Source organism: Phocoena phocoena, chromosome 2 (assembly GCF_963924675.1).
Source record: "Phocoena phocoena chromosome 2, mPhoPho1.1, whole genome shotgun sequence".
NCBI lineage: Eukaryota > Metazoa > Chordata > Mammalia > Artiodactyla > Phocoenidae > Phocoena > Phocoena phocoena.
Window position 1 is genome coordinate 120,550,266 of NC_089220.1, and position 288,358 is coordinate 120,838,623.

General features: G+C 40.5%; 1 protein-coding gene and 1 non-coding gene across 2 annotated transcripts; one reads left to right on the plus strand and one right to left on the minus strand.

Annotated features, from left to right (window-relative positions):
- Positions 1–67,836: 67,836 nt before the first annotated feature.
- CHRNA7 (cholinergic receptor nicotinic alpha 7 subunit) lies at positions 67,837–192,426 on the plus strand. The gene is made up of 10 exons (XM_065901059.1): positions 67,837–67,943; positions 68,217–68,356; positions 113,635–113,679; positions 128,322–128,431; positions 175,382–175,461; positions 179,627–179,794; positions 180,763–180,957; positions 182,561–182,647; positions 186,158–186,267; positions 191,797–192,426. Exons 1-10 carry the CDS (start codon positions 67,898–67,900, stop codon positions 192,313–192,315), a joined length of 1,500 nt encoding a protein of 499 aa, XP_065757131.1. The 5' UTR covers positions 67,837–67,897; the 3' UTR covers positions 192,316–192,426.
- On the minus strand, positions 157,160–157,266 carry LOC136119464 (U6 spliceosomal RNA). The gene has a single exon (XR_010655467.1). It is a non-coding gene; the product is annotated as a U6 spliceosomal RNA (small nuclear RNA).
- Positions 192,427–288,358: the final 95,932 nt, after the last annotated feature.

Below are 288,358 nucleotides of genomic sequence, written 5' to 3' on the forward strand. Positions count from 1 at the left end.
CCCCTGCACTGGGAGTACAGAGTCTTAACCACTGGACCACCAGGGAAGTCCCCATAGTTGGACTTTATTTTTTAAAAATCTTGCTCTATTAAATAAAGCTGTTCAGATATTGAAAATAAAAACACAAGGTTGGAGAAAATATTTGCCAATCACATTTCTGACAACAGACTTGTATTCAGAATACGAAGAACTCTCAAAACTCAACAATAAGAAAACAATGTAAGTTGACAGAAGTTCTGAAGAGACATTTCATCAAAGAAGATGTGAGGGTGGCAAGTAAACATATAGACAGATGTGATGCTTAATATCTTTATCCATTAATGAAATTCAAATTACAGCCAGCCCTCTGTATCCGCGGGCTCAAGGGACAGTGGATGGAAAACACTACACAATCTGTGGTTGGTTGAATCCACCAATGCGGAACTGAGAACCAACTGTAAGGCACACAGGGATTTTGGTATTCTTGAGTGTCCTGGGACCAATTCCCAGAGGATACCGAGGGATGACTGTAAAACCACACACACAAAAACATGGCTATACTTTGTGCTGACAAGATGTGGAGCAACTGAAACCCATATACATTGTGGGTGGAAATGCAAAAATGGTGCAGCCACTTTGGGAAAAATGTGACAGGTTTGTTAAATAACTTACTGAAATTTTCCTTGAGAAAAATGTAGATTCACATGCAGTAGTAAGAAATATGAGATGTCCCTTATATACTTGTAGGAGTTTCCAACAATGGTAACATTTTGCAAAACTATAGTATCGTATCACAACTAGGATATTCACCTTGATACAAACCACTGATATTATTTAGATTTCCCATCTTGTACTCATTTGTATGTGAGTGTATTAAATTTGATGGATTTTATCACCCCTGTATATTCTTTACCCATCACCATAGTCAATACAGTGAGGAATTACAACACAAGGATGCCTCCTGTCAACCTTTAAAATCTACCTACTTTTGCACACCTTACTTCCATCCCTAAATTCTGGCAACAACTAACACATCTTCTGCTTCTAAAATGTGTCATATCAAAGTTATATAAATGTAATCATATGACATGGAAACTTTTGGGATTGCTTTTTTACACTCAGGATAATTTCCTAGAGTTTCTAAATTGTTGCAGGTGCCAATAGTCAATTCCTCTTCATTGGTGAGTAGTATTCCATGGTATGTTTGGACCACAGTTTATTTAATCATTCACCTGTTGAAGGCTATCTGGGCTGATTCCAGTTTGTGGCTACTACAAATCAAACTGCTCTGACCATTAGTGGACAGGTTTTAATGTGAACACAAGTTTCCAGTTCTCTGGGATAAATGTCCAGGAGTGCAATTGCTGGGTCATATGGAAATTGCAAGTCTAGCATTCTGGGAAACTGCCAAATGGTTTTCCAGAGTGGCTGTACCATTTACATTCTCACCAGCAAAGTCTGAGTAAAGCAGTTTCTTTGCATTCTCAAAGGCATTTGATGGTATCACATTTTTTTAAAATTTTAGACATTCTTATATTTCTGTAGTGATATCTCATTGTGGTTTTAATTGGAATTTCCCTGATGGCTGGCGAGGCTGAGCATCTTTTCATGTGCTTCTTTGCTATGTGTACTGTATATCCTCTTGGGGGAATTGTCTGTTCATATAGTTTGCTAATTTTAATTGGATTTTGTTTTTGCTGTTGAGTTTATATCTTCTAGCTACTAATCCTTTGATAGATACGTGATTTGGAAATATTTTCTCAGTCTGTCGCTTGTGTTTTTGTTCTGTTCTCAGGGCTATTTGCACAGCAAAGGTTTTTTAATTTTGATAAGCTGCGAATTATCATTTTTTTGGTGTCAATCTAAGAAAACTTTGCCCACCCTCAGATTCTGAAGATTTTCTCCAATGTTTTTCCAAAACCTTTATAGTTAACATTTTACATTTAAGGCAATGAAGAATTTTGAGTTAATTTGTTGTACAAGGTATTAGGTCTGGGTTTAGGTTAAGATTCATTTCCCCCACCCCCGCCATGGATTTCCAATTGCTCCAACACCATTTGTTGAAATGGCTATCCTTCCTCCACTGAGTTGCTTTTGCACTATTGTGGAAAGTCAGGCATATTATTTGGGGTCTGTTTCTGGGTTCTCTATTCAGTTCCATTGATTGATGTTCATCTCTCCCCAATAACACAATGTCTTGATTACTGTAGCTATATAGTGAACCTTAATATTAAGTACAATGTTTCCTCCAACTTTATTCTTATTTTTTGAGATTTTTAAAGCTATTCTAAAACCTGTACCTTTTCACATAAATTTTAGAATCGGTTGTCTATGTCTACAAAAATTCTTGGTAGTGTTTTTATAGGAATTGCATTAAACCTATAGATCAATTTTGGGAAAATTGACATTTTTTACTATGTTGAGTTTTCTAACCCATAAACATGATACGTCTCTCCATTTATGGAGGTTTTCTCTATTTCTTTCATCAGCATTTTGTAATGTTAGGCACATAGATATTACACATGTTTTTTAAGTGCATACCTAACATTTCATTTTATTTGAAGTGATTGTCAATTTATTGTGGTTACTACAATTGTTAGTATATAGAAATGTGATTGATATTTGTGTGTCCACCTTATAAACTGGGACAGGGATGAACTTACTTATTAGTTCTAGGAGTTTTCTTGTAGAATTCTTGGGATTTTTACATAGAAATAAGAGTGGTCAGAGCTGATATCTTTGTCCTTTTCCTAATCCTAGGGGAGTTGGGAAGCATTAAGTATGATGTTAGCTACAATTGCTATTGTTTTCTGTAAATGCTCTTTATCAAGTTCAGACAATTCTTCCCAGCTATTAACTTGCTGAAAAAATTTTTCTTATCATGAATGAGAGACAGATTTTCTAAAATGTATTTTCTGCCCATCAATTGATAAGATCATATGATTTTTTTCCCTTTAGCTTGTTGACATGATGGATTGCATTGATTGATTTCAAATGTTGTATGAACATTGCATCCTGGAATAAATCCAATTTGGTCATGGTAAGTAATTCTTTTTACACTCTAATAGATCCAGTTGCTAATTTTAAATTCATGGGAGACATTGGTCTCTAATTTTTTTTTCTTTTTATACTATTTTTGTCTGGTTTTGAAATCAGACTAACACTGTCCTCATAAAATGAGCTGAGAAGTGCTCCTTCCTCTGTTATATTCTCAAATAGATTGCATAAAATTGGTTTATTTTTCTTCAAATAATTTTTAGAACTCTTCAGTGGAACCATATGAACCTGGAGATTTATTTTTCCAGACATTCTAAATTGCTAATTCAATCCCGTTAATGATTTAGAGATATTCAGATTATCTATTTCATCCTGCATGAGTTTTTGCAGTTTGGGTATTTTATTTTGGAATTGTTCTATTTCTTCTATGTTTTTAAATTTATGAGTAATTGCTCAAACCATCCCATTGTTATCTTTTCAACAGCTGCAGACTATGTAGTGATATCCCCAGTTTCATTCGTAATATTGATGATTTGAGTTTTCTTTCTGTATTTTTGTCAGACTTGCTAGAGGTTCATCAATTTTATTGATTTATTTCCCAAAGAACTAGCTATTTGTTTCATTTATTTTTCCTATTTTTTTCCTGTCTGAAATTTCATTAATTTCTGTTCTTATCTTTATTATTTCCTTCCTTCTTCTTGCTTTAATTAGGTTATTTATTTAGACCTTTCTGCATTTCTAATGAAAACATTTAGCAGTATACATTTCTCTCTTAACATTGCTTTCGCTGCATCCCACATATTTTGATATTATATATTTTTGCTTTCATTCAGTTCTATGTGTTTTCAAATTTTCTTTGAGATTTCCCCTTTGACCCAGGACTTATTTAGAGTGTTGTTTACTTTCTGCATGTATAAGTTTCCTGTTGTCTTTCTACTATTAACTTCTACTTTGAGACTCTGGTGGTTGTAGAGCACACACTCAGTATGATATTTGGTGAGTTTGATTTTTTGCCCAGGATAGAGTTTATCTTGGTGAAATTTCCAAGGGTGCTTGGGAAAAAATATGTATTCTTCTGTTGATTGGTGGACTGTTCCGTGTGTCAAGTTACATCCTATTTTGTGTGTTGTTCAGATCTTATATATCCTTGTTGATTTCATAGTAGGTGGTTGTGGGTGTTGAAATCTCCAACTGTAATTGTAGATTTGTCTGTTTCTCCTGGCATCTCTATCAGTTTTTCCTTCATGTACTGTGAAGCTCTGTGGTTTGGCTATTACACATTTAGGATCATTATGTCTTTCTGGTGGATTATTAATCCACCTTTTATCATTGTGGGATGTCCTTCTCTGCCTCTGGCAGTTTTCTTTGCTCTGGAGTTCTCTTTATTAGATATGAACCTAGACAATCCTGCTTTTAAAATATAATGTTTACGTGGTGTATCTTTCTCCCTCCTTTCAATCTACATATGTCATTGAATTTAAAGTGAGTTTCTCATATAAAGTTTATAGTTGGGCCCTGTTTTTTTCTTAATCCACTCTGCTGCTCTCTGTCTGTTCATTGTATTTCTATACAAGGTATTTATTGACATGTTAGATATTAAGTCTGCCTCATTTTAAATTAATTAATTAATTAATTAATTTTTGGCTGCATTGGGTCTTTGTTGCTGCCTGTGGGCTTTCTCTAGTTGTGGCAAGTGGGAGCTGCTCTTCGTTTTGGTACACGGGCTTCTCATTGCGGTGGATTCTTTTATTGCGGAGCACAGGCCCTAGTTGCATGGGCTTCAGTAGTTGTGGCTTGCAGGCTCTAGAGTGCAGGCTCAGTAGTTGTGCACTGGGCTTAGTTGCTCTGCAGCATGTAAGATCTTCCCAGACCAGGGCTTGAACCTGTGTCCCTTGCATTGACAGGCGGATTCTTAACCACTGCGCCACCAGGGAGGTCCCTAAGTCTGCCTTTAAAATACTTTTTTCTGTTTGTTTCTTCTGGTTCTCATTCCTCTGTCTCTTTTCCTGCCTTCCTGTGGATTATTTGAACACTTTCTAGGATCCTACTTTGATTTACTTGTCATGCTTTTGGGTGTATCATTTTATATATTTTTCATTCTAGTTGCTCTGGGTTGGTACTACAATACAGGTACATGACATCATAGCTACTGGTATTACTATTTTACCACTTAGTGTTACATGTGGAAACCTCAGTTCCATTTAGGCACCTTACTGCCCCATTTTTAAACACCATTGTCTGGAGTGTCAGATAGTGTTACAGTTTTTTTCAGTCATTAAATATGATTTATAAAGCTCATTAGGAAAAGGAAAACATACCTATATTTTTCTTTTTACCATTGTTCCTTCATTTATCATTTCCCTCCTTTTGAAGAACTTGCTTTAGCCACTCTTTAAGGATAGGTCTTCTAGCACCAAATTCTTATTGTTTTCCCTCATCTGACAATGTTTTCATTTTCTCTTTATTCTTAAAGAATAGCTTCACTAGATACAGAATTCTTGGTTGACAGATCTTTTCTTTCAGCACTTGAAAAATATTGTGCTACTTCCTTCTGCCTCCATGATTTGGGTTCTGATAAGAATTCTGTTGATATTTGAGTTAGTGTTTCCTTATTGGTAAGGTATTTTTTCCCTTTGCTTGCTTTCCAGATTTTTCTCTTTGTCTTTGGTTTACAAAACTTCATTATGATGTATCTTGAAATGATTCTTTGGGTTTATCTTATTTGGGTGTTCTTAGCCTTTTTGAGCTGTAGGTTTGTGTCTTTTGCCAAATGAGAGAACTCTTCAGCCATTATTTTTTCAGATATTCTTTCTGCCCCATTATCTTTCTCTTCTCCTTTTGGGACTTTGATGATATGATTGTTGGATCCTATGTTATTTTCTTACAGATCTCTGAGGCTCTGCTCATTTCTTTCCATATATTTTCTCTTTGTTGCTCAGATTGGCTGAATTTTATTGATACATTTTCAAGTTCACTTATTCTATCCTCTGTAATTTCCATTCTATTATTGAGCTCACCCAGTGAGTTATTGTTTTCTCTTACTTGTATTTTTCAGTTCTATAATTTCCACTTGGTTATTTTTGTAGCTTTTGTTTCTGTGCTGAAAATTTCTATTTTTTTCATTTGTTTCAAGGGAATTTGTAACTGATTATTGAAGCGTTTTTATGACAACTGCTTTAAAAATCCTTGTCAACTAATTTCAAGGTCTGATTCGTCTTGCTGGTGTTGGTTGGTTGTCTTCTCATTCAAGGTAGTTCTTAGTATGACAGTTGACTTTCAACTCTATGCTGGCTATTTTGTCTATTAGATTAGGGGGCTGAGTTCTATTTAAATCTTTTAATTTAGCTTGCTGTCACCCTTTGCAGGTTTAGTGTGTGGTTCTTATCCAAATTTTGTGGGTTGTGGTTCGAATGGCAGTTTCACGTTCAGAAACTTAGCAATGTTATTTTCCTCTGTTTGGCTTATCTGGTGCCATGAGGATCTCAGTGTTGTCTTCCAGTGCTGCCTGCAGGGTAGAAAAGTTCTCCCCAGCTGGGACATGTAAGCATTTCTTGGCAAGGGAGGGCAGTTCCACATTTGCATGCCTTATACACTTCCTTGGTGTCTCTGGGTGAGGGACACAGTCTTGCACCCACAGGGACAAAGAGGCTTCAAGGACCAGATCGCTTGCTGTGACTGGGCCCTGTTTATTTTTTCTGCGTGTCTGTCCCAGGTCTAGATTGGGGAGGAGAATTGGGCAATTTTGTATAAAATTAATCATACCCCTGCTCTATGACCCAGAGTCCTACTCTTATGTATTTATCCAAGAGAAATGAAAATGTATGTTCACACAAAAGCCTGTATGTGAATGTCCTTGACATGATGAATGGATATTTAATCTATGATATGTCCACCTAATAGAATACTTTTCAGCAACAAAAAGAAGCAAATTATTCATGTGTGCCAAATTATAAATGACTCTTAAAAGCATTTGCTAAGTGAAATAAGAAAGATCCAAAAGAAGACCTACTGTGTAATTCAATTTATATAACACTGGAAAAGGCAAAATTATAGAAAGGAAAGCAGATCAGAGGTTGTTTTGCATTGGAAGAGGGTTTATATAAAAAGGTAGTATGGGGAGCTTTTGGGATGATGCAACTGTTTGATATGAAATGGTTGAGGTGAATCTGTGCTGGTTGATACATGACCCTATTCATTTGTCAAAATCCATAGACCTTTCTACCACAAAGTGAATTTTATTGATATAATATTTTAAAATCAAACAGGATGTGGGAGAAAGTTTGAATCTTAACTGTGATGAATGAATCAAGCTATATTACCAATGAATCACACAAGCACACAGAAAGGATAAGGAATAAAAGACTATACCTAAGTTCAAAAATCTAGTTTTGACTGCATATGGTAAGGCTAAATACAAAAAGAGCAATGAGCAAACACTGTACTTTTGTTGATATATTTGTTTCCCAGAAGAGGTTGAATTAAGAATTTTGAAACTACTATTTTTGTGTGTGTACTAGTGTTGGACAAATGAGTAAGTATGTTGTAGAGAATGAAAGCAAAGTTTCTCACTGTGGGAGAAAGAAGCTACAAATAAGGTAAGGAGAGGAGGAAGTCTAGAATGCTGCATTGAGGTTGGAAGATCAATATGGACACATGAATATATATATATATATATTCATATATATGTAAATAGATAAATAAGTATAAGTATGTAAATGTGTATATGCAAGATAATATACATACACGTATTCCCTAGCCCTATCCACTGAGAGAAAATGGATGCTATGTGACCCAGTAACGAAGAGTATACCTTGTGTCTAGGAGGTCTTGGTTTCTAAACCACTTTTGTTCTCCAACAAAAGGAGAATGTTAGTCTTTGGAGATGTGGTTGACTCCAAACCTGTGGCACGGAAAATACACGATGAGCCTGGGTCATCTTGTAGTGCCAATAAGTAAATGATAAAATAAAACAACATAAGCAAACAAAACAAAAATATAAAAGGATGGGGGGTATATTAAAAGAGTACAGGTGCAAACCTGAAAGAGCTCTAAATGTCCAAAGAACAATGACCAATTATAAATAACTATAGTATTAGTATATAACCCAAATGATAAAATAAATACCCATAAATCTGTGCTGATATAAATATATATCTAAATAAATAGGAAAGAAATAACTCATTTACATAAGAATTACAATTATAAAATGCAGAAGAAATTGGGAAATATAAAAAAATCACTATTACCACAGTGAAGGAAACCATCAACAAAATAAAAGGGCAACCTACTGAATGGGAGAAGATATTTGCAAATGGTATATCCAACAAGGGGTTAATATCCAAATTATATTTTAAAAATCATACAACTCAATATCTAAAAACAAACAATCCAATTGAAAAATGAGCAGAGGACTTGAACAGATATTTCTCCAAAGAAGACATACAAATGGCCAACAGGCACATGAAAAGATGTTCAACATCACTAGTCATGAGGAAAATGCAAATCAAAACCACAGTGAGGTATTGCCTCACACCTGTCAGAATATCTGTCATCAAAAAGACAAGAAATTGGGCTTCCCTGGTGGCGCAGTGGTTGAGAGTCCACCTGCCGATGCAGGGGACGTGGGTTCGTGCCCCGGCCCGGGAGGATCCCACATGCCGCGGAGCGGCTGGGCCCGTGACCCATGGCCGCTGGGCCTGCGCGTCCGGAGCCTGTGCTCCGCAATGGGAGAGGCCGCAACAGTGAGAGGCCCGCGTACCACAAAAAAAAAAAAAAAAAAAAAAAAAAAAATCATAAAAAAAAAGACAAGAAATTACAAGTGTTACTGAGGATGTGGACTATTGGTGGGAATGTAAATTGGTGCAGCCACTATGGAAAACTGTATGGAGTTTCATCAAAAATTAGAAACAGAACTATTGTAAGATCCAGCAATTCCACTTCTGGGTATTTACCCAAAGGGAAAAAACCACTGATCTGAAAATATATATGTACCCCTATGTTCATTGCAACAAAATTTACAATAGCCAAGGTACAGAAGCAACCAAAGTGTCCATCAACAGATGAATGGATAAAGAAGATGTGGTGTATATATAAAATGCAATATTACTCAACCATAATAGAATGAAATCCTGCCATTTGCCTAGAACATGCTAAGTGAAATAAGTCAGACAGAGAAAGACAAATACTGTATGATTTTACTTACATGTGGAATCTATAAAACAAACAAAACAAAACAAAACAAAAATAGACTTATAGATACAGAGAACAAACTGGTGGTTGCCAGAGTGGGATGGGTGGGTGAAATAGGTGAAGGGGATTAAGAGGTACAAACTTCCAGTTATAAAATACATGGGGATGTATTATATAGCATAAGGATAAGTCAATAATGCTGTAGTAATTTGGTATGGTGACAGATGATTACTAGACTTGTGGTGACCATTTTGTAATGTGGATTTAAATGTCAAATCACTATGTTGTACACCTGAAACTAACATAATATTATACATCAAGTCTACTTCAATAAAAAATCACTAGCAGAACGCTACAGATCAAAAATCACTAGTAGAATCGCCACAGGCAAGGTCCACTGATGAATGGTAAATAGTTGAAAATTTTAAGCAAAATATATATAATTTTCTAAGTATATTCCCCCAAATATCTGTTAATTACAAAGAGGAAAATAGTAAGTTTACACTGGAGAACTCTGGCAGACACCATCTGAGTCATGTGATAAAAGTTAACATACGCAGTAATAAATAATTGACATTATGTCTCCCCACCTGTGATGTACTAGAAGGACTCACCCCTTGGTGGTATCCTTCCCAATTATTAATAAACTCAATCTGATCATGAGATGACATCAGAATACTAGAAATGGAGGTACTTTCTACAAAAATACCTGTCTAGTATTTTCCCAAAATGTCAAGGTTCTAGGTTCTAAAGAACAAGGCAGAATTTACAAATGATCATGAATTGGAGAAGACATGACAACTCAATGCAATATGATATCCTGGATGCATCTGGAACAGGAAGACATTAGAGGAAAAACTGATCAAATTCAATTAAATTCTGTACCTTAGTTACCACTTTTTACCAATGTTAATTTCTTAATTTTGGTAAATGTTCTACGGTTATGTAAGTTGTTTACATAAAAGGAAGCTGGGTGATGGGTAAACTATAACTTTCTACTGTTTTTACAACTCTGAGTCTAAAATTATCTTTAAAATGCTATTAGGTCACTTCCTGTCGATGATAGGGAAAAAACTAATTATCTGGAAACCTAGGTAAATAAAAAGAAAAATAATTATTCATTCTGCCTTCCTTATATCAACTATACCCCTGGGTAATCAAGCAGGAAATGAGGGAAATGTTTCCTTATAGAAGTATTCTAACACATAAGACTTCCACTTTCTGGTTGGTCTTGCATGTAAGGAGCTTAGAAGTCATGATTCCCATCTTCACAACAAGGAAAAAACTGAAAACCAACAACTATTCTTAGTTCCATCAGAGAAGTGATGTCCCAGGGCAAATAGTTACACCCCAAATACAGACAGACAGGCAGATATAGAGACTTAGTTTAGTAGAGCAGAAACTCAAGAACAGAAACTGTCCTTGGAGCCAGCACTAGGGTAGAAAATTCTCATCGCTGAAATGTTGGAAGCTCAGTGTGGACAAGCTTGAGAGTTAAAAACTCCTGGAGGGCTCAGTCTTAGACTGGATGAGGCACACTTTCATGAGTTTTACCTCCGGGAAAACTACTAGATTCTCACAGTGAGAATAAAGAAACAATCCCCTTGCACTCCCAGCAGGGGGAGTGGAAAGGAACCATTTTGAAACATGCTCAGAACATTCTGTTCTTCTTAACAAGGCCTTCCTTCAAGGAAAACTATTTTACCAGAGTCTAACTGATTTGAGGAATAGAAATAACCAATTGCAGCCCTCTCTATCCTTTCTATCTCACCTAACAGGGCAACAACAGAGAGACACTTGTGAAGCTCACAGTCTAAGGGCACAAGCTCACTAAAAGACTGAGATGTAATTATAGTACTATATAACACTTGCTTCACACCTTGCCACCACATCATCGGGGTTCCTGTATGATAACAGGGATTACAGCAAAAAAACTGCATATCACAGACCTTATTTAAGAAGAAGTCTCTATGTGCCGGGGACCAGCCCCAGCCGGACAGGTTTCACCCAAAGGGGAGACGGAGTCGGCGTGGACAGAACGCAAGACACCTCAGAGGATGCGAGGATCTGCCAATTTATTGTTACAATTCCGAAGCTTTTTATACTGTGAGGCAATCTCACTTTCAATCTTAACATTCCAGTTCTCATACCAAAGCCACAAAATAAAGGTACACAACAGTAAAACCAAAGGTCATTTACATCAAAAGATTATATCAGCAGGTTAGGCAGGTTTTATGATCAGGTAATCTTCTTATTTCCTGTGGTCTCTTTCGTCCCCTGTGGTTAGGTATATCTTGGTCACATCTAGGTCTGGAACTCTGTTTGCGGTTTCTTCACCTTTCTTAAAAGCAGATGTTCTTGTATTTGCACATTCTACTCAATCAGGCCATTAATCAAGGTACAAACTTAAGCACATTCTTCTCTTAACAATTACAAACCCATACAGTAATAAAAATTCTCTCCCACAGGCTTTACACGTTCACCGTTATCCTTCAGACATCGCACATTTTTCCTTATAATTATTTGGGAGGCTTTGGGGGTGGACATTCTACCTTAAACCTATTAGCAAATTCCTTTGCAAAATACTTACAATATATAATTTGTCCTTTATAAGCATTTCTGTACAAAGAGCAATGTAACTTGTATAAGCTTGCCATGTAGCCTACTTCATCCAGCTTTGAATACACCCAACGTAGCATAAATCCTCCTCGCCACCTTACCCAAATATTTCCCAGCATATCTATTACTCCCCAGGGGGGCCATAGTTCATCTAGCTTTTCTTCTAACGTAAGCTCTTGCCACACAAATGCTCCTGTTGTGTTTCCCTGCACCCAATGTCCTGGCCTGGGAGTGGGGATTTCGGGTGTAGTCATTGGGGGAGCCGGAGTCTTTTTTGGTTTTACCCTAAGTTGGGGTCTTTCCCTAAACCCTCCGTCGGCACTGGGGATATTTCCTAACACTAATAGTAATCCTATAAAAATCACTTTAAGCAAAACCAGGGGAAAACAAGGGGAACCACACAGAGGAGAGCTTTGCTTCTCCATATTTGTACCTGATAGTACCAGCTTTGCTAGGCATTATGGGTCTCGTCCGTGCTGAGACTCAAAGGCACTTCTTATATGGCTCCCGACATCTCCCCCTTTTTTATTTTTTTTAAAAAGGCAGTATGCAATTCCACTTTGGTTCTATGTATACTCTGAAGAGCAGCTTGTATTAATCGGATGATGACTAGAAAAGAAATAAGAAGTAAAATTATAACTACTCCGGCAGCCCCATAATTTATTAAAATATGCATAAATGAATTACCATTACAATAACTTTGTAAATTTTGTAAAAATTCTGCAGCAGCCTTAGAGGGATTCATATCATATTGTGAGGCTGCAATATCATGAATCTGTTTATGCAAATGTTCCAAATCAATTCCCAAATCATTAGAATTCCATACATTTAAAATATGCATTTGAATTTTTTCCCAGGAATACTCAGAATGATTTACTTTTAAGGGAGTGACACATATCCAGGAGTATTTTTTATGGCAAGTTAAGGATAAGCGAATTTTTAAAGCAGTAAGTTCTTGACCAATATGTAAAACTGCTTCCTCAAGGGCATCAACCTTAGTTTCTAATTTTCTATCTATAGCTTCTTGAGTAGCTAAAGCCAAGGATATATTTTTTGATAAATCATTAGCATATTGTGCTGTCTGTACCTCTTTCACTAAGGCATACGTTGCAACAGTAAAAGAGCTCAATATTCCTATCAATGCGGAAATCCCCAAAATTAAAGTAGCTACAAATCTTTTTGGCCTCATAAGTTCTCTAACCTGTTTTATAATTTCAGCTCCTGTATCTGTATACCATGGTTCTGATAAAGATACTGGCAACATAATATAAGCTGGTCTTTTTAATAACATAATTGTTTTTATATTCATATTGGAGTTCACACAGGTTGTTAATGCACATTCATCACAAGTTATAAAAAACCTTCCATTGTTTTTTATAATTTGTAATTTTTCAGTTTTATTAGTCAATAATATGGAATATGGAGAAGTCACACAAGCCTGGATAAAATACTTACTCTCTTGAACATTAGGCCTTCTTAATATAATTGAACTTGTAGCTAAGGTCAATCTCCATAATTGTGGTTGAAAGGAAGTCTCATTGTTATTAGTAAATGTATATATAGGTGCTACCCATCCATGACTATTCCATCTATTTACTTTTATTTATGAGGGAATCATAGATTCATTCCAAGCATAATTTGCAGCATATTTTAGATATTGCCGGTAATTACTTTCAGGGGTATTAATACTCCAATCTGATACATAATACTTAGTTCCAGGAATATTAATACGAATTTCTTTATTATTCATACAGTATATCCAATAAGGATATCCACCACCATCATCAATCCATTTCCATTCCTCTGTTGCCTTACTTAAAGCATTATCACAATCTGGGTATCTTTGAGGATGTTTTGTGCTAACAAATTGTACTTTATTATCTACCTTATTTTGTCCCATAAATCTTCCTAATAACACCCATAAGTTTCTTTTAACATTATTATCCTCTTTAGGAGAATCAGTTAAAAAGGCTGAATTTACTATCGGTAAACATCCATTTTTTACACGATCTGATTTTCCTAACCTCTCAGAATTTAAAAAGAAACAAATCGGAGGAAAATCCGATTGTCCCTTAAAAGAAAAATTATTATTTATAACAAATTGTTCGTAGCCTTGTACACCACGAACACCATCAGTTAGTTCAGGAAATGAGGAAGTTACCGGAATAATAGCATCTTTCCATGTACAAGCATGTAGTATAGGAAAATCAGGAAAATAAGCCCAGTACGTATCGTTAGCATTTACCTGTACTGATAAAAGACTTAACATGGCCACAAAAAAGTTAGCGGTAGTCAAAGGTATTTTTTGAGTGTTTACAGCATTTTCAGCATCCTGGCAAAGCCTTTTTATAGCTCCCCACGTTACTCGTTGCGCATCTAAAGTAGAAGCAGCATATCTCCTCTTTTTTTCCCCGGCGTTGGGTCCCAAGAAGCTTAGGCTCTAAATGCTCAGGAGAAGTTTGAGTCTCTCTATGACATGTGGACTTAAGTGATAATTGTTGCAGCGGGGGAACCAGCGTTTCTGTCATTGAGTCCTTCGGTTTCTCTTTCTCTGACATTTCGGGTGTCAGACTCATTTCCTGACAGACGCTTCGGTAAATTCCCTACCACCGGATGTCTAATTAAACAATCTGGTATCCAGATGGGTGAGTCAAAGGTCTGTGGAAAAACACAAGCATATCCTCTACCATTGGTTAGTAGTATGTCTGGTCCATTCCATTTTCCAGTTAACACATCTTTCCAAAGAACCATTGGCTTTGGTTTATCGTTATTAGTCTCCCAATGTATCATCATTGGAGTTTTTCCTTCATTATTCATATTTATATAATTGATTACAAATAAAGAATGATTTACAATATGATGAGGAGAAAAATATTTTAAATCTCCATTTTGTAATTTATAAATCATATTTTTTAATACCTGATTAGTTCTTTCAATTATAGCTTGTCCTTGTGGGTTATAAGGAATTCCAGTATTATGAGTAATGCCAAACCTCTGGCACAATTGTTAAAAGGATTTTATAATTTCTTTTTGTATTTTATTAAAAGGTGGGGGCGGTGGAGGAGGCCCCTTTATGTTAGTCATTCCTTTTCCTAACTTTTTAGATTGAGAAGAAGAATTTTGAGAGGCTAATGGGGGAAGCCCCAACGCCCTAAAACTTCTTGACTGTGGTTTAGTTAAATTTTCTTCTCGTACAGGGAAAGCCCCAAGATCATACTTTCTTCTCTCATAATCATAAGCTGCTGCATCTAAATCATCTTGATCAGCAGGTGTTAATTCTTCATCATGGGTTGAATCTTTTAACAAAATAGGCTTAGATTTACCTTTTGACTTATTTACCTCCTCCTCTGAGTCATTATCATTAAGGCTACAGTCTTTTAAAGCTGCAGCCAAAACCTCAGTTTCTTTTGATATTTTGGGGGAAATTAACAGAGTTTTTTCATCTATTACTTCTGTTGGATATTTATATGGGTTTTTTTGACCTTCAGGTAAGGGGGCAATACTTTCTCTAATAAGGTTCCATAAAGTAAAAGTATCTACTGGAACCTTTTCAGGTCCAAAATGACTGTAATATACCTGCAAAGTTTGTCCCACCTTTTGCCAGGTTTCTATATTAACTGTCCCCTGTTCTGGAAACCATGGGCATTGTTCCTGTACAAACTGAAAAAACTGAGTTAATTGCTCGTTAGTTACCTTAATTCCTCTTCCATTTATCATATGTTTAACTATATCTATAAATAAGAGCCTCTCCTTGGACTCAGCGTGTCCCATTTTGACACCGATTACTCACCTCTCTTACCAGTCCTTCTCTAACTGGGGGTCTGCAGCACCCTATGGTGAGACTCCTATCCGTCTGAAAAAAAAATAATACTTACCCCTTCAGGTCCCTGTTCGGGCGCCACTTGCCGGGGACCAGCCCCAGCCGGACAGGTTTCACCCAAAGGGGAGACGGAGTCGGCGTGGACAGAACGCAAGACACCTCAGAGGATGCGAGGATCTGCCAATTTATTGTTACAATTCCGAAGCTTTTTATACTGTGAGGCAATCTCACTTTCAATCTTAACATTCCAGTTCTCATACCAAAGCCACAAAATAAAGGTACACAACAGTAAAACCAAAGGTCATTTACATCAAAAGATTATATCAGCAGGTTAGGCAGGTTTTATGATCAGGTAATCTTCTTATTTCCTGTGGTCTCTTTCGTCCCCTGTGGTTAGGTATATCTTGGTCACATCTAGGTCTGGAACTCTGTTTGCGGTTTCTTCACCTTTCTTAAAAGCAGATGTTCTTGTATTTGCACATTCTACTCAATCAGGCCATTAATCAAGGTACAAACTTAAGCACATTCTTCTCTTAACAATTACAAACCCATACAGTAATAAAAATTCTCTCCCACAGGCTTTACACGTTCACCGTTATCCTTCAGACATCGCACATTTTTCCTTATAATTATTTGGGAGGCTTTGGGGGTGGACATTCTACCTTAAACCTATTAGCAAATTCCTTTGCAAAATACTTACAATATATAATTTGTCCTTTATAAGCATTTCTGTACAAAGAGCAATGTAACTTGTATAAGCTTGCCATGTAGCCTACTTCATCCAGCTTTGAATACACCCAACGTAGCATAAATCCTCCTCGCCACCTTACCCAAATATTTCCCAGCATATCTATTACTCCCCAGGGGGGCCATAGTTCATCTAGCTTTTCTTCTAACGTAAGCTCTTGCCACACAAATGCTCCTGTTGTGTTTCCCTGCACCCAATGTCCTGGCCTGGGAGTGGGGATTTCGGGTGTAGTCATTGGGGGAGCCGGAGTCTTTTTTGGTTTTACCCTAAGTTGGGGTCTTTCCCTAAACCCTCCGTCGGCACTGGGGATATTTCCTAACACTAATAGTAATCCTATAAAAATCACTTTAAGCAAAACCAGGGGAAAACAAGGGGAACCACACAGAGGAGAGCTTTGCTTCTCCATATTTGTACCTGATAGTACCAGCTTTGCTAGGCATTATGGGTCTCGTCCGTGCTGAGACTCAAAGGCACTTCTTATATGGCTCCCGACATCTATGGAAACCCAAAGACAACAGGGAAGAAAAAAACAAGGAAACTTAAGGAAATTGTAGCCTCTGAAACCTATAGCAAACAGTAAACACAACTCCTAGGCTGATAAACATAAAACTTCACACAAAGGCCTACTTACCTCTGTTCATTTTACCCAGTATACCACATCTGGCTTTCAACAAAAATTACAAAGCATGCTAAAAGACAAAGCACATTATTTGAAGAGTCAGAGAAAGCATCAGAACCAGATTCAGATATGGTAGAGATATTGGAATTATTAGACCAAGAAGTTGAAACAACTATGATTAATATGCTAAGATCTCTAACGAAAAAAGTGGATAGCATGCAACAACAGATTGGTAATGTAAGCAGAGAGATGGAAATTCTAAGAAAAATCAAAAGGAAATGCTAGAAATTAAAAGGCAGGTGTAACAGAAATGAAGAATGTCTTTGATGGGCTCATCATGGCCAAAGAAAGAATCAGTAAGTTTGAAAAAAAAGTCACTGGGAACTTTAAAAGCTGAAATGCAAGAGAAAAGGGGATAAAAAAGGTGGAACAGAATGTCAAAAACTGTGGGACAATTATAACACGTGTGACATATGCAGAATAGGAATACCAGAAGGAGAAGAAAGAGAGAAAGGAATAAAGGGAAAAAATATTAATAACAGATGCTGAAACACAGATCCAGTAAGCTCGGAGAATTTAAAGAAGGGTAAATACCAAAATATCTACATCAAGTCATATCATAATCAAACTGCAGAAATTTGAAGACAAAGAGAAATATTTAAAGAGGCCAGATATTTAAACAAACAAACAAACAAACAGAAAAACCTTATCTATGGAAGAACTAAGAATTACATCTGCTTCTGACTTCTACTTAGAAATCATGTGAACAAGAAGAGAGTGGAGTGAAATATTTAAGGTGTTGAAAGAAAAAAAGAAAAAACCCACCAACCTAAAATTCTGTAACCAGAGTCATTATCTTTCAGAAGTTAAGAGAGAAATAAAGCCTTCCTCAGACAAACAAAAATTGAGGTAATTTGCCTTGCAAGAAATGTTTAAAGGAGTTTTTTTTAGAAGAAAGGAAAATGATAGAGGTCAGAAACTTGGATCTACATAAATAAAGAATATTAGAGAAGGAAAAAAATAAAGGTAAAATAAAACATTTTATTTTTCTTGTTCTCAGTTGATCTAACAGACCACAGTTTAATGTAATAATAATGACAATGGATTGTGCAATTACAGCAAATTTTAAGTAAATGAAAGACAATTCATTTTTATATGCAATTTTATGTGATAAGAGGGAGGAATTACGAATACTTTCAGACCCTTGAGGTGATATAGTGTATTTGAGGGTGAAATTGGATTAGCCGTAAGTGTGTATTGCGACATCTAGGGCAACCATTAAAAAACATTAAATAGATATGCTAAGAGAGAACAAAATTGTATAAAATCCTCAATTAAAACTGGAGGAGGCAGAAAAAGAGTGTAAGATTAAAATAAGGGCAATAAATAGAAAGCAGTAACAAATATGGTAGACATTAGTCCAAATATATCAATAATCACTTTAAACCTCAATAGTCTGAACACACCAATTAGTAGACAGAGTATCAGAGTGGATAAAAGAAGTAAGACCTAACTATATGTTGTCAACAAGAAACCCATTTTATTTTATTCTCTTTATTTTGATGTGGACAATTTTTAAAGTCTTTATTGAATTTGTTACAATGTTGCTTGTTTTTCTTAAGTTTTGGTTTCTTGGCCACAAGGCATGTGGGATCTTAGCTCCCCAACAAGGGATTGAACCTGCACCCTCCGCACTGGAAGGCAAAGTCTTAACCACTGGACCTCCAGAGAAGTCCCAAGAAACCCATTTTAAATATAAAGACACTAATAGATTAAACATAAAGGGATAAGGAAAGATATACTATGCTAGCACTAATCAAAAGAAAGCTGGAGTAGCTATATTAATTTCAGACAAAGCAAAGACAGTTACCAGGAATAAAAAGAGACATTACATCATGATAAATGTATTAATTCATCAAGATGACATCACGATCCTTAGTGTTCATGTGTCTAACAACAGTGTCAAAATACATGAGGCAAAACCTGATAGAACTACCAGGAGAAATAGATGAATACACTATTCTCATTGGAGACTTCAACACCCCTCTCTCAGTAATTGACAGATCCAGCAGGCAGAAAATCAGTAAGGAGGTGGTTGAACTGAAAAGCATCATCAATCAGGTGGATATAATTGACATTTCTAGAGTACTTCATGTAACAAGAGCAGATTCCACAATCTCCACAAGATAGAACATTTGCCAAGACCACATTCGGGGACATAAAACACACCTTAACAAATTTAAAAGCAACAATAAAAACACCATGACAAAATAAGTATATTAGGTTTTTCCAACAGTCAATCAATTAATAGGTCTTGGCACTCAGTATCATTCATTGGTGATCAAAAGAGTGAAAACCAGGCACCATGTGCTTCCTGGCAAAAGGTCACAGCACAGCCTGTAGTCCTGTCAATGGGGTTGAACCTCAGTTTGATGGGGCCTCGGGATTCAGCTGCTAGTTTGCAGAAAATAAGGCAGGGGAAACACACTGAGCTGCACAGTGAGTCTGAAATGCAGGCAATAGGGAACTCTACAGGTGAAAGAGCTCAGATTCTTCAACAGATAAATTGAAGAAAGAAAGAGAGAAAATAAAGGAAGGAAGGAAGGGACGGATACATGATTTCTAGCTTGAAAGAGAATACACAGTTGGATGGTAGAACCTTTCTAGCTTGAAAGGATACACAGTTGGATGGTAAAACCATGAAGTAATGCAAGGAAGTGGCTATTACAAAAGTCATCATCATTGCATTTAGAGGAAGGAGGGGCATGGCTTGGATGAGGTATGGAGAAGGGCTTTTGAGGTTACTGCAAAGTTCTGGTCTTGACCTGGGTGATTGTTACTAGGGCACTTGCCTTATAATTGTAATTCACTAAGCTCAGCATGGGTTTTGATCTAGTTTCCTGTTTAACCTTAAAATAAGAAGATAAATAATAAACAAACTAATATATACATAAATTCAAGGAAAAACAAGTTAACGAATGTTTGGTGGAACTTAAGGGCAGAAAGTGCACATTGCGGAGGAGATGGGGTCTACTCCTTCCTGCCTCTATTCCTTTCTGCACAGACTACATCCTCCCTGGCCGTCAGCAGGCATGGCCCCAAGCAGTAGGTTTCTCTGACTGTCCAGCTCTAACATTAACTGTCTGTCACCCTTGGACAGGTGGCAAGAGAAAGAATCTGGTTGGGTTAGCCAGTCCCCACTGTGTTTCTCCCCGGATTAGGAGTCCCACAGCTGAGCAAATAATGGAGGCCAGGTGCAGCCATGCTTCCCCCTTCTATGCTGTCTGTAGGACAGAGTCCAGGAGAAAGGAGGGAGGCCAGGGAGAGTTCTGGTCATTTCCAGTGTGGCCTGTGTCTCTCATTGAGTGTGTTTTATGGTTTTCTCCTCTTGTGAGATTCTGGCTTTTTTATATATATTACTGAATTAATTTTTTTCTCTATTTCCCCCCCAGTATTCTAACAATTTATTTGTTTACCGTTTGGGTGTGCAGGCTCATTTTGTAATTGTGGCTGTATTCACAGATAGGATTTGTAGTATGCTTTCTTCTACTTAGTATGTTTCGTAAGTATTTTCCATATAGCTGTTTTAATCTTCATAATTTGGAAAAGGGCTTATGCCTTTATTTATTTATTTTAAAATATTTTTTTATTGGAGTATAGTTGCTTTACAATGTTGTGTTAGTTTCTTGCTGTACAGCAAAGTGCATCAGTCATACATATAAATTTTTTTTTTTTCCTTTGCGGTACGTGTCTCACTGCTGTGGCCTCTCTCGTTGCGGAGCACAGGCTCCGGACGCGCAGGCTCAGCGGCCATGGCTCACGGGCCCAGCTGCTCCGCAGCATGTGGGATGCCCCCGGACCGGGGCATGAACCCATGTCCCCTGCATCAGCAGGTGGACTCTCAACCACTGCACCACCAGGGAAGCCCCATACATATAAATTTATCCACTCTTTTTTAGATTTCCCCCCCATTTAGGCCACCACAGAACACTGAGTTCCCTGTGCTATACAGTAAGTTCTCATTAGTTATCTATTTTATATGTAGTAGTGTAAATATGTCAGTCCCAATGTCCCAGTTCATCCCACCCCACCCCCTTTCCCATAAGTTTGTTCTCTACATCTATGATTCTACTTCTGCTTTGCAAGTAAGTTCATCTCTACCATTTTTCTAGATTTCACATATAAGTGATATTACACAACATTTGTTTTTCTCTTTCTGACTAACTTCACTCTGTATGACAATCTCTAGGTCCATCCACGTCTCTGCAAATGGCACTGTTTCATTCCTTTTTATGCCTAAGTAATATTCCATTGTATATATGTACCACATCTTCTTTATCCATTCCTCTGTCGATGGACATTTAGGTTGCTTCCATGTCCTGGCTATTGTAAATAGTGCTGCAGTGAATATCAGGGTGCATGCCTCCTTTTGAATTATGGTTTTCTCTGGATATATGCCTAGAAGTGGGATTTCTGGATCATATGGTAGTTCTATTTTTCATTTTTTAAGGAACCTCCATGCTGTTCTCCATAGTAGCTGTACCAATTTACATTCCCACCAACAGTGCAGGAGGCTTCCCTTTTCTCCACATCCTATCCAGCATTTATTGTTTGTAGATTTTTTGTTGATGGCCATTCTGACTGGTGTGAGGTGATACCTCATGGGAGTTTTGATTTGCTTTTCTCCAATAATTAGTGATGTTGAGCATTTTTTCATGTGTTTGTTGGCCATCTGTATGTCTTCTTCAGAGAAATGTCTATTATGGTCTTATGCTCATTTTTTGATTGGATTGTTTGTTTGATATTGAGCTGAATGAGCTATCTATATATTTTGGAGATTAATTCCTTGTCAGTTGCTTAATTTGCAAATATTTTCTCCTATTCTGAGGGTTGTCTTTTTGTTTTGTTTATGGTTTCCTTTGCTGTGCAAAAGCTTTTAAGTTTAATTAGGTTCCATTTGTTTATTTTTGTTTTTATTTCCATTACTCTAAGTGGTGGATCAAAAAAGATCTTGCTGTGATTTATGTCATAAAGTGTTCTGCTTATATTTTTCCTCTAAGAGTTTTATAGTATCCAGCCTTACATTTAGGTCTTTATCTTGTTTTGAGTTTATTTTTGTGTATGGTGTTGGCGAGTGTTCTAATTTAATTCTTTTACATGTAGCTGTCCAGTTTTCCCAGCACCACTTATTGAAGAGACTGTCTTTTCTCCATTGTATATTCTTGATTCCTTTATCATAGATTAGGTACCACAGGTGCATGGGTTTATCTCTTTCTATCCTGTTCCATTGATCTATATTCCTGTTTTTGTGCCAGTACTATGCTGTTTTGATTACTGTAGCATAGTTTGAAGTCAGGGAGCCTATTTTATTTTTTTTAATTGAAGTATAGTTTATTTACAATGTTGTGTTAATTTCTGCTGTACAGAAAAGTGATTCAGTTATACATATATACATTCTTTTTAATATTGTTTTCCATCATGGTTTATCACAGGATATTGAATATAATTCCCTGTTATATACAGTAGGACCTTGTTATTTACCAATCCTATATATAATAGTTTACATCTGTTAATCCCAAACTCCCGGTCCTTCCCTCCCCCGAACCCTTGACCACCACAGATCTGTTCTCTATCTCTGTGAGTCTATTTCTTTTTCATAGATAGTTTCATTTGTGTCATATTTTAGATAAATATAGTATTTGTCTTTCTCTTTTTTTCTCTATTTTTAAGTGTCTTATTATTTGTGCCTAAGAATTGCCAATCTAAAAACCAGCAAGTAATAAAATCTGAGGCTCCCTGTGTCAATCTGAGAAACACCCTTATCTTATCCTTATTCTGTGTTCACTGTCCAAACACTTGTCTATACTAATTATTACCTAGGGTATACCATTATCTTTAAATAGGACAAATAAAAAATTATTCTCAATTTCAACTGTCTGGTAGCTGCCATTTCTTCAATGAGCTGGCACTTCAGGGCCAAATCCTCTGCAGAAGCCCCATCTACTTGAGTCTCCCAGTCCCAGAAACAGCACTGTTCTTTTGTGGTACAATTGCTATAGATTTATGTTTTCTGTATATGGATAACCAAAATAGAAAATCAGTGTCATAATTTCAGAGAATCACTGAGTAGTGGGTTTTGAATATCTATGAATCTTGTACTCTGAAACCTGCTGAGTCATGATATTTGAAAATTATGTTCACTTGAAGGCTTGGATTTGCACTTGTGTACTAGAGAAGAACAAATCTGATTCCATATTGAATGTATTCCTTTAGCTCTAACATTTGTGCTCTGTTGCCTGTGCTTAGTCATGCTGGCTCTGCACCTTTTGTAAAAGAATTTTGCCTGTAGCCTAAAATATATGTGATAGCCCATTCTCAAGGCTCTGACCTTAAAGAGCCCATTCATATAGAGATAAAAATTTGCAAAACAGAGTAACATTTTTTTTGTTGGAGGTTTACAGTAACAGCGTGACCTGACCTATGTGGACAGCTGCAAGAACAAAGGATTTTGACACCAAGAAGTTTTTAACAACTAACCACGTCCCTCACCTGGTCTTTAAAAATGCTTTGCTGAAACTCTTCAGAGAGTTCGGGGTTTTTCTTTGGCACAAGTCACCCATCTCCTTGCTTGGCCCTGCAATAAACCTCTCTCTGCTCCAAACTCCGATGTTTCAGTGTTGTTTGGCCTTACTGTGCTTCGGGCACAAGGACTTGCATCTGGTAACACTTGCAGAATATCAAAATCACAACTGCAGTCATCCCCACAGTCATTCTCACTGAAATCTTAAGCTTTAATTCAAACATTCTGTGACTGCAAACTCACAAATTCCAAGAAATGAGGAGTCATGGCATCATAATGTCTTAAAGATGCAGGTGGGAATGCTAGAGCAAGCTGTGAATGACCAGATTGAAAGCATTTGCCTGCCACAGCAGAAATGCCCCATTATTAAATGAAGTCCCTGTGGAGACTCAGATATTCAAAGCAGTGAGGAAGAGGGCAATACTAATGTTTTATTCTGCATTAACCACACATCAGCTGCTTTGAAGAGATCATCCAAGCCTATGGTGTTATCCTCACTTGAGGGGTAAGGAAATTAAAACCACGAATGATTTAACATCAAAGGTCAGCTGATACATGCCAGATCCAGGACAGTAACTGCTCATCTGTCAGAAGCCTTGATAGATGGCCATGACAGCATGGGGAGAGAGTGAGGATTGCAGAGGACCCAACCTCTATCTGGTCAGGGTTCCATCCTAGAAGCAGGCAAAATCTCCTAGGTCCTAATCTCCTGCACCCTCTCACCCTCACTCTATCCTGGAAGATGATCATCTAACCCACAGGGTTTGCAAATGGTCCCTTGTTGACCTCTCTGAAGACTCATGTACCCATAAATCCTTACTTTTCCCCTGCTCAAATCCCAGAGCTATTCTGGGAGAAGATCCAGGAGTGGATCCCAAATTTGTCTGCTCATTAGAAACACCTGCTGATGTTTAAAATCACCCAAAGCCCTGGCCAACACCCAGACAAGTTAAACCGTCATCTCCGAGAGAAGACATTGGTATTTTAAAAACTTACCAGCCGATTACAATGGAAAGACAAGTTTGGGAACCTTGAGGTTATTCTGTTATTCACAGAAAGCAGTGGTTTAAAATAAGAATCAAATAAGGGAGGCTTTTAAAAAATTACTGAAGCCAAAATACAAACTCAGACCAGTGAGAATCTCTGGGGGAAGTCTGGGCATAGATTTTTGAAATCTTCTCAGGCTGATAGAGGTAAAATCCTGAAAGCTTACGGCAGGAGATTCCTGAACTGCATAATCCTTTCCTGGGACTTTGCAAACCTGGTTGTAGATCTTTCCACACCATGGTTCGATTTTGTGAGTCAAAAAATTATATATTTTTGTTTAACTAGTGACTTTCTATCTTTTGCAAGTTCTGGAGTTGACCAAGCATCCCAGTTTGCCCAGGACTCTCATGGTTTTAGCACTGAAAATTCCACTTCCCAGGAAACTCTGCAGTCATAGACAAACCGGGATGGCTGGTTACTCCACTTGCAATCAAAGTATTCTGGCTAATTTAATTTCCTGCTGGATTTCTTGGAATAACCTCTCTTCATCCTCTGAACTGGGGCTCATAAATGAACCACCATCATAATTTATCTCAGCCGCATGGATCTCCGAGTACATGCCCCGCACAGATCCTGAGATGTCATCCCAGCCTTCACTGGCTCCCAATCTTGTCTCACAACTGCCCTCTCACTTCTGTTCCTTACCCAACACAACTCCTGGACCCTGATTCACTGAAGCCTCTAAGGCAGAACCACACTTTGCCTAACTTTGCCTCCATAAATCAAATTAGGGTCACATGGCTCCTTCCATGTGTGGCTTAAGCTATTGGAAACTGAAGCATGAAGCAGACTTCCTAGATACTTTTTCTCACACTTGAGTGTTTAGGTCTCCTTGGTCAAAGTTGAAGGCCACCTTCTAGAAACTTGAGAAAGCAAAACCATGATTCAGTTGGGCTCTTTTTCTTCATGGAAAAGATTTGCTCACACCACCTCATGTAAATGGGAGAAGAGCTTAAGAATCCATTTAAGAAATTGAAAAGAATGCAGTGGTTCTTCACAAGAACCTAGGGAAAACTGAACAACAATGCCTCACATCAAGGTGAGGAAGTCCAAGTTAGCCACCAGGAAGACTTGAACAGAAGAGCTTCCTGAATCAGGGTAGCTCCAAACTCAGCTGCAGGAATCCAGGGACCACTTCAGGACCACTCAGCTAGATGCTGGTGTGCCCTCCTCTCTGGATCAGCTTACCTTGGCCTACCAAGGAGCTCATGGTTGCCAAGCCTCCTACTTTGAATTCCAGAGAAGACTCTACCTTGCCTGATCTATATCTATAATATTGGGTTGACCAAAATGTTCATTCTGCTTTTTCCATAACATCTTATGGAAAAACCTGAACGAACTTTTTGGCCAACCCAATACCTGACAGGGAAAATCTTTTCTTAACCTTTTTTCATCTTGGGCCACTGACTTTTGCAGTGGTTACCTTCAGGTCATTGCAAGTCCCTGGTCCATCAGCTGTGGGCTGGGAGTGGGGGTCATGGTATGACTGCCTAGGGCTGTTCTCTCAGAAGGGTCTATGGTCATAGCAGTTTATTGTAGAAGCTATGAGAAACCCTATGATTGGCATATCTAGTAAAATGGTAAAATCTTAGTGTTGGATGACCCCATGTGAATAATGAAATGCAACTCTAGTATCTTATAGATGAAGGTAAAGTGCTATATATTGAAAAGGGTCAGAAATGTCTGAGTTTGAACCTCAGCTGGTTTTTATCAGTCGACCTTGTGCAATTTATATCACCTCTCTTGATCTCACCTGTAAAACAAAAAAGAATACTTGCCTATTATGTTTGTCATGAAAACTGATTAACACAGCCTACCTAAACCCCTGGTACAACATAATACTAGTTTCTAGTATAGATTTAGGCACTTCATCCTCCTGCCTCTTTGTCCTCAGCCATCACAGCCAATGTGACACAGCACAATAAGGACTCTTCAATGAGCAATCAGTTCTGCTTTAGATGGAGCACAAGCTCATTGGATTGGGCACCCAGTAGCACTCCATCAGTCTCAAGTCTCTTATGTAACCAACACACATGATCAAAGATCTTATACTTTAAACCTGAATCATCAATCTCAGTGCTAATAGAATATAGAAAACCCTTTTTCCCTGGAAGATTACTAAAAGGTCACAGTCTTGTTTTCCCCTGATAGATTTTCTGTCATATTATATAGTAATGTTCAGTTGGGTGGCGAGATTACTGTCCTCCCGAGAATAACAGTTATCTCTGTAGCTATTTTACTCAACTCTCCAATTCTACTGTGAGTTTCTCTTGAGATGACTTTTCAATTATTGGCATCTAATTTTTAACTAGTTTTACTTTTTAGACCACAGATAAACAAAAACAAAATTCTCCCGACCATATTCTTCTGTCTAGGGCAATCTCATCATCAGTCTTCCCTGCAAAGTCCCCTTTGTGTGACTTCATTCATTCATTCTTTATTTAAGTTAGTTATTAATTTATTAATTTTCCCCTTCATTCATCATCCCCATTCCCATTCCACTCCCTACCCCGACCTTCACAATGTACACACACTGTACCTAAAGTCCATTCAAACCATTTTCATGTATTCACTTAAAACTACATGTGATATATTTTGTGTGTATGTGATTAATGCAAATAACTTTTTTCATTAACCACAAAGATGTTGATATATGTAAATCTAATTTCAACTGCTGCTGAGATCTCTACTGTGTACATACACACCCTCATCCATTTCTATAAGAAAGGCTGCCCAGGTCATCTCCAGCTGCTTGCTCTCATGACTAAGGCTGAATGCCCTGGTATCAGTACCTTTGTGCCCACCACTGACACTTTCTTCAGGGTATATGCCCTGGAGAAGGATTTCTGGGTAGGAAGGTATACACATACTAATTTTACCTGATTGCCCTCCAGAATGACTCCACCAGTTTTCAGTTCCCAAAGTAAACAAAGTTTTCCATTTCCCCCAAATATCCAATAACATTGAACACATTTTCTACTTTTTGCCAATCTGACATCAAGGCTGCAATATGATGTTTAAATTTGAATATTTCAGAATTTTAGTGAGGTTAAGCACATACTCATTCAGTTAGCAGCTATTCTGTCTGATTTTCCATCTGAAAAGCTTCCTCGTGTGTCTTGCCCATTTTTTTTCTATTGGATTTTTTATCTTTTCCTTGACTATTAGCAGGAGTCCTTTGTATATTCTAGATACTGGAAAGAGTGGCACTCAGCCTGTCCCTCATATGTTAACTTTATCTTTGCTAAACAGAAATCACAAATTCTGAATGGGTCCATTGATGACTTTTGGATCTTAGTTAAGAAAGACTTCTCCATCTGAGTTTACAAAGACATTCTGTATCCTCTCCTGTGAGTGTAATAGAATTACTTTTTAAATAGAAGTTTAACCCATTAAATGTTTGTGTGTGTGTGTGTGTGTGTGTGTGTGTGTGTGTGTGTTGTAAGGTAAGAATCCAGCTTCTTTCTCTCTACAGGTAGTCAGCCGGTTCACCGAACACTCTTTACTAAGTAAAAAGACATCCTTACTGATGGTTAGTATCATATACCACACCCCTAAATACATATGTGGCATTGTTAGGACTGTCTAGGCTATTCCATTGGTCTTGTGCTAGTAACACATTATTTTTATTAAAGAATTTAAAAATGTGTATTATTTCAAGGTAGAATAATTACCCCATCTTGTGTGTTTCATTTTTAGGATTTGATTGGTATGTTATACATTTCTAAAATCAGTTTATTGATTTTCCCTAAAGAAAATGATTACAAAATAAAACCTGACTATTAGAAAGAAGCTGATTATATAGTCTAATTCCTGGTTTATTCCAAAAAACTTGCAAATAAATAGAATATCAAATGAAAGGAAATTAACATAGATATACTAGAGGTTTTTTTTAATTAAAGGAATTTTCTTTTAAACATGGCAATTGAACTTACATTAAAAATTCCACTGAAATCAGAATAAAGAGGACAAACATAGCATTGGTGCAGAAGGACAAAGCAAATAAGATGACATCCATTAATAGATATTAGAAATCTTTAAAAGTGGCAAAGTAGAAGGACTAATGGTGTCAGAGTTACCAGCTCAGTGGAAGCTAAGTGCCTATGAAGAGTGAAGCAAGTGACTATAACAGAAGATATTGCATCCATGGAGTAAAAACAGGATGGTTTTAAGGAAGATTCAGAGAACAAAAATTCTCAGAAATATGATGGGAAAAACAATATATACAATGAAAAGCCTGGAAGATGAAGTGGAGTTACTCTATAAGAATGTAGAGCAAAAAACAAACAGATGAACTATAAGGAAAAAAAAAAGATCAATCTGTAAGGGCCAACATGCAAATAATTGGAGTTCCAAAAAATGAGAAGAGATAAAAAGGAAAGAAAAATAACAATGAAATAATACTAGAATTCTCAGAATTTTAGGGCATGAGTCTCCAGATTGAAAGGTCCCACTGAACACTTTACACAATGTAGGAAAAGAAATCACAAGAAACTAGCCATTGATATTTCAGAGCATTGTGGGAAGATGACAACAATATGGGTACAAAATGATGAATAAATAGATGAGTCATTAAAATTACCTCAGATGATAAACAATCCCTCCACCTTCTTAAAGAAAAATGATTTCCAATCAAGACTTCTATTCCAGCTAGTCAATTAATCTCATTTAAGGATATAGCGAGGATACTTCCAGAAAGTAAGGTCTCAAAATGTGATTGCCATGTACCCTATCTTAGAAGGATTTGTTCTAAAATATGACAGTAATGAAAGAAGAAGGAAAGTATGAGATCTAAAAACAATTTAGCTAATTCAGAAAATAAGCAGAAAGAATTGTTGGTATGATGATAAGACTCTGGACAACTGGACAAGAGATGACAACTGGACAAGAGCATGTCTAAACAAGATTGAAGATTCCATGGAAAGTGTCTCTGGGAAAAATGGGAAATTATTAGTGATTAGGAAGTATTGGGAGATTTACCCTTCTTTACTAGAGAATGAAGAATTTACTTGATATAAATTTAAAAAGCAATTAATTTAAAATTTATTGTCATGAATATTATGAACAACTATAGAGGACTAAATATAAAGATCTAGAGGAAGTGGGAAATTTTCTGAAAAAAATTAAAATACTAAATTTGGTACCAGAAGTAAGAAAAGAATGTGAACACCAATAAAAAAACAAAAATATTGAAATGGTGATCAAATGCTCTCCTTGTAGACTGAAACTGTAGAATTTACATAGGTAAATTCTACTGAACTCTCAAAGAATATGTAACCCCTATTTTACACAATCTGTTGCAGAAAATAGAACTTGAAGATAAGCTTCCAAACTCATTATATGAAGTCAGTTAATAACCTTGTTACCAAAACAGAGCAAGCAAATTATAAGGAAGGAAAATGACAGATTGATTTCACGGGTTATATAAACTCAGAAATGAGAAATGGAATGTTAGCTGATTAAACTCAAAAGCGTATTTTTAAATTAACAAAACAAAATGATTATGTCGAGTTTATCCCAGTAAACATGGGTGCCATCAGAAAAGATTCAACATTAGATTATTTCATCATCGGAAAATCTACCAGTGCAATTTACTATATGAATGCAGTAAAGAAGGAAATCACATGGTCTTCTGAATACATTAGCAAAAAGCATTTAAAAAGTTCAGTGCTGAGGCTTGCTTCAAGATGGCAGAGAGTAAGACGTGGATATCACCTTCCTCCTTACAGATACATCAAAAATACATCTACATGTGGAACAGCTCCTACAGAACATCTACTGAACATTGGCAGAAGACCTCAGACTTCTCAAAAGGCAAGAAACTGCTCATGTACATGGGTAGGGCAAAAGAAAAAAGGAAAAACAGAGACAAAAGAATAGGGATGGGACCTGCTCCTCTGGGAGGGAGCTGTGAAGGAGGAAATGATTCCACACACTAGGAAGCCCCTTCACTGGTGGAGACAGGGGAGTGGTGGTGGTGGGAAGCTTCGGGGCCATTGAGGAGAGCACAGTCACAGGGGAGCAGAAGGAAAAGTGGAGAAATTCCTGCACAGAGATCGGTGCAGAGCAGCACTCACCAGCCTGAGAGGCTTGTCTGCTCACACGCTGGGGCGAGTGGGGGCTGGAACCTGAGGCTCGGACATTGGAGGTCAGATCCTGGGGAGAGGACTGGGGTTGGCTGCAGGAACACAGCCTGAAGGGGGTTAGTGCGCCACAGCTAACTGGGAGGGAATCTGGGAAAAAGTCTGTAACTGCCTAAGCGTCAAGAGACCATTGTTTCAGGGTGAGTAAGGAGAGGGGATTCAGGGCAAGCAAGGAGAGGGAATTCAGGGCACTGCCTAAACGAGCTTCAGAGACGGGTGCAAGCCACCGCTATCAGAGTGGACACCAGAGACAGGAATGAAACACTAAGGCTGCTGCTGCAGCCACCAAGAGTCCTGTGTGCAAGCATAGGTCACTATCCACACTTCCCCTCCTGGGAGCCTGTGCAGCAGGCCACTGTCAGGGTCCCGTGATCCAGGGACAACTTCCCCAGGTGAACACATAGCCTGCCTCAGGCTGTTGCAACGTCACACCGGCCACTGCCGCCTCAGGCTAAGCCCACATTCAGTACTCCTCCTTTATCCCGGCCTGAGTGAGCCAGAGCCCCCTAATCAGCTGCTCCTTTAACTCCCTCCTGTCTGGGCAAAGAACAGATGCCAGAGGGTGACCTACATTCAGGGCCAAATCCAAAGCTGAACACCAGGAGCTGTGCGAACAAGGAAGAGAAAGGGATATTTCTACATGCAGCCCCAGGAGCAGCGGATTAAAGCTCCACAATCAACTTGATGTACCCTGCATCTGTGGAATACCTGAATAGACTAAGAATCATCCCCAAATTGAGGCGGTGGACTTTGGAAGCAACTGTAGACTTGGGGTTTGCTGTATGTGAATAATTACTGATTTATATGTTTATCTTAGTTTAGTTTTTAGCGCTTGTTATCATTGGTGGATTTGTTTATTGGTGTGGTTGATCTCTTCTTGTTTTTAGTTATTAAAAACTTTTTTTTGTTTTAGTAAAATTTTTCTAGTTTGTAATTTTAATAACTTTAATTTCTTTCTTTCTTTCTTTCTTTTTTATCCTCTCTTTTCTTCTGAGCCATGTGGCTGATAGGGTATTGGTGCTTGCTCCTTCTATTTGTCAGGCCTCAGTCTCCAAGGTGGGAGAGCTGAGTTCAGGACATTGGACCACCAGAGACCTCCCAGCCCCATGTAATATCAATCGGTGAGAGGTCTCCCAGAGATCTCCATCTCAATGCTAAGAGCCAGGTCTACTCAATGACCAGCAAGCTCCAGTGCTGGACATCCCATGCCAAACAACTAGCAAGAGAGGAACACACCCCACCCATTAGAAGAGAAGCTGCCTAAAATCATACTAAGTTCACAGACACCACAAAACACATCACCGGATGCAGTCCAGCCCACCAGAAAGACAAGATCCAGCCTCATCCACCAGAACACAGGCACCAGTCCCCTTCACCAGGAAGCCTACACAACCTACCTGAACCAAACTTATCCAGTGGGGGCAGACACCAAAAACAATGGGAACTATGAACCTGCAGCCAGCAAAAAGGAGACCCCAAACACAGTAAGTTAAGCAAAATGAGAAGACAGAGAAATGCGCAGCAGATGAAGGAGCAAGGTAAAAGCCCACCAGACCAAACAAATGAAGAGGAAATAGGCAGTCTACCTGAAAAAGAATTCAGAGTAATGATAGTAAAGGTGATCCAAAATCTTGGAAATAGAATGGATGAAATACAAGAAATGTTTAACAAGGACATAAAAGAACTAAAGAGCAAACAACAATGAACAATACAATAAATGAGATTAAACATTCTCTAGAAGGAATCAATAGCAGAATACCTGAGGCAGAAGAATGGATAAGTGACCTGGAAGATAAAATAGTGGAAATAACTACTGCAGAGCAGAATAAAGAAAAAAGAATTAAATGGACTGAGGACAGTCTCAGAGACTTCTGGGACAACATTAACTGCACCAATACTTGAATTATAGGGGTCTCAGAAGAAGAAGAGAAAAAGAAAGGGACTGAGAAAATATTTGAAGAGATTATAGTTGAAAACTTCCCTAATACAGGAAAGGAAATAGTCAATCAAGTCTAGGAAGTGCAGAGAGTCCAATACAGGATAAAACCAAGGAGAAACATGCCAAGACACATATTAATCAAACTATCAAAAATTAAATACAAAGAAAAAATATTAAAAGCAGCAAGGGAAAAGTAACAATTAACATACAAGGGAATCCCCATAAGGTTAACAGCTGATCTTTCAGCAGAAACTCTGCAAGCCAGAAGGGAGTGGGCAGGACATATTTAAAGTCATGAAAGAGAAAAACCTACAAACAAGATGACTCTACCCAGCAAGGATCTCGTAATAAAGACTATTTCAAGAGACAAAGAAGGACACTACAAAATGATCAAAGGATCAATCCGAGAAGAAGATATCACAATTATAAATATTTATGCACCCAACATAGGAGCACCACAATACATAAGGTGAATGCTAACAGCCATAAAAGGGGAAATCGACAGTAACACAATAATAGTAGGGGACTTTAACACCCCACTTTCACCCATGGACAGATCAACCAAAATGAAAATAAATATGGAAACACAAGCTTTAAATGATACATTAAACAAGATGGACCTAGTTGATATTTATAGGACATTCCATCCAAAAACAACAGAATACACTTTCTTCTCAAGTGTTCATGGAACATTCTCCAGGATAGATCATATCTTGGGTCACAAATCAAGTCTTGGTAAATTTAAGAAAATTGAAATTGTATCAAGTACCTTTTCCAACAACAATGCTATGAGACTAGATATCAATTATAGGAAAAAAACTGTAAAAAATACAAACACATGGAGGCTAAACAATACACTACTAAATAACCAAGAGACCACTGAAGAAATTCAAAAATACCTAGAAATAAATGACAATGAAAACATGACAACACAAAAGCTATGGGATGCAGCAAAAGCAGTTTTAAGAGGGAAGTTTACAGCAATACAATCCTACCTCAAGAAACAAGAAACATCTCAAATAAACAACCTAACCTTACACCTAAAGCAATTAGGGAAAGAAGAACAGAAAAACCCCAAAGTTAGCAGAAGGAAAGAAATCATAAATATCAGAACAGAAACAAATGGAAAAGAAATGAAGGAAACAATAGGAAAGATCAATACAACTAAAACCTGGTTCGTTGAGAAGATAAACAAAATTGATAAACCATTAACCAGACTGATCCAGAAAAAAAGGAAGAAGACTCAAATCAGTAGAGTTAGAAATGAAAAAGGAGAAGTAACAACTGACACTGCAGAAATCCAAAGGATCATGAGAGATTACTACAAGCAACTATATGCCAATAAAATGGACAATCTGGAAGAAATGGACAAATTATTAGAAAAGCACAAGCTGTCGAGACTGAACCAGGAAGAAATAAAAAATATGAACAGACCAATCACAAGCACTGAAATTGAAACTGTGATTTAAAATCTTCCAACAGACAAAAGCTCAGGACTGGATGACTTCACAGGTGAATTCTATCACACATTTAGAGAAGAGCTAACACCTATCCTTATCAAACTCTTCCAAAATATAGTAGAGGGAGGAACACTCCCAAACTCATTCTATGAAGCCACCATCACCCTGATACCAAAACCAGACAAAGATGTCACAAGGAGAGAAAACTACAGGCCAATATCAGTGATCAACACAGATGCCAAAATCCTCAACAAAATACTAACAAAGAGAATCCAACAGCACATTAAAAGGATCATACACCATGATCAAGTGGGGTTTATCCCAGAAATGCAAGGATTCCTCCATATATTCAAATAAAAAAATGTGATACATCACAGTAAAAAATTGAAGGAGAAAAACCATATGATAATCTCAACAGATGCAGAGAAAGTTACGGACAAAATTCAACACCCATTTATGATAAAAACCCTCCAGAAAGTAGGCATAGAGGGAAGTTAACATAATAAAGGCCATATATGACAAACCCACAGCCATCATTCTCAAAGGTGAAAAAATGAAACCATTTCCACTAAGATCAGGAAAAAGACAAGGTTGCCCACTCTCACCACTATTATTTGACATAGTTTTGGAAGTTTTAGCCACAGCAATCACAGATACAAGGAATCCAAATCGGAAAAGAAGAAGTAAAACTGGCACTGTTTGCCATGACATGATGCTATACATAGAGAATCCTAAAGATGCTACCAAAAAACTGCTAGAGCTAATAAATGAATCTGGTAAAGTAGAAGGATAGAAAATTAATGCACAGAAATCTCTTGCATTCCTATACACTAATGATGAAAAATCTGAAAGAGAAATTAAGGAAACACTCCCATTTACCACTGCAACAAAAAGAATGAAATACCTAGGAATAAACCTACCTAAGAAGACAAAAGACCTGTATGCAGAAATCTATAAGACACTGATGAATGAAATTAAAGATGATACCAACAGATGGAGAGCTATACTATGTTCTTGGATTGGAAGAATCAACACTGTGAAAATGACTATACTACACAAAGCAATCTACAGATTCATTGCAATCCCTATCAAACTACCACTGGCATTTTTCACAGACCTAGAAAAAAATATTTCACAATTTGTATTGAAACACAAAAGACACCGAATAGCCAAAGCAATCTTGAGAAAGAAAAATGGAGCTGGAGGAATCAGGCTCCCAGTCTTCAGACTATACTACAAAGCTACAATAATCAAGACAATATGGTACTGGCACAAAAACAGAAATATAGATCAATGAAACAGGATAGAAAACCCAGAGATAAAGCCAGACACCTATGGTCACCTTATCTTTGATAATGAAAGCAAGAATATACAATGGAGAAAAGACAGCCTCTTCAATAAGTGGTGCTGGGAAAACTAGACAGCTACATGTAAAAGAAAGAAATTAGAACACTCCCTAACACCATACACAAAAATAAACTCAAAATGGATTAAAGACCTAAATGTAAGGCCAGACACTTTAAAACTCTTAGAGGAAAACATAGGCAGATCACTCTATGTCATAAATCACAGCAGGATCCTTTTGACCCACATCCTAGATAAATGGAAATAAAAACAAAAATAAGCTAATGGGACCTAATGAAACTTAAAAGATTTTGCACAGCAATGGAAACCATAAACAGATGAAAAGACAACTCTCAGAATGGGAGAAAATATTTGCAAATGAAGCAACTGTCAAACGATTAATCTCCAAAATATACAAGTAGCTAATGCAGCTCAATATCAAAAAACCAAAAAACCCAATCCAAAAATGGGCAGAAAACCTAAATAGACATTGCTCCAAAGAAGATATACAGATAGGCAAGTAACACATGAAAGGATGCTAAGCATAACTAATCATTAGAGAAATGCAAATCAAAACTGCAATGTGGTATCACCTCACACCAGTCAGAATGGCCATCATCAAAAAATCTACAAACAATAAATGCTGGAGAGGGTGTGGAGAAAAGGGAACCCTCTTGCACTGTTGGTGGGAATGTAAATTGATACAGCCACTATGGAGAACAGTAAGGAGGTTCCTTAAAAAACTACAAATAGAACTACCATACGACCCAGCAATCCCACTCCTGGGCATATACCCTGAGAAAACCATAATTCAAAAAGAGTCATGTACCACATTGTTCATTGCAGCTCTTTTTATAATAGCCAGGACATGGAAGCAACCTAAGTGTCCTTCGACAGATGAATGGATAAAGAAGATGTGGCACATATATACAATGGACTATTACTCAGTCATAAAAAGAAACGAAATTGAGCTATTTGTTGTGGGGTAGATGGACCTAGCGTCTGTCATACAGAGTGAAGTAAGTCAGAAAGAGAAAAAAAAATACTGTATGCTAGCACATATATATGGAATCTAAAAAAACCAAATGGCTTTGAAGAACCTAGGGCCTAGACAGGGATAAAGACGCAGATGTAGAGAATGGATTTGAGACCAGGGGGAAGAGGAAGGGTAAGATGAGACAAAGTGAGAGATTGGCATAGACATATATACACTACCAAATGTAAAATAGATAGCTAGTGGGAAGCAGCTGCATAGCACAGGGAGATCAGCTCAGTGCTTTGTGGCCACCGAGAGGGCTGGGATAGGGAGGGTGGGAAGGAGATGCAAGAGGGAGGGGATATGGGTATGTACGTATACATATAGCTGATTCACTTTGTTATACAGCAACAACTAACACAGCAATGTAAAGCAATTATACTCCAATAAAGATATATTTTTTTAAAAGTCCAATGCTGTTTACATTGAAAACTCATAGGAAAAAAAAAAGCCTCAATAGATCGTCTATCCGAATAAATGAGAGAATACAGCAAAATTGCCAAATAGTAGATCAACATATAAAAATGAATTTCATGCCTCTAAATCAGTAATAACTATTAAGAAAATGTAATAGACAGTAAGTTTCAGTTTACAATAGGAAGAAAATCTATAATATATTCTGGATATCCTAACAAAAAAATTCATGAGATCTTTATAGAGAAGAAGAATCACTCTGGGGATGGTTTTCTTTTTTTTTTTTTCTAGTTAAACTTTTTGTTTTTTTTTTTTTGCGGTACACAGGCGTCTCACTGTTGTGACCTCTCTCATTGTGGAGCACAGGCCCCGGATGCGCAGGCTCAGTGGCCATGGCTCACGGGCCTATCCGCTCCGTGGCATGTGGGATCTTCCCGGACCGGGGCACGAACCCGTGTCTGCTGCATCGGCAGGGGGACTCTCAACCACTGCGCCACCAGGGAAGCCCTAGTTAAACTTTTTAATTTGAAATAATTAAATATTCACATGCAATTGTAGGAAATAATACAGAGAGATTCTGGAGGCTGTGTGTGTTCTTTGCCCAATTTCCCCCAATAGTAACATCTACAAATGCTGTATTACATCATAACAATCAGACTTTGATGTAGTCCACCTACCTTATTCAGACTTGCCCAGTTTTAATTATTTATGTGTATGTGTATGTTTAGTTCTATGCAACTTTATGGCATGCGTAGGTTCATGCATCCACCACCATAGTCAAGATACAGAATAGATCCCTCACCACAATGGCCATTCAACTTTCCCTTTTGTACCCCCACCCACCTGCCTTCTACCCTATACCCCCATCCCTGACCCCTGGCACCCACTAATAAGTTCTCCATTTCTACAATTTTGTCTTTTAAAGATGAGATAAAAATGGAACAATATAGTATGTAGCTTTTTGGGACTGGCTTTTTAAGACTCAGCCTAATTCCCTTAAGATCACTCCAGGTTGCTGTGTGTTTACCAATTGGTTGTTTCTTTCTATTGCTGAGTAGTTGTCTGTGGAATGGATTTATCATAGTTTATTTAACCATTTACCCACTGAAGGATGTCTGCGTTGTTTCCAGTTTGGGGCTTTGAAAATAAAGTTACTACGAACATGCATGTGAGGTTTTTTGTGTGAACATGAGTTTTTATTTCCCTGGGACAAATGCCCAAGAGGGCAATTGCTGGATCATGTGGTAATCACATGTTTAGTTTTATAAGGAACTGCCAAGCTATTTTCCAGAGTCGCGGTACCATACTACATTCCCACCAGAAATAAGGGCTAGTCTTAAAAATAAAAACACAATTAAAGGTATGTCAATAAAACTGCAAAAAGTAAGAAAGGATACAAATGTCAAAGTCCTTCACACCTCATTTCTAATGATTACAATTAATGCCTGCCAACAGTCATGTGACTGGCTTCCAGAACAGTCTTACTCAAATGAGGTCAGAGCATATCTCCTAGTAAATTTTCTACTCTGTAGCTTCTTGTGTATATTTCCTAATCTGTAAGCACATCTCTATCCAATTCTTTTGAATGCTGCCAAGTATTCTAGTTTGTGGATATGCCATCCTTTATTCAACTTGTCTCTTAATGATTGGCTTTTAGGGAATTTGCAGTTCTTTGTGCTAATATAAACAATACTCTAATAGATATTTTTAAAGTAAATTTTAAGTGTATATATGGTTTGCATCTGTTAACCCCAAACTCCCAAGCATTATATATAGAATGGATAAACAACAGGGCCCTACTGTATAGCACAGGGAACTACATTCAATATCCAGTGATAAACCATAATGGAAAAGAATTTTAAAAGGAATGTATATATATGTATAACTGAATCACTTTGCTGTACAACAGAAATTAACACAACATTGTAAATCAACTGTACTTCAATTAAAAAATTTTAAAAATGTATACATGGCAACTGTATCCTGTAGGATAAATTAGGAAATCAGTGTATTCAATAGGATGCTAATTAAAACTTTGATATATATTCCCAAATTGCCCTCCTAAACAGTTGCACCTATTTATACTACCAAAGGCAGTATATTGGAGTGCATCTTTTCCCAAAACACCGCCCCCCAGACTTTGGACTTCATCAGAATTCTGAGTCTTCACTGATTTAGTAGGCTAAATATGGAATCTCAGCTTCAAGTCAGCATTGGAAGATAATGTTTTGAAGTTTTCCTCTTCTCCGATCATACAGATAAAGTATACATGGAAATAAAACCCTAAAAATGTGCAGCTCTGCTGCAAGACAGGAAACAATACCTGTGACTGAGAAACCTAGAAAAGCAGAAGCTAGAGAGCCAATAGAAGCGTCTGGCTCCCAGAGAAAGTGGGAAATGAACCATCTCAGTGTATAAAATGAGAGTCTGCCTACAGCCTCCCTTCTTATGAAGCATGTGGAAAGAAGATGCTGCCTGGGACAGCTGCGAAGCACAGATCCAGCCAGAGGAGTCTGAGATAGGACTAGCTTTTTGCTGACCTTGGGATGACACATGAAAGTCCTCAGTTTTGCCTAGAAATGTGAAATGGGACTCAATAAGTAAAATGCAGTTTTGGACTGACGGTTCCAACGAGGTAGGGATTGGCAATTGCAAAATCACTAGGCAGAGTAGGATGAGAGAGAGAGACAGAGACAGAGAGAGAGAGGCAGAGAGAGAGAGGTGGAAGTTTTCAAAAGAAAATGTGAAAACATATAAGGAATTCTAAAGCTAGGGAAGTCAACCCTCCTCTCACAAAATATCAATAAGTGGAACATATTTTCACTGAAGAAAACAATTAAAATAACGGCATCATAAAGATAAGCAAGAGGGACAACTTGTTCTGGACCAAAACGGAATAGAGGCACTCTTCCCTACTCCTGCAGCTGAACACAGCTAAAGCTCTGAACATTATGTATAAAGCAAACAAGGTTCTGAAAGGAAGAGACAAAAGACCAGCTGGGGACCTTGGGGCAGAGGAGGAGCACAGCGGTGATGTCCCTGGGTTCTCTTTCTTCCTCACAGATCCCAGACTGGTTACTGGAGAAATCGGCGTTTGAGGACTGCCAACAGGTGCAGACAGAAAAGTCTACAAAAAAGCCCGCTCTCTTGAGCCAGTGACCAGGAAAGAAGCAACCAAGCAAGACAGAAAACTTTCAGAGAACTGCCCTGTGCCCACTTCATCAGCAAAGGCTGAGTTCTGCTCTCCAACTGTGAGTGGACACTGGGGTCCATTGCCCCCTCCCCATCACATCAAAGGAGAAGTAGGGAGTTAGGACTTTCACCCGTACTTATGGTACTGATACTCCCCATTTCACAGTGTCAGCGAGGGCCACGTGGGGTCCTGGACCTCTACCGCCTCCCCAGTGGTAGCGGGCATGCCCCACCTCACAGTGCCAGAGGGCTCCTCCTGCTCCAGACCAGGGCGGAGCCTAGTGGAAACTGTATCCCACTTCAGTCCAGCAGAACCCTCTGGAATAATGTCGTCAAAAGGGTTGAATGTAAACAACTGTTAAAATCAAATTTTACATGCAGTTAAAATATCTTTTCAAGGACTCTGGGAAGACGGGGCAGGGAGCAGTATTTTTTCTGAATCTCTCCAAATCCTTGGTGAACACAAAGAGATGGGGATAGCAAAATCCAAATCCCATAGGTAACATCTACAATAAAGCTAGATAACCCAGTTTCTTAAGAACTCCAGAATACAAGGGGGTGGGGGAACCACTGGCTTCCAAAAGACACCCATAGCTTCAGCAGAGGGCAACAGTGGGTGTCTGCAAGGCTGAGACCTCCAGTATAGCCACCAGGCAGGGCTGACCTCATGCGTATGTGACCAGCATATTCACACAGGGTCCCACACTCAGAAGGGGCTCACACTTGGAGAGGTTAAGGATCTGCAGTGGCTATCTAGAAATACTGAATAAGTTTTGAATTTTTATCCTGGGACAATGGAGCATGCACTGGGTGCTTGGAGACTTAGCTTGATACCAACCAGCGTTCTTGGCCTTCTCCAATCAACAGAAATTGATAAGAAGCCAGACAAGAAATTCAGGCAAAGCTTTATTGGGTCCCCTGCTGCAGCAGAGGGGAGTGAAAACAAGTAACAACTTCCCTTGCTCGCTCCCTGAGGGGGGGCGGTCTGGTTCCTTATATGGAGTGAGGGTAGGGGCAGGTCCAGGTGTTGGGCTGGAGGGGTGGCTTAGGTGGTTTGCCCACCCCTTAGGTGGTGGTGTGTGCAGGGGGCATGCACAATGCCCTGCTTTTGCTCCCTACAGCTTGGTTCTGTTCCCAGCACTTCAGAAGTGGCAGCTGGGTGGTTTTGGTCTTTTTGTATCTTGTTGTTTGCCCCAACTGCATTTGAATGCAGTTATTTTTAGTCCCTTATAGTTTCTTTGTATTTTGTTGCTGGAGGAAATGTTTGTCCAGGTGCAAGCACTGCAGCAAAGGGTCCCAGTTCCCGGGCCCCAGCCTGTCTCAAGCTCCATGTGGTCCTACTTCCCACCACCTCCCCACCTCCCGAGCAAGCGTTCTCAGGAGTCTGCTTCTCCATGACCACCCCAAGATTGCAGCCAACGTCAACCCTGGTAGGGACTTGGCACAAGAGGGACTGGGGTTGGGCGTGTGTACCCTGTGAAGTGAATCATGGATGGGGCCCCAGGTACCTGTGAGGGTCTCACTCCTCTACAAGTGTTCTTGTGCTCAAGCAAGTGCAATGTTAAATGTCAAAGGAAAAAACACCATGACAGATTGGGAAAGAGATTACAGAAAAAAGGGGAAAAAATCCCTTAAAACAAAGTTTTTTTGCAACAAAGCGTCCTCCATCTTCACTTTTCACTGGGCCTCCTCAAAGCATATGGCAAGCCTTGCTAACAGTTATTTTCTGGAAATTCCAGCAGGCCAACTTTGAAAGCAGCTGAATTGGAAGGATATTCTCACTTTTAAAGTAAGTAAGCAAAAGAGGATGTCAGTAAGGTCTAAAGAAGCCAGTGCAGACTAGGTCCTCCAAACTCTCAGGAATAACGAGCAAGGCTCCCTTCCAGGACAGAGCCCCACTGAGAGGAAACTGTTAAGAAAAGAGTCCAAATTGAGCTGGATAAGGACAATGGTGACAAAGAAGAATGCGTGCTGATACAGATGGGGGAGGGGAACAGTTAGAATCTTTCAGAAAACACAATGCTATATTTTCTAACATGTCTCAAAAACAACCAAATGAGGTTACTTGTACCAGCAGCCAAGATTCAACCAGAGAAGCAGAACCTCTAGGGTGTGTGTGTGTGTGTGTGTGTGTGTGTGTGTGTGTGTGTGTGATCAAATACTGGGAGCTGGTTAAGCAGCCTTTGTAAGTCTAGCAACCTTGCATGTGAGTCTGAGGTTTGTAAGGCAGGCAGTCAGGAAGGGAGGATGAATGCGTTGTTGGGAGAGAAATAACCAGCTGGAACCTTGTCAGATGGGCTGAAACCCGTGCAGACCTTGTTGCCTTTGAAACTGCAGAGAGACTGGCATAAATACTGGTGGTATGAATTATTATTATTATATGTAGAACTAAGATTAAATATGAAATTCAAGGGAGATAGTATAGCATGTAATAGCTATAGGCTTTGACAATGTACATACAGTAGAACTTTTTAAAATGAAAGAGAAAATGGAAAAAACATACACAAAAAACAATTTTTAAAATATTTTTAGTAATCATGGTGACAGTTGGATAAAGTGTTGGTATCTTCTGAATATTATTTTTGTGTACATATGTTATTCTAATTTGATTATCCCTAGTGCTCTTGAGAACCAGGTTTCTTAGGAGCTGCAAATGAAAGATAGAAAATCTTAAGTAAACACCACATAATCTTGAATTTGAACCTGAGGCATTTTACCATAGATATAGATAGATAGGTAGGTAGATAGATAGTGATAGAGAGATGATAGGTAGATAGAGTATAGATAGCTAGATGATAGACAGATAGCTAGATGATAGATAGACAGATAAATGATAGATAGATGATAGACAGATAGGTAGATAGATGATAGATATATGATAGATGATAGGAAGAGAGAATATAGATAGATGATAGAGAGATAGATAGCTAGGTGATAGCTAGATGATAGATACATAGACAGATAGATAAATAGATACCCTAAATATGTTCATTGAAGAAGCCTAAAAATAATATTTACAACTAAAAGACACCAGGGTTTCTTAGAGAAATGGTTGAAATTGCATTGCTGATTCCAGGTGTGGGACAGGAAAAGGAAAAGATGAGCAGATGAGCTTAGAATATCTTTTTGTAACAGAGAGCAAGGACATTATCAAAGACTAGTAAGGTTGTGTTAAAAAGACTTGGGTGTCGGGCTTCCCTGGTGGCACAGCAGTTGAGAGTCTGCCTGCCGATGCAGGGAACACGGGTTCGTGCCCCGGTCCTGGAAGATCCCACGTGCCGCGGAGCAGCTGGGCCCGTGAGCCATGACTGCTGAGCCTGCGCGTCCAGAGCCTGTGCTCTGCAACGGGAGAGGCCACAACAGTGAGAGGCCCGCATACTGCAAAAAAAAAAAAAAAAAGACTTGGGTGTCAAGCTGGAGAAACTCCCACTCAGCAAAGATAGGACAATTGGAGCATCAGTAAGGGTAATAATGCCTTAGATGGATGGAAACACACCAAAGAGGTGTACATCTGTGAGTTTATAATGATACATTGCATCGTCTAGGTCCTCCAAGAAGCAGATGCTGAGGTTGAATGAAATGTGCAAGGCTTTTATTGGAGGAAATGGCTAAGTGATAGAAAATACGGAGTGAAAGAGGAATCTTGGAGAGCTATCAAACTGCATTGTAAGTCTGATACCAGGTGCAGGGAGAAGGGAGGAAAGTTGTGTGGCAGAGTCCTAGATGAATATTCAGGAAAGTTCAGCAAGGCCACTAGGAGAACTCAAGCCAAAGGTGGTTGTCAGAGGAGTTCAGTCTCCCAGGATAGGGTCTCCCAGGAATGAGGAACAGCCTATCAGGAACACGTCCTCAGCACAGACACAGAGTTGGGGTTCATAGCTCTTGTAGCTGGAACCCTTGGTGAATTATGCTACTTGATGTTGGAGGTCTGCATGCTCTCTCTCCCCCTCTGTCTCTCTCAATCTCTCTCTCTCTCCATTTCTTTCTCTCTCACCTAATTAATTAAACTCTATAAAATACTAAGAAAACCAGTTCTTTGTTTTGCAAACTCATAAAAATAGGAAAGACTCTAACATCTATCCTGGCTTTCCTATGCAAACTACCTCTAGAAACTAAATGGCAGATGTGGGAATATATTTAAACAAAGAAGGAACAATAGAATTAGAGCATCACCATTTTGCAACACATTTAAGATCTAAGCATGTCCAACTAAGAATCTATGGTTGCCAACCACAAAAAATTAGATAACTAGACCACAATATGCCCCTTGACAATGAACTCAACAGCACCTATGAAGTAATTTTCCTGCCACAGTAAAATCTGAGCCAAATTAAGTTTATACTCAATTACTACTTTGCAGAAAACCTAGAGGACAAATAAAAATATCAAACTAAACCATAGGAATGCAATCAGCAAAATCTTAGCTCCCCAGAATTGGCTTCTTCAGCAAAAAATGTTCAAGGTTAAAAATATACAGAGGGGTAACAGACATATTTTTGAAAATCAGGCTAAGCTATACTATCTATAGTGTTTAGTGTTCCTCAGTTAGGTAATAAAACTACAAGTAAAAGTAATAAGAGGACTTCCATAAAATCTAGAGAGTTACTTTTGTCGTGGGAAGTCAGTGCTTGCTTTGGGGAAGAGTCATGAGGCTTCTGGGGTTGCTGCCAATTTCTGTCTGATTTATGGGTGGAATTAAAAAGACATTCATCTGGGCTTCCCTGGTGGCTCAGTGGTTGCGAGTCTGCCTGCCGATGCAGGGGACATGGGTTCGTGCCCTGGTCTGGGAAGATCCCACATGACGTGGAGCGGCTGGGCCTGTGAGCCGTGGCCGCTGAGCCTGTGCATCCGGAGCCTGTGCTCCACAATGGGAGAGGACACAACAGTGAGAGGCCTACATACCCCAAAAAACAAAACAAAAAAAGACATTCATCATCATCACTCTTTAAGTGGTACCTTTTCTCTAAGCTGTTTTCTGTATTCGTGGTTTGATCAAAAAATTCAAAAGTTGGTGGGAAAACAGAGACATTTATACATAACAACAGGAGCTTATCATACAAAGAGACTCACTAAATTAAATACTAAAGATGTATATCCATAAGAATAGTAAACATAGAGGGAAAGCAATTGAACTAAGAAACAATATGTTGATAACATTAACTAAATATTGCTTACATAAATTATATTGTTAACCTTAACTAAATAGTAGGTGTGAAAATAAATTTTCCAGATCTAGCTCCAGGCAAGATGGAGTAAACACAGTCTCATCTTCCCATCTCTCTGAATACCAATTATAAACCTGAAACAGAATGAAGAGGCAGCAATCTGAGAACTCTGAAAAGTAAATAACAGCAGGCAGATCAAAGGAAGCCTCCAGAATTCAAAGTACTAATAAACTGGCAGTGAATTTACCATTTTTCCTTGGATATTCCCCAGCCTGAATTGGATACAGTTGGAAAATCAGGTTTGAGCCCTATGGTGCAGACAGAGAGAGTCCAGCAGAAACCCTCTAGTTGGGCTCAAGGACCAGAAAACAGAAATGCAAGAAAAGTGAGGGAAAGTCCCTGTTTTTTCTATTTTTGGTTCTAGCACCCTAACCCCCAGGCAACTGTGAAATGGGGGTAGTAGAAGTAGCCTGCAATGGAAAACTGCCAGAGCTAAATCTCTGTGGGAGGGAAGCTTCCCCTAGCATTTGTTGTTGCTACCCCTCCAAGAGGGCAGGGTGGGTCCCCAGTTGTTTGTTTTTCTCTCTGTTCTCCATTACATGGGCGTTATATATGGTACAATCATGGAATTGGGCAGTTCTGACCTAGGGACTACAAAGGGGAATTGGCAGGGACCAGAAAGTACTGGAGAGACAGCAGAGAGGTAAGCTTGAGAATGTGAACCCATCAAGGTTTTTATGACATCTTGGACTCACCTCTAAAATGCACATTCATGGATCTGATCCCACCCAGCACACCAAAGACTGAGAACTAAGATAACCAGTTGATTTATGCCCAGGTCCTTGACTGACCACTGGGCAGCACAGATCCAGGACATACATATTTGAGTAGCACTAAAAGGCTTGGAAAACTAACCTGGTATTGGAACCACAGCCTATAGAAAGCTAAAACGTACATATCATCATTCTTCATAGGGTTTAAAGAAGACCCAGGGTCTCATGAAACATTCAAAGTGTGCAGGATAAAATCCATAATTATTCAGCATGTGAAGAACCACACACACAAAAAACTCAACTTGCATTAGAAAAGACAATCAACAGACAACAATAATGAGGTGTTGGCATTATCTGATGAGTCTTCAAAGAAAGTATTAAAAAAATGCTCAGATGAGACAGATGAATGGATAAAGAAGATGTGGTACATATATACAATGGAATACCACTTAGCCATAAGAAGAAATGAAATAATGCCATTTGCAGAAACATGGATGGACCTAGAGATTACATACTAAGCAAAGTAAGTCAGAAGGAGAAAGACAAATGCCATATGCTATCACTTATATGTGGAATTTAAAATGCGACACAAATGAACTTATCTATGAAAGAGAAACAGACTCACAGACATAGAGAACAGACTTGTGGTTGCCAAGCAGGAGGTGGGGTGGGAGAGGGGTGGATTGGGAGTTTGGGATTAGCGGATGCAAACTATTATACCTAAGATGGATAAATAACAAGGTCCTACTGTATAGCACAGGGAACGCTATTCAATATCCTGTGATTAAACCATAATGGAAAAGAATATGAAAAAGAATGTATATACATCTATAACTGAATCACTTTTGTGGTACACCTGAAACTAACACAACATTGTAAATCAACTATTCTTCAATAAAATAAATCTTAAAAAAATGCTCAGATGATCAATCATAAGCTCTCTTGAAACAAGTTAAAACAGAAAATTTCTGCAAATAAATAGAAGATAAGAAGAGTCAAATGGAAATTTTAAATGGAAAAATTCAGCAACTGAAATAAATTTACTGTTATAACAATAGTAGAATGGAGATAACAAAGGAAAGAATTAGTGAACTTGAAGATTAATCGATAGAAATTATCCAACTTGAACAACACACAGAAACACACACACACACACACACACACACACACACACACACACACACAGACAACACTGCCTAAGGGACCAGTAGGGGAACAACAGCAGGCCCAAATTTATGTCATCAGAATCCAAGAAAGAGAGGAGAAAGAGTGTGATGCTAAAAAAATAGTGAAGAAATAATGGCTGAAGACTTCCTCAGTTTGGCAAAAACAAAGCAAAACAAAACCCTCATACACCTACAGATTCAAGTAGTTCAACAAACCTAAAAAGTATAAACTCAAAGCAACCCATGCCCAGACATGTCATAATCAAACTTCTGAAAACTAAACATGAAGAAAATAATCTTGACAGCAGCCACAGAAAAATGACACACACCTGTACAGAAACAATGATTTGAGTGACAGAAGATTTCTCATAGGAAACCATGAAGGCAGGTGGTGGGGCAAGGAGGTGGCATAGTGTTTTTAAAGTAAATTAAAGAAATAGCTATCAACCTAGAATTCTATATCCAATGAAATACTTTTCAAATATCAAGGCATGACAAAGAGTGGTTTCCTTTTATCCTGAAAGAGAGTTATTTCTTCACTGGATACAGGGTTATTGACTTACATTTACTTTATATCAGTAGACTGGAGATTATTCCTCTCTTAGAGTTTCCATTTAATATGTATACAGTTTATCATATGTAAGTTATATCTCAAATTAAGAAAAGAAGACACAAAACAAAAAGACCACAGAGACAGACCCTCACATGCACTATCATATGATGTAGGACAAAGTGAAATTGTAATTCTACAAAGAATAATGATCTTTTCTATAAATGGGGCTAAGATAATTGTACATTAATACAGAAAAAATAATCTTGAACCCTGCCTTCTCTCAAAGCCTACACAAAAAATAATTACAGATGGATTACAGCTCTAAATACTAAAGATAACATGGCAAACTTTTTAGAAGAAAACTTAGGAGAATATCTTTCTGAATTTAGAGTTGGAAAAGATTTATTTCATAGGATATCAAAAACACAATAAATGAAAAATACATAAATTGGACTCTGTGAAGGTCAGTAAATTTTATTTGTCAAAATATGTCTTCAGAGAGTGAAAAGGAAGACACAGAGGGGGAGAAGATAATTGTAGTACATTTTTGGACAAAGGATTCATATCCAGAATAAATAGGAAACTCCTTCAAATAAATAGGAAAAAGTGTCTATTCAATAAAAATGGGCAAAAAGCTCTGAGCAGATGCTTCACAAAAGAAGATATTTAAATGATCAATAAATAGATGAAAAGGTCCTAAACCTCATTAGTTAGCAGAGAAGCTGATAACTAATGCCACTAATACCATCCAAAATGTTTCAAATAAAAGGGGATAAAGTGCTCACAAGGAGATGGAGTAACCATATTCAATGGACATAAACCCATTCACTGAAAGATCAGTTATAAGAATGTTCACAGAAGCATTATTTTTAATTGCTCCAAACTGGAAAATACTCAGATGCCTGCCCAATTAACAGTAGAAGTGTATTTGATATTCTCTCGATGAAATACTACACAGTCAAGAGAACCAATTAACTACACGTGCATGCCAAAAATGTGGATGAATATTACAAACATAAAATTGAGCAAAAATTGCCAGACAAAAAGAGAGTGCACTGTGTAATCACATTTATACAAAGTTCAATAATAGGCAAAGCTATCTATGAAGTTAGAAGTCAAGATAATATTACCCTCTGAGGGATAGAAACTGGAATACAGCAGAAAAAATGTGCTTTTGGAGTGCTGGCAATATTCTTTTTCTTGATCTCAATGCAAGTTTCACAAACATGACTTTTTCTGTTTGTATTTTGTGCTTCCATAAAAATTACAAAATGAAATTCTCCCAGGAAAGGAAACACAAAATTAGATGGCTTCACCAGCTAATTTTTCTAATGATTTGTGGAGAAAATAACACAAAGCTTAGAAAACTCTTTCACAATATAGAAAATGGGGAATAATTCTTGACTTATTTCATGAGGCTGACATAATCTACATGCCAAAAACATGCAGATTTACAAGAAAATCTCAGGTACGTTCCTTTAATAAACATAGATGCAAAATTCTAAAGAGAATATCCACTAAACAAATTCAATAATATTTAAAAAAATAATAATAACTAAGATCAAGTAGGTGATTTTTCAGGACTAGAAGGTACGAAGGAACAGACTTTATAGACACATACCCTCCTACTTGTGAGGCAGCTTTAATTCTGTCCAAAACTCTTAGCAAAGAACAACTGATGAAATGCACCAACCATAAGATGAATAAGGATTCAACAGAGTGCTACAGGGGGTCCTGATTACTGATCTATGGGCACTTTTAGCATGCTATGCCTAGTTTGTCTATCATGCTTACTATAAATAAATCTGCAATTGATGGGCTGCCTCTGCATTGAACAATAGAAATTAGTCACATAGCCAGAACAGGGCCACCTGAGTTGCAGGATATAAAAGCTGAGTGATACACAGATGTTTTCCTGTGCTGACTTGTCCCTACTCATCACTCTGAAGCCAGAATTCATGCTATGTGGGAAAAAAAGTTCAGAGGGCTGAGTGTGAAGGAGTCAGGGCCTCCAGATATTGCTGCAGCATATATCATAGTTCTTGCTTTGCACCTTCATTAGTAAACTTGATGCTTGACAAGACTTCAATTTCATATAAGTTTGATCAGTAATGCGGGTCTTTGTATTAGGCACAAGGGTTAATTTAACAATAAAAAGTCAGTGTACTTCAAAATATTAGAAATAAAGGAGAAAACGATATCATCTTAATAAATGCTAAACAAAGAAATAATTCCATACCCACTTGTAATTTTTAAAAAAATCTTATCTGAGTAGGAATAGAAGGGAATTTTCTTCTTGTGTAAAGGATGATATATATGTGAAAAAAAAAGAGAAACAATAAAAAAAATACAGCTAACATTTTCCTTAGTGATTGTTGTAAGTTGAATTCTGTCCCTCAAAAAGATATGTTGAAATTCTATGCCCACTGCCCCTGTACCTGTGAATGTGGCCTTATTTGGAACTAGGGTCTTTGTAGATGTAACAAAGTTAAGATGAGAACATTACAGTAGGGCCTAATCCAATATGACTGGTATCCTTATAAGAAAAGGGAAATTTGGACACACACACACAGGATGATCATCATGTGATGACATGGGCAGAGATTGAAGTGATGCAGCTGTGGGCCAAGGGACATCAAGGTGGCCAGCCACCACCAACACCAAGAAGATGCAGGGAGGATTCTGTGCAGAACTTCAAAGGGAACGTGCCAACACCTCAATTTCAGGATTCCAGCCTCCAGAACTGTGAGACAATAAACTGTGTTTAAAGTCACCCACCTTTTGGTATTGTGTTATGAAAATCCCGGAAAACTAACGCAGTGGTAAATTATTGAAGGCTTTCTGCCTGAGCTGAGGAATGAGACAAAACAGTGTGCTGCCCCTTCCATTAAATATTGAATTGGATGTCCCTACCTAGTGAAATAGGTCAAGAAAAAGACATAGAAGAGTACGGATTGGAAAGAAAAGTTTAAAACTGACTTGGCAGTTGTTATGTCTCTGTCTGTTTGAAAAAATAATCTACAGAAAAACTATTAGAGTCAATAAGGGAGCTTAGAATATTTCACTGAATATGAGACCAATATGCAGATATCAAATGTATTTCTAAACATGCAACAGTTGCAAAATGAAATTTAAAAACATATTGTTTTAATAGCATAAAAACATCAGTGTTTACTACGAATGATTCTTTTTTTAAATTTATTTATTTAATTTATTTATTTTTGGCTGTGTTGGGTCTTCATTGCTGAGTGTGGGCTTTCTCTAGTTGCGGCGAGCAGGGGCTACTCTTCATTACGTTGCGGAGGCTTCTCTTGTTGCGGAGCACGGGCTCTAGGTGTGCGGGTAGAGTAGTTGTGGTTCGCGGGCTCCAGATGCAGGCTCAGTAGTTGTGACTCATGGGTTTAGTTGCTCTGCAGCATGTGGGATCTTCCCAGACCAGGGCTTGAACCCATGTTCCCTGCATTGGCAGGTGGATTCTTAACCACTGCGCCACCAGGGAAGCCCTATGAATGATTCTTGGAAAGTTTCCCAACATTTCTACACTGAGAATTATAAAATACAGTTGACATTTAAATAACATGTGTTTGAACTGTGCAGTACATTTGAACTGTGCAGTCCATTGAGACACAATTTTTTTTCTTCAGTCCGGACTACAGTCCTACACGATCCATGGTTGGTTGAATCCTCAGTTGGGGAACTGTGGATATGGAGGAATGATTGTAAATTTATGTATCAGTTTTTGACTGTGAGGAGGGTTGGCACCCCTAGCCCTCATGTTGTTCAAGGGTCAACTGTATTATTGAGAAAAATTAGAGAAGATCTAAATAAATGGAAGAAAACACCATGTTCACAGATTAAAGAACACAGTATCATAAGGCACCAGCTTGGTCTAAAAATTCCATAGAATTCCCCCCAAATTATAAAATGAATCATAATTATATAAAGGTAAAAAGGGTCAGGAATACCCAAGACTTATGGTTTTCTCAGGGTATGTGCCCAGCAGTGGAATTCCTGGGTCATATGGTAGTTCTATTTTTAGTTTTTTAAGGAACCTCCATACTGTTCCCCATGGTGACTGTATCAATTTACATTCCCACCAACAGTGCAAGAAGGTTCCATTTCCCCACACCCTCTCCAGCATTTATTGTTTGTAGATATTTTGATGATGGCCATTCTGACTGGTGTGAGGTGATACCTCATTGTAGTTTTGATTTGCATTTCTCTAATGATTAGTGATGTTGAGCATCCTTTCATGTGTTTGTTGGCAATCTGTATATCTTCTTTGGAGAAATGTCTATTTAGGTCTTCTGCCCATTTTTGGATTGAGTTGTTTGCTTTTTTGATATTGAGCTGCATTCAGAAAGAGTCATGTACCACAATGTTCATTGTAGCTCTATTTGCAATAGCCAGGACATGGAAGCAACCTAAGTGTCCATCGACAGATGAATGGATAAAGAAGATGTGGCACATATATACAATGGAATATTACTCAACCATAAAAAGAAACGAAATTGAGTTATTTGTAGTGAGTTGGATGGACCTAGAGTCTGTCATACAGAGTGAAGTAAGTCAGAAAGAGAAGAACAAATACTGCATGCTAACACATATATATGGAATCTATAAAAAAAAAAAAGGTTCTGAAGGACCTAGGGGCAGGACAGGAATAAAGATGCAGATGTAGAGAATGGACCTGAGGACACGGGGAGGGGGAAGGGTAAGCTGGGACGAAGTGAGAGAGTGGAATGGACATATATATACTACCAAGTGTAAAATAGATAGCTAGTGGGAAGCAGCCACATAGCACAGGGAAATCAGCTTGGTGCTTTGTGACCACCTAGAAGGGTGGGGTAGGGAGGGTGGGAGGGAGACGCAAGAGGGAGGCGATATGGGGATATATGTATATGTATAGCTGATTCACTTTGTTATAAAGCAGAAACTAACACACCATTGTAAAGCAATTATACTCCCAATAAAGATGTTAAAAAAAAAGAATACCCAAGACAATTTGAAGAAATTTTTAAAAGGGTAGAAAATTTATGCTACCAAGTACATAAACCTAGTTCAATGTTAGAGTAGTTGAGAAAGTGTGATATTGGTACAATATCAGACCCACACATATATACTGTCATCTGATGCACAAAGGTGACGTGGCAATACAGGGAGAAAAAAATTACCTTTTCATTAAATGGTATTGGGTCAGTTGAATATCCATATAAAATAATGAATCTTTATTCCTACCTTACCTCATAGCATACACAAAGTTAATTCCAAATGGGTAAAAAATCTCAATGTTAAATCATAAAACTCTTAAAAGAAAACATAGGATGGTATCTTTATGACCTTGGGATAGGCAAAGAAATCAAAAGGAAGGCACCCAAAATGCAAACTGTAGTTGGGAATATTGATAAATTGGACCACACTAAGATTAAGAACATCTGTTCCTCAAAAGATAACCTTAAGAAAGTAAAAACAAAGCCACAGACTTGTAAAAACTGTTTGCAATATAGATGTCTGACAAAGGACTAATATCCTGAACAAAGAATGAATTCCTACAAGTAACTAAGAAAAAGGCAGACAATCCAATAGAAAAATGGGCAAAAGTTTGAGAAGTCACTTCACAAAAAAGGGTATTCAAAATACCAATAAATACACGAAAAGATGTTCAACTGCCTTAGTCATGAAGGAAATGCAAATTAAACGCCGCAATGAGATCAATTTTCCATAAGCCAGAGTGTATGAAATTCTATCAAAGAAGGTGGATGAGTATGTAAAGCACATAGATCACTCATACATTGTGGTGGGAGTGTAATTAGAATAAGAACTTTGGGAAATTGACAGTATCTACTAAAGCTGAACGTTTGCAAATTCTGGGACCCAGCAGAACTCACATGAGAAACAGAATGAATAGGAGCTATCTTATATCTATATCTACATCTATATCAATATCTGTATGCATATCTAATCATGTGAGCCTATATATGTATCATGTATCTCTATATCTATCTATTATCTATCTATCTATCTATCGAGTTTATATGTATATATAAAGAGATCTATTATAAGGAATTGGCTCACGTGATTATGGAGGCTGACAGGTTCCAAGATCTGCAGGGTGATCCAGGGAACTGGAGCCCCTGGACAGCCAATGAGATAGCTGTAGTCCAAGGGCCTAAGAACTAGCAAAGCCAGAGGTAAGTTCCAATCCAAAGGTGGGAAAAAGCCAATGTCCCAGTTTGAAGGCAGTCAGGCAGGAGGAATTCTCTCTTACTGGGGGGGTGGGGGTCAGCCTTTTTATTCTACTCAGACCTTCAACTAATTGCACGAGTGTCACTCATATTATGGAAGACAATCTGTGTCACTCAGTTTACCAATTTAAATCTTAATCTCATCCAAAAAACACCCTCATAGAAATACCCAGAATAATATTTGAAATATATCAAGAATCTGGGCATTTGCAGTCCAGTAAAGTTGACACATAAAATTTACTATCACAATATCCAATGGAAATGTGTACACATTTCTCCCAAAAGATATGTTCAAGAATATTCATGGCAGCATTATTCATAATAGCTTCACAATGGAAACAACCCAATTTTCATCAATAGTGGATACTGTGGTATACTACTATAATCAGATACTCTATGACAAATAAAATGAACAAACTAAAACAACATCTAACAACACGGATGGGTCTCAAACATAATGTTGAGTGAAAGAAGCCAGACCCAATAGAATACATCCTGTAAGATTCCAGTCATAAGAGAACAAAAACATTCAAACCTAATCTCTAGTATTAGAAGTCAGGTTAATCATTACTTTGGTGGGGAGGGGCTAGAAAGTGGAGAGGATCTTTCTGCTTGCTGTTAATATTTTGTATCTTGATCTATTTTCAAAGTGTTTTAATTTTGTATATTAACTGAGCTGTAATTTTTGATTTGTACCTTTTCTTTCTTATGTTTTCCCCCCAAAAAAGTTTATCTTAAAAATGGAGCTCCAATAAAGTATATTTAGAGAACAAGAGATGGAATGATTTTTAAATGATCAGATCTTAAGTGTGGTAACATCACAGAAAGGTTTCTAAAAAAGTGAAATAATCCTAGAGGATAGCCTGAGATGCAAAAAGAAATGGCATGTTTAAAATAAAAAGTAAACGTGGGAGAAACATAAACAAACATTTATGGATTATAACTATAACAATAAAATAATATCTAAACAATAATAACGATGCCTAAATTCAGGGGTAAAATGGCAAGAAAGAAACAAAATTTCCAATGATAATAACATATAATACTCACTGGGTTCAAAAACATTTAAAGTGTCCAAAGCTCCTTGTATATGTTGAAGGAAGGCACATATAATGCTTAAAGTATGGACTATATCCAGAGAAAATGATAATTCAAAAAGATACATGCACCCCAATGTTCATTGTAGCACTCTTTACAACAGCCAGGACATGGAAGCAACCAGTGTCCATCGACAGATGAATGGATAAAGAATATGCATACATATGTACAATGGAATATTGCTCAGCCATAAAAAGAATGAAATAATGCCATTTGCAGCAACATAGATGGACCTAGAGATTATCATACTAAGTGAAGTAAGCCAGATGGAGAAAGATAAATATCATATGATATCGCTTATATGTGGAATCTACAAGAAAATGATGCAAGTGAATTTATATAAAAAACAGAAATAGACCTACAGACATAGAAAACAAACTTATGGCTACCAAATGGGAAAGGAGAGGGATAAACTAGGAGTTTGGGATTAGCAGACATATAAAATAGATAAACAACGAGGACCTACTGTATATCGCAAGGAACCATACTTAATATTTTATAATAACTTATAAGGGAAAAGAATCTGAAAAAAAATAGATATATATGTATGTATAACTGAATCACTTTGCTGCACCCCTGAAACTAACACAACATTGTAAATCAACTATACTTCAATAAAAAAGAAAAAAAAAGGATAGAAAAAAAAGTACAGAATATTAAATACTTCTAAATGTTATAGGTAGGGAAGTTATCTGCTTCACACCATGAAAGAGTACCTTCCACTGTAAACAACTATAAAGCTGGATGAAACATATCAGGCAACTGTTTTTAGATGTTTGACAACAGGCAGTATAGGACTGTGATCCCACAATAAAAAGGAAAAAAGGGAGCCCTGCCCTCCCCTTTGCTTTTTGCCTGAGGGAAATTTTGGGACCTTGGGTGGAGAGATGGCACCCAAGCAGAGCAAACTGGTGTTGCTGAGCTGAGGAGGCAAAGGTGGGATTTCTAGGCTGAAAAAAGTGGCTGGAATTTGTGTTAGGATACCCAAGAGGAGGGTGTAATGTAAAGGGTGGTGGTTTAGAAAGTTATGAATTAACCATGAGCTTTTGGCCAAGAACTGGGCTGCACATACATAAAAAAAGCAAAAGCAAAAGCCACACCCCCGCAACAAGGCCTAAGAGAGATTGCCTGTTATGGGGATAAAACCTGAATAGAGATGCCAAATATTGTGCTAAGTGATGTTGATGTTTTAGACCAACCAGAGTGGAGATATCTTGCTGAGCACCATGGTTATTCATTCAAGATTCCAGAAAAGCCAAGGCCTAGGATTAAAGATCACGCCCTAGAGTGAGGGCTAGGCCCTGGACTAAGTTTGTAACCAAAATAATACACCCAAAAAAGTGTAAAGCCTAGTTGGGCAGGACTAGAACAGTACCTATTAATAACTGCCTACCAGAACATGACTCAGTACTCTTTAAAGCATTCCCTACTATGTACCATCTGTGATGTTCAGCATACATTAAAAAATGACTAGACACATGACGAAGCAGAAAAAAATGAGGCCCATAGTTAAGGAAAAAAAAAAAAAAGACAGTCAATAGAAACAGAATCCACAATGACCCAGATGTAGGAATTAACAGACATAGACATTAAAGCAACTATTTTGAGTTTTTTAAAAACATAATAAAAATATGTTCACAAGGAATGATCAAACTGGGAACACCAGGAGTGAAATTAAAACCACAAAAACTAACAAATATAAAATCTAGAAGTAAAAGTATATGAAAAATTTCACCAGATAGGCTTAAACACCAGATTGGAGTCTTCAGAGGAAAGGATTATGGAATTTAAGGACAGATGAATAGAAGTAATCCCACCTCAAGAACAGAGAGAAAACAGATTGTAAACAAAATAAGCAGAGCCTCAGTGGTATGTAGAATGGTGGCAAGGAAACTAACATATATAAGCACATTTGTTGCCAGCAGATCTGTTCTATAAGAAGAAGTTCTAAAAGGAAGTTCTACAGGGTGCAGGATATGAGATGGAAACTTGGATATGAAAATATAATGAGCTCCACAAATAGTAAACGTTAATTCTAAAAAATTACCCTTTTCCTAATCTTATGTTTTTAATTGAAGTATAGTTTATTTACAATATTATATTAGTTTCAGGTGTACAGCATAGTGATTCAGTACTTTTATAGATATTAATCTTAATTTTAAAAAAATTCAACTCTGTTTAAATACAAAATTAATAACATTATGAGGTGGGGTTTATTACCCATGTAGTTGTAAAATATATGATAATAATTATACAAAGAATAGGAGAGGTTAAATAGAATTTTACTGTTAAAAGATTTTACATTTTACAGAGGTAGTACAATTACCACAGTAGACAGTCATAAGTTAATGAAGCATATTGTAATTCCTAGAACAAACACTTAATAAATGCAAAATAGTATAATTAATAAGGCAACAGAGAAATTAAAAGAAAAAATCAATCAATGCAGAAAAAGGGTTTCATGAAATTAGATACCCATTCATACTCAAATCAAGTGAATGTATAAAAAACCTACAACTAATATCATATTTAATGGTGAGAACTAAACTCTTTTCCTTCTTTCCAGGAAGAAGGCAAGGATGTCCACTCTCACCACTTCTATTTATTATCATCCTGGAATACAAGAAGAAGAAATAAATGGTATACAGATTGGAAAGGATAAAATAAAACTATCTTTATTCTCAGATAATATGATTGTTTATGTAGAACACACCAAAGAATCCATACACACAAAAAACACCCCCACAAAACTTGTTAACTAATTAAATGAGTATAGCAAGAGTGCAGGATGTAAAGTCTATATACCAAAGTAAACTGCTTTCCTATATACAGCAATTGGAATTTAAATTTCAAAAAGCAAAACCATTTATAACAGCACCAAAAGAAATGATGTGCTTTGGTATGCATCTAACAAAATATGTTATGCAGAAAACTATAGAACATCAATGAGAGAAATCAAAGAAGGTCTAAATAAATGGAGAAATATTCCATGTTCATGAATTGGAAGAATCAATATTTTTAAGGTTCCCATTCTTCCCAATTTGATCCATAGATTCAATGTAATCCCAAATAAAACCTCAGCAAGCTATAGGAGAAAACTATAAAATTATAGGAAAAAAACTATGTGACCTTAGGTTTGGTCTCTTTTAGATACACACCACAAGCTCAATCCATGGAAAAAAAAATTAATAATCTGGATCTTATTAAAATTAAACCTTTTGCTCTGCAATGAACATTGTTAAGTGAATGAAAAGACAATCGACCAATAGGGAGAAAACATTTACAAATCACATGTCTGATAAAGGACATCTAGGCAAAATATACAAAGACTATTGATATTTAAATCTTAACATTAAGAAAACAAAAAACTGAATTTAAAAATGGGCAAAAGATCTAAACGGACACCTCACCAAACAAGATATATACATGGTAAACAGGCATATAAAAAGAGACTTAACATCATTTGTCATTAGAAAAAGACAAATTAAAACAAGAATGAAGTACCACTCTTAGAATGGCAAATTTACAAAAAATGGTTAATACTGATTGTTGGCAAGGATATAATGCAACAGGGACTCTTCTGATTTCTGGATGGGAATGCAAAATGGTACAGCCAGTTGGGAAGATAATTTGGCAAATTCTTAAAAAACTAAAATGTTTTTTAAAATATTTTAAAAAACTAAAAAATGTTATGGGTTGAATTCCCCCAGCCCCCATCTCATGCTGAAGTCCTAAACTCCAGTACCTCAGAATATGACATTATTTGGAAATAGGGTCATTGCAGATATATAGTTATACTGGAGTTGTATACTGGAGCTATAATACTCCAGTATACTGGAGTATGATGGGCCCCTAATCCAATATGATTAGTGTTCTTGAGAAAAGGAAATTCAGAGACATGTACACAGAGACAGGCCACCATGCAGGGACGAAGGCAGAGATCAGGGTCATGCTCCCACATGCCAGGGAACGCCAAAGATTGCCAGCAAACCACCAGAAGTTAGGAGAGAAATAGAATAGATTCTCCCTCACAGCTCTCAGAAGGAACCAACTCTTGCCAACACTTTGATAATCAGGCTGTTAGTCTCCAGAATTGTGAGACAGTAAATGTTTATTGTTTAAGCAATTCTGTTTGTGGTTCTTTGTTATGTCAGCCCTAGGAAACTAACACACTAAACATAGTCTGATCCTATGATAGTCAATCATCCTATGATAGTCAATCACATTTCTAGGTATTTATCCAATGATTTGAAACTTTATGTACACTCACACACACACACAAATCTGTACTTGAATGTTAATTACAGCTTTATTAATAATTACCCTAAGGGACTTCCTTGGCAGTCCAGTGCTAAAGAATCTGCCTTCCAATGCAGGGGATGTGGCTTCAATATCTGGTCGGGGAACTAAGATCCCACATGCCCGGGCAACTAAGCCTGCGCACCACAGCTACCGAGTTCGGATGCCTCAACAAGAGAGCCCATGTGCCGCAAACTACAGAGCCCATGTGCCCTGGGCCCCGTGCACCATAACTACAGAGCCTGCGCAATCTGGAGCCCGTGCACCACAACTAGAGAGAGAAAACCCGCATACCACAATTAGAGAGAAGCCTGCGTGCCCCAACGAAGAGCCCACGCCCCGCAACTAAGAACCAGCACAGCCAAAAAAAAAAAAAAAACCCCAAAAGTTAAAAAAACATTATCCCAAACTGGAAGTAATCAAAATGCCCTTCAATAGACGAATGGGTAAATAAACTATGTTACATATATGGAATGGAATAGTATTCAGCAATGAAAAGAAATAAGTTATCAAGCCATGCAAAAACATGGATGAATCTTAAAAGTATATTGCTACATGAAAGAAACCAGTCTTAAAAGGCTACATACTACATGATTCCATTTATATGACATTGTGGAAAAGACAAAACTATAATGATGATAAATGTATCCGTGGTTTCCAGGGATTTGGGAAGAGAGAGATAAATAGGTAAAGCACAGGGGAGTTTATAGGACAGAGAAACTATCCTGTATAATATTTTAATGGTAGAGATATTGAGGCAGGAGATAGATGGGCTCCAGGCTGGACAGTTACAACTGGCCTCTTGTTCACACTTCCTGGGGTGAGAAGAAGATGGGCTCCAGGCTGGACATTCATTATCAGCCCCCTGTTTACATTTCCTGAAGCAAGAGACAAACAGGGTCCGGACTACATATTTATGACCAGATTCCTGTCTGTATTTCGAGATCTGAACTTTGATTAAGAAACAACAACAGGAATAGGGTAGATAACTGGACATTTGACACTTTTATGGCCGGGACAGAGAGGAGCTAAACCCTGTTAAAAGATCAAGAGGTCATACATTTCCCAACCTTGGGGCAAGAGAGACACTACACATGCACAAAAGGTTTCACGGGGTCAAAAAGGCAAGGGATGCCAGACCATAATAAGTCTTGCCATTGTCCCTCCCAGAGGCCTTTGCGATGAAATCCATCTCGACTGAGGGTTGCGTGAGCACCCAGGGGAGAGTCCAGAGACAAATTAGCCATAGGGTCAAAATAATACGGTTGGCCAAGAAGAAGACAAAGACCCGGAAGGCTGCCCCCTTATAAAGGATTTAAACTTCCCAAAGGCATGGCTCTCTTTCTGAGTTTGCCTGTGCGTCTTTCCACATGTACTTTGCTTTTCCAATAAATGTTTACTTTTCTCTTTACCTTCTGCCTCCTCACCTGAATTCATTCTTGACAAGGCAGGCAAGAACTTGGGGTTTAGGCCCTAGCAGCTGGTCTCTGTGGTCTAGCAGTTAGGACTCCCGGTCCAGGAAATAAGATCTTGCTTCCAGCTGCCGCTTACTGCTGCGTGCTTCCATAATCAATATGACATTATGCTTTTTAAAAATCCACAGAACTTTATAGCAAGAAGAATGAGCTTCACTTGATGCAAATTTTTAAAAAATCACTTTGGGATTCAGGGGAATCCCATGATGGAATGTTGACTGTGACAAAAATATCTAACAGTATCAGAAATATCTAAATTAACCTCAGTGAAGGGGGTTGAGGGAAAATGTACTGACCTAAGTAACTTTGGAAATGAATGGAGACTTAAAGGGAAAAAAGACTACATAAGCACAGTACTCCATTCGGCAAAGCACATGTACATCCCCCAAGGGTACAGGCTAAGAACAGGGAGATCAGCTCCGTGCTTTGTGACCACCTGGAGGGGTGGGATAGGGAGACGCAAGAGGGAAGAGATATGGGAACATATGTATATATATAGCTGATTCACTTTGTTATAAAGCAGGAAATAATACACCATTGTAAAGCAATTATACTCCAATAAAGATGTTAAAAAAAAAAGAATTCTGAAACATTTATAGATGCATACTGAAGTTCAACCAGTAAGTAAATAGATGCAATGGTACGAGACAGGTTTCTCACTGTAGGAGATGGGGGTTACCACAAGCAAGGGGGAGGGGGCTAAGATGGTCCACGTTGCATTATAGTTGGAGAATTCAGTGTGGACTTATGTGGAGTTTAATATGGATATAGATGGGTTTGTGCATATATACATGGGTTATATAAACATACATCTCCTTCCTCTGAAAACTCCAGAGGTCCTAGAAGCAACCTCCCCCAGTAGCAACAAGCACACCCAGGATTCAGATGTTCACTTCTAATACCATTTTCAAACAAAAGGAACTAGGGATCCTTGGAGAAATGGCTGATTCTAGGACTGGGGCCAGAAATATTACAAGTCTGGAGAATCTCGTAGTGCTAGAAGGAATGCAGGTGCTCAAAGACAACCCACAAGGGAGGGTATCAAAGCAACACAGGAGCCAACTGAAAGAGCTCCCAATGACCAAAGCTGGAAGAATATGGGCAATAAAATAAAGTCAAGGGATTAGAACCCAAAGTAGAAAGTAAATGTCCATGAATCTACACTGACATAAATGACTGAATACATAAATAAATGTGGGAAGAGAGATGAATCTCCTAAGAAGAATAATTTGAGATAATTTATGTAAATACTTTAAGGAGTATTTAAAATGTATGTAAATATTTTAGTAGATAGAGTATAACTCCCCACTCCTTAAATGTGAGCTGCACATTTTGCCATCCTTCCAAAGACCACAGGACAGTGAGGGAGGTACAAAAGAGGAACTTCAGGGTACTTCCCTGCTGGTCCAGTGGTTAAGACTCCACACTTCCACTGCAGGGGGCATGGGTTTGATCCCTGGTCAGGGAACTAAGATGCTGCATGCTGCGTGGCATGGTCCAAAATTAATATAAAGTAAAATTAAAGGATCCCTATACTATCTCTGACATATATCAGTTCACAATTTTAAAAAAAGAGGAACTTCACAAAGGAGAAATCTGACAAACACTACATCAACACAATTGATCAAGGTCAACATGAGCAGTGATAAGTCATGTTAACAGTATGTACCCTTGATAAGATGTGATGAGAATGGCACTTTACCTCTGTGGTCTTCCTCCCCAAAACCCACATCCTCAGTCTAATACTGAGTAAACATCTGATAAACCCAAACTGAAGGACTTTCTACAAAATACCTGACAGGTACTCCTCAAAACTATCAAGATTACCAATAAACCGGCATGGCTGAGAATCTATCACAGCCAAGAGGAGCCCAAGGAGACATGACATCTAATGTGATGTGGTGTCCTGGATGGGATCCTGGAACAGAAAGATAGTGGGCAAAAACTAAGAAAATCTGAATAAAGTGTGGTCTTTAGTTAATAATAATGTATTCATATTCTTTCTTTAGTTGGAAAAATATAACATACTGATGTTAGATGTTAACAATAGTGGATCCTGGGTATTAAGTATATAAGAATTCTCTGTACATCTCCACAGCTTTTTTGGAAAGCTAAAATTATTCTAAAAATAAAAATTTATTCAGAACAAAAACATGACACTTGCTGTAGGCTTTTTATAAGGCACACTTGATAAGGTTAAGATAGTTTTCTTCAAACCTAGGTTTGTTGTTTATCTTTTAGTCCTGAATGAGCATTGGATTTTACACAACACATTGAATTTTATTATGTCAGTATATTTTGTTGACATGATATTTTTTATTAGCCTGTTAATGTGGTGATGAGTATTTTGCCTTCGTGGGATAAATTCTCTGTAGCATGCCATGCTGTTTAATAGCATTTTACCCACATTAGAACTTCTTTCAAAATTGGAGTCAATCCTCTCAAACCCTGCCACTGCTTTATCAACTAAGTTTATGCAACATTCTAAATCCTTTGTTGGCATTTCAACAATCTTCACAGCATCTTCACCAGGAGTAGTTTCCATCTCAAGAAACCACTTTCTTTGCTCATTCATAAGAAGCAACTCCTCATCCATTAAAGTTTTATCATGATATTGCAGCAATTCAGTCACATCTTCAGGCTCAACTTCTAAGTCTAGTTCTCTTTCTAAGTAATCTGCAGTTACTTCCCCCACTGAAGACTTGAACCCCTCAAAGTCATTCATCAGAGATGGAATCAACTTCTGCCAAATTTTTGTTAATGTTGATATTTTGACCTCTTCCCATGAATCACAAGTGTTCTTAATAGCATCTAGAATGGTGAATCCTTTCTAGAAGGTTTCAATTTACTTTGCCCAGATCCAGCAGAGGAATCACTATCTATGGTAGCTGCAGCCTTGCAAAATGTATTTCTTCAATAATGACATTAAAGTTGAAAGTACTCTTTGATTCATGGGCCACAGAATGAATGTTGTGTTAGCAGGCATGAAAGCAACATTAATCTCACTGTCCAGCTCCATCAGGGCTCTTGGGTGATTACGTGCATTGTCAATGAGCAGTAACATTTTGAAAGGGATTTTTTTTTTTTTTTTCTCATCAGTATGTCTCAACGGAGGGCTTAAAATATTCAGTAAACCATGTTGTAAACAGATGTGTTGTCATCCAGGCTTTGTTGTTTCATCGAGAGCATAGGAAGAGCAGATTTAGCATAATTCTTAGGGTCCTAGGATTTTCAGAATGGCAAATGGCATTGGCTTCAACTTCAAGTTACCAGCTGCATTAGCCCCTAACAAGACAGTCAGCCTGTGCTTTGAAGCTTGGAAGCCAGGCATTGAGTTCTCCTCTCTAGCTATGAAAGTCCTGGATGGCATCTTCTTCCAACAGAATGCTGTTTCATCTACATTGAAAATCTTTTGTATAGTGTTCAGATGTTCACTTCTAATACCATTTTCAAACAAATGGTATTATCTTAGCTAGATCTTCTGGATAACTTGCTGCAGCTCCTACATCAGCACTTGCTGCTTCACCTTGCACCTCTGTTATGGAGATGGCTTCTTTCCTTAAACCTCATGAACCAACTTCTGCTAGCTTCAGACATTTCTTCTGCAGCTTCCTCATCTCTCTCAGCCTTCACAAAATTGAAGAGAGTTAGGGTCTTCCTCTGGGTTAGACTTTGGCTTAAGGGAATGTTGTGGCTCGTTTTATATTCTATCCAGACCACTAAAACTTTCTCCATATCAATAAGAAGGCTGTTTCACGTTCTTATCATCCATGTGTTGACTGGAGTAGCACTTTCAATTTCCTTCAAGAACTTTTCTTTTGAATTCACAACTTGGCTGTTTGGTGCAAGAGTTCTAGTTATCAGCCTATCTTGGTTTTCAACATGTCTTCCTCACTATGCTTAATCATTTTTAGTGTTTGATTAAAATGAGATACGTACAATTCTTCCTTTCGCTTGAGCACTTAGAGGCCACTGGAGGGTATTAATTGGCCTAATTTCAATACTGTTGTGTCTCGGTGAGTAGGGAGGCCCTAGGAGAGGGAGAGAGACAGGGGAACAGCCAGTCAGTGGAGCAGTCAGAACACACAACCTTTACTGATTAAGTCTGCCATCTTATATGGGTGTGGTCTGTGGTGTCCCAGAACAACTACAATAGTAACGTCAAAGATCAGCCATAGATCACCATAAAGAACATAATTTTAATGGAAAAGTTTGAAATATGAGAACTACCAAAATGTGACCCAGAGGCATGAAGTGAGCAAATTGGAAAAATGACGTCAATAAACTTGCTCACTACAGAGTTGCTGCAAACCTTCACTTTGTAAAAAAAAACATCATATCTGTGAAGTGCAATAAAACGAGGTCTGCTTGTATAGCCAAACTCACAGACCTACTTATTGGCACAGCACAGACTGGAATTTATTTTCCACACTCACATTGGCTCTAAATTGTCAACTGAGTGAGTGGATTATTCTTGTTGCTGCTCCAGGCACCTAGCAGAGAACAGGGGCATAAACCAATACAGACGGTCCCCAATTTAAGACGGTTCAACCTATGATTTTTTGACATCATGATGCTGTGAAAATATGCATTCAGAAGAAACTGTACTTCAAAGTTGGCATTTTTGTCTTTTCCCAAGCTAGCAGTATGTGGTACCATATTCTCGTGATGCTGGGCAGCAACTGTGAGCACAGCCCCCGGTCAGCCACACGATCACGACAAGGATAAACAACTGATACCACCATTCTGTTTTTTACTTTCAGTACAGTGTCACAATAAGCTACATGAGATATTCAACACTTCATTATAAAGTGCTTTGTCTTAGATGATTTTGCCCAACTGTAGGCTGATGCACGGCTTCTGAGCACATTCAAGGTAGGCAAGGTTAAGCTTTAGATGTTTGGTAGGTTAGGTTGTATTCAGTGCATTTTCGACTTAAAATATTTTCAACTTATGATGGGTTTATCAAGATGTAACCCGCTGTAAGTCAAGGTAGATCTGTACTTACTGACCTGTTGTCCCACTGGAAAATGCTTTAATTTGAGGTTTCTGATATTATGGGGTACAAGGGAGGCAAGGAAGTAGTTATACTTTCAGAAATGTGATCCCCATGACCATATGCACATATATGAAGTCCCTTGGCCCCTCTGGGCTCATATACCTCTAGGATGGAAGGCACGGCTTGAAGGTACCTTCAGGAAACGTGTAGGAGAGTGGGTGCTGCATTCATAGGACCAGTGGAGGTGGTGTGCTAGTGGGAATCTTCCAACTGATGCTTCTTATGTCTCCTCTAGTCTGTTGTTGGGTTTTATTTTCCTTGTCTGACTCCCTTTTTGCCAGTGGCCAATACCGTGTAGTTCATTCCTTCACTATATGCTGGCTCCGTGTGTATCCAGACGGCCCCAGATGGTGTGGAACTCAGGAGCCAGATGAAGTGATGAGCATGCCGGTCTGCTCACCAGGAATCCCTACTCTGGTGCTCCCGTCTCCTGGCAAACCCCTCCTTTGAGGCAAGCCCAGGTCAGCAGTCACCTCTTCTATGAACCCTTCTCCAGAAAGAATGAATCCTTCCTTCTTCTAGGATCATGTTGCAGTTATCAAAGCCTATACTGATTATTTATTTATATGTGCATCAGTTAACGTGTGTGAATTTGCTACAGGACACTTCATTGCAAGGCTGACATAATTCTTTGTTTTTCCATATCAAATAACTGCCTTGGTTGCCCTTTACTGCTGCTGGGGTAAATTCAAGGGCAGTCACATTTTGGTAAGCCTTTCCTTAGGTTTTGGTGCCATCCAGGAATCCTGGGCCTTATGCAGTTCAGAGATGTGGGCATTGCCTCTGCTGGTCCACAGCGATCTCAGATCCTGGTGGAGCTCAGATTCTCTGGGGCCTGACGAAAGTGAGCTGCAGAGCCCCCTAAGTGGGCACAGGGTACCCCTCTGCACTCAGTCTTCTGCAACATGCTTGCTGAGAGCAAAGGGGACAGTGTCTACACACCACTTTTGAAGGCCCTCGTCAGCATTCTCTCTCCCATCCTCTTCCAGAACCATGACCCCTCCTCAATATCCAGGATGTAACTAAGCCCCTGACCCCTTGGCCTGGTGTCTGCTCTGAGCTTCTTCTTGGCAATTAATTCTCTCGGCCTCAGAAAAAAAAAAAACAATGCCTAGATCACACCACCAAGTTTTGACTGTCCTTCTGGCAAGCCGTGGGGAGTTAACTTTTCAACATTCTCAATCGCCTTTAAAAGAGAACGAGATATAAAGAGGATATACACTGGGAATTCCATCACACACTTTTGCAGAGTCTCCTCCTCGTAGAACGCCTCCCTGGCGGACTTCGCCTCTCCTCTTGGCACCTCCAGAACTGGCTGAGAAGCAGGCTGGTGATGCCCAGCAAATGGATGCTGAAAGAACATCCACGACCGGCGGGAGGTAGGAGGGGCCTGTCTCAGGTCTGTCTCGTCTCCTTGGAGGGAGTCGCGAACCTGTGGGAGCCCGGTTCCCGGGCGCTGCACCCCGCCCCGGCGGGGGGTAGGAAGGGCCCTGGAGAAACGGACCCCTGAGGGGCCCGGCGTTCTCCCACCGACCCGGCGCAGCTTTTGAGAGCATCAGCGAGCGGAGTGGGGACAAAGGACAGAAGGGACCGGCGGAGCCCGGCCTTGCACAGCCTCTGGAGCGCGGGGACCGCTTGGTGGAGACAGAGGCGGGGCGGGGGCGCACCTCCCCGGGAGCGCTCGAGCTACTGTCCCCCACTGCGGCCGCCTAGCCGCCCTAGGGCCGGCGGGTGGTGGGGTGGGCCAGAAGGGACGGGTGGGAGGGTCGCGGGGGGGCGGGGGCGGGGCTCGTCACGTGGAGAGGCGCGCGGGGGTGGCCGGGGCGGGGGCGCGTGCTCGGCTCTTTAAAGGCGCGCGAGCCGAACCGCGAGAAGCGGCTCTGCGGCCGCAGGCGCAGGCCCGGGCTGACTTCCGAGACGCGCAGCTCCGGCCCCAAAATGCGCCGCTTACTGTGCCTGGTGCTGGCCGCGTCGCTCCCGCACGGTAAAGCCGCTGGTCTCCCAGCCCTCCACTCTTCGTCCGCGGGATCCCGGGCGCATCCCGGGTGGCTTGGGGAGCCCCGCGCCGGGCCCGGGTTTGGGGGTTCGCTCCCGCCGGGGGCGGCGGGGGTCGCTGTCGGCGGTGCCGGGGGAAGGCGAGCCCTGCTCGTATGGGCTGCGCTGCTTGGGCGGCCTGGGGTGCGGGCAGGGGGCGCGGGGCGCATCCCCTTTGGCCTTCCTTGAGCATCCCGCCCGGCTCTTCTCTCCTCTCCTGAAGTGTCCCTGCAAGGCGAGTTCCAGAGGAAGCTCTACAAGGACCTGGTCAAGAACTACAACCCTTTGGAGAGGCCCGTGGCCAACGACTCGCAGCCGCTCACCGTCTACTTTTCTCTGAGCCTTCTGCAGATCATGGACGTGGTGAGTCCCGGCCCGGCCCTGCCCGCCACCGCGTGCCTCGGTTTCCCCGGTCGCCTGGGAGGAGCCTGGCGCGCGCCCCGGCCACCTGTGCACGGGTACTTCAGACCCGCCTTGCCCTCGGTTTAGAAACTCAGGACGAAAGTATCTCCGTCCCGAGCCGGGAATCCTCAAGAACAGCTCTGAATGATCGCGTATTAGTACCCCTTATGGTATAAGTATTGGCATGCAGTCCGACATTTGGAGTCAATTTAGACATTTCTAGGCTTTTCTGCTGCCCGTGGTATGCATCTTCTCTGGGTAGAGGCCTGGCCCTGGGCTTTGCAGCTGGTTCATCTGTCCAGGCAAAGGGCCAACTCTGAGCATTTAGACCCCCTCCCCAATTCCAGTAATGGGCATTCTTTGCCTTCCTGGTGAGGGTAGTGCGGGTTGTCTTGCTCTGAGGATGAGCAAAGCTCCGCCGCCGGGATACACTTGTCTGCTCCTTCAGGCAGCTGCTTTCAGCCCCACGGGCTTGCGCACTTCAATTGGCAGATCTGTGTAATATCTGGGTAAGTTTGTTCTTTCGCTCTTCTAGACTGCTTTGGATATTCAGTTGTCACATATTAAATATGGATATTGGATATTCAGTTGGCACATCCTCATACGATATAAATAGTTTACAAAAGTGTTTAAGTCATTATAAATGGGTTTCAGTGTCTAGCCTGTACAAGGCATTCATTGGACTGTGCTCTGGAGAAGTGTACAGGTGTGACGCTGTTTCAGGGAGGGAAGAATGTGGTGGGAAGGGGGTGTGAGAATAGCTACAATAGGTAGAAAGTGCTAAGAGCCTCCAGAGGTGTAAAAAGACAGGTAAGATTTCATTGTCCTGAAAATAAAGAGTGCCCGTTCTCTTACACTGATGTATGTTGCATCACTTAACCTAGTTAAATTGCTGTGATGAATGGCTTGCTTTCCCACATGACACCTGTGTTAAATATGTACTTCCTTCTACAGATAGACCCTATGCTTCAAAATATTGAATGTGCGTGTGATGACGTGGGCAGGTTATCACAGAGGAGGACTGTAAAGGCAGACAAGTGCTGTCTCGTGGGTTACCAGGGCAAAAATTCCTGTTTACAGAGCTTGGGCTGCAGGAAAGGGGAAAGGATGGAGATATGGGGTTAGGGGAAGAGGGGCTGGGAAAGCTGCCCCGGTGTTAAGTGGAGCCATGGTGGAGAAATGGAGTTACAGGGGCTTTGGAGCAGCACAGGCCTGCGGCATTTGGGGAGGCAAGTGCTTTATGGAGCAGCTTCTCTGTTACTTCAGAGAGCTCAGGATTTGTGCTTGGGACCTTTGGTAGGTTCTGGCTCTGCTCGTTTCTGGCTGGTTGTTCTGAGGAAAGTTTCTTAAACATCCTGAGTCTGTATTTTCCAGTTAATACATTGTTCTCACTGTGGATCTAGCAGGGAATGCACTTGACTTCCCAGCCCAGCAATCCTGTGAGCTCATGGAGTGGCCTTGAGCAAATTACTTTACCTTTCTAAGCCCTGTTTCCTCATGTGTAAATGAGAATAGTAATACCCACTTCACAGGGTCTTGAGAGGATTAAATAAGAGAAGGTGCTTGCCACACACTGGTGATTCACTGAAGGTTTGCTTGATCTTCATTATGTAGCTACTCAACTCAAGGGTTGGGATGTCAGTGCCTAGAAAGGTGTGGTCTCTTGCCCAGGGTTGCTCATTGGTTAGAGGCAGGGCTGTGTGGAACGTCCACATTTGCCTTGCAAGCCCTTTGCATCTCCTGCCTCCTTTAGAATCTGTAACTTCTTTTGCAGAAAGAAGTCAGCTTAATTTATTTAAACTGCCTGAGTGTAACTGATTGAATGTAACTATCCTGAGATCCTGGGTGAAGAAGAAGTCTATTAGAAGTAATGAAATATGCAAACATTTGTATTCCAGCAGGACTTGGCTCCGTCTGGTTTTGAAGCAGAGCCAGGGCTTTCCAGCCAGACTCTTGGGATCCTGGACAGAGATACAGTGACTCATAAGTGATTCATGTGGCAGAGCCCTAACTGTTGTCAGGTTCTCTTTACAAATTTTGTTCCAGGGGTCCTTTGCCCATTCTGACTGGGCTGTTCTAGAGAACATTTTTTCTCCCAAATCTTGTTATTGTTGCCCTTTCTGCCAGCAGAGCTTTCCTGGCGGGAGTAATAGGGAGATAATGTGTGATTCTACATATCTTATTTTCATGGAAGATCATTTACCTGTTTATCAACTTATTCCACACATACTTATTGAAGGACTTGTGGACTTCGCTAGATTCTGGGAACTTATACATGGTTAAGGGATTATTTCTACTTCTAGAATTCACAGTCTATCTAGGGAGACTGACGTGTAAATCCAAGATTACATCACGTGTAATTGAACACAAATGTCTGTAAAGTGGTACAGACATACATAGTAGGAAATATTTACTTCCAGCCAGGGTGGCTAGGAATTAGATTTCTAAAGGTGAGTAGAAGTTTGCCAGTTGGAGAAAATAAGAAAGGCTTTCCAGGTGAGACGAACAGGGTGAGGAAAGATGAGAGTGGGGTGAGGACAGCACACCCTCAACAAGGTGTGTTCTGTGTAACACTGGCTCCCAGTTGATCTTTGCTGCGGGTTTTGCTGAAAAAGTTTTCAGAAACTTGAATGTGCTATGTGTATTGAGAATTTTTTAAAGGAGGGATATCATACTAACAAAACTACTAACTTTCTCTTAGGTACCCTTTTGTAAGAATGATGTTCTAGAAACACACCTTGCAAGGATAGGGTTATCTTTTGGTGGGAGGGCTGAGGTGAGTTCATACCATAGACAGAAGAGGTGTTGAACGTGAGGTGTGTCAAGTGGCTCTGCAGAGTTTACATTTTGCCCTGGACCCTCGCCTGGGTATCTCCCAGGACATGAGGTGGAGGTGGTGGTGTGCTAGAGGATTTGTGAAGCTGCAAGACCAGCTTGCCATTGCGTATTTTCCTAGAAATGGAAACAGTCCAAACCATTATATTTGTATTCAATCCAACAAGTATAAATTATAGACTAGAATGAAAAAAAATGTGCATAAATTTCTAAAGACAAAGCCTGTGTTTTTAGAGGGATAGTTTTACCAGGCCCCCTTGGTGAGGCACGAGGTGAAGCATGGGAAGGGGTGGTGGATTTTCAATCAAGAGGAGGGATGTTACTAGATCTGTGTTTAGATCGAGGATGCTGAGGGCAGTGTATGTGTGGGACAGATTAAAGACAAGAGAAAGTGTAGGCAAAGGATGAAGAGGTCGAAACTAGAATGGTCACTGTGGGAATGTGGAGATGTGGACAGATTCCAGAGGCATTTTGGGTATACTATCTATGATATATAACTGTGTATGTGAACTTCATGTAGGTATATAGATAAATGTATTGAGTGGAAGTACCTAAATGCATACTCTGACTTACGGTGATTATTAATTTACTTCATGGGCTTGTATCTGGGCTGGGAATGAGATAATACCTAAGAAATCATTTTGAAGTGATGCAAGTGTAAGGTTCTTAAACTACCAACAGTTTCCAGAATATTTCTCCTTTGTGCATGCCATTTAGTCATTCACCTGTACATGTATATCTGAAGGCCATTCCGAGTGTTGATTTGCATAAAATAAATGTGTACAGTTATGAAAGCGTGGCCAGAAGGCAAGGTATTTAAAATGAATAATAGGAATCAACACAAAATTATACGGAAATGTATAATATATAATGATGCATGGATGATTTTTGTTCTTTTGTACATTTGGGATTGCAGAGTCAACTTTTTAGAAGCTTTAGTCACAAGACAGCAGAACAAAGTGGTTGTGCATTTGGGGTTTGCTACTGCAGAGGGCAGGCATGGGTGTGGAGCCCAGTATCTGAGGGCTTGTGTGTTATCTGAAATCCCTTGGCCTCTGCTCTGGTTTGTCAGACTTATGATTTTATATTTACTGTTCACTATGTAAAATGCTACAACTCTAACTTAATATTACCAAATATTTGCTGTAAAAATTGCACACCTTGAAGACAGTCTGTGAAGAAAACCCAAGGTGCCGTTATGTAATTATCCTAATAATGTTTTTATAAATGGTATTTCTTACAGCTACAGATACGTGTTTTGTGCAAGAAATCAAACTAAACAAAAAAAGGACTGCAGGGGGGAAAATCACCCAAATCACCATCACTCAAGGCCTTCTGGTACAGTTCAGGCTGTCTTTTCTCTGTGTTTTGGGATGTTTAGAGAAATATTTAAAAATTGAAATAGCATAACACCATTATGGTGCCTTAATCAATATTAGCAGGCATTACTTTTAAAGTGACATAAATAGGCCAAGTAATAAACTGAGTTTTAAAACAAAATTGTGTTATTTCCCCACTATTACATAACTCTCACCATCACTGCATATTCAATCCCTGTTCCTATTTTTATTTTAGAAATCTCTCACAAAGTATTTATTGAAATGATACATGATGTTACTTCTAAGCCTGGATGCTTTTAACTTTTGTCCCAGATATTGTATGTGAAAAATCACAGAGATAATTTGAAGATCTTCACACTACCTCCCTCCAGTTTTATGTTTGCTTCTGACCAACACACAGGCTATAGCTACCAGCAAGCACAAATCACCTTAATCCAGTTAGTGACTGAGTAGAGGAGGACCTGGGCTTCCGTTCCTGTGAGGGCTGGTTAGTTTCTGAATTTTGCATATATGTTTTAGGGTGTGCAAATAGAGAATTTAGCAGGGTCTTCCTTCTATTCTGTGGACCCTGCACCCCTATTTGTCCTGCTAGCTGTTGAGTCTGCCAAGATCTGTTTAAACTTTTGGCATTGTAGGCGTTGCTTTAGAAATCACATGGCTCTGGAAAAATGGCCCCAGATCCTGTTATTTTCCTAAACTTCCCTTTTCTGGACCTTGGCCCTGCTGTTCATCATTGCCCTGCTAGTTATCTGGTGCCTTCATGCACATGATCATTGCATTTTTCTAATTATTCTCACCGGAGGGCTGGTGAGAACTACCTTGTTCATCATTGCTGGTAGCAGAACTGAAATTCTAAATTAAAACTTGTTTACCATGCACCTTTGTAATTGATCCAGATTTATTAAGGTAGAAATTGTATCCCTCTTAAACCTCTTTATGGCTCTGGAACATAAACGTACAAAATTCTTTTAGCTTTTCAGGCTGGGGATTATGGGCACTTTTAATAAAGGAAGCTTTCTTGTAAATGTTGCCTTTCAAGTCTACCCCTGAAGATATTCCCCAAAGGCTCAGTTCTCTCAGAGCTCCTGATTCATCCTTGACATGATGTTAAAGGAAGAGAAGTGGTCTTGTCATGAAGAGATACCAGTGAAAATCTCTGCTCTCTTATTGATTTATCAGGATTAGGTAGTGTTTTACTTCTTAGAGAAGACGAAAGTAATTTGGAACTTTCTGATCCCATGTTCTTTATTTCAGTGATTTCCTTATTCCCACTCTACATTAGCTATAAACTGTTTTAGCAAAAAGAGCCCTCAAAGTAAAAACCAAAACCATTGTAAAAAAGTTTGCATGTGCACATTTATTTGTATATAAACACACACACACACACACCTATTACTCTTATCTCTCCTTTTTGAATATGTTTTTGGATATCATAAGACATCACATAATATGCTTAAGTTTCCAAGAGAAAAAGCTAGAAGTTACAGCAAAAGCCATGGAGTCATAGCTCCCAGAGAGCCAAATAATTGGCTGAAACTAACATGAAATTAAGGAATTGTTTAAAATCCTGCAGGGGAGTAGGCTGTGGGAGAGGCCTGGACACAGGGCTGACTCCATGCTCTGAGTCAGGTAGTCAGGTAGTAGAAGGAGGAGCTGACCCATCCCCCCTGCAGGTGGCAGTGGGCAGAACGGGGTGGGGGGGGTGGGGGAACATTGTGGCGGCTGTGGTTAATGAGTGCCACCTGTGAGATGACTCCCAGGGTGGAAAATTTATTCTGGGATCACTGAGGGCAAATTGTCAGTAAAGATTGCTGTCTTGGGGTAAAAGAGGTTGTGTCTGAGCAAGAATAAATGTGTTTGCTTTATTTTGTGGAGAGAAGGCAAGTGGTCAGGTTGAGTTCCAGGTGTTTTGAAACGTTAGAATCGTAAAATGGTTTTCTACTCTACTGCAGCCGTCTTCAGAAGCTCACACATACAGTGTGTCATATGGAGGGGCTCAGATTAAGCAAATTAATCCGAGGCTGCTCACTGATTGATTAAACTCAAATTGATAACATTTACAGTTGAAATCACTGTTCTGGAAACATTCATTTATTCACTGTTTTTTTGTAAGATGTTTTATTGACATTTGCAGTAACCTTTAACATGCTGGCTAGCTCTTAGGCAGATTTCATTTTTGAAGTCATTTTCAACTTTGAATTGCAGTGTAATATGTATCCACCGTGTAGCACAATATCAAAACCAACTTGGTGAATTATCACAGTGAACCCACGCAGGTAACCACCACCCAAGATGGCTCTTCCCCCCTTTTTTCCCACTGGAAAACCATTAACATGAAATCAAGTGCAAGGGTTTAGTTTTGCCCTTCTCCAGAACTTTATACAAGTGGAATCACACAGCACACAATATGTATTCTTTTGTTTTCTTTTACTCGCTTTTATTTTTGTGAGAGTCACCCAAGTTCTTGCCTGTTGCTGCAGTTTATTCATTTTTATCAAGTGGATATAACATGATTTGTTATTCTGTTGATGGAGATTTAAGTTGTTTCTAGCTTTTGTCTTCTGAAGGACACTGCCATGAATATTCTAATTGCTCATGTCTTTTGATGCACATGTATTTGTATTTCTATCACGTATGTATATATATAGGAGGGGACTAGCCAGGCCATAGGATGCCATATCTTTAACTTTTCCAGATGAAGCCAAACCCTTTTCAAAATGATTATACCAATTAACATTCTCACCAGCAGCGTCTGAAAAATTCTTCTTGTTCTACATAATCACCCACACTTCGGAGTTTAGTCTTTTAAATTTACCATTCTGGTGGGTGGGGAGTGATACTTCCTTGTGATTTTAATTAGCAGTTTCCTGATTACCAATAAAGTTGAGGACATTTTCATTTGTTAATTTTCCACTTGGATATCATCTTCTCTGACAAAGAGTTACAAAGTGTTTATTCATATCTCTTGCCTATTTTTATCTTTGTGTGTGTTGTGTGTGTGTGTGTATGGTTTTGTTTTTTCCTTATTGGTATTTGTATGAGTTTTTCTGTATTATGGACATGAGCCCTTTGTAAAATATTTTTGCAAGTATTTTCTTTGACTCTTTGGCTGGTCTTTTCACTCTTCATGTTCTTTCCCTCTTTTGTAAACTTTTAATTGAAGTAGCATATGCTTACAGATAAATGGATCTTTTGATGAACAGAAATTCTTAATTGCCTAATTTTGTAATTCGTTTCTTCTATGTTTAGGGCTTATGTTATCTTTAGAAAGTCTTACCCTTCCTCAAGCTCATGAAGATACTTTCCTATATATTTGCTTTTACGGGCTTTTTGTTGTTGTTGTTTTACCTTCACGTGGAAATCTCGACTGATGATTACTTTGGTTTTCAAGGATAATTTAAGGGTTGTTAGTGTAATGACTGCACAATTGGTGAACTTTCTCTCATTTAGATATTGTATTATCCACTGTGTCTGCCCCCAAATGGACATTTCAGTTATTTAGCGTGTGCATAATACGGAGAAAATGTAGGGGCTATGACATTTTTAATATGACACAAATGAACCTATCTACAAAACAGAAAGAGACTCACAGACATAGAAAACAGACTTGTGGTTGCCAAGGAGGGGGTAGGGGAGGGATGGATTGGGAGTTTGGGGTTAGCAGATGCAAAGTAGTAAAAATGAATAAAGCAGGGATTACAAACTAGCCCACAGATTAAAAATCTGCCCACTGCCTGTTTTTGTAAATAAGGTCTTACTGGAACACACACACACACAAATAAATGTCAGCAGGGCACACACAGCATTTACAGAGCCAACAATAAAGGATTTCTGAAAAGTCCTGGGCCCTCTCCACATTTCCCATTGCTGACCATTTCCCAAAGACTTTCAGCTGCCTCTGTTTCTGATTATGACTCCTATTTTAATACTCTGTTTATAGTCCTCTTCCTGGATTGATCAACTTTACCCATTTTCTGTGAATTCCTGCTATGACAGATATGAACTTGGCTCATTCACAGCTCTCCCCACCTCCTCTCTTAACCTCTGTTCTCACTTCTTCCACTGCTCACTTTTGCATCTTCAGAAGGGCAAAACGGGTTAAGGGCATCAACAGGATGGTGACAGATGGAAATTAACCTTCTGGTGGTAAGCATGCTGCAGTGTGTACAGAAGTTGAAATGTAAGGTATAGGTCAAACTTATATGATGTCATAAACCAATATTGTGATATCAGTTATATGTGAAATCTAAAATATGACACAAACATATCTAGAAAGAGAAACAGACTCGCAGACATAGAGAACAGACTTGTGGTTGCTAAGGGGAAGAGGGGTTGGCAGAGGGATGGATTGGGAATTTGGGATTAGCAGATGCAAACTATAACATATAGAATGGATAAATAACAAGGTCCTACTGTATAGCACAGGGAGCTATATTCAATATCCTGTGATAAACCATAATGGAAAAGAATATGAAAAAGAATGTATATGTATAACTGAATCACTTTGTTGTATAGCAGAAACTAATACAACATTGTAAATCAACTATACTTCAATAAAATAAATTTTAAAAAGTTACCTCAATAAAAAATTAAGAGTAATCTTAACTATATCTACAAACTAACTTGGTGAAAAATAAAAAAAGACAGTCTTAAAGCTTCTTGTTATTTCTGTCACCCGGAATTCAGTTTTCCTTTTCTGTAATCACTCCCGTTCTGTCCCTACTTCTCTCGAAGTCCTTCCATCTCCATGTTGTTAACATGTACATTCCATACTTTAGCCATATTTAATTTCTTTGTAATTTAAAGTTGGCTTGATTCAACTTAAAAAGAAAAAAAAATTCAGCCCTCTGTGACAGTGTAAGCACCGTTCTCTGCAAAACCATTTTTCTAAGCCCCTGTTTCCTTCTGTGTGGGTTTAGTGCTGTGGCTTCCATGCCATTCAGTTGAGTGTTCCTGTTGTCAGCTGATCTGGGGTCAAGCTGAGATGCTCTCCCTTTTTATCTTCTTCACCAAACCTTATTGTACCTTCCTTTCCCGATGTCTTTGGTCACGCTGTCCGTCCTCTGTGTCCTCCTTTTGCTGTTCCCTCTGTCCTTTGTACATTTGCCCCTCTTTCTTTGAGGATACCGCTTGGAGGGTTGTCCTTTCCTTCTTTATTTTTGTAGTTCATTTGTTTTAAACCAAACAATGTTATTTCTTCTAGGGTAGGGTTACTTTTCTGCCTTTCTTTTAATTTTGCTTATTTGTCTTTCCGTTTATTTCTACTATTTGTTTGGCAAGACTTCCTAAAGTGCCTTCTGATTCTTAGTATTCTCTTCCTATTTTTAAATTGGGAACAGAAACATTGATAGAAGTGCTATATCAGATGGGGGCTGTTACATTTTTGAGGACCCTAAATGCTCAAGGACTGAATGCTTTGCTTCAAGGCACCTCTTTTTTTTAAATAGATCTTTATTGGAGTATAATTGCTTCACATTACTGTGTTAGTTTCTCTTCTTCATTAGCTTCTTTGTTCCCTAATTCAGGGCTGTCCAATGGAAATGTAATATCAGCTCCAGATGTGATTTTAGATTTTCTGGTGGTCACATTTAAAAAGGAAAATGGTGCAGGGAACATTAATTTTAATAAGTATCTTACTTAGCCTAGTATTCCTAAATTATTAAAGTTGCAATGGGTAGCAAACATAAAAAATGTTAATGAGATAGTTAATGCTTTTAGGGGAGGGCAGAGCTAAGCTATGGAAATCCTGTGTGTTAGGCTCACAGCACTGGCCACACATCCACGACTCGAGCCACGTTTTGGAGTGGCTACCATATTGTACTGTACAGCGCTCACTGATCAGATCAGTTTGTTTGAGTTTTCACTCCGTGGAGTGAGGAGAAACCTGGTTGCTCATTATTGTCAGAAGGGAGTTGACAAAGCTTTCTCTGAATTCACCTGTGACAGCTCCACTCCATACTCCCTGCCCTCCTCCAGACTCAGGGCACTTCTGAACTCTGTGGGTTTCTACGTGGCAGACCTGCTACCTCCATCCTGAAGCCCCTCCCCAGTGTTCAGCACCGGGCTTCCTTCATCTGCTTTTGCAGTTACCAAACCTCCGTCTGTGTGTGTGTTCTCTTCCTGTAGTGTATTGAAATACCTTGTCTTTTTATGGCCCCATTCCCATTCTCTTTGTTTTGGGAAGTTTATACCTGTCGACTGAAAAAAATGCACAAGCTAAAAGTTGAGAATTATATTTTATTTGGTGGACAGAACTGAGGACTTAGGCCCGGGAGGCAGCCTCTCAGGTAGCTCTGAGCGACGTCTTGTCTCTGAAGAGGGAAGGGAGGAGCCAGGGTATATGGGAGTTTTTGCAACAAAGACCAAGTGGTCAGAACATCAGAAGATTACTGTTAATTAAAGAAAACCAGACATCTCAAGTTAAGGAATTCAGTGCTTTTCTATGTATGGGAAGATGCGAGAGTCTGGGGTCACTGAAATCATTCTTTTGATATGCACCTCAGCTCTCTGGGGCCAGTATCCTGTGCTTTCTCATCCTGAGTCCCCTCAGGGTGCATGTTTGGGGGTGGCTGCAGTGACCGACTGCTTGATGGCGGGCATCCTGTTTCCATCCCACGTTCCCTCAGAGTTCACCACCCAGGGAGGCTGTAATATGATGGCTTGATGGCTGCAACATCCTCTGTTTCCTGATCTGGCAGGCAACATGTTTTCATTGACTTACTGTTTCCGTTCTTTATTTTAATTTGAGTGGTCTTGGGGGGAAAGGGGAAATAGATCAGTATAAGCTGACATCTTAAGCTAGAAACTCAGAGGATACTCATATCAGCAAATAAGCAAATGGGCAAAATATATGTTATTTTCTCTTTTTAATTAATTATTTGATTCACAAATCCATGTCAGTATTTCTGCAATATCATTTTGATATATTTTTTTAAATTTCTGAGATATACATTTTAAAGTAATAACTAGAATTATGACTTATAACATTATACCAAAACATATAAGATTTTTAGAGAATTCATGTGATGTCTGAAACATTTATATTAACATATTTTCATACAAATTACCCAAGGAAAGTTTAGTATTAGTTTTTTTATTTGTTTGGTTTTTTATACTGCAGGTTCTTATTAGTCATCAGTTTTATACACATTAGTGTATACATGTCAATTCCAATTGCCCAATTCAGCACACCACCATCCCCACCCCACCGCGGTTTTCCCCCCTTGGTGTCCATATGTTTGTTCTCTACATCTGTGTCTCAACTTCTGCCCTGCAAACCGGTTCATCTGTATCATTTTTCTAGGTTCCACACACATGCATTAATATACAATATTTGTTTTTTCTCTTTCTCACTTCACTTTGTATGACAGTCTCTAGATCCATCCACGTCTCAACAAATGACGCAATTTCGTTCCTTTTTATGGCTGAGTAATATTCCACTGTATATATGTACCACATCTTCTTTATCCATTCATCTGTTGATGGGCATTTAGGTTGCTTCCATGACCTGGCTATTGTAAATAGTGCTGCAGTGAAGATCCGGGTGCATGTGTGTTTTTGAATTATGATTTTCTCTGGGTATATGCCCAGTAGTGGGATTGCTGGATCATATGGTAATTCTATTTTTAGTTTTTTAAGGAACCTCCATACTGTTCTCCATAGTGGCTGTATCAATTTACATTCCCACCAACAGTGCAAGAGGGTTTCTTTTTCTCCACACCCTCTCCAGCATTTGTTGTTTGTAGATTTTCTGATGATGTCCATTCTACCTGGTGTGAGGTGATACCTCATTGTAGTTTTGATTTGCATTTCTCTAATAATTAGTGATGTTGAGCAGCTTTTCATGTGCTTCTTGGCCATCTGTATGTCTTCTTTGGAGAAATGTCTATTTAGGTCTTCTGCCCATTTTTGGATTGGGTTGTTTCTTTAATATTGAGCTGCATGAGCTCTTTATATATTTTGGACATTAATCCTTTGTCTGTTGATTCGTTTGCAAATATTTTCTCCCATTCTGAGGCTGTCTTTTCATCTTGTTTATGGTTTCCTTTGCTGAGTAAAAGCTTTGAAGTTTCATTAGGTCCCATTTGTTTATTTTTCTTTTTATTTCCATTACTCTAGGAGTTGGATCAAAAAAGATCTTGCTGTGATTTATATCAAAGAGTGTTCTTCCTATGTTTTCCTCTAAGAGTTTTATAGTGTCCAGTCTTACATTTAGGTCTCGAATCCATTTTGAGTTTATTTTTGTGTATGGTGTTAGGGAGTGTTCTAATTTCATTCTTCTACATGTAGCTGTCCAGTTTTCCCAGCACCACTTATTGAAGAGGCTGTCTTTTCTCCATTGTATATCTTTGCTTCCTTTGTCATAGATTAGTTGACCATAGATGTGTGGGTTTATCTCTGGGCTTTCTATCTTGTTCCATTGATCTATGTTTCTGTTTTTGTGCCAGTACCATATTGTCTTGATTACTGTAGCTTTGTAGTATAGTCTGAAGTCAGGGAGTCTGATTCCTCCAGCTCCGTTTTTTTCCCTCAAGACTGCTTTGGCTATTCCTGGTCTTTTGTGTCTCCATACAAATTTTTAGGTGATTTGTGGTAGTTCCGTAAAAAATACCATTGGTAATTTGATAGGGATTGTATTGAATCTGTAGATTGCTTTGGGTAGTATAGTCATTTTCACAATATTGATTCTTCCAATCCAAGAATATGGTATATCTCTCCATCTGTTTGTATCATCTTTAATTTCTTTCATCAGCGTCTTATAGTTTTCTGCGTACAGGTCTTTTGTCACCCTAGGTAGGTTTATTCCTAGGTATTTTATTCTTTTTGTTGCAATGGTAAATGGGAGTGTTCCCTTAATTTCCCTTTCATTTTTCATCATTAGTGTATAGGAATGTAAGAGATTTCAGTGCATTAATTTTGTATCCTGCAACTTTACCAAATTCATTGATTAGCTCTAGTAGTTTTCTGGTGGCATTTTTAGGATTCTCTATGTATAGTGTCATGTCATCTGCAAACAGTGACAGTTTTACTTCTTCTTTTCTGATTTGTATTCCTTTTATTTCTTTATCTTCTCTGATTGCCCTGGCTAGGACTTCCAAAACTATGTTGAATAATAGTGGTGAGAGTGGACTTCCTTATCTTGTTCCTCATATTAGAGGAAATGCTTTTAGTTTTTCACCATTGAGAATGATGTTTGCTGTGGGTTTGTCGTATATGGCCTTTATTATGTTGAGGTAGGTTCCCTCTATGCCCACTTTCTGGAGAGTTTTTATCATAAATGGGTGTTGAATTTTGTCAAAAGCTTTTTCTGCATCTATTGAGATGATCATATGGTTTTTATTCTTCAGTTTGTTAATATGGTGTATCACATTGATTGATTTGCGTATATTGAAGAATCCTTGCATCCCTGCGATAAATCCCACTTGGTCATGGTGTATGATCCTTTTAATGTGTTGTTGGATTCTGTTTGCTAGTATTTTGTTGAGGATTTTTGCATCTATATTCATCAGTGATATTGGTCCGTAATTTTCTTTTTTTGTAGTATCTTTGTCTGGTTTTGGTATCAGGGTGATGCTGGCCTCATAAAATGAGTTTGGGAGTGTTCCTTCCTCTGCAATTTTTTGGAGGAGTTTGAGAAGGGTGGGTGTTAGCTCTTCTCTAAATGTTCGATAGAATTCACCTGTGAAGCCATCTAGTCTTGGACTTTTGTTTGTTGGAAGATTTTTAAACCCAGTTTCAATTTCATTACTTGTGATTGTTCTGTTCATATTTCTGTTTCTTCCTGGTTCAGTCTTGGGAGGTTATACCTTTCTAAGAATTTGTCCATTTCTTCCAGGTTGTCCATTTTATTGGCATAGAGTTGCTTGTAGTAGTCTCTTAGGATGCTTTGTATTTCTGCAGTGTCTGTTGTAACTTCTCCTTTTTCATTTCTAATTTTATTGATTTGAGTCCTTTCCCTCTTTTTCTTGATGATAAACAATTTTGTTTATCTTCTCAAAGAACTGGCTTTTAGTTTTATTGATCCTTGCTATTGTGTTCTTTGTTTCTATTTCATTTATTTCTGCTCTGATCTTTATGATTTCTTTCCTTCTGCTAACTTTCGGTTTTGTTTGTTCTTTCTGTAGGTCCTTTAGGTGTAAGGTTAGATTGTTTACTTGAGTTTTTTCTTGTTTCTTGAGGTAGGCTTGTATAGCCATAAACTTGCTTCTTAGAAATGCCCTTGCTGCATCCCATAGATTTTGGATAGTCATGTTTTCATTGTCATTTGTATCTAGGTATTTTTTGATTTCCTCTTTGATTTCTTCAGTGATCTTTTGGTTATTTAGTAATGTATTGTTTAGCCTCTATGTGTTTGTGTGTTTTACATTTTTTTCCCTGTAATTCATTTCTAATCTCATAGCATTGTGGTCAGAAAAGATGCTTGATATGATTTCAATTTTCTTAAATTTTCTGAGGCTGGATTTGTGACCCAGGATGTGATCTATCCTGGAGAATATTCCATGCGCACTTGAGAAGAAAGAATCCTCTGCTGTTTTTGGATGGAATGTCCAATTAAATCTATCTGGTCTATTGTGTCATTTAAAGCGTCTGTTTCCTTATTTATTTTCATTTTGGATGATCTGTCCATTGGTGTAAGTGAGGTGTTAAAGTGCCCCAATATTATTGTGTTACTGTTTGTTTCCTCTTTTATAGGTGTTAGCAGTTGCCTTATGTATTGAGGTGGTCCTGTGTTGGGTGCATATGTATTTATAATAGTTATATCTTCTTCTTGGTTGATCCCTTGATCAATATGTAGTGTCCTTCTTGTGTCTTGTAACATTCTTTATTTTAAAGGCTATTTTATCTGATATGAGTATAGCTAGTCCATCTTTCTTTTGATTTCCACTTGCATGGAATTTCTTTTTCCATCCTCTGACTTTCAGTCTGTATGTGTTCCTAGGTCTGAAGTGGGTCTCTTGTAGACAGCATATATATGGGTCTTGTTTTTGTATCCATTCAGTAAGACTGTGTCTTTTGGTTGGATCATTTAATCCATTCACGTTTAAGCTGATTATCGATATGTATGTTTCTATTACCATTTTCTTAATTGTTTTGGGTTTATTTTTGTAGGTCCTTTTCTTCTCTTGTGTTTCGCACTTAGAGAAGTTCCTTTAGCATTTGTTGTAGAGCTGGTTTGGTGGTGCTGAATTCTCTTAGCTTTTGCTTGTCTGTAAAGCTTTTGATTTCTCCATCGAATCTGAATGAAATCCTTTCTGGGTAGAGTAATCTTGGTTGTAGGTTCTTCCCTTTCATCACTTTAAGTAGATCATGCCACTCCCTTCTGGCTTGTAGAGTTTCTGCTGAGAAAACTGTTGTTAACCTTATGGGAGTTCCCTTGTATGTTATTTGTCATTTTTCCCTTGCTGCTTTCAATATTTTTTCTTTGCCTTTAATTTTTGCCAGTTTGATTAGTATGTGTCTCGGCATGTTTCTCCTTTGGTTTATCCTGTATGGGACTCGCTGCACTTTCTGGACTTGGGTGGCTATTTCTTTTCCCGTGTTAGGGAAGTTTTGGACTATAATCTCTTCAAACATTTTCTCTGGTCCTCTCTCTCTCTATTCTCCTTCTGGCACCCCTGTAATGCGAATGTTCTTAAGTTTAATGTTGTCCCAGAGGTCTCTTAGGCTGTTCTCATTTCTTTTCATTCTTTTTTCTTTATTCTGTTCCGCAGCAGTGAATTCCACCATTCTGTGTTCGAGGTCACTTATCTGTTCTTCTGCCTCAGTTATTCTGCTATTGATTCCTTCTAGTGTATTTTTCATTTCAGTTATTGTATTGTTCCTCTCTGTTTGTTTGTTCTTTAATTCTTCTAGGTCTTTGTTAAACATTTCTTGCACCTTCTCGTTCTTCGCTTCCATTCTTTTTCCGAGGTCCTGGAATATATTCACTACGATTATTCTGAATTCTTTTTCTGGAAGGTTGCCTATCTCCACTTCATTTAGTTGTTTTTCTGGGGTTTTATCTTGTTCCTTCATCTGGTACATAGCCCTCTGCCTTTTCATCTTGTCTGCCTTTCTGTGGATGGGGTTTTTTTTCCACAGGCTGCAAGATTGTAGTTCTTCTTGCTTCTGCTGTTTGCCCTCTGGTGGATGAGGCTATCTAAGAGACTTGTGTAAGTTTCCTGATGGGACTGGTGGTGGGTAGAGCTGACTGTTGCTCTGGTGGGCAGAGCTCAGTAAAACTATAATCCACTTGACTGTTGATGGGTGGGGCTGGGTTCCCTCCCTGTTGGTTTTTTGGCCTGAGGCAACCCAACACTGGAGCCTACCTGGCCGCTTTTGTGGGGCTAATGACAGACTCTGGAACGGCTCATGCCAAGGAGTACTTCCCAGAACTTCTGCTGCCCCCACTTGTCCCCACGGTGAGCCACGACCCCCCTCCCGCCTCTGCAGGAGACCCTCCAACACTAGCAGGTAAGTCTGGTTCAGTCTCCCCTGGGGTCACTGTTCCTTCCCCTGGGTCCCGATGCACAGACTACTTTGTGTGTGCTCTCTAAGAGTGGAGTCTCTGTTTCCCCCAGTCCTGTCGAAGTCCTGCAATCAATTCCCAGTAGGCCTCAAAGTCTGATTCTCTAGGAATTCCTCCTCCCGTTGCTGGTCCCCCAGGTTGGGAAGCCTGATGTGTGGCTCTGAACCTTCACTCCAGTGGGTGGACTCCTGGGTATGAATGTTCTCCAGTGTGTGAGTCACCCACCCAGCAGTTATGGGATTTGATTTTACTGTGATTGCGCCCCTCCTACTGTCTCATTGTGCCTGCTCCTTTGTCTTTGGATGTGGAGTATCTTTTTTGGTGAGTTCCAGTGTCTTCCTATCGATGATTGTCCAGCAGCTAGTTGTGATTCTGGTGTTCTTGCAAGAGGGAGTGAGAGCCCGTCCTTCTACTCCGCCATCTTGGTTCCTCCCCCTCTCATTTTGATATTTAATGGGTTCCTTCAAACTGATAATTTGGAGAATACTTGGGCAAAATTGTGTCTGTTATTTTCTTAAATCAGTGCAGTTCCTTGGAAAGGTGTATGAGCATGTCCTTCAGATGGTTTTTAGTGAATTGAATATATGCCTACAAGGTATTATCTAAAAAAAAATACAATTAGAAGTTGTAGTGTCCTATTCCACGGCTACACCTTTGACTTAATCAAGAATGAGTATTTTACATACTTCTTACATTTATGATTTATTTAAATGTAAATGAATGTTTCCTTCAATGTAGCCCCTGTAGAAGGAGATGCAGTTATTCTAAGAAAGCTATTAAAATATCAAATAGTTTCGGACTCCTGTTAGGATTAAAGCCCGATTATTTGAAAATTTTTGGTAAAGATATTCTTCTTTTCAGAATGAGTTTATTTATTAGGACTGGCAGGTGTACCTCAAAGCAGGGTCTCATGATGGATGTTGATGGCTCACAAATGAGATGGAGATGGATTTTCTGTTTTTATTTTTGTTTTGGATGCATATAATCTGACACTGGAGAAAAATAAAAATTCCCCAAAGTGTCCTAAGCAACTTAAAACAGTTCTCTACTGACTATTTTCAAAGATTGCCTTAATGAGGTAATGAACTTTTTGGTATGTTAGTTTGAAAAATTTATAGCTTATATATTAGTGAATGAAACATTTTGTGGGTCTTAAAAATCAATTGGTCCAAAACTTTAAAACTTGAGAAAACATTAAAAAACTATTTTACAAGGTTTTTTTTAATCCAAAAACATTACTCTTAGATTTTTTTCATTAAATGTTGTAGCTATTCAGCAAATTATGACTGAATCATTTAGGACAATATTTTATATTTGCCTAAAATATCTGGAGATGGAGGATCAACAGAATTCCTTGATGGAAACTAAAGAATAACAGGCATGTTGATAAAAAAACAGACAAAGCCCAGAGAATCCCGATATTTGCAAACATTCAAGTGCTTCTGGCTAGTCTTCAGGGGCACATTCTATAGACAAAATTGCATGCAGCATAGATATTTAGAAATAGGAGAATATCTCCGAATCAGGTTTATCCTCTGTATTAGTGGTCTTGTGTTTTTAAGTTCCAGAGTAAATGGAAACTGCACCAGAGGCTTTTCTCTGGAAGTCTTTAGACCCAGGAGCAGTCTGTACTGACATCTGGTCTCAGGAATGAGAGGCATTGAAGGCAGCTCTCTGTCCAGGAGTTGGACTAATACCCAGCTGCAGGAAGGTCCCCCTTACCTCCTTTCTTTCCCTTGGAGGGCATCAGGCCAGTTGGACCCCTCCTCCTGTTCCATGTATAGAACAATTAATGTGATGGCCACTGCCCAGGACGCTTCTTTGTCAGTAACAATTGGGCATGCATTAAAGCAACAGTGTGCAGATGGCACCTTCATTGTTGATGACAGGAAAAATTATAGGCAGTGGATTAAATTAAAAACTGAAAGGGAATGAATACTCATGACAGGAAATGTGTTTCCTTTCCAGTGGTGGTTTGCATCTGCAGGGAGCAGCTGGTCATTGATGTGTCATCACAAACCAGCTTTCCACCGGCTCCCTCCATTTTTTTCCAGATGTCCCCTTAAAAGCACACAGGGGCTTCCCTGGTGGCGCAGTGGTTGAGAGTCCGCCTGCCGATGCAGGGGACACGGGTTCGTGCCCCGGTCTGGGAGGATCCCACATGCCGCGGAGCGACTGGGCCCATGAGCCATGGCTGCTGGGCCTGTGCGTCCGGAGCCTGTGCTCCGCAACGGGAGAGGCCACAGCAGTGAGAGTACCACACACACACAAAAAAGCACACAGAATTAGACAGAAATACTTTTAAAGAGCTTGAAACTTAATCTCAAATAGAGGAAGGGAATAGTACGATGGGATACGTGATGTGGCTTTCTCTGGATTGGAAAGATTGCACCTATTTCAGAAAGGCTGCTCTTTTGGAGGAAAATGAGACTCTTTCTGAGTTTATCTTCATCGTTGTAGGAAATCTGGAAAGGGTGGTGGGTGTCGACCTGATCTCGGAGAGGCAGCATTGAGCAGTGGTGTGAAGTGAAATCTTAGTTCCCTGCCCAGGAATTGAACCTGGGTAGCCTGGATGAAAACCAGGAATCCTAGCCACCAGACCAGCAAGGGCTAGAGGTTAGAAGCTATTTTTTTCCCTGGCTCTTGCCCCCAGTGAAAAAATGCATTTCTCAGGGAGGCAAAAACTGTAAAAACAGCTACAAAGTTTATTAGTAGAGACACAGCACGATGGGAGAGCACACAGAGAAACAGTTTGTTTAGTGAAGATAGGAGCAAGGCAGAGAGAGAGAAAGGGTGTGGGAGTCCTCCTTAATGAGGAGGAGCTGAGGAGGAGCACAGTGAAGAGGTGGTTAAATCATTCATATAGGGCAGTTCTTCGGGTCCTTGTTTACCTTTGGCCAATTATCTGGTTTCTTTTTCCACACTTGACCTGCCCTAGGGCCCTCCCCAACATGCGTGCGAAACTTTTTTCCCAGATGGATTCCAGCCCAGAGGCCTGTGACACTGCTGCCTTAGCATCACATATTATGGGGTGGTGCCTCCTTCTGTTTGACCCCAAGGAGCCTTTCTGCCCATGTGTAGTGTCTCCTTTGCTCCAAGGAAGGGAAATAGATGACCTATTGATCCTTTACTCAAACATGTGTTCCTGCCATGACTGTTATTTTAAGATGTCTGCAGGAGATAAAGCCTGGCTAGCTACCCTGTTTCTGTTGTTACTTTCATTTCCCAGAGCAAACAGGAGGCTGGTTGTAAATATCTAACCTGGAGCCCACCTATCTGCTGTCTCAGGAAATGCAAACAGAAGGCTAATTTTAAGTATCTGGCCTGAAGCCCACTTTTTTCTGTCCCGAAGAAATGTAAATAGGAGGCCAGTTGTAAATGCCTAGCCTGGAGCCCATCCATCTCCTGCCTCAGACCTGGGCTGGGGGGTATTCAGGGCCTGTCTCCCCTGCTAATAGGTAGATTTTTAGGTGTATATCAGTGTCTGTATTTGAAAAGCGCCCTAAAATGGCATCATTTCTATGCGTGTAAATTTAAGTTTTCAGACACTTTCACACACCTAATTTTTGTCTCTTCTTTGATCATATGAATGAGGTGTTATATTATTAGGACCGTTCTTGTATAGGCAGAGAAGATTTGGGGACTTGAACCCAGGCATTCTTCATATTTTTTGTTTGGGGATATTTTTGTTTGTTTTTTAATTTTTAAATATGTTATACAATATTCAAGATAGCCAAATAGATGACCAGTGAGATTTTATTATTATTTTGAATAATTTTGGGGGGTATTTGATGTGTCTTATTTCCTTCCAGTTATTTTTGTTTCTGATGCTCAGATTATCAAGGTGACTCCTGTCCTTTTGGTAGGGTCATTATGATCCTTGATAGCTGCTCTACTTTCTAGAACAAAATAAAATGAGGTGTCCCAAGGCTTTCTTGTACCTCCCACTCCAGACCTGAATCTACTTTTATCAAGAAGCCTGTCAATGGGAAACTATTTGGAAACCACGGATTGACAGCAGGCATTGGAATAAATTCTGACCTGCGCCTAGTAAGTATCTCAGAAAGAGATAACTGAGCAAATGGGAAGTAAAAATATAAATAAATGATCTTTTTAAAGAAGCTTCTACAGTTCAAGGAAGACATGAAAACTTGGATGTAAAAGACCCACTGAGCACTTCAATTTCAGCGCACCAAGGATAAGAAAAAAAAATCTTAAATTCATTCAGAACAGAGGGAAATCATTTGCCAAAGAATAATTGCCAAACTGGGTTTTGAGAAGACAGTAGGCTATAATGTCAGAAATTGATAATTATCCCCAGATTTCTACAAAGCCAAGTAGAAAAATAAACAAAATTTTCAAATATGCAAGAATCCATCCACATTTTACCACCCACAGATTATCTGAAAGCATTGCTAGGTAATGTATTCCAGTTATGCAAAAACCAAAACAAACCCTAACCAAAGTAAGTGGGGTGTAAAAAAAACTAGTCAGAGGTCAGAAAAAAATTTCCATCAAGCTTAATCGTGTCAAACAACAACCATCCCTGAAATGTTAATAGCAATCTGTAACCCAAATATGTGTATTTCTCTCTCTCTCTCTCTGTATATATATAAATGAAAATATATGTTTTCAAAATTTTTAAATAACCACTATACGAGCAGAACGATGTTCTAACATTTTGAAATCTTGAGGGGAAACTGGAACAAAGAAACTTGAACATTCCAATAATATTTAGAAATGGTTTTAAGAAGTACAATGAAACACTGTGGGAAAACAGCAGCACATGATGACAGAACAAGCCCAGTCTCATCCATAACCACTCTATTGTGAAATGGGAAACCAGCAGCCCCAGGTTCACTTTTAAAAAGTTCCAGATGTGTACCACTTTCAAGAGAAGGACTTAAAAGTACTCAGAAAGGCAAAAATATGTAGACAGACAGACATACACAGAGGCAGTGAGTTTGGTAACACTGCAGTGAGCCCTGTCAAATGTACTGTTATTCACCTTATTCTGTTGATTGCACACCCACATTGGTGCAGTTTATGGGAGCTGTTAATAGTGGGGCCACCAGGTGCTGAGAAATTGTAGATGGTTTACAGACTGTTGAGAGCTCGCCAGACCCCCACATCAGGATCATGCGGTGGGTGGACTGCAGGAGCTCCATCCTTCCCCGACCCCAGACAGGAAGTCAGGTAGTGGCAGGAGAAGAGGGAGGAATATGGTCCAGGCACTTTCCCTGCCGGCAGGGAGCAGCCTGAGATGGCTCAAAGACTAGTTTAAAGGGTACTTTGTATAAAGAGATTTCCCAATCCCTGCCAATCAGAATTAATCTTTTTTACTCCTGTGATGTCAAAACACTTTACTTATTGACAGGTTGCTACTAGGAAGATTGAGAGAGAAACACAAGATTTGGAATCATAAGAAGACAGTTTCAAAGTGGATCCAACCCTCCGTAATCGTGTGAGCTCAGGAACCCTGCCACACCTCTTGGGTTCTGCCCCTTAAATTATACTGCTTCCTGTGATAACATCACAGTGCTGTTGTGGGTAGTGATACTTTTTTAAAAAATTGTATTTTTGTTAATATGATTCTTGCACATAGGTTAAACACTGAAATAGTTATACAAGACCTATTTATACCTCTCTCTCTGTTTACATTTTCCAGAAACGTCTGATTCCAGCTCTGGGTGTTTCTTTGAGATTTGCATCTGTGTCTCTAAATAAAATGCTTATAACAACTACTGCTTTTTGGTTTAGAGTTGTGGTCAATATCTAAGGACTTCCCAATACTGAAGGTGAGGATTTAGTTGTCCTTTCACCCCCCCACCACCAGATAAGTAATATACTTCCTTTTTTCATTCCTTATCCTCCCAATGAAGTTATATTATCATTTTTGGTTAAATTAATTTACAGTGTATATATTAAAATTGTTATGAAATCACTGTTCACATGAGCCAAGTAGTGGGCTATGATTGCATTTATCTTGTAGTATTACTTTTTATTTTTCTTCAGGGTTAATGCTATTGTCTTTTCCTAGTTGTTGAATTTTTCATATAACAATCATTGTTTCATCCCTAAACTTTCAAGTAGAAGTGTAAGTTGCTCTCCTTGGTTCAGACACATGTGGTTCTGTATCATCCACATTTTTAGTGACCTTATCTTTAGAAGCCTTTGTCTTAGTGCTTGTAACTAAATTGGCAAACGTTGAACTGGTATTTTCCTTCACTATCGGGTTCTGTCAACAAATCTCGGACACCAACTGGTGTCTTACAGTTCAGTCCAATTCTGACCCTGACTACTCTGTGTTGGCATCAAACCCCACGAAGTAAAGGGCATGATTCCCAACGAGGTGCTCTTGCTTCAGACACCAGCTGCAAGTGGGGTCTTCAGGCTGTCTGCACGTCTGTCTGGCTGACTGCAAATTTGGGACTTCCCTAAATCCCAGGTTTTGATAATTCACTAGACTGACTCACACAACTCAGGAAAATGCTGTGCTTACAATGATCATTTTATTATGAAGGATGCAAATGAGCAGCCAGGTGAAGAGTATGTAGGGCAAGGTTGAGGAGGTCTCGGAGAACAGGAGCTGGTTTGTGCCACCCTCCTGGTATATGGTGTCACCCTTCCAGCCAGGAAGCTCTCCCAAGAGCTAATATAAACAAACAGAGTCAAAAATACAAGCAAGGAATAAAAGGGCTTTGAAGAAATAGACAGTACAGGGAGCTGATGAAAACTTGCAAAACTTAAGAAAAATAACTTCAGAAATGTAAGAGAAGCAGTTGCATCAATGTGAAAAGAACAAGGTGTATCAGGACGCAGATACCAAAAAGGAACAGTCAGAGTGCAAAACAGAGTTCTTGGAAATTGGAACATTGGAAGGTAGAAGACAAAGAAACAACAAAATTCCAAGGAAAGAATTCTTTAGCTTATCCCCAACCAAACTAATCATCAAGTAGAAGGGACAAAAATAAAGCCACGTAAAACCTGGAAAACATATTCTTCTATGCTCCCTTTCTCAGACTGCTCCTGATGGACACCATCCACCAGAATGAGGACATACATCTTGAAAGGAAATCACATGGGTCCCTGAAAAGGATATACCTGGAGAAAAGCAACAGGAATTCTCTGCTTGAGTTGTGGTATAATAAAATATAAAAAAACTGTAAAATATTATATATATATTTTTCCTTTGTTCGAAGTTCCTGACATAACACAAAGCTTCAGAAATGCTTGGAATTTCCTGATAGGAATGTTTTCATTATGCTAGTAAGGTAACTTATGATGGGTTATCCTGAATAGCTTCAGGATGGATGCTTTCATCAAAAAACCCTAGAGGAGGTTAGAGGGCTGGAACTTTCAGCTCAACCTTCAGTGAGAGGAGGCAGTGCTGGAAATGGAGCCCAATAATGTGGGCAATAATCTAATCAACTGTGTTTACAAAAGAGAATTTCAATAAAAACTCTAGCTGGCAAAATTTGGGAAATAACTTCTGAAGTTATATTTTTTTTAAGTTTTGGAAGTTTTCATTTGCTCCCTGTTGTCGTTTCTTGTTTTTTATATTAGAGGCTTTCTCATAATGCTAGGTGATCCCTTGATTGGAGCTGTGTGTGTGTGTGCGTGCGTGTGCGTGTGTGTGTGTGTGTGTGTGTGTCCATGTCCATGAGGGTCTCAGAGAGAGTGGTAGTGTGGGCTTCACTATAGCATGATCTGGCTGGGAAGGTATCAGTATTATTTTGGAGACCTTAGTATGATTAGACCTTTTCTTTTAGGCTGATCAGTTTGCCCAGAGAAAATTTTTCTAGTTTGCCACCGGGGCAGCCTGAGCCTGGCAATTGGAGTTCTGAGAGCCAAGAGGAGACAGGGGCTGGAGGAGTTGGGTATTCTTAACCCCACCTCTGTTTGTAGTGTGTTACTTCCGTTGTAGCTCTGCCTGTGTCTGGTGTACAGAATCCTCTGGTCTGTCTTCTCCAGACAGTAAGATTCTAATATCCTGCCAGGCAGGGAGGAGCAGCTGCCACTCGTGCATATGAGTATATTGGGGCATTTGAATGATTCTTATAAAGACTTGATGTCAGCCCTCCTGTTTTAACCTCATCTGCACTTCTGCTTTCATGGTTACCTGCTCCCTCCAACTTGTGAGCTGTTCTGGGCTTCATCTCAGTCTCCTCCACATGGACTTAGATCTGCACTTGGAAGACTCCATCAGTCATCATTTCTTGTCCATTTACTTTTCAGATTCCAAGTTGTTTATGTTGTCTCCTTTCATGTTTGTTTTGGTAAGTTTGAAATTATTCCTTAGCACATTTCTTTGTCACGCATTTTTTTTGAATTTTGGGAAGAAGAGGATGTATGCTTATGCCCAAATCACATTTTTAATAGGAATCCTCTGAATGGTGATTCTTAACCAGGACTCTGTACCAGAACCCCATGAAAAGCTTTGTCAAATATGACTGCTTGAGGGATGGAAGTAAAAATGGTGGGGTAAGGACCCCTGGAAATTCTCCCCTTCACAAAATCAAGGAGAAAACTTTTGTCAAAATTTCCCAAACAAACTTTTCCAAAACTTTGGAAATTAACCAAACGTATGCAGAAATCCAGGGGAACATTAATTCAAGAAAATTAGCTGACCTTTGGTAAGAACAGTGAGCTTTGTAACTTGCCCTCTATTCCATCCAGGGTACCAGCCACCACAGGGAAAAGAACTCATTGCCAGAGAAGAGTTTTCTTTGATCTGTCTGGTGCATCATTAGAAAACCCCACTTGCAAGGCTGTCTTTAACAGACCTAATCCAGTCCATAAAGCTTTTTTTAGTCCATAAAGCTTTTCCTGGGAGCATCTGTTGAATTTTTTCCCCACTCTGTCTCCCATTTCCATATTTCTTCTGTGTGACCATAATTTTTCTGTTTTCTTTTTAACTTTTGACCCCCTTCACCCATTTCTTCCACCTCCCACCCTCCCTATCAGGTTTTTGTTTTGTTTTTTTAGATTCCACAGGTAAGAGAGAGCATACATAGTATTTGTCTTTCTGTATCTGACTTATTTCACTTAGCATAATGCCATTGAGGTTCATCCACATTGTCACAAACGGCAAGAGTTCATTCTTTTTTATGATTGATATATGTGTATATATAGTGAAATATACATATCACAATTTCTTTACTCATTCATCCATCAATGGATAGTTCAGTTGCTTCCATATCTTGGCTGTTATAAACAATGCTACAGTGAACATGGGGATGCTTATATCTTTGAGTTAGTGTTTTTGTTTTCTGTGGATAAATACCCAGAAGTGGAATTTGAAATGGTAGTTCTATTTTTAGTTTTTTGAATAATCTCCATACTGTTTTCCATAGTGGCTGTACCAATTTACATTCCTACCAACTGTGTACAAGAGCTCCCTTTTGTTCATCCTTGATAGTACTTGCTATTTCTTGCTTTTTTGATGATAGCCATTCTAACAGGTATGACGTGATATCTTATTGTGGTTTTGATTTGCATTTCCCTGATGATTAGTGATGGCACCTTTTCATGTACCTGTTGGCCATCTGTATGTCTTCTTTGGAAAAGTGTGTATTTAGACCTCTGCCCACTTTTTAATTGGTGATATATATATATATTTGCTATTGTGTTGTATGTTTTTCGTGTTGAAAATTTACTTTTCCATTTTGAAAAGTAATTGCTTAAGCTTGGAGCTGCCTGAGGCAATGGATGACACTTAGGGAAAAAAGATTAAAAGGAAAAGTTGGGGAATTAGATGCCATAGCGACTTTGAAAAAATCTCCAGAAAGCATGTGTAGGCTATGCACATGTTCAGGAAAAGACCTGAGAAGACCCTCACTTCTCACCTCTGATCGACCTTGAGGCCGCACACAAGCAGGAAGTAAATGCTAAAGCAATGTAGTCAACTGCCTGGCTGAGTGCTGAGGATGTGCCCCAGCACACACAGAAGATCCCATTGACAAAGACTGGGAGCCTTGTTGGTTCCAGGCATTTAAGGAAATTTCTGCTCATTCCATCATTATCTGAAAACGAAGCTAATCAAACAGAGACTTCAGTGGCCACACACAACAAAGAATACACTTTACAGAATTAATTCAGAAAAATGACTGCATAAATAAACAACAACAAAATGAAACCTGGGTGGAGAGAGAATATGATTTCCAGGGTTGTCATGTTATATTATTATAAATGTCCATTTTCAGCAAAAATATATAACACATGCGATGAAAAAAGAGTTTGATCCATACACAGAAATAAACAATAGAAACTATCCTGAGGAAGCCCACACATTGGACTTATTAGACAAACACTTTAAATCAGCTATTTTATATCTTTTCAATGAATTAAAGGAGATCATCTATAAAGAACCAAAGGAAAGTTCAAGAATGATGTCTCATCAAATACAGAATATCAATAATGAGATATAAATTATAAAAAAGATATATATTCTGGCATAGAAAATTACAAAAACTGAAAGGAAAACTCACTAGAGTGTTTCAACAGCAGATTTGAGTAGGTGGAAGAATGAAACTGGAAACTTGATCAATCAATGGGATTATCTAGTCTGAAGAACTTAAAAAAAAAGAATGAAGAAAAAGAAATCTCAGAGACCTGTTAGACACCAACAAATGCAAAATGGGAGTTCTAGACGGAGTGGAAAGAAAGGTGAAGAAGGGATATTTGAAGATATAATGGTTGGAAACTTACCAAATTTGATGAAAAACATTAACCTACACGTCCAAAGTGCTCAGTGAACTACAAGTAGGATAAACTCGAAGAGATACACATACAGGTGCTCATAATTAAACTGTTGGAAGACAAATACAGAGAGAATCTTGAAAATAGTAGGAGAGAACTGACTCATCCCATTCAAAGAATCCTCAATCAGATTAACAGCTGATCTGTGAACAGAAGCAATGAAGGATAGAAGGCAGTGGGATGACATATTCAAAATGCTGAAAGAAAAGACTTTCAACCAAGAATTCTATATCTAGCAAAACTACCTTTTAAAAATGAAGGATGAATTAATACACAGTCAGCCCTCTGTGTCTGTGGGTTTCACGTCTGCAGATTCAACCATCCTCAGATTGAAAATCTCAGATTGAAAACCTCAGGTTGAAAATGAGATTGAAAATCTGAAATAAAATTTCAGAGAGTTCCAAAAAGCAAAACTTGAATTTTCTACATGCTGGCAACTATTTATATAGCATTTACATTGTATTTACAACCATCTGCATAGCATTTATGTTATATTAGATATCATAAGTAATCTAGCGATGAATTAAAGTATCTGGGAAGATGTATGTAGGTTATATGCAAACACTACACCATTTTTTATAAGGGACTTGAGCATCTTTGGATTTTGGTATCTGAGGGTGGTCCTAGAACCAGTTCCCCTGGATATCAAAGGACAACTGCATTCTCAAATTTTAAAACTCTGGGAGAATTCACGTCATATGTCATCAGGTAAATGCAAATTGAAACAACAGTGAGATACCAATAACACCTATGAAAATGGCCAAAATCCAGAACACCCACAACACCAAATACTGGCAAGGATGCGCCAACAGGAACTCTCATTCATTGCTGGTGGGAATGCAAAATGCTACAACCACTCTGGAAGACAGTTTGGTGATTTCTTATGGAACTAAACATACTCTTACCATAACATCCAGCAATCCCACTCCTTGACATTAACTCAAAAGAATTGAAAACTTATGTTCATACAAAAACTTGCACACAGGTGTTTAAAGCAGCCTCATTTAGTATTACTGCCAAAATTTGGAAACAACCAAAATGTCCTTCAGTCAATGAATAGATAGACTGTGGTACATCCAGTCACTGGAATGTTATTCATCACCAAACAGAAATGAGCCATTAAGCCATGAAAAGGCATAGGAACCTTACATACATATTACTAAGTGAAATGTCAATCTGAAAAGTCTTCATACTGAATGATTCCAACCATATGACTTTCTGGAAAAGGCAAAACTGTAGAGATAATAACAATATCAGTGGTTTCCAAGAGTCAGGGGAGGGAGTGATGAATAGGCAGAGCACAGAGACTTTTTAGGGCAGTGAAACTACTCTGAATGATACTTAAATGATAGATATGTGTCATTATACACTTGTCCAAACTCATAGAATATACAACGCCAGGAGTGAACCATAACGTAAACTATGGACTTTGGTTGGTAATGATGTGTCTATGTAGGTTCATCGGTTGTAATGATTCTAGCACTTAGGTGTGGGGGGGGCGGTGTTGATAATGAGGGAGGCTATGTGTGTGGGGGCAGGTAAATCGCTGTACCTTCCCTTCAGTTTTGCCGTGAATCTAAAACTGCTCTAAAAAATAAAGTAAAAAAAAGCTGAGATAACTCTTGCTAGTAAACTTACTGTACAAGAAATACTAAAGGGAATCCTTTAGGTGAAATGAAAGGTCAGTAGACAGTAACTTGTATCCACATGAATAATAAATAAAGAGCACCAATAAGGTAACTACTTAGGTAAATATAAAAGACAGTATAAATCTTTGTTTTGTTTATCACTTTTTTCTTCCTATTTGACTTGAAAGGCAACCCAGTAAAGCAATAACTATAAATAGGTGTTGATGTGCATACCATATATAAAGTTTGTGTGGTATAAAGAAAGAGGGGTGAGAAAGCAGAACTATAGAGCAGCAGAGTTTTTGTGTAATATTTATTTAAGTTAATATCAATCCAAACAGGATTGTAATAAATTGTTAATTGTAATCCCCAGGAAAAATAGCTCAAAAAATATATGGTAAATGAAATGACAAGGAGATTAAAACAGTAGTCTAGAAGGTTTTTTTTTTGCAGTACACGGGCCTCTCACTGTTGTGGCCTCTCCCGTTGCGGAGCACAGGCTCCGGATACACAGGCTCAGCGGCCATGGCTCAGGGGCCCAGCTGCTCCGCGGCATGTGGGATCTTCCCGGACCAGGGCACAAACCCGTGTCCCCTGCATCGGCAGGCGGACTCTCAACCACTGCGCCACCAGGGAAGACCTGGATGGTTTTGATTTAACACATCAGAAGGCAATAAGAGAGGGATTCAGGTAGAGGGAGCCACATAAGACATTGAAACAAATAGCAAAATGTGAACATAAATCCTCCTTTTATCAGAAATTACATTAAATTTAAATAGTTAAACATTCCAATTGAAAGACAGAGATTGACAGAATGGGTTAAAAAAAAAGATCTGACTATATGTCTCTACAGGAGTTACTCTTTAGATTCCAAGATGTAAATACACTACCGTTTGAATTGCTTTTGCCCTATAGATAAGGTATTGTCTTTCTCTTGCTGTTTCAAAGGTGTTTTCATTGTTTTTAGCTTCTGGAAGTTTGACTCTGATGTATCTTGGTAGGGATTTCTTCTTCTTTTTTTTTTTTGGTAGGGATTTCTTTAGATTTATCTTCTTTGGGGTTTGCTCACTTCTTGAATCTATAGTTGTGTCTCTTATCAAATTTGGGAAGTGTCAGCCATTATTTCTTCATGTACTTTTTTAGTTTCACCTTCTTTTTCATCCAAGACTCCAATTATACAATTGTTAGATATTTTATTTTAGTCCCATAGGTCCCTGAAGCTATGTTCATTTTTTAGTTTTCTTCTCTGTTTTTCAAATTGGGTAATTTCTATTGTTCTATCTCCCAGTTCACTCATTCTTTGACCATTCTGCTGTTGAGTCCCTCCATTCAGTTATTTAGGTTATTTTGTTTTTCAGTTCTAAAATTTCCATTTGATTCTCCTGTATATCTTCTATTTCTCTGCTGAGACTTCCTATTTTTTCATTTATTTCTATTATGTTTGCAATTGCTATTTGGAGCATTTTTTGATGTCTTTTTTCAAATATTCATCGATAATTCTAACGTCTCTTGGTCGTCATCTTGTTGACATCCATTGATTGTCTTTTTTTTTAAAATTCAGTTTTAGATCTTCCTGGCTCTTTTTCTGGTAAGTGATTTTCAGTAGGAACCTAAACACCATACTTATTTTGTTATGAGACTCTGGGTCTTATTTAAAATCTCTGTTTAAATAGGTGGGACCTTGGGAAGCTCCTCCTGAGGGCAGAGGGGTAGGTGAGACTTATGGCATGAGGTTAGTCAGGGAAGGTTAGGGAAGGTAAGGTAAGGGCAGGTAAGAAGAGGTTAGAGAATGACTCATTCTGGTACTCCATGCAAGTTCTTGAACTAGATTATAAGATGTCAAGAGGGTACTTCCTTCCCCAGGAATCTCTCCTTATTTCATAACCTAAGCCTCTCTAATAACCTGTATCTATGGAATCCAGGTTAGGTCAAATGCATTACTTCATTAAACTGAACAGAAACTGGTGATTGTTCTAGATGATAATGAATATAAAAGTAGGTGCAGATTAATTTTGATCTACAAGTGAGACTGTGATCGTCTGTAGTCTGGGGTGAGGAGATGGGGGGTTGTGGGATAGAAATTCAGCTGTAGCTGTTGTGTAGATATAAGCGCAGGCATCCCCTACATTGCATACTTTCTTCCTGTCTCCCAGCCCCCCCAGAGTTTATAATGAAATATTGTCCCTGACATGGTACGTGGCTCACACTTAACCAAAGGAATGACTTGAGAACTTTATGTAAACTATTTAATCACCTGAATTATGAAAAAGTTCCCGAAGTAATTCCTTTCCTGATTTGGTGATAGGAACATTTTTCTTGGTAATTGGTGTCATGTGCTTTATGGCCTGAGTCACTTCATTGTACTTCTCAGAAGCAAAGAGGTCTGTGAATAGTCTGAATTTGTGTTATTTAGCTCCTCATTGTTCCCTGTAAAATAGGAATCCGAATATGCTCTGGATTAGATGGGAAATGGACTTTGGGGCTGGGGACGGTAGAGGTGTCGAATTTTCCTTTCTGAGTGTTAGAACTCTATGGTGATTAATTGTTGGTGAATTGCCAAATTATTTCTGGGCACCAGTAATTTATTAGCTTCCTACAAGTCTCTAAAAGATAGAGTCTAAAGATCCATAGGGGACTCGGTATTTATAGATTTTACAGAAAAAAAGGATTCTATAAACCCGTTTGGGAAGCACAGGCTTAGTCAGATTCTCCAGGACCTCTTAGAGCCCTTGTGATAAATGGTGTGAGCTAGGAATCTGAGAGAGGACATGGTAGGTGCTTTCTCTTTGTTGATGTGTATTGTTTGGGCAGTACTCTTAGCCCAACAGGTTTCCAAGGTGACCCTGTCCTGATTTGACAAGGGGAGGACTTTATTTTTTTTAATTTTATTTTATTGAAGTATAGTTGATTTACAAGGTTGTGTTGTGTTAATTTCTCCTGTACAGCAAAGTGATTTTTATAAATATATATTCTTTTTCATATTCCTTTCCATTATGGTTTATTACAGGATATTGAATATAGTTCCCTGTGCTATATGGTAGGTCCTTGTTATCTATTTTATATATAGTAGTTTGTATCTGTTAACCCCAATTTCCCAATTTATCCCCCATCCCTGCTATCCCCTTTGATAACCATAAGTTTGTTTTCTGTCTGTGAGTCTGTTTCTGCTTTGTAAATAAGTTCATTTGTATCCTATTTTAGATTCCAGATATAAGTGATATCATATGGTATTTTTCTTTCTCTTTCTGACTTCACTTAGTAGATTTAGTTTTTTAAATACATATTTTATTTTAGGACAGTTTTAGATTTAGGGAAAATTTGCAAAGATTTACTCATTTACCCCACACCCAGTTTCCCCGGTTATTATCATCGTACATTTGTATGCTACCTTTTATTATAATTAATGAACATATATTGATAGATTATTTTAACTCAAGTCCATGCTTTATTAGGATTTTCTTGAATTTTTACTTATTGTCATTTTTCTCTCCTAGGATCCCATCCGGGTACCACATTCCATTTAGTCATCTCTTTAGACTCCTCTTGGTTGTGACAGTTTCTCAGACTTTCCTGGTTTTTGATGACTTTGACAGTTTTGAAGAGTGCTGGTCAGGCATTTTGTAGAATGTCCCTCCGTTGGGATTTGTTGGATGTTTTCCTTATAGTTAGACTGAGGTAATATGTTTTGGGGAGGAGGACCACAGAGCTAGAAGTACCATCCTCATCCTGTCATATCAAGGGCATATATCGTCAATATGATTTGTCATTGTTGATGTTGACCTTCATCTTATGACTTTAGGTAGGTCAGGCCTCTCCACTGTACAGTTACTTTCCCCCCCCCCGCCCATCTATACTGTAGTTTTTGCAAGGAAGTCACTCTGTGTAGCCCACATTTAAGTAGTGGGGAGGTAAGCTCCATCTCCTTAAAAAGTGGAGTATCTACATAAATTATTTGGAGTTCCTCTGCATGAGAGATTTGTCTGTTTTCTCCCTTTTATTTATTCAATTATTTATTTATGGCAATGTGGACTCATGGATATTTATCTTATACTCTGGTTATACTTCAATACTACTTTATGGATTTTGTTTCTCAAATTGTTCCAGCTTTGGCCACCTGGGTACTTGTTTTGTTTGTTCCTGTGACCCTTTGATGTACCCTCATCATTGTGAATTTATGTATTTATTTTTTGACCACTTTCTTACTTCCTGGCACTCAAAGATGCTCCAGGTCATCTTGCTTATTTCCTGCCCAACACCTGGAGTCAGCTGTTTCTGAAGGACACCTGATTCTTTTTACTGGAGAATGATTAGGAAACAAAACCTCGGTGCTTGGTGTGTGTGTTCATTGTTCCTGGGGCATGTTTCTAGGCCCTCTAAATTGACGGAGTAAGGGACAGGTGTATGTATACAGTATGTATACTAATGCATGTGTATGCACATATCTATGGTATTTCTATATATAACACTGGAATCTATATTAAGCTAAATGTGAATTTTGCCATATGTCTCCAACTCTAATCCATTACCATATAGGTAATTCTAACCTCCTCCCACCCCAGTGGTGAGAAATCTGACTCCCACGATCTTCCACCCACTTACATAATTGTTCAATTCCAGTATACATGCAGTGGTTTTAGAATTGTTAGGCCAGACCTCTGTGGAGAACAGCTTCATCATCTAGAGTGCAGTGCTAGTGTACGGTGCCTTACAGACTCCCTTATTTGGGAATTTACTTAGGTCAGCACCCTTTTCCTCCAACTCTGTCAGGGAGGTTCATACTTTTGTGATGTGTTTAGATCCAACATTTTGCATTCCATCCTGGATCCTCTGACTTCCTAAATGATTTTCTTTTAAATTTGCATACATTAAGGTTTACTCTTTGTGCTCTACAGTTATATGGGTTTTGACAAATGCTTTATGTCTTGTGTTCACTATTGCAATATCATACAAAATTGTTTCCCTGCTCTAAAATTCCCCTGTGCTCCATCTATTCATCCTTATAACCTCACACACAGCACAACTGATCCATCTGTTTACCATCCCTAGTTTTGCAATGTCTTATAATTGAAATCATACGGTATGTTGCCTTTTCAGCCTGGCTTCTTTCACTTAGCAGTATATGTTTAAGGTTTATCTCTATGTTTCGTGGTTTGATAGCTTATTTCATTTTATCCCTGAATGGTAGTAGTTCATTATAGGGATGTAACGCAGTTTATCCATTCATCTACTGTAGGACATCTTGGTTGCTTCCAGGTTTTGGCAGTTATGAATAAACTGGCCATAAACATTAACTTGAAGGCTTTTGTGTGGATAAAAATTTTCAAACCATTGAGTAAATATCTAGGAGTGCATTTATCGGATAGTCTGGTGATACTATGTTTAGTTTTATGAGAAACTGCCAAACCGTCTTCCAGACTGGCACACCATTTTGCATTCCCACCGGCAGTAAATGAGAGTTCTTACTGCTCCACATCCTCTCAGCAATTGGTATTGTCAGTATTTTAGATATTGATCATTTTAATAGGTGTGTGGCAGTATCTCACTGTTGTAATTTGTAATTCCTTAATGACGCGTTGAGCATCTTTTTGTATGCTTTTTTACCATCTGTGTATCTTTGTTGTTCAGGTGTCTGTTCACATCTTTTGCCTCTTTTTTAGTTAGGTTGTTTGCTTTCTTCATGTTGACTTTTCTTCCAGTATTTCAGATCCAAGTCCTTTATCAGAGATGTTATTTTGAGAAACCATCTCCCAGTCTGTGGTTAGTTTTTTCATTCTGGTAACTGTCTTTCACAGAGCAGTTTTTAAGTTTAATAAAATCCAACCTAGCAATTTAAATTACTTTATTTTTTGCATGGATCATCGTCCCTTTGGCATTGTTTCCAAAAACTCATCACCAAGCCTCAGATCACACATACGTTATCCTATGTTTTCTTCTAGTTTTACATTTAGTCTTATGATCCATTTTGATTTTATTTCTGTGATAGGTATTAGGTCCATGTCTATTTTTCTAGATATTTATCCTGCTTGGTGTTCCCTCACTTTCCGGGATATGTGATTTGTGTCTGTCATTAATTTTGGAAAGTTCTCAGCCATTATTACTTCAATTATTCATCTGCTCTGCTCTTTTTATTTTGGTAACACAACTATATAGAGTTATACATTTTGACATCATCCCAGAATTATTGGATGGTCTATTTTTTTCATTCTTTTTCCTTTTTTGCATTTCAGTTTCAAAAGTTTCTATGACATATTTTCAAGCATATTTTCTGCCAGTGAAGGGGCTTCCTAGTGTGTGGAAACTTTTCCTCCTTCACAGCTCCCTCCTAGAGGTGCAGGTCCTGTCCATATTCTTTTGTCTCTGTTTTTCCTTTTTTCTTTTGCCCTACCCAGGTACACAGGGAGTTTCTTGCCTTTTGGGAAGTCTGAGGTCTTCTGCCAGCGTTCAGTAGGTGTTCTGTAGGAGTTGTTCCACATGTAGATGTATTTTTGATATATTTGTGGGGAAGAAGATGATCTCCGCTTCTTACTCCTCCGCCATCTTGAAGGTTCCCCCTACCCATCTGTTCTTGCATGTTGTTTATTTCTCCTTTAGAGCCCTTTAACATATTGATCATATTATCTTAAATTTAGTGTTTGATAATTTCAACATCTGTGTCATATTACAGTCTTTTTCTGATGCTTGCTTTGTCTCTTCATACTTTTTTTCTTGTCTTTTAGTTGCCTTGTAGTGTTCTGTTATAAATCAGAAATATCCTATAAGGTAATAGAAATTGAAATAAATACACCTTTAATGTGAGAATTTATGTTAGTTTGGCTAGTAGTTGGGCTGTAATGTTTGCTGTAGCTTTCTGTGCCAGAGGTTTCAGATTCTTCTAGTGTCTGTTTTTGTCTCCCCTCTTGATTTTGGTCTTCACTCAGACCCCTCCTCAGAGGGAGTCTGCAGCTTTTTCAGTGGTTCCCACTGCCCTTATTCTGGAGTGTTAGTGTGGTGGGATGATGTGGGGGAGGGGAAGTGTTCTATAGGTTCTGTAGTGTTAGGGTTAAACCTCAGCCTTTCAGTGGGCCTGTCTGTGCTCCTGGGCTGTGGCCTTTACAAGTGTTTCCCTCCTGTGATGGCTTTCGTCCCCTCCTTCACATGGGATAGAAAGGCTCCAGGGCACTGGTGTGGGAGGAATGGTGGAGATCAAGCTCTGGAAAGGTTGGAGAGTAGCCTTTGCTATGGAGAAGGCTTTGGGTGGCCTGTTTCCTAAGAGTTACTCCTTCCATTCCTGTGCCAGAGTTACAAGGGGATCTTTCTTGCATATTTACCTTGAGAACTTGGTGGGGCTCCTGGAGATGAAATCCATGAGAGTGTAGGGTGTCCCCAAGGTCTTATTCTCACTCAAGTTTATCCTCAGCAAACAGAGACTCATCAAAATGACCATGTGGGTGTTACTGCAAGTTTATGGCTCTAGTAGCCTCTGCCCCAGGTAAGCAGATCTTGTCTATGACTCTGTGAATTCGCCTGTTTTCAGATTTCAGCGTGGCACTTTACACTGCAACATCAAGCTCTCACGGGTCCAACCAAAGTCACTGATTTTCAGTATGTTCAGGTTTTTTTTCTTGCTATAAGAGCTTAATTGTAAGCTCTTTACATATAGGAGCTGAAAAAAATGATTAAACTTTGATTTGTTTTTGAGTCATATTTATCTTCTTGAGTAACTTGTTGAGCTTCCTTAAACTGAGGGTTAGTTCAGCAATTCTGGAAATTTCAGTCATTATTTCTTTAAATTTTCTCCTTCTGAAGCTTTTTTATTTTGTTTTTTTTAAAGGTTATTTATTTATTTATTTAATTTTGGCTGTATTGGGTCTTCTTTGCTGCCCGTGGGCTTTCTCTAGTTGCGGCGAGTGGGGGCTACTCTTCACTGTGGTGAGCGGGCTGCTTATTGCAGTGCCTTCTCTTGTTGCGGAGCACGGGCTCTAGGCACGTGGGCTTCAGTAGTTGTGGCACGTGGGCTCAGTAGTTGTAGCTTGCAGGCTCTAGAGCACAGGCTCAGTAGTTGTGGCTCATAGGCTTAGTCGCTCTGTGGCATGTGGGATCTTCCAGGACCAGGGATCGAACCCGTGTCCCCTGCACTGGCAGGCAGATTCTTATTCACTGCACCACCAGTGCCCCTGACAGTGTTCTTTTCAGTTTCTTTGTTTTTGAAGATTTGGTTTTTGAAGATTTCTCTTCCATTTTTGTGACCTTCCATTTGCATTTAAGAAGGTATTTCTGTGATTTCCTCCAGCATTTCTAGGTGTTTGGTAGCAGGACAGTGTTCAGGTCATGGATTTTACTGTTTTGCTAGAACCAGAAGTATGTCTCCTGTGCATGGTCCCAGGACACTTTCTGTTTCCCACGTGCATGTTCTCCATTTCAGCTCAAGTTGTGCCCTCCTTGTGGCACTTCTGTGTCCACGTCCCTAATTGACTTAATCTCTTTTGTGTTTTTCCTCTACATACTGTGGTTATCTCATGCCTTGCCTTCATGCCAGTAACTCAGTTTTCAGCTGGGTCTGTTTTGTTCCTTTCTGGCTCTAAGTTATTAGCCATGTAACTGTATTGTTTTGGTTCTCAGTTTATTTGTTTAGCTCTGCAGTCTCCCTTTTATTTCATTCGGTATTTTATAATCTCATATTTGAAATCATGTTTAATTTGATCCAAGGCTTTATTGAGTTATACAGTAGAAAGAATTCATGGGAAGCATGCTTAATTGGGCTTTTTTCCAGATTATATTTTGTATTTTAGTTGTGTTTATCTGCTTGCCTTCCTTTCTTCCTTGCATTTTAAATTATTTATGTATTCATTCATTCATTCATTGCCAAACTATGTTTGTGAATCTGTCATTCCAATTTTTTCATCTTGCCCATGCCTTATGAGGGTGTGCCTACTCATAGTTGTTAATTTTCTGTGCTATAATGGTGATAATTTTTTCATATATATTCTTTACTTTTATGTGATCTTTATTTTTGCTTAATTTATTAAACCAATTAACCTACATTGCTTGTAGAAATCTTATAAATGTCAAATAACAAAAAAAGAAAACATTACTGCTTTCACTTCCAGCTCCTGCCTTCTTTCATGTATCTCATCCCTTTCCCTTCCCTTTGACCTTTTGAACCCACCTTGGCACCAGTTCCACACTGAGGGTTGTGTTGAGATCCCCTATCACTAGCTCCTGTCTTCAGAGGACCTCGTTTTGATGGGACTTTCCACAGCCAGGTTCCCAAGAGAGTTTGTTGGAGAAGCCTGATGCTGAAGCTCCAGCACTGGTTTCCATGACCCAGGCATTTGTAGAGTCCAGCTCTGTGTGCAGTTGCTTTCCTTGAGTCCTGCCAGAGATAACTTGTTATGTGTGCTGTGTCTGTGAAGGGGATGCTTAGATACTGATTCAATCAGGATGATGGCTTCAGAATAAAGGGAAATTTATTGTTTCTGTCCAGAGAGAGTTCAGATGAAGCTTGAGTGTTGGTTTACCAGTGTGACTGGTGTCCACCTCTTTCCCCCTCTCTCCTACATCCATAATCCCCCAGCCCCTCCACCCTTCCTCCACTTTCCAGGCCTGCTGACTCAAGATAGAGTCTCTTCTCTGGTTCTGCTCTTATGATCCATGCCCCAGGCTTCATTCTTCCAGATTTGGGTCCTCCTGGGGGAGACAGGGAGGCTCTTCCTCTAACCGAAGTGGAAAGAAGCCCTTTAGTCCTAGTAAAAAGTGCACTCTCGAACCCCTTGCCCCTCCCTGGGGAGGCTGGGGCAGACTTTTCACACTGTACTTCCAAAACACAGACTCTGAGCAACCCCCAAATGAGAACAGAGATGGGGCCGGGCCCCTGGGTCCAAGAACCAGGAACGCCTTGTCTTAGGAACACCAAGCCTGCACCAGTGGCTCTCAAACTTCTAAGCTTCCGGACCCCTCTGCTCTCATAAAAGTTATTGCAGATCCCTGTCCCCCCCCCCAAGTTTTTTTTACATGGGTTACATCTATCAATATTTATTACCATGTTTGAAATAAAAACTAAGAAAACATTTTCAAGTCCATGAATTCATTCGAAATAACCCCATGCCTTGTTACCATAACTAATACTTTAAGAAAAATAACTATATTTTCCCAGGAAAAACACATTTAGTGAGAAGAGTAGCACTGTTTTATATTTTTGCAAATCTCCTTAATGCCCAGCTTCATAGAAGACAGCTGCATTCTCTGATCCACTTCTGCGGTCAGTCTGCTGCATCGTATGTCACGTGGTCTCTGCAAAGCTCTACCAACCGTTCATGAGTAAATGAGGGTAAAATAGGCTAATAACTTCTCATGATTGTCAAAAAGGTGTGGCTTCACTGATCCTCTGGGAGCATCTCAGAAACTCAGAGGTTCCCAGCCTGTAGTTTGAGAATGTCTGTGCTGTACAGATGCCAAAGAGAATCATTTTCTGTGACCATCACCAAAGTGTTTCCTTAGGACATTGGGAGCAGAGTCACCTGGCGGCTGAAACACTGGTGTTGAGCTATGAGATGAGAATAATAATAGTACTGACTTCGCCGTGTGGTTGTCACAAGACTGTAATGAGTTTGAAAAAAACGTGTGTGTATGTGTGTGTGTGTGTGTGTGTGTGTGTGTACCACATTCAGAAGACTGCAAACTCTATTTAAGGTTTAGCTGTGTTATTTTCAAATATCATTTACTGTTATCCTCTGTAGTGAAAATCATGGGTTGGTTCACCTTTTGCCCATTTTTCTGTTGGATTGTCTGCCTTTTTCTTATTGACTTTTGGGCATTTATTTCTTATGCTGGATATGAGTCTTCTCTCAGCCCTAATATCTCGCTGACTCAGGGAAAACCACAGCCTCTCAATTAATTTTTCTGTAAAAACAGGACAAAAATATGGTTAATGTAAAGATTAAATTAGATAAAAGAAGTGATCCTTGTTAAAAAAAAACTGCAGAATACTACATAAATAAAAATTTATGTTATCTAGCAACTTTCTCTGCAAACAAGAATTGAGACACAGATCTATCGTTACCTATTTTTTTTTCTCAGCATTTACAGAAAAGCAAAGGAAAAGTATTGGGAGCTCTGCAAAATAATGTTGAATAATGTCACGCTGTAACTTCCAGAAGAATAATTGCTGCAGGTGTGCAGGATAGCATATCAGAATGGTTGTACTCTAAAACAGACACATGATTATTCCGGGAGATTGATTTTAAAAAGCATGGCTACTTAAAGTATACTTTAAAAATCCCTTTATTGAGGTGTGACTGACATACAAAAAGCTATACGTGTTTAATGTACACAATATGACAAATTTGGAGATAACCATACATTGTGAAATTCTCACCACAGTCTATGCCATAAACATACCCATCACCTCTCAAAGTTTCCTCCTGCCCTCTTTTTTATTTATTATAATTATTATTTCTGTGATAAGAACACCTAACATAAGATCTACCCTCTTAGCAAATGTTTAAGTCTACGCTACAGCATTATTAGTTATAGGCTCTGTGCCTCACAGATCTCTGGGGCTTGTTCATTTTGCAGAACTGAAACTTTGCACCCTTGGACTAATACCTCTCATTTCCCACCTGGCCCCTGGCAGCCACCATTCTACTCTGTACTTCTGTGGGTTGGATTATTTTAGATTCTTTATACAAGTGGAATCATGCAGGATCTTTCCGTGTCTGGTTTCTTTCACTTAACGTAATGTGCTCCAGGTTCATCCACACGGTCGCAGATAGCGGGATTTCCTTCATTTTTGAGGCTGAATGTATTCTGAGGTGCTCAGTTTGAAAAACAAAGGGTTGGCTTTGGGGGTGTTCTGTGCACTGGTCTGTGTGATTCCATGGCACTCAGGGGTCCTGTGTCCTCCTGTGAGATCCCAGGGTCAGCAAGGAGCCTGGGTCTTGTGAGGGAGCCGTGTGTGTGTGTGTGTGTGTGTGTGTGTGTGTGTGTGTGTGTGTGTGTGTGTGAGAGAGAGAGAGAGTGAGAGAGAGAGAGAGAGAGATAGAGCAACCACACAGTGACACACTAGAGCCGAGTCATATTTTACAGCCTGTGTGACTCTACCCTCGTCCCTCCTACACTGGGAGGTAGTGGGAGCAGCTGTTGTCTCCCTATTTCTGAGAAGAGAACACTGAAACCACAGACACTGAGTGCCTGCCTGATAGGGGGCAGCTGATTGGAGCCCAGGGGGTTTTCTGGCAGCCAGTGTGGGGGGCTCTGCACCTGTGTGCTGTCCTGCCAGGTTGGGTCAGTGCTGTGATGGGCAGGTGACTGCTGAGGGTCTGGAATCACTGGAACTCATGCCCGGATCCTGTGCTGTTTGTTCCCAGGGGGTTGTACCTGCTTATGTTTTAGAGCCCCTGGGCCAGGGTCTGGGGTCAGGGTTTGGAAGCCTCATCCCCCTCTCCCTCCCAAGAGTTCCAGTGTTGGACCCGTGTGCCTCCAGCCTGTGCCAGACGTGACTGCTGAGTTCAGCATCAGTGGCTGGTTCCTGATTTCACACAAGTGCGAGAGCAGTAGGGGGGTTGGTGACCGGGGTGTCAGTGGAGGAGGACGGGGTGAGAGAGGAGAGAGCTCCCTCCCGGAGTGAGAATTGATTTCCACCTGACTTCAGTGTGTAGGACGTGCAGCCCCTGAGGCCATGCAGTTGAATGCAGAGGCGAAGACTCCATCAAGAAGCAGGGCACCGTGGGTGCCAGGGTGGCGGGGAGGAGGCTGGGAAGCTGTGGCAGGGGCACTGGGTGTGTGGGATCTGGCTCTGCAGACCTTGCAGGCCCTGGTCACCTGGCTTCGCCCTCAGGGGTCCAGCCCAGGGGTGGACCAGAAGGGTGGCCATCCTCTGTGCTTACAACTCAGGAACTGGTCGATAGGTCCCCTCTTTTTTGAAATGGAAAATAGATTTATTAAGCATTAAATAATGTTCAGCTAACTTGTTATCCTTGTGGATACATGTTAGGTCCCTTCTAAAGCAGCTGGACAATTGGCAGGAAGGTTCCTCCTTGGGTTGAATTGCACTTTGCTGTCTGAGGCCACAAGTCTGCCCAGGTTACTGGCTCCCTCCCGGAGCCCCTGGACTTGTGCAGGAGGAAGGAGGAGGGCATGGGGCAGGGCAGGCACTTGGGGGTTGAGTGGGGAGCAAGATCTAGAAGGGTAGGGGTGCGCACAGTGGGCGTGAGGGGTCGTGGCTTTGGTGTTGCAGGGTCATAGGAAGTAAACGTGATGTCTTTTCCTCAGGATCTCATCCCCATCACTCTGGTGAAGTCCTTCTTCCTGTCATCCTCTGAAGGGGCTCTGTTCCTGTCCTCTGTGACTTGTCACCATTTGTAATTATAGGTGTGTCATTGTCGAATTGTGTTATCCCACCCTCCACCCATATTTTATATTCCATGAGCTCAGGGGCCGTGTCTGTTCAGTTCCCACTGTGCATGTCAGGCTGGCATAATGCCCCAAACAGGAAGTGCTCCAGAAATATTTGTCAAATGAGTGAATGAATGAATGAGCAAATGGACACTTGGCTGGACTGTGGGTTGTAGAAAGAGCTGTGTGCTGCCCTAAGGACTTGAGACTGGGTTATTTGAACAGTACAGCTGGCGGAGGGCAGAGAGCCTGTCTGGAACTGAGCAGAGTTCAGACCCTGTGAGGGCCCTGCCTTCCATCAGCTCGGCTGCTGTAACCAAAGTACCATAGACTGAGTGGCTTAATGACACACATTTATTTCTCACAATTCTGGAGGCTGGGGAGTACAGGATCAAGGTACCTGCAGCTTTGATGTCTGGTGAGAGCCTGCTTCCTGGTTCATAGATGGCTGTTTTCTGACTGGGTCTTCACATGGCAGAAGGGGTGAGGGAGCCCTCTGGGGTCCCTTTATTAAGGACAATAATCCTGGTCATGAGGGTGAACCCACCCTCATGACCTACACACCTTCCAAAGGCCCCATCTCCTAATACCATCCCCACGCAGGGTAGCTTTCAACATAGGAAATTTGGGCAACACAGACATTCAGTCTTTGGGGGGAAGAACATACTTCACAAGGGGGTGGGAAGGAGGTGGGACGCCTTGTCACCATGCAGACTGAGAGCTGAGACTCAGCCAGTGGGTGGCCCTGGGATGGGGGTGGTGTGACGGGCCCACCTTGGGAACACAGACAGTAGCCTCTCTGCTCTGCTGGTCCTGCAGGGTTTTCCCGCATCTCCGTGGAGGCTCCCCAACCTGCATTGCTGCTCCTTCCGTTGGAGGCTGGCTGCTGCTTTGCGTTGATTACAGTTTGAAATGCCTGCTCAGTCCCATGCTGCCACACACCACAGAAATCTCATTTCCCTCTAATGAGGTTTCAGCTAACATGTTGGAAAGAAGAAAGCCTTTTAATTAGATTGGTCGTAATTGAGCTCCCAAACCACAGAAGCCTTTCTCTCAGAAGATAAAGACATGGATGCAATTAAAAGAAAGCCACGTGAATGGAACACTGGCTAATTTTTAAGTCGATTAAAAACAACTCCTTAATAAGTTGAGGCAAGGGACATATGTCCTATAAGAGTTTATCAGTGCTTTCAAATAGTACTGGAGATTGGACTGGAACTAGAGCCCTCTTGCAATTCAGATGCATGGCTCTGTCAGCGACTGTTATCTCTGCACAGAGGATGGAGAGAGGTTAGCTCTGCAGCTTTTTCTACCAAAACCCCTGGCATGTGTTATTTTGAAAAAGGGGATGTATTTTTCTTGTACAGAATTCGCAGCTTCTTCTGGACACAGCCCCTGGCCTGGGACCCTTGGGACTTGGTCCCCTGTCTTTCCCTAGGCAGCCTGATCCTCTCTGTGAGATTTACACCCACCTTCCTGCCTCCAACTCTCACCTCTCAGAGGCACCCAGGGTGAGCTACTGGGACAGGGGCATTGATGCATCAAAGAATCTCTGCCAGCTTCTTACGCATTCAACACATTTGTATTTGAAGGAGAAGCAGCATCCATTTCTCACTTGTGTCCCTGCCCTGAGACCATGCCCCAGTAGATGGTGTTCTTTCTGCCACTGGGTCTGTTTTTGTGACTGCCATCAGGGAGCCAGGCCAGGTAGTTCCTGCTGGAGGGGCTTATGGCCTCAGCCTCTGGGTATCTCAGCATTAATAAGTACTTTCTCCTGGAGAGGGTGAAAATTGCTAATTTACAGAGTCTTTTAGGTGGGAATTGAACACGAAATAGTGAACAGCATTCTCAGCAGAACTATTGCATGAAATGGGCTTGTTTGTCTCCGTGTGCACTGTGGCTTTTGCTAGGCCCTTTTGGGCTTTTCCAGCCATGCTAAAAAACCGGTTGCGTCCCGGATGGAAAGGCCCCATGTTGACTAGCATCTTCTTTGGGTGCCCAGTGCAGGGGCAAAGCCAAGGTCAATCTGCTCTCCGGAGCTTCCTGAAAAAAATGCAGACTTTGGCGCCCAGCTTGGAACCCACTCTCAGTTTGGAAATGTGGAAAGAGGGGCTGTTGACTCAGATCCAAGTGTGAATGGTTCCTTCATAAAGGAACCACCTTTCTGACCCTTAGTTTGCTCACCTAGACAGGATGTACCCTGCAGGTGTGTGTCGAGGGCCTGGGTGCTGCCAGGCTGATGGAGGATGGGAGGAAAGGCAGGCAGACACTTGGGGTTTAGGGAGAAATGGAGCCCACGCAGCACTGTTAGCACAGGTGCCGCAGCTGTCATGGGGTGGGGCGGGGACTCCCTTTCCTGGGGGAGGGAAGCCTAAAATATTTCAGTTTGCTTAAAACTCTATCCATTCTGCTAATAAACTTGACTTTAAAATATTGGAATCTGCACCCAGTCTTATTTTTTAAGTATACAAATGATAAATAATGTGTAAGGAAAAATAAGATAAACGATTAGCAGGTATCATCTCGGGATGGTGGGGTTGCAGGGTTTTAATTTTCTTCTCTATACTTTTCCATCTTTTGTAAGAGCTCTGTAATGAATGTGTATTACTTCAGCATAAATAGAAAAGCTGTGCTCTGGGGAAGTGCTGGAGTATATTTGGAAGTGCTCCATGAATTCTATTTTCCACACACGCCAACCGTCCCAACCATCAGATTGGTACATGAATAAGGGTATCATTTCTTCTTATGTAAATCATATAAACCATATTTTTGACTTTTTTTTTTTTTCCTTTAAAGGATGAGAAGAACCAAGTGTTGACCACCAACATTTGGCTGCAAATGGTAAGTTGCAACCATGGCTTCCTGCTCTTGCTTCCACAATGCCTGTGCTGGAATCACAGTGAAGGTCCCGTAGGACAAGCCAGGACTGTCCTCCCACCTTCATGTATGCAAACAGTGAACCAGACCACCGCGCCTTTGCATGTCCTGCACTACGCCCTGCAAGGCAGAAATATGCACAAGTTATAAGATGCAGGTCTGCATGTGCATGTCCACAGTCTGCGCCCTAAATGGTCGCTAGGGCTCAGGAATGTGTGCCCTGCTCCCCCTGGCTCCAGCCATGCACGTCTGAATGCGACAGAGTGACACCTAAGCCAGAGGCCTTCACACTTCCTGCTCCAGTGACACCCGCAAGAATTTTGAGAAGCTGTATTTTTTCATTCATGTATTTTAACCTTGACATCTAAAGTTCTAACCCCAGATTAATTAACTACAAATTATGTTACTTCCATCCAACTGTAAAATGGACGTTTAAAAATAAAACTGTCAGTCTCTATTTTAAATTGAATCTATTAAAATGCCATATAATCTGACGCCCATATCATTAATTAAAAAAAATATACAAACAAGCCCTTCTTTAACTGGTTGATATTTTACATACTCCCATTTTCTCTCTGCACTTATATTTCTATTCCACTTTCCACACAGAATTTTATCCAAATGTGATATAACTTTATGTTTGAAACTCTTTTATTAATCATTCTGCCTTGGTTTTTCAAATGTAAATATTTACATAAAAATTATTCCTTCAGAAAATAAGTGTTAAGAATTTTTCTTCTGGATCAATTTAGGATTATAGTGATTAATGCTACATAATTCCTCAAGGTGACACTTAATTACAAATTTTAATAAATAATTATTAAACATAAAAAATTGGAACTCTACCTCTCTACCAGAGATGGGGCTTTGGAAGAGATTGGTTCAAGGTGGTGGAGTAGAAGGACGTGCTCTCACTCCCTCTTGTGAGAACACCAGAAGCACAACTAACTGCTGAACAGTCGTCGACAGGAAGACACTGGAACTCACCAAAAAAGATACCCCACATCCAAAGACAAAGGAGAAGCTACAATGAGATGGTTGGTAGGAGGGGCGCAATCACAACAAAATCAAATCCCATAACTGCTGCGTGGGTGACTCATAAACTGGAGAACATTATACCACAGAAGTCCACCCACTGGAGTGAAGGTTCTGAGCCTCACTTCAGGCTTCCAAACCTGGGCGCATCTGGCAAGGGAGGAGGAATTCCTAGAGAATCAGACTTTGAAGCCTAGTGGGATTTGATTGCAGGACTTCAACAGGACTGGGGGTAACAGAGACTCTACCCTTGGAGGGCACACACACAAAGTAGTGTGTGCGTCGGGACCCACGGAAAGGAGCAGTGACTCCATAGGAGACTGAACCAGACCTACCTGCTGGTGTTGGAGGGTCTCCTGCAGAGGCAGGGGGGTGGCTCTGTCTCACCATTAGGGCAAGGACACTGGCAGCAGAAGTTCTGGGAAGTACTCCTTGGTGTGCACCCACCCAGAGTCTGCCATTAGCCCCACCAAAGAGCCCGGGTAGGCTCCAGTGTTGGGTCGCCTCAGACCAAACAACCAGCAAGGAGGGAACCCAGCCCCACCCATCAGAAGACAAGCAGATTAAAATTCTACTGAGCTCTTCCCACCAGAGAAACAGCCAGCTTTACCCACCAGCAATCCCTCCCATCAGGAAACTTGCACAGGCCTCTTAGATAGCCTCATCCACCAGAGGGCAGACAGCAGAAGCAAGAAGGACTACAGTCCTGCAACCTGTGGAACAAAAACCACATTCACAGAAAGACAGGATAAAAAGGCAGAGGGCTATGTACCAGATGAAGGAACAAGATAAAACCCCAGAAAAACAACTAAATGAAGTGGAGGTAGGCAACCTTCCAGAAAAAGAATACAGAATAAAGATAGTGAATATGATCCAGGACCTCGGAAAAAGAATAGAGGCAAAGATCGAGAAGATGCAAAAAATATTTAACAAAGATCTAGAAGAATTAAAGAACAAACAGAGATGAACAATAAAATACTGAAATGAAAAATACACTAGAAGGAATCAATAGCAGAATAACTGAGGCAGAAGAACGGATAAGTGACCTGGAAGACAAAATGGTGGAATTCACTGCTACAGAACAGTATAAAGAAAAAAGAATGAAAAGAAATAAAGACGGCCTAAGAGACATCTGGGACAACATTAAACTTAAGAACATTTGCATTACAGGGGTGCCAGAAGGAGAATAGAGAGAGAAAGGACCCGAGAAAATGTTTGAAGAGATTATAGTCGAAAACTTCCCTAACATGGGAAAGGAGATAGCCACCCAAGTCCAGGAAGCGCAGCGAGTCCCATACAGGATAAACTGAAGGAGAAACACAGCGAGACACATAGTAATCAAACTGGCAAAAATAAAAGGCAAAGAAAAATTATTGAAAGCAGCAAGGGAAAAACAACAAATAACATACATGGGAACTCCCATAAGGTTAACAGCTGATTTCTCAGCAGAAACTCTGCAAGCCAGAAGGGAGTGGCATGATCTACTTAAAGTGATGAAAGAGAAGAACCTACAACCAAGATTACTCTACCAGGCAAGGATCTCATTCAGATTCTATGGAGAAATCAAAAGCTTTACAGACAAGCAAAAGCTAAGAGAATTCAGCACCACCAAACCAGCTCTACAACAAATGCTAAAGGAACTTCTCTAAGTGGGAAACACAAGAGAAGAAAAGGGCCAGGAAGCCAAACCCAACACAATTAAGAAAATGGTAATAGGAGCATACATATTGATAATTACCTTAAACGTGAATGGATTAAATGCTCCAACCAAAAAGAAAGACACAAGCTTGCTAAATAGGTACAAAAACAAGACCCATATATATGCTGTCTACAAGAGACCCACTTCAGACCTAGGAACACATTACAGACTGAAAGGCAGGGGTTGGAAAAAGAAATTCCATGCAAGTGGAAATCAAAAGAAAGCTGGAGTAGCTATACTCATATCAGATAAAGTAGACTTAAAAATAAAGAATGTTACAAGAGACAAGGAAGGGCACTACATAATGATCAAGGGATCAATCCAAGAAGAAGTTATAATGTATATGCACCCAACATAAGAGCACCTCAATACATAAGACAACTGCTAACAGCTCTAAAAGAGGGAACCGACAGTAACACACTAATAGTGGGAGACTTTAAAAACCTCACTTACACCAATGGACAGATCATCCAAACAGAAAATTAATAAGGAAACAGAAGCTTTAAATGACACAATAGACCAGATAGATTTAATTGATATTTATAGGACATTCCATCCAAAAACAGCAGAGGATTCTTTCTTCTCAAGTGCGCATGGAACATTCTCCAGGATAGATCACATCTTGGGTCACAAATCCAGCCTCAGTAAATTTAAGAAAATTGAAATCATGTCAAGCATCTTTTCTGACCACAATGCTATGAGATTAGAAATAAATTACAGGGAAAAAAACGTAAAAAACACAAACACATGGAGGCTAAACAATACATTACTAAATAACCAAGAGATCACTGAAGAAATCAAAGAGGAAATAAAAAAATACCTAGAGACAAATGACAATGAAAACATGATGATCCAAAACCTATGGGATGCAGCAAAAGCAGTTCAAAGAGGGAAGTTTATAACTGTACAAGCCTACCTTAGGAAACAAGAAAAATTTCAAATAATCTAACTTTACATCTAAAGGAACTAGAGAAGGAAGAACAAACAAAACCCAAAGTTAGCAGAAGGAAAGAAATCATAAAGATCAGAGCAGAAATAAATGAAGTAGAAACAAAGAAAATAGCAAAGATCAATAAAAGTAAAAGCTGGTTCTTTGAGAAGATAAAATTGATAAACCATTAGCCAGACTCATTAAGAAAAAGAGGGAGAGGACTCAAATCAATAAACTTAGAAATGAAAAAGGAGAAGTTACAGCAGACACCGCAGAAATACAAAGCATCCTAAGAGACTACTACAAGCAACCCTATGCCAATAAAATGGACAACCTGGAAGAAATGGATAAATTCTTAGAGAAGTATAACCTTCCAACACTGAACGAGGAAGAAATAGAAAATATGAACAGACCAAACACAAGTAATGAAGTTGAAACTGTGGTTAAAAATCTTCCAACGAACAAAAGTCCAGGACCAGATGGCTTCACAGGTGAATTCTATCAAACATTTAGAGAAGAGCTAACACCCATCCTTCTCAAACTCTTCCAAAAAACTGCAGAAGAAGGAACACTCCCAAACTCATTCTATGAGGCCAGCATCACCCTGATACTAAAACCAGGCAAAGATACTACAAAAAAAGAAAATTATAGACCAATATCATTGATGAATATAGATGCAAAAATCCTCAACAAAATACTAACAGAATCCAACAAGACATTAAAAGGATCATACACCATGGTCAAGTGGAATTTATCCCAGGGATGCAAGGATTTTTCAATATACTCAAGTCAATCAATGTGATACACCATATTAACAAATTGAAGAATAAAAACCATATGATCATCTCAATAGATGCAGAAAAAGCTTTTAACAAAATTCAACACCCGTTTATGATAAAAGCTCTCCAGAAAGTGGGCGTAGAGGGAACCTACTTCAACATAATAAAGGCCATATATGACAGACCCACAGCAAACATTATAAATGGTGAAAAACTAAAAGCATTTCCTGTAAGATCAGGAACAAGACAAGGATGTCCACTCTCACCACTATTATTCAACATAGTTTCTGGAAGTCATAGCCATGGCATCAGAGAAGTAAAAGAAATAAAAGGAATACAAATTGGAAAAGAAGTAACACTCTCATTGTTTTCAGATGACATGGTACTATACATAGAGAATCCTAAAGATGCCACCAGAAAACTACTAGAGCTAATCAATGAATTTGGTAAAGTAGCAGGATACAAAATTAATGCACAGACATCTATTGTATTCCTATACACTAATGATGAAAAATCTGAAAGAGAAAGTAAGAGAACACTCCCATTTACCACTGCAACAAAAAAAATAAAATATCTAGAAATAAACCTACCTAGGGTGACAAAAGACCTGTACACAGAAAACTATAAGACGCTGATGAAAGAAATTAAAGATGATACAAACAGCTGGAGATTTATACCATGTTTTTGGATTGGAAGAATCAGTATTGTGAAAATGACTATACTACCCAAAGCAAAATACAGATTCAATGCCATCCCTATCAAATTACCAGTGGCATTTTTTACAGAACTAGAACAAAAAATCTTTAAATTTGTATGGAGACACAGAAGACCCCGAATAGCCAAAGCACTCTTGAGGGAAAAAAACAGATCTGGAGGAATCAGAGTCCCTGACTTCAGACTATACCACAAAGCTACAGTAATCAAGACAATATGGTACTGGCACAGAAACAGAAATATAGATCAATGGAACAAGATAGAAAGCCCAGAGTTAAACCCAGGCACCTATGGTCAACTAATCTATGACAAAGGAGGCAAGGATATACAACGGCGAAAAGACAGTCTCTTCAATAAGTGGTGCTGGGAAAACTGGACAGCTACATGTAGAAGAATGAAATTAGAACACTCCCTAACACCATACACAAAAATAAACTCAAAATGGATTTGAGACCTAAATGTAAGACCGGACACTATAAAACTCTTAGAGGAAAACATAGGAAGAACACTCTTTGATATAAATCACAGCAAGATCTTTTTTGATCCACCTCCTAGAGTAATGGAAATAAAAAGAAAAATAAACAAATGGGATCTAATGAAACTTCAGAGCTTTTGCACAGCAAAGGAAACCATAAACAAGATGAAAAGACAACCCTCAGAATGGGAGAAAATATTTGCAAATGAATCAACGGAGATAGGATTTATCTCCAAAATATATAAACAACTCATACAGCTCAATGTTAAAGAAACAAACAACCCAATCCAAAAATGGGCAGAAGACCTAGATAGACTTTTCTTCAAAGAATACAAACTGTTGGCCAAAAAGCACATGAAAAGCTGCTCAGCATCACTAATTATTAGAGAAATGCAAATCAAAACTACAATGAGGTATCACCTCACAGCAGTTAGAATGGGCATCGTCAGAAAATCTACAAACAAGAAGTGCTGGAGAGGGTGTGGAGAAAAGGGAGCCCTCTTGTACTGTTTGTGGGAATGTAAATGATATAGCCACTATGGAGAATAGTATGGAGGTTCCTTAAAAAACTAAAAATAGAATTACCGTATGACCCAGCAATCCCACTACTGGGCATATACCCAGAGAAAACCATAATTCAAAAAGACACCCCCCCCCCCCAATGTTTATTGCAGCTCTATTTACAATAGCCAGTTCATGGAAGCAACCTCAATGCCCATCGACAGATGAATGGATAAAGAAGATGTGGTACATATATACAATGGAATATTACTCAGCCATAAAAAGGAACGAAATTGAGTCATTTGTAGAGACGTGGATGGATCTAGAGACTGTCATACAGAGTGAAGTAAGTCAGAAAGAGAAAAACAAATATCGTATATTAATGCATATATGTGGAACCTAGAAAAATGGTACAGATGAACTGGTTTGCAGGGCAGAAACTGAGACACAGATGTAGAGAAGAAGCGTATGGACACCAAGGGGGGAAAGCAGTGTGGTGGTGGTGGTGGTGATGTGATGAATTGGGAGATTGGGATTGACGTGTATACACTGATGCATATAAAATGGTTGACTAATAAAAGCCTGCTGTATAAAAAAAGAAAAAAAAAGAAAAAAAGATGGGGCTTTATTTTAAACTCATTAATGTATTCATAGATGACATTTTTATTGCTAAAACTGAGACATCGATACAGATTTCACTATCAATTCTATAACTTTTAAAAATAGATGTAGTAACGTATAGTTCAGAATGAAAGGTACTTTGTAACAACAGGTTTACTCAGTTCCTTGAACTTCTTACAGATTACATGCCAAAAATAATAAGAGTTTTCATCAACGTGTATCAGTGGACAACTTGATTAGTTTCTCCTTCAATTTTGCTGAAAACAAAGAATTTAAAGAATTAAAATGCATCTGACCTTTGAAAGTATTTGTCACCCAAATTTTTAACAGAATTGACATAGACACTGGTATTTTGAATGGACTTTTTCTTGCTTCTTGGGTCAGTGTCCCTAGGTAAGAGTTGAGAAAAGGGAAATAGGCCTTTATTTGTGAAGTGGGAGGGGGATACTTCAACATGGAGGCAAAGGATGCTCCCAGGCAATTCTTGGGCAGGTGAGTTTTAGTTGGATACAAGTGGACATTGAGGGATAGAAAACAGAAAATGGATTTACTTCACACTGTCTGCTGTTTGTCCCAGGGGTGCCCTTAGCTACGTCTCAGACCCCTTGCAGAACTTTCCTGTAGTGAATAAAGTAGGAACCTTTGAGAGTCTCCCCTGCAGGATTTAAAGCAACGTTCTTCAGTGTGTGGATCCCACCTGTACACCTGTGCCCGCCGACTCCAGCTTCCCTCCTTTTGCCAGGGGTACAGGGTCTGTGTTCCCCTGGAAGCCAGCCCTTCCTCAGTGGGCTTGGTTCTGTCTCCTGGCACCTGCTGAGAGCTGGGCTTTCACAACTGCCCCTATCGCCTGGAGCATCATAATAGTGTCTGTGAGCCACTCATTAGCATGCAGACATGATGCAGTCTGTCCCCATAAATCCGCCCGGTGACTCCCTGGTTCCTCTTAACCTTTATGGCAACGCTCCCCTGAGCAGTGACCCCTGCCCTACTGTTCTCAATCTCTCCACTTGCATTCTCACTTAAACTCACCTTCTTTTGGCTGTGTGTTAGCAAAGCACTAACCCCCAGATTACTACATATTATGAGTAATGTTTTTACCCAGTTTATTTTGATGAGAATTTTCAACTATACCAAGAAGTTGAATTTATAGCACGCACCCATATACCTGCCTCCTGGATTCTATAATTAGCATTTTACTATACTTGCTTTATCCCATATCTGGGAATCTATTCATCTAGTTTATTTTTAAATGCAGCTCAAAGTAGAATAGTGGACAGTGGTGCCCTTTCACCCACATATTTCATGGAGATCTCAAGAGTTCAGAGGGTTTTTTTTCTTTCTTTCAAGGTAAAGTATTTGCATACAATGCAATGCACAGATTCTAAGAGTGTATCTGTCAATAAATTGCCAGTAATGCCTTCAGGTCTGCAGCCCCGCCCCCGTCCCCTGCATTCAGGACTGTCATGTAAGATGCAGCTCTGGGAATCCTGGGGCATAATGCAAATGCTTCCTTTTTTACATACAACTGCTTGTTTCCCAAGCCCTCTAAAGTGCAGAGCTGCTGTGGACATTTTTCTCATGGAGAGAGAGAGACACTGAATTTGCCCCTGGCATGTCAGGTCATGTTTCCCTGAGTCTCTGTTTCTTAGCCCTCAGTAAGTGATTGATCTTCAGCAATGTATATTATTTGGTGATTTTTACAAGGGTGTTGGTTTCCAGGAAAAATGTAACTGGATTATTACTTACTGCATTGAGTTCAGGTTCTCCATAAATAAACACCCTTGCTTTGGAGGATGTCACCAGAGGCCTCTAAATTTCTTTCAAGCACAGTGTATTTCTAATTAAGACTTGCATTTGCGGAGGCACCTGCAGCTTCATTTGTTTTAAAACTCACTTTTTAATCTCATGTACCTATTCAACTAATCTTTTCAAGCACCTGCTTTGTGGAAAGCATTGAACTAGGCCATGTAAGGGGGGCCCAGAAAAGGATGAGACCCAGTTTCTACTTGCAAACCATTTCCAATCCGGCTGTGTAATTTATACTCTAAAGAAGATTCAAATATCAAGACCAAGTACCTCCCTAGAGAATTGGCAGGAGGCAGGCTGGCTGTGTAGACCGTGGAGTTGGCAGGTGGGAGAAATCTCTGCTTTACAGAAACGGGAGGGAGAGGAGGAAAGGCACAGACTCTTCTGAATGTGATGATCAGGGAGCCCGAGTGTCTGTAGGTGTGACCTTGCTAATTAGTGCTTCTTTCCAGGTGCCCACCTTGTGGAAAACAAGTTGGGTGCCTTTGTAGCGCATGTCCTTATAAAGCTGGGTGGCACATTTATCTGGCACCTGTAGCTCATGGAGCAGCTGTAACAGTAGCTCCCAGCTGAATTTTAAGGAATCACAAGTATCTTGGATTTAGAGCAGACCTTAAAAGTTATCAAACCTCTGCCCTACCCAGTGTTTCCATCTGGAAAGCCATGGCATTCCTATTGTGGCCATAGCATGGCCAATGGGGAACTCAGATGTCACCCCGACAAGCCTTGGGAGCTGCCCCAGAGCCATGTGTAAGACGACCACCTTGATTCCTGCTCTTTGTGTTCTCCCAACTGGTGACCAGCCTCGCCTGCCCCAGTTATGGGGACAGACAAGAAGTGAGGCTCCATGCTGAAGATGGTCAAGGCCAGAGTCCCCAGGGAGGGAGGGCAGAAATGTGGACAGGAGGGGACAGAGGACCCAGGAAATTGCTCTCAGCAATTGGTTTTTCTCTCCTCTCATTTCATGGTGCTGAATTCCTGTTCTGAAAACCTGAATCCACATAATCTTTTCTCTAGGTATTTAAACTCTGAGGTCAATATTATACAAATGATGGATTTTCTATACATTCAAAAAGAGAAGCAGAGAAAACATTCTCTTTGATCTACAGTTTGTTGATTGTGTTTTCCTTTCTCTTACATGTCCTTGATTTGTAGGACTTTCCAGTTATTTAGATAACCTGAAGGAAGAGAAAGTGTCTGATCTTTCTGTTTACCTCTATATTCACAGGAGGAGGAAGCAGTTAGTGTATTTTCTTGGCAGATTAGTTTTATCATTTGGGGAGGCCTGTCAGGCATAATCTGATTTAATCTACGAGAAGCCATTTCAGTTTCTAAAGAGACATTTGAGCCATCCAGAGACTTGTAGTTGCTTTAAAAATAAATCTGTTGTCTTTAATTTTGGAATTTTGACCATTCTTCTGGTTTCAGGTTTCCCATCCTTCTTATGCTTATTTTTTACCTCCTAATTCTAATGATGGAATGAATAGCATCATAGAATATTAGATTCTAAACCATATTTATTCCTAAAATGCTTACCTTCTTCATTTCTGCATTCTTTATCACTTTTCTCTGACAAATAGAAATGCAATACGTTATGCTCATAGATGAGATGTCGGTGGCTTGCTTAGGGCCATAAGAGTAACCCACGGTTAAGGGTGGTGTTTCAATCACTGTGTCCCACTGAGAGAAGAAAGTTTTAGGGCAGAAGGAAGGAGGAGGCCCACTCTCTTCCTCTGAGATCAAAACAGTTGATGGAAAGAATGTTCAGAGCATGTGTGCGTGAGGTGTTTCCTGACACCAGGCGCTTGGCGTCTGCCCATCCAATAGCTGGTTCTGTGATTCTCGGGACTTGACCTTGGTGTCCAGCAGTTCAGTTTTATTCTGAGTTAGCGTGCAGTCCCTCGAGGTAAGGGCTCAGTCCCACAAACCGCCCTCACTTGAGACACAAAATGCAGACGAGGGAGCCAGGCAACCCACACTTCTGTCCAGCTGAGTTCAAATTCGGACGTTCCCACCACACCCCGCTTGGGTACAGTATTTTCCTAGAACAGCTCCTGGAACTCAAGAGAAACCTTCATCTATGTTTCCAATTTATTATAAAGGATGCAGCTCATGCACAGCTGAAGGAGGAGATGCCAGGGCAGGTATGAGGGGAGAAGTGGAACTTCTGTTTCCCCACCCCAGCCACTGTGTCCCTGCCCCTTGATGTGGTCACCAGCCTTGTTTTTTTTTTTTTTTCTGCTCCAACAGCATCGTTTGTTTGTTTATTTATTTATTATTAATTTTTATTGGAGTATAGTTGCTTTACAATGTCAGCCTTATTGTTCAGAGTTTCATAACCCAGTCTCCGGCCTCTCTTCTCTTCCCAGGGATAGGGGTGGGATGGGGATAAGGGTTCCCATCCTCTAATGCAGGGTTGATCTTTCCGGTGACCAGAGGCATTCTGCTGGCCTGAGGCTGACTAGGGGCCCCACCCTAAGCCAACTCATTAGTATAAAAAATATGCTTAAAAGACATCTGATCACTCAGGAAGTTCCCAGGTTTTAGGAGCTCTGTGCCAGGAACCAAGGAAAAAGATCAAATATATTTCTTATTATACCATACTGTATTTTTTTAAAATGAAGTAAACTTTCCCTTTCTTCTCTTTCATTCACTTGCTCTCACTCTCTGCTTTCTTTCTTTCTTGCATTAAATATTTCCATGCAAGTGTGCACACACACATTTAAAAAGAGTTTCCTGTGGGGCCAAGGCAGGTTGTAATAGGGCCGGTTCTCAGACCCCTGAAAGAGTGGGATTCTTACTGTGCATTTTAGATCAAGGGCCCCTTCCTCCCCTGCGTTTCCCCTTAAGCATCCCATGTAATCGTATCTTGATGACTTAATGAGAAGGAATCACACAGAAATAGGGAGAGAATGCAAAGTGCAGCCTCTTCTGACGGGAAGCTCTGGGAGGGTTGGTGTTTCTAGGTTCCTGCCTGTTTCCAGGTGCTCATGTGTGGAAGCCGTGCCAGCTGCTGTCTGTGCACAGATTTTGCTCAGTGCCTCTGCCTTCCTGGGCCTTGCAATCTGAGAAGCAGTCAGTACTTTGGAGGATAGAAACTCCCCCCACCACTTGTTTATGGGCCCCTTTCCACATCCATTCTTTTTTTTTTTTTGCGGTACGCGGACCTCTCACTGTTGTGGCCTCTCCCATTGTGGAGCACAGGCTCCAGACACACAGGCCCAGCGGCCATGGCTCACGGGCCCAGCTGCTCCGCGGCACGTGGGATCTTCCCGGACTGGGGCACGAACCCGTGTTCCCGCATCGGCAGGCGGACTCTCAACCACTGCACCACCAGGAAGCCCCTCCACATCCATTCTTAAGAAATCTTCATGCAAATCCAGGACAACGCAGCACCAAGGTTCCTGCTCCATCCACCTTCTGACACTGAGCTGGCCCTTGCTCTCTCCACCTTTGGCTGCAGCTCAGTTATTACAGCTCTCATGTCCTCTGAGATTTTGTGAAAGGGAGGGTTCCCTCTTCCTTTTAAAGCCATCATGTATCACGTGCCTCCCAGGGCCATGTGACTTACCTGCTGTGACACTATCTCATTGCATCTTTACAGCGCCTGATGAGGTGTGACACATACGAGCAAACTGCAGCACAGAGAGGGTGGTTTACCTGCTAGAGCTCACACAGTTCTTCTCTGCCGGAGCCTTGGTACAAACCTGCCTGTCTGATTCCAAAGCTCCCAGTAGCCCCTCTTTCTGCCGTGAGGGTGGGAGAGACCCAGCTTGGCTTTGGACTAAGGAAGAGCCCCAGAAGGGCAGTGCCTTCAGGGATGATGAGCAGCCCACCTTGTTGGGGTGCAGAATCTGCCTGTGCAGACAGATTGGATGGGAAGAACCAACCACGGTAGAGCCCAGGAGTCACCCAGCTTGAAGTCAGATAATGCCGTTCTGAATCCTGATCCAGTGACCAACAAAAAATATATCACTTCTCTGGGCCTCCGATTTCTCTTGTAAATAGGAATAGTAATGCTGGCATCCTGGTGAGCATGGTACACATAGCAGACACTGAGTGAGCAGGATGGCCGGGATACATGCCCTGGGGCACAGGGAGCTAGGGAGACGGGAGGGGTGAGGAATTGCCAGGGAGGCTTCCTGCAGCTCAGATCAGGTGCCCTTAGGAGAGGTCTGAGTTTGACCAACAGAGTGCTCCCTCTTCCCTGCTTCCCCTTGCCCTGTGGCCATCATTTCAGCAGGCAGAGGAGATGGGTGTCTGCCTGCCACACCTACCTTCCTGGGCAGTTCTTGGGGCCCTGGGGCGCTGAGCAGCATGGTGGGGAAGGTGACAGTGTAAGGCTTTGTGATAATCAGCTGCCAGAGAAGCATCCCAGGGCTGGATATGAGGACTTGGTCAGGAAAGCACAGATGTTGGGCACATAAGGGCTTATGCCCAGAGCAAGGGAGAGGAAAGAAGGGAGCTCTGGGCAAATGGGGCAGAGTTGGAGCTGCTGGAGCGGACACAGCATGGCTGGTACCCAGGCCTTCCTGCAAAACCGCTGGAACAGGTCTGGCTCTTTCTGGGTGCTGTGCTGTCCTGTCACAGCAGGGTGAGGATGGGAGAGACCCTCCCCAGCTGCACATGTCTAATTAGAAACATCGGCCTGGTGGGTCTCTATCCTAAATGCCCCAGATGATACTTCAGCACGTTAGGTAGCAATACACCCTCCTTTCCGTGGTCCATGGCTGTGAAATGCTGTTACTTGCCGGCATATTCCTTCTTGCCTGACTTCAGGTAGGCCCAGAACTGGGATGCTTGCCTGCCCTTTCCAGAGGATGGTGGGATCTCTGGGACATGCCCTTTGACCCCTGCTGCAAGTTTCAGTAGCTCTAGATCCACAGCCCCTTGGCTGCAATTCTCAAATCTCAGCAACTCTGAACATGACAGGATTTTTGGTTGGTTTGTTTTTGTTTTTATAACTTTACATGAAAATGATATTGATGTGCATTTATTTTCTCAGTAAAAATATGCATGTTCTGCTGCAGAAATAATGATTGATTATATGGAGTTGTCCCTGGACCAGCTTGGGGTGTTGCATCACATACCTTTTTAAATCTGAGAAAGTTTGAGCTCCAGAGCAGGTGGCCCCAGGGGGACTGAGTACAGGATGGGGGCCTTTACTGGGTCTGCTCGGATTATGCACCTGTAGGAGCTGATGAGTCCAAACCCAGCAGCCCTGCAGTCCTGGCTGGGTGGTGCTGGTTGTCCAGCAGTGCAGGTGGGGTCCTACCTGGGCAGTCTTTACAGAGCTAGTGGACCCCAGGTAGCTCTGGGGTGCATAGTCCTGGCGCGGAGGACCCCAGACATGGGCCTTCATCTCACAAGGATCCCTCAAGAGCCAATTTCAGGCCTAGCCCCAAAGAGATTCACCTGTGTTCACGTGTTTATAAATATTTCCTGTACCCTCATGTGCTGATTCATTGTTTTACTGCCAAGACCCATGTTTGCGTTTTTGAGTTGTGGTGTCAGAAGCACTATTCCTACATGAAAATAAGAATTCAAATCCAAAAACAGTGCCTTAGAAATTTCTGAGAGGTACCCCCGCAGCTGCACGAAGTTGTTTCATGGAAATAAATATTCTTCATTTTTCCAGCTTGGTTCTTGTTCTAATTGAAATAATGAATTTATTTGTCCAAAGTGTCTTTACAATGGAAAACTTTGAAGGCAAAACAGTTCTTCATTTGGCTAGGAAAAAACCCATCTGCTATGGGAGGGGAAGGCTTGGGGGCATTCAGTGAACTGGAATTAACTTTAATGCTACCCTCTGACTGTGGTCATGGTGACAGCAAGATCTTAAATGTGATTTTTTTGCTATTCATGGTCATTTTGTAAGGGGTTATTTAATTCCCAGTTTCCATATATGTTACAGATAGCAACTCAATTATGTAAATAAGTGTCTGGAACTCTTTTTGGTTTTGAACTTATCTAATAATCTCTTATAAGATATATTAGCAGGCAAGGAAGCAAAGTGCTGCTAATGCTGCCCTCTGTGTTTGTCAGTCTTGGATGGATCACTATTTACAGTGGAATATGTCAGAGTATCCAGGCGTGAAGACGGTTCGTTTCCCAGATGGTCAGATTTGGAAGCCAGACATTCTCCTCTACAACAGGTAAGCACAGTGGACAAAGGAGAAAAATGAGTTTATTTTTGGACGTGTTTAACAATCAAGCATATTTGAGTATTTTATAGCAATGCCAGTACATTATCTGTAACTTGGGACTGTGGATCCCCACGAGGCTTTGTAGGAAGCAGCTCTGTCCCATGTCCAGCATTCTCTGTCCTGGCACGCAGGCCTGCAGCACCCAGCACACTGCCCCGGACGGCCATGTCCACAGGGCTGTGCATTACAGGTGTGTAGGTACTTGTGTGCATGTTGGCACTGAGACATTTTTGCTTGTGGTCATACCTTTGCCCCTGAATGACAGCAGTTACAATCACAGCATGAGAAGTTGCTGGTCAACGGGATGCATGGCTGGAGTCCACTTTCTGGACCCAGGTCCTCATTTGATGCAGTGTCCTTTGGGCATTGGGAGAGCCCTGTGGGGCAGCTGGGCACAGGAGACTGTCATCACTCAGAAGCTTGTACCTGACAAAAGAAAGACAGATAGCAGTCATGTTCTAATAAATGTAGTCCTTCTCCTGAGGTCAGGAAAGGAAGGATTCATTAGTCATCCAAAGCTGTCTGATTTGTAGAGTGGAAGCCCAGAAGGCAGATATCCAGGTAGGGTAAATTTCTAGAAACATTAAATTATTTGCTAAACTACATAGTCACAAAAGGGAACCCAGTGCCTTTCTTTCTAATAAGGCATAGGATAGGATAACCAGCTTAATATACAAGAAAGATATTTCCTAGTGATGGCTGCTGCCTCTGGTCCCACCTGGACAAGAAGGAAGCCGAGTACCTTCCTGACTCAGGAAACAGTGCTGCCATTGGCCACTGCCCACAGTCATCCCCCCCGGGACCAGCTGATGTGTTTGTCCTGCACTGGCTCCTTCCAGAAGGCTGGGTATTCCAAGTCTTGCTTTCCCTTTTAATTCTTTTTCTTTCTTACGGACATCACATTTCATTTGAATCATTGGGCCTGTCTCTAGAAGACTACACCTCTTCTGATTTGCTGCCACTCTTCAGTTTCTTAAATTAGTTCAGGCAGCTGAGCTTTGAAAGATGTCTCAGGTCAGAGTAAGTGATCCCAACTGAGTAGAAGCTCAGGAGTTCCCATGCCTTCTCCTTGGCTCATCTGTTTCCTGGGGGTGGCTATGTTAGTTGCCCAGGGCTGCCAGAACAAAATACCGCAGACTGGGTGACTTAAACAACAGAAATTTATTTTCTCAGAGAAATGTATTTGCTCTTGGAGGCTGCAAGTCCGAAATCCAGGTGTCTGCAGGGTTGGTGTCTCCTGAGGCCTCTCTCCTTGGCTTGCAGATGGCCACCTTCTCCCTATGTCCTCACAAGGTCTTCCCTCTGTGTGTGTCTGTGTCCTCATCTCTTCTTATAAAGACATTAGTCATGTTGGATTTGGGCCTATTCTAGTGACCTCATTTTAACTTAGTTACCTCTTTAAAGACTATCTCCAAATACAGTTTCACTCAGAGATACTTGGGCATGTGGATTAGGACTTCAACCGATGACTTTTGGGGGAACACAATTCTGCCTATTACAGGGACATTGCCATTGACTGCTTAAGGACAAAGGGTTAGGATTGAACAAGTCTGGGTGTAAGTCTTAACTGTAATGTTTACTATGTCTGTAAGCCTCAGATTCCTCCTTTGCCCAGTGGGGGAAATGCCAACCTCGCAGAGTTTGGAAGGATGACCGCAGATGTACGTGGCATGCTTGGGTGGCACTTGGCAAAGAGTAAACATTCACTAATGGCAGTCGTGTGCTCACAGGCCTGATGATGAGGATTTCTGCTTCAAGTAAGATGGGTTTGACAATTTAAAAAAGAAATACCAATAGTGTTTTCCATTATTCTCAATTCAGTTTTTTTATCCGAAATCAAGAATAAATATTATAATATGGTAGGATCTTAAGAATGAGGCTTTAAGAGATGAGTCTTATGGCTTATCTGCAAGACCTTAAACCCCAATAAATAAAATGTTTGGAGTTCCTAATATTTTGGCTAATGAAGAGTTACCAAGTCTTCTATACATACCTGAATTTCAAGGAGCAAAGATACAGAGGTCTCTGTCTGATGGATGACACCTGGGACCCGGCCCCCAGGAATAATGCATCCCCTTCTTCCTCTCCTGTATCCCCTGGAGCTCCAAATAACCATCTTCCTCCTGCCTCTCAGTCCTGTATCCCTATTGAATGAGTCCACCAGCCTCTGTCATGGGATCTGTAGAGGCTGCCTCCTCTTCTGCGTTAGTTTTCTTCCGAGAAATGAGATACAGGATGTTTTACCTGAAGTAACTGCTAACTATATGGCTGTGCGTCCACGTGAGCACAGCGGGGGCTATAAGGTTACGGAAGATGCTGAAGCCAGTCGTAGACACGGTGCCAGTTATCTTTTGCTGCTTAACAAATTAACAAATGACCCTGAGCTTAGTGGCTTAAGGGAAAAACACAGCGCAGGTAATTTCTCGCCATGCTGTGGGCTGGCTGGGCCCGTGTGGCTGCTTGTCTGCTCCGTGAGATGCTGGTGGAAGGCAACGGGCCGGGGCTCAGATGAGCTGGGATGTGGGGATGCACCGCCAGGGCTGGCAGTGGTGGTGATGATGCCATGGGTGGGGGCTCAGCCGGGGCTGCACCTGTGCCAGCTCAGCTGTCTCCCCCCTCCCCGAAGGTCTTCCACGTGGCCTGGCGACACAGGAGAGGCAGGAAGTGGGGATTCCGGGGCCCTTAGGGACTGAGCGTGAGAAAGCAGTCAGCCCTTTACTTGGTGGTCCTGTTGGGCAGAGTAGATCTGGGCGCAGCCTGGAGGAGGGAGGAGAAATCAGCTGTCCCCTTATCCAGGGCACCAGGGAGGGAGGCGGGGAGGCTGCCCTGGGGAGACCAGCTGTCCAGGCTGAGAGGGGACAGTGATGACATAGGAAGGTCAGAGTAAAGACTGGGAGGAGTGGAAGGACCAAAACAGACGCGCATAATGAAGGAGCACTCAGCTCAGGGCGCCCTGTGGGGCTAGGAGGAGGGGGAGACGCAGGGTGACCCCGTTATCCCTGCCTCCATGGGCTAGCCTCCCTCCGCTGCCACTCCTCCTGCCCCAGGTGTGTGTGGGCCCCCCGCCACCCCCCACCCCGCAGCCTCCTCTTCCACCTGCTGTCCGTCGGCTCAGGGATGTGCCCCGACTCCCACTGTTTACACGTGCCCCCTCTCGGCATGGGACAGTCACCCTTCTCTCTGCCCCCAGACCTCAACTCGACACCCCTTTGGCTCCAGACACCTCTCTCTGTCATGTGATCTCCTAGAAGGGTGTTCCTGTGCCCAGTAGCATGCAGGTTCTGCCCCCTCTCCTGGGCACCTGGAAAGCACCTGACTAATATTTGTGCACAGATGAGATGGAAGCACGGAGGGAGGGCCCAGGTGTGAGGAGGAGCAAAGGGGATGATCTTTGTGATGCCAGTGCCGCTAAGGACAGCAAAGGGAAGAAAGGAAGGAGAGAAATCATATTGGCAGCCTGGAAAATGTGAGACTGGGTGACTGAGTCCAGAAACTGACACAGGAAGTAGCAAAAACAGGCCTGAATTCAGCAAGATCCTAACCTTCCGATACTATTCTGTTATGGAGGATTTTGAGAGATGTTGATCTTGATGCTTTCCACCAGCCAGAGGGTCTCAGAATAGTACGTTTCCTCAGTGGGTGCATGTGATAGTTCATTATGTGTGTGTGATGGGGCTGGGCGCGCTTCCTTGAGGAGGGGACGTGTCGTCCTTCTGTGTGAGCCGTGGTTTGGAAGGGAGCATTGATTCAGGTCAGGGAGAAACATCACCAACATGTATGTTACATTTCTCCTTCTATTCCAGCTCAATTTTGTAGTCCAAGTGCGAGCCCCACGTGGTTTTTGAGATAGAATACATTTCCTGTGCTTTGAAGAGGCTGGGTCACTGCAAAACATCCATCTCTGCATCATTTCTGGGATGCACTGCTTTAGTTCCCTGAGGGATGGTGAACAAGTTACCACTGCTGGCCAGCTGGCTGTGTGGCTCTGAGGAGAGGACGGGCACTGATAGAACCATCCCTGCTAGATACTGAGCCCAGTGGTTTCTTGGTTACTTTGTTCTGCTTTACTTTAAGCTTGCAGTTCAAGGATTTGTCTGAACACAATCTTGCTCAAAGTGAGTAGCAATTGTGGATGGCTTGTTACGATTTCCTCCCCTTTTTTGGTTTTTATCTTCTGTATGATTACGCTTATTGACGTTCTAGAATAGGGGATACAAATCAATAAAATGGTTGCCTCTGGGAGGGACATTTGACTGGAAAGGGGCATGAGGGAACTTTCTGAGGTAATGGGAGTGTCTGTATCTTGACTTCATGGTGATTATGTCACATGATTGTAATCTGCATCAAAATTCAATGAACCAGGACCTCCCTGGCGGCGCAGTGGTTAAGAATCCGCCTGCCAGTGCAGGGGACATTGATTCCATCCCTGGGCCAGGAAGGTCCCACATGCCGCAGAACACCTAAGCCTGTGTGCCACAACTACTGAGCCTGCACTCTAGAGCCTGCGAGCCACAACTGCTGAAGCCTGCATGCCTAGAGCTCATGCTCTGCAACAAGAGAAGCCACAGCAATGAGAAGCCCGTGCACTGCAACGGTTGAAGAGCAACCCCCACTCGCCACAACTAGAGAAAGCCTGCACTCAGCAACAAAGACCCAACACAGCCAAAAAAAAAAAAAAAAAAATTCAATGAACCACACACCAAAAATCTGTGCTTTCTTCTTGTAAATTATAGATCAATTTGAAACGTGTAATAGGTTGAATAGCAGATGGTTCACAAATAAAGAGAAGATCAGTGAACTGGAAGACACATTTAAGTCATTTACACAGAATGTAGCAAAGGGATGCAAAAAGATGAAAAATAAGAGAAATGTCGCGACTTGGAGAATAGAGTGAGATGTCCTTAAAATGTTTAATTGGAGTCCAAGATAGAACTAATAGAGAAAACGAGGGAAAAGCAGTGTTTAAAGAAATAATGGCTGGGAATTTTCCAGAAATTATAAAAAATACGAATCATCAGGTAAAGGAACCCCAACCAATCCTAACTGGGACAAATGGTATTTATTGCAGTTCCTGTCTTTGCAGAACAAATCACTCCAAAATTTAAAATAAGAATCCTTGTGACCTCCCCCCCTCACTGCGGGTCAGGGATTTGGGGAGGGGTCCAGCCCGGTGCTCTGACTCCAGGTCTTGTGAAGTTTCAGCCCAGTGCTGGCTGGGGCAGCAGTCAGCGAGGAGCCTGACTGGGGCATCCCAACAACCCAGATGGCTGGCAAATTGATTTTGGCCCTCAGTTGGGAGCCTTAATTCTTATGCACGTGAGCTTCTTAATGGATTGCATGTCCTCCTGGTATGGTGGCTGGCTTCCCTCAGAATGAGTCACGCAAGAGACTGACCAGGGAAAAGCTATAATGCCTGTGGGCGGAATGAAAGCCCTGGCTGGTATCAGCATCGCTTTTCAGAGGAAAGCCTGAGCTCCAGCAACGTCTTGGCCACCCCTGCACTGTGCAACCGTGGGCGGCTGCCTCAGCCTCTCCAGGCTTCTCAGTTCTTGAGCTGTTTCTTCAGAAAATCCCATGACAATAATGGAATCTTTGTTGATGAAGGTAATTTGCCGATGTTTTTGTTGGCTCTGTATTTTTAGGACAGCGAGGGGTGTCAACCATCTCTTTCTCACAGGCTGTGCAAAACCACATTTGCACCTAAGCCTATGTGCCACAACTACTGAGCCTGCACTCTAGAGCCTGCGAGCCACAACTCGCAGGTGTCTGCAGGCACCTGTCTGGCTCCGAGGCTGCAAGCCTCTGGCTCCAGCCCTCTTTCTGTCACATGTTCCCCTGACCCTGTGGCTGATGGCAGACCCTGGGGAGAGGGCAGTGCATGCAGTGTGATCCAGCCCGAGAGGGCTTGTAATTGTGCTGATCAGTGAGTCACTAGTGAAATAGAATTTATTCTCTTCCCAAGTGTCTTAAATTCCCTTAGAAATCAAGACAAGGATTCAAGTGCACATTGTCTGAGAGAGGACGTGAGACCAGGGAGGGAGGGAAACGAATATAGGATGCGTCAAAAGCTACTGCTGTGGGCAACAGGGCCCATTCCCACCGGGGACATCCGGGATGTTTATCTGCCAACCGCCTTCTGTCCTAGGTTGACAGCTGCTTCCAGGGGTATCATTCCGTTTGCCTGTCCCATGCACAAACCAGAGCCTCGGTCAGGGCTGCCGATTCTTGGCATGGGCAGCTGTCAGGGCCTCAGGCATGGACAGGACAGCTGTCAGCATGGTCAGCTCAGTGCAGGTGAGTGGCCCACTGAAGTTCTAGTCGTCTTCACCTTGGCCTGATTGGAGGTCCAATCCCAGCTCCTGGGGGCAGGGCAGCAGTGATGTGAGTGATGGGAAAGCATCTTGGGACTCAGGCAAAGTGGAGGAGGCAGGCAGGTGGCAAAGGTAACAGAGACCAGCTGGGACCTGCATCCTTGTGAGTGGCAGTTGCTCCCCTGGGCAGCATGTGTTGTCATGGTATCACAGTGGTCCACGTGTGGGATGGGATCTTAGGGAGTGAATCTCTTAGACTCAGTGCTGTCGCTGCTATTGGCTCCACAAGGAGGTTCCCAGGTTGATGCTCCCAGGCTCATCACACAGCCGTGGCTGGTCTGGGGGTGGGGGTCAGGGCAGGAGGCATCACTGAAAGGATGTCAGTGGCAGCTCTTGTTACGGCAGGAAACTCCAGTTGAGCAAAGGTAATTTTCAGCTTTTGATCTTAGAGAAGGAGGCTTTAGGGTGTGCTGTAATAGCATCTGAATTATCAAATCTTCTGACCTAACCTGGAGGGAGGCTGTTTGTAGATAAGGTGAGGTGAGAAGAGGGCGGAGCAGTTTTTAGGAAGTGAGTGGATGAACTTTGTCCATCCAAACCTCCCCCTTCTCACCCCTGCCACTGTTGATGTTTGTTTTTCATTTGTCTCTTCACTCAACCGATATTTAATGAAGGCTTACATGCTGTTATCACACAGTGTTCTAGGATCTGAGGACATTGCAGTGATCAAGATGGACAGCCCTCTAGGGGAAGGGAGAGACGGAGGGGAGAGCATGCATCAGGTTTTGGGGGCTTTGATAATTGGGGAGAGAGCCTCACATGTGCTGGAGCCAGAGGTGGGGTGTGAGACCAGCAGAATGGCTAGAGGGAGGCTGTGGAAGAAGTCAGAGCATCAGGGAGGCAGATGCTCTTGGCAGAAGGAACAGGTGCACAGGCCTGTCAGGAAAGGTTGTGAAAGGCTTTGAAATGCTTTGATCATCATCGTAAAATAAATTAAATGGTGAAGGAGAGAAAGATGAGTGGGAGTCTATGACATCTCCGTGTGAGGTCACCTGCACCCTCTAGGCTATCAGATGCTCTAGTAGACTCAGTAGGTCATGGTCTTTGAACTACCTTTCACCTTTGTAAGTTCTAGAACCAGTAGTGGTGGAGATGATTCCAGTCCATAGAGAAGCAAATGGATTCTGTCTGGTGGACTCTTCTGTGAATAGACAGGATCAGCATTCCTGGTCACCAGTGTCCATGTCTGCTCTTTGGTTGCTCCTTAGAATTGGTCTTTGATGCCTTGCTGTTGCCCTCATTACCTAATGACTGAAAAAAAAAAAATCTTTGACACATGTTCATTTTATATTTGTGTAAGTATCATGATTTTATCTTTTTTAAATGTATCTTTTTTTGATCAACCTGAGGCGGGAACTTGTCATCTAGATCTCTCCTCGGAACAGAAGGGGCCAGGGTGGCAGTAGTGGCAGGGGAGAGGCTCAGAGACACTGGAGGTGCCGCCCAAGTCTCCCAGGTCTTGGCTTTTACTTTGAATGAGACAGGAGAGCCTCTGAGCCTCTTGGTAAAATGGCATTTCCTTTTTTTGCTCTGAATAACTGTCAAAATCCTAATTCATATTTTCCTTTTGACTTGCTAGCAGCTGATTCCCATCCCATGGTTATTTGTCTGGAAGTTATTATCTATTCTTCTCTGCTTGCACACTCCTCCCAGCTTACGGCAGTGGACGTGTTTGACCTCTGTCATTTCCTCCAGCATCTTGGTAAAATCAGGGGACAGAGGGCACGTGGACGTGCATCCTCATTCAGCTGCTGGGATCCCAGAGACCCGGCTGCCTCATTCTGACTTGGAGCCCAGCCTTTCTGCACAGCATGGACTGTCACTAGCCGACCTTTAGTGCCCCTGCTTTGCTCCACTCTTTCTGCAAAGGGCTGGGTGGCTTCAAAGTCTGTGTTAGCATCCACGTTTCTCAGGGCAGGAAACTGGTGCCTGGAGAGGTTCAGCCACTTGCCCGAGGTTACCCAGCAGGGCATGCTTGACTCTGGAATGTGATGTACTTGCTTCTAGCTGTGCTTTTAGAGCTCTTGTGTTTTATTTTTCTACAAGTTAGACAAAGTGGAATCACTCCTCTCGCTTCCTGAGAATCAACTCCACTTTCACACCTTCTCTGGCCACTCTGTCTCAGCCTTTTTTTCTTGCACTCTGGAAGGCGTGAGCCTGTCTCCTCCCAATTTCAGAGCCGCTGGGGGATTTTCATACATCGCTTCTTGCTGATCTTTCCTCAGCATCCGACAGCCGAATTTTCCTGGACCAAATCCCTTGCCAGCCAGCGTGGAATGACAAAATGCAAACTGCTGGGTGAGAGTTAGAGTAGAATTTCAAACAGAGAGCCGGGCGCTGCAGCCAGCTGGGTTTTCTAGGGATAGCTTTGTATCCAGGGCTGCCCCGGCAAGACTCTCTTCCTACCTGTGGCGCCAGGCCAGCCCATGGAGTCCCCCACCCCCTGCACCCTGAGGGCTGCAAGACCCATCCAGCCCAAGAGCCTGGCTTTGGGAGTTGAGCTTATTGATCTTCGTGATATCAGACATGGAGCCCACTCAGCTGTAAGGGTCTGTGTAGTAAATACGTGAGACAGGAATTCAAGGGGGAGTTCAGTCATCCTCAGGAGCCTCCTGAGGGAAGGGAGAGGCCAAGGTCAGCCCTCACGCTGCCCCCCTCTCAGCCTGCTGTGGGGTCCCTGTGGGATCTCCACTGCCTACCCAGGCTGTGGGCCATCTGTACAGAGGAAGGAGAGCATAGGAAGTGGTGACTGACAGGGACAAGACATGGGGGCGGGGTGCTGGTCCTCCCCAGAAGCCCAGGACTTCAGCTGTGCAGGGGCTGGGTCAAGCTGAGTGTGCCTATGGCATGCGTCAAAATCTGGAGGAACTGGGCTGTGGGGCAGGGTCTCTGGGCCGGTGTGTAGCCGATGCTGTCTGTGCGGCTCAGGGGAATCTTCTGAGGACACACCTTCACTGCCCTTGAGTCGTTTGTAATCAGTTACACATTACTTCATCCTGGTGGGCGATCTGATCTGATTCCTGATTGCAGTGAAGCCACGTGGAATTACTCTCCCTCACTCGCAATTAAGGAAACTGTTTCTGAGACACAGGACCAAGGCCTTGACTCCCAAACCTTTGACTTTTCCCAGCACTTGACAGTCTTGTCATGGGTATAAGACAGGGGCTCAGAAGATCATCTTACAGAACAGATGATGTGAGTCAGGGGTCGGGCAAGATCTGGAGGAGAGAGACTCTCATCCAGTGGCGGGGGGGAGAAGTTGTTCCTGGGAAGGGGGCCAGACGGGACCTGTCTGCCAGGGGCAGTCCTGGCGCAGCTGTTAACTGTGCCTTTTTCACTTCTAAGAGTGGCCCAGCTTAGATAATAATGTATGTGGTCCTCTCACTTAGGACAGGTGGCTACAGGGAGACAACAGTTAAGTGAAGACCTGGAAGCCAACAGGATAGGGCACCTCAGGGAGAAACACTAGGTGAGGCCATGGCACGGAGCTCTTAGGGGGGGACCGTGGGTGACAGTCTTGGAAGGGAACAAATGTTGCAGGACCCCCAAAACATTGCTTTTATTTAATTCACGGGAGGGGGTAAAGAACAGAATAGGCCAGGATGAAGTACAGTAAGGCATTCAGACCAGTCCAGCTGGGCTTCTCCTCCAGGACTCTGCCCTTGATGTCCAGTGCAGTTGTTGCCTCTGGGATGCTGTGGGCCTCAGAGGACTTGGTGTTTCTTAGCATTACATCACGTGCAAATCCAGTTTAACACTCAGGTTCCTCCCCTCTGGCCAGCGAGCTCCGTCAAAAGAACCACGTACTATTCACATCTTTGATTCCTAAAAGTAAATGTGGCAAACAGCACATGGAAGGCATCAAATTAGAGCGAGTGGATGCAGTATTGGGGGCTGTGACCCTGGTACAGTAGGGAATCGCTGGAGGCCTTAGTGCTTAGCACTCACAGCTCTGGATTAAGAGATCCATTCCCAACAGCAATAAACAAAAAATAAGTGAACTCTGGTTGTTTGGGGCAGGGGTGAGGGGTATGGGTCATAAAATGCAAATATCTAGAGTTTATCATTCTCTTTTCTCCTTCAATTTCCCTATCAATCTATCATGAAGGATTATCCAATTTAAACTACTCAAGTTATCTTTTAGCATGATTTATGGTCTTTTATTGAAGATAAACTAAACCTTCTTAATCAGATCTTTTTGTTACTCTCATTGTGTATCACTGTGGCTTTGGGTTCCATACTGGAAGATTACACATGCATTCTATTCTAGTTTTTTCTCATGCTTTTTGCTTTTCTAATGCTTTTTGCTTTTCATTTTGTGGGTTTTTCTTTTTAACTTAAATTTTTTTATGGTGCAAGGTAAGAGTCTAACTTTACTTTCCTTTAAAGGGTAGAAAATGATTCTAACATGATGTCCTAAACATTCTGTCTTTTTCCTCCTGAATTGAAATGGGATAGTTGTATTCCTCTATTCCGTATCAGTAGCCTACTTAGTGCTAAGGAGAGAAACAAAAAGAGACATATATTTTGAATAACATGCTGAAATATTAAAATATCCAAAATATAGGGAAGACCTTTAGAAGCCCTCAAAGTGAAAAATTACAGTAACAAGAAACAAATTTGGGCTAAGTTAATAAGGTCTTACTCAAATATTAGAGGGAAATTATTATTATTTTTTAACATCTTTATTGGAGTATAATTGCTTTGCATTGTTGTGTTAGTTGCTGCTGTATAACAAAGTGAATCAGCTATACGTATACATATATATCCTCATATCCCCCGCCTCTTGCGTCTCCCTCCCACCCTCCCTATCCCAGCCTTCTAGGTGGAAACAAAGCACCCAGCTGATCTCCTTGTACTGTGCAGCTGCTTCCCACTAGCTATCTATTTTACATTTGATAGTGTATACATGTCCATGCTACTCTCTCACTTCGTCCCAGCTTCCCCTACCCCCTCCCCATGTCCTCAAGTCCATTCTCTTCCTCTGCGTCTTTATTCCTGTCCTGTCCCTAGGTTCTTCGTAACCATTTTTTTTTTTTAGATTCCATATATATGTGTTAGCATACGGTATTTGTTTTTCTCTTTCTGACTTACTTCACTCGTATGACAGACTCTAGATCCATCCACCTCACTATAAATAACTCAGTTTTGTTTCTTTTTATGGCTGAGTAATATTCTGTTGTATATATGTGCCACACCTTCTTTATCCATTCATCTGTCAATGGACATTTAGGTTGCTTCCATGTCCTGGCTATTGTAAATAGTGCTACAATGAACATTGTGGTATATGTCTCTTTATGAATTTTGTTTTTTTCAGGGTATATGCCCAGTAGTGGGATTTCTGGGTCATATGGTAGTTATGTATTTAGATTTTAAGGAAATTCCATACTGTTCTCCATAGTGGCTGTATCAATTTACATTCCCACCAACAGTGCAAGAGGGTTCCCTCTTCTCCACACCCTTTCCAGCATTTATTGTTTCTAGATTTTTTGATGATGGCCATTCTGACCGGTGTGAGGTGATACCTCATTGTAGTTTTGATTTGCATTTCTCTAGTGATTAATGATGTTGAGCATTCTTTCATGTGTTTGTTGGCAATCTGTATATCTTCTTTGGAGAAATGTCCATTTAGGTCTTATGCCCATTTTTGGATTGGGTTGTTTGTTTTTTGGATATTCAGCTGCATGAGCTGTTTGTATATTTTGGAGATTAATCCTTTGTCAGTTGCTTCCTTTGCAAATGTTTTCTCCCATCCTGAGGGTTGTCCTTTCATCTTGTTTATGGTTTCCTTTGCTGTGCAAAAGCTTTTAAGTTTCATTAGGTCCCATTAGTTTTATTTTTGATTTTATTTCCATTTCCTTAGGAGGTGGGTCAAAAAGGATCTTGCTGTGATTTATGTCATAGAGTGTTCTGCCTATGTTTTCCTCTAAGAGTTTGATAGTGTCTGGCCTTACATTTAGGTCTTTAATCCATTTTGAGTTTATTTTTGTGTATGGTGTTAGGGAGTGTTCTAATTTCATTCTTTTACATGTAGCTGTCCAGCTTTCCCAGCACCACTTATTGAAGAGGCTGTCTTTTCTCCATTGTATATTTATATTCTTGTCTCCTTTATCAAAGATAAGGTGAGCATATGTGCGTGGGTTTATTTCTGGGCTTTCTATCCTGTTCCATTGATCTATATTTCTGTTCTTGTGCCAGTACCATACTGTCTTTTTTTTAAAAATTAATAATTAATTAATTTATTTTTGGCTGTGTTGGGTCTTTGTTTCTGTGCGAGGGCTTTCTCTAGTTGCGGCAAGTGGGGGCCACTCTTCATCGCGGTGCGCGGGCCTCTCACTATAGCGACCTCTCTTGTTGCAGAGCACAAGCTCCAGGCGCGCAGGCTCAGTAGTTGTGGCTCACGGACCCAGTTGCTCCACGGCCTGTGGGATCTTCCCAGACCAGGGCTCGAACCCGTGTCCTCTGCATTGGCAGACAGATTCTCAACCACTGCGCTACCAGGGAAACCCCATACTGTCTTGATTACTTTAGCTTTGCAGTATAGTATGAAGTCTGGGAGCCAGATTCCTCCAGCTCCATTTTTCTTTCTCAAGATTGGTTTGGCTATTCAGGGCCTTTCGTGTTTCCATACAAATTGTGAAATTTTTTGTTCTAGTTCTGTGAAAAATGCCATTGGTAGTTTGATAGGGATGGCATTGAATCTGTAGATTGCTTTGGTTAGTATAGTCATTTTCACGATGTTCATTCTTTCAATCCAAGAACATGGTATATCTCTCCATCTGTTTGTATCATCTTTAATTTCTTTCATCAGTGTCTTATAGTTTTCTGCATACAGGTCTTTTATCTCCTTAGGTAGGTTTATTCCTAGGTATTTTATTCCTTTTGTTGCAGTGGTAAATGGGAGTGTTTCCTTAATTTCTCTTTCAGAGTTTTCATCATCATTAGTGTACAGAAATGCAAGAAATTTCTGTGCATTAATTTTGTATCCTGCTACCTTACCAAATTCATTGATTAGCTCTAGTAGTTTTCTGGTAGCATCTTTTTTTTTTTTTTTTAAACATCTTTATTGGGGTATAATTGCTTTACAATGGTGTATTAGTTTCTGCTTTATAACAAAGTGAATCAGCTATACATATACATATGTTCCCATATGTCTTCCCTCTTGCGTCTCCCTCCCTCCCACTCTCCCCATCCCACCCCTCCAGGCTGTCACAAAGCACCGAGCTAATATCCCTGTGCCTTGCGGCTGCTTCCCCCTAGCTATCTACCTTACTACGTTTGTTAGTGTGTATATGTCCATGACTCTCTCTCGCCCTGTCAAAACTCACCCTTCCCCCTCCCCATATCCTCAAGTCCGTTCTCCAATAGGTCTGCGTCTTTATTCCTGTCTTACCCCTAGGTTCTTCATGACATTTTTTCCCCTTAAATTCTATATATATGTGTTAGCATACGGTATTTGTCTTTTTTTTTTTCTGACTTACTTCACTCTATGACAGACTCTAGGTCTATCCATCTCATTACAAATAGCTCAATTTCATTTCTTTTTAAGGCTGAGTAATATTCCATTGTGTATATGTGCCACATCTTCTTTATCCATTCATCCGATGATGGGCGCTTAGGTTGTTTCCATCTCCGGGCTATTGTAAACAGAGCTGCAATGAACATTTTGGTACATGACTCTTTTTGAATTATGGTTTTCTCAGGGTATATGCCCAGTAGTGGGATTGCTGGGTCATATGGTAATTCTATTTGTAGTTTTTTAAGGAACCTCCATACTGTTCTCCATAGTGGCTGAACCAATTCACATTCCCACCAGCAGTGCAAGAGTGTCCCCTTTTCTCCACACCCTCTCCAGCATTTATTGTTTCTAGATTTTTTGATGATGGCCATTCTGACTGGTGTGAGATTTGTAGTTTTGATTTGCATTTCTCTAATGATTAATGATGTTGAGCATTCTTTCATGTGTTTGTTGGCATTCTGTATATCTTCTTTGGAGAAATTTTTGGAAGGGGTTATTTGTTTTTTTGTTATTGAGCTGCATGAGCTGCTTGTAAATTTTGGAGATTAATCCTTTGTCAGTTGCTTCATTTGCAAATATTTTCTCCCATTCTGAGGGTTGTCTTTTGGTCTTGGTTATGGTTTCCTTTGCTGTGCAAAAGCTTTGAAGTTTCATTAGGTCCCATTTGTTTATTTTTGTTTTTATTTCCATTACTCTAGGAGGTGGGTCAGAAAGGATCTTGCTGTGATTTATGTTATAGAGTGTTCTTCCTATGTTTTCCTCTAAGAGTTTGATAGTTTCTGGCCTTACATTTAGGTCTTTAATCCATTTTGAGCTTATTTTTGTGTATGGTGTTAGGGAGTGATCTAATCTCATACTTTTACATGTACCTGTCCAGTTTTCCCAGCACCATTTATTGAAGAGGCTGTCCTTTCTCCACTGTACATTCCTGCCTCCTTTATCAAAGATAAGGTGTCCATATGTGCGTGGGTTTATCTCTGGGCTTTCTATCCTGTTCCACTGATCTATCTTTCTGTTTTTGCTCCAGTACCATACTGTCTTGATTACTGTTGCTTTGTAGTATAGTCTGAAGTCAGGGAGCCTGATTCCTCCAGCTCCTTTTTTCGTTCTCAAGATTGCTTTGGCTCTTCGGGGTCTTATGTGTTTCCATACAAATTGTGAAATTTTTTGTTCTAGTTCTGTGAAAAATGCCAGTGGTAGTTTGATAGGGATTGCATTGAATCTGTAGATTGCTTTGGGTAGTAGAGTCATTTTCACAATGTTGATTCTTCCCATCCAAGAACATGGTATATCTCTCCATCTATTTGTATCATCTTTAATTTCTTTCATCAGTGTCTTATAATTTTCTGCATACAGGTCTTTCATTTCCTTAGGTAGGTTTATTCCTAGATATTTTATTCTTTTTGTTGCAGTGGTAAATGGGAGTGTTTTCTTGATTTCACTTTCAGATTTTTCATCATTAGTGTATAGGAATGCCAGAGATTTCTGTGCATTAATTTTGTATCCTGCGACTTTACCAGATTCATTGATTAGCTCTAGTAGTTTTCTGGTAGCATCTTTAGGATTCTCTATGTATAGTATCATGTCATCTGCAAACAGTGACAGTTTTACTTCTTTTCCGATTTGGATTCCTTGTATTTCTTTTTCACGTCTGATTGCCATGGCTAAAACTTCCAAAACTATGTTGAATAATAGTGGTGAGAGTGGCCAACATTGTCTTGTTCCTGACCTTAGTGGAAATGTTTTCAGTTTTTCCGCATTGAGAACAATATTGGCTGTGGGTTTGTCATATATGGCCTTTATTACGTTGAGTTAAGTTCCCTCTATGCCTACTTTCTGGAGAGTTTTTATCATAATTGGGTGTTGAACTTTGTTAAAAGCTTTTTCTGCATCTATTGAGATTATCATGGTTTTTCTCCTTCAGTTTGTTAGTATGGTATATCACATTGATTGATTTGCACATATTGAAGAATCCTTGCATTCCTGGGATAAACCCCAGTTGGTCATGGTGTATGATCCTTTCAATGTGCTGCTGGAATCTGTTTGCTAGTATTTTGTTGGAGATTTTTGCATCTATGTTTATCAGTGATATTGGCCTGTAGTTTTCTTTTTTAGTGACATTTCTGTCTGGTTTTGGTATCAGGGTGATGGTGGCCTCATAGAATGAGTTTGGGAGTGTTCCTCCCTCTGCTATATATTGGAAGAGTTTGATAAGGATAGGTGTTAGCTCTTCTCTAAATGTTTGATAGAATTCGCCTGTGAGGTAATCTGGTCCTGGGCTTTTGTTTGTTGGAAGATTTTTAATCACAGTTTCAATTTCAGTGCTTGTGATTGTTCTGTTCATATTTTCTATTTCTTCCTAGTTCAGTCTCAGCAGGTTGTGCATTTCTAAGAATTTGTCCATTTCTTCCAGGTTGTCAATTTTACTGGCATAGAGTTGCTTGTAGTAATCTCTCATGATCCTTTGTATTTCTGCAGTGTCAGTTGTTACTTCTCCTTTTTCATTTCTAATTCTATTGATTTCAGTCTTCGCCCTTTCTTTCTTGATGAGTCTGGCTAATGGTTTATCAATTTTGTTTATCTTCTCAAAGAACCAGCTTTTAGTTTTATTGATCTTTGCTATCGTTTCCTTCATTTCTTTTTCATTTATTTCTGATCTGATCTTTATGATTTCTTTCCTTCTGCTAACTTTGGGTTTTTTGTTCTTCTCTCTCTTGAGTGCTTTAGGTGTAAGGTTAGCTTGTTTATTTGAGATATTTCTTGTTTCTTGAGGTAGGATTGTATTGCTGTAAACTCCTCTCTTAGAACTGCTTGTGGTGCATCACATAGGTTTTGGGCCGTCGTGTTTTTATTGTCATTTGCTTCCAGGTATTATTTGATTTCCTCTTTGATTTCTTCAGTGATCTCTTGCTTATTAAGTAGCGAATTGTTTAGCCTCCATGTGTTTGTATTTTTTACAGTTTTTTTCCTGTAATTGATAACTAGTTTCATAGTGTTGTGGTTGGAAAAGATACTTGATATGATTTCAATTTTTTTTAATTTACTGAGGCTTGTTTTGTGACCCTAGGTATGATCTATTCTGGAGAATTTTCCATGAGCACTTGAGAAGAAAGTGTATTCTGTTGTTTTTGGATGGAATGTCCTATAAATATCAATGAAGTTCATCTTGTTCAATGTATCATTTAAATCTTGTGTTTCCTTATTTATCTTCATTTTAGTTGATCTGTGCATTGGGGAAAGAGGGGTGTTAAAGTCCCCTACTATGAATGTGTTACTGTCGATTTCCCCTTTTATGGCTGTTAGCATTTGCCTTATGTATTGAGGTGCTCTTATGTTGGGTGCATGTATATTTACAATTGTTATATCTTCTTCTTGGATTGATCCCTTGATCATTATGTAGTGTCCTTCTTTGTCTCTTGTAATAGTCTTTATTTTAAAGTTTATTTTGTCTGATATGAGAATTGCTACTCCAGCTTTCTTTTGATTTCTGTTTGCATGGAATATGTTTTTCCATCCCCTCACTTTCAGTCTGTATGTGTCCCTGGGTCTGAAGTGGGTCTCTTGTAGACAGCATATATACGGTTCCTGTTTTTGTATCCATTCAGCCAGTCTGTGTCTTTTGGTTGGAACATTTAGTCCATTTACATTTAAGGTAATTATCGATATGTATGTTCCTACTAGCATTTTCTTAATTGTTTTGGGTTTGTTATTGTAGGTTTTTTCCTTCTCTTGTGTTTCCTGCCTAGAGAAGTTCCTTTAGCATTTGTTGTAAAGCTGCTTTGGTGGTGATGAATTCTCTTAAACAGTTATGCACCCAGCACAGGAGCACCTCAATACATAAGGCAAATAATAATATCTAGTGTATTCCAAAATGTAGATATCACATGGCTTCTGTTCTCTCATCACAAAGCTCTAAAAGTAGAATTTATCAACAAAGCGATAGTAATACAATAATATGTATATATGTATGTATAATGTCCACTTAATTTTTTTAAAAAAAACACTCTTAAATTAATCTTGGCTATAGGAACTTCTAAGAAGTGTCTTTTAAAGAATGAATAAAAATGAGTATGAACATGTCAAGACCAGAGACAGATGCCAAAGTCGTATCTAAAGATAAGAAAACAAAGAAGTTTGAAATTTGATTAATTAATCCTATACCTCAGAAAGTTAGCAAATGCATATCAGAAGAAACTGGAAGAAACTAGGATGAATTAGTAAAGACATACCAGAAATGATTTTTAAAAGGCATAAAACAAACACACATTTAAAAAAAAGAAAATTCAAAACTAAAATCTAGTTCTTTGAAAACGTCAAAAAAGTGAATGAATGAAAGAACATATGTATAAATTGAACATCTGGTTGAAATGGGTACTTTTTGAGGGAAATAAAAATTACTAAGTATACCTAAAAAGTAGAAAATCAGAATAGACTTTAAAATACATAAAAATGGAAAAGGTAGGCAAATATATACATTTAAAAGTTACATTTTTACATTTGAATTTTACATCTTCTAAGAATAAATATACATTATATAAATTGTTCTAGAACATGATAAAAGATAGAAGATTTATAAAGATAGATATTAAACAGATACTAACAGATATTAAACATGACAAAGACGTCTGAATAGAACTATTGACAAATCTTATGTGTAAATATGAATGCAGATACCCTAAAAGAATACTGACAGATGAATTCCAGCAGTGCACTAAGTGAAAAATACCAAATAATTTTTATCCCAGGTAGGCAAGGATGGATTAACTTGGTAGATTTACTAATGCAAGTCACGTTAATTTGTATCCATGTTAAAGAAGGAAACAAATTAACAGAAAAAATATTAAATTCAGCTCTAATTCTTGATTTAAAACATTATAAACCAAGACTAGAAGAAAACTTTCATAATTGGATAAATACAATCCACAAGAAAACTGCAGTAAACATAAACTAATAGTTGAGAAGTTAGATCCACATCCAAGTCAGACATAAGGCAAAGATGCCAGATATCCCTCCTATCAGCAGTCTGCTGGAGGGTGTAGCCAGAGCACAACAAGAAAAAATTGAAAATAAGAGATCTAAATATAGCAGGAAGACACAACACTGCTGTTACTTCTAGTTGATTATTGACTTAAAAATAGAATCTGCTGACAAACTTGGAGCTAAATAGAGTTGAGCAAGGAAGACGAGATAATAGCTGAGCTACACATCAGTGACTAACAGAGAAGCAAAATGGAAAACAGGATCTCATTTACAATAGTGAGCATAACCGTGAAATACTAAGGGATAAATCTGGGACAAATGCACCAGCCCGTGAGAGCTGAATTTAACAATTATTCTGTCTCTGTTAAGATTATGTCTTTGCTTCCTTGTCTAACGTGGATATGTAGTGAATTGCATTAGTAAGTCTACTGGTTTCATCCACCTTTGCCTATCCAGGATAAAAACTCACCAAATCATCTGAAAGAATGTGCAACCAGAAGTGCCATTGCTGTGGGGGACCAGGTTTCGGGACCAGGGTCTAGATACGCTCTGCCCCCATGTAAGCCATGTCTGCAGTCCTTCTGCACCAGGTCAGAGTGTTCATGAGGAGACATTCAACGGGCTTTAAAAACTCCCAGGCTGCTCAGAGGTTTCTTTGGTATGGTCCTCTGAGTCCTTGCAAACCATGTGGGTACTCTCAATCTTCCGGCTCATTTTGACTTTTCTGATTTGATTTTCTGGCTTCTGCTCTGCTTAAGAAACTCCCAAGTACTTGTTAGCAATGGGGGCTTCATCTCTACCTCCCTCAGGGTGCGATACAGCAGGTTTGGAGTACAGCTGAGGAATCTGCTACAAGTGGTCTATGGACCAAACTTTGAAAGACTCTGACCTGCTGGGCACAAATACCAACTTACATATCTTTAATTAGGTGGAAACTAGGAGGAATTTGGGGGGTTGATGTCATGATTTTCAGCCCATACAATAACCTTAATTAAATTCTTGTCTCCCTCTTGCTGTCCAGAGAGAGAGACCAACTGAATGATGAAGGATGCTCACGACATTGGTGCCCTATGGCAAAAGAACAAATGGGAACTTGATTCTAACCATCTGACTGCTTCTCCCTGGTACTTACCTAGGTATTCTCATTTTCCCAGGGTGCATTAATGCTTTAGGGAATTATTACAGGATTCCTTAAGCATTTTGTAATCAACAGGCAGGATATGTTATGGCTATAACATAGGTCCTTTGATGTTCTCAGTAAGCAGAACATAGGATGGGTTCCATTTTATAGACTTCCAGTGGGTGCCTCTAAAGGCTTGTGGCAGGTGGCATCTGGGTTTGAAGGTGACAGTTCTTTCTGACCTTCCAGTGGACATTGTCACATTCTTTTTATCTTGGCTTTGTTGACCTTTTTACCTCATTTATTGTGAAAGCCAACTTCAGATTGAGAGCAAAAAAAAAAAAAAAGTCTTCATGGTTCAAAAGAGCAGTATCATGGCCATTACAAAGTCAAATTGCTTCATTTCTATCCTCCCTTCCCTAAACAGCTAAATATCATTTTATATATCTGTCAGTCCATCCATTTAATACATTTTGATGTGGTTATAATGACTGCATTTTTCAGTAATTATAAACATTTTCTATGTTTCTATGGGCACTTCCTAATTATAATTTTCATGGTAACATAAGATTTCATTGAGATGATGTATTTTAATTGACCATTATTTGATATTTGGTGTCTTAATTTTTTAAAAAAATTCTAAAATGGATTACTAATAACCTGCTGTATAAAAAAGTAAATAAAATAAAATTCAAAAATTCAAAAAAATAAAGTGCTTATTAAGAATATTAAAAAACAAAAAAAAATTCTACTTTTTATTTTGAAATTATAGATTCACAAAAAAACAGAGAAAAATGTACAGGGAGGTACATCTTCCTATCCTTCCCAGTCTTCCCCAGTGGTAACATTTTAAATAAGTCCAGTAAAATGTCATAACCGAGAAATTGACATTGGTACAATCCACAGAGTTTATTCAGGTTTCACCCATTTTACGTATGTGCATTTGTGTGTGTGCATAATTCTAAGCAATTTCATCACATGTGTAGATTTGTGTAACTCCTCCTACAGTTAAGCTGTGGCACATACTCATAGGATATCCATCTCTAGATTTATGGCATTTCAGTAATATTATATAAATGGATCTGTACGGTATGTAACCCCTTGAGAGTGGCTGAATAGCATTCCATGGTATAGATGTACAACATTTGTTTAAATATTTATCGATTGAAGGACATTTGGGGAGTTTACAGTTTTTAGGTATTATAAATCTACCATGAAGATGCATGTACAGGTTTTTAGGTGAACATAAGTTTTTATTTTTCTGGTATAAATTACACAAGAGTATAATTGCTGGGTTGTATAATACATAAATGTTTAGTTTTCTAAAAACACTGTCATACCCTTTTTCAGAGCACATGTACCATTTACGTTCTCCTCAGAAATACATGACTCAAGTTACACTGCCTCTTCACAAGGATTTCATGTTTCCATTATTTATTACTTTGGTCATTTTGTTAGGTATGTAGTAATATCGCATTGTGGTTTTGCATTTCCACAAGGGCTAATGATGTTGAACATTTTCCATGTATTTATTAGTTATGCATATCCTCTTTAATCAAGTATCTGATCATTTCTTTTGCCTTTTTTCTAATTTGATTGTTGCTGGGTTTTGTTATTATTTATTTTTTACTATTAGTTTTGAGAGTTCTTTATATATTCTGTGAGTCTTCAGATATGTGTTGAAAATATTTTTTATCCTTCTATAGCTTGTCTTTCCATATTCTTTTTGTTTTTGAATTTTATTTTATTTATTTTTATATGGCATCTTTTCATATTCTTAACTGGATTTTTCACAAAGCAAATTAAAAAAAAATTATATACATGAAATCTACTTGATGGATTGTGTTTAGGTGTCAAGTCTAAGAAATCTTAGCCTACACCTATGTCCTGAAGATTTTCTCCTGTTTCCTTCTGAGTTTTATAGTTTTAAGAGGTACATTTAAGTCTGTGATTCATTCTGAGTTAATTTTTGTGAATTCTTGTATAATATGTGAGGCTTAGGTCAAAGTTCTTTTCACCCATGGTTTTCCAATTGCTCCAACTCCATTCTTTGAAAAGGCTATATTTCTCATTTGAATTGCCTCAGATCCTTGATAAAGTCAGTTGCTCAGATCTGTGTGGGTTTACTCTTGGGCTCTCTGTTCTGTTCTATCGATCTGTGTCTGTCCCTCTACCAATGCAATACTGCCCTGTTTGCTTTGGCTTTAAGTAAGGCTTAACATTAAATAGAGTTTTTCATCTTAGTTTATTCTTCTTTTACAAAATTGTTTTAGATCTTTTAGTTTCTTTGCCTGTCTCTATAAATTGAGAATGACCTTGTCCATGTCTACAAAAATCTTACTGGAATTTTGATAGGAACTTTGTTAAACCTACAGATTATTTTGGGGAGAATTGGCATACTATGTTGACTCTCCCAACGTGTGATTGTGTTTTATCTCTTGTTTAAATCTTCTATGATTTCTTTCATGGGTATTTTGTAATTTTCAGCATACAGGTCCTGTTCATGTTTTGTTAGATTTATATTTAAGAGTTTCATTTTTTTAGCAATTATAAATGGCATTGAATATTCAGTTTCCATAGTTACTAATATATAGACATACAATTGATTATTTGTTTATTATATAAATTTTGGGTGTACATTATAATCTGACATCTGTATACACTTCAAAGTGATCACCACTACAAGTCTAGTTACCATCAATCACTATACAGTTGACCCACTTCACTCATTTTGCCCATTCCCCAAGCCCCCTTTCCCTCTGGTAACCGCTAATCTGATCTCTGTACCTTTGAGTTTGTTTTTGCTTTATTTTGTTTGTTTATTTATTTACTTTTTAGATTCCACATATGAGTGAAATCATATGGTATTTGTCTTTCTTTGTCTGACTTATTTCACTTAGCATAATACCTTCAAGGTCCATCCATGTTGTTGCAAATGGCAGGATTTCGTTCTTTTTTTAATGGCTGAGTAGTATTCCATTGTGTGTGTGTGTGTGTGTGTGTGTGTGTGTGTGTGTGTGTGTGTGTGTCTTCTTTATCCATTTATCCAGTGATGGACACTTAGGTTGTTAGGATATCTTGGCTATTGTAAATTATGCTGCAATGAATGTAGAAGTGCATGTATCTAATCAGATTAGTGTTCTTGTGTTATTTGAATAAATAACCAGAAGTGGAACAGCTGGACCATATGATGGTTCTAGTCTTAAGTTTTTAAAGAGTCTCCTTACTGTTTTCCATAGTGATTGTACCAATTTACAGTCCCACCAACAGTGTACAAAGATTGCCTTTCATCCACATTCTCTCCAACGTTAGTTATTTCTTGTCTTTTCAATGATGGCCATTCTGGCAGGTGTGAGATGATATGTCACTGTGGTTTTGATTTGCATTTCCCTAATAATTAGTGATGTTGAACATTTTTTCCATGTGCCTGTTGGTCATCCCTATGTCTTCTTGGAAAAATGTCCATTCAGATCCACTGCCTATTTTTACTTGGGCTGTTTTGTTGTTGTTGATTTGTGTGAGTTCTTCATATATTTTTTGATATTAACCCCTTATCAGATATATGATTTGCAAATATCTTTTCCCATTCAGGAGGTTGCCTTTTTTATTTTGATGATGCTTTTCTTTGCTCTTCAGAAGCTTATTGGTTTGATGTAGTCCCATTTGTTTATTTTCACTTTTGTTCCTCTGGTCTTTGGAGTCAGATCCACAGAAACATCACTAAGGCCAATGTTACTGAGGTTGCCACCTATGTTTTCTGTTTGTTTTTAGGAATTTTATGGTTTCAGGTCCTACATTGAAGTCCTTAATCCATTTGAGTTAATTTTTGTTATGATGTAAGATAGTGGTCTAGTTTTATTGTTTTGCATGTGGCTGCCCAGGTTTTCCACCATTTATTGAAGAGACTATCATTTCTCCATTATATGTTCTTTGCTCCTCTGTTGTAAATAGGTGGTCTGTATATGTGTGAGTTTATTTTGGGCTCTCAATTCAAGTTCCATTGACTTGTGTGTCTGTTTATGTACCAGTACCATACTGTTTTGATTGCTATAGCTTTGTAGTATAGTTTGAAATCAGGGCTCATGATATCTCTAGCTTTCTTCTTCTTTCTCAAGATTGTTTTGGTTATTCATGATCTTTTGTGGTTCCATACAAATTTTAGAATTCTTTTTTCTAGTTCTGTGAAATATGATATTAGAATTTTGATAAAGATTGCATTGAATCTGTACATTGCTTTAGGTAATATGGACATTTAAACAATATTAATTTCTCTAATCCATGAACATGGAATAACTTTCCATTTATTTGTGTCTTCTTCAGTTTCTCTCATTAGTATCTTATAGTTTTCAGTGTACAGGTTTTCATCTGCTTAGTTAAATTTATTCCTAGGTATAGTATTCTTTTTGATGCAGTTGTAAATGGGGTTTTTCTCTTAATTTCTCTTTCTGGTAGTTTGTTATTAGTGTATAGAAATACCATGGATTTCTGTATATTGATTTTGTATCCTGTGACTTTGCTAAATTCATTTATTAGTTCTAACAGTATTTTGGTGGGAACTTTAGAATTCTCTCTATATAGTATCATGTCATCTTCAAACAGTGACATTCTGATTTGGATGCCATCCATTCTGATTTGGATGCCATCCATTCTGATTTGGATGCCTTTTATTTCTTTTTCTTGCCTGATTTCTCTAGGCTAGGACATCTGATACTATGTTGGATAAAAGTGGCAAGAGTGGGCATCCTTGTCTTATTACTGATCTTAGGGGAAAAGCTTTCAGCTTTTCACCACTGAGTATGATGTTACTTGTGGGTTTGTCATATGTGGCCTTTATTAGGTAGGTTGAAGTACACTCTCTCTATAGGCACTTTTTTGAGAATTTTTATCATAAATGGATGTTGAATTATATCAGATGCTTTTTTCTGCATCTATTGAGGTGATCATATGATTTTTATTCTTCATTTTGTTAATGTGATGTATCACATTGATCGATACATGGATTTGAACCATCCTTGCATCCCTGGAATAAATCCTGCTTGATCATGATATATGATCTTTTTAATGTATTGTTGGATTAAATTTGCTAATATTTTGTTGAGGATATTTACATCTATCTTCATCAAGTATATTAACCTGTATTTTTCTTTCTTTTTCTTTTTTTAAATTTTTTCTCTGTCATGCCCTTACCTGGTTTTGGTATCAGGGTAATGCTGACTTTGTAAAATATATTTGGAAAGTTTCCCTTCTCTTCAGTTTTTGGAAGAGTTTGAGAAAGATGGGTATTAAATTTTCTTTAAATATTATATGCAATTCACCAGTGAAGCCATCTGGTCCTGGGATTTTGTTAGATTTTTGATTACTGTTTTAGTCTCTTTACTATTGATTGGTCTATTTAGATGTTCTATTTCTTCATGATTCAGTCTTAGAAGTTTGTATGTTTCTAGGAATTTATCCATTTCTTCTAGGTTATCCAATTTATTGGTGCATAATTGTTTGTAATAATCTCTTATGATCCTTTGTATTTCTGTGGTATTAGTGTAACTTTTCCTCTTTCATTTCTGATTTTATTTATTTGAGTCCTCTCTTTTTTTTCTGGTTAGTGTAGCTAAAGTTTTGTTAATTTTGTCTTTTCATTGAACCAGCTCTTAGATTTGATGCTCTTTTCTATAGCTTTTTGTCTCTATTTCATTTATTTCTGCCCTAAGTTTTATTATTTCCTTTCTTCTACTAATTTTGGGCTTTGTTTATTCTTCTTTTTCTAGTTCTTTTAGGTGTAAAGTTACATTTTTGGGGGGCGGGGGATTTTCATGTTTTATGAGGTAGGCCTGTATTGATAAGAACTTTTCTCTTAAAGCCACTTTACTGTATCCCATAGAATTTGGTATGTCATACTTCTGTTTCATTTCTCTCTAGGTAATTTTTGATTTCTCCTTTGATTTCATTGATGACCCATTGGTTTTCTGTAGCATGTTATTTAATATCCACATGTTGTGGGGTTTTTCCCTCATTTTTTTCTTGTGATTAATTTCTAATGACCCCATTATTATATAATACCTGTCTTTGTTTTTTATTTCACTGTTAGTTTTAAATTCTATTTTGTCTCATACGAGTATGGCTACTTCAGCTTTCTTTTCATTTCCTTTGCATGGAATATCTTTTTCCATCTCTTCACTTTTAGTCTGTGCCTGTCCTTTCTTCTGAAGTGAGTCTCTTGTAGGCAACCTACTTACGGGTCTTGGGTTTTTTTGTCCATGCATCTACTCTGTGTATTCTGATTGGCAAATTTAGTCCATTTACATTTAGAGTAAGTATTGATAGGTATGTATTGCCATTTCCTTAATTGTTTTCTAGCTATTTTTGTAGTTCCTCTCTGTTTTGTTCCTCTTCTCTTTTTCTCTTCCCTTGTGTTTTTCTTTAGTGTTATGTTTAGATTCCTTTCTTATTTTCTTTTGTGTATTTACTATAATTTTTTTCCTTTTTGCTACTCTGAGGTTCACATATCACATCCTGTGTAAATAGTAGCCTGTTTTAAGTTAGTAGCAACTTAGGTTTGAACACATTCCAAAACTTTATCTTTTTAATACCCCCCATGTTTTATACTTTTGATGACACATTTTATCTCTTTATTTTATGCATCCCTTAAGTAATTAAGTATTGTAATTTTAGTTAATTTTATTGCTTTTATCTTTTAACCTTCATGCTTGTTTTATGTGATTAATTTACTATATTTATTATTCACCTTTCCAGTGAGATTTTTACTTTTGTATGTTTTCTTATTATTAGTTAGTGCCATTTCTTTTCAGCTTAAAGTAGCCCCTTTAACATTTCTTACTGGGTCAGTTTAGTGGTGATGAACTCCTTTAGCTTTTACTTATCTTGGAATATCTTGATCTCTTCTTCAATTCTGAATGATATCCTTGCTGGGTAGAGAATTATTGGCTGGAAATTTTTTGGTTTTTTTTCCTTTCAGCACTTTGAATATGTCATGCCACTGCCTCTGGGCTGTACAGTTTCTGCTGAGAAATCTACTGATAGCCTTAGGGGTTTACCTTGTACGTAACAAGTTGTTTTTCTCTTTCTGCTTTTAGGATTCTCTCTTTATCCTTAACTTTTATTATTTTAATTATAATATGTCTTGGTGTGTGACTCTATAGGTTCATCTTATTTGGGACTTGCTGCACTTCCTGGACCTGGAAATCTGTTTCCTTCCCCAGACTAGGGAAGTTTTCAGCCACTGTTTCTTCAAATAATTTTTCTGACCCTTTTTCTTTCTCCTCTTCTTCTGGAACCCCTATAATGCAAGTGTAATGTTGTCCCAAAGGTCCCTTTAGGTATCTTTGCTTTTTAAGTTCTTTTTCATTTTACTGCCCTGTCTGGATGAGTTCCATTTTGTCTTCCAGCTTGTTGATTTGTTCTTCTATCTCATCCAGTCTGATGTTCAGCTCTTCTAGTGTATTTTTCAGTTTAGTTGTAACTTCTGTTTGGTACTTTCTTATATTTTCTGTCTTTGTTGAAGTTCTCACTGTGTCCATCCATTCTTCTCCTGAGCTTGGTGAGCATCTATATAACCATTACTTTTAACTCTTTGTCAGGTAGATTGCTTATCTCCATTTCACTTAGCTATTTTTCTGAGGTTTTGACTTGTTCTTCCAATTGGAGCATATTCCTCTGTCTCCTCATTTTTCTTAATTCTTTGATTCTATGTATTAGGTGAATCAGCTATCCTTCCCAGTCTTGAAGGAGTGGCCTTATTTAGGAAATGTCTTGTGGGGCGCAGAGGTGCAATTCTGCCTGGACACTAGAGCCAGGCATTCAAGGGTTGTCCCCTGTTGGGGCTGCATGCACCCTCCTCTATGGTGGGGCCACAGCTGCTTCTGTGGCATGCTGGTGGGCTGGGCTTCCCTCCAGGATGGCTGAGGGGCATAGCTACAGCTGCTGTGGTGTGCTGGTGAGTGATGCAGCCCCCCAGACTGGCTTGGAGGTCTACCTGTGATGGCTGCACTGACTGGTAGGTGGGGCTGATGTGGCAGGAGTGGGTGGGGCTCTCAATGGGGCACACTGGTGCTAACAAGCTAGAGCAAGAATTTCAAAGTGGTACCCACCAGCACCAGTATTAGCAAGGTAGTCTGAAATGGCAAAAATGGTTCCTGGCACTGTCTTGCATTCCCCAGGGAGCATCTGAAATTGTTCTTGCCTCTCTGGTGATGCTTCAAGGTTAGTAAGTGGGTCCCCTTGACCTACAGTCTATATGCTTTTCAATTTGGTGTTTTCATGCTGGCTTTTGGGTTGAGTGAGTCTGCATGTGGGCCCTTTAAGAATGAATTTTCTCTTCTCTCAGTTCTGTGGTTGCCCTGGATGTATTCCCTTTTGGTTTTTCTTCTTTTTTATTATTATTGAAATATAGTTGATTTACAATGTTGTGTTAATTTCAGGTGTATAGCAAAGTGATTCAGTTATATAAAGTATATATATTTTTTATTTTTCAGATTCTTTTCCATTATAGGTTATTACAAGCTATTCAGTATAGTTCCCTGTGCTATACAGTAGGTTCTTGTTTATCTGTTTTATATATAATAGTGTGTATATGTTAATCTCAAACTCCTAATTTATCCCCTCCCTCCCCTTTTGGTAGCCATAAAACGGTTTTCTATGTCTGTGAGTATATTTCTGTTTTGTAAATAAGTGCAAAAACTATGGAGTGCTTCACAAATTTGTGCATCATCCTCATGCAGGGGCCCTGCTAATCTTCTCTGTATTGTTCCAATTTTAGTATATGTGCTGCCAAAGTGAGCACTCTCTTTTGGCTTTTAAAATCAGGTGTTTTGGGGGCTTGTCTCTCCTGTGCAGGATCTAGGGGTCAGGGTACCTGGTGTGGAGCTTGAATCCCTCACTCCTCAGAGAAGAGATCTGGGCCTTTGTGATCCCTCCCGATTGTGGAGTGGTGTGGTTTCCTCCTTGGTGACACATCTCTCTGCCTCTCCTCACCATCTCAGTGTTGTCCTTTTACTCTTTGTTGTGGAGATTCTGTTCCTCCAGCTTTTGGGTCCTTTATGAGGGGATTATCCCATATGTAGTTGTGGATCTGCTGTGTCTGTGGAAGGAGGTGAGTTCAGGATCATCCTATGCCACCATCTTGAACCCTCCTTCACAATTTTTTTTAAATGTTGACCTTGTATCCTCTGACCTTGCTCCACTCATGTATTAGTTTTAGGAGCTGTTGTGGGGTTTTGTTGTTGTTGTTGTTAGAGATTTCTTGGGGTTTTCTACACAGTCATGCAAATGATTTCTATCATCACGTCAACTGCAAATAAGACGGTTTTATTTTCTTCTGATCTCTGTGTCTTTATTTCTTCTGCTTTCCTGGTGAGGACTCCAGTATTATGTTGAATAAGGGTGTTGAAAGATCAGGAATAAGATCTGCCTTGTTCCTGATCTTAGAGGGAAGGCATTCAGTCTTTTTACCATTATGTATGATACTAGCTGTGGTTTTTTTGGTAGATGTTCTTTATCAGGCCGAGGAAGTTCCCCTCTATTCCAATTTTCTGACAGTTTTTATTCTGCATGAGTGTTGAATATTATCAGTGTTTTTTTCTGCACCAATTGGTATAAGCATCTGCTTTTTATTCTTCAGCCTCTTAATATGGTTGATTCATTGATCAGTTTTGAAATACTCCAACCAATGTTGTACTTATGGAATAAACCCCACTTGGTTATGTGTATAATTCTTTATATATGCTGCCAAATTGTATTTGCTAATTTTTTATTAAGGATTTTTGTGTCTATGAGGGAATGTACTCTATACGTTTCTATTTTTTTTCTTATTCTTTTTTTTTCAGTACTATCCTTGTGGTTTTGGTTTCAGAATAATATTAGCTTCTTAAAATGAGTTGATAGATATTCTCTCATCCTCTATTTTCTGGAAGAGAGTTATAGAATTGGTATTAATTCTTCTTAATTGTTGGTAGAATTTTCTAGTGAAACCATCAGGACCTAGAGGGTTCTTTTCAGGAATTTTAAAATTATTAATTCAATTTGTTTAATAATTCTGTGACTATTCAGCGTATTTCTATCCTCTCGTTTAAGTTTTAGTAGGTTGTGCTTTCCAAGGAACCAAGGAATTGGTGTATTTCATCTAAACTGTCAAATTTATATGTGAAGAGTTGTTTGTGACATCCTTTTGTCATTCTTTTGATGTGTGCAGGGCTTGTAGTGATATACTCAAATTCATTCCTGATATTGGCTTGTCAATTTTTTTTTTCACCCTCTTTTTTTTGTGGTACATGGGCCTCTCACTGTTGTGGCCTCTCCCGTTGCGGAGCACAGGCTCCGGACGCGCAGGCTCAGTGGTCATGGCTCACAGACCCAGCCGCTCTGCGGCATGTGGGATCTTCCCGGACCGGGGCACGAACCCATGTCCCCTGCATCAGCAGGCGGACTGTCAACCACTGTGCCACCAGGGAAGCCCCGGTTTGTCAATTTAATTGATCTTTTCAAAGAAGTAGATTTTTGTTTCATTGATTTTCCCTATTGTTTTTCTTTTCTCACTTTCATTGATTTTTCTTCCTATATTTATTATTTCCTTCTCTCTACCTGTTATGAGTTTATTTTTCTCTTCATTTTTTTTTGTTACATGAGGAGTCAGCATAGAGTTACAGACTTGAGACATTTTTCTAATGTAAGCATTTACTACTATACATCTCTTTCTCAGCACTCTACCCGTACCTCACAAATTTTGATAAGCTGTATTTTTAGTTTTTTCAGTTCACTTTATCTTTTGAGTTTCCAACCATAGACTTTCTATTTGACTCATAGATTATTTAGAAATTTAGTGTTTAGATTCCAAGTGTTTGGAAATTCTCATGTTGTCTCCTTTTTACTTGTTTTTAATTTGATTCCATTGTGGAAAATCACACTCCATATGGTTTAAATTCTTTTAATATTGTTGAGGTTTTTATGGTACAGTTTGTGGTCTGTCTTAGTATATGCTCCATGGGGACTTGAAAACAATGTGTTTTTGCTGTGTTGGGGAAAGGGTTTTATGTCAGTTAGGCCATATTGGTTGATGGTGTGTGAAGTTCTGTGACTTTCCTGATTTTCTGTCTAGTTGTCCTCTCATCAAGTGTTGAGACAGGAGTGTTGAAGAATATAGATTTGTATATTTCTCTTTCTTTTTTTTTTTTTTTACTTCCTTCTGATTTTATTCACATACTTTTCAGCTTTTCAGCTCATTTGGGAAAGAATGTATGATTGTTGTGTCTTCTTGGTATGTGGAGTCTTTATCAGTATGTAAATTTATATCTGCCCTTTGTAATTTTCTTTCCTCTAAAGTCTAGTTTATCTGGTAATAATATAGTTGATCTTGCTTGTTTTGATAATATTTTCTTGGAATATGTAATTTGGTTGGTAGCCTACAGGCCTCACCTCTCTGCTGATGGTGCTGGTGGTAGAACATGATTTTTTCCTTTGGTGTTTAGCTGAGGTAGGACTATTACTTAAAAGTTTTCTGTCTCCCTGGCTGCCCTTTCCTGGTCATTTTGCTTTTCTCAGGACATTTTTGTTGTTGTTGTTTTTCTCCGCACCTGTTGATGCTTCTCCAGTACTCAGTTTGGAATAAAAGAGATAAATGGAAAACCCAGGGACTTTGTCAGTCCTTCTGCCTTCTCTTCATTTTCACAGTGATCCTATGTTTATTTATATTTTATGTTAAGAGTTTTAGGCATAGTTAATGGAAGTAATAGTGCTGCAAAACACTGATAACAAAATACCATACTCTGGGCATTTTTTTTCACTAAAGTAAATATTTATTTGGGGAAGAATCCCCAGGCCATTACATTTTATTTCTTATTTATTTATATACTGTGTTATTCCCAAGAAACTCTTAAAGTGACTGTAATGGATACATAAAAATGGAGACGTTTATTTCTGCCAGCCAGTTCGGTTCCTGGTGAATGATCCCATCCTGGCCTGTAGAGGCCTGCCTTCACACTGTGTCCTCTATGGAAAAGAGAGAGAGAGAACATGAATATTAATTTCTTCCTATTCTTATAAGGCTACCAGTCCTATTGGATTACGGCCCCATCCTTATGGCTGCATGTAACCTTAATTACCTCCTTAAAGGTTCTGTTTCCAAATATATTCACATTGGGGGATTAGGACTTCAACATATGAATTGGGGGAGGTGCAGTTCAGTCCATGCAAATAGGTAAAAGTATGTCTATTCTCTCCCTAACTGAAAGTCTGAGCTCTAATTTTTGTTTTATTGAAATTGGTAATAAACATATTTGTGACTATAATTATTTTAATCTTATTTTCCCAGACGAAACATGGAATTTTTAAGGTTCTTAAATCCTCTTATTACATTTTGTGAAATTTCTTTCCAAACACGTCATACCAGCTTGGTTCACTTGAAGCACTTCTTGCTTCAGTGTTTTGGTGGAAATACTTAATATAATTTTAGGCAGGAAATATTTAGATTAACTTCTTGAAGATAAAAACAATATTTCTGTTTTATCATTTTTAGATTTTATTTATACTTTCATAGCAAGTGCATATGCTTAGTTTACTTAGATTTCATATTTATTCAGATGAATGTTGATCAATTTCTTTACTATCTTCAATCTAAAGGGAAAAGCTCCCCTTAAGAAGATTAGTCTGGTCACTTTTCAGCCAGTTACTGGGGAACTTCAGGCATGGATTTGGTGGCCCCACTTATGTGGGAGGTGCCCAAGGTGGCATACATGCCAGGTCAGAGGTCACTGAAACACAGGTGGGCAGAGTGCAAAGTCAGCACCTTTCCCTCTGTGTTTGCTACTCAACTTCACTCACGTTTGAATTTCCACACCTGATTCACAGTCCTTGTATGAAAAGTAACCAAGGGCACCAGTGGCAGAAATTCTCCCCTCCCCAGCGGGGTGGCTAGCTTTCTTTTGTCCTCTTTGTTTCATGGCTCTGGAGAGAAAGGGCATTACAGGTTACACAGCTCAGAAATGGAAAACTCACTTTTACTTCATGGACTCATTCACATCCATGAAGTAGGCTGCCTGACCTCTGTGTTGGAGGGACTGCAGGGGCTCTGAGCAGCCCGAGAGATTGGAGGCCAGTGCTTTCCCCACATGGAGCCCTGGGAGCTCAGGCAGTTATCCTGGGTCCTGGGTCACCAAACAACTCGCCTAGGGAGGCAAGGGTGACACCTGGTCCCTACCCTCTTGCCCAGACCAGGTGGGCTGGAACTGACTGCTGTGGAAACACTGCCCTATCTGAGAAGGGGGCTGGAGGAGTATCTCCTTCTCAGTGCAGGAAGGTGAACAGGAAGCTTGCCTGTTTCTGGCTGCGTGGGGGAAACTCCATGTCACAATCAGGGGGCTCGGAGACTGAAGATTCATTCCATTTTTGGCATCTGGAAGCTGAGGTGTGCCCTGTCCAAGCTCCATGGTGGTGCATCAGTGTTTGAACCCTGAGTTTTCTGCCACCTGACAAACAGCACAAACTACAGTGGTTGGTGTCCAGGAGTGGGGGCTGGAAAACTGTGAGGCGACAGCCATAGGGCTCTGCTCTTCTATCCCCCTCCCCCTTGTCATTTCGCTTCCACCAACACTGTGGCTGCATCTGTGTCCCCTGAGCTCTTGCTCTATATCACCCTTCATTAGATTTTACAGCAAACGTTACAAAGACTGTTTGTTAAAGGCAAACAAACATATGCAAATAGATGAGTTGAAAATTAAACTTACAAAAGATACATAAATAAATAGCACCTCCCTTGGAGCAAATATTATCAGACATAACAAACTGCAGATCTGAATCTAAACTTTAGATAATAGGAACTAATAAATAATGTTTAAATAATTAAACACAATTAAGAATTGAAAATGCAAGAAAAACGCAAAGCACTCTTTAAAAAACAGCTTTAAAAAAATGACATAAAACTAATAGAGATGAGAAATGTAGGCATCAAAATTAAAAACTCACCTTATCTACAAAACAGAAATAAATCCACAGACATAAAAAACAAACTTATGGTTACCAAAGGGGAAGGGTGAGGGAGGGATAAATTAGGAGTTTGGGATTAACATATACACACTGCAGTAGATAAAATAGATAAACAACAAGGGCCCACTGTATAGCACAGGGAACTATACTCAATATTTTGTGATAACCTAAAAGGGAAAAGAATCTGAAAAAGAATATATATATATATATATATATATATATATATATATATATATATCTGTATGTATAACTGAATCAGTGTGCTGTACACCTGAAACTAACACAACATTGTAAATCTAACAGCATTGTAAATCTAACAACATTGTAAAACTAACACAACATTGTAAAACTAACACAACATTTCAATGAAATAAAAAATTAAAAACTCAGTAGAAGCATTGGGTGTCAGGTGAGACACGGTCAAAGGAGTAGAGGTAATTTCCTAGATGAACCATAGCCAGCTATATAGGTGGAAAATATGAAAGAATGGTGAATGGATGCATTGGTGAATGGTGCTTCTATGTACCAAGTCCTGATCCAAATGTTTTACATATATTTACAACCTTTTTGAGAAGGGTACTGTTATTATTTTGCAAATAAGTCAAAAATAGGAAGAGTCATCAAAATAATAGCACAGTGTGTCTGAGGTCATGCAGAAAGCAGATGTGGACGCATGAACCCCATCCTGGATTGACCCCACACGTAACCTTGTGAGACAGGGCATATGAGTTCCTCTTTTTCGTAGGTGCTCCCACACGTGGTGGCTGGTATTGTAGAAGGAAATAATAGAAAGAACGTGGGAGAAGTGTAAGGAGATGATTTTTCAGAGGAAAGGTAAAATTGTGACCCATATACAGATATAAAAAATGAACACATGCTAAAGAATTTATTTTACTCACAAGACATGAGGGAACCAGGCAGATGTTAGATCCTATTAAAGGAAAAGTCAAACCAGGACAAATGTATATGAAGTAAAGGAATGTTGAGATGAATTGTAAGTGGACATAAAATGTGTTTATTTACAGGGCGCAGGAAGTCAAATCACCACCAGTGAAATCACTCCCGACAACACATAATTTATGCATCTATCCTCTGCTTGCAGCTTACAAAGAGTTTCCAAAGAGCTCAGACGTAGTCCCATGCCTTGCTCAGAGCTGTATGCTTTTAGAGGATGCAGTTTTCCAGTGAAATATGACTTTTTCCTCCAGAAGCCATGTTCCAAAAGAATGGCTGAGAATTTAATAATATTGATGAAAAACATAAATCCTCGGTTTCAGGAGATACAAGAAGTCTGAGAAAAGATAGATAGTAAGAAACGGGCACCTAGACAACTTTGCTAAAAGCGGCAGAACGCCCAAAGCTAAGGAGATACTGGAAAAAATGAAAGAAAAAAAGATAGTTTGCTACAAAGGGATGACGATTAGACTGACTGCAGGCCTTTTAGAGGCAACAGTAGAAGCCAGAAAAAAATAAGAGTAACTTTAAATTTTGAGAGAAAATAATCATCAATGTAGAATTCTGTCCTGGCTAAACCCTTCTTTACATGAGGGGCAAAATCAGGACATTTCCAGGAAAACAAAGACTAAAGAAGTTACCATGAAGAGGTAAACTGCCATGATGAAATACCAGAAATACACGTATTAAAGAAACTACCAGAATATACATTTAGGAACAGGGTATGAGAAGGAACGCAATTGTTAAAAAATTCAGGTAAATATAAATAGTTTTGAACATATATAATAATAATGATGAACTTGAGGGTGAAAAACAAAGAGAGATTAAAATGATGGAAAATAGTAACATGAAAGGCAGTATTTGGATGGTACTTGTAGGTAAAGCACTTAGTTGGACTTAAGTTGCTCTGGCAGAACATAGAGCTGTCAGCTCTGAGTAAAGTATACACGTTAAAAATGTAAAAATTGAAACCGTCTATGATACATTGCTAAAGTGGGGGAAAAAAGCAAATTCTAAAGAGTATTGTATGTAAGATCTAAAATTTTGTTAAAATATCTGTATGTATGCATGTGCATTATGTACAACTGATGTATCCACATGCATAGAAAAAGGTCAGAAAAAAATGTTAAAGAGGTTACCTCTGAGTTACAAAATGGTGGGTAATTTTAATTTTTGCTCCTTCAGTCACCTCATAATTAATTATTGCGTCCCTACCAAGTGTTTTCTGTATTTCCCTTTTTGTGAATATGTTTTATTTCTGTAATTAGAAAAGAACAATAAATGTTTGTTTTAAAGGGATAAAAAAATGTAAGAATAACCATCAGAAGCATAAGAATAATTTTTTAAACTTCCAGACAGGTAAGAAGTGAGTAGGGAAAGAATAAAGAAAATGTGAGAAGCCTATAGAAAGGAGGGAAATGCAATCAAAGGACGGTGAAATAAAGAGCACAAAATTAAATAGTAGGAATAAAACCAAACATTGTAACAGACAAGATAAAGGATTAGGCAGCTAGTTAAAAAGACAGAGATCCCCCAACTATATATTTTTTTAAAATCCAGCTGTACACCATTTGTATGTATATATATATATATATATATATACACACACACATATATATGTGTGTGTGTATAGACACACACACACACACACACACACACACACACACACACCCCATTTGGATATATATTTGAACTAAAGCATAAGTACACAAGAGACAAAAAAAAAAAAAAAGGAAAAAGATATACTGGGCCAACAAGAATAAGATAAAATTAGCATGGCTATGTTTATAACAGGAAAATGCACACACGCACTCTCAAGTGCACGCACACACGCTATAAGAAAAAAGGTGCAATTAAGGTTAAAGATCAAGTCATAATGATAAAAAAGAAACCATTTCTGAGAATACTTAACAAATTTCACATGTATGCACCTAATAAAATAGCTTTGAAACAAATGAAGAAAAATTGGCAGATAAATCCATAATTGTGGTAGAAGATTTTAATGTACTGGGTTTTTTTTAGTAATTGATAGTTCAAGAAGGAAAAAATGTGTCAGGTTATAGAATTTCATAATTAACAAGCCTCACCTAATGTAGAGAAATAGATACAGATAGACACAGATAGAAAAACATGTGTCCTTGTTCTACTAAAAATACATATCTGGAGAACTAAGTACCCAAATGTGAATCAGAAAAAAAGAAACTTTAGTGTGTGTGAATGTGTGTGTGCATGTATGTATATATGTAGGGAGAAATCCATAGCCTTAAATGCTTACATTAGGCAAGATTTTAAAACTAAAATTTGTGAATTAATTACCAATCTCAAGAAGTTAGGAAAAAAATAATATTAAGTAAATAGAAGGAAGAATAAAGAAAAGAGTAGAAATTTATTAAATGAGAAAAATAAGATAGAAATCAAGAAGGAATAAGTTGGTTTTAAAAAGAACTAATAAAATGAACACACCTCAGGGAATAATTATCAAGAAAGTAAAGAAGAGAGAATATTATGGACAACTTTATGCCATTGAATATGGAAACTTAGCCAGAAATTATTTTTTCTAGAAAAATATAAGCTGGTTCTAGACAAAATAGAAAAATAGACAAGATAATTGGATCTCTCTACCTATCTACCTATCTATCATCTATCTATCTTTAAAATATGCTTTATTTTTTAGAGCAGTTTTAGATCCCCAGCATAGTTGAGAAGGTTCAGAGATTTCCCACATAGCCCTGCCCCCACAATGCACTGCCTCCCCGATTATGAACACCCTCACCAGAGTGGTATGTTTGTTACAATCGATGAGCCGACATTGACAAATAATGATCACCCAAAGTCCATAGTTTACACTAAGGGTTTGCTTTTTATGTTGTACATTCTATGGATGTGGACAAATGTATGACATGTATCCACCATTATAGTATCATACTAGCTTCACTGCCCTAAAAATCCTCTGTGCGTCTCCCATTTATCCCTCTCTCCCCCTAACTCCTGGAAACCACTGAGCTTTACTGTCTCCATAGTTTTGCCTGGTCCAGAATGTCATATAGTTGGAATCATACAGTTTGTAGCCCTCGGACTGGCTTCTTTCACTTAGTAGTATGCATTTAAGCTTCCTCCAAGTCTTTCATGGCTTAATAGCTCATTTCATTTTAAGACTAAATAACATTTCATTGTCTGGATATACCACAGTTTATTTATTTATTCATTCACCTACTCAAGAACATCTTGATTGCTTCAAAGTTTTAGCAATTATGAATAAAGCTGCTTTAAGCATCCATGTGCAGATTTCTGTCTGGACATAAGTTTTCAACTCCTTTTAGTAAACACCAAGGAGTGTGATTGGTGGATTGTATGGTAAGAGGATGTTTAGTTTTGTAAGAAGCTGCCAAAGTGTCTTTCAAAGTGGCTGTTCCATTTTGCATACCCATCAGTAATGAATGAAAGCTCCTGTTGCTCTGCTTCCTTGCCAGATGTGGTGTTCTCATTGTTCTGCATTTTGACCATTTACTAGGTGTGTGGTGGTATCTGGTTGTTTAAATTTGCAATTCCCTGATAACTTCTTTGTTGAGGTGTCTGTACAAGGATTTTTTGATTGGGTGGTTTTCTTACTGTTAAGTGTCATTTGTATATTTTGGATAGCAGTCTTTATCATGTATATCTTTTTTCAAATATTTTCTACCAATCTGAAGCTTGCCTTTTCATTCTCTTGATTGATATGTTTTTAAAAAGAAATTCGAAAAAGTGGGTTTTGCAGGCAAGTTCCATCTAGCATACAATGTCACTTATGAGCATGTATGTATGCATCTTAACTAGAGTATTAACTCACTAAATCTAGCAATAATTTTTAAAAAATCATAACAAATTTAGTTTTCTAATGAAAAATAAGTTTTGTTTAACTTTAGAAAAATTCATTCATACAATTCATTCTATCAATATTAACAGAATGAAGGAGAAAAATCACACGATCATCTTGGTAGCTGGGGAGAAATCAGTTGATGGTATTTAATACCCATTTGTGAAATAGAAGAAAACTTGTGTAACCTGATGTAAGGTGTTTACCAAAAGTTCATTTAATGCTGAAACATTACAAGTTTCTATATGTAGAACAAAATAAAGATACCTATTGTCATCACTTAAAAAATATCTTAAGAATGATAAGAATCTTAAATAACAAGAAAAGTAAAAAAATGAAATATTAAGGATTAGAAAGGAATAAACTAAATTACTATCATTCATCAACTATATGACTTTCTTCCAGTATTTGCAGGTGTTAAAAAGGATCAATAAATAAATCTAAGACCAAAATAAATGGTGAGTTATATATTTATTTCTGGGAAAACTCAGTATCATAAAGATGTCAGAATTTCCCAAACTAGTCTGTAAATTTAATGTGATTCCAACTAAAGTCTCAGCTGGGTCTTCATGGGACTGGACAAGTAGATCCTAGAACTTAACAATGATGAGTAAAGGGCCAAGGATATGTAAGATAATTTTTAAACAAAAGAACAAAGTTGTCGGAGACTTGCCCTGCCAAATACCAACATTTCCACTAAGTTGTAGTGATTAAGATGATGTTGTACTGGATCAGGAACAGTCCTATTGATCAAGGAACAATATTGGGAGCCCAGAAACTTGACACAGGCTTTGATAACATTATCCCATATTATTTATAACATTGTTATAATTCATCCAATGTTACATCCAATTGTTATAATCCATGTTATATGCCATTTAACATATAAATTGGTGGGTAAAGAAAGGATCTTGAATAGATTCTTCTGGAAGCCTCCTGCTGATACCTGGATGTCTGCCTCCTGGGATCTCTGAAAGGTAGAAACGACCATGAAATTTCAGTTCTGCTCAAGACTTTTTGGTCATGGTCTGTGACAAGCCACCTTGCTATCATTTTAACATGTCCTTAACACTTTAGAATAAAATACAAAACAAAATCAAAATATCCAGAGAAAGGACTTACTACTCTCTTTTGAAATAAAATTAATCTATTCTCTACAGACTTTTTTTCCTCTGAAACCTGGGCATCAGCGGTATCTTAACATGTAATTGGCAGCATTTTTTTTTTATTGCTGTTACCAATGTATTGTTTTTATTTTTTTAACACCTTTATTGGAGTATAATTGCTTTACAATGGTGTGTTAGTTTCTGCTTTATAACAAAGTGAATCAGCTATACATATACATATATCCCCATATCCCCTCCCTCTTGCATCTCCCTCCCATACTCCCTATCCCACCCTTCTAGGTGGTCACAAAGCACCGAGCTGATCTCCCTGTGCTATGCGGCTGCTTCCCACTAACTATCTATTTTACATGTGGTAGTATATATAAGTCCATGCTTTTGGCTCCTTAGGTAGGTTTATTCCTAGGTATTTTATTCTTTTTGTTGCAATGGTAAATTTTTGTCTGGTTTTGGTATCGGGGTGATGGTGGCCTTGTAGAATGAGTTTGGGAGTGTTCTTCACTCTGCTGTATTTTGGAAGAGTTTGAGAAGGAGAGGTGTTAGCCCTTCTGTAAATGTTTGATAGAATTCGCCTGTGAAGCCATCTGGTCCTGGGCTTTTGTTCATTGGAAGATTTTTTTTTTTTTTTTTTTTTTTTTGCTGTACGCGGGCCTCTCACCGATGCGGCCTCTCCCGTTGCAGAGCACAGGCTCCGGACGCGCAGGCCCAGCGGCCATGGCTCACGGGCTGAGCCGCTCCGTGACATGTGGGATCCTCCCCGACTGGGGCACAAACCCACGTCCCCTGCATCGGCAGGCGGACTCTCAACCACTGCGCTACCAGGGAAGCCCTGTTGGAAGATTTTTAATCACAGTCTCAACTTCAGTGCTTTTGATTAGTCTGTTTATATTTTCTATTTCTTCCTGGTTCAGTCTTGGAAGGTTGTGCTTTTCTAAGAATTTGTCCATTTCTTCCAGGTTGTCCATTTTATTGGCATATAGTTGCTTGTAGTAATCTCTCATGGTCCTTTTTATCTCTGCAGTGTCAGTTGTTACTTCTCCTTTTTCATTTCTAATTCTATTGATTTGAGTCTTCTCCCTTTTCTTCTTGATGAGTCTGGCTAATGGTTTATCAATTTTGTTTATCTTCACAAAGAACCAGCTTTTAGTTTTATTGATCTTATCTTTGATCCATGGCAACTTTTATTCCTTAAAAGATTTAAGATAAATGGCACCTTAGATTGACAGTCTTTTGAGATAGAAGGGTTTCCTCTTTCTTATTCATTTACTTTTTTTCTTACAATATTTTAAATTTTATTTTATTATTTTTATGGAGATACAATTGATATATATATATATATATATACAACATTTTATGTTTACCGTGTACATTGTGTTGATTTGAAATACATATATATTGCAATATGATTACCATTGTAGCATTAGCTGACACCTCTATCTTCATCACATAATCATTATTTCTTTTTTGTGGTAGAGCAATTAAGATAATTTTTGCCTTTTCTGCTCTTCCCTCTCTCTCTTTTGAGGACCATGTGAGCTCAGAGGGAATGGGTCTGATGGCACCTGAGACCCTATTCATTACAGTTCTCACCTCATGAGCCCACAGTGTGCTCTCGACAGCAGTGCAGTGTACCTGGGGTTTTTTGCTCAGAGATGGGGGTCAGTGTTGTGGGGCAAGATGAGCAGGGGCTGCACCAAGCTGGGATCGGAGGGCTCTGCTTCCAGGGCCAGGAGCCCTTTGCAGGACTGGGATCAGGCACTGTGTCAGACCCTGTGGATGGGGAGCAGGAAACAGTCTTAGCCCAGACCACCAGGGTTCACCTGTGTCCCTTGGGCTCTGCCTGCCTGTGCTGCCATTGACGTCTGGAAGCACAGTTTGTAATCCTCCCCTAAGGATGGGCCCTTGGGTCCTGCAGGCATAGCACTAGTGGTTAGCCCTCAAGCCCCTGTATTAGCCTTGCTGCTTGGGACAACATCTCATTCACCCCTGCTCCAGGCAAACCTCACCTTCATGAAGCCTCCCTCAGTCCAGTCTACCTCCAGGTGTGTGATCAGACTACGCTGTCTGCTGGGGACACGCCCACCTTCCCTGGTAGGCTCACAGAACCTGTGAGCCTTCTGCCCATCCTTAGAGCCTGTCCAGATGTCCTCTGCTCCTGACTACTTGACGGATGACGTAGGACCTGCACCTTCAATATTGGGGTTAAATATCCCTCCTCTCCATGGGCACTTCTCAGTGGGAGTGCCCAGAGCTCCCCTCACACCAAGTGCAAGCTCATCTGTCCATTATTGCCTGGACGAGGACCAAGGCTGCTGGAGGGAAGAGGTTTTGAGGGGCGTGAAGGGTCACGTACCAGGGTCATCAAAAGTTCTGAGGGTGTATCCTGTCCTCTAGTAGTCAAGAAAAAATATGTATGTTTGACTGTTTTCTAACAGTTTAATACAGAAAGTTTCAGGTGCACACCAGCACAGAGGGAAGAGTGAGCTGAGTTCTGTGAACCCACCCAGCCTCCAGGGTGACCAGAATCTGCTGGCTGCAAGGCTGTGATACCATGTGACCTCAAGGTCACTGTCAGCTGACACCCAATGGACATCACTGATATTGTCACCTGGCAGGTCCTTGCAGTGGTTTTGATCACTCATGTTTCACAGGGACTTCATCCCCTGCGTGTTTTCAGACTTAGATTTTAGCAACAGAACCCTTTTTCAAACAAACCTTATCTCCAGCCCTAATGGTCAAAACAGATGAAGTGGTATTAGCACATAATTATTACCAGAGTTTACTTTTATATCATTTACATATAAAATCAATTTGCCCCTGGGAAAGAACCCTAAAACTTCCACAGTGAGTATTAAGATTTTGATAATGATGACAGTGGTACATTTATCAATATTCTATTTTGGTTGAACGGTATTCAGAAATCACTGAGTCACACAGCCGTTAGCAACAGATTTTTATCTTGTTTTTACCCATTTGCCTTGTGATCTCAAGAGTCTTTTCAATTAAATTGCTCCAAATCCATGGAGAAAGAGCTGTATGAATTTTATTTTCTTTCAGAATTGAATGATTAACAGATGTCCACAGCCTTTATTATAAATATAAAAATCAGCCAAGATGACACCCAAGCTTAAAATAAGCAAAGCTATGCAAGCATCACACAGTGCTTTCTGCTGTTGCTGCTGCGGGGTGGGGGCTGGGGGGTGGGGGAAGAGGTGCCAAGGCAGATGCAGGTTCTATGCTGGAACTGTAGATTCAAATATGAATTTTTTTTAAAAGAGCAGTAATGCAAAACTGAAATCTTACTGGGTGACTCATTTTCAAGAGTTTCAAATACATGCAGTATTCATGGCAAGAGGAGTTTTAGTTTCATGTCCACCAGAAAAGAAGTTAAACAGGCCACATGAATTAATACATTGGTAGTGTCTGAAGAGTTAAAATTTCGCAAACAATTATTTGAGTGTTTTTGGACTTCTATTAGCATTTTATTTACATCTTTATTGGAGTATAACTGCTTTACAATGGTGTGTTAGTTTCTGCTTTATAACAAAGTGAATCAGTTATACATATACATATGTCACCATATCTCTTCTCTCTTGCATCTCCCTTCCTCCCACCCTCCCTATCCCACCCCTCCAGGCGGTCACAAAGCACCGAGCGAGCTGATCTCCCTGTGCTATGCGGCTGCTTCCCACTAGCTATCTACCTTACGTTTGGTAGTGTATATATGTCCATGCCTCTCTCTCGCTTTATCACAGCTTACCCTTCCCCCTCCCCATATCCTCAAGTCCATTCTCTTGTAGGTCTGTCTTTATTCCTGTCTTACCCCTAGGTTCTTCATGACATTTTTTTTTCTTAAATTCCATATATATGTGTTAGCATACGGTATTTGTCTTTCTCTTTCTGACTTACTTCACTGTGTATGACAGACTCTAGGTCTATCCATCTCATTACAAATAGCTCAATTTCGTTTCTTTTTAAGGCTGAGTAATATTCCATTGTATATATGTGCCACATCTTCTTTATCCATTCATCCAATGATGCATTTTGAAACACAAGGAAAATAAAATATTGGAATCAAACATTTGCAGAAATCTGAAGCACCTCCACAGAATCTTCGGGTTTCAGAGAACCTAATTTAAAAAGCAGGGTAAAAAAATTAAAAAATAAAAAATAAAAAAATAAAAAGCAGGGTAAAATCCAGGGTGAGTTTGTGAAGGTCCACATCCTCAGATATTTGGTTCCCAGTCACTGTTTGTGTGTCATTAAGGCAGTCAGGTACAGACTGCAGTGAAGCAAAGAATATTTACATCTTGAGCCTTCCTCCTCCTCTCTCTCCCTGAGTGTGTTTGGAAGTCAGGGGGTGGATGTGTCCTTTTTCATCTTAGAGGATTATCTTTTTATTGTAACTTAGTCTTCCTCCCTTCCTTCTGTCTTTAAGCTTCATCACATTTTTGTTTCATATTCAAACCTTGGCTTTCTTGTACAGTTTTTTCCTGAAGTTTCTGGTGGCTTTTTTTAATTAAAGATTTTTGAAAACAATGTGCCCTTAGTCAAATCCACGGTGTTTTCCACCTTGTTGTTTCTTCTCTTCATTACTCTGAATCCACTTTACTCTCTTCAGAGACCCCTTATATCTTGCTGTAATTTGGACCCCACCCCTTTTTCTAGACCCACTACACAGCTCATCATGAAAATTCCTTTTCCAGATCTTTAGGTTTGGTCTGAAAGTTTATTTCTTCTTCCTTAGTATTCACCCTCATTTTTCTGGAGCTGATGCTCAAGTCCATGACCAAGAAAATATACATAAGAAACAAGCTCTCTGGCACCTTAATGTTCTTAAAAACACCTTTCTTTGCCTTCACATTGGAGGGGTTTCTTTCAGCTCTACAATTTCTCTGTGTGATTTCTCTCCCTCCCACTACCCACCCCCGCCCCCATGTCTCTTCTGCTTCCTTGGCCTTTACTCTGAGGCCCTCATCCTTTCGGTCTTACATTTCATCTCAGTGATTCTTATCAGCCAAACCTCCCACCAATTTATAAAGGTGTATTTCATAGATCATGTTTTAACTTCCATATTGCCATTTGTTTTTCTAAATGCAACATCCTCTTGAATTTTTGTGAGGATATTACTTTTTTAAGAGGTAATTTTTCATTCCTTTCATTGACTGTTTCTTCTTGGATCTTTCTTGTTTCTGTCCTTGTCTCTCACAGTGAAGGCTGTCCTCAGATATCTCATGACGGTGAGTTTCCCCTTTTAGAGGATTTTGGGAACAGAAAAGGCTGCAGAGGTTCTGTAGACGTGGGCAGCCCTTAGCAGAGGTTCTCCAGTTGCTAAAATGAGGGAAGCTTAACTCGAGGTGCTGACACCTTGACTGGCTGCCTACGTTTTCTTGAGGCTGTTTACTTTTTTATTCACCTGTAGGGCGACATTTTTTTTTTTAACATCTTTATTGGAGTATAATTGCTTTACAGGGTTGTGTTAGTTTCTGCTTTATAACAAAGTGAATCAGTTATACATATACATATGTTCCCATATCTCTTCCCTCTTGCATCTCCCTCCCTCCCACCCTCCCTATCCCAGCCCTCTAGGTGGTCACAAAGCACCGAGCTGATCTCCCTGTGCTATGTGGCCACTTCCCACTAGTGAGCTATTTTACATTTGGTAGTGTATATATGTCCATGCCACCTTCTCACTTCATCCCAGCTTACCCTTCCCACTCCCCGTGTCCTCAAGTCCATTCACTACATCTGACATTTTAAGGATATGTTTTAATCAGGCATGGTAAAATGCAGACACAGAAATGACTGTCAGGAAGGAAGGAAGTTTATCTTACAGTTCCCTGGAAACAGGAACATGCTCCCTGTACAGGGCCACACAGGGAAGCACTAGGGACAGTCAGGAGGCAGAGGGCGTGAGGGGAAAATGTGGTCAAAAGCCTTTATTGTGGTTTCCATGGAATAGAACTGGTGAGGCAGGGTAAGCAGGGCTAGGACCGGGATACCTTCAGCAGGCTTGGGTACATATGGCCTGTCCCTGTTTGTCTGGTACCTGGTCCTGGGGTGATTAGGGCAGGTGGATGGTGGCCAGGAGGGTGAGAGCTCCATAAAAGAGATGGTGGGGGTGTGGGCTCTGGATTGGTTGCTCTCCATTTGAGTGAGTTGTTTGCTATCTCTAGGAATTGGCTGACCTGGGGCAGGGGTGGGGGTGAGAGTAGTCCCTCCAGGATCAGCAAGGCCCCAGATGTCGAAGTGTCAGAACACAGAAAATGAAAGACCTGGATAATAAGGGCTGTTGGTCTTAATTGTTTTTCCTTTCCGTTTTGTGTGCCCCCTTTAACCAGGTTGGTAACTCCTGGCTGTAGGAGGTTCTGACCATGGGCAGGGGGTGGGGCTGGAGTGCGTTCTTCTACACTTGAACCTAATTCTTCTGTCTCCACCTGTGCTCCTTCCTGTCATCACTAATCCTGGAGCCCCGTACTCCTTGGGTCTGCCCAACTCCCCCATGCACCTGCAGCCTCAGTCACTCAAGATGGATTTCTCAAGCACCAACCGAGCTTCGGACCCATTCAAGGGGCTGGAACTAGGGCCTTGAACACAGTGGGTCCAAATCCCACCCTTAAGGGCTGATAGAGGGGCACTGTGCTTCTTCCCCCCACTCTTTTATCTCCTGGAGATGGATTGAAATGTCTCATCTGCCAATGTCCTCCTAAGTTGTCTTCAGGTTTCATTTTTGCTAAGAGCTTTGTTTTATATGCATATGGAAAAAATAGGCATCCCTATGAAATGGAGGTGGGCACTGGTCTCTTCCCCCTGTGCTCTGGGAAGACCTTCCAGGTCAGCCACAGGTGGGGCTCTCAGACCGCCGCTGGCTGTCCCAACTGCAAGCAGCAGCCCCTCTCAGAGCTGCTCGGACTGCAGGAACAACTGCCCTGAGGGCATGGGGAACCCACTGCCCAGCCGGGCTGGCTCACGGATCCTTCTCCTGTTTCCAGTGCTGATGAGCGGTTTGACGCCACGTTCCACACCAACGTGTTAGTGAATTCTTCTGGGCACTGCCAGTACCTCCCTCCAGGTAAGTGCCGCTCCCTTTGTCCCCTGCAGTTAGACAGCATGAAGGAGGTTGGGGTGCCCGACGGTGCCCGCAGGGGCAGCGGCTGGCTCTGAGCTCGGAGCATCCTTAGCCTCCACGCACGCCCAGCCCTCCTGACTTCTCCTCTGTGCTTGCATGTATTCCCTGAGCGTGGCAATGCTGTCTTCCTCTTGGGATCATGGCTTAAGCTGTCTTTGCCAACACATGTCCTCTGTCCTTATTGTCTGTCCTGTGTTCTTTAAAGTTCATCCGCAACTAAAACAAGTCTCTGTTGTCAGGTCATTTCTGTTCTCCTTATAGCCTGCAACCAACCTCCAGGTCATTTCCTCCTCACAGCCTGCGTTTTCCTTCCCACTGCACTGGGTACCTGGGTATGTGCTGCCCTCCAGTGTCAGGGTGAGATGGTGACCTTGCTGGGCTGGCTTCTTGAGTGCGTGCATTAAAGCCCACCTGCTTGTTAGAGGTGAGAACAGGTGGTTTCCAAGGGACTCATCAGTGATTTCTTCCTGAAAGAGCTTCTCTCCTTCTCAGGCAGCTGATGGGTAACTGCTGGGGTTGAATCTCCTCCCATCATTCCTGTCAGTTCACAGGGCCTTGGGTTGCTTGTGAGTGATCCATGCCATGGGAAACCCAGGCTTCGTGCCCTCAAGATATTAACAGATTTCTTTAAATCGTCTAGATGATTTTTCACATGTTATTTTCCAGGGTTATTTCCCCCACTGCAACTGTTTGTTTAACTTTCTGTTCCCAGGCAGCCTGCAGCCACCTCCCCCTCACCACCAACACCTACACCACACACACACACACACACACGTGCACACACACACACGTGCACATGTCACCCACTAACGCCATGCATACACACCACACATATAGATACATCACACAAAAAACATACCACACACTATGCTCACACATACCACACACCCTCACAGACACACACACACACACACCCCCTCCAGCAGTCAGCCCCATCTTGTGCCCTTGGATCCATCTCACAGCTCACAGCAAAGCTGGCTTTGCCTCCTGGGTTGTTGTTTACATTCTCTTTCTCATTAGCAGAGGATAAGAGTCCCAAGGGCAGGATCTGTGTTTATTCCCCTTAGAACCACCCTCATCAACCAGTGGCCTGGCCCACATGTAGGTAAACGAACACGTCAGGGATTGAACCTGTCACAGGCAGATACCATCCATTATTGTCTGAGGAGATGGAAGGACTCCAGACTTTCAGGTTTTCTGTCTTAAACCTTGTGCTTCCTTGCTTCTTCCTCAGCCCCTCCTCTCCTCCCCCAGGCCACGCAAGCCTTCCTCCTAACAAAGACCTCGGGGATGGGTCTTCCATCACTGGTACACTCTTTTACACCAGGCCTAGAAGTTGCAGCTTCTATCATGAGAACTATTTTGGAAAATGACCTCCAGCAGTCATCAGCGTAGAAGAATACTGGGCTGCGGGTTGTTTTGAAGGCTGAGGCTATTTTCAGCCACGGGAGCAGTCCTCCTGACCCCCGAGCCCTCTGTGCAGCAGCCCCTTTGGGGCCAGTTCCTACATCCCAGCCTGCATGGCCCCCGGAGTCTGTCAGGAGGGCACATTGAGCTTTGATTGTGGGAGTCTCCCCTACTCTGGTCTAGAGAGTGTGGGATTGTCTGGTTCAGGGCAGCAAGACTGCGCCTGGGGTCGTGTAGACCTGAACTGGGAAGCTGCTCTGCTCCAGCAACTAAACAGGCAAAAAGTGCTTCAGATGCAAGCTTTGAAATAGACTTGGTTATTAGGAAATGACTTCTTTCCCATGTCATATTTTTATTTTTTAACAGCATTATTGAAGTGTAAGTTACGTATTATACAATTGACCCATCTTAAGTGCACAATTCAATGATTTTTAGTAAATTCACAGAGTTGTACGAACACGACTGCAATCTAGTTCTAGAACATTTTCCATTACCCCCCAAAGATCCCTTTTGCCTGTTTGCAGTTAGTCCCCACCCTCACTGCCGGCCCACTGACCTCCTTTCTGCCTCTAGAGAGTCTCTTTTTCTGGTCATTTGATAGAAATGGAATAATACAGTTACAGTTTCATTTTCTACCAGCAGTGAGAGTTTTGGGGGATTCAGCCCATTAATGGGAGGGCAGTGTCTGTAATGACTTCCAGATTCCTGTGGACATTGGATGTAATGCTGCAAATCCTGTTTAAAGGGACTTGAGGAGACAGGAAGTTTATTATCCTTTCCCAGTTTGACTGTGGGTGGGTGGGGGGGTCCCTGTTAGCAAGTTGAGTCCCTCCATTCATTTTTTTAAAATTTGGAAGCAGAAATTTACAGAGCATCTGCCTTGTCCCTGTGAGCACTGGGACCCTTAGCTATTTGTGCCATCACTGCCTTCTGGTCTTTCTCTGGGCAGCAAGGAGCACATGGGCATAAATGGCCGGTGTGGAATTATCTCAGTGACCTGTTGGCAAATTTACTCCCAACTTGTCCTCTTTTCAGTGGAAACTCTAGCTTTTGTCCAAACACTACCTCTTCAACTAAAACCTATTAGGTTTTGTTCTGTTTATAATCTAGAATTCAGGCTAGTTAAAATTATCTTCCATATATATTTCTAGATAACCGAGTATGTTCTCAATTTTTAACCTAAAGAAAATGTTTTTCCTGCTCCTCACCAAACACAGTCACACAGACGCACACAGACCTTTCAGATTCTGTTTCTAAGCTCTTCATCATTTTTATCAGCTTCTATAGGATTTTTTTTACATTCTTTACATCTCTCTTACTGTTTAGAATTTGGAGATGCACATGCATGGCAGGAGCAAGTTTACAGAATGTTGAATTCTTTGCTCAGAACAGAAAATGTCGGTGTAGCCTTTGAAATGTAAAAGACAATAAAGCTTCAACTGAACTCTTTTCTAGAGATTTTTCCAGAAGGACTCAGCTTGTCCTGGACAGGTCTAGTTTGGACGGGCAGGATGGGCTGAAGCCTCTCTGGTCACACCCAGGTGAGAGGCCCCGGTACTCACACTGCCTCCTCCTGAAGGGATCTCAAATGGTCCAGGGGATGTGTGCACAGCATTGATCATGAGACATGCAGAGCATCAGAAATGATGCGTCGTTTAACCGGCCAATGCTTGATCAGGGTAGCAAGCTTTTCACTCCATGAAGAGTAGGCTTTGTGTGTTACGAATAGTGTATGGGATGGAGACCAAGGGATTGCTGTGCATTTATTTTTATTTTTAATATTTTTTCCAGCATTATTGAGGTGTAGTTGACAAATGAAATTGTAATATATATATACACATACACATATATATGTATAATATATGTATGTATATACGTGATATATATGCATATGCATGTGTATATATACACACACACACATGCATATGCATATATATTGTGAAATCATTTATTTCCACAATCAGGTTAATTAACACACCCATCACCTCACATAGTACATTTCAAGTATAAAATATTATTAACTATAGTCACGATGCTGTACATTAGATCCTCAAAATGAATCCACCTTATAACTGAAAGTTTGTTCCCTTTTTGATCAACCTCTCTTCCATTTCCCCCACCCTCCAGCCCTTGGCAACCGCCATTCCACTCTGTTTCTATGAGTTAAACTTTTTTAAAAAAAATTCTTCATGTAAGTGATATTATACAGGATCTGTCTTTCTGTGTGTGGCTTATTTCACTTAGCATAAAGCCCTCCAGTTTCATCCATGTTGTTGCAAATGGCAGGATTTTCATCTTTTTAAAGGCTGAATAATATTCCATATAATCCACATAAATTTGATTTTATGTATATATATATATATATATATATACACACACACACATATATATATATATATAATATTTTATCTGTTTATCCATCAACAGAAACTTAGGTTGTTTCCATGTCTTGGCTAGTGAGTAATGCTGCAGTGGGGTACAAATATCTTTGTGAGATACTGATTTTGTTTCCTTTCCATGTATACCCAGGAGTGGGATCGCTGGATCATTTTTAGTTCTTTTTGTAATTTTTTGAGGAGCCCCCGTACTGTTTCCATAGTGGCTGCACCAATTTACATTCCCACCAACAGTGTGAGACTGCTGTGTGTTTAAAGCAGGTCTCAGCCTGCTTTCATCTTGGTTTGTCTCATTGCCCACGTAGGCATCTTCAAGAGCTCCTGCTACATTGATGTGCGATGGTTCCCCTTTGATGTGCAGCAGTGCAAACTGAAGTTTGGGTCCTGGTCTTATGGAGGGTGGTCCTTGGATCTGCAGATGCAGGAGGCAGACATCAGCGGCTATATCCCAAATGGAGAATGGGACCTTGTGGGTAAGCCCAGCAAAGACGTGATACTGGCAACATAGAAGGAAGCTGCTTTATTACTGTGCTGGCTTAAAAAGTTTGGGATTTTCCACTCTGCTTTTCAGCATGAGCAGTTATTGAACCCTGCAGCATTCTCCATGATTTACTGAGAGCTCTAGGATGAGAAACAAAAAACAATGAGAAAATTCAGTGCTTTCCATAAGGAGCTTGCAGTTATGGTAAGGTCAGTGCTAGTATGGGCATCTCTACGTTATTCAAATCTGCTTCATCCTGAAAATCAGGTGGAACAGCAAATTGCAGTTGATGGGAACCTATATTTGATGATTTTAAATAGAAAACAATAATTACATTTATAATGGTGTCGAGTTTACAATGTATTATTTATAATCATGGTGTCTTAGTCCGTTCAGGCTGCTATAACAGAATGCCATAGACTGGGTAGCTTATAAACAACAGACAGTTATTTCTCATAGTTCGGAGGCTGGGAGTCTAAGATCAAGTTGCTGGCAGACTCAGCGCCTGGTGAGGACCTGCTTCGTGGTTCACAGACAGCTGTCTTCAGGCTGTGTCCTCACACGGCAGCAGGAATAGGGGAGCTCTCTGGGGTCCCTTTTATAAGGGCACTAATTCCATTCCCAAGGGCTCCCCCTCATGACCTAATCACCTCCCAAAGGCCTCACCTCCAAATAACCATCACTGTGGAGGTTAGGATTTCAACATATGAACCTTGCAGGGGACACATTCAGTCTAGAGCACATGTAATTTGAATACACAAAAAACCTGCCAATTTGTTCAAATATCACTAAGATACCCTTAAATAAATCTATAATAAACCTAAAGCATTTATTCAGACAACAATTAGCCAGTGTTTTGCACTTAACAAATTCCATGGCTCTGTGTGTGTGTTATAACCCCTTAAAATAAACTGCATCCTTTTATTCAACGGCGGTTCCTTTCTTCCCCTGGAACTGAAGGGATCCCTGGCAAGCGGAGTGAGAAGTTCTATGAGTGCTGCAAAGAGCCGTACCCGGATGTGACCTTCACTGTCACCATCCGCCGCAGGACCCTCTACTATGGCCTCAACCTTCTCATTCCCTGTGTGCTCATCTCTGCCCTGGCCCTCCTCGTGTTCTTGCTCCCTGCAGACTCTGGGGAGAAAATCTCCCTGGGTGAGTACCGGGTCTGAGCTGGGATGGGAGGGCCCTGCCTTGAGGGTGGCAGTCTGGGCTCTAGGTGCAGAGATGTCCAGGGCCCACTCCATGCATCCCAGCCCAGGGTGGCTCCCTGACACCACAGCCCACTGTGCAGGATGGCCAGGCCCTCTTGAGATTCCACAGGCTCCTCTGATCCTGAAAAGAGGATGGGGATGCCCAGGGAAGAACCAATTCTTCCCTGAGGGGCCTGTACCTTCTCCCCTTCTGCCACCCCACCCCACCCCTTGGTGGCAACCAGCTGGAATTTATTGTGGACAGGACACAGTTTAGTTTAATATAGTATCAGCTTGCATCTATATATGGCCACACACAGTGTAATTCCTGATTATCCTCCAATAGGAAGATAAGAAAACTATGATTTAGATTGGTGAAATGAGCTCCTCAGCATCTCAGAGTTACTAAAGATCCTATCTGGTACGCATAGAAATCATTCTCAAACCTAGAACTTCTGACTGTGAGTGTCAACTGAAAAAAAATGTTCAACCGAAAAGTTAAGAATTATGTTTTATTTGGTGGACTTTCTGAGGACTTCAAGCCTGAGACATAGCATCTCAGATAGTTCTAGGGATGGCTCTGAAGAGGGAAGGGAGGAGCCAGGGTATATGGGAGTTTCTGCCACAAAGACCAGGTAGTCAAAACATCAAAATATTACTGTTGATTAAAGAAAACCAAAGGGCTTCCCTGGTGGCGCAGTGATTGAGAGTCCGCCTGCCGATACAGGGGACGCGGGTTCGTGCCCTGTTCTGGGAGGATCCCATGTGCCGTGGAGCAGCTGGGCCAGTGGGCCACGGCTGCTGATCCTGCACGTCTGGAGCCTGTGCTCCGCGACGGGAGAGGCCACAACAGTGAGACACCCATGTACCGCAAAAAAAAAAAAAAAGAAAGAAAACCAAACACCTCAAGTTAATGAATTCAGTGCTTTTCTGTGTATGGGAAGATGCAAGAGTCTGGGCTCACTGAAATCACTCCTTTGATATGCACCTCACCTCTCTGGGGCCAGTATCCTGTGTTTTCTCATCCCGAGTCCCTTCAGGGTGCCCCACTGGGGAGGCTGTAATGTGATGGCTTGATGGCTGCAACATCCTTTGTTTACTGATATGGCAGGTGATATTTTTCATTCATACAAGAGCCTCGGGCACATTAAATGACCTATCCAAGGTCACACAGCTAGTAAGTAGAAAAGTCAAGAACAAAACCCAGGTCTTCAAACTGTATGTTTTCTTTTTCCTGCTACATGAAACTACCTCTCGATACTAATGTAATAAAGAAAATGAGAGATACATGTGCTGAGGTCAATGATTTATTTTGAGTTGTTCTTCTAAAGTTCTGGCTCCTAAGTTTGTTTTCCCAGGGACTCCTCTGGAACTCCAGTAAATGGCACAGACTGTCCCCAGAAAGATGCCCATTGCCATCAATATAGAAAACTGTGCATTTGGTTTCAGGAATGTCATGGCCACCACCATCCCTCCCTCCACACCTCCTTTGACTCTTGGGCTGGATGGAGTTCAGGCCTTACCATCTGTTCTGTCTCAGGGACCACTGTATGTCTCTGTTCCAGGGATCACAGTTTTACTCTCTCTTACCGTCTTCATGCTGCTGGTGGCTGAGATCATGCCTGCTACCTCTGACTCAGTGCCCTTGATAGGTAAGCAAGCATCCAGCTCCTCTAAAGACATGGCCTTAGAGAGTGCCTGGGATTTTGCAGCACAGGCAGGGAGCAGAAACGTGTCCCGCAGGAGACTGGAGGGCTGCATGGCCCCCGTTTTCTGCTGTGAGGAGATGACTTGCTCTAACTACTCAGAGTTGACCCATGGCCTCTACTTATGTGGCATATAGAAGGGGAGGGGGAGTCTGGCTTTGTGGTTTGGCCTTGAGATGCAGAAATGCCCCCTTTTCTCCCACAATGCCCCCCTCACACTTGTTATGGAGCCAGAGATTTTTACCATTAAAGATGCATTATTTTAGCTTGAGTCACTGTTCTTCCACAAATTATTTGTTACACGTTAACTCTCATCCATTGTTTCTTGAGATAACGCGATGTCTCTGTAGAAAATTAACGATTGTGAGGGAAAGTGAACAGGACAAATATGTTTTGGCCACATGTTGGGCTGCAACTCGCAGGCCTGCAAGCCCTATACTTGCCCAGACTCAAGACTGAAGAAAGAGTCCAGAGACAGGACATCAGTTGTTTGGTAGATGGGAGATCTTACACATCTGAAGCAAAAGGGTCCTGGAGTGACACCCCACCAGTTATCTAGGGGAATTGAAGTCAGATTGGCCCATCGGTTACCTGGGAAACCAGCAGAGGGGCACAGCCCTCTTAGCCCCTTGGGCTAAGTACCTTCAAGGGGCGAAGGTCTTCCCTTTGTTAAACTATCAAAGGGGAGCCATTCTGAACTAAAGATTAAACAATCACTAGCTTCGGGGCAGCGGGACAAGGATGTAGGTATTTACTCTTTAGGCTCTGCAATTAGGGGGGAAAGTCAGTCATGTGAGTAGGGTGTAGGTGAAGCAGGGACTGGTCCAGCAGGGGATGCACAAACCACACACAAAGGCAGGTGTAAGGATGACCTTCTGCCCAAGGAAGGATGACAGAGACAGGAGGCAGCATCACCTGTTGCTGTGAACCTCCCTGGACTGGACTGGAATTAGCAGGAGTGTGCCGAGGGGTGCTCAGTGGCCCAGAGGTTAGGACCCAGTACCCTGGCCACTGCAGCCAGGGTTCTGTTCCTGGTCAGGGAACCAGACCTCCAAGCCAGTTATGAGGACAGGAAGCAAACATTCTGCCAATAGATATTAGTTTTAATGAGAGTCCCCACTCCCATTTGGCGGTGGAGGTCAGAAACAGGAAAGCAGTATACGGGTGGCAATCCTGTGTGGTTAACCAGGGGTAAGTAGGAGTGGGGTGCCTTACACGATATCGCCAGGCTTCACGAATTAAGAAGCCAAGGCCCTTCTTATTGGAGGTTTCTGGATGTGTAATATTTTGACCAGACAGACTGTTGGTATAAAAAGCCTCTGAGGGTGTCATATTGGTATGGTGTCATACCATCCTGGAAGCAAGGAACCTTCTTTCAACCTGACATTCTGACCCCATCCTTTCTACCTTCTAGCACAATGCTTTCAATAGAGACCTGCAGCAGAAACCACCCTTAAAGGGGCAGTCGGCAGACCCTGTTGTGTCTGATGAACCCACAGGCTTGGTTGGTGCATAGCCCACATCTAGAAGGATGGGATGCTGTTGGCCTTTGACCTCTGTTGCTGAGATTTCAGCTGTGGGATCCAGTCAGCCTGGATCCCTCCATAGGTCATTGTATTAGTCTGCTAAGGCTACCACAATAAAATTCCACAGACTGGGTGCCTTACACAGGAAAAATTTATGTGCTCACAGTTTTGGAGGCTGGAACCTCCAACCGGCAGGGTTGGTTTCTCCTGAGGTCTCTTTCTTTCTCTTGCAAATGGGCACCCTCTGCTGTGTCCCCGCATGGTGTTTCCTTTGTATCTTCACATCCCTGTGCCTCCTTGTGTGTCCAAATTTCCCCTTCTTATAATAAGGACACCAGTCAGATTGGACCAGGTGCCACACTAACAATCTCTTTTTAACTTAATTCCCTCTTTAAATGCCCTCTCTTCAAACACAGTCACATTCTAAGGTACTTGGGGTTTACAGCTTCAACATATAAATTTTAGGGGGACAGAGTATGCAGCCCATAACAGTCACAGTTTGGTCCCCCCTCCCTTCCCTCCCCAGAGGTCCCTGAGGCTGATGATAAGTCTGGTAGCTCCTTGTAGGTTCCTCTTGGTCTCCCTGGGAGAGCAATGAGTTCCTGCCTGCCTGGAGGGCAGGAGGTGTTTTTAACCAAGTGTGTGGCTGCATACTTAGCCTTGTACCAGGATGCTTTCTTTAAGGGCCCAGCCCCTTGGTGGTTGGCCACACTGAGGCTTTGTTTGTTTGTTTGCATTTATGTTAGGATAATTTATTCTGTTGCTTAGAGAGGCCTTGTGTGTATATATATTTTGTTTTGTTATTTTTTAATACTCTTTTTATACTTGAATCCATCTTTGCTTCTAATCCCTTTTTATTTTATTTATTTATTTTATTGATTTACAATGTTGTGTTGGTTTCAGGTGTACAGCCCGATTCTTTTCCCTTATAGGTTTTTACAAATAACCTACAATTATTACAAAATATTGAGTATTGTTCCCTGTATAATACAGTAGGTCCTTGTTAGTTATCTATTTTATATATAGTCGTGTGTATGTTAATCCAACCTCCTAATTTATGCCTCCCCCACACTGGAGGTTTACTAATCAGAGTTGGAAATTAAGGAATGCCCACCCATGCCAGCTTTCTCCTATACCCTTGGCCCATAAAATTGCTAATCCTTGTGCAAACCCTGCAGAGAAGGCATTTCCATCCCTGTTATACTGGTGAAGAAGCTGAGGCCCAGAGAGGCTGAGTGGTCTGTTCAGGCTCACAGACGGCCGCCAGTGGACCGGGGGGGAAACTCCATGCTGCTTCTCACCTGGTCCAAGGTGGAGAAATGCATCCTTGCCCATCAGAGCTGAAGCTGATGTTCTCAGCCTGAAAAGACACTGCAGCTGACCTCTTCTTCCGGCTGCACAGCTGGCACTCCCCACCCCTGTGGCTCTCAGTAAGTAGATGGGGGCAGACTCTATCATTAGTAGAGTCATTTTTCAGGTCTGATAAGTCAGCCAGTGGCACCCGGGTCTGCCCTTGCTAGATCCCCGAAGCCTGTCCGTGGCCTGCAGTCATCACAGTGGTGATCACACCCTCTGTGCCAGGTGGTTTCAGTTCTGACAATGGTGCTTTCTCATCAGACAACCTTATCACCATCCTGTGAGGTGCAGTTAGCTTTCACTGAAGGGTGAGGCAGGCAGGGTTCCCAGCAGTGCAGTCAGCTGGTGAGGCCGCTCAGCAGGGTGGGAGGAGGGGGTCTGTGTGCTCTGGATTGGCCTCTGCCCACCAGGAATGTGCGTGGTGGGCTACAGGCCTGGAGGAGGTCCTGCTCTGCTCTTGGGCATTGCTCCCCAGCCCCTGGTGGTCAAGACACAGTCTGGGTCCCCTGCACTGTGCCATGGTGACACGCTGTGACCTAGCCCCAGGTCTCCCCTGCATCTGCTCTCTCTGCAGCCCAGTACTTCGCTAGCACCATGATCATCGTGGGCCTCTCCGTGGTCGTCACAGTGATCGTGCTACAGTACCACCACCACGACCCCGACGGTGGCAAGATGCCCAAGTGGGTGAGTTCCTCCCCAGCTCCTCCACCAGAGGGGGGGTCAGGGCCCCTCCCCAGAAGAGGCTCCGAGGATGGCTTACCTATTTTAGAAATCCCACAAACAGCTAGCATTCCTAAACAAAAAGCTGCAATTTCTTACCTGTCTGCGTATCTCTGCTTCCAGGGCAGTATGGTGAATGCTCTTAGGGTCCCATGGGGCTGTCCTTCCAATCTGATATCCCAGAGCAGGGCTCAGGTCGAACACTCTGCACCTTTCACTGGACAGTGTTTCTAAACCTCCTTTTTGCACGTACACTGTTAGAAGCAACACACAAGATGAGCACACAGCTGCTGGTTGGATCTTCAAAACAGAATGGGGAGGGAAAAGAGTAAGAAATAGAGTGAACAGTGTACAAATATATACAATCAGTTGTCAATGAAAATAATCAATAAAATATCAATAAGAAGCATAGAAAAGAGTTTTATTTGAGTCAAACTGAGGACTAGCCTGGAAGCCGGCTACCCAGATTAATCTGAGAAGCTGCTCTGGAGTAGCAGGGTTTTCAGCACAGTTTTATATCCTGTCAGAACAAAGAACATGAAATGAGTCGGGGTTACATTTCTTCAAGGTAAACAAAACAAAACAAAACAAAACAGAAACACAGATTAGCACGTACACGGCAAGCCAGCATGGCCTTGGCACCTGAGAAGGGAGTCTTATCATTGGAGGACCAGCATTGGTGTTCCAGGAAGAGAGGCATTTAATCTTTATTTTTATTATGGACATTCTTTACTTCTAGTCAGTGTGCCCTCTTCTCTAATAATTAAAGCAGATGTCTGTTTGATAGGCCACAAACAGGCTATTTTAGTTAGCATCAAATTCAAGTTAACTCATGTATAAGGCAGAATGACGGGATAAAAGGAAATGGATGGATGGGACTTCCCTGGTGGTCCAATGGATAAGACTCTGTGCTCCCAATGCAGGGGCCCGGGTTTGATCCCTGGTCAGGGAACTAGATCCCACATGCCGCAACTAAGAGTTCGCATGCCACAACTCAAGATCCCGCACACGGCAAAGAATATCCTGAGTGCCGCAACTAGGACCTGGCGCAGCTAAATAAATAAATAAATATTAAAAAATAAAAAGGAAATGGATGGTAAATAAATGTTTGTCATCTGAGCCCAGGTCAGGCCACAGGGTCCCAGTGCCTCCCAGCGCTGATGTGTTGTGACATGTGCTGATGCTTCCCCAGCCATGGGCCGTGCTCCACTGGAGTACAGTGTCCAAAGCTCTATACCACCCTCGCCGGGCTCTTGGGAAACCTTGCTTGGGGGACAAGCAGGGCCTGGACTTTCCCCGCCTCGCTTGGTGTGACCAAACCCCCGGCAGGGCAGAGCTGCCCCCCCACCCCTCACCCCACTTCATACTTGGGCCCCACAAACCCTCCAGTCTTCCCATCGAGAGAGCATGGCTTAGGGACAGTTGGGAGCTAAAGAAGCCCTCTCATGCCAAAACAAGCCTGTCTTTGCAGACCCATAAATCTTGCCTCCAAGTTCAGAGTCAATTTAGGACTCACCAGTGCACTAAATGTAACTGCAAGATGTAAGATGCATTCCCTTAATCTCCAGGAGCAGGGAGTTCCTGGCCCTTCTAAAAATATCCATTGTGTAATAATTTACAGTTACCCAAAAATTAACTTAGGCAAGACCACTTTTTTTTTTTTAAGAAATTGGCTTTACAGAGTGACTGCCCTTGAGTTCTTTTCCACAGCAAATCCTTACACTTAATAATTCTCTCGTGTTAGCATACAGTATTGGTCTTTCTCTTTCTGACTTACTTCACTCTGTATATATGGAATTTAAGAAAAAAAAGTGTCATGAAGAACCTAGGGGTAAGACAGGAATAAAGACACAGACCTACTAGAGAATGGACTTGAGGATATGGGGAGGGGGAAGGGTAAGCTGTGACAAAGCGAGAGAGAGGCATGGACATATATACACTACCAAACGTAAGGTAGATAGCTAGTGGGAAGCAGCCGCATAGCACAGGGAGATCAGCTCGCTCGGTGCTTTGTGACCGCCTGGAGGGGTGGGATAGGGAGGGTGGGAGGAAGGGAGATGCAAGAGAGAAGAGATATGGTGACATATGTATATGTATAACTGATTCACTTTGTTATAAAGCAGAAACTAACACACCATTGTAAAGCAATTATACTCCAATAAAGATGTAAAAAATAATAATAATAATTCTCTCGTGGCATCAGCAATGGGCTCCCCAAAATGGTGCCACCTCCCACATGGGTCACATCACCACAGTCTGTGAGCTTGTTTTGAGAAGTCCCTCCCCCCTCAAAAAAAGAAGCTGAGACACGTTTGCACACATTCACCTACATTCTCATCTGACTTCTTTATAACTCTGATACACTTTCTTGTCTATCCACCCATTTGTTTGAAATAACAGTTACATGTTTCAGAAGTCAAAATCAAAGAATTATACATGGGCTTCCCTGGTGGCGCAGTGGTTGAGAGTCCGCCCGCCGATGCAGGGGACACGGGTTTGTGCCCTGGTCTGGGAAGATCCCATATGCCGCGGAGCGGCTGGACCCGTGAGCCATGGCTGCTGAGCCTGCGTGTCCGGAGCCTGTGCTCCTCAACAGGAGAGGCCACAAGAGTGAGAGGCCCGCGTACCAAAAAAAAAAAAAAAAAGAATTATACATAAGGAACTCCTGCTCCCATTCCTGCCCCTCCCCCTACTTCCACCACCAATTGATAACCATTTCAATTAATTTCTTTTTCCTTCCAGTGTTTATGCAGATGCCAAAATATAAACACATATTCTTATTTCTTCTGTTTTGACTGATGTAAAGACAAGGGGATTAGGGCAGTAAGATACAAAACCATTTTTAATGACCTGGTAGCACTTTACTGTTCCAGAAAAATCTGAATTAAGAGCATATGCTGATTATTCACCTTTGAGCGCAAGAGCATGTTAAAGCCAATGGTGCAAAGCAGATATGAAACTTGTATTTCTCTTTCACTTTATATAACACACTGCATTTTTTTTTTCTTTCCAAGTGCATATGAAACATAAACAGCCTCCGAGGTGCTTTCATTGTGATCTGTTGCCGTGAAGAAGACCCTGCCGGTGCGGTGACATTATGTGACATTCACACAGCCAGAAACCAAACCATAACCTAACAGCAGAGGTCACAAGCACAGTCTGAGAAGTGCCAAGAGGATAATCTCATCTTCTGAGATGCTTTAGCCTTGAAAGCTAATGATTTAGGCCATGAAATTCAAAATAGATTTAGCTTGAGCTATGCCCCAGGGGATGTGCAGACCCCCACTTGGCAGGCACAGCCCTAGATCTGAGGCTCAGCTCTCCCTTCCAGGCTGCCTCTGGGTTTGGGAACACTCACTGCCCCACGTGCTCCCTTGAGCTCTGGCCCCAACTTTCTGGTGCCTTCTGAGTGGGGGTTTGGCTAAAGTCACAGGGGGCTTGCAGAGAACCTAGCAGACTCTTTTATAGATGAGGCTGCGGAAGTCTGAACACATTAGGTGACTCAAACTCACAGTGTGATCTTGACCCAATTTTTTTGCCTCTTTGAGCCTCAGATTATTTTTATTTTTATTTTATTCGAGTATAGATGATTTACAATGTTGTGTTAGTTTCTAGTGTACAACAAAGTGATTCAGTTATACATATATATTCTTTTTCAGATTCTTTTCCATTTTGGTTTATTACAGGATATTCAATACGGTTCCCTGTGCTATACAGTAGGACCTTGTTGTTTAACCATTCTATATATAATGGTTTGCATCTGCTCACCCCAAACTCTCCACCACCTCCCTCTGAGCCTCAGCGTCTTTACCTGTAAAATGGGGGAATTATACTCACTTCACTGAACCCTGAGATGCCCAGGTGAGATGGCTTGTCTTGAGCCTCATGTCCACGTGGGGCTGTGTGTTTCTGCTCCTTACTGATCCTGGAAAACAGAGTCTGCAGGCTGGCTCTTCCAGGCTCTGGAAGTATGTCCATAGGGTGTGGGCAGGATAAAAATTGCCGCCTATGATGGACAGAGGGTGATCTTTACAGCTGCTGCAAAACTGCTCTTACGCCTTCTTGTTCTTTTCATTGCTGTCTCCAGACCAGAAAACTGCAGTTATCTTTGATAAGTGTCATAAAAATGGTTACCAAAAGAAGGGTGGCAGACACGAATTTCACAACTTGCTGCCTGCACTTACAGATGGGAAGCATACCTGCTACACTGCTGATGGAATTTGCCTACGATCATAAACCAAAATTCAAATCAGTATCTGGATCATTTCAGGGAAAGGGCTCACTTTTCTTGCACTTGTCTAAATAGGCTTGCAAGAATTTTTTAAAAGCTGGATTGAGGTTTCACAAGGGTCTCTTCTTTCTATTAGAAGGGAGAAACAAATCTCTCCAGCATCTTCTATGCATGCAGGTAATGTATGTTTATAAAACACTTTAGGCCAGAGGTCGACAAACTATGGCCCTGGTGGCCAAATCCAACCTGCCAACTGCTTTTGCAAATAAAATTTTATTAGGAAAAAAAGCCTCTTTGCTCTTTTGCATGTATGGCTGATTTTGCACTATATCAGCAAAGCTAAAATATTTACTCTCTGGCCCTTTAAAGAAAGTCTGCCAACCCCAGCTTCAGACTTTTCACAGCATTTTGTCTCATATCATCTCCTTCAGTCTTCACTGCAGCCTAATGAGTTAGGTTAGAGGTTCCTAAACTCCCATGGTTCACAGCACCTTTCATGTCTCAGGGTTTTGTTTTTTTTTTTCCCCACAGAGCACCTAGGACAAGAGGAATACCTAATGGTTCTATTATTTAAACAAGTCAAAACAACTTACTAAGTACTTATACCCCGACAGCTTAGCACCCATTGGCACAGCAAACTTCTCTCATCTTGGGAGCGTGCTACCCTCCTTGTCTGTTCCACGATGACTTTCTTGGCACTTGCCTTTTATCAGGACAAGTTCCAAAATCTACTTTGCAAGGAATGCAGTGATCTAATGTGACAGTCTGAACTGTTTCAGGCTAGGGGTGCACACAGTGTCTGACACATGCCACAGGGTTGCCCTTGAAACTTCAATATCTCCAGGGGTGCCCTTGTGAGTTGGTCACCGCACACTGGCGTACCTCACAGGGAGTTAGAGTTGGTGGTCCCTAGTTCCAGATGAGGAAGGACCGGAGAGGGTGACTTGCTCTGTTCCCCAGCTCAGGGCTCTCTTTAGAAGACAGCCCTCTCCTCCCACACAGGCTGTCCTCCTTGAGATGGCAGTGTGCGCATAGTTCCTTCCCAGGGTGATTTTCTGTATTGCTTTGTCATTGCCTCACATTCGATTCAACCATTGTACCGCGTTGGCACTGCTTGCCTGTGTAAACTCGCCTGGGAAGGCCTGGGGACCTGTCACCCCTAGGGTCCGCCCCCACGAAGTCTAGCTGGTATCACAGCATCCCCTTGGATGGACCAGCCATGCACCCTTCCCCGCCACCCTAACGGTGTGCTGTCTCTGCAGACGAGAGTCATCCTCCTGAACTGGTGTGCCTGGTTCCTGCGCATGAAGAGACCGGGGGAGGACAAGGTGCGGCCGGCCTGCCAGCACAAGCAGCGCCGCTGCAGCCTGGCCAGCGTGGAGATGAGCGCCGTGGCGGGGCCGCCGGCTACCAACGGCAACCTGCTGTACATCGGCTTCCGTGGCCTGGAGAGCGTGCACTGCGCGCCCACCCCTGACTCGGGGGTCGTGTGCGGCCGCGTGGCCTGCTCGCCCACGCACGACGAGCACCTGCTGCACTGCGGCCAGCCCTCGGAGGGGGACCCGGACCTGGCCAAGATTCTGGAGGAGGTACGCTACATCGCCCACCGCTTCCGCTGCCAGGACGAGAGTGAGGCCGTGTGCAGCGAGTGGAAGTTCGCGGCCTGTGTGGTGGACCGCCTGTGCCTCATGGCCTTCTCGGTCTTCACCATCCTCTGCACCATCGGCATCCTGATGTCGGCGCCCAACTTCGTCGAGGCTGTGTCCAAAGACTTCGCTTGACTCCGTCCTGGCTCCCAGCATGTAGGAAACGCAGAGATGGGCGATGACGTTGGCTTAGGGAGAACTTTGGGTTGCTGATTCCACAGCACCGTTAAACCCGAGGACGCAGATATACCCTATCGCTGTCATGTCGGTTTCAGTTTACTTGTTACTTTCAGTAATGGGATCTCAGCACGTTTCTGTTTAACCCTCTTTGATGGGCCACTCGATATCCTCCCAGCATCCTTATAGTCAGCAGGACCCTGGAGAGGTCGTTTTGCCCATTCTCCACTGCCTGGTGTGCCCTTCAAAGAGGTTCGGGAAGCTCAGGACTGACTGCCAGGTGAGGCCTGGGTAGCTGGTCTGCATGCCTGCATGTCACTTGCTGTGAGGGCTTACATGAAAATTCATATCTGCTTTGCCTGTGTACAAATCTAGATTGAAGTTAATCGTCATCATAAACTACACTCAGTAAATCCATCAGATAATTGACTGATGAAACAAAACTAAACTAAAACTTAAAACCCAGCTGCTTGGTTTTACTTCAATTCAGACTTTAATTTTCTCTGCCAAAGACAGTTGGTAGAGAGAAACAGTTTTATGCTGTGTCTACATTTTTAAAAAGAGACAGTAATAGTTCATCCTGTAAATTACACTTTTTTGCCAGCCTACCCTGTGAGGGGAACCAGGAGGGACACAGGTGTGTGTTGATTCTGAACCAGGACCAGACCCAGTCAAGTTAAGGGGATTTCTGTAGATCCCAGGCACTCTCAAGCTTTCTGTGCTGCTCCCCAGACACTGGCAGGTTGAGTCGGGCTGTTCTAGTCGACAAAGCCCAAAGGACAAGTAGAATTCTATTAGAATTACCACCCAATGTAATAATAGCTGAAGGTGATTTAAACCATCTATGTGTTTGTTTTTTTTAATATAAGTAATAGCTGAAGCTAAATTAAACCATATGTGTTTTTTTTAAAATAATGCATTAGACACTTCACATGTATTGGAGTTGACTAGCCTTACAAATTTGTGGACCCATACAAATGCACAACATGAAGTCACCAAAGTATTCTATGCCTTTTCTCCGTGTGTCAGGGCCAAAGGGCAGGGGTTTGGGCCTCTTCTGGCTCCCTCTGTGGCAGGAACTGGGGAGGGGGTGGCATGGCTGATGGCTTTCCTGAATGGCAGGCCAGTGGTGGTTAGCAGGAGGGGCTTACAGACTAACAGTGGCTGCACACCCAGTAATTCCAGTTTCTGGTTTGGGGGGGGGATCTGCTTTCCCACAGTTCACACACACAGCTTCAGCCCAGAGAGCTGGCTGAATGGGTGGATTCACCGGAGGTGTGTGCTTTGAAAGCTTGGGCAATTTTTATTTTAAATCCAGGTGGTGATGCAGTTCTCCACTTAGATTGTCTAGCTGACAATCATCCCTTTGCTTCTCCCATCCTTACTGTTTAATGTGATCAGAGGAAGACATAAGACAATCTCTCCTGTTCTGTTGTTTCATCTAGTAACTCTCAGAGCTCAAAACTGCAGAAGGTGTCTGAGCTCCTGGGCATCTTTAATTTGCTTCTAACCCCTGAAATGGATACATCATGAGGGAAGATTTGATTTTCAGAGCAAAAGAAATGGCATGCACTTCTTCAGCCATTTATTTCGCTCATTTCTGGGTGGATCTGTGTGCACTGAAGAAGATGGAGGCTTGTGTATGGTGTGTGTGTATGTGTGTGAGAACACGTGTGTGTGAGCACCTTCAGAAAAGGCCCCTGGTTTACAGCAAGAAGGCTGATAAATAAGGGCATTCCAGCAACATACCATTTGGAGCAGGGTCGTCCTCAGAGTACACTCATTCTATGTGGAGTGGACAAAAAATGCACAATCATTTTTTTTTTTTTTGGTCTATTAAAGTGTCTTTAGAAACAACTAGAAGTGTTTTCGTATATAAAGAGAGTGCTTCATTTCTTATTGCTATTCGAAGTTGATCCCTACTACATTTTCCTTTAATACAAAACCTTTTTGGTTTTGTATTTTATACAGAAAAACGTAAAAGGCAAACAAAAGGGGTTTGTATTTTGACCGCCCAAATAACTACTCTGCGATTTAAAAAGTAGTAATAAGGAAAAGATGCACACATAGGAAGACAAGTGTGAAAGGCTGAAAATAAGCCCCCACCCACCCCAGCCCCTGCCTTCTCTCCTCACAGGGGACCGTCAGTGAGCTTCTGGGGAGGGATGGGCATTTCCAGAAAAAAAGGAAGGGAGAGAGGCTGAGCAGGGAGGAAGAGGATGTGGAGAGACACCTTCCTTTTTTGTCTGTTTCTAGTGCCCTGCACTTTGCTTTTTTCACTTGGTGTTAAGAGATCTTTCCATAACAACATATAAAGATCTACCTCATTCTTAATAGCTGCTTAGTGTTCCATTGTCCCCGTGCACTATAATTTCTTTGATTAGTCTTTTATTAGTGAACCTATAGAGTATTTCCTGCCTTTATTTTTATACACAGATCTAAAATTAGCATCCTTTTACTTATATCATGGCATACTTTTGTGACTGTATCTTGATATCAATTCCAACTTGAAAATGGAGTTGCTGGATTTAAGGTTATGTGCATTTAACACTTTTGTCAATATTGCTAGATTATTCTTCAAAAATTGACCTGTGGCTACACTTAAGAGTATAATGAAAAGGTCGATTTCTCAGTTTTCTCGAACAACTTTTTTTCCCAGTCTGGTGAAAAATGATATTACAGTATCATTCTGATTTAGTTCACTTTATTAGGAGTGAAGTTGAACATCTTTTCAAATGTTTCCTGGCAATTTTTTGGTAAATTTATGTCCTTTACACAATTTTGGCTTTTTCTTAATTAATTTGGCTGTGTATTTTGAAACCTTTCTGTCTTATGTCTTGAAATATTTTTGTCTTTTGACGTTCTCTATTGATTTGCTTATTAATGGTCATATATATATGTATATATATATAAAGTTTAAAGTTTTACGTTGTCAACTTACCCATATTTTCCTTGTTAGATGCCAGAATTTGTTTCCAGTTCTAAAAGACCTTTCTCATTCTGAGATTATAAATAAATTTACTCATATTTTCTTCTAAATTCTTATGGTTTCATCTGTTTATCTTTACATCTTCTAATTCCCAGGAATTCATTTATTGCAGGAAATGGAGGTAAAGATGTGTTTTTATTCCCTCGAAATGGTTGGTCAGTTGTGCCAGCAAAATACATGACAGTACATTCTGGTATGTAATTGCTTTTTCCCCATTTGTTCAAAATGACACCTTATTTGTAAACTAAATTCCTCCAAGTGTTTGGGTCTACTTCTGTTTTATTGATTTGTCTCCCTATGAATTCCTTGAATTTCTGAGGCTTCATTCCAATTTAATATAAAATATTCATATTAATGTAAACATTTCAATCAAGGCTCTTCTCTACACTCTCTCCCTCTCTTCCTCTCTCTCTTTTTTTCTGTAACTCTTTCTTTCTCATAAATACACACACAACTTTTTAAAGAATTGGGATCACAATGAATTTCTAGATTGTCCTCCTATCGAAGAATACTGCAATCCAGGCTTGTATTCAAATCTAATTTTATATCACTCGTAGAGTTTTATGGTTTCAGATAGGTCCTATGAATTTGTTATTGTCTATTTCTAGATGTCATTTGGCTACCATTTTTAATGCAATGAGTTTTTACATTTTGTATTCTCACTGAATATATAGGAAAGTAGTCGATTTTGCATATCAGTGTTATAATCAAACACCCTAACTATGATTGCTTACTGTTTCTAAGATTTTCTTTTGCCTCCCCCTTTCCACTAATTTCCCTTATTTCTTTCTCTTAGCCAACTGCATTTGAGAACAGTGTTAAATAATAGTGACTCAGGTGGCATACCTGTCTTGTTCCTGACATCAATAGGATGGTTTAATGTCTCACTGTTTAACTTGTATGAAGACATGTATTTTCCTTGTCATAATAAAAAGTATCTGTGTATTCTCAAACTATTAAGGCTTTCTGGGGAAATGTAGATGTTAGTTTTTTGTCACAGCCTTCTCAGTATCCATGGAGATAATCAGAAGGTTTTCTGCTTTGCTCTAGTAGTATGTTGTATATTAATAGATTGCTTCAGACCAAACTACTATTATGTTCCTGAGATGATCTCTACTTACGATTTTTGCTATCAATTTCATATATGAGATGAATCATTCTGCAGCTTGCTTTGTGTGCAAAACCAAAAGAAACCAAAGAACGCTCTATATTCTGCAACCATTTACTTGTTTTTAGAATCATCTTCTACTTAAGTGTCAAATGTCTCACCAGGGCTGGGGGCTGTCTGGGAATACACTGGGGTGCTTCTGAATTTCTCCCACTGGGCACGTTAGGTCCTAGGGCACTTCTGGAGTCAATTTTAGTTACATATTTTTTAAGAAAATTAATTTTAATCCAATTTTCAGTATATTTATGTAGTTTTGCAATATGGGAACTCAGGATTTTAAAATTTCCTCTATATTCATAATTATGTCTCCATTTTTCATTTCTAATTGTGTGCATTTCTCCATTTGTCTTTATTGATTTGACTCACCAAGGATTTTATTTTTCTATATTTTCAGACACTGAAACCTTAGAGTTATTCATCAGTTCGGGGACCTGGCTGCAGACCCTGTTGCCCCTGGGCTGATGCAACCCTTCCTGGGATAGCAGGCAAGCAGTACAGAGGGAGCCACAGCAGGGCTCCGGCACCAGGACTGCAGCTTCCCTTGGCAGTGAGAGCCAGAGGGTCAAACCACGCCAGGCAGTGGGGATGTGTCCGACGAGGCTGATCATGTCACCCCTGTGACCACAGTTAGTTGGAGAACAGACCCACCGAAGCTTTAACCAGAAGCTGTCTTGAGGCTCTGGACTCCCGGAAGCAATCCTTTCTCATGTAATAATTTCTGTTCCCTGGTTACTTTGTTCTTTCCGGCCCAATCCTTCTTAGACCTGACCTTACTGCTCCTGGCTCCTTTTCAAATTATCACTTACTTCATTTGCATGTGGGTTTGTCTTTTTTTTTTTTTTTTTTTTTTTTTTTTTTTTTTATGCGTTACGCGGGCCTCTCACTGTTGTGGCCTCCCCCGCTGCGGAGGACAGGCTCCGGACGCGCAGGCTCAGCGGCCATGGCTCACGGGCCCAGCCGCTCCGCGGCACGTGGGACCCTCCCAGACCGGGGCACGAACCCGTGTCCCCTGCATCGGCAGGCGGACTCTCAACCACTGCGCCACCAGGGAAGCCCTGGGTTTGTCTTTTTAATATCAGAGCTTATCCTGTGATGGGGACTGTCTGCAGTTTCAGGCTTTCTGAACTCGGTCAAATCTTGCTGAGTCCGTAGTACACCCCACTTGGGGAATCACAGGAATGCAAAACATTCTAGCATTCTGCCCTGTTCTTTGCCCTTTCTAGTGTGTCTCTCCAATGTCTCATTTAAAAATTTACATTCTTTCCTAATTTTTTTCTTGCTAGAGCCTTATTGCCAATCTCTCCTCTGCTGTGTTAGACTTCTGTAATTCTACCTTCTGACAAATACTGCCCATCAACAAATTCTGCTGTTGTATTTTGTAATTCTTAAATTTCTGCCTTGATTTTTAATATTTCAGTCCTCCTCTACTCTTATTTTTGTATTTTTTATTTTTAAGGCTTTATTTTTTAGAGTAGTTATAGATCCACAGCAAAATTGAGGAAGGTCGGGAGATTTCCCTGGTACTCCCTGCCCCCCGCATGCCTAACCTCCCTCATGATGGACATTTGTTACAAGTGATGAACCTACACATAGTTATCAACCAAAGTCCATAGTTTACACAAGGGTTCACTCTTGATGTTGTGCATTCCGTGAGTTTGGACAAATGTATAAAGATGTGTACCCAGTGTTATAGTATCATACAGACTAGTTTCACTGCCCTAAAAATCATCTGTGCTCCCATCTATTCATTCCCCACTCCCAGCCCCTGGCAATGATTGATCTTGTCACTGTCTCCATAGTTTTGCCTTGTCTAGAAAGTCATATAGTTGGAATCACACAGTATATGGCCTTTTCAGATTGACTTCTTTCACTTAGTAATATGCATTTAAGGTTCCCCAGTGTCTTTTCATGGCTTGATAGCTCTTTTTTTTTTTTTTTTTAGCACTGAGTAACAGTTCATTATCTGTATCATTTACTTCATGATACGGATCCTTGCTCCTTTTCTAATTATTATTTACTATATTTACATGTGGGTTTGACTTTTTAATATCAGAGCTTATCATAAACATCTGCTATAAACATCTGCATGCAGATTTTTGTCTGGATATAAGTTTTCAACCCCTTTTAGTAAATACCAAGTGGTGTGATTACTAGATTGTATGGTAAAACTATGTTTAGTTTTTAAAGTAACTGTCTTCCAAAGTGGCTGTACCATTTTGCATTCCCACTGGTAATAAAAGACAGTTCCTGTTTCTTCCCTTCCTTGCGAGTATTTGGGGTTGTCCATCTTCCAGATTTTGGCCATCTAATAGGTATGTACTTGTATCTCGTTGTTTTAATTTTAATTTCCCTGATGGCATATGATGTAGAGCATCTTTTCATATGCTTATTTGCCATCTGTATATCTTCTTTGACAGGGTGTTTGTTAAGGTCTTTGGCCCATCTTTTAAATCAGGTTGTTTGTTTTCTTATTGTTGGGTTTTAAGAGTTCTTTGTATATATTGGATAACAATCCTTTATCAGATGTGTCTTTTTCAAATATTTTCTCCTAATCTGTGACTTGTCTTTTCATTTTCTTGGTATTGTCTTTCAAAGAGCAGAAGTTTTGCATTTAAATAAAGTCTACTCTATTATTTATTTCTTTCATGGACATGCCTTTGCTGTTGTATCTAAAAAGTCATCTCCATACCCAAGGTCATCTAGACTTTCTCTTGTTATCTCCCAGGAGTTGCATAATTCTGTGTTTTAGAGTTAGGTCTGTGATCCGCTTTGAGTTAATTTTTTGGACAGTATATACTCTGTGTCTAGATTTATTTATTTATTTTTGCATGTGGATGTTTAGTTGCTCCAGCATTATTTGTTGAATAAATTATCCTTTCTCCATTGAACTGACTTTGCTTCTTTTCAAGAATCAGTTGACTATATTTATGTGAGTCTATTTCCGGGCTCTTTATTGTCTCCCATTGGGTACCATCTGGGTTCTCTATTCTGCTCTATTTGTCTATGCTTTTGTTAATACTACATTGTCATGATTACTATAGATCTATAGTAAGTCTTGAAGTCAAACCCCTATTTAAAAAAAATGTTATATATGTTTTTGAATTGTGGTAAAATATACAGAACATAAAATTTACCATCTTTAAGTGTACAGTTTGGTGGCATTAATTGCATTCACATTTTTGTACAACCATCGCCACCATCCATCACCAGAACTATTTTCATCTTGCAAAATTGAACTCTGTATGCATTAAACACTAATTCCCCATTTCCCATCCCCCAGACCCTGGCAACCACAATTCTACTCTGTCTCTATGAATTTGATTACTCTAGGTACCTCACATCAGTGGAATCATGCAGGATTTGTCATTCTGTGATTGGCTTATTTCACTTTGCATAAGGCCCTCAAGCTTCATCCAAGTGGGTGCTCCTCTTCTGCTTTTACTGTTTACTTTATTGTTGTTGTGGTTCTAACTTATGCAGTTGATACCTAGTTCACTTATCTCCATTTATTCTGATTTTATCATATACTTTTGGCTCTGAATTTTCTTCTCATTAGAGCTTTAACAGCAACCTATATGTTTTGATATGTAGCGTTTTTATCTTCACTTTCTAAATATTCTATAAATTCAGTTTTGAAATATTCTTTGAACTGATACTTTTTGAATATTTGAAAATTTCCAAAATTTTTAAAAGTTAAAAATTAATTTCCTATTGTATTATATTGTGCTTTGAGCACCATGTATTCTGTACTACTTCTAATATTTATAATTTATTGATGTATATTTTGAGTTTTTTAATATAATCATTTTGTGCAAATGAGCACTTCCCAGAGTATGGCCTTGGAGTTCTGGCCTTTGAGACTGACCAGTGGGAGCCAAGCAGGAGGGGCTACACTCTTTACTAGCAGTATTTCTCCTTTAGTTTTCCTTCCTTTTACTATATGACATTTAACAATTGATATCATTTGTTGATTCGATATTTTCCTTGAATTCACACTTTAAAATCAGGGCCCCAGATTTTTTTTCTGAGCTTATGCCTAGTATATCCTTAACCATAATTTTATTTTTAACCTTTTTTGAGTCACTTTGTTATAGGTTTGTCTTGAATATGCATTTACATTTTAATATAACTGCTATGTTTGGTTCTAATATCATTTTTCCTTAAATAATTTCTGTATATGAAGTTCATATTTCTTTTGCATCTTATGTTTTCGGTTTTCTTTCTTTTTCCTCCTTTGGTGTATATGTATTCCTTTTGTTAAAATGGAAGACATTATAGGTATGTGTTTCAAGTGGTCACCTATATACTTTTACATAATATAATCAAACCTTTATTTCATGATTAATCAACCTGAACCTGTTCTCAGTGTTTCCACATGTTCTGAAATGGTGAGTTTTTGGTCCACTGTTTGTTTCCAAAGCTCTGCAACTTACCACTTATTTTATTTGTCCATCCTGTCTTTTAGCACTTATGTTATATAAATCTAGTTCTCGTTCTTATACAACATTTTGGAGAATTTTCTTCTGTTTGTTTGGTTCTTCCTTTACAGAAAGGGAACTTCCCATCTCTGCCACATGCCAGGGTCCACACTTTCTCTTCTGTTCTCCCGTGGTGTGTTTGAGTGAATGCCTTCCCATTTATGTTCATCTTGCTTCTGCTTATTGGGCAGCTCTGTGCGGACCTTCATTTTCCTCTAAGAGAAGGTCTCTGAACCTCTTCCCAAATTCTCTATCCTCCCATTCAAGCTGGAGATGAAGGCTCAGACCTCCCTCTTCTTTCTGCTCTTTTGCCCTGAGGTTCTGGAAGGAAGGTTGGAGGATTTGGGTTTGTATGTTTTTACTCTTTTGCTGCAGTTGTTGGTCTGTTAAGTGCCCCTAACACTCAGGTAGAGGAGACCTGCATTGGCATTTACTTCTCTAATTTAGCATGAAACCCTGGGGCCTCCCATCAGCTGGTTATTTTAGCTTCATCTCCCCAGCAGCATTGCCAACCCCTATCCTTAACCCACCTCCAGTCAGGACAGAAAGAAGATAACCATGGATTGGGCACTGTGCTGGCAGTTCGTAGGATGGGGGAGCGTTATCTTTTGCTCTGATTGTGCCTTGGAAGTGGTTACAGTCACATCCCCATTTCTTTCTGCCCATCTGGGAAAGAAAGCACGAAGACCTTGGGTGGGTTTTCTGCTTCTGTGGAGACCCTTCAGGGCTCCGTAGGGGATTCTGCACTCGTGAGATTTTTATAAACTTTCCCCTCCAGATTACAGCTTCCCTTCCCAGTCACCCCACTCCACATTGGTGGGGATGGGGTGGGGACAACGCAACCAGGTCCTTCAGTAGGGTGTGTATGTAGGGGTGCCTCCCTGAGGCAGGGTTTTCCCCACCACGATTGACTCTCTCTTCTTGGCTGCAGCATTTTGAAGAGTGTGGCATGTGGCTCTGTCAAGTCACTTATTTCGCTGCTGCTGGTTAGTAATTTTGTTGTTCGGGGCTGGAGCATCTCTGGCCCTGATTTCCTCCACCCATGATTTTTAAGGCCCTTGACCTATGTTAAAAAGGATGAGTATCAGTGGACAGTGATATACTCAAGCACCAAGGCTAGTGGTAAATTATATTATCAATAATTTGAGAGTATCATGGCAGATGTTTTCAACTTTATGTTGAAGCTGTTGATCTTTATGTTGAAGGAGCCTCTGTAGTTGTGGGCTTAGGATTTCTCCACCTATATTTGTCCATTTTTGTCTCTATGGTAGGTGAAAGTAACCAAGCATCAGCCATTTCTTTGTAGTACATATTTTTATTAATACTATCTGCATAGCTGTTTTCTAAAGCATGTTGCTTTGAACTATCACTTAAGATAAGGATAGTCTGGCAGAAATAAATACTTTAGAGTTAAAATGAGTGTTATGTTTCTGCCTGTGCATTTTGGTAGTTACTATACATTAGGAACTGCTGTTACATTTTTCAAACATGATAAGGCTCAGAAAATCGCCACCCACTTGAAATGGCAATCTGAGCTAGTCCCATCCATACTGCAGTGTGCTCCCTATATACTGTCATCCTCCGTCTCTGGCTCCTGTGTGACAGTATTATATTCCCTTTAGCACCCTTATTTACAGAGCCCTGCATACTGAGACAGGCTGGGACCTGGGACCCTTTGCTGCAGCGCTTGCACCTGGACAAAGGTCTCCTCGAGCAACAGAATACAAAGAAACTATAATGAGCTAAAAATTACTGCACACATGCGCAATTAGGGAAAATTATGAACAAGGTACAAAAAGACCAAAAATCCAACTGCCACTTCTGAAGAGCCGGGAACAAAAACGGGGTCGGGAGCAACAGCAGGGTGCTGCGCATGCCCCCTGCACACACCACCACCAAGGGGGTGGGCAGATCACCTAAGCTACCCCTCCGGCCCGACCCCTGGACACACCCCCACCCTCACCCCATATAAGGAATCAGCTCACCCCTCCCCTTAGGGAGCAAACAAGGGAGTCTCTTACTTGTTTTAGCTCCCTCCTGCTGCAGCAGGAGTCCCAATAAAGCCTTGCCTGAATTTCTTGTCTGGTCTCTTATCAATTTCTATTGATTAAGGAGGCCAAGGATCCTGGTCGGTAACAACGCTGTTTACAGAGGGAGGCCTGGTGACTCATTTGAGGAGGCAGTGCCTCAAACCCTTCATGGATAGGGGCAAGTTCACTATATTCAATTAGATTCATAATTTCCAAAATAGACAAAAGCTTAGAGCTCATCTCTGCCATCCATTTCCAAACTTAAAAAAAAGAAGAGGGAAAGGGCTATTTCTTCAAACTGAAGAGAACAGACTCTCAGTTCCAGAGTGGGAGTCTGGGGGGCCTGGTTTGCCCCTAAAGAGAAGCTGTGAAGGAAACATTTTGAAAAGGGTCTTAGTAAACATTGGGGCATCAGCCAAAGCAATGTGGGCTCAGGAGGCGGTGGACCAGTGAGGGATCACGCGGTCACTTCCAACTGCATCTGTGTTTGGGGGAGGTGGGAACCCCACTCTCAGGATGGAGCAGTGGTGGTAGCCAACATTTGGTGCTTTGCTTCAAGGAGGCTTCCTGAACTCTCCTGAGGGTCCTCCAGACTCCTAGAAATAAACGGGCAGAGGAGAGCCAAAGCCACTGGCTGAGACTAACCTACCACTTAAATTCAGATTTTGTGACCCCACGGGAGCCATAGGCTGAGATTTAATACATTCACTTAAACTACGTTGGGCCGTGTTACAGGCTGAATTGTGTCCCTCCACCCCACCAAATCCATATGTCGACGTCCTAACCACCCCAGTACCTCAGAATGTGACTGTATTTGAAGATGAGGCCTTTAAAGAAGTGATTAAGTTAAATGAGGTCGTATGGGTGGGGCCTAATCCAATATGACTGGTGTCCTTACAAGAAGAGATTAGGACACAGATGTGCACAGAAGGAAGACCCTGTGAGGACACAGGGAGAAGATGGCTATTTGCAAACCAAGGAAAGCGGCCCCAGTAAAAAACTAACCCTGCTGACATCCTGATCTCAGATTTCCAGCCTCCAGAACTGTGAGCAAATAAACGTGTGTTTTTTAAATCATCCAGCCTGTGGGACTTTATTGGCTGCCCTCGCAGACTAATGCACTGCCTACAACAGGGCATCCCCTCCACCAGGCACTGGGTGGGGTGCATATACAGTCCCCTGAAAAAGAATGACTCCTCAGCTGCAATGAGCTCTTTCTCAGTAAGAGGCTTAGATATGTAAATAGACAAGGGCCACCCAGTGAGGAATCCCAGCCTTGAGAAATCCTGACCAGCCTCCCAGAGATGGTGGTGCTTCAGCTAGAACCAGACAGCAGGATTGAGGCCCACACCAGCAGCTTGCTCCGTCTCTCACACATGGCTGTTTTTGATTGAGGATGAGAAAATGTCCCGACAGTGCTCTCATTTACTTCCAACATCTCTGCCCTCCAAACCCCTGTGGCAGTGGCAGGGAACTGCACGTGGAATCCTTAAATGATCAGGCATGAAAGGGAAACTGGAGAGGCTGCCTTGTTCACCCCAGCTTTGCTTTCATGCAAAATATTGTTTTTGTCACTGGTATGTGCTGTCTTCATTAGCTGTGAATGAAATTTTGGGCCAAAACAATTTTTCTTTGAAAGTTAATATTTCAATACCATGATGGTGGAAGACACTCATGGTCCCTAAAACTGTCTTTAGCTGGGGCCTGGGCAGTGGGGGGGGGGGGGGGGGGGCGCAGGTGAGAATGAATGTCCTGAGGACCAGGCAGTGAGAACTTCCTGAGCGTTTCAGGGCCCTGTGAACACATCACAAAGGAATAAGCTTGGAAAGGATGTATATATATGTATACCTGAATCACTTTGCTGTACAGCAGAAATTAACACAATATTATAAATCAATGACACTTCAATAAAATAAATTTAAAAAGAAAAGAATGGAGTCGGCGGGAAGATGGCGGAAGAGTAAGACGTGGAGATCGCCTTCCTCCTCACGGATACACCAGAAATACATCTACACGTGGAACAACTCCTACAGAACACCTACTGAAGGCTGGCAGAAGACCTCAGAGCTCCCAAAAGGCAAGAAACTCCCCACGTACCTGGGTAGGGCAAAAGAAAGAAAAAACAGAGACAAAAGAATAAGGACGGCACCTGCACCAGTGGGAGGGAGCTGTGAAGGAGGAAAAGTTTCCACACACTAGGAAGCCCCTCCGCGGGCGGAGACTGCGGGAGGCGGAGGGGGGAGCTTCGGGACCGCGGAGTAGTGCACAGCGACGGGTGCGGAGGGCAAAGCGGGGAGATTCCTGCACAGACGATCGGTGCCGACCGGCACTCACCAACCCGAGAGGCTTGTCTGCTCACCCGCCGGGGCGGGCGCGGCTGCGAGCTGAGGCTCGGGCTTCCGTTTTGGACGGAGCTCAGGGAGAGGACTGGGGTTGGCGGCTTGAACATAGCCTGAAGGGGTTAGTGCACCACGACTAGCCGGGAGGGAGTTCGGGGAAAAGCCTGCACCTGCCGAAGAGGCAAGAGACTTTTTCTTCCCTCTTTGTTTCCTGGTGCGCGAGGAGAGGGGTTTAAGAGCGCTGCTTAAAGGAACTCCAGAGACGGGCGCGAGCTGCGGCTAAAAGCGCGAACCCCAGAGACGGGCGCGAGCCGCGGCTGAGGGCGCGAGCCGCGGCGGGAAGCGCGAACCCCAGAGACGGGCGCGAGCCGCGGCTAAAACCGCGCACCCCAGAGACGAGCGGGAGACGCTGGGGCTGCTGCTGCCGCCACCAGGGGGGCTGTGTGCGAGCACAGGTCACTCTCCGCGCCCCTCTTCCGCGGAGCCTGTGCAGGCCGCCACTGCCAGGTTCCCGGGACCCAGGGACAACTTCCCCGGGAGTACGCACGGCGGGTCTCAGGCTGGTGCAACGTCACGCCGCCTCTGCCGTCGCAGGCCCGCCCCGCACGCAGTGCCCCTCCTTCCCCCATCCCCCAACCCCCGGCCTGAGTGAGCCGGAGCCCCCGAATCAGCGGCTCCTTTAACCCCGTCCTGTCTGAGCAAAAAACACGCCCTCCAGCGACCTGCGCGCAGGGGCAGGGCCGGGTTCAAAGCTGAGCTCCTGTGAGCTGTGAGAGCAGGGAGGAGAGGGGGAGGTCTCTCCCGGCAGCCGCGGAGGTGGCGGATTGAAGCTCCACAACCAACTTGATGTGCCCTGCATTGTGGAATACCTGAATAGACAGGGAGTGATCCCAAATTGAAGAGGTGGAATTTAGGAGCGAGATCTGTGATTTTTTTCCCTTTTCCTCTTTTTGTGAATGTGTGCGTGTATGCTTCTGTGTGAGATCTTGTCTGTATACTCTTGCTTCCACCATTTGTCCTAGGGCTCTATCCGTCCATGGTTTTTTTAAAAAAAAATTTTTTTTTTCTTAATAATTAATTTTAATTGTAATAACTTTATTGTACTTTACCTTCGTTCTTTCTTTCTTTCTTTCCTTCCTTCCTTCCCTCCTTTAGACAGCGGATCACCCCAGGTTGAGGAGGTGGTCTCTGGGAGCAGGATTTATGATTTTTCCCCCTTTGCCTCTCTTTGTGAACGTGTATGTGTATGCTTCAGTGTAAGATTTTCTCTGTATAGCTTTGCTTCCAACAGTTGTCCTAGGGTTCTTTCCGTCCCTTTATTTATTATTTTTTTTTCTAAATATATTTTAGTACAATAACTATATTATACTTTATTTTATTTTTATTGTATCTTCTTTCTTTCTGTCTTTTTTCCTTCTTTCCCTCCTTCCTTCCTTCCTCCCTCCCTCCCTCCCTCCCTCCTTTCTTTCCTTCTTTGCTTCTTTCTTCCTTCCTTCCTTTCCTCCTTTCCTTCTTTCTTTCCTCATACTTCTACTAATTCTCTCTACATTTTCTCTTTTCCCTCCTTCCTTCCTTCCTTCCTCCCTCCCTCCCTCCCTCCTTTCATTCCTTCTTTGCTTCTTTCTTCCTTTCCTCCTTTCCCTCTTTCTTTCCTCATACTTCTACTAATTCTCTCTACATTTTCTCCTTCTTTCCCTCCCTCCTTCCTTCCTTCCTCCCTCCCTCCCTCCCTCCTTTCTTTCCTTCTTTGCTTCTTTCTTCCTTCCTTCCTTTCCTCCTTTCCTTCTTTCTTTCCTCATACTTCTAATAATTCTCTCTACTTTTTCTCCCTTTTATTTTGAGCCATGTGGATGAAAAGCTCTTGGTGCTCCAGCCCAGGAGGCAGGGCTCTGCCTCTGAGGTAGGAGAGCCAACTTCAGGACACTGGTCAACAAGAGACCTCCCAGCTCCACATAATATTAAACGGTGGAAATCTCCCAGAGACCTCCATCTTAACACCAGCACCCAGATTCACTCAACGACCAGCAAGCCACAGTGCTGGACAACCTATGCCAAACAACTAGCAAAACAGGAACACAACCCCACCCATTAGCAGAGACGCTGCCTAAAATCATAACAAGGCCACAGACACCCCAAAACACACCACCAGACGTGAACCTGCCCACTAGAGAGACAAGATCCAGCCTCATCCAGCACAACACAGGCACTAGTCCCCTCCACCAGGAAGCCTACACAACCCACTGAAACAACCTTAGCCACTGGAGACAGACATCAAAAACAACGGGAACTACGAACGTGCAGCCTGCAAAAAGGAGACCCCAAACACAGTAAGATAAGCAAAATGAGAAGACAGAAAAACACACAGCAGATGAAGGAGCAAGATAAAAACCCACCAAACCTAACAAATGAAGAGGAAATAGGCAATCTACCTGAAAAAGAATTCAGAATAATGATAGTAAGGATGATCCGAAATCTTGGAAGTAGAATGGACAAAATGCAAGAAACAGTTAACAAGGACCTACAAGAACTAAAGATGAAACAAGCAACGATGAACAACACAATAAATGAAATTAAAAGTACTCTAGATAGGATCAATAGCAGAATAACTGAGGCACAAGAACGGATAAGTGACCTGGAAGATAAAGTAGTGGAAATAACTACTGCAGAGCAGTATAAAGAAAAAAGAATGAAAAGAACTGAGGACAGTCTCAGAGACCTCTGGGACAACATGAAACGCACCAACATTTGAATTATAGGAGTTCCAGAAGAAGAAGAAAAAAAGAAAGGGACTGAGAAAATATTTGAAGAGATTATAGTTGAAACCTTCCCTAATATGGGAAAGGAAATAGTTAATCAAGTCCAGGAAGCACAGAGAGTCCCATACAGGATAAATACAAGGAGAAATACGCCAAGACACATATTAATCAAACTATCAAAAATTAAACACAAAGAAAGCATAAAAAGCAGCAAGGGAAAAGCAACAAATAACACACAAGGGAATCCCCATAAGGTTAACAGCTGATCTCTCAGCAGAAACCCTACAAGCCAGGAGGGAGTGGCAGGACATACTGAAAGTGATGAAGGAGAAAAGCCTGCAACCAAGACTACTCTACCCAGCAAGGATCTCATTCAGATTTGATGGAGAAATTAAAACCTTTACAGACAAGCAAAAGCTGAGAGAGTTCAGGACCACCAAACCAGCTTTACAACAAATGCTAAAGGAACTTCTCTAGATAAGAAATGCAAGAGAAGGAAACGACCTATAATAACGAACCCAAAACAATATAGAAAATGGGAATAGGAACCTACATATCAATAATTACCTTAAATGTAAATGGACTAAATGCTCCCACCAAAAGACACAGGTTGGCTGAATGGATACAAAAACAAGACCCTTATATATGCTGTCTACAAGAGACCCACCTCAGACCTAGAGACACATACAGACTGAAAGTAAGGGGATGGAAAAAGATATTCCATGCAAATGGAAACCAAAAGAAAGCTGGAGTAGCAATTCTCATATCAGACAAAATAGACTTTAAAATAAGGACTATTAAAAGGGATAAAGAAGGACACTACATAATGATCAAGGGATCGATCCAAGAAGAAGATATAACAATTGTAAATATTTATGCACCCAGCATAGGAGCACCTCAATACATAAGGCAAATACTAACAGCCATAAAAGGGGAAATTGACAGTAACACATTCATAGTAGGGGACTTTAACACCCCACTTTCACCCATGGACAGATCATCCAAAATGAAAATAAATAAGGAAACACAAGCTTTAAATGATACATTAAACAATATGGACTTAATTGATATTTATAGGACACTCCATCCAAAAACAACAGAATACACATTTTTCTCAAGTGCACATGGAACATTCTCCAGGATAGATCATATCGTGGGTCACAAATCAAGCCTTGGTAAATTTAAGAAAATTGAAATTGTATCAAGTATCTTTTCTGACCACAACGCCATGAGACTAGATATCAATTACAGGAAAAGATCTGTAAAAAATACAAACACATGGAGGCTAAACAATACACTACTTAATAATGAAGTGATCACTGAAGAAATCAAAGAGGAAATAAAAAAATACCTAGAAACAAATGACAATGGAGACACAACGACCCAAAACCTATGGGATGCAGCAAAAGCAGTTCTAAGGGGGAAGTTTATAGCAATACAAGCCCACCTTAAGAAGCAGGAAACATCTCGAATAAACAACCTAACCTTGCACCTCAAGCAATTAGAGAAAGAAGAACAAAAAAGCCCCAAAGCTAGCAGAAGGAAAGAAATCATAAAAATCAGATCAGAAATAAATGAAAAAGAAATGAAGGAAACGATAGCAAAGATCAATAAAACTAAAAGCTGGTTCTTTGAGAAGATAAACAAAATAGATAAACCACTAGCCAGACTCATCAAGAAAAAAAGGGAGAAGACTCATATCAATAGAATTAGAAATGAAAAAGAAGAAGTAACAACTGACACTGCAGAAATAAAAAAAATCATGAGAGATTACTACAAGCAACTCTATGCCAATAAAATGGACAATCTGGAAGAAATGGACAAATTCTTAGAAATGCACAACCTGCCAAGACTGAATCAGGAAGAAATAGAAAATATGAACAGACCAATCACAAGCACTGAAATTGAAACGGTGATTAAAAATCTTCCAACAAACAAAAGCCCAGGACCAGATGGCTTCACCAGTGAATTCTATCAAACGTTTAGAGAAGAGCTAACACCTATCCTTCTCGAACTCTTCCAAAATATAGCAGAGGGAGGAACACTCCCAAATTCCTTCTACGAGGCCACCATCACCTTGATACCAAAACCAGACAAGGATGTCACAAAGAAAGAAAACTACAGGCCAATATCACTGATGAACATAGATGCAAAAAACCTCAACAAAATACTAGCAAACAGAATCCAACAGCACATTAAAAGGATCATACACCATGATCAAGTGGGGTTTATTCCAGGAATGCAAGGATTGTTCAATATACGCAAATCTATCAATGTGATAAACCATATTAACAAATTGAAGGAGAAAAACCATATGATCATCTCAATAGATGCAGAGAGAGCTTTCGACAAAATTCAACACCCATTTATGATAAAAACCCTCCAGAAAGTAGGCATAGAGGGAACTTTCCTCAACATAATAAAGGCCATATATGACAAGCCCACAGCAAACATCATCCTCAATGGTGAAAAACTGAAAGCATTTCCACCAAGATCAGGAACAAGACAAGGTTGCCCACTCTCACCACTCTTATTCAACATAGTTTTGGAAGTTTTAGCCACAGCAATCACAGAAGAAAAGGAAATAAAAGGAATCCAAATCGGAAAAGAAGAAGTAAAGCTGTCACTGTTTGCAGATGACATGATACTATACATAGAGAATCCTAAAGATGCTACCAGAAAACTACTAGAGCTAATCAATGAATTTGGTAAAGTAGCAGGATACAAAATTAATGCACAGAAATCTCTGGCATTCCTATATACTAATGATGAAAAATCTGAAAGTGAAATCAAGAAAACACTCCCATTTACCATTGCAACAACAAGAATAAAATATCTAGGAATAAACCTACCTAAGGAGACGAAAGACCTGTATGCAGAAAATTATAAGACACTGATGAAAGAAATTAAAGATGATACAAATAGATGGAGAGATATACCATGTTCTTGGATGGGAAGAATCAACATTGTGAAAATGACTCTACTACCCAAAGCAATCTACAGATTCAATGCAATCCCTATCAAACTACCACTGGCATTTTTCACAGAACTAGAACAAAAAATTTCGCAATTTTATGGAAACACAAAAGACCCCGAATAGCCAAAGCAATCTTGAGAACGAAAAAAGGAGCTGGAGGAATCAGGCTCCCTGACTTCAGACTATATTACAAAGCAACAGTAATCAAGACAGTATGGTACTGGCGCAAAAACAGAAAGATAGATCAGTGGAACAGGATAGAAAGCCCAGAGATAAACCCACGCACATATGGACACCTTATCTTTGATAAAGGAGGCAGGAATGTACAGTGGAGAAAGGACAGCCTCTTCAATAAATGGTGCTGGGAAAACTGGACAGGTACATGTAAAAGTATGAGATTAGATCACTCCCTAACACCATACACAAAAATAAGCTCAAAATGGATTAAAGACCTAAATGTAAGGCCAGAAACTATCAAACTCTTAGAGGAAAACATAGGAAGAACACTCTATGATATAAATCACAGCAAGATCCTTTCTGACCCACCTCCTAGAGTAATGGAAATAAAAACAAAAATAAACAAATGGGACCTAATGAAACTTCAAAGCTTTTGCACAGCAAAGGAAACCATAATCAAGACCAAAAGACAACCCTCAGAATGGGAGAAAACATTTGCAAATGAAGCAACTGACAAAGGATTAATCTCCAAAATTTATAAGCAGCTCATGCAGCTCAATAACAAAAAAACAAACAACCCCATCCAAAAATGGGCAGAAGACCTAAACAGACATTTCTCCAAAGAAGATATAAAGAATGCCAACAAACACATGAAAGAATGCTCAACATCATTAATCATTAGAGAAATGCAAATCAAAACTACAATGAGATATCATCTCACACCAGTCAGAATGGCCATCATCAAAAAATCTAGAAACAATAAATGCTGGAGAGGGTGTGGAGAAAAGGGGACACTCTTGCACTGCTGGTGGGAATGTGAATTGGTTCAGCCACTATGGAGAACAGTATGGAGGTTCCTTAAAAAACTACAAATAGAATTACCATATGACCCAGCAATCCCACTACTGGGCATATACCCTGAGAAAACCATAATTCAAAAAGAGTCATGTACCAAAATGTTCATTGCAGCTCTATTTACAATAGCCCGGAGATGGAAAGAACCTAAGCGCCCATCATCGGACGAATGGATAAAGAAGATGTGGCACATATACACAATGGAATATTACTCAGCCTTAAAAAGAAATGAAATTGAGTTATTTGTAATGAGATGGATAGACCTAGAGTCTGTCATACAGAGTGAAGTAAGTCAGAAAGAAAAAGACAAATACCGTATGCTAACACATATATATGGAATTTAAAGGAAAAAAATGTCATGAAGAACCTAGGGATAAGACAGGAATAGAGGCGCAGACCTACTGGAGAATGGACTTGAGGATATGGGGAGGGGGAAGGGTGAGTTTTGACAGGGCGAGAGAGAGTCATGGACATATACACACTAACAAATGTAGTAAGGTAGATAGCTAGGGGGAAGCAGCCGCAAGGCACAGGGATATTAGCTCGGAGCTTTGGGACAGCCTGGAGGGGTGGGAGGGGGAGAGTGGGAGGGAGGGAGACGCAAGAGGGAAGACACATGGGAGCATATGTTTATGTATAGCTGATTCACTTTGTTATAAAGCAGAAACTAACACACCATTGTAAAGCAATTATACCCCAATAAAGATGTTAAAAAAAAAAAAAAAAGAAAGGAAAAGAATGAGCTTGGGTGGGCAGTGATTAAGAAAACCTCTCCAAGATTTTCTTTAAGGTTGGCAAGTCTGTTCCCTCCACACACCTTCCCTCCTTTCTCTAGTGCAGAGATGAAAACTGGCCGCCCCAGGTTGGCTGCCACACCTGCAAACACATTTCTGTCCCTACTGACCTCCAGCATGCTCCTCACCTTAGCCAAACCTCAGTTTCCCCATATTTTAAGAGCAAACAGCTAATACTAGTACCCACTGAGGCAGGAGCCTGGAACAGCCCGGAACACGGGAAACACTCAGAAAATGTCGTTAAGTTAATTTCCATCAGGATCAAACCTCAGCCTTCTCACACAGGGAACACACTATTCTTGTCTTAAAAGGCCTCATGACAAACAGGCTGCCTGGTCCTGTCACAAGTGTCCCTTTCAAGTTTAGCAAACTCTTCCTACCACTGTTGGCAATGACATCAAGCAGCAAGTTCTCTGGTGAGAAAAAGGAAAGCTTAGAGAGACACTGTCAACTGTATCTTTCTAGGGATATTTTCTGGGACCCCACACTGAAAAGCACAAGTCAAAAATGAAGAAAGGGGCTTTGGCAGTGAGTCCTGGGAGAATCTGGTGGAGTCCTTAGGGAGGGGCCATTACACTTGGAAACCAGCAGAGACCCTTCGCAGAATGGCTGTCTATTGAATGCCTTCTACATGCCTGGCATGTTCCCAAGATAAATGGGGAGAGACGCTTATCCGCATGGAGCTGGAGTCTGGTAGAGAGGGTGGTAAATTAATAAACAGACGTGGACACGAATGTGACAGCATGAGTGATGGGGTGAAGACCTGGGAGCAGGGGAATGGGGTTCAGGCCAGCTCCCCCTGCAGGCAATGTGTGCAGCAGATAGTGAGAGCTGGTTAGAAGTTACCCAGCAGGAAGATTTGGAACGGCAGGGGCAGCAGCCAGTTTCCCTGCCACTGTTCCTTCCTCCCTAGGGTCTCAAGCCAGCCCTCTGTCCTCCAACCAGCTTTCAGAGTCCTCTGATTCCTGCTGGTGTTATTCGAGGTGTCCAGCTGTGCTTAGAGCAGCAGGCAGGGGTTCCCCTGTCTTGCTGGGATGGACCAATGGTGAGATGGAGGCAGCTTTCATCTTTGTCATAGACTGTCCTTGAGGTGGGAGGATGCACTGCCAGGGGCCGCTGAGAAACACTCCAGAGTAAAGGAGAGTTACGTGGTGGACAGATATGTGTGGGGCTGTGGACAGAGAGACAGCAGAAGTGAGGGGGCTGCCTGCTGTGAGGAAAATGAGGGAGGTGCCTGGCCCAATGCGGACAGACTCGGCCTCCGTTGTCTCCTGGGGTTTGGTTTAGTGGCTGCCACAAGACCATTGCATCTTTGTATATGGCAATTCGGCTGTCTTTAGCCCAAGGCCTTTCTGTTACTTTTCCTTTCTGCATCCCATGATTTGAAATAGCATATCTACCCCATTAATGACTCTATTCCAGTGTTTCTAAAGAAAGGAATATGATGAAACATTATTCCATAACAACCCTGCAGTAAACAACGACAAAGTGAGTGCTAAACTTGGTCTTATTTTGCAGTGGTTATTATTGCTTCATAATGAGAAAGGGGAGAGCTGCCCCGGCCGGCCAGCTGAGCTGGCCTGGCGCACCGAGCTTGGTGTCTCCTGATGAACCTAAACAACTGCACAGCACATCATCAGGCAAGGCCACCCAGTGAAGGTGAGAGGTCAGAATGAGAGCAAGGTCACAATGTCATCACGTCTGAGCACAGACGAAGCAGGAAGCCACACAAAGGGCCGAACATCCACCTTGCCGCGGGTAAAGGGAGAGGGGCTGCTTCTATACAGTGAAGACTGCCGCCTCGCTTTCATCTGCACGTCTTCTAGACATGATTTATTAAGATGTCCAAGCATAGGATTCCCCTCTTCCTGACAGCATCACAGCATCCAATCTAGAGCAAAGCCCAGCTTCCTGGACCCCTCTCCCCAAATCACCCAACACAAGCCTATAATGAGTCCCTTCTGGCTCCCTTTTACTGGGATGCCCCTGGCTCCCCCTCGGGTGACTTGTGTGTAGTCTCTCTTGCTCTGGCAAATAATAAGCCCAACTCGCTCAACTGCAGGGCTGTTCCTAGGGGTCTTCAGTTGGAGGATATTTCACATAGGATGGCATTCACGGGCTAATTTCCATGAGAGCTTTTGAAACACATAAAATAGCTTATATATTCTGCCCGCAACTGGCCACCAACTCCGTGATAATATAATTTTTACTAAACCCTAGGATTCTGGAACACAGGATATTAAGTCTGAGCTGAGAACATCCTTGCATTTTTTTATGGTGTCTAAATGACACCAGGAGTAACTTCATGAAAGTGGAGATCATATTTTCTACATTCATTCCTCTAATGAGTCTACTAGTGACTAATGGGAACCAACCAGGCCTTTAAACTCTTCTTCCCAGCTCTCCTGCTGTCTGTTCCTAAGACGCACACTTCATTCATTTTCAATGACTGTGTATCTGCTTTCAAAGAACATCTTTCAGAAAACCAAAAGAGACATTATAATGGATGTTTAGCACCAGTGTAGTTCATTGAATGGCATGAAAATTAACTTCTCACACAGTAACATAAAGACATAAAAAATAAATAAATACAATCTACTTAAAGTTTCTGGTTACAGACTTTTAGCAAAATGGCACTCAAAGTATATTCAAAGTCAGGGAGGCTTTGCATATAATATGGAGCCTTTGACCATACATCTGAGAGGCTTACGCGTCTCTTTGTCTGGAGTTGACGATGGAGTTTGGGAAGCTTCAAGGAGACATCTTGCTGAGATCTGCATAGCAATTCTTTTCACCCCTTTCAGGAGTGTAAGTCATGGCAGAGACATATGATCTGAACCCATGAAATTCACACCATCGGATGACCCTGCCTTCATGGAATTCATGGTGTGGGCTGGCCCCCTAAATAGTTGCCACATTATTCCACTTCCCACATCAATTTCAACAAATGAAAATCTTTTAATCAGGTTTTACTTATACTATACAATCGTGATAGGATTTTGGACAATAGCTCCTTGGGTTCTGCGGGAAGGGAGTGGGGGAAGGTAGGGCTAGTAGTATATTTATGAAATAAAAATAGAGAATGAAATAAATATTACATGAGACCTACTTCTACTCCCCAAAAGTTGTTTATCTGAAATTCAAATTTAACTGGGCATCCTGTGTTTTATCTCACCACCCCAGGGGGAAGGAGAGTGGGAAGGACATAACAAAAATTAATATTAAAGACTGGGTAGGTTGAAGCGGAGTTCTAAATTAAGAGAGGCTTGGTCTGTGATGGGATTCAATGCATGCTCTGCCAATGACCTAGGGGCTTTGGGCATCTGTCTTAGGAACTGGGAACTTAGTGGATGGACAAAAGAGAACTTGGGGACTGTGTGTGTAGCAGAGGATTGATGCTGATGGGTTGTGGAGAAGTGCTGACTACAGAAGGTCTAGTTACAGACCAGAGCCTAGACCAGCCCCAGGAGGCTGGGCTACATGCTGGTCTCAACTGAGTCAAGTTCCCTGCCTGGGAAAGGAGCTGGCTCTGGTCCAGGTGATGTTCTAGGAGGAAGGGAATGAGGAAACCCATGTCCTGTTTCTCTACCCCTCACTTCCCCAATGGGGCTCTCTGCTCAGCCCTCAGGGCTTCTGGAGGGCTCTCCTGGAAACCCAAGACAGCCACAGGCTTGCATGCTCCATGTGAACAAGGGAAGATGCGGGCCTCTGACAGAGGGCCCATCTACCCTTACTCTCCTTGCCTGACTGTGGTCCCACTCTGGGTGAGAGTGCCACTGTCTGGTTGGAACTTGCCTATTCCAACAGATACCCAGTCTCAAGTCAGTAATGCTGCTTTGAATGCAGGAGTGTCCTGCTGTGGATGATAAATTATATGATCATCCTATTCTTAGCCCAGGGGCCTCTGTGCATTGAACTGGCTGCATCTGCTTTGTTTTAACCACAGAACCCAGCTTTACAATCGGTTGGCAATAGGATTTTGGCAGACAGAGTGAGGATGAGGAAAAATGGAACAAAAAGGACACAGATTGAGAGAGCTAACAGAGAAAATGGTAGGGGTGGGGAGGAAAAAACTCTACCCTTCCTGCTGGGCCTCCTGACCTGGGCAGACCCCCTAAGGAACAGGAATGGACCCGAGAAAAGGATTACAGGAAGCTGTATCTGAAGACACTGCGACCCGCCTCTGGGGGAGACTGAGCCTGCATGGCTCTATCCTAGATCTGCATTTGGGATTCTTCCCAGAGATGCTTCGGGGTGGGGGGCGAAGGAAATGGGGACACACACGACCTTAGATTGTGTCAGACTGCTATTGAGCTGCTCTGTGCCGGGCCCTTAGCGTGTGCCCAGTCAGTGCTGGTGGAGTAATGGATACGAGTCCAAACCACCTTATTAGAGTTTCAGATACTTCTCTATAAATTACTAAGGGATTTCCCTTACTTTCTTAGAAATATTTTTATTTTAAAACCCACCTGTATTAGTTTTCTATGGCTGATATAACAAAATACCATCAACGTGGGGACTTAAAACAATATGCATTATTCCCTTATAGTTCTAGTGGTCAGAAGTCTGCAATGAGTCTCATGGGGACAACACCAAGGTGTAGGCAGGACCCCAATGTTCATAGCAGCACTATTCACAATAGCCAAGACATGGAAGCAGCCTAAATGTCCATCGACAGGTGAATGGATAAAGAAGCTGTGGTATATATATATAACTGAATATTATTCAGCCATAAAAAGAATGATATAATGCCATTTACAGCAACAAGGATGGACCTAGAGGTGATCATAATAAGTGAAGTAAGTCAGAAGAGAAAGACAAATGCCATATGATATCACTTATATGTGGAATCTAAAATATGACACAAATGAACTTATTTATGAAACAGAAATAGACTCACAGACATAGAGCACAAACTTATGGTTACCAAAAGGAAAAGGGTAGCGATGAATTAGGAGTTTGGGATTAGCAGATACAAACTACTATACATAAAATAAATAAACAACAAGGTCCTACCGTATAGCACAGAGAGCTATACTCAATATTTTGTAATAATCTATAAAGGAAAAGAATCCGAAAAAGAAAAAAATATACATATCACTTGGCCATACACCTGAAACTAACAAAACATTGTAAATCAACTCTACTTTAAAAAAAAAAAAAAGGTATAATCAGGATTGGTTCCTTCTGGAGGCTCTAAGAGAGGAGCTGTTTCCTTGCCTTTTCTAGCTTCTGGAAGCTGCCTGCATTGTTTGGATCTGACCCCTTCCTTGCACACATGGATTTTTCGTCCCCTACTTCCTTGTCATATTGCCTCTGTCCTTTCATAGTCAAATCTCCTTCTGCAGCTCTCTTACAAGGACATTTATGATTACATTTAGGGCCCACCTGGATAATCCAAGATAACCTCCCCATCTCAAAGTTCTTAATCACATCTGCAAAGTCCCTTTTGCTGTGTAAGGTAGCATACTTACAGGTTCCAGGGATTAGGACATGGACATCCTAGGGGCCCATTATTTGTCCAGTCACACAACTCTTCTCTCAGACTGAACTGGTGGCCTTGTCTGTTCCTCTTTCAAGGCAGGGAAAGGGCCCCCGCTCTTCACAATGCTCTAGCATTGCTCTTCACAATGCTATCTGTAGAGAGTATCTCTAACGTGCAACTAACATGATCTTCAAAACAACCCACAAGCCAGGGGGTGCTGTCATCATCATCTTGCAGGTAGGAAATTGGGAAGGGAACTAACATGTACTGAGTTAAATCCAATATCAATGGAGCATCACCGTATACAAGATCCTGTACTTCCATCACTTCATTTAACCCTCTTGCAATCTGGGAAGCAATTTTTTTTTCTGTGTTTACTCTCATTTTACAGGTAGAGAACTTGAAATTAGAGTTGTTAAGTGCTGTAACTAAGACTGCAAAATCAGAAATGGAGGCACTGAACTTGAACCCAGATCCGTGATTTCCAGCCCTCACGTCTTCCCCAGCCCTGTTGCGCCCTGTGTGTTCTCCTGACCACAGTCCTGTGATGGTCTGAGGATGGGGTGGCTGATGGCTGCAGGGGACCCTGTGGGTGCTCCTTTGTGGTGTACACTGACATCTTTAGATGTTTCCAAAGCCACAAAACATTAGGGCAGAGATGAGTCTCAGTGCAAACCTACCCCAAATGATTCTCAAAGTATAATACAATGTGTACAGAACTATCTGGAATTTTATTAAAAAGTAAAATTTCCTGATCCTCATTCTGGGAGATTTTAATTAGCAGGTCTGGGGTGAAGACCAGGAATCCAGCTTTTAATGTACACAGAAGCTGATTCGGATGCAATTGGGCAGAAAAGAAAGATACCTGGATGAGCAGAGTAATACATTTTCTCTGGATTGTAGGATTAGCCTTTCTTTCAGTGGGGCAGGGGGGTGGGGGTAGGTTTGTGTGTTAGGAAGCCAATCACGGTGGCCACACCATTAGAAAATGCCAAAGGCTTCTTAATAGATTTCTGGTTCTTTCAGTAGATTTGGTCAGATGAAGAATTTTGGTTCACTCTGGGCTCTGATTTGAGTGAGAGAAACAGTGAAAGGTGGATTCCATGCTGTGGAATGTAACATTTGGAGATGCCTACAGTCTCAGCTTGTGCATTTGCCAGAAAGAAATCCGGAGTGGTCCCTGCTATGTCTGTGTTACAATCTGTCTAACTGGATTTTCCAGAATATGGGATCTACTAACTACTAAGAAATATTCCAAATCCAGAAGTAGATGGGCAGCATGCATTCACCAGAGATGTTAATGCAGACTTAACTGAGGTTTGTTATTGCTTAGAGTATTGAGAAATGGAGCTTCAGAACGTATCATCAGCTAGGGGAGAACATATTCAGACCAGGTGCCTGGACATCTGGTGGTCTCGGGCATATTTACCCCGTAGGCCCCTGCTTTCTTTAGATTTATAAACTTAGCAAGTTGCCTGTTACTCTGTGTTACATTTCCCAAGCCAAATTACCAGGGACAGATGCACGGTGAATTTGCTTGTCTGGCATATTTGTCACATTACAAACAAAACACTGCATGAGTGATGATTCACAGCTTATCACAGATAATATAACTGTTATCACACTGGGGTCTGGACTTTGCAGTTCACTTGGGCTTATTACCAGCTGATTTCCTAAAAGAGCTCAGATTCCTGGCTCAGCATGCCTTTGCTAGAAGAGTGTGCTCTGAATGGAAGAGAAGCAATAATTACACATTTCTCTCAGTGGGTCACTTCTAAAGCGAAGTCAGAGTTTTAACCAGGGTTCAGTGTCTCCCTTTAAAATCCTCCACTCTCCATTTTTCAGTGTGAAAGGATCCAGGCCCTGTTTTCTGCAGACAGTATTTTTTGATGGCATGGTCAGCAAATTGTGCTAAGTGTGTGTCCTGTGATCTCCATAAAAGGGAATCATTGAATTTTCTGTCCACTTAGTGGTGTCTTTTGTTAATCATAGGCAGGGGACTTGCATTATTTATGGGGCACTCGGACAACTCAGCAGTTTATGGAGTATAGTATATGAAGAAAGGGAGCTCTTTTCCATCTAATAAAATGCTGCATTAGAACCTCAGTATTGAATTTCTTTAAAATAATTAATTTATTAATTTTTATTATTTTTAATATCTTTATTGGAGTATAATTGTTTTACAATGGTGTGTTAGTTTCTGCTTTATAACAAAGTGAATCAGTTATACATATATATATATTCCCATATCTCTTCCCTCTTCTGACTCCCTCCCTCCCACCCTCCCTATCCCACCCCTCTAGGTGGTCACAAAGCACCTAGCTGATCTCCCTGTGCTATGCGGCTGCTTCCCACTAGCTGTCTATTTTACATTTGGTAGTGTATACGTGTCCATGCCACTCTCTCCCTTTGTCACAGGAATCCTGGATTATTGTGTGCACAAGTTACAAAGGACATACTTTGGTCTCACATTCAAGCTAACCTACAACCTTTGTGAATCTGTGTGTCTGCTGGCACAAGTGAGGTATTACTTCAAAGATAAGGAGATTTATTATAGATTCTTCCCAAAGCAAAGAGCCATCTTATTAAAATGCTGTAAGTTCATCCATGTGGGATTTGGGTGAAGGCAATTTTGGACAAGCCACTGTGTACCAGTAATGAAAACAGAAATGAATTCAACATTCTAATGGGAAAGTGAAAAGTAAATAAATTAGTCTCCAGGTTTTCCAACTTTAGAAAATTATCTAAGGTAAAATATGACCAAAAATTGAAATAGCAAGTTAAAATTGTTTCCAGGTTTCTGATGGATAATTTGTAATTTAAAATGATTGGGGCAGGGGCGCCCAGGGCAAATCTGAATATCAAGATTTGCCCCCAGCCTCTCTGATTGCTGCTTCTTGCACTTTTACTAAATCTCTTCCTTTTCTACTTCCTCTTAAGTGTGGGAAGAATTCACATGTATCTTTTACCAGCATAAAGTAACATTCTGTGCTTGCTGTCTGACACTGGCCAGGGAATGCCTTTGTTTTGTCTTTTACACCTCTGCTTAACCACAGGAAAAATAGATATTGTGTGTTTAGTCCAGGAAATGTGACTAGTATTAAGTTGTATCTTAAGGAAAGGGACGGGGAACAGCCAGTCCTGGGCACAGTTAAGAACTCTCTTTTGCCTTTAGAATGGAGTTTCCTTGAAGAATTAAAACAAATGGAGCTACCATATGATCCTGCAGTCCTACTCCTGGGCATATGGTTTCCGGAGAAAACTATAATTTGAAAAGATACATGCACCCCAATGTTCATAGTAGCACTATTTACAGTAGCCAAGACATGGAAGTAACCTAAATGTCCATTGACAGATGAAGGGATAAAGAAGATGTGGTACATATATACAATAGAATATTCCTCAGCCATAAAAAATGAAATAATGCCATTTGCAGCAACACAGATGGCCCTGGAGATTATCATACTAAGTGAAGTAAGTCAGACAGAGAAAGACAAATATTATATGATATCACTTACATGTGGAATCTAAAAAATAATACAAATGAATCTATTTACATAGTAGAAACAGACTCATAGGCATTGAAAACAAACTTATGGTTACTGAAAGGGAAGCAAGGGGAAGGATAAATTAGGAGTATGGGATTAATAGATGCACACTACTGTATATAAAATAACTAAACAACAAGGTCCTACTGTATCACACAGGGAACAATATTCAATATCTTGTAATAACCTATAATGGAAAATAATCTGAAATATATATATGTGTATATACATAATATAACTGAATCATTTTGCTGTACACCTGAAACTAATACAATATTGTAAATCAACTATACTTCAATAAAAAAAAGAACTCTCTTTTGCCTTGGTGCTCTCATACCTTTCTCTTTCCCATTATGTGTTGTTCTCCTGCCCTAAGATTCTGAGACACTCATGGTATCTTCTAGCTCTAAAAAGTCCTTCCCCAAGTCTCTCTTTCCTCAATGTGCAGCATGCCCCAGAATTGGAGCTTGACCCTCCTGCCCTGTACTTAGTGCTACTTCCTCATATAAGGCAGGCTTGTCAGAATGCCAGCACCTCTGCACACCCTGGAGTGCTGGCTTCTACAAGTAGCATTATTGTTCTGGCCTTCATGACAGCATGAAGACAAGCACATAGAAAGGAGGTGGATGTGGGGCTCCTGTAGGTCCCCAGCTCTTGCTCCAGAGCAGTGGCCCAATAAGCCATGTGAGGTCCTAGTTCTTAACTCAGGGCCTCAGCCCAGAATTTTTGTCTGGAGCTGGACAGCTGAGACAAGGGTGAGCCAGGACTGAGCTTCGTTTTAAGATCCTTAAATCTCCCTCTTCCTGGCAATCTACAGCTTCAATGCAATCCTTATTAAAATACCAGTGGCATTGAAGAGGCTTTCTTTTTCCCATTGTATATTCTTGCCTCCTTTATCGTAGATTAATTGACCATACAACTGTGAGTTCATTTCTGGGCTGTCTATCCTGTTCCATGAGCTATGTGTCTGTTTTTGTGCCAGTACCATACTGTTTGCAGTACCATAGCTTGGTGATATAGCTTGAAATAAGGGAGCTTGATAACTCCAACTTTGTCCTTCGTTTTCAAGATTGTTTTGGCTATTCAGGGTGTTTTGTGTTCCCATAAAAATTTTAGAATTATTTGTTCTAGTTCTGTGAAAAAATGTCAAATGCTATATATGTATATGTCTATCATCTATCTATCTATCTAGAGATGGGGGAGGGGAAGAGAGAGGATATTTAAAATATAAGAAGATAGTGTATAAAATTATACCAACACATTTAAATGTCTAGGGAAAATGGACACGTTTTGAAGATGCGATCTATGAATTATCAGTTCTAAGTCACAAAGAGACAAAATCCAAACAAACAAAGTATCAAAACCAAAACTGAAAGGGTAATAGAAAGAAAGAAAAATCTATCCATAAGAATGACACCAGGTTCAGATAGTTTCTTAAGTGAATTTTACTAAACCTTATTTGATAGATGATCATTGTATTATGGACACACTTGCACAGCATAGAGTGTGCGAGAAGCCTAATGCATATCAAATGGCATCTGTGTTACATTGTGCAGTTTTGATTGTACACAACCGTATTTATATCAAACGATTTGATTACCCTCAGAAACCAACAATGCAGCTTCTGAGTCCTACAGGAGTGATAAGATAGTTACCTCTACAGAAGGTTGTGGCTTACTGTCACCAGGTTCTGAACGTGACTGAACATGGGCAACCAACCCAGGGGAACTGCTGGCCAGCATCCCTGTACCAGCGTTTTGGGATGACATACAACACATTGCCCTCACCCCCAGCAGCACCCCTGGGCCCAGCACCCTGGGCACTACAGGTGGACTTGGCCCATGGCCCTTAGGCTCAGCCCCTCCTCAAGAGGCACCACTGACAATGTCACAGATGCTGTAGCTGCCCTTCCAACCAAATGTGTGTTTACTGTGGGCTATATAACTTCTGGTTCCTTTAGTCAAGATGCTTAATCCAACATTTGTTTCTCCAATTAATCCAATGTATAAATCCAACATTGCATGACTCGTGCATAACTATTCTAAAGAATCTTATTTTATGTACTATATGTATCAGAATAGTGTACATTGCCATGTAATGTGAAAAGAAAAGTCTACATAAATAATGTGGCCAACTATCCAAGTGTCCTACCAGCTAAAACACCAACTAAACCTTGAACAGTGAAAAAACAAAACCAAACAAGAAAACCCCATTGTTTAACCACTTTGGACTGCCCTCCAGGGGCCATGCACAGGCAATGAAACCACCGGGGCCCAGGTCCCCCAGAGTGCTACACGCACATGCTGTTGGTCATAGAGGAGAAGGGCAAAGACATCCGGCCCCCTTGTGCCGACAGTAAGGGTGCCAGGGAGCCCCTGAAGGGAGGCATCATCACCACTCAGACCCTGGTTGGAGTGGAGAGTGCCTGGCAGACACGGTGCAGACGCCCTCCCCACCCCTGCAACAGGATGCACCTAGGCCCCAGCCACTGCAGAGCCCTTGCTTCCCCTGGCCTCTACCCCAAGTTACACTTCCCATCCTGGGCTTCCTGGCCTGTGTCCCTCCAGGAACCAGGGGGCGACTCTCACTCCAGTCTGCAGTACTAACTGACACCCCCACCCCCCGAAGCAATAATTAGCAGTGAGATGACTGTGAGTCCCACCCATGACCTGACATCAGTGTGGATCCATCTGCACCTTTCTCCTCTCTGTGCCCCCCCGCCCCACTCTGCTCTTACTCGGTAATGCTTCTCACTTTGTCCCAGCCCTCTCCTCCCCTAGCAGGGCCTCCAAACACTTGTCACCTCCCTGCCTTGTCTCCTGGACCATAGTGACTCTTCAGTGTGCCTTTTGCTAAATATGCCCTTTTTTCTATAAATAAAAGAGAATTCCATGAGGCTAATATAATACTAACTCCCACACTATACAAGTCTGACGACAGAAATCTAAAAACTATCAACCAATCACACTAATACACAGATATGGACAAATTAAATACAAACTATCTCAGCAGATTTTACTCAGTAATGAATTTTGTGGTTCACATATAAGGTCAAAACAATACTTAGAGTGCAAATGTGATTCAGCAGTTTCAAAATCTATTAATTCTCTGTATCTACAAATTAAAGTAGGAAAAGAAGATAATCTCAATAAATATTAAGAAAACATTTCCAAAATTCAACATCTATTTGTGATAAAAATATAAATAAAATAACACAGTAAAGTTAGAAATAAAGGTTTAACTTGATATAAAAAATATCTCCTAGAAAACTGAAGCAAACATAATAGCTAATGGTGAAATATCAGAAGTACTCATATTAAAATCATAAACAAGAAAAAGACACCGACTATTGTCATTTTTACTTACATTATTACATTATTCAATGTTTTGAATAGAAAATTTTAGTAATAAATTAAAAGAAAAAAGAAGTATAAGAAACGAAACTGAGTTATTTGTAGTGAGGTGGATGGACCTAGAGTCTGTCATACAGAGTGAAGTAAGTCAGAAAGAGAAAAACAAATACGGCATGCTAACACACATATATGGAATTAAAAAAAAAATAGTTCTGAAGAGCCTAGGGGCAAGATGGGAATAAAGACACAGACCTACTAGAGAATGGACTTGAGGATACGGGGAGGGGGAAGGGTAACCTGGGATGAAGTGAGAGAGTGGCATAGACATATATACACTACCAAACATAAAATAGCTAGTGGGAAGCAGCCGCACAGCACAGGAAGATCAGCTCGGTGCTTTGTGACCACCTGGAGGGGTGGGATAGGGAGGGTGGGAGGGAGGGAGATGCAAGAGGGAAGAGATATGGGGACATATGTATATGTATAACTGATTCACTTTGTTATAAAGCAGAAACTAACACACCATTGTAAAGCAATTATACTCCAATAAAGATGTTAAAAAAATAAAATAATGGAATAAAAGAGACAAACCTGCCATTTAAAAAACTTTTATCTGATAACCTACCCCAAAACTCCAGAGAATTAATTGATAAAAAACATTAACTAAAAAGATGGTCTTAAAATGAAGCAGGACCCTATGGTCCTTCCCCCCCATGTCCTCTGCCTGTCTTTTGTCTGTGGAAAAACTTTAGCCAAAGAATAAGTTTAATCAGAGAAGTGAAAAATGCAGAAGCAAAAAAAAAAAAAAAAAAAAAAAAAAAAAGCAGTCAAACAGGACAAAACAATAATAAGTTAGTCAGTAAGCAAAGTCAAGGACTTTTAGTTCCTCCTCAGGGGCTATAGATAATATTCTGAGCCATGTCCTGTGAGCTGTCTTATAGATACTGAAATCCCCACCAGGTAGAAGAAGTTAACTACATGATGACCAGGCTGTAGCCACGACATAAGCTGCCACAATTCCGAGAACTGGCCTCAAAGAAATGGGAACAAACCGACCCTGGAACTGAAGACTAACTATACCTAAAGCAATCAAGATGACGCTGGTCAGACCACTGCATGACCGATTTCAAGATGACGGTCGGAGCTGACTGTGCTGTTTCTGCATGTAGCTCCCTCCCTCTGCCTATAAAAACTCTTGCCCCCTGATTGTTAGAGGGGAGTCAGCCTTTGGACAGGCATCTGCCCTCTCCGCTGGTTGCTGGCAGCCAAAATAAAGCAAACTTTCCTTTCCACCAACCTGGCCTCTTTATTGGCTTTTGAGCAGCGAGCAGCCAGACCCCACTTTTGGTTAGAGTCTGATTGATGTACAGTAAACATTTAAAACATACTTACCAATAATAACAATTCAGAAAATGCAATGGAAAAAAATGGATTCCATTATCAGTTGTTTAAGTTAACACAAAACACCACGAAATAAACTACATTTTTCTGGGTGGGCCACAGGGCAGCCTTAACTAGGCCCAGATACCTAAAGTCTCACTTGACAACGTGAGGTGGTTCCAGGGAAGTGCAGAAGTTCTGCTGCACCAGACATCCTGGTGCACAGGTAACCGTGACTCTGCTGTCTTCCACACCTGGCTTCCAAGCTGGCCGGAAGAGGAGAGGAGCACAGAAGAGTGTGCACTGAAGTGCTTTATGAGCTGGGCTGAAAGTGGCATTCACTCTCCAGCGGCCAGTGCTCAACCACACAGCCACGTGTGAGTGCAAGGCAGCCTGGGTAAGGAAGAGGAGGCACAGATTTTTAGGAACCTCTGCATTAATCTTGTCGTGAAAATCTGTCTGCACCCTTCTTCCCACATACAGAACTCATTCAAGCCTTTCCCCAGGGGACCAACCCCAAGTTTCATCCGGCTCAGTCTGGGATCTGGGTGAAGTCTTCTCTTCTCCATCCATCTGGATGTGGCTCGCCATCATCCAGCTGCCTGTAAACTAAATGCTGTGGTGGAGCAGGCAGAGAGTAACCCCAATGCAACTGCCCTTAAAAGGGAGACGTACGGGGGAAATACCAGGAGACGAACAGCAATCACCATCCTCAGCAAGAGTGGACTCCTACCGGGCCAGCATCTTGGAAGAAGGGCCTTGATTAGACGTTGGATTTGGGCTCCAGGAGAATCTCCTTTGCCCCTGGTTCTACCCTTTGGCAAGGTTTATTTTTTCCTTCCATTTTCTTTCATGACTATATTTGAAGTAGGCGTTGGAAAATATGCCACCCTTGGGGTAGGGGTGTGTGTAGAGTTTTAGTAGCAGTTTTCTTGCTGGTGCCGATTTGGGGACCCAAATTTATTTTACATTTCCAAGTTTGATTTTTTTTAAGCTCATGGTTTCTTTGGTAATATAACTTCCTCAGAAATTTTGTAGACTTCTAATCTTCTGTCAGTCAATTTCACATGCCAGCAACCACATCCATACTTCCATGAAGTCTTATTCATTGTTTACCTGAAATTTAAATCTAACAGGGTGCCCTATATTTTTATTTGGTAAATCTGGCAGGCCTAAAGTTAGCAGGAAGAGTTGGACCAAATGTCCACCACTGCTGGCTGGGGCCTCTCTCTTTCCGGATCTTCCTGTGCCCAACACCCAAGCACTAAGTTAGGCTATGAATTTCAATCCTTGTCTATGGCACTGACCCTCTTCAAGGTGAAGATTTCTATACTGATTATACAAGATTTAGCTGTGGTAACAGACTTAAACATCTAACAGTTCTACCCAAGAGAAGTTCATTTCTCACACATCTAACAGCCCCAGGCAGCAACCCACGTGCTCCATTCCATCACTCCGGGCCCCAGGGATCCCCTGACAGTGTTTTGCCATCCTCATCAATTTCTTCTAAGGACCCTCTGGGGATTACTATTCCAGGCAGGCAGGAGAGGGAGAGAGCTTAGGAGAAAGTGGGGGTGTGTTTTAGGGGTCTGGCTTGGAAGCAACACCCATTACTTCTGTTCACCTTCCAGTGGCTAAGACCTGAGTTATATGACCCAACCTAACTGCAAAGATTGCTGTAAGTTTAGCTGCTTGCCCAAGAAGAAAAGTCAACTAGATTTTGAAGAACTGCTAGCAAATTCTGTCCCAGACCTAACAAAGAATGTACAAGCCTTATGTGAATAAAACTTCAAACTTTGTTAAAGGACATTAAAAAAAAAAAAAAAAACTAAATAAGAGGAGAGACATATTATGTCCTGATATGGAAAGATATAGGCATGTAAAAATGTTAATTCTCCCCCACATTAATCTAAAAATTGCATAAAATCTTAGTCAAAATCGGAATGTTTCATGGAAGCTGATAAAATGATTTTAAATTTCATGTGGTAGAGAATATCTAATTTTTTAAAGAGAACAGTATAGTGTGATTATCACTACAGATCAATTATAATTAAAGCATGGTGGTATTGGTACAAAAGTAGATCAGTAGAAGAGATAAACAAACTAGAGAATTCAGGAAATATTCTTCATAGTATTCAACCTTAAGAAAAAAAAGGAAATCCTGTCACATGCTACAGCATGGATGAATCTTGAGGACATTAAGTGAAATTAGCTAGTCACACACACAAATACCGTATGACACTGCTTGTATGAGGTACCTAGAGGAGTCAAATTTATAGAGACAGAAAGTAGATTGTGGTTGCCAGGGACTTGGGGAGGAGGATGGGGAGTTGTTTAAGGCGGTACAGAATTTCAGTTTTTCAAGATGAAGAAGTTTTGGAAAACTTTCCCACAAAAATGTGAATATACTTAACACTACTGGACTCTACACTTAAAATGGTTTAACCACATTAAGAAACCACATTAAAAAACCATTTTTTAACCACATTAAAAAAACATTTTTTAACCACAGTTGAAAATTTATTAAGTTAAAAAAATATTTATATTATTGTATTAATAGGATAGTAGCTTATTAAAATTAAAAAAATTCAAGTTTCAAGTGTTTCAAGTCAGTGGTAAAGGATAGCGCATTCAAGAAATAATTTCCTTCTGGAAAAAAATAAGTTTCCTTACATTATAAAAACAATAAAATTTTGATAAAAAGCAGGACTGTGAACTTAGAAAAAATGTTAGTGTTTTCCTAATATTGAGGTGTTGCAAAGGCCAAATAAAAATCAAAATTTTACACTTAGAAAATATAGAGTTGCCGCATTATATTGGAATGGTGTAAAAGTATTTCTAAGCAAAGTGTAAAACTCAGAATCCGTAAAAAATCTAATGAAATGTTTGCCTTCATATAATCTGAAATCGCCTTTAGAAAAAGAAAGTCACCATAAAGTTAAAAGGCAAGTAAGTGACTAGTAGAAGATATTGCAACATATTTAATCAATAAAGAGTTAATAACTAGAATATATAAAGAGATCTAAAAATTAATAAGAAAGGAAAACATTTTAATAGAAAAATTTAAACTATGAACACGACCCTCACAGAAGAATGGAACATAGCCAATAAACATATGAAACGAGGTTAATTCTTACTCAAAATCAAGAAGTAGCAAAATAAAACCATACTGAAATTATTTTTCCTCATTTATTAGTTTGGGATTAATTTAAATGCTGCAGAATAGTGGATGTTCTCATTCATCACTCTTGGGAATTGCATGTTCTTTCTAGTTTTTCAGAAAAACTGGATGCATTTGTCAAAATTGTAAATGTGTATGTATTTTTACTCACGAACTCTCCACTAGGAATCTATCTTAAATATTCCCATATGTGAAAAGGGATGCATATATAAAAATATTCACTGCAGCATTGTTGATTTGAGGAAAGAGCAGAAGTTAAATATTCATCAACAGGGTTTGGCTAAATAAATTGTGTTACATCCATACCATGGAATACTATGTAGCCCTTACAAAGAATACTGTTGGCTTATAGGTACTGACACTGGAGGAACCCTAAGACATATCATTAAAAAACAAAAACAAAAAAAACACAAAAAAAAAAAAAACAAAAAAAAAACAAAAACAATGCATCCCACGTAATCAATTCTGTAGGTGCCTGTTAAAATCATGGGAAAGATGCATACTGCCTTGGTTAGATATTGCCACAATTCTGTTGTGTCACAAACTCAGTGAACCTGAACAACCATCTCTTATTGTGATGACTCTCTGGGTCATGGAGCAGTTCTGCCTCAACATGTAAGCCGTGTTCTAGTCTCTTCTGCGTGCTTCTCACCCTCCTTGGATCAGCAGGCTGGCCAGGACATGCAGTTCTCATGCTGGGGGCAGACCCTCAAGAGCCTAAACATAAACATGTAAGACTTCTTAATGCCTGTCTTGGAACTGGAACACAATTGCTTCTGCCCTCTGCCCTTGGCCAAGGCAGGTCCCACAGCCCAGCCCAAAGTCAAGACACTCCGGCCAAAAGTCCATGCACAAAGGAGTGGACGGCTGAATAGTTATTCCTCAGGAGAAGATTTTGCATGATCATTTTATGCATTTATTTGTTAAATATTGACTAACCTTTACTAATTACGAAGCTCTGTTCTTGGCACTGGACCATGAGCAGTAAACAAAAGACACTACCCCAACAAACACCATTCCCGCATGGACCTTACATTCTTGTAGAGGAGACACCTTAAAGGAGGTAAATAAGGAAAACATGTAGTGTGTTAGATAGTGATAAATGCTAAAGAGGAAAATAAAACAGAGAAAGGAGACATATATTTGGTCTGTAGGGAGAGGGAATATAAACATTCAGATCACGTGTCAGGGAAATCCACCAACTGAGGAGATGACTTTTAAGTGAAACTCTGAAGGAAGTGAGGAAATGAGCCATCTGGTTGTCGGGGAAGGGCCTTCCACGGGATGGAGAAACAGCAAGTGCAAAGCCCTGAGACAGGAGCATGACCAGCAAGTTCAAAACAGAAGGGGCCATAGTGGTTGGGGCAGAATGAACAAGGGAAGGAGGAGAAGGTTTTCTCCAGAGAGGCCACAGAACCTAGTCATGTCCCTGACAGGTGCCTCCCTAGGGACTGCAGACACCAGCGCAAGACCCACACCAAGTGAGTACTTGCCTGCTTTCCTGCTTTGGATTTTCAGATATTTTCAGAAACTCACTTCCTATTCCTATGCTCTGGCACTTTTTCATGCCGGCTGAGCTGGACTTCTTCCAATGACAGGAGACCCCTCAGAACCAGCTCCTGGGTTCTGTGGGTCTCTTGTCCCAGTTCCTGGCCCCATCCAACAGCCTCTTCTCCAGTTAACCAAAATATGACAGACAGATCAAGAGCTCTGTGGAATATGCAATGACTGGCAAGAGGATGGGTCAAGGATCAGGAAAATTATGATCAAGATGATGCCTGAAAGGCCCAGTTAATTATAAAATGGATAGACAGTTTAAGTACCCCAGCCATGGCTCCCAATTCTAGACCTTGGAAGGCCCTTTCAGAGGACACAGAGGGATTGAACCCAAATAAGAAGAGCCATTAAATCTATTGGGTGCAGAATGGTACCTGTTATTTTCGATATCACAGAAATAGCAAGAAAATCAAAACCACTGGTGAAGTACATATCATGGAAAAAAATGAAGCTCTCTTGCTATAGAATTCAAACAAATTAAATTATATAGAAAATTACACACACACACACACACATACACACACATACCACATGGTCCAATGTAAAACATTTTTTCTCACTCTCTTAAGTATCAAAGAATTGGGAGTCAGTGGGGACAAGTTTCCTAAAAGACAAAATGTTTTCCCATTGTATTAATGATAGTGCATTTCAGCTAATTCCTGTAGTTACTATTGATGCAATAACTGGAGAAATCTATTAAGTCCTTGAATTTTAATAACCTTGATGTTACAAGTCACAGTAACAAATTAAGATTGCTTCTCTGAGCTAGCACATTAATCAGGTTTGCCATTTTGGACCTCACACAGACCACAGGCTGCATCCAGCCAATATCATTAGGTAAGGACCCTGAAGATTAGACGTAGACAGGTTCCCAATACACAGCCACGAGCCCACAGGTGATGTGGTTGTGGTGTAGCCAGCCCTCTGGGTTACTTCCAGGATGTATGCTTCAAAGACGAGATGGGGACGAAGTCAAAAGAGCACTAATAAGTATTAATGATTAGTTTGTATGGCTGTGTACTTATTAGCTATTGTCAGGAAATCTACAATGACCAAAACATACCCCTACCTGTATCCAGGAAGTAGTATTTAAATACCTATTTTTTGACGTTTAAAAATAAGCATGGACCCCATTAGCAATGGGGCTCCTCCCCCAGAGATGTCCCCCAGCCACCTGACTTTTTTAGGAGTGAAAAATATGTATAAAATACAGCCTGTTACTAATGTCTGATGTGTAATGTCAGGACTGATTTGATGATGTCCTTCACCTTGAATGCAATGCTGAGTAGAAAATGGGATTCCAATAATCCACAGTGTGCAGTGGCATTAGGATTCAATTACCACCTGGGGTTGCTAAGGAAGCAATGCCTATTGATGCGAGTGCCTTGGGTGCTGTACTTGACATTCACAGTGGTGACAACAATGACAAGGCCGGCAGGGAGGCATGGGAAAGCCACATGTGACTGCACAGGAGGGCAGTCACAGCCGGCATGACTGACTGACATGCTTTCAGTACTTTAACCCCTTGGCTCCTGTCACAATCAGAGGATCAGACAGCTTCTGCAGTGACACTCAAGACAAAATAGGATAAAACATTTTCTTTTCTTAAAGCAACAGGGCAGATATGGCTGTAACACAGACTCAGAATGTAACTGAGTAGGTGGTATCACTACAATGTAACTTGCCAATGCCCTTGTATACAACTGAGGCTGGATTGTGGTGCAGGGGCACCCTGAGATTTGGAATTGGACATGTGTGGATTCCAGAAAAGCTGGGAATTTTGAATTCTCCAAAATGGGAGAATTCTCCAAAATGAGAGAATTCAACCCTTGCTGGAAGAAGTGGCCCATGCACCCTGTGTGAAGAACCTTCCCTTATCTGAAGATCCGTTAATAACTTTCACAGGAGAGTCCCCTCACAAGGTGATGTTTATGATCCTCCAACCCACCGCCTCAACTGATACTGCCTTGAGACTCATAATTAGGTTCGCAACTATCAAGTAGGGTTCACAGGGACAAATGCAAAATCTGATCCATGAAGAGATTTTTACACTTAGTGAGGGTGAGGGAGAGAGAGAGAGGGAGAGAGGAATAGGGAGTAGGGTGGGAGAGAGAGGGAGAGAGAGAGAGAGAGAGAGAGAGAGAGAGAGAGAGAGAGGGAGGGAGGGAGGGAGGGAGGGAGAGAAAGGGGAAGGGAAAAGATAAAAAGGGAAAGATTTGCTAATTCAAACCATCAGACACAGGTAAAATGGGCATGGATTTTAAGAAGGTTAAACCATGAAGTGCAGAATTCAGTACTAGATAAGGCTGAATTTACCCAGGCGAGGGCCCTTCCAGAGTGATAAAAGAAATGTTCACAATTGAGATATAGGGAAGTCATTCTGATTTATACGTGAGTTAACTTGAATTTGATGCTAGCTAAAATAGACTCTTTGTAGCCTATCAAACATACATTAGTACACCTGCTTTAATTATTAAAGAAAGGGGCACATTGGCCAGAAGTGAAGTATATCCACATTAAAAATAAAAAGATTAAATGTCTCCCTTCCTGGGATATCAATGTTGGTCCTCCTTTGATGATAAGACTCCCTTTCCAGGTGCCAAGGCCATGCTGACCTGACTCACTGTTTACATGCTCGGCTGTTCTTTTTTTTTTTTTTTTGAAACCTTGAAGAAATGTAATCCTGACTTGTTTAATGTTCTTTGTTCTGACAAGATATAAAACTGTGCTGAAAACCCTGCTTCTCAGGAGCAGTTTCTCAGAGTCATCTGGGAAGTGGGTTTCTGGGCTAGTCCTCAGTTTGACTCAAATAAAACTCTCTTCCATTTTTCTTATTCATTGTTTAGTGATTATTTTCATTGACAAGAGATTCAGGCCGAGTGGCTTAATGGAGCTCCTTAGGGGAGCTCTCAGCTTGCTTGGTTGCTGGGGTGAAATCCAAACTGGACGTTGGCCCATATCTGATAAGGCTGTCTCTGCTCTCTGTGATGGGCTGTTTGCAGAAATCTTTGCATTCTACAGAAGACCATGCTCATCCACTACACCCATGATATCAAGATGATTGAACCTGGTGAGCAGGAACAGCAAGAGCTTTAAATGTCGTATTGAGACACATGTGTGGCAGAGGGTGAGCAAGAAACCCCATGAAACTACAGGGCCCAGACCGTGGGGAGGTTTCCAAGGGCCAGGTTGTCTGAAGCATGTTGGAACATTCCTTCCAAAGTGAAAGAAAAGTTGCTATTTCTTCGATTGCCTACTGCTCAAAAATAGACAGTTTTGGGTGGGTCTCTTTGGAGGCAACGTATGCCATATTTGAAAGGGCTGCCCCAATCCATTTACTGAAAATCTTCAAAGCTCCAGATTTTGAGTGGGGCCTGGATGAGGTGTCTTGGGCCTTGTGCATCACGGTAATTGAAATGTCTGTTTCCCACAGGGATACTGTATATAACAATGAAAATATCTAGGTTTGGTGTGCAAAGTTATTATTTATTATTATTATTTTTTTGTGGTACGTGGGCCTCTCACTGCTGTGGCCTCTCCCATTGCAGAGCACAGGCTCCGGACGCACAGGTTCAGCGGCCATGGCTTATGGGCCCAGCCGCTCCACTGCATGTGGGATCTTCCCGGACCGGGGCACGAACCCGTGTCCCCTGCATTGGCAGGCGGACTCTCAACCACTGCGCCACCAGGGAAGCCCCAAAGTTATTATTTTAAGAATCAGCTCTTGTTATGCAACTGAACTTTGTAGCAGAATGGGGATTCAGTGACCCTGTGACTGAAGCTGATCACCACGAATTGGCTATGCTCTGACACACGGAGCCACAGTGCAGAAGTTGTTTGTAAGAGAACAGGTTTGCAAGTCTGGAAAGCACAAGTATATTTCATGAGCAGGTGGCTCAGCCTCCTATCACATCTTCTGCTTCTCCATCTTTTTTCCCCACGATTTACACGTATGACCTCATGGGGAATTCCTTATGACAGGCTGGTTCACAAATGGTTCTGCCTGAGATGCTGGCACCAACTAACTCTAAGTGGACTGCTGGACCACAACAGCCTCACTCAAGGGAGTCCCTAAAGAACAGGGCAAGGGATATCCTCCAAGTGGGTAAAACCTTGAGCAGGACATTTAGTTTTTCACTTTGTCTGGAATGCCACATTTGCCATGGTTTTATTTCATACAATACTGCTTCTGATCAAGGCATTCACTTCACAGTCAAAGGAACAGGGTAATAAGCTCATGAAATTCACACATCCTACTCTATTCTCTGCTACCCAGAAGCAGTGGTCATTATATGTTGGTAGGATGGCCTGAGAAGACTCCATTATGGTACCCATTGGGAGGCAGCACCCTATATGTGGTATACGCTTTGAACCAGCAAGCAATCATCAGAATACATGAGTCTAGAAATCAAAGAAGCATAATTGGAAATGTTTTTTCTCACTAGTATGCCTAATATCTCTTCTGCAGAACTGTTGCTTCCCATCCCTAGAACTGTGTGCTTTGCTGGTTTGGAGGTCCTAGTTCTAAGGGGAGGGATACTTCTGCCAGAGAACTCAACGATGTGTCCATTGGATTGGAAGCCGAGGCTGTATCCTGTCACATGGGACTCTTTATTACACTGTAAAGAGGAGAGTTACTGTCCTGGCTGGGGTAAATGATTCTGATTACTACAGAGAAACTGAGTTTCTGCTACACAAAGGAGGTAGGGAGGACATACCTGGAAGATGCACTAGAGTGCCTCTCACATGCCTCTCCCATGTCCAATAGGAAATGTTAGTGGACAATCTTGTGGGTTAAATTGTGTCCCCCCAAAAGATCTGTTTAAGTCCTAAACTCTGGTACTTGTGAATGTGATCTTATTTGGAAATAGGGTCCTTGCAGTTGTAATCAAGTTAAGATTAGGTCACATTGGATTAGGGTGGGGGATCAATATGACCTCCAATATGACAGGTGCCCTTATAAGAAGTAGAGAAGAGACACAAACACACAGAGGAAGAATGCCACCTGACAACAGAGGCAGAGATTGGAGTTATGTAGGAACAAAGCAAGTAATGACAAGGTTTACAGCCACCACCAGAAGGTAGTGTTACCAAATTAATTCCTATGGATTCTAGCTTGGCTGAGGCCCTCTACCTTGGTGGGGGAGGGCTCTTTTCCCATTTGGGTTTGAATAGGTGAATAACAAAACTGAAGCTAATTTTAAACAGTAGAGACAAACGGAGGAAGAGTGAGGCTAATGATGGAAAGGCATATGCATTAGTCTACTGGGAAAGGAACATTTGAGGGAGTGGGAGGGTCACCCTCTTTTCATCCTCTTTTTGTCCTTAATGTTCAGTCATAGCCATTGGTTGGTGTGTCATTTAATATACTCATATGGTAAAATCAATGTATAATGAGACTCAGGGTCTGTTGGAGGTCCAATCCGTTGCCATCTTAGACCAGGATGGTGCCATCTGGATTTTCGTTCGTTTGTTTGTAGCTTCCTTTTTTTATCTCTGGATGCTTTTTATAGTTTTCTCAGAAATGGGATTTATTTTAGATAGAGAAGTTCTATTGTCTTTTTATTTTTTAACATTTTTATTGGAGTATAATTGCTTTACAATGGTGCATTAGTTTCTGCTTTATAACAAAATGAATCAGTTATACATGCACGTATATCTCCATATCTCTTGCCTCTTGCACCTCCCTCCCTCCCAGCCTCCCTATCACACCCTTCTAGCTGGTCACATGGCACTGGGCTGATCTCTCTGTGCTATGCGACTGCTTCTCACTAGCTATTTTACATTTGGTAGTGTATATATGTCCACTACTACTCTCTCACTTTGTCCCAGCTTACCCTTCCCCCTCCCCATATCCTCAAGTCCATTCTCTAGTAGGTCTGCATCTTTTTTCCCATCTTGCCCCAGGTTCTTCATGACGTTTTTTTTTTTTTTAGATTCCATATATATGTGTTAACATACGGTATTTGTTTTTCTCTTTCTGACTTACTTCACTCTGTGTGACAGACTTAGGTCCATCCATCTTACCACAAATAACTCAGTTTTGTTTCTTTTTATGGCTGAGTAATATTCCATTGTATATATGTGCCACATCTTCTTTATCCATTCATCTGTTGATGGACACTTAGGTTGCTTCCATGTCCTGGCTATTGTAAATAGAGCTGCAATGAACATTGTGGTACACGACTCTTTTTGAATTATGGTTTTCTCAGGGTATATGCCCAGTAGTGGGATTGCTGGGACGTATGGTAGTTCTATTTTTCATTTTTTAAGGAAGCTCCATACTGTTCTCCACGGTGGATGTATCAATTTACATTCCCACCAACAGTGTATGAGGGTTCCCTTTTCTCCACACCCTCTCCAGCATTTATTGTTTGTAGATTTTTTGATGATGGCCATTCTGACCGGTGTGAGCTGATATCTCATTGTAGTTTTGATTTGCATTTCTCTAATGATTAATGATGTTGAGCATTCTTTCATGTGCTTGTTGGCAATCTGTATATCTTCTTTGGAGAAATATCTATTTAGTTCTTCTGCCCATTTTTGGATTGGGTTGTTTGTTTTTTGGATATTGAGCTGCATGAGCTGCTGGTAAATTGTGGAGATTAATCCTTTGTCAGTTGCTTCATTTGCAAATTTTCTCTCCCATTCTGAGGGTTGTCTTTTCGTCGTGTTTATGGTTTCCTTTTTTGTGCAAAAGCTTTTAAGTTTCATTATGTCCCATTAGTTTATTTTTGTTTCTATTTCCATTTCTCTAGGAGTTGGGTCAAAAAGGATCTTACTGTGATTTATGTCATAGAGTGTTCTGGCTATGTTTTCCTCTAAGAGTTTAATAGTGCCTGGCTTTACATTTAGATCTTTAATCCATTATGAGTTTATTTTTGTGTATGGTGTTAGGGAGTATTCTAATTTCATTCCTTTACATGTAGCTGTCCAATTTTCCCAGCAGCAGTTATTGAAGAGGCTATCTTTTCTCCATTGTATATTCTTGCATTCTTTGTTAAAGATAAGGTGACCATAAGTGCATGGGTTTATCTCTGGGCTTCCTATCCTGTTCCATTGATCTATATTTCTGTTCTTGTGCCAGTGCCATACTATCTTGATTACGGTAGCTTTGTAGTATAGTGTGAAGTCCAGGAGCCTGATTCCTCCAGTACCCATTTTCTTTCTCAAGATTGCTTTGGCTATTTAGGGTCTTTTGTGTTTCCATACAAATTGTGAAATTTTTTGTTCTAGTTCTGTGAAAAATGCCAGTGATAGTTTGATAGGGATGGCATTGAATCTGTAGATTGCTTTGGGTAGTAGAGTCATTTTCACAATGTTGATTCTTCCAATCCAAGAACATGGTATATCTCTCCATGTATTTGTATCATCTTTAATTTCTTTCATCAGTGCCTTATAATTTTCTGCATACAGGTCTTTTGTCTCCTTAGGTAGGTTTATACCTGGATATTTTATTCTTTTTTTGCAATGGTAAATGGGAGTGTTTTCTTAATTTCTCTTTCAGATTTTTCATCATTAGTGTATAAGAATGCAAGAGATTTCTGAGCATTAATTTTGTATCCTGCTACATTTCCAAATTCATTGATTAACTCTAGTAGTTTTCTGGTAGCATCTTTAGGATTCTCTATGTACAGTATCATGTCATCTGCAAACAGTGACAGCTTTACTTCTTCTTTTCCGATTTGGATTCCTTTTATTTCTTTTTCTTCTCTGATTGCTGTGGCTAAAACTTCCTAAACTATTTTAAATAAGAGTGGTGAGAGTGGGCAACCTTGTCTTATTCCTGATCTTAGTGGAAATGCTTTCAGTTTTTCACCATTGAGGACAATGTTGGCTGAGGGTTTGTCATATATGGCTTTTATTATGTTGAGGAACGTTCCCGCTATGCCTACTTTCTGTAGGGTTTTCATCATAAATGGGTGTTGAATTTTGTCAAAAGCTTTCTCTGCATCTATTGAGATGATCATATGGTTATTCTCCTTCAATTTGTTAATATGGTGTATCACATTGATTTGCATATATTGAAGAATCCTTGCATTCCTGGAATAAACCCCACTTGATCATGGTGTATGATCCTTTTAATGTGCTGTTGGATTCTTTTTGCTAGTATTTTGTTGAGGATTTTTGCATCTATGTTCATCAGTGATTTTGGTCTGTAGTTTTCTTTTTCTGTGACATCTTTGTCTGGTTTTGGTATCAGGGTAAAGGTGGCCTTGTAGAATGAATTTGGGAGTGTTCCTCTCTCTGCTATATTTTGGAAGAGTTTGAGAAGGATCGGTGTTAGCTCTTCTCTAAATGTTTGATAGAATTCGCCTGGGAAGCCATCTGGTCCTGGGCTTTTGTTTTCTGGAAGATTTTTAATTACAGTTTCAATTTCAGTGCTTGCGATTGGTCTTTTCATATTTTCTATTTCTTCCTGGTTCAGTCTCAGAAGGTTGTGCTTTTCTAAGAATTTGTCCATTTCTTCCAGGTTGTCCATTTTATTGTCATAGAGTTGCTTGTAGTAATGTCTCATGATCTTTTGTATTTCTGCAGTGTCAGTTGTTACTTCTCCTTTTTCATTTCTAATTCTATTGATTTCAGTCTTCTTCCTTTTTTTCTTGTTGAGTCTGGTTAATGGTTTATCAATTTTGTTTATCTTCTCAAAGAACCAGCTTTTAGTTTTATTGATCTTTGCTATCGTTTCCTTCATTTCTTTTTCATTTATTTCTGAGCTGATCTTTATGATTTCTTTCCTTTTGCTAACTTTGGGTTTTTTTTTTTCTTTCTCTAATTGCTTTAGGTGTAAGGTTAGCTTGTTTATTTAAGATGTTTCTTGTTTCTTAAGGTCGGATTGTATTGCTATAAACTTCCATCTTAGAACTGTTTTGCTGCACTCCATAGGTTTTCGGTCATAGCGTTTTCATTAACATATTTTTCTAAGTATTATTTGATGTCTTTTTTGATTTCTTCACTGATCTCTTGGTTATTAAGTAGTGTATTGTTTAGGCTCCATGTGTTTGTATTTTTTACAGACTTTTTTCCTGTAATTGATATCTAGTCTCATAGCGTTGTGTTCAGAAAAGATGCTTGATATGATTTCAATTTTCTTAAATTTACAAAGGCTTGATTTGTGACCCAAGCTATGATCTATCCTGGAGAATTTCCATGAGCACTTGAGAAGAAAGTGTATTCTGTTGTTTTTGGATGGAATGTCCTATAAATATCAATTAACTTCATCTTGCTTAATGTATCATTTAATGCTCATGTTTCCTTATTTATTTTTCATTTTGGATGATCTGTCCTTTGGTTAATGTGGGGTGTTAAAGTCCACTACTATGATTGTGTTACTGTTGAATTTCCCTTTTATGGCTGTTAGTATTTGCTTTATGTATTGAGGTGCTCCTATGTTGGGTGCATAAATATTTACAATTCTTATATCTTCTTCTTGGAAGTGATCCCTTGATCACTATGTAGTGTCCTTCTTTGTCTCTTTTAATAGTCTTTGTTTTCAAGTCTATTTTGTCTGATTTGAGAATTGCTACTCCAGCTTTCCTTTGTGTTCCATTTGCATGGAATATCTTTTTCCATCACCTCACTTTCAGTGTGTATGTGTCCCTAGGTCTGAAGTGGGTCTCTTGTAGACAGCATATATATGGGTCTTGTTTTTGTATCCATTCAGCCACTCTGTGTCTTTTGGTGGGAGCATTTAATCCATTTACATTTAAGATAATTATCGATATGTATGTTCATTTTGCCATTTTCTTAATTGTTTTGGGCTTATTATTGTAGGTTTTTTCCTTCTCTGTGTTTCCTGCCTGGAGAAGTTCCTTTAGTATTTGTTGTAAAGCTGGTTTGGTGGTGCTGAATTCTCTTAGATTTTGCTTGTCTGTAAAACTTTTAATTTCTCTGTCAAATCTGAATGAAATCCTTGCTGGGTACAGTAATCTTGGTTGTAGGTGTTTCTCCTTCATCACTTTAAATATGTCCTGCCAGTCCCTTCTGGCTTGCAGAGTTTCTGCTGATAGATCAGCTATTAACCTTATTGGGATTCCCTTGTGTGTTATTTGTTGTTTTTCCCTTGCTGCTTTTAATATTTGTTCTTTGTATTTAATTTTTGATAGTTTGATTAATATGTGTCTTGGCATGTTTCTCCTTGGATTTATCCTGTATGGGACTCTCTGTTCTTCCTGGACTTGATTACCTATTTCCTTTCTCATATTAGGGAAGTTTTCAACTATAATCTCTTCAAATATTTTCTCAGTCCTTTTCTTTTTCTTGTCTTCTTCTGGGACCCGTATAATTTGAATGTTGGTGCTTTTAATGTTGTCCCAGAGGTCTCTGAGATTATTCTCAACTCTTTTCCTTCTTGTTTCTTTATTCTGCTGTGCAATAGTTATTTCCACTATTTTATCTTGCAGGTCACTTATCTGTTCTTCTGCCTCAGTTATTCTGCTACTGATCCCTTCTAGAAAATTTTAAATTTCATTTATTGTGTTGTTTGTCACTGTTTCTTTGCTCTTTATTTCCTCTAGGTCCTTGTGAAATGTTTCTTGTATTTTCTCCATTCTATTTCCACGATTTTGGATCATCTTTACTATCATTATTCTCAATTCTTTTTCAGGTAGACTGCCTATTTCCTCCTCATTTGTTAGGTGTGGTGAGTTTTTACCTTGCTCCTTCATCTGCTGTGTGTTTCTCTGTCTTCTCATTTTGCTTAACTTACTGTGTTAAAGGTCTCCTTTTCACAGCCTGCATGTTCGTAGTTTCTGTTGTTTTTGGTGTCTGCCCCCAGTGGCTAAAGTTGGTTCAGTGGGTTGTGTAGGCTTCCTGGTGGAGGGGACTAGTGCCTGTGTTCTGGTGGATGAAGCTGGATCTTGTCTTTCTGGTGGGCAGGTCCACGTCTGGTGGTGTGTTTTGGGGTTTCTGTGGACTTATTATGATTTTAGGCAGCCTCTCTGCTAATAGGTGGGGTTATGTTCCTGTCTTGCTAGTTGTTTAGCATAGGGTGTCCAGCACTTTAGCTTGCTGGTCGTTGAGTGGAGCTGGGTGTTGGCATTGAGATGGAGATCTCTGGGAAATTTTTGCCATTTGATATTATGTGGAGCTGGGAGGTCTCTGGTGGACCAGTGTTATTAACTTGGCTCTCCCATCTCAGAGGCACAGCCCTGATGCCTGGCTGGAGCACCAAGACCCTGTCATCCACACAGCTCAGAATAAAAGGGAGAAGAAAAGAAAGAAAGGAAAACAAGATAAAATAAAATAAAATTAAAGTTATTAAAATAAAAACCAAAAAATAATTGTTAAAAATTTTTTTAATAATTTTAAGAAAATGAAATAAAGAAGATAGAGAGCAACCAAACCAAAAAACAAATCCATCAATGATAACAAGAGCTGAAAACTATACTAAAAAACAAACAAACAAACAAAAAAAAAACAGAGAAAACGGACAGACAGAACCCTAGGACAAATGGTAAAAGCAAAGCTATACAGACAAAATCACACACAGAAGCATATGCATACACACTCACAAAAAAGAGAAAAAGGGGGAAAAAAATATATATCATTGCTCCCAAAGTCCACCTCCTCAATTTGGGATGATTCGTTGTGCATTCAGGCATTCCACAGATGCATGTACATCAAGTTGATTGTGGAGATTTAATCCGCTGCTCCTGACTGAGGCTGCTGGGAGAGATTTCCCGTTCTCTTCTTTGTTCGCACAGCTCCTGGGATTCAGCTTTGGATTTGGCCCTGCCTCTGCATGTAGGTCACCTGAGGGCATCTGTTCTTCCCTCAGAGAGGACAGGGTTAAAGGAGCAGCTGATTCAGGAGCTCTGGCTCACTCAGGCCCGGGGGAGGGAGGGGTACGGATGCATGCGGGGCGAGCCTGCGCGGCAGAGGCCGGCAGGATGTTGCATCAGCCTGAGGCGTGCCGTGCGTTCTCCTGGGGAAGTTGTTCCTGCATCACGGGACCCTAGCAGTGGCAGGCTGCACAGGCTCCCAGGAGGGGAGGTGTGGAGAGGGACCTGTGCTTGCACACAGACTTCTTGGTGGCTGCAGAAGCAGCCTTAGCATCTCATGCCCATCTCTGGGGTTCACGCTGATAGCTGCAGCTCATGCCCATCTCTGGAGCTCCTTTAAGCAGCGCTCTTAATCCCCTCTCCTCACGCACCATGAAACAGAGGCAAGAAAATGTCTCTTGCCTCTTTGGCAGTTCCAGACCTTTTCCCGGACTCCATCCTGGCTAGCTGCGGTGCACAGCCCTTCAGGCTGTGTTCATGCAGCTAACCCCAGTCCTCTCCCTGGGATCTGACCTCCGAAGCCCGAAGCCCGAGCCTCAGCTCCCAACCCCAACCCGCCCTGGCAGGTGAGCAGACACGCCCCAGCGGGTGAGCAGACAAGCCTCTTGGGCAGGTGAGTGCTGGTCGGCACCGATCCTCTGTGCGGGAATCTCTCCACTTTGCCCTCTTCATCCGTTACTGCGCTCTCCTCCATGGCTCTGAAGCTGCCCCCCTCCACGACCCGCAGTCTACGCCCGCGAAGGGGCTTCCTAGTGTGTGGAAACCTTTCCTCCTTCACAGCTCCCTCCCAGAGGTGCAGGTCCCGTCCCTATTCTTTTGTCTCTCTTTTTTCTTTTGCCCTACCCAGGTACGTGGGGAGTTTCTTGCCTTTTGGGAGGTCTGAAGTCTTCTGCCAACTTTCAGTAGGTGTTCTGTAGGAGTTTTTCCACGTGTAGATGTATTTCTGATGTACTTGTGGGGAGAAAGGTGATCTCCATGTCTTACTCTTCAGCCATCTTGAAGATCCTCTATCTCTGAACTCTTTAACTTAAAGATTATGGTAACTCTTACGGAATTCCTTGGTGTCCAGTGGTTAGAGCTCTGCGCTTCCACTGCAAGGGGCATGGGTTTGATGCCTGGTCAGAGAACTAAGCTCATGTGGCTTAATATCATAAAAACAGACAACCCAATCAAAATATGGGCAGAAGGCCTAAATAGACATTTCTCCAAAGAAGACATACAGATGGCCAAGATGCACATGAAAAGATCCTCAACATCACTAATTATTAGAGAAATGGAAATCAAAACTACAATGAGATATCACTTCACACCAGTCAGAATTGTTATCATCAAAAAATCCACAAACAATAAATACTGGAGAGGGTGTGGATAGAAGGGAGCTATCCTACACTGTTGGTGGGAATGCAAATTGGTACAGCCACTGTGGAGAAACAATATGGAGGTTCCTTAAAAAACTAAAAATAGAGCTACCATATGATCCTGCAATCCCTCTCCTGGACATATACCTGGAGAAAAACATGGTCTGAAAGGATACATGCACCACAACGTTCATAGCAGCACTATTGACAATAGCCAAGACATGGAAGCAACGTAAATGTCTATCTACAGATGAATGGATAAAGAATATGTGATACGTATATATAATGGAATATTACTCAGCCATAAAAAAAACAAAATAATGCCATTTGCAGCAACATGAATGGACCTAGAGATTATCATACTAAGTGAAGTAAGTCAGACAGAGAAAAACAAATATCTTATGATATCATATTGCTTATATGTGGAATCTAAAAAATGATACAAATGACCTTATTTACAAAACAGAAACAGACTCACAGACTTAGAGAATGAACTTATGGTTACTGGGGAGGGATAGTTAGGGAGTTTGGGATTGACACGTACACACTGCTCTATTTAAAATGGATAACCAGCAAGGACCTATTGTATAGCACGGGGAACTCTGCTCAATATTATGTAACAACCTAAATGGGAAAAGAATTTGAAAAAGGATAGATACATGTATATGTATAATTAAATCACTTTGCTGTACACTTGAAACTAACACAACATTGTTAATCAACTATAGTCCAATATAAAATTAAAAACTTAAAAAAATATTATGTTAACTGTTGCTAGAGGTGGGAGTTGGAGGGTGTTGAGCAAAGACCTGGAGCAGCCCTGGCAACACTAGGAAAGCGGCATGAGATGGATTCTCCCTCAGAACTTCCAGAAGAAACCGACCCTGCTGATGCATTGATTTCAGACTTCTGGCCTCCAGAACTGTGACAAAATAATTTTTTGTTGCTTTTAAGCCACCTGGTTTGTGGTAATTTGTTCCAGCAGCCCTTGGAAATGAAAAGAAATGACAATAGCAATTCCATAAAGGCAAGACAGCTAAGGACTCAGACCCTTCAGGAATTAAAGTTTGGGTCACCTCTTCCTTAGGGGCATGTGTGTTTTTGTGTCCATTTAAACTTTTGGATGGAAGTGTGTTAGTGTTTAGTATGAGAATGTGGCAAATGTTCAGTGTGAAGGTGACATGAATTACCATCAATTTTACCAGAAGGTGCCCACCCAACAGGGACCTAAAGAGGGAATCTCTGCCATTTCCATTGAGTCACTTGCTTGCCCTCTCATAGCAGATGCTGGGTGAGACCACTGCCCCACTCACTCAGTCCCAAACTCAGTGGCAGAGTTCTCAACTCACTCAGAATGGGGTCCACATTCTTTCAGAAGGACAGAACCAGTCCCACTTCTTCACAGCCCTCCATACATTCCCCATAAAGAAGCTCCCATGAGCTCCTTTCATCTTCTCGCTGATCTCAATTACAAGCTGTCTTCCTCCCATTGCATGAACTCCTCCAGTCCCATGAATTCTGTGATCATCACAGCTTTGATCCTAGCCACATCTTTCCTCCCCCAATACTACTCTCCACTTACCTAGAAACCCACCAATTTCCAAAATGCTCTATTCATGTACCATACCTCCTGTGACATCCTCACATGGCTCTAACTCACTAGTATTGTGTAATGTGTGTTTAATTCCTCTCCATTCAGTTTATGAGCTTTTGTTTTGTCAATGAAAAGATATTGCCTGCCATATCAGTAAACAAAGAATGTTGCAGCCATCAAGCCATCACATTACAGCCACCCAGATGGATGGTGAGCCCTGAGGGAACTCAGGATGGAAGAGGACGCCCACCACCAAACCATCAGACACTGCAGCCACCCCCAATGGTGCACCCTGAGGAGACTCAGGATGAGAAAGCACAGGATACTGGCCCCAGAGAGCTGAGGTGCATATCAAAGGAGTGATTTCAGTGAGCCCAGACTCTTGCATCTCCCCATACATAGAAAAGCACTAAATTCATTAACTTGAGATGTCTGCTTTTCTTTAATTAACAGTAATCTTGATGTTCTGACCACCTGGTCTTTGCTGCAAAACCTATATGTCCTGGCTCCTCCCTTACCTCTTTGGAGCAGTCCCTCAGAGTTACCTGAGAGGCTGTGTCCCAGGCTTAAGTCTTCAGTTTTGTCTGGAAAATAAAACATATTTCTCAACTTTTAGGTTGCGCATTTGTTTTTAGTCGACAGTTTCATTACCTCATGCTCCCATATTCCTTAAGATTTCTTCCACCTGGCTTGAAATTCTTCCTATTGTCTCCTTTGCCTGCTAAAGTTGATAGGTCACTAAGTTATATTTACTCTTCTCCAAAAGTATTCTTTTATTGTTGTCTGCTCTACTCTTACTGGTGTTGTCAGCACTAGTTCTACAATTACAAGAGCAATAATTGTAAAGATGATGACATACAGTAAGTGTTCACTGTCCTCCCAGCACTGTGTGGAGTACTTCCCCTGGATCATCTCATAATCCTCACCCTAACCTCATGAAATAGGTGTTATCATTATTTTCAGTTTACTTATAAGGAAACTGAGGCTTTTGGAGGTTAAGCAATTTGCCCAAAGTCACAAAGCACAGAAAACTCTAATTCATTTGTGACAGAAAGAGCTTTAAACAGAGATCATCCCCACCGAAGATATTTTGGGAGGTCCAAGGGTCCTAACTAAGGGTGTAGGATGTCCAAGCTCCAGACTCACTGAACTCATTGAATTCACTCACTGGTTCTTAAAGGAAGTTTGCTTTTTGACAAATTTAATCCCACCAAATTGAAGTATTGTCCCATTTCCTTCAAGAGAATTTGGCCTCAGGCAGCACTGATTCGTGTAAACGTCCACATTTTCAGATTTGCCAGCAAGCTGGTTGGTGGGAACAGGTCTTTGACTTAGTTTTTTTAAGATTTATTTATTTATTTATTTATGGCTGTGTTGGGTCTTGGTTGCGGCACGTGGGATCTTTTGTTTTGGCGCACAGAGCTCTTTATTGTGGCGCATGGGCTGTGTAGTTGTGGCGCGTGGGTTCCAGGGCACGTGTGCTCTTTAGTTGTGGCGAGCGTGTTCCAGAGCGCATGGGCTCTGTAGTTTATGGCACATGGGCTCTAGTGGAGACATTAGAGCTCAGTAGTTGTGGCGTGAGGGCTTAGTTACCTCTCTGCGTGTGGGATCTTAGTTCCATGACCAGGGATCTAACCCACATCCTCTTCACTGTAAGGCAGATTCTTTACCACTGGACCACCAGGGAAGTCCCCAGGCCTTTGACTTGGAATCATAAAACCTAGTGGCTTTAAAGCAGAGCTGGGTGGTGCCCAAGAGTTTTGTGATGGTGCCCAGGTGTCACCATGAAGGCCAGACTGGGAGGCAGGGGGGCAGAGACCGAGCTTCAACAACCACAGCTGCACTTTTGTATATGTATATGCATGTGTCTGTGTATATGTACATGTGTGTATGTGATATGATGTGCACATGTGCATACACATAGGATATGTGTGTATATGGCTACATGTACTTACATATGAAATGTACATGATATGCACGTGTATGTGTGCATTTATATGAATATACATGTGTATATGTAAATGTGTGTGTATATACTGGGTTAATTTTCACCTGGAAACAGCATTCAGATGCCTTAGAGACATAGTTTGAGATCCACAGCTTTAGGACTACCTACTCATTGTAACAGAAGACAACAATAAAAAAACAAAGAACTGAGGGTCAGAGAGATTAAATCTCTAGCAAAAGAAACATGAATATTTAATGACAACTACTAAAATGTTTCCCCATCGTGATCAGATGATTGTTCCCTGGGGTCTTCTCTCTGGAAGGCCAAGAGTAGGAACTCCTAGAGGATAAGGATGAGTCATTGACACCCTTCAGGCCTGGGGCTGGCTGTGGCTGTTAGTCTGGGACTCAAGAACTCAGAACTCATCAGCCAGTGAGGAGTGACCACAAGGCATGGAAAAGGTCAGAGCAGTGCTTCCTGATGCAGTGACTTTTCATATCCCCTCACTGGGGCAGGTGGGGGCTTGTACTATTTTTGTTGCTGATCTCCAGCTAGCCTGGGGATCACAGTGTCTAGGGACTTGATTGTATGATGTACCTTTTATCCTCTGGATCATTTTTATGATTCTGCTTGTTACTTTATAGGGTGAGTTCAGTGGCCCCTGTAAACCCAGCCATGATCTGCAACTTTACTCTTAAATGATGATCTTATTAAGGGACAGGTACCACAGAACTAGCATAAGGATAACAGAAGCCATTATTTCAAATTAGTAAATGTTTAGTTTTTTTCCTCTCACCAAAATTTACCTCTCACAGACCCCAAGAGAAGAGAAAAAAAGAAAGATGAAAAGATGCAACCAGCAATGAAAATTATTCTCTTACTTCAAATTATGCCTAGGATAATTTGACCTTTAGCTAGAAATGGCCAGTTCCATCTTCATTTAGGCTCAGAGAACCAAAAGGCAGGGGCTTCATGTGGGGAGGGAGGTGGGTGAACCTTGCCAAGGCTTGCCATCCCATCCAGGACTATGGGAGGTTCTGCCCTATGCTACAAATTAGCACACTGAGCTCCTGGATTCACTTGATTCTTCCTAGATTGCAGCATGCCAAGTGGTGTCCATAAAGTGGCACTCAGGCAATATGGCTTCCTTCACACTGTGGACAAAGAATGCCAGTAAACAAATAACACTGTGGCCATGGAGTTATCAGCTACTGCAGCTGCCCCCTAAGGTGCACCCTGAGATTTCAGGATGGATTAAAACAGGATACTGGCCCTAGATAGTTAAGATGCATATCAAAGAAATAATTTCAATGAGCCCAGAAACTTGCATCTTGTCATATGTAGAAAAGCACTAAAATCATTAACTTGAGATGTCTGAGGGTTTTTTTGTGATTAATCTTTTGATATTAGACTACAGTAATCTTTTGATATTAGACTACATGATTTTTTTTTTCAGCAGAAACATTTTTTGTGGTACGCGGACCTCTCACTGTTGTGGCCTCTCCCATTGCGGAGCACAGGCTCCGGACGCGCAGGCTCAGCGGCCATGGCTCATGGGCCCAGCCACTCCGCAGCATGTGGGATCTTCCCAGACCCGGGCACGAACCCGTGTCCCCTGTATCTCAACCACTGCGCCACCAGGGAAGCCCTCAGCATAAACTTCTTTATGGCTCCTCCCTGACCTCCCTGACCTCACTCCTTCCTCAGAGCTATCTGAGAGGTTGCCTTCCTGGGCTGTAGTCCTCAGTAATGTCCTAGAATAAAACATGATTCTCAACTTTCCGGTTGTACACGTTTTTCAGTCAACAAGACTCAAAAGAGCAAACACAAATTAAAAGGCTAGTGCAGCTTTCTTTTTAGCAGATTACTAACAGAGACTTATGTTCTTTGCAAACATTTATTTAAAAAAAAAATCTTGTTCTAGTCCTGATCTGGAACAGAAAATTTTGTGTGACATAATGCATAAATCTTATCCTAGGAAGAAATTAGCATTTTTACAAAGGATTTTAATGGACTAAGAATTCTTCCAAAATATGACATAAATGAACCTATCTACAAAAATAGAAACAGACTCACAGACATAGAGAACAGACTTGTGGTTTCCAAGGGGGAGGGAGGGTGGGGGAGGGATGGAGTGGGAGATTGGAATTAGTGGATGCAAACTGGTATATATAGAATGGATGAACAACAAGGTCCTACTGTATAGCACAGGGAACTGTATTCAATATCCTGTGATAAACCATAATGGAAAAGAGTATGAAAAATAACTTGTATATGTATAACAGAATCACTAGGCTGTACAGCAGATATTAACACTACATTGTAAATCAACTATGCTTCAATAAAATTTAAAAAAAAAAGAATTCTTCTAGACATTAGCTGCACACCTGCTCTGCTGACCATCAGCTTCGAGAGGGATTGACAACCCTGACTGGGTTCCTAGGACTGGCCAAAGACTCCACTCTGCCTTCAGCAGCTGTGCTGTTCCTTGCATCCACACCTTCAACCATTTAGCATTTTCTATAAAATTTCTTACCAAAAGTCAGTCTTTGAATTGGCTTGCAGGAAGTCTTATCCCTTGTAGCATGCCTAACTAAAGTTATAAGAAATGTATGACATACTGAAAGGTGAGTGGAAGGCATAGTAGATGTAGATTACTTTTTCCCTGATGTTTTCAATTATTTGCATATACCCATTATCTCCTTTGACAGCATCCATGTATGGTAGGCATCACTGGCCCCATTTTAGGGGTGAGGAAGTATAGAGTTAAGAAGGTGAAGGTGAAGGGATCTGCCATAAAGCTCATGACAAAGAAAGGTTCAGGTTTTACTTAGACCCCCATTTGGTTTTTAACTGTGATGTTCTTGGGTCTTTCCTTGACACCAGAAGTGCATTCAGAAGGATGCTTATAAATCACCATTGACTGCTGGAGTGGAAAGAAGGGAGTGCAAAGACCAACATACAGATTTATGGGGAATCAAACTTGCCTGGAATATACAAACCTGCCCTGGAACTCTCTTTTTGCTCATGAGCCAAGGACAGATGCCAAGGCATCTCTGTGCCTATGGACACACAGCACCTGAAAGACACGTGATGTTGTGGGAATTTGAAAGTGAAAAGTCAAGGTGCTTTTCCCAAAGCTTCCTTTGTTTTCCATCAGCAATAGCCATGAGGGTGCAATCGGGTTTGTTTTCTCTCCTCTCCCAGCAATCTCTCCATCTGCGGCCGCCCGCCTACCTCCTTCTGGAAAAGAACTTGCAAAGGGTTGTAACCGAGCAGAACCCTATGAGGCCTTCCCAGAATAGACCCCCACCTCTTCCTGCCTTTTGTCTGTAGAAAAACTTTAGTCAAAGAATAAATTTAATCAGAGAAGTGAGAAAATGCAGAAAGAAAGGAATACAGTCAAGCAAAACAAAATAATAATACTTTAGCTATTAAACAAAGTCAAGGACCTTTAGTTCCTCCTCAAGGACTATAGATAATATTCTGAGCCATGTCCTTTGAGCTGTTTTGCAGATACTGAGGCCCCCACCAGGTGGAAGAAGTAAACCGTATGCTGCTGACAAGCATGTAGACCTCAGACAAACTGGAGCCAGAAGGTTGATGATACTGACTCTGGATTACCTCACCACCAACCAATCAGAAGAATGTCCACAAGCTGACCACGCCCAGCTCCTTGAACACTATAAGATGCCTCACTACCCCCTCCAGGGTGGGTCACACAGTCTTGAGGACATTAGCCCACTGTAGCCCCCTTTGCCTGGCAAAGCAATAAAGCTATTCTTTTCTACTTCACTCAGAACTCTGTCTCTGTGTTTCTATTTGGCACTGTTGAACAGCGGCTGAATTTCAGCAACAGGGTTGCAGACTTTTTACTCTTTTTGTTAGTAGATGTATTAACAGCACATAATTTCTGAAGAATTGGCTCCGGAAATTCCAGAATAAGAGCACAGATACAATTAAGAAACTAAGTCTTCCAAACAAAATACTGTAAGAGATTTTTAACAGAGGAGAAAGACATTGAGTCACCCTTTTCAAGGCTTTTCAATTTGTGCTTTGAACTTTATGCTGGTGGTGGAAAGGAGCACAATCTGCTAGAGAGGCAGAGTGAGCATATCTGATTCCCTTCCACAGACTTGGAAACTGAGAAGAAATGAACCAGACTTTGGAGACGCGATGTAATTGCAGTTTTCTGAGAACCATTTTTATATCCCCATCGTTTGTGTGCAGCCAAAGGGTGACAGCAGCAGGAAGGACCTTTAAGGACCTTGATATTCAGGCTGGCCAACTTCATAGTAAGAATGCTGAATGAGGCAAAACTTCCTTGGAAAAGTGTTGAATCAGTGAATTTCAATGAAATAGCCCTCAGAAGCATAATATTTAATGATTTCAGCCTGCATTATTTATTGACTTGTGGGGAGTTTGTGGGTTTAACATTTTATTAATATGGCACCAGGTCATCTGAGAAAGTTGTAACCACTGGGAAATCTCCCCAGAAACACATTTTCATATTATCCACAGTGCACTTTGAGAACAGAACAGAAGCTCTTGTATGTCTCTGGGGACAGATATAAAGTGTCAGGTCTTCTATAATCCTTCTTTTCTCTAAGGAAATCAAATGGGAGTGAGGAAAATCCACACCTACTTTTTCTCTCTTGATGACCTTGTGATTCTTTATTTTGTGCCTTCGAACCCATTAGGGCTGGGGAAGCTGCAATCTCTATCACCTAAGGTACCTTTGGCATCTAAGTGAGTCCTTTCTGTTATCTTTCATTTAATGACCCCAGGGTATCAGGCATTATATAAAGCTTTCAGCATTGAGAATATAGCATCAAGAACAAACACAATCCATGTACAAGGGAATCTGAGAAGGGAGTCAATCTATAGCATGAGATTTAAATGAGGAACAATTCATTAATTTTCAGAACAAAAGGAAGACTCAATATTCAGAACTGTTCCCTCTGATATTACATTACATGCTACTTTAAGAAAGTGACAAATACAGAACAAACCACTATCAGATATTCTCCCTAAAGAGACTTTTAGAGATTTGCTTTAGATATTTCATTGAATCTCCTCAACTGTTAACATTTCTATAAATTTATATTGATTAATAATACAACATTCTAAAATGCCTTTTAAGGGATCAAGTGAGAAGTAAAGTTGTTAAGAGTGGTGAGAGTGGTTTTCTGTTTAATTAGTTGAACATTTTTATACATATACATATTTAAACATATATATGTATGTATGTATATATATGGCTGCCAGAGCTAACACTGTACCTGAAACACAGTAAGTATTAAATATGTATTTGTTATTATTTTCCTGTGTTCATGTGTTTATTAATTCTTTTTTGGACCTCAAGTGCAAAAATTTCATATAGCTCACATCATGCCCTTAGAGCACAGCATCTCTTTTGTTTTATACCCTTTATCCCCATCCCCTACTCCTTTCCATCTGCCTACTGCAGGCCCCATTTTAATTACTCCCTTGTATGTGCTATTGTAAAACATGTAAACCTAATTTGTGTGCATATATTTTAAATCACATAAATGGGATGTTGCTATATATCCCATTCAGCTTCTCACTTTTTCCGTCCGATATGTGTCCTTACAGTATCCTTGTTGATATGTGCACATCTTGTCTGTAGCATGCATCTAACATATTTTTAACATATCTATTACTGCAGTTGTTGTTGATTGAATTGTGTCTCCCCCAGAAGGTATGCTGTACCATGACTAGACCTAATTTAGAACTAGGGTCTTTGCTGATGTAATCAAGCCAAGATTAGGTCAAACTGAATTAGGGTAGACCCTACTTCCAATGACTAGCATCCTTATAAGGAGAGAGATTTGAAGACACACACATACACAGGAAAAAATTATATGTGAAGACAGAGGCAGAGAATAGAGTCCTAGTGTCACAAAACAAAGAATGCCAAGGATTGCTGGCAACTACCAGAAGCTACAAGGGGCAAGAAAATATTCTTTTCTAGAGGCTTTAGAGGAAGCATTGCCCTGCTGACACCTTGATTTCAGACTTCTGGGTGCCACAACTGTGAAAAATTAAATGTATGTTGTTTTAGCCACCCAGTTTGTGGTAATTTGTTACAGCAGCCATAGAAAACTAGTACAATTGTCTATTTCTTCCTTTAATTCTGTAAATGTTTGTTTCATACATTTTGGGACGTTGTTGTTTGACACATATTATGCTTATAATCATCATATCATCTTGATGAATTGAAAATTCATACTTAAAAGTCTGTTCCGCTAGAACTGCTATCAGTACCAAAATCCATATTAGAGTTATCCAGAGAAACACAACCAATAAACGTGTGTATAGATTGAAAAAGTTTTATTATAAGGAATTGGCTCTCATTATTGTGGTGATTGGAATCCAAATCTGTAGTGTGGGCTGGTAGGCGCAAGACCCAGCAGAGCTGATGTTGCTGTTCTGGTCCTGAGGCTGGCAGACTGGAGACCCAGGATAACTGATGGCTCAACTGAAGTCTTAAGGCAATATACTGTAGAATTCTCTCTTACTCTGGGGCAGATTGGTCTTTTTATGTTAAGGTCTTCAACTGACTGGATGTGGTCCACCCACATTACAGAGGGCAGTCTGCTGCACTCTACTGTACCCTACTTTACTGATTAAAATGTTAATCTCATCCAAATACACTTTGCAGAAACACCTAGTACAATGTTTGACCAAACATCTGGGCATCCCATGGCCCAGTGTGTTTCATACATAAAATTAACCATCACATCACTCTTGCCGAGTCACCACGTCAGGATGCTGCCACTTCAGCTGCCAGCTCTAGGAGCACATGATGTAATAATGATGCTTCAGGGACTTCTAGTTTTAGCCTCAACATGTAAAGAGATTGGAAGTCAACCAAATTTACAATAAGAAAAAAGCTGAACAAACTTAAATTCAAAGACTTTTTTGAACCCAAGAGAGAATTGAAGTCACGGGGAAAATTGTTCCCTGAAATCTAGAAATACAGGTGAATACAGAGAAAAAGAGTGCAGATAAATTTGCGAGGAACAAAAGTTTCTGGAAGCATAAACTGGTAAAATCTCATAAATAGTAATTTTGATGAATTTCTAGACAATGAGTATACAGTAGCTTGAGAGCAAGAAACTTCTGGGGGCCACAGTCTTAGAGGGTTTCCACACTTTTGTGAATTTTACCTCCAGGCACCTCATCAGGTTCTTATCATAAGGAGCCAAGAAAAATCACCTCATTGCCTAGGCAGGGAGAGGGGAAAAGTAACCATTTTGAAATATGCCCAGAATATTCTCTATAACAAAGACCTACTCTCCACAGAAAAAGACTTTATCTCACTTAGGTGGAAGGGTGATTATCCACTTCCAGCCCCCTCTAACCTTCCCGTCTCACTTAAAATAAATATTAAAGTTACTGCCAAGAGACTGAGGCCCACTAAAAAAAAAAAAACACTTGAGATTGAATCATAAGATTATAGAACACTTCCCTGCTTGTCTTACCACTATGTCAACAGGGCTCCAATAAGTTAACAGTGGATTACAGCTAAAAGAGCTGCAAGGCTCAGACTCTACTTAAGAAGTTCTTAGAGAAACTCAGACAACAACAGAGACAAAAACAAGAAAACTAGAGGAATTTGAAGCCCCTGGCATCTACACCTACAATAAGCATTAAACACTTCTAGCCAGATTAACATAATACCTCAGAGTAAAGGCAAATTTATATCAGTTTGTATTAACCTATCATGTTCAGATATCAAGAAAAATAACGGGCTTCCCTGGTGGCGCAGTGCTTGAGAGTCCGCCTGCCGATGCAGGGGACGCGGGTTCGTGCCCCGGTCCGGGATGATCCCACGTGCCGCGGAGCGGCTGGGCCCGTGAGCCATGGCCGCTGAGCCTGCGCGTCCGGAGCCTGTGCTCCGCAACGGGAGAGGCCACAAGAGTGAGAGGCCCACGTACCGCAAAAAAAAAAGAAAAAGAAAAAGAAAAATAACATTATAAGGCATGTTAAAAGGCAGGATAAAACCGAATGTGAAGCAAAGCAAATATCGGAACAAAACTCACATATGTCACATATTTTGGACTTATCAGAGGGGAAATTTAAGATAATTTTGATTAATTTGTTAAGAAATCTAATGAAAAGAAGTAAAATATGAAAGAATAGATGGATAGTTAAGAGGTGAAAGCGCTAAGAAAATTAAAAGAAAATGATAGAAATAAACATACACACAAACTGTTAACAAAATGAAAAATGCCTTTGATGGATTGATGAATAGACTGGATGAAAACAACCAAGGAAAGAATCAGTAAGCTTGAAACTATGTCAGCATAAACTTCCCAAACTGAAATGCAAAAAAAAAAAAAAAAAAGGGAAAAAAGAAAAGTATATCCAAGAAAGAACTTTGAGAACTTTGGGACAATTTCAAAAGGTGTAACGCATGTATGCAAAATGGAATACCAGTAAAAGAAAAAAGAAAGAATGGAGCAGAATAAATATTTGAAGTAATAATCGCTAAAAGCCTTCCAGAGCTAATGATGGCCACCAAACCACAGATCTAAGAAGCTCGGAGAACACAAAGCAGGATAAATAACAAAGAATCTGCACCCAGGCATACCATAATATTCGAACTATTGAAAGAAAAAAAACCCACAAATTTAAAATTCTATATCCAAAAAAATGAACCTATTTGTAGGGCAGGAATAGAGACATAGATATTGAGAACGGACATGTGGACATGGTGGGGAAGGGGAGGGTGGGACTAATTGGGAGATTAGGTTTGACATAAATACACTACCATGTGTGAAAAGATATCTATTGGGAACCTGCTGTATAGCACAGGGAGCTCAGCTCGGTGCTCTGTGATGATCTAGATGGGGGGGAAGGGGGAAGGGAGGTCCAAAATGGAGGGGATATAGGTATACATATAGCTGATTCACTTCATTGTACAGCAGAAACTAACACAACATTGTAAAGCAATTTTACTCCAATAAAAAAGAGGGAAAAAAACCCCACAAATATAAAATTCTATATCCAAAAAAAATTTTCAAAAGAGAATATAAAGAATTTTTCAGATGAACAAAAAACTGAATGAATTCATCCCCCCACAAGAAATGTTAAAAGAAGTTCTTCAAGAGAAAGAAGATGATAGAACAGAAACTTGGGTCTACATTTTAAAAATAAAAGGGAAACATTGAAGATGGAATAAATGAAGGTAAAATAAAATCTTTTAAAAAGTTCTTATTGATTCAATAGACATAAATTTGTTCAAAGCCATAATAGTAACAATGCATTATGTAATTATATAAAATAGACAAGTGAAATAAAACACAGCAATTTTATAAGGAGGCGGGGAGAGATTGGGAATATTCTGCTACAAGCTACCTGTACTACAAATGAAGTGGTATCATGTTATTTGAAAGTAGACTTAGATTAGTTGTAAATGTATATAGAAAACTCTAGAGCAACCACTAAACATTTTTAAAGCATAATTGCTATGCTAAGAAAGAAGAAAAATGTAATTATATTTTGTGCTACAGTAGAACCAGAGAAGATAGAAAAAGAGAGAAAAAAAGAAGGAAGTGTATGAATAGAAAAACTGTTACAAACATGGTAAATATTAATCCAACTATATCAATAATCACATTACATGTAAAAGTTTTAAATATACCAATTAAAGGGCATATATTGTCAGAATGGATGAAAGAAACAAGATCCAACTGTATGTTGTCTACAACTTACTCACTTTGAATACAAAGACACAGACACATTAACAGTAAATGGGTGGAGGAAGATGACACAGAAAGAAGCATAGGAAACTGTCTTCCCAACTAGACAACAACTGCACTGACAGAATCTGTCCAATATAACTATTTTGGACCCCGGGAGTCTATTAAAGGTTTGCAACTACCAGGGGAAGAGTTGAACAGTAAATTGCAGTTAACTTCAGATGATTTCAGCTTTCATCAGAGTAGCAGCTGCCCATCTCCTACCCTTTGTCCCATGCAGGCAGCTGTATACATGTTTCACCAGATATCTGCACACAGTTTACAGGAATAAGAGTGGAAGAAAATAACACTGTTCTTCAAGTATAAGGAATCTGTGTTCTGATTGTTGCTTCTGATCACAGAAGTTCAGACAAAGAGACAGGTGGCCACTGTTGTTACACCTGTCCCATGTGTTGCAATCCCCTCCCCTTCTGGCTGAAATAACTTTCAGGGGATTTAAAGAGCGGACACCCTTTCCCCTTCCCATTAATTTGTTTTTCCTTTTGGGACCCAAGTATTAAAGATTAGAACATTAAAAAACAAACAAACAACAAAACAACAACAACAACCACAAAAACTTCATATATATTCAGAAAATTGAAAGGTAGAGGCACCTGCCCAGGGAAACGTGCAGGCTTAGAAAAGATCTGACAAGACCTTAAGTCTACACCTCAGGCTGATCTTAAACACAGAGACAGGCTTCAACAATTAAAAAAAATAAACAACAGCAATAATAAAGCCCAGTGAAACCTGGGAAAGGGGGAGAATCTCATTTTCAGTGTTACCACATTATTAGATTCAAATGTCCATTTCTCAACCACAACAAATCATGAGGCATGCAAAGATACAGGAATTTATAGCCCATTCAAAGGGAAAAAAATAAATCAATAAAAACTGTCCTTGGAAAAGACCTGATGGCAAATCTACTAGACAAAGAATGTAAAACAACTGTTTGCAAGATGCCCAGAGTACTAAAGAAAGATGTGAAGAAAGCCAAGAAAATGATGTATGAACAAAATGGAAATATCAATAAAGAGACAAAAAAGAAACAAAATTTCTGGAGCCGCAAAGTACAATAAATGAAAAATACACTAGAGGAATTCAAAGACAGATGTGAGCAAGCAGAAGAAAGAAACAGTAACTTAGAAGACAGAACTATGGGAATTGTCCAGTCTAACAGACAGAAAGAAAAAAAATAATTGAAGAAAAGTGAATAGAGCCTAAGGGACCTGTGAGACATCATGAAGAAGATCAACATATGCATTATGGGAGTCCCAGAAGGAGAAGAGGGACCTAAAGGGGCTGAGAGATTATTTGAAGAAATAATGACTGAAAACTTCCTAAATTTTATGAAAGACATGAATATAAACATCTAAGAAACAATAAACTTCATGTAATATGCAAAAGCAGTACTAAGAGGGAAGTTTATAGCAATACACAGGCCTATCTTGAGGAACAAGAAAAATCTCAAATAAACTGTCTAACCTTACATCTAAAGGAACTAGAAAAAGAATAACAAATGAAGTCCAAATCAGTAGAAGGAAAGAAATTATAAAGATCAGAGAAGAAATAAATAAAATAGAGACTAAAAAGACAATAGAAAATGTCAATAAAACTAATAGCTGGGTATTTGAAAAGATAAACAAAATTGACAAACCTTTAGCTAGACTGACTCACTAAGAAAAAAAGAGACAAGACTCAGATAAATAAAATCATAAGTTGGGCTTCCCTGGTGGCGCAGTGGTTGAGAGTCCGCCTGCCGATGCAGGGGACACGGGTTCGTGCCCCGGTCCGGGAAAATCCCACATGCCGCGGAGCGGCTGGGCCCGTGAGCCATGGCCTGCGCATCCGGAGCCTGTGCTCTGCAATGGGAGAGGCCACAGCGGTGAAAGGCCCGCGTACCACAAAAAAAAAAAAAAAAAAAAAAAAAATCATAAGTGAAAGAGGAGAAATAACAATGGACACCACAGAAATGCAAAGGATTATAAGAGAATAAATATTGATACTATGAAAACTATACACCAACAAATTGGACAACCTAGAAGAAGCAAATAAATTCTTAGAATCAAGGCAACCTTCTAAGACCTAATCCTTGAAAGAAGAATTGATAAGTTGGACTTTATTAAAATTAAACACTCCGCTCTTCAAAATACATTGTTCAGAGAATGAGAAAACAAACCACAGACTGGGAGAAAACATTTGCAAAACACATATCTGATAAAGGACTTATATTCAAAATATACAATGAACTTTATAATGCAACAGTAAGAAATCAATCAACCAAATAAAACAAAATTGGATAAAAGACCTGAACATAAATTTCATCAAAGAAAATATACTGATGGCAATATGAAATAATTTCAAAATGATTTTGTCAATTGGAAATTGCAAATTAAAACAACAATGAGATACTACTATACCTATGTTAGAATAGCTGAGATTTATAAACGTGACAGTACCAGTTGCTGGAGAAGATGTGGAATCAGGAACTCACATCATTGCTGGTGAGAGTAAAAAATGGTACAGCCACTTTGGAAGGCAGTTTGACATTTTCTTACGAAGCTAAAAATAGTCTCACCATAAACCCAGCAATCACATCCCTCAGTAATAGCTGATTTGAAAATTTATGCTCATACAAAAGCCTACATGCAAATGTTTTTAGCAGTTATATTTATTAACACAAAAACCTGGAAGCAACTTAGATGTCCTTCAATAGGTGAATGGATAAAGAAACTGTAGAACATCCAGACAATGGAATATTATTTTGGCAATAAAAGAAATGAACCATCAAGCCAAGAGAGGCCACGGATGAATTTCAAATGCATATTGCTATGTGAAAGGAATCAATTTGAAAAAGTTAAATATTGTATGATTCTAATTGCATGGCATTCTCAAAAATGCACAATCAGAGTGGGTAAAAAGATCAGTGGATGCCAGGGGCTGAGGATTGTGGGGAAGGTTGACTAGGTGAAGCACAGGGGGATTTTAGAGTGGTGAAATTTTGGGTGTGCTTAAATCCCCAGTACTTAAGTGTGAGCTGAACATAGTGACTACATTACTAAAACTAAAGTATTGAAAGCAGGGAAAAAACGAGTAACTTGATAGTGAAGAACCCTGACAAACACTACCCCAGCCAGGTGGTCAAAGTCAATATTGACAGTGATTAGTGATGTTGGTAGAAATTACCCTTGATATGATGAGGTGAAAATGGCACTTTACATCTGTGGTCCTTGTCCCCAAAACCTATAACCCCATTCCAATCATGAGAAAAATTTCAGACAAATTCCATTTGGGATGTATCCTACAAAATACTTGACTTCTACCCTTAGATATGTCGAGATTGTCAAAAACAAAGAATCTGTCACAGCCAAGAGGAGCCTAGAAGACATGACAAGTAAATATAATGGGACCCTGGATGAAATTCTGGAGCAGAAAAAGACATTCTGTAAAAACTAAGAAGATCTGAGTAAACTAAGGATTTTAGTTAACAATAATGATAGTAAAAAGTCCTTTTGGTTTATTCATTTTAACAAATGTTAAATGTTAAGATGGTGAAAATAGGGAAAGCTGAGTATGTAAGTATTATGGGAGCTCTCTGTATTAGCTTCTCAATTTTTCTGTAAATATATTTCTGTAATGTAAAATTTTTAGAACAGAATTCTGTTCTAAAAGTTAAAATATTTTACTTATAAAATGATGTTTTATGCTGCCTCTATCTCCTTTAACAGACATCCAAAGCCAAATCATACATGAGAGCTTCTAATTGGTGAACCTAAGTCATGTTTGTAACCAAAGGAGAAAATAGAAAAATAAAGTTTCCAGATCTCCAGCCCCTGAAGTACAGGGAAACATACAAGAGGAACGTTGAAAATGATACTGACTGAGCCAGTCCACAGGAATGACTTACAGGTGGTTGTATTAACATTCATTAACCATCCCCTTATTGGTGGACCTCTGAGCCTTATCCAGTTTTTCTCTTTTATCAGTAGTGCATCTAAGTAAAGGTTTCTAGAAGGTAAATAGAAGGCAATTAGAGGTCACAGGCTATGCATAGTTATCATCCAAAAAAACATCGATTTATATTTTCATCCAAACTATTGCCAACACTGGTTATTATTAGTTATTCATAATTTTGTGAGTCTGTTGGGTAAAAATATTCCATATTATTGTTGTTTCACTTACTGTTTCTCTGATAGCCAATGAAGTGACGGTTCTGATCACCTCTTATGTTGGTGAGGGAGAGATCCCTTGCCCTAAATACAATGAGACACGTGACACCTGACACTGGGATGGCAAGATGTGCAGAAGTTTATTACTCACCTATGCTCACAGTCTCGGGGAGGAGGACATGGCACACACACAGGTCCACACCGGAATTGTGCTTGGGAACAGAGTGAACAAACAGGGTCTGTGGGAGGCAGGCTTTGCAGTATCAAGGAGTTGGGGTGCCTCCCTGGGGTGCCTCCTCACTGGAGGATGTGATTGCCTTGCTTGAATAACTTCATGGGCTGGCAGGGAAATCAAGCCGTTTAGGGTGAGGACCAGGTGGAATGCAGCTGGTCCTGCTGATAGGGGACTAGTAGGCAGTGGGGAGACTTTCCCACTAGGTGGGGGCATATCTGGAAGGCAAGAGAACTCATGCTTAGACCTAGGAGCCTGTGAGTCTCGAAGATGTCCAGATGGCACATTCAATTTTGGGCTTACAGTATGTTGATCTTTTCAATGTTTATCAGTCAATTATTCCTCCTTTTCCTGTAAATTGCCTATTTATGTTTTCTAACCAATTTTATTTGTATTGTTTTCAGGATTTAAAAAAAATTTCTGCTTACCAGTTCTATTTTTTGTGATACTCATATTACCAGTATTTTTGCCCCATCAGCTGTTGTTTTTATTAAGAATGCCCTTAAATTTTTTTCTGTTCTCCCTTTTCCTTTCTTTTTTTAAAAAAAAATTTACTGAAATATAGCTAATTTACAATGTTGTATTAGTTTCAGGTGTAAAACACAGTGATTCAGTTATATATATATATATATGTATGTATGTATACATATATAAATAATATATATGTATGTGTATATATATATATATATATATATATATATATATATATATATTCTGTTTTACATTCCCTTCCATTATAAGTTATTACAAGATATTGAGTATAGTTCCCTGTGCTATATAGTAGGCTCTTGTTGGTTATCTATTTTATATACATTAGTTTGTATCTGTTAATCCCAAACTCCTAATTTATCCCTCCCCGCTTTAGTAACCATAAGTTTGTTTTCTATGTCTGTGAGTCTATCGCTTTTTGTAAATAAGTTTGTAGCATTTTTCTAGATTCCATGTATGAGTGAAATCATATGGTATTTATCTTTGTCTGACTTCAATTTGTATGATAATCTCTAGGTCCATCTATGTTGCTGCAAATGGCATTATTTCATTCTTTTATGGCTGAGTAATATTCTATTGTATATATGTACCACATCTTCTTTATCCATTCATCTGTCAGTGGATATTTAGGTTGTTTCTATGTCTTGGGAATTGTAAATAATGCCCTTTAAAAATTTTAAATCTGACATTGTCACTGTGCTGGTTAGAACACTTCAATGATTTTTAAGCAAATTCCAGAATCTGTGCTGTAGTAGTGTATCCTGTGTGAGCTCCCTTATTATCTGTTGCTCATGCTCTTTCTGTCTTTACTTCTTCCCATGCTCCAACCAGCTTCCACTGCTCTTCACAGATTGGATTCTTCCACCTTGGGGCCCCTTGCTGGAGATTCTCTTCTCTTCCTGCATTGACATGAAAGACTCATGGACACATAGTGAAGAAGAAAGAGTAGCAGTTGCAGTAGAGCTAAGATGGTTGTAAACCCAAGTGTTGTGGGACTTTATCATGTTTCTTTTCTTCTCCACTTAATTCTGAAATAGCCATTTAATTTTTTAATTTTAAACTGGAAACACACATGCATGGTACAAAATTCAAAAGAATAGAGAATCTGTAGTGAAAAGAAAGTCATCCTTCCTCCCTGTGTTCCAGGCATTTCTTTTTCCAGGGGGCAACCTCTGTGATTGGTTTCTTGGTTCTTCAGGCCTACATCGTGCTTACACCAGATACATTGTCTTCCACCTCATCACTTTGCGGTTTTCACTTGTTTCATTCTTTTGTGGTGTATGTAGAGCTTTCTCCTTCTTTTCTTTTGCTGTATAATATTAAATTTCATGGATCCTTTGCAATTCAAATCAACATCTCTCTAATGATGGATATTTATGCATTTCCAACATATTGCTATTACAAACAATGTTGATATCAGTAATTTTGTTCACACCTCATGTAGTCCAGTGTGAGTTTGTGAAAAGTAGATGTGTAATTTTATGTGAGAGTGTGTGAACTTTTAATTTCTAGTAAGACAGGACCTTACTGCTTCTTATAGTGGTTGCACCAAAGAGCACTTCCACCAGCAATGTATGAACTATATCTTCTCCAATGACTTATCAAATTTGATAAGTAAAAACTATACTGTTGGTTTTAGTCTGCATCGTTAAATTAAGAAAGGGGCATGACAGTTGTCCTTGTGTGCTTTTCTTTTTTTTTTTTTTTTTTTTTTTTTTTTATGTGTTACGCGGGCCTCTCACTGTTGTGGCCTCTCCCGCTGCGGAGGACAGGCTCCGGACGCGCAGGCTCAGCGGCCATGGCTCACGGGCCCAGCCGCTCCGCGGCACGTGGGATCCTCCCAGACCGGGGCACGAACCCGTGTCCCCTGCATCGGCAGGCGGACTCTCAACCACTGCGCCACCAGGGAAGCCCGTGTGCTTTTCTTATGCACTGAAATGTTTTCTTATCTTTTGCAGGTTTTTATTGGGGGTTTGGTCATTTTTCTCATTGATTTATAGATACTCTTTACATAGTATGGGAATATATAATCTTTTACAATCACATAAGTTGCAAATATTTCATTTCTGTTTTTCATTTCTCTTTTGACTTTATTTTTTCAAGCAGAATTTATCATATTCATATAGTTAATTTCTCAATACTTTTATGGCTTTGGGTTTTGTGTAATAGTTTAAAATGAAGCCTTCCCCATTCCACTTGCTAAAAAAAATGTCATTGCTTTTCTAATATTTTTATGGTTTTCTCTTAGAATTTGAGACTTCGATTGTTTAGGATTTATTTTGTGTGCCATATCAGCTAGCATTCCAACAATCATTTCAGATGGACACAAATTGTCAACATCATATTTTGAATAACCTAAAATGTTACCACAATAACTGACTGTCAAAAGTTCAGAAATAATGGAAGTAAAACCAATGAATCACTGAAGCAGTAAAAATTTATTGTGTTCACACCAAAAAAAGACAGTTCACAAACAAGGAGTCCTCAAACCAAAACATGGAATGAAGCTCAGGGGAATATTGTTATAAAGCAGCTTATATAGTGAGAAAGCAGTGACTGGTTGTTCTTCACAGTAGTTGGTTACAATATTAGAATTTTCTTAAATGATAGGGAATTGGTTAGTGGTTATGTCATATCAATTTTGGGAAACAGGTTAAATTTTGTTTATGTTTTCCAGAAGCATAAATGAGAAATGACCCAGGTCAAGTTAGTTTTACAAAATAAGCTAAATTAAGCAGATAAAACTGGTTTCATCTGCTCAGGGAATTTTTACAGTTGGTTTCCATTTGTTTTTATTTTTAACATACCTGTTATTTTTATTTTTAACAATGCCTTTATATATATATAGTGTGTATATATAAAAAGTATATATATATATATACATATATATATATAGAATATATAGAATATATAGTATTCTATTTATGGACTTTTCATTCTGTTTTGTTGATTTCTTGATTTTGTACCAGTACCACAATCTTGTATTCAGTGTACATTTATAGTATAGTTTAATATCTGAATGGGCTTCCCACCCTCATTATTCTTCACATGCAGAATTTTCCTAACTACTTTTCTTTTGTGCTTTTCTCTTTAGAATCTAAAATCAACTTATCTGGTTCCAAAGGGGGAAGAAAAAAAAAAAGATAAATCCTATTGACAATTTTACTGGATCTCAAATACAGGTTAATGTAATTGACATCTAATTACTCTCATTCAATCCAAGAGTATTGTATGGTTTTCCATTTGTTTAAGACTTTTTTAAATAAAAGTCTCTCAATAATATTTTATAGTTTTCCTAAAGGTCTTACAGATTTCTTACTTAAATCCAGGGTAATTCTTTTTTTTCATTCCTGTTGCTATCACTTCTGATTGTTGCGTGCAAGTTGATGGCTTTTATATATTATTATTCTTTACACAGTCCCTTTACTGAATTCTTTCACTTGTCTTATATCAGTTGATTCTCCTGGTTTATCCAGGTATACAATCATATTAACTACAATCAAATATAACTTTACCTCTTCACTTCCAGTTTCCATATGTCTTACTTCTTCCTAAAATTTTCAGCTAGTACCACTATAGCAATGCTCAATGGTAATAATGATACTAGTCTGGTCCCTGCCTTTAATGGCAATGCTTCTGGTTTTCTTCCATCAAGCATAAGAATGGATTTGGGGTCAAGATATATACATTCTGTCAGTCACAGATTTAATAAGTCTATTATTCAAACCAAGAATGGATATTGAAGGTTATTAAAAGATCTTTTCTGTATTTGTAAAAGTGATTCTATTTTTTTCATTTTTTACTTAATATAATGTGTCATGTGAATATATAATGAACTAGATAAATAGGTTTTGCAATATTAAACCACCCTGGTATTACTGAGAAAATGCTACACTGCTGCCTTCTGTGTCTAAGGTGAACTTGTTTTCTCTTAGACCAGAGCCACGGCAGCCAGGGCGTTGATCAGTGTGGATGTGAAGCATGTCATGAAAGTGTCAGAGTGAAAACGCTGGGATCCCCTGGGGAATGCCATCCCGCGTGCTCTGTGGTCAGTGAGAGCAAGCGCGAGGTCAAAGGGGACTTGCCGATGACCACTGAACTGTGGGATTTAAAGGGGAAGGAAATTTAGAGATGAGTTGTTGTCACTGCAGCTGCTGAAGGCATGAGAATCAGAATTCATGAGGGAGGTTTCACAGAGAAAACTACACAAGAAAATATTTGGATAAAGCAACGGATATTATATATCTGGCAGGGAGAGCAGGGAGGATGATTGCAGTCAAACAGCTTAACCCAAGGAAAGGTACAAAGTGATGGCGATGGGCCAGCATTTTCTTGCCCTGCCAAGGCCAGCGGTGTGAACTGTTAGGCAGTTCACACTGTTAGGTAGGGGTTAAAAGCAGCGAGGTGAGAGTTGTGTTACCCTTGCACGCCTGCCTCTCTGCCACCTTTTTTATAAACATATATTTTAAAATTCTCTAGTTCTTCTTAATACTTAAAAGATTTCCCCCAGATCTGTCAATACCTAACTGTAGCATCTGCCTTTTTCCCCCTTCATATAGATTTTTCATTTCTGCAGTGTGCTTCCTCTTTTCCATTTTCTCCTGGACCCTGGCAGCTCTGCTCACATCCTTCCCCTTTGTCATATAGCTCTTCTTTGAAAATCCTAACTCTCACATGAGCTCTTGTTCCAGGGGTGGAATGCTGTCTGCTATATATATCTTTTGGCAGCAGTGAAGAATGATTGGTCACAATTCCCGTTCCCTTGAATAGTGCCTCTTGTGAAATATGCCCTTGACTTGTCTTCTTGTCTTTCCTCCCTCCACTTGACTGCTTGATGGCAGTGGTTTTTGTTTGTTTAAAATTTTATTGGAGTATAGTTGATTTACAACCTTGTGTTAGTTTCAGGTGTACAGCAAAGTGATTCAGTTATACACATACATGTATTCATTCTTTTTCAGATTCTTTTCTTATATATAGGTTATCACAGAATATTGAGTAGAGTTCCCTGTGGTATACAGTAGGTCCATGTTGGTTATATATCTTATATATTGCTATATTTATATAGTGTGTGTGTATGTTAATCCCATAACCCTGATTTATCCCTCCCCCAACCACGTTTCCCTGTGGTAACCATAAGTTTGTAAGTCTGTTTTTGTTTTGTAAATAATTTGTATCTTTTTGCAGTGTTTACACTTAGGGCCAGGCTCTTTATTTCTGCATGACTCATTTTTGAAGGGGCCAGTGAGTAGCCCCATTCTGTTAGTGGGAGGATGGGGTGGAAGTGGGAAAGTGGCAGGAAGTGGGTAAAGGATCCTGTCTCCCACTTCCACATGCATTTTTCCTTCGAGGTCCTCCAATAAAATCTGCTTTTTTTTGCCCTGAGGATCTTCCTCCTTGCAGGCATATCCTCTCAAGCCCTTTACAGGATATCCACTTGATGCTGGCAATAGCTGTCACCGCCTTTGTGTCCTGTACACTTCTGACACTCTTCCAGTAGTGAAAACAGCAGGGGCACGAACAGGCAGATGGACCATAGACGATGGACCCTCCCTTTTAGGAGTACCTCTGAGCTGGCCTCAGGTTCAGGTGGCAGAGGTTAACTTTTTATGTGATCTGTAACTCCTGTCAAGATGTCACAACTTTTCTTTTGAGATTGTGGCCATAATCTTATTTTATATGATGGATAGATCGTTTTCCCTATTTAAGATGGATATACCTTTTTCTCTATTTTTCTTTTGTTGTTGTTTATATATTTTTGGGTGGACTTTGAGGGAGACTGAGAGCAACGAAAGTCATCTTTAAACAGAAGTCAATTTATGCTTTTTGATGAGTAAATTCTTTTTTTAAAAATATCTTTATTGGGGCTTCCCTGGTGGCGCAGTGGTTGGGAGTCCGCCTGCCGATGCAGGGGACGCGGGGTCGTGCCCCGGTCCGGGAGGATCCCACATGCCGCGGAGCGGCTGGGCCCGTGAGCCATGGCCGCTGAGCCTGCGCGTCCGGAGCCTGTGCTCCGCGACGGGAGAGGCCACAACAGTGAGAGGCCCGCATACCACAAAAACAAACAAACAAACAAACAAAAAATATCTTTATTGGAGTATAATTGCTTTACAATGGTATGTTAGTTTCTGCTTTATAAAAAAGTGAATCAATTATACATATACATATGTTCCCACACCTCCTCCCTCTTGTGTCTCCCTCCCTCCCACCCTCCCTATCCCACCCCTCTAGGTGGTCACAAAGCAATGAGCTGATCTCCCTGTGCTACGTGGCTGCTTCCCACTAGCTATCTATTTTACGTTTAGTAGTATATATATGTCCATGCCACTCTCTCACTTTGTCACAGCTTATCCTTCCCCCTCCTCATAACCTCAAGTCCATTCTCTAGTAGGTCTGTGTCTTTATTCCCGTCTTACCCCTAGGTTATTCATGACAATTTTTTTCTCTTAAATTCCATATATATGTGTTAACATACGGCATTTGTTTTTCTCTTTCTGACTGACTTCACTCTGTATGACAGACTCTAGGTCCATCCACCTCACTACAAATAACTCAATTTCATTTCTTTTTATGGCTGAGTAATATTACATTGTATATATGTGCCACATCTTCTTTATCCATTCATCTGATGAAGGACACTTAGGTTGTTTCCATGTCCTGGCTATTGTAAATACAGCTGCAATGAACATTTTGGTACCTGACACTTTTTGAATTATGGTTTTCTCAGGGTATATGCCCAGTAGTGGGATTGCTGGGTCATATGGTAGTTCTATTTGTAGTTTCTTAAGGAACCTCCATACTGTTCTCCGTAGTGCCCGTACCAATTCACATTCCCACCAGCAGTGCAACAGTGTTCCCTTTTCTCCACACCCTCTCCAGCATTTATTGTTTCTAGATTTTTTGATGATGGCCATTCTGACTGGTGTGAGATGATATCTCATTGTAGTTTTGATTTGCATTTCTCTAATGATTAATGATGTTGAGCATTCTTTCATGTGTTTGTTGGCAATCTGTATATCTTCTCTGGAGAAATGTCTATTTAGGTCTTCTGCCCATTTTTGGATTGGGTTGTTTGTTTTTTTGTTATTGAGCTGCAAGAGCTGCTTGTAAATTTTGGAGATTAATCCTTTGTCAGTTGCTTCATTTGAAAATATTTTCTCCCATTCTGAGGGTTGCCTTTTGGTCGTTTCTATGGATTCCTTTGCTGTGCAAAAGCTTTGAAGCTTCATTAGGTCCCATTTGTTTATTTTTGTTTTTATTTCCATTTCTCTAGGAGGTGGATCAAAAAGGATCTTGCTGTGATTTATGTCATAGAGTGTTCTGCCTATGTTTTCCTCTAAGAGTTTGATAGTTTCTTGCCTTACATTTAGTTCTTTAATCCATTTTGAGCTTATTTTTGTGTATGGTGTTGGCGAGTGTTCTAATTTAATTCTTTTACATGTAGCTGTCCAGTTTTCCCAGCACCACTTATTGAAGAAGCTGTCCTTTCTCCATTGTATATTCCTGCTTCCTTTATCAAAGATAAGGTGACCATATGTGCATGGTTTTATCTCTGGGCTTTCTATCGTGTTCCATTGATCTATATTTCTGTTTTTGTGCCAGTACCATACTGTCTTGATTACTGTAGCATTGTAGTATAGTCTGAAGTCAGGGAGCCTGATTCCTCCAGCTCCATTTTTCGTTCTCAAGATTGCTTTGGCTACTAGGGGTCTTTTCTGTTTCCTTACAAATTGTGAAATTTTTTGCTTTAGTTCTGTGAAAAATGCCAGTGGTAGTTTGATAGGGATTGCATTGAATCTGTAGATTGCTTTGGGTAGTAGATTCATTTTCACACTGTTGATTCTTCCAATTCAAGAACATGGTATATCTCTCCATCTATTTGTATCATCTTTAATTTCTTTCATCAGTGTCTTATAATTTTATGCATACAGGTCTTTTGTCTCCTTAGGTAGGCTTATTCCTGGATATTTTATTCTTTTTGTTGCAGTGGTAAATGGGAGTGTTTTCTTGATTTCACTTTCAGATTTTTCATCATTAGTGTATAGGAATGCCAGAGATTTCTGTGCATTAATTTTGTATCCTGCTACTTTATCAAATTCATTGATTAGCTCTAGTAGTTTTCTGGTAGCATCTTTAGGATTCTCTATGTATAGTATCATGTCATTTGCAAACAGTGACAGCTTAACTTCCTCTTTTCCTATTTGGATTCCTTTCATTTCCTTTTCTTCTCTGACTGCTGTGGCTAAAACTTCCAAAACTATGTTGAATAAGAGTGGTGAGAGTGGGCAACCTTGTCTTTTTCCTGATCTTAGTGGAAATGCTTTCAGTGTTTCACCATTGAGGACGATGTTGGCTGAGGGTTTGTCATATATGGCTTTTATTATGTTGAGGAAAGTTCCCGCTATGCCTACTTTCTGTAGGGTTTTCATCATAAATGGGTGTTGAATTTTGTCAAAAGCTTTCTCTGCATCTATTGAGATGATCATATGGTTATTCTCCTTCAATTTGTTAATATGGTGTATCACATTGATTTGCATATATTGAAGAATCCTTGCATTCCTGGAATAAACCCCACTTGATCATGGTGTATGATCCTTTTAATGTGCTGTTGGATTCTGTTTTCTAGTATTTTGTTGAAGATTTTTGCATCTATGTTCATCAGTGATATTGACCTGTAGTTTTCTTTTTTGTGACATCCTTGTCTGGTTTTGGTATCAAGGTGATGGTGGCCTCATAGAATGAGTTTGGGAGTGTTCCTCTCTCTGCTATATTTTGGAAGAGTTTGAGAAGGATTGGTGTTAGCTCTTTAAATGTTTGATAGAATTCGCCTGTGTAGCCATCTGGTCCTGGGCTTTTGTTTGTTGGAAGATTTTTAATCACAGTTTCAATTTCAGTGCTTGTGATTCATCTGTTCATATTTTCCATTTCTTCCTGATTCAGTCTTGGCAGGTTGTGCATTTCTAAGAATTTGTCCATTTCTTCCAGATTGTCCATTTTATTGTCATAGAGTTGCTTGTAGTAATCTCTCATGATCTTTTTTATTTCTGCAGTGTCAGTTGTTACTTCTCCTTTTTCATTTCTAATTCTATTGATTTGAGTCTTCTCCCTTTTTTCTTGATGTGTCTGGCTAATGGCTTATCAATTTTGTTTATCTTCTCAAAGAACCAGCTTTCAGTTTTATTGATCTTTGCTATTGTTTCCTTCATTTCTTTTTCATTTATTTCTGATCTGATCTTTATGATTTCTTTCCTACTGCTAACTTTGGGACACTACATAATGATCAAGGGATCGATCCAAGAAGAAGATATAACAATTGTAAATAGTTATGCACCCAACATAGGAGCACCTCAATACATAAGGTAAATACTAACAGCCATAAAAGGGGAAATAGAAAGTAACACATTCATAGTATGGGACTTTAACACCCTACTTTCACCAATGGACAGATCATCCAAAATGAAAATAAATAAAAAAACACAAGCTTTAAATGATACATTAAACAGGATGGACTTACTTGATATTTATAGGACATTCCATCCAAAAACACCAGAATACACATTTTTCTCAAGTGCTCATGGAACATTCTCCAGGATAGATTATATCTTGGTTCACAAATCAAGCCTTGGTAAATTTAAGAAAATTGAAATTGTATCAAGTATCTTTTCTGATCACAACACTATGAGACTAGATATCAACTACAGGAAAAGATCTGTATAAAATACAAATGCATGGAGGCTATACAATACACTACTTAATAACGAAGTGATCACTGAAGAAATCAAAGAGGAAATAAAAAAATACCTAGAAACAAATGACAATGGAGACACGATGAACCAAAACCTATGGGATGCAGCAAAAGCAGTTCTAAGAGGGAAGTTTATAGCAATACAATCCTACCTTAAGAAACCACAAACATCGCGAATAAACAACCTAACCTTCCACCTAAAGCAATTAGAGAAATAAGAGCAAAAAAACCCCAACGTTTAGTGAGTAAATTCTTATCCTCATCCTTGAATTTTCCTTCCATGAAATGGAGGGGGGATAAGATTGAAAGAAATCAGAAACACTCAAGTATCTTTACCTACTTTTAAAGGAGAATTTAAAGTTTATTTTTTAGGACATTACCTGTTGTGGGAAGAACTTAGGACCTGTCAAGACCTTTAGCTCAACATTCATGATCTATTAGAAATCTGAGTGACTTTTCAGATAGGTTTTACCCCATGTTCCTCTGGGGCTACCTCATTGGGCATGGAGATGATAAGGATAGAAGAAAATTGCCAGATTGGGAGAGAAACAAGGGTCAGAGTTCAGGAAAGGAGCTTAGGTATAAGCAGAGATAATAAGATGGTCAAATTCATGGTTTTCCCCTGGCAAAATTATGAATTGCATTTATGAACTGCAACCTTCCTTTACTTTTTCTGCTTAAACACAACAAGGGCTTCCTTGGCGGCACAGTGGTTGGGAATCTGCCTGCTAATGCAGGGGACACAGGTTTGAGCCCTGATCTGGGAGGATCCCACATGCCGCGGAGCAACTAGGCCCATGAGCCACAACTACTGAGCCTGCACGTCTGCAGCCTGTGCTCCGCAACAAGAGAGGCCGCGATAGTGAGAGGCCCATGCACCGCGATGAAGAGTGGCCCCCGCTTGCCACAACTAGAGAAAGCCCTTGCATAGAAATGAAGACCCAATGCAGCATAAATAAATAAATTAATTAATAAACTCCTACCCCCAACATCTTCTTTAAAAACAAAAAAACCCACAACAATGGGGATGGAATATTTTGTCATGACGATGATTATCAGAATAATGACTCTGTAGTCATTATGTAGTCAATATCAAGCTCTGGCTCCCTAGTTCAATTACAAGATATGATCCACCAGCTCCAGCACCTCATGGATGATAAAGCCCACGGATGATTTGTTGTTGTTCATTTGTTTCCTATAATGAGAACAAACTCTCTGCCACATTTAAATAAAAGCCCAATTATATTTCCATAGCTACAAATGCTATTATCTCTTTGTCTGGCTATAAAAGTTAACAAGTTTCCTATTGCTTTGCTTTGTAAAGTTTAGAAATAAAATGCTTCAGATGCATAACATGAGATTCACTCTACTTTGCTCTTTTGTTTTTGGAGGTGGGGAGAGAAGCAAAGCCTCAATTACTTTACCCTTTACTGCTTTCTATTTTAGAATATGGGCTGCTTTGCATTATTTTTCCTACTTTTTGAACATAAGTATAAAAAAGACATAACCAAATGGCATTGAAGGAAATTGCATCAAATCAGCTGAAGAGAACCGGAGTATGTTTTTATGATCTACATGTTTTTGGAGGAGATACACAAGGCTGACAGCCTAAAAAAGTTTTTAATAGTGTGTGCTCACCCACTTCTGTGGGCTCTCAAGGTCTTCTGCAACAAGGATGGGCCTGGGAACTTGAAGGCCAGACTCTCAGCTATTAATCACCAACTAACCTCTGTGTGCTATCAGTCTCATTGACATGAACCTGAGTTTGGTTTTATTTCTCCGTGCAGAGCTAGATTTTTAAGAATTCAGTTATTCTAGGGGTGGAGAGCCAAAATAATTGTCTACAAACCTTGAGAATATTTTTTTCATATTTTGAGACTCATTCTAAAAGTGAGATAGAGTTTATGATTTTTCCTCACTGCATTTGGTGAAGTCAGTTCACTTTACAGAATAGGAAGCTGAAGCCTAGAACCAATGCCGGGTGTCCAGGTGCAGGTCTGGGCACTGCACCATAGTGGCACCTCCCATGGGCATCTGGAAGAATGGACTTGAACCTCACTGTGGAAAATGAGTCCACTTTCAGCGGACGTGTGCATCTAAAAACAAACAGGGCTTTGTCCGGGTTAAATGAGGGCCAAACACACAATGCTTTTCACATGCAATGTTTCCTGACTTTCATGAAGGAATAGGCACAATTGCAGGGGTGGGAAGTTCAGAAACAAAGCTTTGACCCACTGTCCAGGGGCTCCCCTTCCAGAGATGGGTGGTGGAAGTCAAAAGCAGCAAGTGAACTTCTAAGACCAAGATAAGGAGTGGAATTCCCAGGAATCCCTCCTGGGGGCTTATGGCTGAGGAGAGATTTGAGGCTGAGCTGACAGTGGTGGGTGGGTGAGAGGGCAGGAGCCAGGAACAGGCTCACCGAGCTCCGTGCACTGAGGCTGGAGGGCCAGCTGCTGACTAGATGTCCTATGTGAGTCTGTGTCAGGGTGACAGCTGGTAAGGCCCAAGGCCAGACAAGTGGGCAAGGCACATTCATCAGCCTGCATTTCTGGGTTTTGATGGTGTCTTATAGGGAATGGAGAGATGGGAAGGAATTTTAGTGGTGGGATCATGTAATTTGATTTACATTTTATCATCATCACCCTGACTGCGATTAGCAGAAAGGTTGAAATATTTTAAGATGGAAAGCAGAAGACCTGGGAGGAATAAGCCAGACAAAAGTCTATGAGGTCATAGAAGAGAGGCTGGGAGAGAGAGAGATCATTGTTAGGGAGCCTTTCTCTAGGTGTGCTGAGGTCATTGCTCTACCCCCATCATTGGTCAGGAACAGTGAGCCTCTAAGGACCAGCCATCTCCTTGACCTAGGTGCCCTCTCATTCTGCAATCAAGGCTGAGCCCAGGAATGCTCCTTTGCCATTTCCATCAGCTTCCCCATCACCTCCTGCCTTGCTTAGGCTCACCTGTGCAGAGACTGGTGAAAAGATAAACTTACCCTTAGTGAGAAGTCCCAGAGTCCACACCTAAAGCCTCTCCTCAGTGGTATGCACCCTGGCGCCAACCTCACACCTACCTCTGGGTCCTGGAGACCTTCCTTTAGGTGAAATGGGAATTTATCACCCAAATACTTACTGAAAACACACTCATGCACATAAATCCTACTTCTGTCTCAAGGTTGTTCTTCTCTATAAAAATTCAGTTTCCTCTAGACCTTTCTGAGTGATTGATCAAAAGATCATTTTATAATACTGTGGGGAAATCTGAGTTCAAGATTATTTTAAGTGTATGGGTTGGCATCAATGCCCTTTCCTTTTGAAAATTATTTTTAATTGTGATAGAATACACATAACATAAAATTTACCATCATAACCATCTGTAAGTGTCCTGCAAAGTTCTGCAGCATTAAGTACATTCACATTGTTGATCCCATTCCTACCATCCATCTCTAAAACCCTGTCATCCTAGTACATTGAAACTCTGTCCTCATTAAACAGTAATCCCCCCACCCCTTACCCCAGGGGACCACCATTCTACTTTCTGTCACAATGAATTGAGGTACTCAAGAACTCATATAAGTGGAGTCATACGGTATTTGTCCTTTGGTGAATGGCTTATTTCACTTAGCATGATGTCCTCAAGGTTTATCAGTGTTGTAGTTTGTATCAGAATATTCTCCCTTTTAAAGACTGATTAATATTGTATGGACAGACCACACTTCCACACTTGGCTTATCCATTCATTCATGGATGGACACTTGGGTTGTTTCCTTCTTTTGGCTGTTGTGAACAGTGCTGGTGTGAAGGGGGACTACCCTTCCTTTTCAAATGCGGGTGTTGGTCCTCATCCTGGAGACTCATGAAATCCCTCTTCCTTATGTTTTTCTGGCACCTGTCCCCTTCTCTGTCCTTACCGGGAGTGGTATTTTGTCTCTGCTAAATGAGAAAGAATATTGGATATATTTCATTTAATGAAATGATAAACACAAACCTTGAGCAAAACACTTAATTTATTTACAGTATAGTCTTCTCATCTGTAAAACAGAAATGCCATCACCTACTTCCTAGGTTTACAGGAGGATAAAAGGAGACAATGTCTGTGGAGAACTTACCACACAGCCTGTTACATAGTGAGTGCCCAGCACACAGAGGCTGGTACTTCCTTCCTTGCAGTTAGAGGCAGAGGGCAAGGCAGAACTCGTACATGTGGGGCAGGGAGAGAGGCCAGGGACACATGACCACAGTCGGAGATACTGTAAGGGCCGGTGCATGCTTATAGATCCTCATGCAGAAAGACTAGCCTTTATCACTGGGTGCTGGGGGTCCCTGATGAATTGCAAAATGTATAGGGGGTATGTATAGCAAGAGAGAAATCCCAAGCTTGGCAAAAAAGTCCATGATTCCTCAGCTTCCTTAGCCCTGGTACCCTTCCTGGGATGGTTATGGGTAGCTCAGCCCCCAGAAAGGAATCCACTCTGTTATAGGTTGAATTTATATGTACCCCCACTCCAACTTCTTGTGTTAAAGTCTTAACTCCCTGTACCTCAGAATGTGACCTTATTTGGAGATGGGAGTGGAAAATGAGAACATTAGGAAGGACCTAATACAAATGGCTGTTGTCCTTAGAAAAAGGGACAATTTGGACCCAGAAATACATACAAAGAGAGAAAGCAATGTGCGGAGGTGCAGAGAGAAGATGGGCATCTACCATCTACCAGGCAAGAGAATCACAGTCCTCAGAAAGAAACCAAACCTGCTGCATCTTGATCTCAGACTTCCAGCCTCCATAACTGTGAGACAATAAATTTTTGTTGGTTAAGCCACCCAGTCTGTGGTACAACAATCCTAGGAAACCAATACACACCCCCAAATCCTTTCAGGAACAACAAAGGAAAACTCTGCTGAAAGAAACATCGAAGTCAGCAGAACTAAGGAGGCAAATTGACTGATATTAAGGACAGCTTAACACTTGTTTGACATACAAGTAAATAAGCAATTTTGGGGGAGGGGGAAAAAGCATTTTATTAAACTAAGTATGTGATTTGCAAGTGGTTTTATAAGAAAATTTAAAAGCAGAGTTATAAAAAGTTCTCAATACAAATGTACAGACCTGACAGCAAAATTACTTTGTCTTTATTGTACAAATAAAAACATTTTGTTTCTTATATACTGGCTGAAAGTTTTGTAATATATTCTCCACAAGATACCTGCAATATTGCATTTTAATGAGTAGCCTCACAGTTAATTCAATCATTATTAAAAAGAGGTTCACCATTTGAACCAGAAGAATCACTCAGTATAAAAAGAAAGATAACAAAATTTGTCATATATAACGTGAAGTCATAAAGGGCTCTTCTGGATGCAGATGCATTCTGGCCCTGTTTCTTTACTAAATTCTTCATGCTTCTAAGTCAAGGATATTTCTTTACTTTAGCAGGACTTTCCAGCAGCCTGGTCTAATTTCAGAGAGCCTGAAGCTGTGGTTGTAGATGTTTAACAACGGCTGGCTTCCTGCCATCAACTATGCCCTGGCTGTTTTCCTTGGTCCATAATCACGGAGAGGCAAGACATACGAACATTCTCTTAAATTCTTCAGTGTGTGCTGTAATTCTGTCATCCAGTGTTCTCTAGCTTTGTCGCCATGCAGCCCATGGAGGTCTGGAACATTCTGTGTCAGCTGGGAGGAACGTTTTCTGAAAAATCTCTGCATTGGCAATGCAGCTGGCTTCATTCGTCTGCTCATGGACACTTCCCTGTGGGGCACAAAACATGGCAGCACTCCCACCTCCCATTGGATGGACTTCTTTGCCTTGTTGAAACCTTGCATCCTCTTCTGCTTGCAGGCATCCTACTCAGGGGAATGGACCACTTTGTTTATCTCCAGTCTTTCCTTTGTTTCTCTTTAGACTTCTATGCAGTAGAAGTGATGCTCATTTTTTGGTGAAGAACTCTTGTGCAACAATAGTTTTTTGGGGGTCTCCTTTAAGAACACAGTTTAAATGTGTGTCCCAAGAGATGGCTGTGGTCCTTGAAAATCTCCACCAGAGAATTTTGGGAATATCTTGGAGAACTGATGCTTCTTTAATTCAGTGACACAATCTTTTACAAACATTATGTGGCTCCCTTTTCAAATCATGTTTTTCCTGTGAGGCAATTTCTTCTGACATTATTTCTCTGAGTGATACTTTTTAAGTTTGAGTATTCCCTACAGATGACCAACAGGCACATGAAAAATGCTCAACATCACTAATTATTAGAGAAATTCAAATCCAAACTACAATAAAATATCACCTCACTCTGGTCAGAATGGCCATCATCAAAAGGTCTACACATAATAAATGCTGGAGAGGGTGTGGTGAAAAGGGAACCTTTCTACACTGTTGGTGGGAATGTAAATTGGTGCAGCCACTATGGAAAACAGTATGGAGGTTCCTTAAAAAACTAGAGTTACCATATGATCCAGCAATCCCACTCCTGGGCATATATCCAGACAAAACTCTAATTCAAAAAGATACATGCATCCCTATGTTTATAGCAGAACTATTTACAATTGCCAAGACATGGAAACAACCTAAGAGTCCATTGATGGATGAATGGATAAAGAAGGTGTGGTACATATATATACAATGGAATATTACTCAGCCATAAAAAAGAATGAAATAATGTCATTTTCAGCAACATGGATGGACTTAGTGATTATCATACTATGTGAAGTAAGCCAGACAGAGAAAGACAAAAATATGATATCACTTATATGTGAAATCTAAAAAAAAAGATACAAATGAACTTATTTATAAAACAGAAATAGAGCACAGATATAGAAAACAAACACATGGTTAGCAAAGGGGAAATGGAAGGGAAGGATATATTAGGAGTTTGGGAATAACATATATACACTACTATATATAAAATAGATAACCAACAAGGACCTACTACTGTACAGCACAGAGAACTCTACTCAGTATTTTGTAATAGCCTATAAGGGAAAAGAATCTGAAAAAGAATATATATATATATATATATATATATATATATATATATATATATATTTAGCACAGTGATTCAGTTTTATATATATGTGTGGTATATATGTGTGTGTGTGTATATATATATATATATATATATATATATATATATATATATATATATATATATATATAACTGAATCACTGTACTGTACACTGGGAACTAACACAACATTGTAAATCAACTATACTTCAAAAAGAAGTTTGAGTATTCCAAAGATCCAATAAGAGTAGCACATCAGGGGCTGCTAAATTCTTCAATAATTTTTGGTTTTCTATTCTCTGAGATGATGTTTGTTCAGGATTATCAGGATCAATATCCCCAACAAGGGGAGGGTCTCAAATTAGCATTTTACAGGACACTTCCTGTCCTTGATGCTTTTAAACACAAATCATGGGCAAGAAATTGGCAAAGCAGGGATGCATTGGTAAATGCATTTATATTACTTTTGTCCAGAAATGATTTTGCCTTGTATAATTGCAGTCAAATTATTTGTAGTTAATCTAAATAAATAAATAAAGCTACATAATATAATTATAAAGTATGGCTGCATCCATATAATTTCTCCACTTACAGAGCTCTTCTGCTGCATCTTTTAAAAACTGATTTTAAAACTTAACTGGTGAAAATGGCGGAAGAATAAGACGTGGAGATCACCTTCCTCACCACAAATACATCTACATGTGGAACAACTCCTACAGAACACCTACTGAATGCAGGCAGAAGACCTCAGAACCCCCAGAAGGCAATAAACTCCCCACGTACCTGGGTAGGGCAAAAAAAAAGAAAAAGAAAAAAACAGAGACAAAAGAATAGGGACGGGACCTGCACCAGTGGGAGGGAGCTGTGAAGGAGGAAATGTTTCCACACACTAGGAAGCCCCTTCACAGGTGGAGGCTGTGAGTGGTAGAGGGGGGAAGCTTCGGAGCCACAGAGGAGAGTGCAACAACAGGGGTGCAGAGGGCAAAGCGGAGAGATTCCCGCACAGAGGATGGGTGCCGACCAGCACTCACCAGCCCGAAAGGCTTGTCTGCTCACCTGCCAGGGCGGGCGGGGGCTGGGAAATGAGGCTCGGGCTTCGGAGGTCAGACCCCAGGGAGAGGACTGGGGTTGGCTGCATGAACACAGCCTGAAGGGGGATAGTGTGCCACAGCTAGCCGGGAGGGAGTCCGGGAAAGAGTCTGGAGCTACTGAAGAGGCAAGAGACATTTTTTATCCCTTTGTTTCCTGGTGCGCGAGGAGAGGGGATTAAGAGTGCTGCTTATAGGACCTCCAGAGATGGGCACGAGCTGTGGCTATCAGCGTGGACCCCAGAGATGAGCATGGGATGCTAAGGCTTCTGCTGTCACCACCAAGAAGACTGTGTGCAAGCACAGGTCACCATCTACACCTCCCCACCCAGGAGCCTGTGCAGCCCACCACGGCCAGAGTCCCGCGATCCAGGGACAAGTTCCCTGGGAGAACGCACTGCACAACTCAGGCTGGTGCAATGTCACGCTGGCCTCTGCTGCCACAGGCTCACCCCGCACTCTGTGCCCCTCGCTCGCCCCCACTGGAGTGAGCCAGAGCCCCCAAATCAGCCGCAGACACCCTCAGGCGAGCTACACGCAGAGGCAGGGCCAAATCCAAAGCTGAACCCCAGGAGCTGTGCGAATGAAAAAGAGAAAGGGAAATTTCTCCCAGCAGCCTCAGGAGCAGCGGATTAAATCTCCACAATCAACTTGATGTACATGCATCTGTGGAATACCTGAATAGACAACTAATCGTTGCAAATTGAGGAGGTGGACTTAGGGACCACCGATATATATTTTTTCCCTCTTTTACACTTTTGTGAGAGTGTATGTGTATGCTTTTTAGAGCTTCTTATCATTGGTGGATATGTTTCTGGTTTCGTTGCTCTCTTCTTTCCTTCCTTCCTTCTCTTTATATATTACTTAAAAAATGTTTTTAATACTTACTTTTTATTTTAATAACTTTTAATTTTATTTTATTTCATCATCTTCTTTCTTTCTTTCATTTTCTGCCTTTTATTCAGAGCCGTGTGGATGACAGGCTCTTGTTGCTCCAGGCAGGCATCAAGGCTGCGCCTCAGAGGTGGGAGAGCCAAGCCCAGGACATGGGTCCACAAAAGACCTCCCAGCTCCACATAATATCAAAAGGCAAAAATCTCCCAGAGATCTCCATCTCAACACCAACACCCAGCTTCACTCAATGACCAGCAAGCTACAGTGCTGGACACCCTAGGACAAACAACTAGCAAGAGAGGAACAAAACCCCACCCATTAGCAGAGAGGCTGCCTAAAATCATAATAAGTCCACAGACACCCCAAAACACACCACCAGATATGGACCTGCCCACCAGAAAGACAAGATCCAGCCTCATCCACCAGAACACAGGCACCACTCCCCTCCACCTGAAAGCCTACACAACCCACTAAACCAACTTTAGCCACTGGGCACAGACACCAAAAACAGTGGGAACTACGAACATGCAGCCTGCAAAAAGGAGACCCCAAACACAGTAAGATAAGCAAAATGAGAAGACAGAAAAACATAGCAGATGAAGGAGCAAGATAAAATCCCACCAGACGTAACAAATGAAGAGGAAATAGGCAGTCTACCTGAAAAAGAATTGAGAATAATGATAGTAAACATGATCCAAAATCTTGGAAATAGAGTAGAGGAAATGCAAGAAACATTTAACAAGGACCTAGAAGAATTAAACATGAAACAAGCAATGATGAACAACACAATAAATGAAATTTAAAATACTTTAGAAGGGATCAATAGCAGAATAACTGAGGCAGAGGAACGGATAAGTGACCTGGAAGATAAAATAGTAGAAATAACTACTGCAGAGCAGCATAAAGAAAAAAGAATGAAAAGAACTGAGGACAGCCTCAGAGAACTCTGGGACAACATTAAATGCACCAACATTGGAATTATAGGGGTTCCAGAAGAAGAAGAGAAAAAGAAAGGGACTGATAAAATATTTGAAGAGATTATAGTTGAAAATTTCCCTAATATGGGAAAGGAAATAGTTAATTAAGTCCAGAAAACACAGAGAGTTCCATAAAGGATATATCCAAGGAGAAACATGCCAAGACACATATTAATCAAACTGTCAAATTTAAATACAAAGAAAACATATTAAAAGCAGCAAGGGTAAAATAACACACAAGGGAATCCCCATAACGTTAACAGCTGATCTTTCAGCAGAAACTCTGCAAGCCAGAAGGGACTGGCAGGACATATTTAAAGTGATGAAGGAGAAAAACCTACAACCAAGATTACTCTACCCAGTAAGGATCTCATTCAGATTTGATGGAGAAATTAAAACCTATACAGACAAGCAAAAGCTAAGAAAGTTCAGCACTACCAAACCAGCTTTACAACAAATGCTAAAGGATTTTCTCTAGGCAAGAAACACAAGAGAAGGAAAAGACCTATAATAACAAACCTAAAACAATTAAGACAATGGGAATAGGAACATACATATTGATAATTACCTTAAATGTAAATGGATTAAATGCTCCCAGCAAAAGACACAGACTGGCTGAATGGATACAAAAACAAAACCCATATATATGCTGTCTACAAGAGACACACTTCAGACCTGGAGACACATACAGACTGAAAGTGATGGGATGGAAAATGATATTACATGCAAATGGAAACCAAAAGAAAGCTGGAGTAGAATTCTCATATCAGACATAATAGACTTGAAAATAAAGACTCTTAGAAGAGACAAAGAAGGACACTACATAATGATCAAGGGATCGATCAAGAAGATATAACAATTGTAAATTTCTAGGCACCTAACATAGGAGCACCTCAGTACATAAGGTAAATACTAACAGCCATAAAAGGGGAAATCGACAGTAACACATACATAGTAGGGGACATTAACACCCCACTTTCACCAATGGACAGATCATCCAAAATGAAAATAAATAAGGAAACACAAGCTTTAAATGATACATTAAACAAGATGGACTTAATTGATATTTATAGGACATTCCATCCCAAAACACCAGAATACACATTTTTCTCAAGTGCTCATGGAACATTCTCCAAGATAGATCATATCTTGGGTCACAAATCAAGCATGGGAAAATTTAAGAAAATTGAAATTGTATCGAGTATCTTTTCTGACCACAATACTATGAGACTAGATATCAATTACAGGAAAAGGCCTGTAAAAAATACAAACACATGGAGGCTAAACAATACACTACTTAATAACGAAGTGATCATTGAAGAAATCAAAGAGGAAGTCAAAAATACCTAGAAACAAATGACAATGGAGACACGATGACCCAAAACCTATGGGATGCAGCAAAAGCAGTTCTAAGAGGGAAGTTTACAGCAACACAATCATACCTTAAGAAACAGGAAACATCTCAAATAAACAACCTAACCTTGCACTTAAAGCAATTGGAGAAAAAAGAACAAAAGTACCCCAAAGTTAGCAGAAGGAAAGATATCCTAAAGATCAGATCAGAAATAAATGAAAAAGAATTTAAAGAAATGATAGCAAAGATCAATAAAACTAAAAGCTGGTTCTTTGAGAAGATAAACAAAATTGATAAACCATTAGCCAGACTCATCAAGAAAAAAAGGGAGAAGACTCACATCAATAGAATTAGAAATACAAAAGGAGAAGTAACAACTGACACTGCAGAAATACAAAAGATCATGAGAGATTACTACAAGTAACCCTATGCAAATAAAATGGACAACCTGGAAGAAATGGACAAATTCTTAGAAATGCACAACCTGCCAAGACTGAATCAGGAAGAAATAGAAAATATGAACAGACCAATTACAAGCACTGAAATTGAAACTGTGATTAAGAATTACCAACAAACAAAAGCCCAGGACAAGATTGCTTCACAGGCAAACTCTATCAAACATTTAGAAAAGAGCTAACAGATATTCTTCTCAAATTCTTCCAAAATATAGCAGAGAGAGGAACACTCCCAAACTCATTCTATGAGGTTACCATCACCCTGATACCAAAACCAGACAAGGATGTCACAAAGAATGAAAAATACAGGCCAATATCACTGATGAACATAGATGCAAAAATCCTCAACAAAATACTAGAAAACAGAATCCAACAGCACATTAAAAGGATCATACACCATGATCATGTGGGATTTATTCCATGCATGCAAGGATTCCTCAATATACGCAAATCAATCAATGTAATACACCATATTAACAATTAAACGAGAAAAACCATATGGTCTTCTCAATAGGTGCAGAGAAAACTTTTGACAAAATTCAACACCCATTTATGATAAAAACCCTCCAGAAAGTAGGCATAGAGGGAACTTTCCTCAACATAATAAAAGCCATATATGACAAACCCACAGCCATCATCGTCCTCAATGGTGAAAAACTGAAAGCATTTCCACTAAGATCAGGAATAAGACAAGGTTGCCCACTCACACCAGTCTTATTCAACATAGTTTTGGAAGTTTTAGCCACTGCAATCAGAGAAGAAAGGAAATAAAAGGAATCCAAATCGGAAAAGAAGAAGTAAAACTGTCACTGTTTGCAGATGACATGATACTATACATAGAGAATCCTAAAGATGCTACCAGAAAACTACTAGAGCTAATCAATTAATCTGGTAAAGTCGCAGGATACAAAATTAATGCACAGAAATCTCTGGCATTCCTATACACTAATGATGAAAAATCTGAAAGTGAAATCAAGAAAACACCCCCATTTACCATTGCAAGAAAAAGAATAAAATATCCAGGAATAAACCTACCTAAGGAGACAGAAGAACTGTATGTAGAAAATTATAAGACACTGATGAAAGAAATTAAGTATGATACAAGTAGGTGGAGAGATATACCATGTTCTTGGATTGGAAGAATCAACAATTTGAAAATGACTCTACTACCTAAAGCAATCTACAGATTCAATGCAACCCCTATCAAACTACCACTGGCATTTTTCACAGAACTAGAACAAAAAATTTCACAATTTGTACGGAGACAAAATATACACCGTATAACCAAAGCAATCTTGGGAACGAAATATTCTCCTCCAGGGAGCTGGAGGAATCATGCTCCCTGACTTCAGACTATACTACAAAGCTACAGTAATCAAGACAGTATGGTACTGGCACAAAAACAGAAAGATAGATCAATGGAACAAGATAGAAAGCCCAGAGATAAACCCACACACCTATGGTCACCTTATCTTTGATAAAGGAGGCAGGAATGTACAATGGAGAAAGAACAGCCTCTTCAATAAGTGGTGCTGGGAAAACTGGACAGGTACATGTAAAAGTATGATATTAGGTCACTCCCTAACACCATACACAAAAATAAGCTCAAAATGGATTAAAGAACTAAATGTAAGGTCAGAAACTATCAAACTCTTAGAGGAAAACATAAGTAGAACACTCTAAGACATAAATCACAGCAAGATCCTTTTTGACCCACCTCATAGAGAAATGGAAATGAAAACAAACAAACAAAAAGCACGTGGAGGAGGAACTTCAAGATGGCAGTAGAGTAAGATGCGAAGATCATCTTCCTCCCCACAAATCCATGACAAATACATCTACACGTGGAACAACTCCTACAGAACACTTACTGAATGCTGGCAGAAGACCTCAGCCCTCCAAAAGGCAAGAAACTCCCCACATACCTGTGTAGGGCAAAAGAAAAAAGAAAAAACAGAGACAAAAGAATAGGGACGGGACCTGCACCCTTGGGAGGGAGCTGTGAAACAGGAGAGGTTTCCACACACTAGGAATCCCCTTCTAGGGCGGAGACTGCGGGTGGCAGAGGGGAAAGCTTCGGAGCCACGGGAGAAAGCACAGCAACAGAGTTGCAGAGGGAAAAGCCAAGAGATTCCTGCACAGAGGATTGGTGCCGACCAGCACTCACCAACCCGAGAGGCTTGTCTGCTCAACCACTGGGGCGTGTGGGGGCTGGGGAGCTGAGACTCAGGCTTCGGAGGTCGGATGCCAGGGAGAGGCCAGGGGTTGGCTACATGAACACAGCCTAAAGGGGGCTAGTGCACCACAGCTAGACAGGAGGGAGTCCGGGAAAAGGTCTAGAGCTGCCGAAGAGACAAGAGACTTTTTCTTGCCTCTTTGTTTCCTTGTGTATGAGGAGAAGGGATTAAGAGCACCGCTTAAAGGAGCTCCAGAGACGGATGCAAGCCGCAGCTATCAGCCCAGACCCCTGAGACAGGCATGAGACGCTGAGGCTGGTGCTGCCGCCACCGCGTAGCCTGTGTGCAAGAACAGGTCTCTATCCACACCGTCCCTCCTTGGAGCCTGTGCAGCACACCACTTCCAGGGTCCCGTGATCAAAGGACAACTTCCCCGGGAGAATGCACCTTGTGCCTCAGGCTGTTGCAATGTAAATTTGGTGTCTGCGGCTGCAGGCTTGCCCTGGATTCAATATCCCTCCCTCCACCAGGCCTGAGTGAGCCAGAGCCCCCAATCAGCTGCTACTTTAACCCCATGCTGTCTGAGCTAGGAACAGATGCCCTCAGGCAACCTACAGGCAGAGACAGGGCCAAATCCAAAGGTGAACCCAGGGCCAAATCAAAAGGTGAACCGCAGGAACTGTGAGAACAAAGAAGAGGAAGGGAAAATTCTCCCAGCTGCCTCAGGAGCAGCAGATTAATCTCCACAACCAACTTGATGTACCCTGCATGTTTGGAATATCTGAATAGACAACGAATCATCCCAAATTGAGGAGGTGAACTTTGGGAGAAACAAAAAAAAAAAAAAAAAAAATATATATATATATATATATATTTCCCTTATTTTCTTTCTGTGAGTGTGTATGTGTATGCTTCTGTGTGTGGTTTTGTCTGTATAGCTTTGCTTTTACCATTTGTCTTAGGGCTCTCTCTGTCTGTTTTTTTTTTTTTTTTATCATTACTTAACAAAATTTTTTTCTTAATTATTTTTTATATTTTATTTTAATAACTTTATTTTATCTTCTTTCTTTCTTTATTTTCTCCCTTTTATTCTAAGCTCTGTGGAAGACAGGCTCTTGGTGCTCCAGCCAGGAATTAGGGCTGTGTCACTGAGGTGGGAGAGCCAAGTTCAGCACACTGGTCCACAGGAGACCTCCCAGCTCCACGTAATTTCAAATGGCAAAAATCTCCCAGAGATATCTATCTCAATGCCAAGACCCAGCTCCACTCAAAGACCAGCAAGCTGGACACCCTAGGCCAAACATCAAGCAAGACAGGAACACAACCACATCTAATAGCACAGAGGCTGCCTAAAATCATAATAAGGCCACAGAAACCCTAAAACACACCACAAGATGTGCACCTGCACACCAGAAAAAAATATCCAGCCTCATCCACCAGAACACAGGCACTAGTCCCCTCCACCAGGAAGCCTACACAACCCACTGAACACATCCTTAGCCACTGGGGAAAAACACCAAAAACAACGGGAACTATGAACCTGCAGCCTGCAAAAAGGAGACTCCAAACACAGTAAGATAAGCAAAATGAGAAGACAGAAAAACACAGAAGATGAAGGAGCAAGGCAAAACCCACCAGACCAAACAAATGAAGAGGAAATAGGCAGTCTACCTGAAGAAGAATTCAGAATAATGATAGTAAAGATGATCCAAAATCTTGGAAATAGAATGGAGAAAATACAAGAAACGTTTAGCAAGGACCTAGAAGAACTAAGGAGCAAAGAAACAGTGATGAACAACACAATAAATGAAATTTAAAATTCTCCAGAAGGAATCAATAGCAGAATAACTGAGGCAGAAGAACGGATAAGTGACCTGGAAGATAAAATAGTGGAAATAATTAC

What these genes read in the sequence shown, in the direction of transcription:
- CHRNA7 (XM_065901059.1), top strand. Translation starts at nt 67,898, where the DNA reads ATGCGCCGCTTACTGTGCCTGGTGCTGGCCGCGTCGCTCCCGCACG. An exon ending in CCAACATTTGGCTGCAAATG is followed by an intron (nt 113,680 to 128,321) that starts GTAAGTTGCAAC and finishes TGTGTTTGTCAG; the next exon opens with TCTTGGATGGATCACTATTT. An exon ending in GTGGCAAGATGCCCAAGTGG is followed by an intron (nt 186,268 to 191,796) that starts GTGAGTTCCTCC and finishes CTGTCTCTGCAG; the next exon opens with ACGAGAGTCATCCTCCTGAA.